The sequence below is a fragment of the Gobius niger genome (genome assembly GCF_951799975.1).
Source record: "Gobius niger genome assembly, chromosome: 11".
Lineage (NCBI taxonomy): Eukaryota > Metazoa > Chordata > Actinopteri > Gobiiformes > Gobiidae > Gobius > Gobius niger.
This window is the reverse complement of record NC_136862.1, coordinates 10,125,914-10,414,271: the sequence shown is the minus strand read 5'-3', so window position 1 is coordinate 10,414,271 and position 288,358 is coordinate 10,125,914. Positions and strand designations below refer to the sequence as shown.

Sequence of the window (288,358 nt, the reverse complement as noted above, 5' to 3'; positions counted from 1 at the left end):
TCTGGTTGTGCCATAATACTCGCCCATGGCCCATAGAGGCACATTCTCAGCTTTGAGCCAGGATCCTTTGCCAGACTGTAGGAGATTTGCCTATTCAACAGTAAAAGGCTATTATATCGACAGATCTTTGTATGTCAGTATCTTTTTTTAATCTGTTCTTACATTAAAGACACTTCTTTTCTCAGTCTCATGGCATGGCCTTTCATCACATATCGTGTGAAACAAACCTTTTCCCCTCTGAGCTCACAGTTTGACAGAGGTAATAATTTTCCTTTTTGCAGTATAGCTGAATGAGTGCGGGTTGGATTCCTGGCCTTTCATTTGAAAAGTTCCGACCATTATTACAACTATAAAAGAACAGATTAGTCATCAGGAGGACCTTGACACTCGACAATCACTAACTCGAAAAGATTTTTTTTTTCAAAATGATGGATCATCATTCTCAAACTATTTGACCTTGATGGCATTAAATGTGAAAGAGATTCTGAAAACAATCCTCTGCACTTTTATAGGAGTGCATAGGTCTCACTGTGCTGACCTGGATTCCTGTGTGTCCAGTGTGAAGCTGTGCACTGTGGTCTGCAGGATGTACCAGCTGGACCTCCAGCTCCTCTGGGACCTGCTGAAGTACAGAACATGTGAGGGTTAAATGATGCCCACTCTAATGCACATGTGCAAATGTAGGTTCAGTTATGATCAAAGTGTCAAATAAAATAGGCCACCATGACAGACCTATTGACTTACTCCATTATATAATGGATTATAGCAAATAGCACACAATCTCACTGAAAACATTTTGTGTGCAGTGGCAGAGAGTTACAACACAAAGAGTACATTCAGTTTAGTCAGTTCATAATTAATCTTATATAACAGCTTACTTTTGGGCTTGGAGTCCAGCTGTGCTTTGTGACAATTTCATTTCTTCATTGCTTTAGGGATGACACAGATATGGGTCAAATAAAATGAATACCAGATTCTAGTTCTGCTTCTAGATTAATTGACAAACTCCAAGTCATATATCACACAAGCACAATACTTAAATGGGTGATAGTGATGACCAGCAATTGAACTGTATTTGGATGCTACAAAGCATGCTGAACTTGTTGGAGTTTAATCTTGTCCATCACTAAGAACACTTGTCTAGGTTACTCTAAGAGAAGCTAGCAGACCTAGTCCTGGGGGTCATTCTGATCTGATCTGAATTAAATATCTTGGGTGATGAAAAACATGAATAGGGTGGTACTGGTCAAATCAACTAAATTTGATCGTCTTTATAGAACTTCCCTCAGTAAAAATTGAGCAGATATGTAAATTGCTACAGGACTATCATTGTGCTGGTTTATTAAGCTATTTTAAAAGATGAACAAATATCACTGGATTTCTTTTCCCAACTGGAAGCAGCATCTTTGTCACATAAAAAATGTCCGAGTTTTCAATAGTGTTTGAAAAGCTGTTCAAGTGGCAATGCAGAAAAACTCCTCTTGCTTGTCACCTGTTAGATTTTCCACATTCCTCCATTTCGACGGCGCTTCCTATAGTAATACAAATGTCATGTCAGGGATAAAAACATTAATATCCACTGAGATGACAAATGCAACAAGCCCCACTAGAATGGCCCACAGAACTAAAGACGTTCAATACAAAGGATGTCCACTGCGTGAGAGTGACTTGCATTTCGGAGACAACCTGTATAGCTGTTATGTTTTAGGGGCACTACATCACGTCTCGCTGGCAGCCCATGAAGACAGATGACCGCGCGGCCCAGAGGCGGACAGGCTGAAGACGTCAACCGTGACTTCTTGTTCAGGGACGTCACTCTTCATCCTTTCACCGTTTCTTATTCTGCCATCTCTCAACAAGTCGACAAGCAACAACACAATGACTCTAAAGTATTCAGCAGCGTTCAATGTGCGAGATGAAAGAGCTGCCTGCTTCACTCACCCTCAACCAATTTCCCCTCACGGCTCCCATAGGTCTGCTCCGAGCCACCTCCGGGGGAAACACCAAAATATGGGCAAAGGCGGCACACGCCCAACCGCTCACGGACCTGTGTCTGCAGCCCCAGCTCGGGAAACACCACATTAATACATTTCACTGGCCTACTTAAAAGCTGCAACTGGTGCACAACATGAATTCATTAATATCAATTTCGGCAATGCTGAAAAAGTAATCAAGGTACAACCTCAACAACTAAAGGACAGGTGGCTTTGAGTCACGATACAGTATTTGAAGTTCGATATATTGAGCCACGGAAATTCTGTGATTAACGATGTTATTGAAGACCTGGAGTGACTAACTAAGGCTTTGTTTGAAAAGCACTTAACGAGATATTTCAGGATTTCTGACATAGATACAGACGGCATCTCGTCATAGAAGGGGGCGTGACTTCGCCGAGGGGGAAAATAGGATCTTCAGAGAAACACAATTTTCACTCTTTTTAGCCATTTTCTGGTGGACTATGAACTTATTTATCACATAAAAATAAAGTCAAGTGTAAATCCCGTCCATATGGATATTTTCTCACGGCAGTTGTAGCTAGCGCTAGCTTACCGTTAGCATTAGCCCGATGCTAACATGTAGCATCATGTTAGCATTCTCTGTTATTTATGTATTTATGGGCTGTTGAACCACTTTGCTCCTTCCCATGTCTTTGTATCTTTATTTATCAGAAAACCATATCATAGTTCAGCGTTTGTTAAAGTAGTTTTTGAATAATTAAAGAAAGTTTAGATTTTTCTCCGAATTATTTCCCCAAATCAGTTTTCAAACATGACCATATATGGGTGATGGCCTCATTTCCTAGTTTTCCAGAGTGTTGCTGCTTTCTGGAGATGTTTTTTTTTGTATGTGGCCATACGGCCTTTGCTATGCCCATTTTTTTTTGCTTTGCCCAATCCCGTCAGACCTTGGAAGCTAAGCAGGGAAGGGCCTGGTCGGTACTTGGATGGGAGACCATTTGGAAACACCAGGAAGCCTAGCGAATGTAGTGAGTGAGTGAGTGAGTGGTGGTGGTCGGAGGGGCTGATGGCGCCTCGCTTCCGTCAGTCTACCCCAGGGCAGCTGTGGCTACAATAGCAGCTTACCACCACCGAGTATGGAGTGAACGAATAGTGCAATGTAAAGCGTCTTTGAGTGTCCAGAAAAGCGCTATATAAAACCGATGCATTATTATTATTATTATTAATTCATGTAGTTCTTATATTTGAAGAGTCGAGTGGCGCTAGGCTAGTGCAAGGCTAGCGCATTTCTATGGTATCAGCTAGCCTGCATTAAAAACAGTCTGTCCCGCTCCACAGTGCACCTGAGGCAAATCACTTAAAAAAAAAAAATCTCCAGAAATCAGCACCACTCTGGATAACTCGGAAATGAGGCCCTATGTCAACAATCCTGAAATATCCCTTTAATCTCAAAATGTCCCACAATAAAAAATAAAGCATTACATTTGAAAACTGTGACAAAAAAACACAAATAAATGAACAGATGATCATTATTGAGCCCAAAAATGCATTGTTTATCTGTCATTTATTAAACGATAAGTAATTATGCATAGTATATAGTAATTATTGTGACAGGTCTGTTATTTGTGTCATTGAAGGTTCAGTCCCAATTCAATCCACATACAAATAAATGTTGAAGCCAGTCCTGATGTAAAAGTATGGCACAATGTGGCATGTCCATGTTATGAATTTATAATTCTCTATCATTCCCAAAGAGGAGGTCAGATGGCCACTAGATGCACGTCCAACCCCCCAAAACGCAAAATACTTAACCTTAACTTAATTTCAGTTTTACTAATTATAATTTAAAGGGGCTAGATGCAAGTGAACCATTTTCTACTCACTACTGCCACCTCAGGTCATACGTGTAACTGCACCTTTTATATAAAGCTCGTGCTTGACGGCACTTCAGACCTGAAGTAACAACTTTATGAGTGACAGTGCAGGATTTTAGAGGCAGTTGTGGTGAACAGGTCTGGGCTCATTCTACACATTAGGACGTGGTTGGAACATGTAGGGGGAGCAAAATACATAATTTTACCATTTTTAAACTCTGTATAGTCCCTTTAAGTAAGTAAAAACAAAGTAAGTAAAAATAAGTAAAAACTCAAAGGGTGTATGCTTTTAGAAAAGATTTCTAATCAGGGTTGACCCCCAAATGTGGTTGATGGGTTGACAACAAGAGCGCTGACTGCTGTGCCACTGTACCGCCCTCTCATCTTTGTGGAAATAATAACCATACAACAAGCGACCATTAAATACAAACTTGCCTCTTTATGAGACAAATTATGGGCTGAGTAATTTTGTTTTCACACCCAACCATCTCTATTTCTAGCTAGATGCGTAACGCAAGTCTGAAGAGAATACATATCAGAAGCAGCAGCTCACAACACTTTTTATGACTATACTTCCAGAACCATGCCATATGGCGTCATGTTTGTTTCTTAAAGACCCTATACCTGATATTTTTTCCAGGCAGTGGAATTAAAAGACACTGTACATTTCATTAACCTCCTAACCCCCGCCTTAACCGAGTGCGTTTTCTCCAATTCAGCTTTACCCAAATCTTTTTTCGTCCTTTTTGGTTGTGCTTTGGTCACATTGTTGTGGCTTGATCAGTTATATTACACACACATGAAAAAAAGAAAAGCGGCCAAAACGCTACAAAATGGCAATGAAAGACAGAAAGGAAAAAAAAGAAAAAAAAATGCCACAAAAACGTGATAAAAATGTGACCAAAATAAGAAATGAAACGTGATAAAAATGTGACCAAAATAAGAAATGAAATGTGATAAAAATGTGACCAAAAAGCAAGGAAAACGTGATAAAAAAACACACAACAAAAACGACTAAAACGTAATAACAAAAACAAGGAAGAAGCTTAGATGAATTAGATTAGCTTTCAAATGAGCCGTTACACTGAGGCTGTAAACTCCAGTCGAGACGCTTTTAGCTTTGGGTAAAACTGAAGAAAACGCAGTATTATGTAGTATATGAGTATTATTGTTATAGTGATCCTGAAAGGTGTGAAACATGCTTATAAACTCATTCCTGTGATAAGAATCTGGTATACAGCAGAGCCTTTAAACAGGGCATCTCGTTATTTTACCTGCAGTCATCATCTTCTAAATGGACCACTTTTTTATTATCCCACTTCCCAGGAATCCTGGCCCCAGATCGTGATATTTTAGCAGCTACGTGTTTTTGTACATGCTGTAATGGAAATGACACACAAATTAATGAGCGCTGCCCCGAAATATTCACATAAAAAAGTTAATAAAATGACACAGGCCACGTTCCTGCATTTAGTCTTCCCATGGTCCAAAGCTACCAAGGCTCCATAATCAAACGCCTGCAACAACTACATCGGGAAAAATGGATCCATGAATGTCTTTTCATATTATTCTCTCCTTTTCCTTTTGGTACTGCCTTGTTTTTGTTACCAGTTTCTACATCACCCATTACGGGCCAAGCCAAACAGTTGAAATTTTCGCCTTTTGAGAGCACATGATTAGGTGACAATATCATCCATCACAGAGCTGCCTCATCATCATTGTGTGATTCAGGCTTTGAGCACTGCGTCCCACCACCTGCTGCTGCCTCCCTCTCCGCGAACACCAGTGGATCAGGGCCAGCTTTTCATTCACAGATTCTCCAGCGATTTGGGATGTCGACTCATTGGTTTTAGATTACGTTAGATAACATAATTGTGTCTTTTAACTCATTCAGACGTCAAAGGAGGTGCAATTTCGGCATAAAGAACCCATTCATTTATCACTCAGTCCAGTTTTGACCAATGATGTTTCGGCCATTTTTATAGATGAAAATGGATGCTTTAAAAGACTATTTTTTTCTCTTTGTGCACCTTTCAGTACCTTAAATAGGGTCAGTAATGTTGGCTTATGGCTCTATAATGACGAATGCTGCATCAAAACATGGTAAATGGACTCAACTTACATAGCGCTTTTCTACCTTTATCAGGCCCAAAGCGCTTTATAGTAAGGAACCACTCACCCATTCACTCTCTCGTTCATACACCAATGTACGCAGACACTGGAGGCAAGTAGGGTGAAGTGTCTTGCCCAAGGACACAACGACAGTGTGCATTTGCAGGAGCTGGAATTCAAACACACGACCTTCCGATCACGAGACGACCCGCTCTACCATCAGTGCCACCGTCACACAAAACATATTGTTCAGCGCACTAGTGCAAAGTACTGGTATAAATACATTTACATTTAAAGAAACACCCAGCTCTATTCATAGTGATTAATAGTGTCCTCCAGGGGTAAACAAGTATGCTGGATTGTAGGCCAATTTTTTCACTATAGTGAGACAATGGAGCACTAATGCCTCCTCACAATGACCACATTTACAATTATAAACTATAGTACATTATATGGACCTAGAATGAGGGTCTGGGAGCATTTTCAGTGTTCATATCACTATTTGTTGGAATTACTGTATAATTCTCAAAATTAGCTTGGGAGCCAGAAGAAGAATTTATATGCTTGAGGGACATATAGTTCTAGGGACATTGCCTTACCCTGGTACCATATCAGTGGTTCTCAAACTTTTCACACCCAGTACCTGGTATGGAAGAAAAGACAAGCAAAATCTCCTTAAGTATAGATCAAAACATGAGCTGAATTTGGGCTCAACTCGGTCTAGTGCAGCGGTTAGCGCTAGTGTTTCACAGCTGGAAGGTCCCGGGTTCAATCCCTGGCCGAAATAAATGAGAGTGTGAGTGGTTGTTGGTGCTCGGAGAGGGCGATGATGCAGATTGGCAGCCTCGCTCCTGGCAGTCTATCCCAAAGAGCGGCTGTGGCTGCAACAGTAGCTTGCCACCACCAAGTATGGAGTGAATGAATAATGACTACAGTGTGGCGCTTTGAGAAACTTAGTAACACAGCCTTGAAAGCTGCAATACAAGTGTAACCGGAGAGCCTTCACCAAAAAGTTAATAAAACGTTTTTTTTATAGTCTTTATAGTCTTATGATCATAAGACAGCTTTCCTCTGTTTTGTTCCTCAACAGAACAGAGGAAAATCTGTATTTTCATGTTTACTGAGGATCAAAGAGCAAAATGTTTTTAAATCTGAAACTAATATTTTTAGTTGTGGCCAGGGCCGGATTTAAGTAAAATGGGCTAAAGTTTTTTCAGGGCCCCCATATTCAATCAATATTTATATAGCGCCTTAACAGCACCTGTACATATGCTGTATGTCTGTCTGTCAGATTTCTCTCTCCCTACAATGAAAAGATAAATTTTTTTATTTTTATTTATTTGAACATGCAGAAGTAGCATCTTAAACATAGGACTAGTTTTAAAAAAAAACTGACAAATTAGTGGGAAAAAAAACAGTTTGATATAATGACCCCAATTTGAGCTCCTTTGCCCTCGCGGAAGAAACTTTGCTACTGCCAGACTGGTGGCAGATTTAAAAGGGGGTTCTGGAGGTCCTCCCATAGAGATCTTTTTTATTTTAATGGTGCATTTTGGTGCATTTTCATGCATTCTAACAGACCAATAGCTAAATATTTTTTCCAAGTGTGAGCTCAATGAAAATGGCTCAGACCTTGTTTAGTCCTGGCTTAGTTCTGGGGTAGACCTGGTTTATTCTCGAGTAAATAAATCATCTGATAAATGTGATGGAGCATGCAAAGAGTGAGGGGACTAGTTTACTTCTCCTTATGCCCATGGACCCTTCAACCTGCTGGGCCCCTGGGCTTAGCCCCTGTAAGCTCCTTCAGAAATCCGGCCTTGGTTGTGACGGGGCTTTTCTGATGAATTGAAAATGGGTCCTGCAGCTACGCCTTTTGAGAACTACTTTTCAACACAACTAATCAAAAACAGTACAAAACCCAACAAACATGTCTCAGATATACAGTGGCACGTACAGATTTACTACCACTGTTTGGTCAGGTCAGGTGCAATGGTGTCATTGTCAGTCTAACCACATTGTCGAAATGTTACACCCTTAATATTTGTGCAAAGACGTGGGTAAAGTTCACTTCTTACTTGTTTGTGTCACAAATCCGCAATGTTGCTTCTCCCGGCGCTGTTGTAGCCTTCAGCTGTGGCCCAGATATAGCAACCCCTGTCTGTCATCCTGATGGGCTGTCTACCTGGGAAACACTCTTGACTTAAGTGACCAGCTAGCTCCCCGCAGGTGTTGAGGCTGCTGAAGAAGAAGAAAAAGAAATTCACCCCTCCGCCGCTGCATTTGTGAGTTGTGCGTTTTATTCCCCCTTTTATTTCTGCTCAAGGTGAATTTAACGCTCAGATGCACAATAGCCGTAAGTCTGTACACGGTGCCAATGACCTTAACTACTCTGTTGGCACTGATTCAGTAATCCCCCTCGAGATGTTTATCGATAAAAGGAGCCCAACAAGGACTAAACACATTGGAGTGTTTTGGTGTAGTGCTAGATGTCACAAACTTGTTACCAAAGCTCCACTGGGACACGGCTGAGGTGGGAGGAAAGAGCTGGGTTGGAACCATTTGGAGCCATATTGACAAACTGCTATGGGGAGGGCATTGATTCACTACAAAGTCCACACAGCGACTGCTCCGAGGCACATGATAAGCCTTTTTCCACATTAGCCAAGCTCCCCCCAACAAGAACGACAGGGGGACTGTTTGGAAATGGCTAAATACATCACGCAACATTCGCAGTCGGTCATTGCTTTCACTGTGGAGTGAGATTTCAAAGGTTATGTTCGGGTTTGTGACTTTGTGGTTTCAAAAACGGTGCGACAAAAACTGAACTTGACTCGCCTTACGCTGAAGATGAGGACACAAGCACGAGTTTCATTATGTGTGAATATGATTAAACACCTAATTTTAAGGCCAACAACCTTTAGAATTCAATCAATTGAGTGCCACAGAGGTTAATGTTGTGTTCTTAGAGCAAAGAGGTCCAAGGTTTGATTCCGGACCAAATTAAGTCTCTCTCTGTGTGGCATCTGTGTAGGTTTTCTCTGAGAGCTCAGTCATTCTGCTTTCTGATTGGATAATCATTTTGAGAACCAAAAAATGTGTACAGCAATCCTTTTGTGCCCTGTGCCATCAAGTACTGTAGCTGAATAAGTTCTAACCCCTAATGTTGCTCGGTCTGTTCCATTCCCTTCCTTTTCTTTTGATGCTGTTGCTGTGTCTGCAATGAACTGATTTCATCCATCATTGTGCATTTCTATTCTATTCTATTTGAATGAATGGTGAATAAATCAACAATGCTTTGCTATCAGTAAAACCAGTATTTCACTTGATATGTTTACTTCATCTGGGAACACAGATGACGAAAAAAAAAAAAAGAAACTAGCCATCTAGAATTAACTCTCAGGTTCAGCAACACTATGTGCCCAAAGAATGAGCTCAGCAGACGACCTGAACATCCAGAATGACCAGGTTATTCTATCAATGGATTTCTTCTTCCCTGACAATGCCAGGATTCATCGGGCTCGCACTGTGCAAGAGTGGTTCAGGGTCTATGAGACATCATTTTCACACATGGATTGGCCAGATCGTAACCCTATTAACAACATTTGGTGACACTCTCCCATCATCAATACAAGATCTTGATGGAAAAATAATAAAGCAATGGCTCTTTTGACGTTGCAGAAGCTTATTGAAACAACGCCACAGCGAATGCAAACTTTAATCAACCTCAAGGCGGTCCAACAAACCTAAAGGCGGTCCGACTAAAAAAATCTTACATACCCTTCTTTTAAATATTCATTTCAATAAGTGCTTTACTAAGTGCCACGACATATCTCGGTTTAGACTGACGACCCTCTGGATTCCCCGCAATACTTAGAGAACATGCACCCACTTTTAGGACGCATGTGTCATCAGGGAATGGACGATCGAAAGTAATGTTTGAGATAATTGTGCTATTATTTGGACTAATGGCAGACAATTAGACAAAAAGTGACTCTTTGTTGAAGTGTCATTGCCTTTGATGTGTTAATTGTAGTTTTTTTTTTTGCTCCATCACCACTTCATTTCACCTTTACTATCTCACTACATTTGCTGTGGTCTAATAAACCGCACCTGGCTTATTAAACTTCAGGGGAGGAACACAAAGTGAACCAACAGCCAGGGTCGACGGCGTGTATCACAGCAAACGATGAAAGACCCATTTGAATACTCTATTTGCACTTCATAGAGCTCCTCTAAAGCGCGCTGCTGCTGCTGCCTGACAGTTCGCCTGTTTTCCCATCATCGCTGTGGCCAAAAATGGCTGTGTTGAACATCAGGTAGAGGGAAAGAAAAAAACCCACAGCGAGCTTTCAGTGACGTGTGCATACCCACTGATGTGCCTGCGTCTCTGTCAGATAGTTTTGACATGCCGGCTCTCAGGGTGCACTCCTGTCTGTGGGCCCACTCCAGGCTGTTCCAACGCAGAGCCGTGATGAGATGAAGCAAACAGTCAGGAAACAGTCACTAAACACGAGGAAAAAAGATGCTGTTACTTCAGGCTTTGCAGTACCTAAGAGTTTGCCAGAGAAATGACGTATTCTATTCAATCTCACAGTCACTGGTTGTGCAAAATGAAATGAACAAATGACCTAGATGTGAAAAACAGCCTGGTCACCTTAAAAAAAAAAAGGTAGTGGCCCTTTAAGTTATGTGTAACAAGTGATACGTATACTTATGATGCAAAACATACAGCAATAATTTGTGATATATAGAATTTTTTCGAAGATCCCAGTACAGGCTGATTGGCATGTGTGGATGGGAGTGGTGTTACCCGATGCTCAGTGCTGGAGAGAGAGAGGATTCCTCTCCTCTTATTGCGCAGGATGATACTGCAGCTCCTCCACAGCTCCACGCACTCCAACCCACCTTGAACAGGCTCCCCCGGTGCTGCATTCAGGGGGTTGTGAGAAAGACAACCCCACATCATGAAGCTTTTTTTTTCTTTTTTCTACAACATTGTGGTAGAATTAATTGTGTTACATTATCTATAGGGACGAAGAGGTGGTGATATCACACTCAAATGATTTTGAAATAGCTATAAAAAAAATAAAAATGAAAAGAACTGTGACTGATATTGCAGACACCTGTTGATCATGGCTGCTGCTGTTACCATGGAGATCTCCCATGTTTGCGGCTGTTAGCATACATTTTCCATAGGCTAACATTAGCTTAAAAACAGCATACAAAGTGGAGAGAAAACAAACTGTTAGCTGTTGAATCACTACTGTGGTGTCCACGTGTTTTGATGCAACATTAAATCCTGTATTTTACCTTTTAAAATCCCCATTAGTTTATTTTTGCTGCCAATGCCACGATGCTTAGCGACATGACATCACAGTCCTGAACTCTAGCATATTTCTAACTTTGTCTCGTGAAGTTTAAGATCATTTTAGCTATTGATTCATCAGAAAAGACTCATTTGCAGCCAGCACAGGCGATGACACGTGGGCTTTCAGGTTGTAGGACATGTTATTACATTGATTAGCATAATAATGGTTGTCTGTGAGCTACAAACTTGAATTATTTAGCTACTTACACCCCCAGCTTTGACTTGAAAGCACCCGATGTACAAGTAATGCATTTGTTTTTTTTTTCTCCCAGCTTTCCGGCGTCTCCCGAACACCTCAAGCGGGCGGGATGAAGGACGGCGCGCGCGGCCAGTCAGCGGCTCCGTGCGCCCCGCGTCCCGCAATGAGAGGCGTGCGGAGGCGGGACAGCGGCTATCTAAAGGCTGGCTGCTTGGTTTCACACGCTGTCGACCGCTCTCTCGTCCCATTGGCGCAGGTGATCCGTCTCAGGATGCGAGAGGAGAGCGGAGGAGAGGGGAACAGAGCGGGGAACGCGCCGATGGAAAAGTGTCCAGGGCTCGGTTAACGACGAGACAGGATACCCGGCCTCTCCCCCCCCCCCCACCCCTCCTTCCAGCTGCTTCCAAGTCCGTCCTGGGGCAACTCGGCGATGAGAGATCCACCGAAAGGGGCACTTTGAGATGTGATGAGGCTTATTTCTGGTCGGCACTAGTACTATGATTTGGTATGTGGCCACTTTGATAGCAAGTGTATTCAGCACCCGAGGAACGGCAGCTCAAGGTGAGTCGAAGTGCGGCGCGTTGGTTTTTCATGCGTCTTGCTTTTGAAGTTTTTTTTTCCCCTCCCTCCATCCTTTTCGTTTTTAAATCGTCTTCAAACCTATTCCCCGCGACACCAACTTTGAACGTGTCCCCTACATGTTACATTGCACTCTTATACCTACGTCATGAAGTTCATACGTGAGGCTGCGCCCGGGGAAGAAGTAAAAGCCGGCAAAATGTGGGGAGAAAGGGCACCACCACGCACGACACAGGCTCCACATTAAAAAGAAAAAGAGAAAAAAAAACAGGGTGCTTGACTTCTACCATTGCGATGTGCATTTGTGGTCTTGGCGTTGACGGTGAATGGCTCTACGGGGAGTTGTGACGTCCGTGGCTTCTTGAGAGTGATAGATTTTGCGGGGCTATTTGGTGGATGACACGTTCCTATACGTCCCAAGATGTGAGACTTTCGTGCGATGGTGGTGCCGCGCTCTCGTGGGATGGCTGTGCCCACTGCAGAAGCCGGTCGGACTGCGAGGGGCGCACCGGTAAAGCCTCTGCGTCTCTGACAGGTGATTGGTGCGCCTGGCGGAGATGTCATTAAAATGCGATGAGTGGTGGAACTGCCTCCGAGGGACCGGCTGTGTAACTCCCGAGTTTGTCCGCTAGAGGGGGGAGTTTCTGGTTTCAGGGTAGTAGGAGAAGGTAATTACTGATTAATTAGGTTTTAGTTATGGGTTTATTGCAATTTTTTATTATTTTTTAATCAGAATTGAACTTACCTTTCTCTTGTTGAAGCTGCTCGTATTTCTAGTTCATATAAGTTCACTATTTGTTCATACATCTTGGAGTGCGAGGCTAAGAAACCTATTTGCTGCATTTAGTCTATAGGTTTGGCATGGGTTGTTGCATTTCGCCTGGATAAAGAGATGATTGGTTCCACTGTCCTGTTGTGTGACATTCTTGGCATATGTTGAAATCCTTCCATCATCGGCTACTTACATTTTTGCTTAGGTTGGCCTACTACTGGTTTTCACTTGAGGCTTCCTACCTTTTCATCAAAGTGGCTGTTTACTTACTTTTTTTTTATTTTATTATCTAGGCTTTAGTTTGGTCTGTACATCCAGAACCAAAAGAGACACATTAACATTGATCAAATGCTTCACCTTTAAAAGATGCTGCCACTTTCACCACCACCCCCCCCAGCGCTAATTTTGAAGAAGCAAGTAAATGGAGAAAATGGCCCGGCATCTGTGTTTGAGCATCACTGATTAGAGGATGAAAGAAGCTTCACTCCACGATGAAACCCATCTTTGAAAATTTTATAGACTGACTTTCAAAGTAAATGTTGCAGTTTAATTTTGGGCTATTTTTTGTTGATGTTGTCCCTCCTGACTTGTGTTAGCCCGGCTACGAGGCAAACAATTATGTAATGCCTTGCTTAAAGAGGATACACTTAGGAGTGGGCTGCCAAAGGGAGGAGACTTAAGGAGATGGCTTTAAGCAGCTTCCCTCGTCTCCTCGCTGGCCTGGACGAAAGGCAGTGACAGGATGACCTCTGAAGGAGACACCATTCAGACAATCACTGATGTCATGCTTTCGAACAATGAGGAAAGCCCTTTGTAGTTCTTTGCCCATTTCCAATGACAATGGTTCAGTAGCTTGGGCAGAAATACAAAGATATTTCTGTTGGATGATGAGTGTTTGTAGTTTTAGTGATTGAATCCATTGATTTTCACTTCCATGTGTTCTGAGATAACAAAGAAAATAATTTGTATTGATTTGTCCTGAGACTTCTTTGAGGGCTGTACCAAACGGTGCTATACTGACCCGATTTGCTCTGTCCCACCCAGTGTACAGGAGGCTTTGGTGTGCACAGCCGGCAGTAGCATCCTCGCTACTCCCTCCAGCTGCTGTTGGCAGAGCATCGGCTCTGGCCAGCACTGACCCTGGCCTGGAGCCAGACCACCTCCCTGTCTCCTCTGACTCCTCTCGGGTTTCTCTGCTCTCACTTTCTCTACAGTCTGAGTCAGGCCCTCACTGCCCTCGCTGCCTCTTCCCGTATTTCCCTGCATCTCTGTCCCATCTTCTGAAACGTACTCGAGTGAACCTGCCTCCTCCAGGTTATGAGCAGCCTGTCTCAGCGTGGCGGCGTAGGACACTGTGCTGTGTTAAGTGGTGCTCTGCTGAAGCTGTGTGATGCCATATGCAGGCACACTTGTTACACACACGCAAACGCACAACGGCCCACAGACACTGAGCCATCTCCCGAGGAGCAGTGTGTCTGTACCAGGGTCCAGACATATGCCCACGAACAGGCTGTCTGCCCCTCTCTAAGTAGGACTAATTATGACTAAGCTGTGAGATAAATGCCACTGCGATGTGCGATAAATACGCTGGCTCATGAGTCATGGAAGAGGGACACAGTTTAGGGGCACAAATTCAGGGAAGCATAATAGAGCTATGGAAAACACTCCTCTACTGTCCTAACTTCAACTTCAGGTATGCACTGAATGTTGATCTCACTACTAATACTGTCTAAAAGCATCACAATCCAGTTCAGCAAATGTAAAATGGCCTGCGGGCTGAAAAGGTTGTGTTTACTTGACAGCTGTGTCAGACAGGTTAATTATATAAATGTTTTACCTGCTTCATGATGAATATATAAATAGTAGGCCCATCCACATGACACAAAACACTAGCACGAAGGTCAGTATCTTGCTCTTGAACAGCCATGATAAGGTTCATCATAAAATTAAAAATAGATACATCAGATGATTAGGGCATCTTCACAACACCATGATCTAAATTTCTCCTGGACCCCTCATTAACAATCTATGAAGTGAGATTCAACAGCAGTTTTCTCACGGCCTCGTCTTAGTCACAGCTTGTGTATTTTTAGTTTTGGGTTGACCGTATGTGTGTGAATAGGGCTGGCACTCTGCGCTGGCTGCCTAATTAATTTTATTTGGAGGAGCTTTCACGGTATCTCCAGTTTTTGATGATCCCTACAGTATGATCGCTTAATGAGTGCTCTCCCTAGATGTGGGTGGCTACTTGGCAAAAACAAAGCTGCTGACCAAGTTGTGGAAAAGGGAGATTTGTGTCTCATACACAGCAGGGGCTGCAGTCTCGTGGGTGTTCAGCACTTTTGAACAGAAGGAGGCCGCTCACTGCTATCTGGTGGTGAAGACATATTTTATTTTGACACGAGGCTCTGCTGTGCTATAAACTGGCATTCTCAGTATTGTAAAGTGCTTGGTAAAAGTAAGATATTTTATAGAACATTAAATGATTCGTTTCTCTGCCTCACAGAGTTTCAAACCCATGTTCCCAATGTGCTTTCTAAAGCAGGGAGGCAGACTCTTGCAAATGAGACTATCTTCCGATCTTCCGCCTGGCGCGACAATAGTGTTGGTCAAGGCAAAGTTGGTATCTTGCACACAAACAGTGCGCCAATCAAGGTTGCCAGGTTTCAGCAGCCAATCCCGCCCAAAAATATTGGGGAAAAAATGCCCAAAATCCACGGACTTACGTGGCAAGAATTTTTCTATGTTTACTAGTATTCTGAGCAATGTGCTCCTGCTATGATGAGAAACTGCCCCTTTCTCCCTCTCTCTTTAATAAAGTTGCTTTTAGAGGTTTAGTCATTAGTGATTTTTATAAAGAAATAAGCTAAAAAGGCTTAAAACGTCGTCCAACTCTGTGGACCTGGCTCCCAGTGCTTTCATCGGAAGCCTGGGGGCGTCGCTTAGGAGAAAAAGTGGGGTAGACTGAGGCGTGGTGTGCTTCCTCTTCGTTCTCTTCTTTATATTAACAGCACAGCCTCGCATAAAACGACAAGCTACAAACTAATTCTCCGACTGTAAGTTAAAGCAGTACTAAGTAACGTGTTTACCTTAATAAATCCTTTTCGTAGTCCCTGTGGGGGTAATACAAGTGTTAATGGGATGATTGGAGGGTCTTTCATCTCTCCCTGGTGTCTCTGACCAGAAAACCATGTTTGCAACTTGACTGCCACCGGTGCGGAAAAAGCAATACACACTAATGGAATCACGAAGAAGAAGCTAACATGCTAACGGGCAAAGCTAACTGCGGGCTAACGTCACTTTAAACAGTATTTACAGCCAGGTTTGAGTGAAAAAAAATATTTCCATTGTATAATTGGATGCACAGTAACCCTCTCTCCCTTCGCCTTTCCTGTCAGTGTAGTATTTACTCTCCAAGACAATTAATAAGTTAAAAAATCGTAACTTGCTACTACACCTGCAGTTGCGCTTATGGCCTCTAGGGGGAAGAGTTACTTAGTACTGCTTTAAATACTATCCATGTCCTGTGAGAGATCGATGGTCCCGTAGAAAGGTGGCCAGTCTTGGGACCACTGCAGTACGGTGATTACCATAGGTGTCTTTCCAGCCCACTTACTGGTATGAAGCTGAAGATTGCACATAGCGCCACCTATTTGAGCTAAAGCCTAGTCTATAGCCAAGATCTGCTCCATTGAGTCTCAAGGGACTAACTTTTATAAATGTATTTATGCATGATTAAAATAAAATAAAAAGATTTTCAGCTGTGGTGACTCTGAAGATATCACAAAATTATTCTTTCTACATTTTTTGGGTCCAACCTTTCTGAGAGAAGGACTGTGATTATAATTCATGCAAAATATAGATTCAGTTCATAATGCACACTTAAACATTTCAACCGCAACAGCAGAGTGGTGACTTAAATATAAACTTCTAATTCATTCAAGTCGCACAAACATTTCAGAACATACAGCATTTGTAAAGGTCAGACCCCATAGAGGCAGGAGAGACTTTTGTTGTTTACAAATGATGTATTTCTAAATAACTGCACTCTTCGCAGTTTGCAAATTCCAAGCACAACTTTCATACATCTTCTGCGTTGTTCTAACTGTTGGAAATTGGTTACATTTCTCTGAGGAAACATTCAAACTTTTTCAAAACATCTAAAAAGTTGTACATTTTCATGAACAAATTGATTCCGATTTGAAGACCCTGAAACAGACTTTTCCCCTCCTGACAGCTCGGCATTCATCTTTATAAGACAGTTTAATGTTTCCCTTTGAATCCACTCTTTTTCTGAATGCTCTCATCCCCAGTGTCCTGGCAGCCCTGATTATGTTTTCCAGAGACAAGACTTAGCAAAGGCTTAGAAAGTCAAACTCTTCTAATACTCCTCTGAAATCTGGGCTTTCGGTCTGCAGGATGAGCCAGCCTCACTTGTGCATCCCAGAGCGCATGAATCTATATTCCTGCTCTTAGGACTTCAAACAGCTCACTGCGGAGCTCGTCCTAAAAAGTTGAGCCTCTGCAACTACAAGGTGTGCATTTCATCTCATTGCACCAAGAGTTTCCTCTAACAGTTCAGAACCGAGCAGCAGAGCGCCATAAAGTGCTTCCCTAATTCTCACAGCTCGGCCTGGATTGAGGTCGCACTTGGGGTTATAGTCAGTAGATGCATCTCTACGAGTGTCTTTGCCACGTAGACGCTTATTCTAAAAAAGGATATTTTAAGTATGACATTATTGACGGTTATTTTTAGATGTAATTTTCTTGCTGTCATGCTGAGCCAGTTCTCCCTAGCATTTCATTAAACACTTTGAAAGTGGATCTTTTTCTGAAGAGGGAAAGTCATTTTGAATTTAAAGATGTTTTTTTAAAAAGAGACATCGGCAATCCATGCATGAGACATGAGTGCTATTTAAAGCAACATTTTTATCACATGCGTCTTCCCATGAATCCTTACGGTTATATCGACATGATGTTTTTGCTTACAGGTAAGTGCAGTTTAACCCAGCATGTGTTAGTGTTCCAGTTATTCAGGTAAGTGCAGTTTAACCCAGCATGTATTAGTGTTCTAGTCATTCAGTGCAGTAATGTGACTTGGAAGAGTAGTGTTAGTGAAATTACTTATTTCCTGGTGAGCTTAATGAAAAGTAGCACCCGTCTTGCCTGGAGCAAATGTGCCTTCATAAAAGCCACCAACCTTTAGATGTCAATCAATCCTGTATTTAGGCCACGGATCAGTGAGTGGCGGCTGGCGTCAGACCCCCCGGGGGCTCGCCAGGCTCCATTTTGGTAGAGTGAATGAACCCGTGGGGGGCTTTTGGCCAATGGGCCAACAGGAATGCCTGTCATAAGTGATGCTGTCATAAGAGTGGCGGCAATTGTTGCATTGCACTGTCAATAATGTATGAGCAGTCCTCAGAGCCTGACTGCAGCTATTTTCAGAGTCGTCGGCCAAAGACGCCTCATTCATGTTTACTACATGGCTGTTCATACTGTCCGGCCTGCAGGCACACGCACTGCCTCTGTCAGATACTTGTTCTTTATGCCTTCCAGCTGGGAGAGATCACATTCAGTGTCATAACTCTGAAACTGAGCAAACGTCTCTCGATTTTAAATTAGCAAGACAATACTTTATTGCTCCCTGATAAGTTTTATTTGCACTGGACGCCCTATTTCTACCAGCTGATTTGCAGGGGGTATTAGGTAGCAGGTCAGAGTATTATATTATGGAGTGCCATCTAATTCTCTGTACAGGGGTGGTCATTTATGTTTCATTATTCACTTGCAGCTTATTCAGTTCATCCCAATGACTTTGTTAACAGGAAATCCAAATTACCTTGTACTTTCCCTCCCCCGTCATCGGGAACATTTTCCCTTGCATATATAAGCTGTGATAAAAGTATTTGGCAAATCCCATACCACAGTTTCTCACCTTACACAGTGACAGCACGGTGTTTAAACAGGGGTGATCATCGAAGGTAATCTATTTGGTTTAAGTTGAGGCCAATCCATCCATCCTGAGGACTTATCTTTGAGCGTTTATCATGACACATTGCCATTAGCTCCCTATGAAAGACACTATCTTATCTCCAGTCTAGGTTTTAGCCTTGTGCTTGCAGCTTCCTGAATGAGGGTACATATAATAGGTTGTGGCTGTGCAGATAAGCATGTGCAGTAGACAATATACTGATCGGCACTGGATGCATTTGCAGGGGAAGGAAGTGCCCTCTCATATGTGCATCTGAATACAGTGCCCTGGCTCCTTCAGCTGACTCATCTTAAATCTGCCCCGCCAGTAATTGCTGTATCCCTGGTGCAGCAGTTGGTGTGTACAAAGTGGGCACATCATCAAAACACTGTCCTCTCGTATCGACGCCTTGTAGTGGTACTGTGGAGTTAGCATTAGGGAGTACTGAAAATCCTCCTTTTCATTGGCGTGAGAGTTCGTTTCACACAAAAAGATGTTGACGACTCTTGAGATGTTAATTATTCGAACCACAATAGATAAAAGAGGGAAGGGGGGGGGAGTGTGTTGTAGCCATGTTGTTCTGGCTTCCTGGTTTGCACATTGTCCCCAGCTGTGTTGCTTTCAGCCGGGCATATGGATAAACAGATGTACGCTGTAACATGGTCCCTCATGGGCAGACTGCGCGAGTGAGCAGGGGCCGTGAAGAACTTACTGAGCGTCTACTGAGCCCAGCATGGGACATTAGACAAGCTCTTCAAAGATTTCCCCAATTTAGTGTTGGTAAATGTCCAATAGGTACATGTTGACAAATTCGGGTGCCAGTTCTCCAGCTGTTTCTTGGTAGCTCACATTTCTGGTACATTTCTTTAGATGTATTTTCTTTTTGTTCTGAGCATTTTGAACAGAATCTACAAACCAATTAGTTCAATGAAGTATTTTTAATTCTTGTCTTCAAAGTATAAGTATCCCTCTAATAGTTTTCTTATGTGAAAGTAACATTGGAGACCTTTGATATAGTCACTTTTTGGTGCTTTTGTTTACGGCTTAAAGTTATGAACAGGCTTTGTTTTCCCTAACCGGTATTTAGAAAAAAGCAGCAACTGAAAATAAATGAAGTTGGCAAATGTAGAAACATCTGGAAGAAGAAGAAGTGATTATTTTTGTTTGAACACAGTCCCCATCCATTTTTGTAACAGGTCCTATTTCATCACGGCATGAATGAAAATGAGATCAGATGATCAGTAGACAAATATATACTTTAATAAGACATAAACTCATTTGCTTTTGATCATCGTAACAAGACGTGCATTATAAGCTAACCTTGTCGCACAACTAAAAACGCTCACAGCATGAATTTTCCCTGCTGTCGGCGTCCTGTTCTACATCCAGTTCACGTCCTGCAGTCAAACTTAAAAAGCAGAAAAGTCTTCTCCCATTTCCCCCGCCCTTCTCCCATCTTGGCTGTGCTTTCTTGCTCCGCTCTAAGATCCCAGAAGTCAGAAGTTTGGATCGATGCGCACCCACTGCCAGCTTCACAGACGCGGAGACATGAGCCCTGGCACCTGCGGGCACAGGAAACAGTTAGACGGATCAGTGCGCGCAGTATGTCCATTTACCACGCTACTGTTTCTCCACACTATCTCTGAATGGGGATTCCTTCTCAAACACGGCCAAGGAGACCATTGAGACATAAGTACTTGGCTTGGTTATTGTAATCGCTTCCTGTTAGAAGTCCACCTTGGTTGGCCTCTGCTTTCTCTCTCTCTTTGCACTGTACTCGATTACGCTCGCCCCTCCCGTAGCTGCGGCGTCCTGACTGAGCTGGCTGGCTTCCTCAGCGGCTCATTTTACAGCCTGGCCTACTGATGCAGCACAGTCAGCTTCCTCCTCGCTGGCTTCTCCAGACCCATTAAACATTCATTGGATAGGGCCATAAGATACGTCGCCATAACCTCAGCCGCTCTACTCTAAATTCAGCTCATAGACGCTTCAGCTTCCCATCAGAACCTGAGATTGTGTGGGAGTGGACGGCCTACAAAAGCGCGGATTGACTGACACTTAACAATGTATTTTTGTAAAGCATTGTCATCAAGTCTGGAAAGATCATATTAACAGTTCAGTCTCTGTATTGAGCTGCAATATTGGACCGTATCCTCACACGAGCTTGTTTGGCCAAGAATAATGTGTTTACATCTTACTAAAAAAGAAAAAGAAAAAAGAAAGGAAGTACTTCTCAGGGCTGCACAATATATCACCTTGTTATCGCAATATTAGGTGACGCAGTATCTGTATTGTAAGAAACCACAAAATGTAACAAAATCTGTGAAGTCACTGAGATTTACACCCCCTTTGTGAACCTGCATACCTGTGTTCCCCGAGTGCATTTTTTTTTGGTGAGTCGATACATCAACAAATCACAAGTCATGAGAGTGAAACGTCATACATCAATCAGCTTAACCCTGACCCTGCCCGAGCCACTAACCTTAAGGATAGTGTGCTGGTGCCTAATCTTAATACATCGATGTCCCCCCACTTCGGGGAAAATACAGTAGGAACATAAGGCTGACCCTTGTGAACATAGCCAAAGACAAAACCCAATGTAAATTGATAAAAATGTGCAAGTTTTTAGTCGTGATTTTTCCAAGTTAGTTCTAATGTAGCTTTGTTTTTGTCCTGATTGTGTATTTTTCTTGTCTTGTTTTGACCAATTTAATGGAAAAACATTACAATTTTCTGCCATCTGCCACAGATGGAAAAACAAACAAATTACTCACAATTTTTGTAATATACTGTTTAAATGGTATTGTGATGACATCATGGCAATATTCAATACAGTACAAATATTGCGTGCAGCCCAGTTTCTCCTCAAATTGATCTCATCGACTTTAATAGCCAGTTCTGCATGGTGGTTCGACTCACGTATATTGCATTCAGTTAGACAAATTTCTTGTTTGGGGGAAAAAATGGAAAACCCTGATAAAAATCACAGAGATAGATGTTTTGTTTCTACAGTAAGTGGCTGAGGACATTGCCAGCCTGCATCATTGTTTGAAGAGTAGAATGATGCAAAAATGTAAAAACACATATTTGCAGGTACAGGTGTGTGAGTGGGAGGGACGAGGAGGGAAGTGGCGTATGAAAGAGATTAGGGCTGCACAATATATCACGAAAAACATCGTATCGCGATATTAGCTGATGCAATATCCGTATCGCGAGAAGCCACAATATATCGCAACATCACCATAGCCTTCATCTGACTGAGATCGACCCATTTTTTTTGCAAGTCATGTGTAAAAGTTCAGTGTAACATTTACTAGCCTTGTTAAATTCTACCCTTGTTTTGGTCCTGATGGGGTGTTTTTTAAGTCTTCTTTTGGCACAATTTGCTGAAAAAATGGAACATATCGTGTTTAATGAAATATCGCATCAATACCGTTGTCCCGATATAGCACAGCAGTATCGCATATCGCAAGTCACTTCAATATCGTGCAGCCCTAAAAGAGATGCACTTTATGAATTGTGTAGTTGTCCTTGCCTGTTTTGTCTGTAATGTACTGCTGTGTGTTTTGGCTTTTGTGTTTAATGTTTTGTATGTTCTTGTCTAGTTTTTTACCTCATTGGACTGCGGATGGAAATTAGCCACTAGTTGTCTGTTCATTAATATGCACTGTCCCATTCAAATAAATTAATAAATGAAATGAAAAATGGCAAATAAGCTAATAGACCTCAGCAGTTCCACCCACCTCTGGCCATGGGTATTCTTGTCATACATTTTTACAAAAATAAAAGGAAAATATTAAAGGAACAGGCCACAGTTTTTCCATATTGAAATATGTTCTTACCTGAACTTAGATGAGTTGATACGTACCTGTCTGGTCTTTGTGCGTGCCTGTGAAAGAGCGTGGTAACTTCCAACTTCACCCCCGTTTGGAGCTATAGGAATATGCTGGGAGAGGCCAAATGCTATCAACATCTTTGGTCGTTTTGTGTGACTGAACGCACGCGCAAAGACCAGAAAAGTTCTTAAAAGCACGACGCCCACTAATCAGCTATGTGCTAACTACCGGCCATACCGGCTCTAAACAATTTGCTGAAAGAGTCTCAAGTGTAGTTTATTTCACAGTTCTACATTTTGGAAGGGAACAGTCATGTGTGCAAATTTTGAATCCCCTGGACACTTGGACAGCTCTGGCTCTACAGTTTCTATATAGCGCTCTATATAGGGACCAGACGCTGGGGTGGTTTGGACACAGCCATTGCATTGTTAGCAGCAGCAACATCTCCAATGCCCTTTATATGACTCTCCGGCAGCCGGCTTTTTCTCCACGCCTGGTTTGAAGGTGTCAAGTAACAACTTAGCACACTGCTGACATTAGCTGCTCTCTCCCGGCTTTAAGAGTACTGATTATTATTCTCCTTATGTCGACACGCTTCAATTACAAACAAGAAATTGGGATTGCAGCCATGTAGCCGCTCGAGCCGCCTGTCAGGCATCGCGCTGCTGTCTAAAGAAGAGGCTCGGCAGAAAAGGGGAGAATCACATTGTAGAGAGCAGGTAGTGCACGGTGGACATGAGGTGAGCGGGGAATAGCTGTCATGTAAAAATAGAGACATATTAGTGGGAGCTGCCATGGCGTCTCCTCTCGCATCAGCTGAAAGTTGCTTACGGGGAACATTGCGCTTTGACAGAAGGGTTCAGGCCTCATCGCATCTTTCATACTCTTTACCCAATCACTGCATTATGTCCCGCACAATAACACCACCACTTACTGTTTTGCGAGATTTCTGTTGTAGAATTTCCAGCTTAGCACACTCACTGTGACCTTGACAGAGGATAGACATTGCGGAGGCTGCTTTTTGTTTAGACAGACCGTGTCATAAATCACGCTCCAGCTCAGATACGTAAATAGGGGGGCATCCAGAAGTAAAAGGAGGGCGGTGTTCTGCAAAATCGACTTCTTAGAGCTTTTAAGCGTGTTTCAGTGTCAGTGTTATAATCTCATCAAAACATACCAGGAGCTAAGTTTTGAACCACTCGAGATTGTTTGAGTTATCTTTAAATCTTCCTCAGTGACTCTTTATTGGACAGTGTTAACTATAATGTGTTCTCAAGTAGCCGATGTCGAATTTTTGATCAAGGATAACGTTTCGGCATAGCCTTCATCAGATCATTCTTTTTTAATTTTTGAACCACAGTGTAGCTTCCTGATTGAAGGGGCACCACCCACTCTTTGGAGAAGATCTAAGCCACCTGGGCTGGTCCACTCCACACACATTGTGGTTCAAAAATGAAAAAAGAAAGATCTGATGAAGGCTATGCCGAAACGTTATCCTTGATTAAAAATTGGACATCGGCTACTTGAGTGTGCGATGCTGTTTTTTTTATTTATGAAGATTTTCCTCAACATCTGCACCTCTGAGAGTGCTTCTGGTGGGTGTCGCTTCTATTTTGTCAACTATAATGTGTTGTCATCATTTTTGCGTATAGCGGCTTTCACAGTCATAGTCACAAAGCACTTTGCATGAGACAAATTGACATTCACTCCATACACAGTGGTGGTAAGCTACGTGTGTCGCTTCAGTTTCCCCTGGGGGAGACAGAAAGAAATGCTGCACACATCTGCACCAACGGTCCCTCAGACGACCATGCATTCACGCACACACATCATTCATCCTGGCCTATTGTACATGTTTTAAGTGGTAGGGGAAACCGGAGTACCCGGAGGAAACCTACACAGACACGGGGAGAACAGCAAACTCCACACCGAAAATCCCTGTCCAGGTGGGAATCAGACCCAGGACCTTCTATCTGTGAAGCACAAGTGCTAAACCACTGTGCTACCATGCTGCCCGACTTGCTGTTTAAAATTAGGCTAACACTGAATTAAAAGTTGTTTATGAGACTATAATGTTCGTCGACTAATATATGACTCAATAATAATGAAAAGAAGAGACCAAAACGTCCAATGACAGCTTGAAAGAGCCTCATATCATCTAAATTCACTGCTAAAGGAACAGGTCTGGACTTTGATCACATAGAAAACAAACAACAAACATGAGGCAAATGACCTTGATTAAATATGATTTTAATGAATACTTAAAATTTAAAGTTGACTAAATTAATCTTAGATTTTGTCGACTAAATTTACATGCAATTTTAGTGAACTAAAACTAGACTAAATTTAAAGAGAATTATTTGCCTAAATCTTCGACACTACAACTAAACTAATTTAAAATTTGTTGTCAAAATGAACACTGCTTTTGGCTGCAGCAGTAGCTAATACAATGCTCCTCCTTTTTACCCTGAGCTCCTCCCACGGCCCCACCAGGAAATGCTTTCTTGATCTCTGGCAACACATATCCCTCTACCACAGAGCACCGACAGCCCAAACATCCGCCGCAGATTATTTAAAAACACTCCAACACTGCCTTTCACAGACATTGTCACAAAGCCCTTTACATGAGACAATTTTACATTCACCCCTCACGGTGATGTTCAGTTTCCTCTGGGGGAGACTGACAGATGTGCTGTCGCGACTGCACACATCTGCGCCAACGGTTCCTCTGACCACCATGCATTCACACACACACACAGCAACATCCACTACCTTGTTTAACCAGGAGGAATGGCTAAGGGAGAATTCAAATATATTATTTAAACAGCATTTTCTAACCAACAAAGTGTTAGATAGGATAAGATGTGTTTGAAATCATCCTGGGCCTGACAAAATTTGCACCTTGAACTGTCCAATCGCTTAAAGCCTGCAAGCCAAAACAGCCTTTACTAAAATAGATAAACAAATGTATAAATTTTGCCAGACGTGGGAGTTTTCCAGTGTGTCTCACAAACACAATGACTGAACAGACTAATGGCTGAGTGACACATACTCACAATAATGCCCGTGATCAAACACTCGGCAGCTATATTCTACTTCAGAGTTGGCATGAGAACGCGCTGGATGTAAACTGTAGTAGGTGTGGGCGACGATGTAGCAGAAGAGAAAAATCACTTTGAACTTTGAAAATTGCTGTATGTGGCTGCTACTTTCTGATGGCTAACGACAGAAAAACTTAAAGGAATATTTGAGTGTCTATAAGTGTCTTGAAACATCGCAACAACAATCTCTCCACATTGAAAGACCAATTTTGTCTCTGAAGGCTAAAGTATAGTCGTATAGTGGAAAGAGCTTTCTAACTGTGACAAGAGAGGCCATTTACGGCTACGTCCAATAAAAATAATTGTATATTTTGTAGATATAGTTAAGCCTTCTTCAGTCAAAGCTACCATGTAATATTGCACTGTTTGTGAGCGCCGTGCTGTTCCAGTAATCATTGTCTTTTGTTTTGTTCATGCGTGCTGTAATAATGTGGAACAAAAGGCTGGGAAATTACAAGCTCTGTAAATGTGTGCCGTGTGGATGACAAAGGAATGTTAATGGTGTTAATGGAAGAATAGCTTTACATAAGGCGGGCTGTTATTAAATACTATTGGTTGATACTGGGCATCCTCTGTACTGGAATGGGTACAGCTTGCAGTAATTGATGCACACGCTTCTAGAAATATCGAAAGACTTTTGTTTTTTTAAATCATGTTTACAATTCAATTGCTATAGTCACATTGCCCGGCCATGCTCACAACGGCACAGGCCAGGCTAAAGAAATAATTGCATCAGTTTGGGTTCATTAACTTGTTGCCGCTACAACATCCATCACTGCAGTAATTGCAGAACGTGAGCTTATTTGCTTTGTTAATTGCAGGTGGGTGTATTTTTAACTGTGTGCAGTGCAGCTTATATTTCCTTTAAGAAACAGTGCTTGGTGCAACCTGGAGAAGACCTTGGCAGCTATAAACGCTATTTCAGTAAGTTTTGGCTTAAGTTCCCCCTAAGCTTTGCGTCATCCTCCAAGTAATGTGTGGTGTTATATTTGTAGACAATTGGCAACGATGATGAAAGAAAAAGTCTTATTTTATCATTCTTAATTAACCCCCACCTGAACCGAGCACATTTTCTCCGGTTTGGGTTTACCCAAATCTAAAAGCTTCTTGAACAAAGTGTCAAAATAGCGACAAAAATTAGTGCCAATTAGGTCTAAGCTTTCAAATGAGGCGTTACACTGGCCTATAGGCTGTGACCTTATGGTTTTGGGCAAAGCTGAACTGGAGAAAATGCACTTGGTGCGGGGGTTAAAGCATAAAGTAACTTATGCTCCTAGAGGCCATAAGTGCCACTGCAGGGGTCGTAGCATGCTACAGTTTTTTACTCATTAATTGTCCGTGAGAGTAAATACTACGCTGACAGAAAAGATAAAGGGAGAGAGGGATATTGTACATACAATTACACAATGGAGATTTTTTTCGCTCAAACTTCAATGTAAATACTGTTTAAGAGGCGCTAGCCTGCAGTTAGCTTTGACCGTTAGCTTGTTAGCTCCTTCTTCATGATTCCAGTAGTGTGTATTGAGGCCTCTGACCCATAGGCAGGAAAGCTGCAATTGTGGTTTTCTGGCCAGAGACACAGGGGGAAGATGAAAGACCCCTCCCCCAATCATCCCATTAACACCTGTATTACCCCAGAGTGACTACGGAAAGGATTTATTAAAGTAAACAAGTACAACACGTACATACCCCTGATTGAGCAACACTGGGCTACATTTAGTAAAATATGTAATTGCACATTTGTGAAGCTGTAATTCACATCAGGGTTTTGTCCCCACAGACAAATCATGAAACAAAACAAAAATACAAAGTGCTCAGGAAGATGATTTCAAGTAGTAAGTTGTTTTGTCTTTAGTGTTTGGGGAATAGAGAAAATCCAAGGCACTCGTCCTACATCGAAATCCTCTATTTACATCTTCTACAAAGCCTTTATTGTTACGTGCTAATGAGTTTTTAAAGCATTGCTGGATTCTTTCACGCGTATCGGTGACTACAAGCCTTTCTCAAGAGGGTGCACATCATGACCTGTTCCAGCTTTAATACTAAGCGAGTGTTTCCTCCCGGCCGGCGTTTGGTTTGCACACACGCTGTAGTCCTGACAGGAGAGCCCCACTTTCACATTAGAGTTTAATGCTGTAGCCAAATGTCTGTCATGCTCGTCTCTCTCCTGTTTTTTGGAGCGGTTCCAAAAGGTTTGACCTCCCCATCGCAGTGTTAAACGAGGTGTAATGACAGAATTGAGTTTGTTGAGGTTGTTGTGTGCGCCTTTCCACGGAAACACAAACAGCAAACGGTAGCTCCAAAAGTATGTGAGAAATGATAGTATTGATGTTTCCATGTCCTGTCGAAGCTCATCATCAAACATTTTCTTGGAGTACTACCACAAAAATATCAAGCTAAGGGCTGAAAGAATTTGTTAAACCATGATATAATATAGGACAATTTGGTAGACAGGTATTATCTGGATGAATCTGCTTGTTTAGTTTTCACTAACATGCAGCGCAAATACAGTTTCGGATAAAACACACAGCAACATTACTGTATACCAAAAGTAACAATAGCAAAAGCAGCAATGATTCCCAAACCTTTTGTTCTCCAGTGATGTATAGTTCGAAAGCCAGATGAAGGCACTCACCACAGTAACAAGTTAAATGTGCATAAATAAAAGAGAAACTATCCCCACAGGGACAAAAAAAAGTGGCTGTAGAAAACACTGTTGTGACTTTGAAGATTGTAGCTGTTCATAATTTGATATCAAGGATGTTCTTTGTTGAAGGAAAAAGAAAAAAATGGCAGTCACGTCTACTGGGTCAAAGTGTCAAGGAGATGCCATTAGGAGAGCAGCTCGCTGCAAGTAATGCTGTTTCTGAGGTTAACCTACACTGGTAATTTAAAACCACTCAAAGTAAAAGGCAGCTAGGATGAGATGACACAATACAGGGTGTTGTTTTACTTAGCTCATTGTATATCTAAGTTATGTTCATGTCACTGACAGAGTGGTTTTGTTACAGTTTTATCATTAGCTGCGCTCCACCATTGGGGGCCGCCGTTACTATCTTCATCTTGCATTAAAACCCGTTGCTCTCTGGGGGTCTCTGACTTTACAAGTTGTTACCAATTACCACTTTGAGCGTTCCTCCAAGAGAGAGGTGGGAAATTTACCAGTTACCAGTTGCCTGGAACGCACCATTAGTCTAAGGAAAATGTATGCTAACAGACACAAACATGGCAGATCTCCATGGTAACAGTTGATTTTCCCGAACTCGGTAATAGCAATGGATGGAAGAGAAAAAACATTAAAAACTCTTAAAAACAACCATCAATATTTCTGAAACTCAATGGAGAGTTTTTGTATTGACCTTTATTTAACCAGGATAGTCCCACTGAGATTAAGAATCTTTTTTTCAGGGGAGTCCTGGTCCCAGAGGGGAACCTATTGTACATGTTTTAGTTGTAGGGGAAACCGGAGTACCCAGAGGAAACCTACATTGGGAGAACATGCAAGCTCCACACAGAAAGGCGCCGTCCTGGTGGGAATTGAACCCGGGACCTTCTAGCTGTGAAGCACGAGCACTAACCACTGCACTACTTATTTCTCAGACTCATTAGCCAAAAATGCCGCACCTACTGCTTAAAAAGTAAATTTTACTTAAGTCACTACTTCGGGGTTAGCGTAGCTCCTGCGCCGTTAGCTTTTATCTCCGCTAACCCGGATGTACCGATTTTGGTAAATAGTACTTTTATAGCAGTAGGTTCAGCATTATTGGCTGATGGGCCTGATAAATAAGTATGTTCAGTAACTCTCTGTTCAGTTTCAGAAATATTGATTGTGGTATTAAAGAGTTTTTTGTAGTTTCTCGCACATCTCAGGACCCGGAAGTAGAGCTGTGACGTCACCATTTAACAAACGTATAGAATCTAATTTGCAATATGTAAGATTGCAACAATGCAAAGACAGCAGTTATTTAGGCATGACAGTATTCTTGTAGTTATCCTGTCTTCACGGGGTCGTCTTATTACGCTGAACCTGGAGTTTAGATCTTCACAACATGTTCTGAAAATGCACATAATTGTTGTAAAAGTCTAGCAGTTCATATTCTTGTCTTCTCTCAAAAAAGTGTTGTACCTAATTCAAAAATCAATGTTACAGAAATGAAACAGGGACATGACTTTTAAGACTCTTGTGCGCCTTTAAAATTACAGCTCATTGAACTGAAATGTTTCTCCCCTGGATAAAGCGGAAGAAAATGGAGGATTGGATGAACTGAAATTCTAAATCTAATCACAACTGCATTATTTGTTAGATTTCTTTCCCCCTATTATTAAATCATGCATCCTCACAAGCTTCAGCACATGCGCTAAATTAGGTCACGGGGAGGACAGGATTAATTGACGAAATACTCAGTGGACATGTTGTGACAGTAACGCTCTGTGAAAGCCTGCTGTCTTGGGTCTTTGTTTAAAAGGCAGTGACAGAAACCAGACGGTGAACCCGCCCAGGTGGTGGCGGCTGCTCGTCTAACAGCAGATGGAATATAAATACTACGTTAATACAGTATTCAAGGGGTTTAACTTGAGATTGAGAGATATATGGTGTTTTCTGCATGTTTTCTGCATCGCCCTTGCTCGCTAAAGTGTTATCCAATATTACAACGGGAAATCCTACACACTAATATGCCTTGCTCTGCTTGGCTACACATTGATGAACGGTGGATCAGACGCCACCCCAACAATCCTTTGAATTCCTAATGATAAGCTGTAGCTATGGCAGACCGAGAGCAGAGGGCCAGAATTTAGGTCATGTCTTCGAGCCTCTGGTGGAGCATCAGTCTTTGATGGTTCGGACGAGCTGACGAACAAGTTGCATGTAGTGTCTTTATTGTATGGATTCCCCGCTCCTTCTAGATCTGTGATATTGCCGCCTTTAATGTATCACATGGGAATTGGCGCTCATACTGACCCCTCTTTACGCTTTGGGGTTTGCTTGCGGTGTGTGTGCTGCAGACGTTAAAATGCTGAATCAATATCGTTCAACAATCAGTAGTTTTAATTCGTTGTGTGATGTGATACTGTCTTGTGGTTCAATGGAACGATAAGGACTTTAATCTTCTTTGGACTACTGATGAAGAGCTTTTTCTTTGCAAGGATCCTGTATAATGATGTAATTTACTGGTAACACAAAGTTATAATCTCGCAATGTGGTCTATTACAGTTGTAAATGACAACTTTTAATTGGCTTATCCATAATACAGACACTTGATTTATATTTTATGCTATTCTTTCAGTAATTATATACTTATGCGTATCTGTAAAGCCCAGTGTTTCTCACAGCCGTCCCTTCTGTCAAATATTAATAATCCTTTGCTTTAAATCGTTCTAGTCTGAGTGGAAGAGTGATGGGACTTGGTCTTTTAGTCTTATAACAGAGAAGAGAGATACGCTTTGAACACAAACACAAATTAACATTCAAAGTGTAGTGGCCAATGGCTCTATATGTAATGCATCTCACATACCTTTGGATTAGTGGACTCGCTGGCCGGGCCGATGATTAATGCCTCCATTAATTTCGCAGGGTTTTTGTTCCCTGAGAGCCACAGCATGATTTCAACTTTGGGGTATGAGACTCTGAGCACGTGTTTCATGAATGATACAAGAGCATGCAAAAGAACATTTACATAAGCCTGGTGCAGGTTTTGTGGATCTATGAGGATAAAATTAATGTATTTTATGAGAAGAGTCAGGTCCAACTGTTAGGTCCAGGTTGCCAGGTTGAATGAGAGTGTGTTTGAGTGTGGGACAAGGGATGCAAATTAGCCAAATTAGGGACTTTACATGCATGAGTCCCATGTATGTTCATTAACATGCACAGTCCCATCCAAATAAATGAATAAAAAAGCATAAGGGATAATGGGTCGTGCTTTTGGTTTGCATTGCAGCCATTTCAACCTGGATAGACTCAAACAGAGACAAAAGCAGCAATTAGAAAAATGCATTGACACATATATATTTACTGATCTGCAATAGACAATTTTTGGCGACCGGCAATAGACAATAGACATCGATGTATGGATTAGGTAGTATGAGTGGGTAGGTTTGCCTGAGGAATGTCTCGTTGTATGGGAGGCTGGTGGATGTAGCAGCAGTGTGAAGCCGTGGTTAGAAGAGGCGGTGAAGGGGCGGAGGCGGGTTCCAGCACAGCTAGGGAGCTTCACCAGTGTGACTCTGTGCAGATAGGCTGAGGTGTTGGTGTGACCCTCGCAGACTCTGCTGGAGGTAGGTGATGCTGACATTAGTCTTCCACGTTGATTTGGAAATGGGTAGCAAACCTAAACACTCCTCCGAATCCACTCTGGATGACGTCAAGAGGATTAGGTTTCACTGTGGTCTTCACAGTCCCCTGACCTGAAGAGTATTGAAAATCTGTGGATAGGCCTCAAAAGACCAGTGCTTGCAAGACAGCCCCAGAAATCTCTCAGAACTGGACAACTTTTGAAAGGAAGAATGGGCAACAATCCCTCAAACTAGAATTGAAAGGCTCTTGGCTGCCATAAGGCGTTGACAAGCTGTCATTTAAAAAAAAAAAAAAAAGATTTATTTTTGTCTCCACTTGTGACAGCGACCGGTCACTGGTGAAGAAGTAGCCAGCACAGACTTCTTTACTGAAATAGTGTGCTCTTGTGCATCATGCTCCTATTGTTTATTTGTTAGGTCTCACTGAATTTAATGCAGAGTTACATTTGTCACCCACGTGTAAATATAGATATGAATCATGTATCCTGACACTGAGCCTGTTGGTTTTGTCGTCTAATTCTGTGTCACCAGGTATTTCTGTTCTATGACTAGACAATCCATGGTAGGGCCTCAAGCAAGAATAATTTCAGTTTTAACAACAAAATAATCTGTCTTCTTTGGGATTTCCTGACCTGTATTTTAGGCCTTGACAAATGTGTTCCTAAATGTATGTGTTTCTTGAATTGGTTTAGCAGTTTAGAGCACTGTGTGAACGGAATCTTGGCTTATAACAAAAAGCCTAATCAAAGTTTCATTATTTGTTAAAAAATGTGATGTTTTTCCAAAATGGTGCAGCCCTTGCATGTAATTACATGCTTGCTAAATCCTTGTTCTAGTGCAGGCCTGTTATGACTGTAGGGCTTTGGGGGAGAAACACTGAAAGGCGCATGGATCAGTGGCTGGTGACCAGGAACGGCTGGTTTTCAGCTTGACTGACCATGACAGCTCTCAGATATATCGGATTCTCCCCAGAAGGTAACCACACATCTGCTAACACGTGGTTGCTATTGGAAACTAGAGCAATTAAAAATAAAATGAACAAAGAAAAAGAGAATTAAAAATGACATACAGTGCTTTCATGTGGATCATGTGGGGCGGCATGGTAGTACAGAGGTTAGCGCTGTAGAAGGTCCCGGGTTCGATTCCCACCTGGACGGGGCCTTTCTGTGTGGAGTTTGCATGTTCTCCCCATGTCTGTCTGGTTTCCCCTACCACTTAAAACATGTACAATAGGCCAGGATGAATGATGTGTGTGTGCGTGAATGAAGTGTGGTGGTCAGATGTGTGCAGTCGCGACAGCGCCTCTGTCAGTCTCCCCCAGGGGAAACTGAAGCTACACATGTAGCTTACCACCACCGAGTGTGGAGTGAATGTAAAATTGTCTCATGTAAAGCGCTTCGTGACCGTGTCTGTAAAAGGCGCTATACAAATAAAGCTTCTCTTCTTCCTCTGGAACTTGAGAAAATGCTTTTCCCAGTTGAAACATTCATGTGAAAGAGTCAAAAGTCAAAACTAGCTGCTCAACTTCCCCTCCTGTCTGCTAAAATCAGCTGATTTTTTAATTTATCCAATCAGTGATTTATCTAATTAACTAATCTGCTGATTGGAACATCTGCCTTTTGGTTAAACGTTACTACTTTTATGAGTTTCCTGGTCGCTTTTTTAAACCAGGAAAGTCCCATTGAGAGTAAAAACCTCTTTTTCAAGGGAGCCCCGGCCAAGCGGCAGAAATGCCTGACATTGATAGTGATGATTCATTCATTCTGAAAGACAAGTGCAGTAGGACAAGCTACAGATAAACTAATGTGATACAGTTTAGAAAACCAATAGGAATGCATTTAGCTTTTGACAGCAACAAATCAGCAACAGTTTGCTCTATTAAACACTATGGGTTTAACGGTTGCTCACGTGCACACACGATAGTGTGTACTAAAGCAGAGGAAAAAGCCAGTGCAGTTGATATTTGCGTGTCTAATAAACAACCTGCGTCCCACGTCCCTTTAAAGTCCTTAATCCTTCCGATTACAAAATCTGCAGGGTCTGTGCACAACACAAGCTGTATGTCTGCTGTTCACCTGCCGCTCATCCCTGGACATCTCCAAAGTCTGTGTGCGTGGATCGATTTTCTCTGCTTTTGAGGAGTCTATGATGAAAACCTCAAAATCTTTGGACAAACATTCAGCAGCGATGATCACTCATGGTTTTCCATCCCAGTTATGCCCGTGGCTTTTAACTGCACCAAAACGAGCAGGTACACAATTCAATAATTGAGTGCAACACATACAAATCACAGGCAGTATAGGCTAGTTCTTTAAAGCCTAGAGAATTGACTTGCTATAATTATTATAACTTTAATTAAAGTAATAATTGTTGATTGTGGACATCTGTCATTTATCCATTATAACTTTGTAAATGTTCCCTCAAAGACGTCAGGAAAAAAAGCAGCTGCAGTTTTGCACATCCACTACTCATGCATTAAACTCATTTGCATATCACATTTACGACACTAATAATACGCTCAGTTTCTAATACTAAATCAGGTGCAGCACGCCCACAAAATAGCACTTGCTCATTTTAAGTACTACTCGCAGTTTAGCTCCTGGCTTAGTAAGTGAGGCCTATATGTGGTATTACAGCTTCTATTTGGTTGCATCAAAAACCCCACTTAAAAAAAAAACGAGATAAAAGACAATAACGTCACACCAAGACAAGCACCCAAATACCACATGGACGCACCGTGGCTTCAGAAAGTATCTATACCTCTATTTAATCTAAAACTGATCCTGTTCAAAGTGTTATTCTTACAGAGGCTGTACCTCCCTGTATCAAGGATGAATAGAATTTTATCAAAGCTTTCAGGGATTTCCCCCAAAGCCTTCAAAAAAAGACATAAGCCATTATTTTTAACAAGGCGGGAATATATTATTGTATGTTTTGCTTTGTTTGACACTAATATTTTTCTTTTTATCAGTAACATACTGCTAGATCTAGGAAGACGAGGGCTGAAAACTTTCTGAGCGCAGTGTAAATTGCACATCTTGACAAAATGAGAAGCATATGACTCGCGCAGTGGTGTCACCTGGTCCGGCGGAGGAAACAGTTGGAGATAGTGAGCGTAATTAGTTTTCACTTGTGTGTTATTTGAGCACAACTGATTCCACTAACCTCCGGCACTCAGAGATGATCAATGATTTATGGCTGTTCCCGAGTGGACACACCTGCTGAGAGAGTGGGCGGCTTCATTCACAAGTTCGCCATCGATACTTCCCCGCATCCATTCATTACCTTCAATGAAACAGCGCTCGGTAAATAAAAACAGGATGGCCATGTTGGACCTCTTGGGAAATCTCCAGTTTTCTCCCTGGGTTTCTCTCCCAGAGCTCCTGAATGCACACCGTTGTTATTCAGAAACATTTTCCTGGAGTAGACCTGGAAGACCGTTCTTTTAAATGGCTTCATTAGATCGCAGCAGTGAGCTTCAGGACTATGTGCCGTCCGTGTTATGGGCTTATGTAGGTAAATGCTTGGGTCTATTGCTGTTTCTTGATTAGCTACAGTAAAGCGTAAAGAGTAAATTCCATAAACCAGGGGTGTTCATAGAAATAAATGCCTAGAAAGTGTCATACACATGTTCAAGCACAGTGCAACGAAAGGCAGTTCAGCATCTAAGTGCAAAGTGACCAAGTCCTTTACAGCCTTTACCATTATGCCTTTCTTTGCACTTCTTGTTTTAGCTCTGCTCAAGCTAAATGTGGTATTTTGTGCAGCAAACAAAACTATGCATTACTTATTACGTACCTATTATGTTGCATACTCTTATGTTAAACTATTCCACAGCTTCATGTTAGGTGTAGCTTGTCCATTTACACTTGGTCAAAGTTTAATTTTTGAAATGGTGAGACAAATACAGTAGGTGTTGGATTAACATATTTGGAATCAATACCAGGTCCACATATGTGAAACGGTGGTGCATTATTTTGCGATAACGATATTATTATTATTATTATTATTTTACCAAACCATTTCAAAACGACATGTTCCATTCAAATTAAACTCAAATCGCAAGTTTTTCAGCAAAGAAGTCATCAAAAGAACACAAAATCAGGATCAAAACAAGGGTAAAATGCAATGGCCGCTGGCTGCTCTGCTTTGCGATGACAACACTAGAGGCCGCCATTGCTGTAGTACCTCCATATAGCCGCTAGTCTCCCATCTACAGCTAGATATTCCTCCTCCGATAACGCTGGGTTAGTTACAATTAAAGAGACCAGGCTGGTTTTCGTAAGAAGATTTTTTTAAATCTCGTACTGATGAGGGCTGGACTGTTAGCATTGGAGCAGCGCGAGCTACACGTCACACAAGGGCGGAGTCTAAAGTGAAGATGCCGCCCTTATGCCCTTTTTAGGAACATGCTTCGTCAGAGCTGGGGAGGAGGAGTCTGTAAATCAGCCATGAACAGGGAGGAGTAAGCAGGAGCTGTCTATTTATATATACAGTATGGTAAAATGTAACTAAATGTTCTACTAAATTGTCAATCTCAGTCACATAAAGAGTTTAGTGATGTTGCGATTTATTGTAGCTTCTTGTGTTACAGATATTGCAACACCTAATATTGTAATACGATAATTTTATGGCGATATATTGTGCAGTCTTATAATCCAGTATGGCATTGGTTCCATTTCTTCTAAGAAATGTGAGCAGCTGTCTTGTCACTGTGTGTTAAATAAATGTAATTGCATTAAAGGCACAGGGAGTCCACCTGTATGTTAAGAGTGTTTGAGGCACGATGTTGCACACACTTGTTACAATACTCCAGTGACTGTCGTAATCACCCTCCCTCTCTCTTCCGCCTTCGCCGATACTCTTGATAATGTGTGTCTGTGCTGTGAACGCACCTCAGTGGCTTTACCTTGCGCCGGTGGCCTCCCCTGAGTCTTTGATTGTAAATGAGCTAAAGCCCATTTGGGGAGGAGGATGAGCACATCGCCTCTGAAAATATCTCCCTCTCTCTCTCTTCGCTCCATCTCGTCTGCATAAACACAGAAGTAATACCTTCCAAGGGGCCTGTTTTTCTGCGATCTGCGATGATGTCACCAGCGGCCAATCAACACGTAGCGCTCCTCGAGGTACCGCGTTGCGTGGCTCGTGTGTGTGCAGAGCGGGGGGATGGGGTGGGGGGTGGCGGGGAGTCACCAAAGGGAGAAACTCACACTCGGTTATTAACACGTGTCACATGAGAAATCCCTTATTGATTTGAGGTTTTTCACAATTTGAAGGCAATATATCTGTTATTGCATTTATAACCTGCTAACAGATTAGACCTACCTACACATGTTCTGATATGCATGTGATTCTTGTGTGACTTGGTTGTCTCATTTGGATTGGTAAAGTGTGTACTTGTTTGTGTATCTGTATAAACACACTTAATTCTCAGAAAAATCGCAATGAAATATTTTTTCCATAATGGCTCAACCCTCGAGAGGATTCCTGACACAGGCTCCATCCACATTTGCATTAAGATGCTTAGAGGCTGGATTTAGAGGAACCCTTACTCCCCTGTTTGTTGATTACACTGTTAATCGGAGTATTTTAATTCCATCAGCCTGGCAATTACCATTAGACCTAATTACCAGATAAGCATCTTCTGTTTAGTTCAAACGCAAGATCCAGACAATTAGTTTGTGACCTCGCTTCAAGGTTACTGTAGTGAAAATGTGTAACTTCGTTAGCGGCGCTGCACGTCCTGAAGGAATTTCAATGCTGTAATGATGGGCACTGCTATGAAAACTCATTGTTATACCATGGTCTGGGTGAAAACTCGGTTCTGATTGGCTGGAGGGTGTCCGTTAAAAAATTATAAAAGTAATTTTGGCATATTTTCAAGTATTGTTTGCTTATTACTTGTAAAATACCCGCGCAGGTGTCGGTGGTTAGCACATAGCTGATTAGCCGGCGTCGTGCCATTAAACTCTTAAAGGGGCTGGATGCAAGTTCGCCATTTTATATTCACTACTGCCACCTCAGGCCATATTTGTAACTGCACCTTCTATATTAAGCTCGTGCATGACGGCACTTCAGACCCGAAGTGACACCTTTTTCAGTGACAGTGCAGGATTTTAGAGGCAGTTGTGGTGAACAGGTCTGGTCTCATTCTACACATTAGGACATGGTTGGAACATGTAGGGGGAGGAAAATACTTAGTTTTAACATGTTTAAACTCCCTATAGTCCCTTTAATAATTGACCGACACATGACCAGGAGTGGGTGGGACTGTGGAGCTCTATATCACTCCACTGCAGGTGTTTCCATAGGAACGATAAACAATTGAGCTGGAACTAGTTTCAGGTAAAACTGATTAAAAAGTGAAGTAACTCCTGCCCAATGAACAGTTTTAGTTCACAGGACCATGATATAAGCGGGATAATGCACTCCGAGGTGTCCATTATCAGAATAACTGGACTCCGTGCCTCCAGCTCGTCCAGTTATTTCTGATAATGGACACCTCGTCGTGCATTATCCCTTACATATTTAATTGTGTTGGAACTGAACATTTAAAGCTAAAGAATACAAATCTATTACTTGTGATTTGTATTTAAACGCAACAAACAAACTGGGGCCTGTTTATTGTTTCTTCAAATTGATCCAATATTGCAATATGGAGAACACAAACTTAAATCAGCTGTGTTCCATGTTTAGAGGTAAATAAGCGTTTTCTCATGTGCAAAAGTGGATCAGGAGCATTTGTGCATTTTTCCCTCGTTTACAAATTTGTGGCCGCACCTTACTGCACATTTCTAACACGTCCAAGAGCATTTAGTTGTACGTGTAAAAATCTCACTAACGCTGGTAATTGTCCCTGTGTGTTTCTCTACCAGCCTTCACAACTTGATGCATGGCCCTTTACTGTTCCCTTAATGAGACGAAGGCAGTCAGTAGGCCATTGTGTCAGTGCAGGAGGAATGTGCAGACTGCCAGTTCCCTCACAGACAAACCGCACAGGGACGAGCAGTGAGTACATCTGATTAGCTGCTATCGACTGGTAAAATGCTACCACACCAGGTTTCCGCTCATAAAGCCCAGCTACATAGTAATTAGCCTGCAATCGATAAGGGGCGTCCCCGGTTTCAGCAGAAAGGGCCCCATCAATGAATGAGTGAGTGAGTTATTTCTCAAAAGCATTAGAGGAGTTGTTGGTCTTTACAGTTACGCTGACCTCCTTTTGAGTTTTTATCTGCCGACATACAGTACAGACAAGTGAGATGAAAAAGATTCTGTCAAGATGAATCACGTTCACGTCGCTCACAAGCGTCGTTAATCTTTCCACCACCAGCCCATTGGCCTTGGCAGTGTATTGAATTTGCCACTAGCGATCTTTGCCAGTCTGAGTGATGGAAGCTGTAGCTTAGCACATGTTCATCTTATCACACACAAACACTCACCTACTCTCATTCTGTAGAGCTTTTTACTTGTTTTTTTCTAATCAGAACCATCTCAAATGGCAGTCCTGTTAAACTATTGGAATTAGCTTAGCAGTACAAGCTGTTTTTATTATTATATGATCGCAGTGAAGTGATAAAATTGTTGTCAAATATCAATTTGGGTTGAGGACTATCAATAAGGTAACTCACAGGATACACAAATAAAAAGAATGAGAAATAACATTGTAATATTTTATTTTTCAGCTCTTTTTATATCAAAGGATTTTTCTTCTCCTGTGCTGTCTTACTGTTATCTCAGCACCCCCATTATTTGCTCCCTCTGCAGTCTGCAGATAACCTTGGACTGTGACCTTGCCTGACCACTCAGCTCTCTTCCCTTCCCCAGGTGCCCACGGAGTGCGAGAGGAGCCCCAGTTTGTGACGGCCCGTGCAGGAGAGAGTGTCATCCTGGGATGCGACGTTCCCCGCCCCCTGAACGGCAAGCCCTACGTGGTGGAGTGGTTCAAGTATGGGATGCCCATTCCCTTCTTCATCAACTTCCGCTTCTACCCTCCTCATGTGGACCCGGAGTATGCAGGTAATTACAACACTAGCATATTAATATTAAAGATGACAAATAAACCATATAGGGTTCCACATTTTATAGTAACCGTTATTGTGTTCCTAACATTTGCAGTCTACACTGCTCTTCACTGGATGCCAATACAGTTGTGAGCTGCGTGTTTCATAAGAGTGAAATGTTTGAGTGGTTGGTGGCTGGTTGGCTATTTCGGTTGGTTTTATTACTAATTCACTACGATAGTGAAATAACAGAAGAAATAGCTATAATTAGATATTTATAAAAATACAAATACATTGTTTTCAAAGGGAATTCTGTTCTACAAAGGCCACAAACAATTTTGAAAAGCCCAAAATATATTGATTGAAGTAAAGATGACTAGGTTCAGTGCATCATTGTCATCAGAGAATATTAAGTGATGCGGCAAACTTCAGACAGATAATCCTTAATAATTTATTCAATATTTCTGTATCGGCATGCTTTTTGAATCCTTGACGAAAACTGTCAACATCTCACAGAGTAATTTTGATAAGCAGCTCGCTTAGTAATGCAAGGCATAACAAATATGTTTACTAAGTAATGTTGACAGCTCTAATGAGATGACATTTGCACAGGACGCTGGAGCTCTTTTCACTTCAGATTATTTATATTCGGTCTTCAAGGTGAAGTTGTCTGAGAAGGTGAATGGGATTTTCCCATCAGCAGTCTTTCAGTACCAGCATCTTCTCCTATGTTTTGATAATCCGTCTGTGTTGAGTGCATTGGACTCTGAGAGCTTTTATCTTGTGTCTATTCTGTCATTCTGTCAAAGCAAATTAGAAACCAAACAATGGTGGAATTCCCCAGTGTTAACACGGAGAACTAGTTTACCAAACAAAGTGATGTTATTGCGCTGAGGATGTCAATACAATAACACTGACATGCATTTTACAAGGCAAGAATGATAGGCACCATTATGTGTCCAATACTGTAGTGAGAGCTTTTAGATTTACCTCTAAACCTGCTAAACACTGAAGTGGAGTGTGCCCCAAGGAAGCATTTCGGGCCCTGCACTGTTCAGTTTATGATTCCTTTGTATCAATATTTGAGAGACATAATTGTTTCACTGTTATTCATATTAGAAGTTTGGGGTTTTTGGGTATTTAACAATATCGGCTATTGGCCAATCTAACACAGATAAAAGGCCGTTACCTCAGGAAACTTCCTAGGCCTCAAGGGAACTGAGAAACATCACAATGAAATCGGTTTGTACACCTCGGATATTGCAGACTTTTGCTTATAATTTTGGAACCATAAGGGATAAAGACTTACTGTTTTTTGTTTAGGAATCTGCAGATTTTTGTCTTTGAAATGAGTTCCCTCTGAAGTACCTACAAAACATGAATGTCCAAAATAAATCAGACCTATGCCACAGTTCAACATTGACACTGACGCATTGATACAGTTGAGAAACATACAGGGTTATAGACGAGACATTTGGAAAAATCTGCCAAAAATATTGGCCGCGCATATCGGCATCAGCCAATTGAAATCCCCAAGAATCTGCATCGAGCGACTTTAATGATGTAGCTCCACCTGCCACTTTAAGTCGGTAAGTTGCCCCCAAACAAGAACTGATAAACTGACCCTTGACAGAAACAACATTTTAATTCATATTTTTGGGCAAATCTGAACTTATTACTATATCACAATAGAACTACTTTATTTAAAGAAAAGAGAAGACAGACTGATGTTTTACTTGGCGTTTTTTCTATCATGTTTTGGAAAATTGCTGCCCGGCATTGTCTAAAACTCCTTGAGCATTTTATGTTTATGTAAGAAAGCCTGCGTTATGTCCGAAAGCAATGATTGTCTCAAACTACATGGCACAAAATCAATACACACTGCATCTCATTGATAACGCGTGGGAGGCACAAACTGTCAGCCAATGTTTCATGGTAATGACCGTTACCGGACCAATACAAACAACTAAAATCCTTGGATAATTGTAACACATAAAGGCTGGCGATGTGCTCCATAATCTGGTTTGGAAGCCAGCTGGAGTCTGGATCAGATACAGAGACAAGCTGCTTTTTAAAGTGTCCTTTCCAGTTCCTTTAGCCTCTAGGAGGAAAGATAGTCTGACAGAGCTGGAGATTGTGGCAGAATACTGAAGCTTTATGTAATCGTTCTGTATACTCTGTCTTCATTGATTAGATCACTAAACGCCTGACACAAAATTCTGCTCAGTTTGGGATGCTTTGGTTTGAGTTACATCAGTCAGACCACAGCGAAGCGAGGAGCCAGTAACTCCTGTTCCCTGAGGATGAAATCATGCGGTGAATACAGAGGTTTCAAACTTTCTGCAAGGTAGGAAGAATAACGGTAATGCAATTTCTCCTGGACTAAAACAAAAAACGCCAGATTAAGCTGAATGATTCATTTCTCCATCGTTTCACCGGTCAACCTCTACAACGGCACCGGGACGCAGATATTTCTGTTATTTTCATGGCTTCCTCAATGTAGCGATTGTGCTCTGTGAGGGCAAAGGCTGTGGTGGAGCTACTGTAATACATATAGGAGTGCATTGTTCCTAGTTTAGATTCGGGTAATATGGAACTCTGATTATTCGATGGGTCATTTCCAAGTCCCTCTTTGCTCTGAAACATGTTATTGTCCGAGGCAGGAAGTAGAAGACTTGAATTTAATGAGCTATAGATGGATATCGTGCTATAAGGCAGGAAGAATCCAATTGCATTCATGAGAAAAACTCAAGACGAGAAGAAAGAAGGCATAGAATCTGGCGTCTGACTCTGCTCGCCTATAATCTGGATAAAATGATTTAGTCACGCAGACATTTCCTGAAGATAACAACAAGAATGAAATGTTTTGACAAGGTTTGACAGAGTAAGAACCTCATTCTCATATACTATATACAAGCAAGTAGAAAACTGAGCCCGTAGATGGTATCTTCGATAGTAATAGGTGTGGCTGTAAGATTTAAATTGATTGAATTTGCTTTGTCAACAAGTTGGTGGAGATTGATAAACCTGTTGATTGAAAAGCACCAAATGATCGTCATTAGAGCAGGGTACCGTTAAATGCTGGTATATAAGTATCGAAAGCAGGTACGGAAAAAAAGCATTACATCTTTAGAGACCGGGTTTTAATGCGTATTGGTCCAGGGACAGCACTAAAGGAAGATACTTGGTTTTTTTCAGCTCAAATAAATAATACAAATAAATAAATAAAAAATTGTCTAATAAATTAACTTTTCTTGCTGTGATGACAAATAATTAGTATTGTTCAGGTATCGGTATAGAAAACCAAGTATCATTAAAGGAATATTTCAGGATTTTTTACATAGGGCTTAATTTCCTAGTTATCCAGAGTGTCCAGTATCCAAAAATAGGCAGCAGTCTGGATGTCTTATTCAGGAGAAGTTTATTTACTATTGGTACGGGACCCGGAGACATGAACTCGAGACATTGCGCTAGTCCTTCCATTCAAGTCTGTCTATGCTTCCACAGAAAAGGGATAAGTACCCTCTCAGAGCGTCACACTGATACACAAGAGTCTGAGCACCACAGTCAAAGCTATGACAGAGATAGTACGACTGCACAGCCTGTCCCAGTATGATAAATAGTGATTTAGTGTTATCCTCTAACAGTAACTAGTAGCCTGCATTAAAAACCTTTTCAAAATCATGGGGTCGTCCTCCAAACGCTGCCATATCTGATTAGTAAAAAGTGTAGTAATGCGGCCGCAGGTAAACAAACTACTGCAGATCCGGCAACCTAGCAGATCACTCCGCCGCTGCGTAGCTACAACCAGGAAGCTGATGCTGCTCAAATATAAGTGGTTAGACTGTTTTTAATGCAGGCTACTAGTTACCATAGACATGCACTAGCCTAGCACTAGCCTTGCATCACTAAACTCTTTAAATATGCTTGATTAAAAAAATGTCATGGTGTCCAACCCTAATCGTCATTAACATTTATTAAGGTTGTTATATGGTAGAAATTAAAGTAATTTAAGGTCAGCCATGCCATGAATCAACCACCACACCCACCCTAATTACTCTCACAACTAATCAAATGAAGTCAAATACAGAAGAAGTTTCTCTTTGAGGAATTCAAATGCTGTATTGAGCCTGTTTGAAATGTGATTCAAGTGAATGTACAGGACACTGAATGACTGTGAGGTAAAGTTCAAATGATGTCGGCTGCAGCTTCATTTTAGAGCCGTGATTCACCACACAGCTGGCTGGCAACCAAGTCCACTTCCTTTTCAGTGTCCCTGTGGCGTAATAAGGCCCGAGTGCAAATTGTATATCACACATTTTACCTTTTCTTTCCTACAAGGTGGAAGAAGTGCTTTTGTTATTTCTGAGTTTAACGTTCTACTTAGAAAGACCGGTAGTGACTTTGATTCAAATTGGTTTGAAATATAACAGAGAGACGGTTTTCAAAAACGGGGCCAGAGATTATGCAGATCGTCCTTTTAAATGTCACCGCAGCCCTCCGGTGACCCTGCTTAAGTGTGCAGAATTTTTTTTACCTGGACTTCATCTCCAGTTGGCCTTAATCACATCACAAAATCACACCGCCGCTTCTCCGCAGAGTATTTGAAGGAGCAAATTGGCCTGGCCACTTCTTCCGTGAGCTGGTGAGGAAGGAGTAGCTGGTGACACAGATGGCCTATATTTTTACTCCTTTGATTCGTACTATATAGGGCAATACAGCTTTAGCCGCAGCCTCTGGTTTGGTGAGTACAGTAGCACATACAGTAATCAGCATTAGTTTGCCAGTGAAACAGATGGAAAGAGCCTCATATCATTCAAATTCACTGTCAAAGGATGTCTGTGCTATGTTCATGTGGAAGAAGCTCCATGAATAAGAGTTTGCTGTATGTTTAAATGTGTTTGAATTAGTGCTGTCCTCCACTGTGAAGTCGCTTTTGGTGCAGGCTCCACTGTCAGAACTTTTTTTGGGTGGGGGCAGGGGCGTTTTTTTTTTTTTTTTTGTAGGATGGGAAAGGCCTGCTGCTCCCGGATTGGCCGGTTGCCGATATTGGCAGCCAATGATAAGTGGAGCTCCAACCATGACGTCACCGCAACAAAACAACATTACTTTATACTAATCAGGTGGGGGTTAAGAGGTTAATAGAGGTGTATTTTTAATTTGATTTCTTGTACAAGCATTTATAAACAACCAGACATTGTACGCTTGCCTTTTTAAGTTTGTATTCGGAATAAAAAGATGTGCAAATTCCGTATAAAACAATAAAAATATGAGTTCAAAAATAAGTAAATAAATACACTAATCCAAACTAACTGTATACCTGACCCTAATCCTAACCTTAAGGATAGTGGAGTTTGACAAACTAACCCTAATCTTAAGATAAGATAAGAGATAAGATAAGATAAATCTTTATTGATCTCACAATGTAGAAATTCACTTGTTACAGTCGGCGTTCAAGAAAATCACTCAGAGTTAATAAAGTGCAGCTGATGCAGAGATTATTGCACATGTTACTTTATAGTCTTATTGTACAGTCTGACAGCAGTGGGGATGAAGGCTTTGCGGTAGCGCTCCGTCCTGCACTGAGGGTGTCTCAGTCTGCCACTGAGAGAGCTGCACAGCTCTTCTACAGTCCCGTGCAGTGGGTGGGAGGTGTAGTCCATGATGGAGGTGAGCTTGGCTAACACCCTCCTGTCCCTCACCTCCTCCATAGAGTCCAGGGGGCAGCCCAGGACGGAGCTGGCCCTCCTGACCAAATCCCTAATCCAGGGGTCACCAACGTGGTGCCCGCGGGCCCTTTGGGGCATGTCCAGTAGCCCTTGGGACTTTTTCTAAAGTGTAAAACACTTCATTTTCTTGAATCTAATTCTTAAAATGACAGTTATTTCGGTTCTCGTGACTCGGTATGAGTTTAAAATAAAGCTATTTTAATATAATATGGGGTCACTATCCTATAAGTGAACAGTGTACGTTTAAGTCTTTAGGATTTGTTTTTAACTGGTAGCCCTCGAACAACTTAATGCTCTTAAAGTAGCCCTCAGCTGAAATAAGGTTGGTGACCCCTGCCCTAACCTAAACGGGACTATACAGAGTTTAAAAATGTTAAAACTAAGTATTTTCATTTACCTGCTGTACTAACTCAAAATCTCAAAGGAAAGAGGTAAAACAGATTTCCTTTACATTAAAGGGACTATACAGGGTTTTATAATGTTAAAATAATGTGTTGTAGATTCTACATTCCATCATATTCATGCAAGAAGTCCATTGAAATTATATCAGATGAAGGTTTGGTGAGTCGCTGTGACTTTACGTGCTGCGGCCTACGCAGAAACAGGGAGAACATGCAAGCTCCACACAGAAAGGCCCCGTCCAGGTGGGAATCAAACCTGAAGCCTATAGCCTCATTTAAGACCTACAAACGGATTGGAACTTTTTTGCCGCTCTTTGGACACTTTGTTGCTTTTAGATTTGGTTAATGCCAAACTGGAGAATATGTGCTCGATTCATGTGGGGGTTAAGAGGTTGATCGCATCATATGTTTTGACCAAACAAACTCCGGTATCTGAGCACACACATGAGCTGAAAGACAAAGCTAATGTATTAGCGTTAGAGATGCCACACTTACGTATTGTAAGCACAGGGTCTCCAAGGTTTTTACATGATGAGGTACTTTTATGTGACAGCGAGCTACTAATGCATCAAAGAGGCTTGTCTATTATGCTATTTCAACAAAAAAATGTGTCCTTATACTCTACTTTATGTTCCTAAAAGTTTGCAGATTCTGTCTAAAATGTGATTCTTAAGCCTTGGGCGAACGAGAGCTACTGGTTGGAGATCCCCTTAATAAGCTGTTGAGCTTTTCCCATAGAAAACTGTGAATATTTGGTTAACGAAATGTGAGCAGATGTTTTGAATTTTAGTACTTCATGTCGGCCAAGTATTAATAATGAGTATAATTATTAGAGAAAAATTCAAGAGGTCCTGCCTGCAGGCCTCCACTGTGAGGTCCCGAACGCCGCGGGCTCCACTCTCAAGCCGCCTCCACTGTCAGGACGGGAAATACACAAGACTATTTTAAGGATTATCTTATCTTATCAACTCCCTGATGGGTGAGATTTGTATTAACGCCTGAAAGACACCTAATGTAAACTCCACTATCCTTAAAGAGACTAGATGCAAGTTGGTCATTTTATACTCACTACTGCCACCTCAGGACTTACGCGTAACTGCAGTCTCTATATTAAGCTCGTGCATTACGGCACTTCGGACCCGAAGTAACACGTTTTTGAGTGACAGTGCAGGATTTTAGAGGCAGTTGTGGTGAGGAAAATACATAATTGTAACAATTTTAAACTCCATACAGTCCCTTTAAGGTGAAAAAGTTTGCCAATGAGTCACATACTCAGTGCTGTCTGTTTGACAGGCAAGAGAAAAAGCTAATGTGATGTCTGACTAATAAATATGCGAAGATCAAAGGTCAGAAAACTGCTTTTTTTCTCTCTTTCTTTTTTTTTTTTTTTACGTCACTCTAGGGCTCATCTGATCTTTGAGAAATAAACACATTTGTCATGTTGAATAAATGTCTTGAAGCCTTAAATACATGCCCTTTACAAATGTGGACATCTATATGCTGAGTCACATGTGTGGTGTGATATTTTACATGGGCATCACAACACAGAGCCACAAACCCAACCTCACTTGTATACAACGGTTCAAAACAAAATAGCTGCAAGCAAATCATTTTACATTCTTTACAATGAAACAAACACAGATCATACTTTTTAATATATTAAAGATTCTAACCAATAAGTAATGTATCTATATTTGCTAACACATGTTTCTGTATATCGTTAATTCTTTGTAATGTTTTGTGTATCATCCCCTGCATGTGTGTTGTGCCACAAGCCACAAAATCCTTAGGAGTATCCCCAAAGTGAGTAGGATAGAGCTGTGTGAGAGGATTAATGTGGGATATCCAGGCTTTGATAATGCTGACGTATTGAGCCGGTGCGTGTTCCCTGAAAGCCTTTTGTTTAGACCTTACTGCAAGTCACCATCTGCTAATATCCAGTTGCCAGATGGCTCTAAGCAACACCATCAATCCCCTCTTTGGGCTTTGGATCTGCAAAAGTCAAAAGCAGCTACTCCTGACTCTAAAGCCTGCACATCAGCGCTGATGGATAGTGACTGCTCTGTCACCTAAAGGGCCCTTCCTCGTGGACTTGAGCACTTCCTTCTCCTCAAAGATCGCAGTGACCTGTCCTTGCCTCGGTACGTCTTTAAAATAGATGTCTCGCACATGGAGATGAGGAGCCCCAGCAGCAGCCAGGCCCGACACACGTTCAGCTCTGCGCCTTTGATGTTGCTGCAGTGGCTTTGTTGCCGTCCGTGTGCGTGCGATTTGATTTGACACCCACACATGCCACTGTACTCCGTGAACTCTTTACCTGAGCTGTGTGTAGAATTGTCTTTAGTGCATTCTCCACCATTAGCCTTATTAAATTCAGTGCACTGGTGGCTCTCACCTCCGCGCGCTACCCTCTGACTGACTCCCTGTCCTTGTCCCTCTCTCTCTTAGGCAGGGCCATTCTGCACGGAAAGTCGTCCCTGCGGATAGAGAACGTGCGCTCGGACGACCAGGGCTGGTACGAGTGTAAGGTGCTCATGTTGGAGCAGCAGTACGACACTTTTCACAACGGCAGCTGGGTGCACCTCACTGTCAACGGTAAGGCACTCAAGATACACGTTCAGATATAATTTGATAAGAGAAGCCTTTATTCATCTCACAATGGAGAAATTAACTGGTTACATTCAGCTCTCAGAAACACTCAGGGTGTGTATGATAGATAGGAAATGTGCAAACAATTGAATAGTAAATAGAGGTATCTTATATGCAATGACTACCAAAAACTTTAAGGGCTCAAAAAGTATTAACAGTAAAACATAAAATAAACAGACTATAACAAAAAATGTCAGTATTAGCAGTACAGGTTTACAGTCAAGTGACGCAGATAAAGAGGCGTATACAGAGATTATTGCATGTATTTTTTTTCAATGGGGTTATTGTACATGTTACTTTACAGTCTTGTTGTACAGTGTGACAGCAGTGGGGATGAAGGCTTTGCAGTAGCACTCCTTCTTGCACTGAGGGTGCCTCAGTCTGCCACTGAAAGAGCTGCTCAGCTCCTCTACAGTCCCGTGCAGTGGGTGAGAGGTGTTATTCATGATGGAGGTGAGCTTGGCGAATATCCTCCTGTCCCTCACCTCCTTCATAGAGTCCAGGAGGCAGCCCTGGACTGAACTGGCCCTCCTGACCAGCTTGTTCAGTCTGTTCTTGTCCCACTCTGTGCTGCCCGGGGCCCAGCACACGGCAGCGTATTGGATAGGAGAGGCTACCACAAAGTCATAAATAGTCCTTAGCTGAGGCCTGCTCACTGCAAAGGACTTTAGTCTCCTCAGAAGACTTTGGCCCTTATTGTTCATTTTTTGGGGGAGATTTTTTTTGGTAGGACAGCACGGGGGTGTGAAACATCCCTGTGCTGGAACTCAAACTTGCAACTTTGTGGACAGAGCAGTATTTCACTAGTAACCACTATTTTATCAGCTGCACAAGGGGCTTTTTGCTATTTTGTCATAGATTTTGAATATATTATACACCCCTGTGCCTTTGTGAATTTGAAAAATCAAATCTCAAAACAAATCCTGCCTCCAGCACTGGGTAAGTCATTCTTTCTGTTTGTCTTTCTCCCATTTAAATTCAAGAAAATACAGACTGAAATCTTTGTAGAAAATAGGAAGAGAAGTCTGGCTGGCCAGGTTATACCACTGTTGGGTGCCGGCACAGAAATATAAATTTGGATGACCCAGAGAGCCTTCTGTGCACGACATGTCTAACTGGTCTGCACATATTACACAGCCCGACAAGGAAGAACAGCCACAGCCATCGAAATGTTACCTTTTTAAGCATAACAACTAAGAATAGTATAAAATGGCATGTCCACTAAAGACTGAAGATGGGACTGCAGTTTGCTTTTGCCGCATTGTAGATGACAAACTGTACTGACTGAAATTCTTCTGATTTTGAATCTTGCATGTTCATTTGGTCAATGTCTCTGCTCATTATGATTATTATCAGTAAAATTGCTTCTGTGATGAGCTTTGAGTGAGTCAGGTCGGGCTGCCACTACGTCTGGATCACCTCTCTAAAAAGCGTAAAAACTCTGGGAAATGGAAGCGAGATGAGACAGAGAATGTAAGCAGCACAAGACCAACGCCTCTCGGGACTCCGGCACTGCAGAAACCAAGAATATTCTTTCACTTTTTACTTTTGGCAGCCGGAGCAATCGTCAAATTACGTGATCAGGGGCATGTTCGGATGCAGTTGCTGTGGTAACAGACACACAGGGCCTGTCCCACCCTCACACACCCTCTCTGTGGTCACACCACATTAGTTCAGTTTCATCAGAGCCGCTCTTCTGTGTGACTTCCCTCTGTCTCTGCCTCCTCTCCCAGGCTTTGGGCTCAGACTTCTGCTGCCTTCATAGTTGTCACTGCTTTAGGCCTGGCTCCGGAGAAACTCTCTATGGACAGAAACTAGTGTAGTACAGGACACAGCTGACTGCTCCGCTCCCTCTACAAGCCTCGCAGAAGTTTGTCGTTTCCTGACGTTTTGACACAGTGTGATGTAGTAAATCGTTACTGCCCCAGCTGAGGAAGGGAACAGTTTTAGACCTGTACCTTTACAATCCGCTGAATAATTTGTCTAGTTTTCAACAAGACTGGGTAAAATTGATGGCACAAGATGTAACTGTGTGTAGATAAATATTCATATTCATTAGAGATGTCAGTATCCAGCAGAAATATAAAGGTGCACTGGTGCCTGATGTTGTAATTAGGATGTGGTTTCTGTCTGCTTTTTATCACGAGATTCTCTCATGACAACATAAGGCCATATAGATAGAGAGGATTTTTAAGCTTTTTTTTTTTTTACTATGGAAGTTTACATTTATAAGAACTTTCTGGCTTTGTGCTGCTTTTTCCAAACCCCTGGATGAACAGAAGAAGAAGAAGAAGACGAAGATCTTTATTTATGTAGCGCCTTTCACATGCATAGTCACAAAGCGCTTTACATGAGACTCCATACTCGGTGGTGGTAAGCTTCAGCTTCCCCTGGGGAAGACTGAGAGAAGCGCTGTCACGACTGCACACATCTGCGCCATCTGACCACCTCCATACGTTCACTCACACACATCATGTGGCCTATTGTACATGTTTTTAGTGGTAGGGGGAAGCAGAGGAAACCTACACAGACCCACACAGAGTGCTAACCGCTGTGCCACCATGCCGTCCAACAGCAGCACCTTTATACTATGGCGATTGCAAATCCAAATAGATAAACATTCTTATTTTCATGAAGTCCACAAATGACATAGAGAAAGAGTCCAGTTTTTAAATGGATTCAGTCAGATGGGACAGCTGCATGGTCCGGTCCCAGCATATGACCCGCGTGAGGCCTGTGTCACTGCGGACTCGTGTACTGCATGTACATGTAATATGCATGGTGCGTAAGTCGACTACAGAGTTATGCACATGAATAATAAAAGCTGTTGATGTATTGGTTGCAGGGGCCTTTGAGCTTTGTGGCTGTCCTGTGCAAAGAGACATAAAATTGAAATTTATACATGTGCACTCACTCAGGCCATAAACTCATTTCAGTGTGCATGAAGGCAGCCAGGAGAATCTTGCAGGTGGTCGAAAAGTCGCTCACACCGGTGCCAAGTTATGATAGCCAACCACAGTGTGTCTGAGGCCAGTGCACAGGCAACAAAACCATTCAAATGTTTGGCGTTTGTTAAATATCTTCATTATGTTACTTTCACAGTGGTGACAGTGGCTCGAGTGAGTCTTACAATCTTTTCTATGCAGTGTAGTGCTTTGAGAAGCTTGCCAACTCAGGCTTGTGAACCACAATATGATAGCAAGCCATAATTCATATTGTAACATATTAACTTTCTATATGTCTTCAATTGGGAGAAAGTCGGAGCTTCTGTCTGCAAAGTAAGATGTGTGTGACACTGTAGATTACAATACCCAATGTGAGGTGACTCAGCGTTGTAAGAAAATGGACAGAAAGGTCCTGCACACTTTTTATTGTTCAGCCCTTTCTTCAGCTGCAAATGTCATTGAAACTCAGCCGCCCACTCTCCACCACAACTACAGACCGAGGATGCATATCTCAGATTTTAGCCTGGGGTAATTAAGTTGAATTCATCAGTAAGTGGAGGGTGAACACCTGCCAGTTAGACAAAGTCTCCTCATTACCCGTCCATTAATACGAACGGTGACTTGTATGTACCAAAAGAATACTTAAGGCCAACCAAGCAGCCTGATAATAACAAGCATGTCTATTTATAGCCGCCCATTTGCAATCCACCTCTCCCTATCATTGTCAAACATCAGCGCTTGTCAGTGATTACTCTGAGCACTTTAGCTGTCAGCTCGCTGGCGTTAGGGCAGGAAGCCATGCATAGAGATCCAAGCCGAGATGCATATAGATTGTATTTGGAGAGTGCTATATCACGCTCATAGCTTAGTCTGCCAATTTTCACCTCTGATCATCCCTGTGAACTGACATTGCCCTTAGATGACTTCTAAAGGGGCGAGCGGAATAGGTTAGCGCGTCGTTAGGAAGTAAATCATATCATTCCTGAACATTGATCGAAGTGGATATTTGTGCCGCGCTCGAGAATCCGGGCTCTCTTTCTTCTTTCACACAAGCACTCCTTTGTGGGGTGAAGGCAAAGTTGCAAGGTTGATATCTCTAAGGGTTGCACTTGCAATGCCCCTCTTAAAATAGCCATCCCTTTTTACTGCAGCAGAATTCTGCAGTAGCTCCACATCAGCCGCTTTCTCACTCTTTCTCTCCTTTATTGCATTGCACTTTCACGTCCTGTTCCCTCCAGTGTTCAGCCTCACACTCTCAGGGTGACATATATATTCATGGAAAATGGCAATTAAGACATTTAGCAGTAAAAGTGTGTTTGGAAAATATGAATTAAAATGGTTCTGGCATTAAGCTATAAGCAGCCTGTGGATGCAGCACTAGCTTGCAGCAGAGATAAAGAGCTCTGCAAGTTCTACGGATTCCTAAATATAAATTTGATTAGCTACAGGATTTGACACACATGATTTTCTTTCTATTAACATAAGATTCTCTTACAATCGCTAAGAGACACCGTGAGAGGAGACACAACGACAGCGTGCCCTCAGGGGCAAGATAAGAACCGGTGATTGTTGCTGCCCAGTTTTTTTTTCATCAAATCTTTTGTATATTGTAAGCTGAAATCATTGCAACAAGATGAGATAATGCACACACACCGGTTGTCAGCTACGGCATGTAAACCTCATGCAAAATCAACCACTTAATACACTGTTTGAAAAGCACACACAACTGTGGACATGAGCGAAGTCAGTCAGAAAATAAAGAAAGTACGCGCTTCTCCTCTCATGCACCAACAACAAATTAGATTTAAAGCATACTGTAGGGCGGCACGTTAGCACAGTGGTTAGCGCTTGTGCTTCACAGTACATGTACTCCTCCAGATACTGCTGTTTCCCCTACCACTAAAGACATGTGCAATAGGCCAGAATGAATGCAGTTTGTGTGAGTAAGTGAGTGGTTGGTGGTGGTTGGAGGGGCTGATGGCACAGACTAGTTGCCTCCCTTCCGTCACTCTATCCCAGGGCAGCTGTGGTTACATTAGTAGCTTACTACCACCAAGTATGGAGTGACTGAATAATGACTACAGTGTAGAGCAGTGGTTTTCCAACTTTTTTTGCCTCGCGTACCCCTTGAGTCGTGGATTTATACTCTGAGTACCCCCTACCTTGAGGATTTTGCCAATATTATTACAAAGTGACCAACTAAATTAATATTATACAGTATTTAACAGTGTGTTGTGTTCAAAATTAAGCAAAAATACTCTCAAAATCAAACCATTTACTGAAAAACATAATTAAAACTAACTTTCCTTTGAAATTCATATTGAAATTCTATTTAGTTTCACCGTCTTTTTTTATCTGAAATAATTCCAAGTACCCCCTGCTAAGTGCTCAAGTACCCCCAGGGGTCCCCGTACCCCTGGTTGGGAAACACTGGTGTAGAGCTTTGAGAAACTTGGTAATACAGGCTTGAAAAGCGCAATACGAGTGCAAGCCATTATTATTATTATTTTATGTGAACAGCCCAAACTCAACATGCAATCCGCTACAATCCGCTACCTCTGAAGCTGATTTTACTTAGAATAATGCTCTTCTACAACGACGTTGAAGCAGGTTCATTGTTTGATTTGTGTTTTTTAGGCGTTGCACATTCTGTCGCTTATGCACCGCTTTACAATTTAACCATTGTAAAGATTTACCGGCGCTGTAGTCTCTTATATTGCGGCTGCCTGCTGTGGAACACAGTTTGCGGTATAATTTTAGTGGCTTTCTCATATTGTATGCCACAGCTTAGAATATAGGTCAGTGCGTTTCTGACCTCACTATGGTAATCACTGCCACAGAAGATTTATGAAGCCCACTTATCACCTGCTGCTTGTGCAAGACAGGATGCAGTTAAAGATGACTCAGGAGGTGTCTACCACCTTCACTCTATCTGTGTAATAACCAGCATCTATTTTTCTTTAATCCATCTTAAAACCTGATCCATTTTAACCCATTATACATTGATAATGAGTCACAGATAGTCCACTCCCATCAACTACATCGAATCTGAACCCTTTTTTTTTCCAGGTTTTGCCTCAAAATACATATAAAAGTCAGTGAGCACACACAGTAAGACGAGGACATGCTACTCTATAGTGTGAGTTACAGACCTGCCTTTGATTGTTGTAACCCCTGAGGAAATAAACTTTTATTGTTGATCAGCGGCCAAAGAATGATGATTTGGCCCCTCTGTTTCTGCTGCACATGCGACATGCCACGTCTGGAAAGGCTACATATTGCGGGATTACACACGTAAGCAGATCAGCCTCTGTTCTAAGGTGATTAGATTGAGAATATCAATACAGAGCTTTATGAAGTAAATCTGTGCTGGATCACTGATACAATGTCCGGGTTAAATGTGCTGAGTCCCACAGTGAGGTTTGGAAAGATGTCCCGGCATGTCTATTATCTGGATCAGGGGATAGTTCATAAATGGGTTTTCGCAGCTTGCCTTGCACTAAAATATAGGTCTTTTTCACTAGAAGAACCTGTCCGAACTTAGTGTGTCTTACTTTGAACAAGGAAAAGAACACGGAAACTTTATCGTCCTTGAGAAAGACAATAGACCAAGTCCAATTTATGACAAAGGTAGTTCCTTTGAAAATGTCAGCTCCATTACTTTGTGTGCAATTTGTGCTTTGACAGATGTGCTGTGTCGGCACATATCTTATAAATATTAGGGCTTCGGCTACAGCCTTTGCTCCTTTGCAGCTTATCTTCCCAAAGTGCTCATGTTTTATGTCGTTTTATGCACTGGTACAATGTCAAAACGATGGAGACGTGGAGATGGAAGGGCAGGGAAGTAAAGGTAGAAGTTCCATTATGGCAGTGCTCAGTGTCTGTGTCTGATTTCACTGTCTGCAATTTTCAATATTCTATACTGGGTTGATTGAGTAGATGACGTTCTACATCTCCAGAAGCTTCTTCATGCTCTTGTAGTCAGACTCAGATGGCAACACACAAGCAAGAGGCCAATTTAACCTCAAGACTGTCATACCTACTTCTTGTTAGCACTAAAATGGTTTCACTGATTAGAGCAGTTTTTGTTCAGGGCCGGGGCAAAGCTCAGAGTCATTAGGCAACACATGCATTAGCAAAGCCCTGCTGAGGAGTCCATTGTTCAGGGGACACAAATTATGCCTCACCTCGACCACGGTTCAGAGTGGGGCTGTGTCGCCAATTGATTGTATCCAATTGTCATGGTAACACTGACACACTCTTATTTTGTCGCTCCTCAGCTCCCCCCACGTTCACGGACACTCCGCCTCAATACGTCGAAGCCAAGGAAGGGGGTAGCATCACTTTGACCTGCACGGCCTTCGGAAATCCCAAACCCTCTGTCAGCTGGCTGCGAGAAGGCAAGCTCATGGTCAGCAGTGCCAAGTACAAGGTAATGTCACAGTTAGCAGACCTTGAATGACTTAATGGTAAATAATCTGTGCTTCATTGTCAGTTGTAAGGAGCAGCAGATCACAACACATCACATGACACACGGTGCACATATGTTGAACCGTGACATAGAGGGCCCGAGCTTGTGTTTCAAAACGCAGACTATAGCATAACGCTTAAAGGGATATTTCAGGATTTTTGACATAGGGCCTCATTTCCTAGTTATCCAGAGTGTTGCTGATTTCTGGAGATATTTTTTTTTGTAATTCATGCAGTTCTTATATTTGAAGAGTTTCGTGGTGCTAGGCTAGTGCAAGGCTAGCGCATTTCTATGGTATCAGCTAGCCTGCATTAAAAACAGTCTGACCCGCTCCACAGAGCACCTGAGGCAAATCACTTATAACACCAGACTAACCATATAAATGTCTGTGTCGATAGCATATTTGACCTTGCATCACATGAATGATCGCATTTTGAGGGACTATTTTCTAGCAGATCACTCCGCCGCTGCGTAGCTTATACAACCACGAAGCTGCTGCTCAAATATAAGGTGTATAAAATGCAAAATGGTTAAAATTACTCTATCGACACAGACATTTATATGGTTAGTTTATATGCCGTTATAAGTGATTTGCCTCAGGTGCACTGTGGAGCAGGGCAGACTGTTTTTAATGCAGGCTAGCTGATATCGTAGAAATGCGCTAGCCTTGCATTAGCCTAGCGCCACGAAACTCTTCAAACACAAGAACTGCTTGAATTACAAAAAAAAATATCCAGAAACACAGCAACACTCTGGATAACTGGGAAATGAGGCCCTATGTCAAAAATCCTGAAATATCCCTTTATGGAAGAACACAAGGAAGCGCGATGCAAACGAGGAAATGAATGTCTTTGGTGCTCCCTTCAGAGCAGTCACCTCCTCTTGCGACGCCCTCTCGCAAGTAGTGAAGTGAAAAGTGAAAGTGCATAGCTCCGTCATTCGGAAAATCGAAATTCGCTAGGCACAAAATCTGGCCCAAGAGTTTTAAACCTGTATCTGTGTTTTAGGAGGAGCGACAGATATTTCATTACTAAAAGTGAGGCATTACAAAGCTTAACATTTCCCTGGTCGTTCTTTTCTTTATCAATTCATGTGTATTCAATGAGTATTCTGTTACTACCCAACACTGTGTTGTAGTAGCATACCTCAATATAGTCAAAAAGTAATGAAAATTTCAAGAATCAAGGGATATAGTTACTTCTGTGATCATTTAATTCCTTTCTGTTTTGAGGGTATCCACTCACAGCTACATGTAGGTTCAGTGTCCAGTCTACTCTGTCCGGCGAGGTTGTTTCCGCTGACACCTCCAGTTTATGGGCAAATTCTTGAAGCACTTTTGAATAATTTAGTTGAAGCTAATGTAAAAAGATCTTATTTTTTGATATCTTTTGAAACGCACAAACATCCCATTTGCTCCTACCGTCAGATGTCCCTCTGCTTTTCGCTTTCGGATCCGTGCGTTTGCCGTGCAGCAAGTGGTGGTGAGTGCCGCATGGTGGAATGGAATTGACTCCCCCACATTAAATCAATTATTCAAATGAACCGAGCTCTGTTCATAAAAGAGCACCACGTCAGTATTTGCTGGCGTTTTTAGAAGCTGCTTTTCTGAAGTCGAAAAGTGGCACATTTAAGTAAAGTTTGATTCACCAACTGTGTGTGCAATGAGACTGGAAATAGCTTCTGATACAGGGACGAGATAAGGCAGAAGTGTCTCCTTTCAACCTGCTCTGGTCAGAAATATTTGACATTTAGGGAATCAATGTTACAGTTTTTGATGTCTGAAAGCTTTGCAGCAGTGGTTATTAAATTGTAATAGTCTCCTAAAAGCCTGTTTTAAGACCAAAAAATGCCGAACTGCATCACAAGATTTACAGTATAAAAGCTTTTCTGCTTGCGTGTGCTATAGGCTAAGATATCCTTAAGGGTGTATTTATTCTACTGAGTCATACCAATAGTATTTAAGGACAATTGGGTCCAAAAAAAAAGGTGTGTAAATGTGATCACTTTTACAAAATTTTAAGCTGCCTCTGTTACAGAGCACTTAAAGGGGCACTATGTAACTTTTTATGCGGAAAAAAAAAACCTTGACATATGTGCATGTATGACCTTTTAGTGACTCAGTGGTGTTATGGGTGTTACAGTGGTGTAGAATGGCACCTTTTTTCCCCCCACAGTGGCCTTTATGACACTACAGGATGAATTGTTTTACGGGGTTCATGGCAGTATCTGGTCAGAAACCCCAAAACAATTTATTCTGGAGCATCATAGAGGCCACTGTGAGGGAAAGCAAAGGTGCCCATAACGCCACTGAGTCACTAAAAGGTCATACATGCACATATGTCAAGGTTTTTTTTTTCCTCATAAAAAGTTACATAGTACCCCTTTAAGTGCTGTGTAACAGAGGCAGCTTAAAATTTGTGTCTTATTTTTACATAGTGCACCTTTAAGATGTTTTTCCTATATTAAACCACAAAATCTATGTTATATATTACTTACAATGACTCCACATTAGCAGTGATTCCTCTTAGCCTTTAAAGTGTTTTTTAATACACCATATAACAATCACAAAATCATTTCAGTAATGGATTAATCACAGTTAGCTCTTGGAGTCTTAAGCACTTACTATTATGCACTTTAAATGTCTGTTGTTGTGCACAGGTGTCTGATGGGAGTTTGACGGTGCTATCTATCACCCGGGAGGATCGCGGGGCCTACACGTGTCGAGCCTTCAGCCCACAGGGAGAGGCCATTCACACTACACGGCTGCTAGTACAAGGTGAGGCTGCCCGAGCAACCAGACCCATTCACTAAATAAGACGAAGGCGGCGAGGCATCCAGGTTGGTAAATTATAAATGAAACAAGCTAAGCATTAACTGCTGGACTTACTCGATGAAGAATGTACCTGGGCCTGTCACGAAAACAAAATCTAAAGTTCAGTATATAACTATATTATTGATGATATTTTAATGCCACAGAATCTAACTCTAAGGTCCGGATATTCTGCCTGGTGCAACAATAGCGTCACTCTAGACAAAGTTGGAATCTTATGTACAAACAACGGTGCACCAGTGCTTTCGCCGGTACCCTGCGGGAGTCGCTTCGAGAAAAAAGGGGTCGGCTGAGGCGAGGCTATGAACGGCGCTGACTGCAACAAGCGCTTCCTCTTCACTCTCCTCTTCTCTTCATCGCAACGCAGCCTCATGCATCTTATTAAGCGCTTGCAGCACAAACAACAAACGATTTCTCCCACTGTGAGTTAAACACCGCCCAGCTCTCGAATAAAAGCGCACAGGGCAAACTCCACGCCGCAGAAATGTGATCAAACACCAGCATGTGCGTCTTCCACACCCGCCGCCCCTACAGTGGCGGAAAATATTACAGTCTAGTACGGTCTGTAGGAGGTAAAGCTGGAGAGGGACCACTGCTGTGCATAACATCACCACGGGAGTCCGTCCAGCACTTACTGCACCAGGTATGAGGTATGAGAGCGTCTGCGCAAAAGTCTCGCCTCCAGTGTGTTTAGAAATACAAGATCGGGCCCTAACGCTTAAAAATTGCAGTTAAAGGAACAGGCCATTGTTTTTCCATACTGAGATATTTTCTTACCTGAGCTTAGACGAGTTGATGCGTACCTGTCTGGTCTTTGTGCCCGTGGAAGAGCTTGGTCGCTTCTAACTTCACCATGTTTGGAGCTATAGGAATATACTGCGAGAGGCCAAATGCTAGCAACATCTTTGGTCGTTTTGCGTGACTGAGGGCACGCACAAAGACCAGACGGGTACGTATCAACTCATCTAAGCTCAGGTAAGAACATATCTCAAAAAACGAAAAGAAAATGAAAAAACAGCCTGTTCCTTTAAGCTCTTTTCGAAAAGTCCTTCATCTTGAAATATCCCACTTACTCCTTTACAAGAAAAAAGGAGGAAAATGCAAATAAATGTACTGCCCAAAAACACATCATTTACTTCCCATTTATTAACGATAAGTTGATTTATTATTTATCGTGGCAGCCCTAAACATACCAAACGGAGACGGAGAGAGAAAGAGACGGAGATGTACTGTTTAGAGATTCATCCTTTTTTCATTTCTGATGCAGATTGGCTACTGATACCAAATAGCAACAGATACCACTGGACACTTTTAAAGTACTAGACTATTTGTTGTCTAGGAAACTGGTTTGCAGCGGGTGAAAAAGTGAGTGGTCCTTACAAACTAGACGTACAAGGGAGTTTCTATTAAACAAGGATGATATGAGGTTGATGACTGTTAAAAAAATGCATCCCCTTTGCCATTTAAACCAACCAGCATCGGTATCCTTAGTATTGTTTTCATAATGAAGATGGATGATGTTTTTTACAATAGTGAAAAGTCCTTTCCCAGACCAAGGACATAAGGCATAAAGCAGACCTACACATAGATTGTGTCACTTTTGGAATAAATTTGCCGACATTTAGGATGTAGATACTCGCGGCTATATGTAATTGATCTCCACTGCGGTGTAAAATGGTCTCAACCATCGTTAGATCAGCCTGGAGCACTGTTATCCTTGTGCACACACGGCTAAGCACAACTCAAATAGTGTATGATGCAGCAGTATGTTTAGCGGCCTGGCTGGAGCGTGCTGAAATTAGTCTGGGGCCACTAACTACTGTGTTTAACATCCAAAGCTTGATGGAGCAGAACAACTGTGTTTAAGCATTTGCGAAGTTAAATATTAATCCAAACTCACTGAGGAGCAAGTGTCGGAGGATGTGGAGCTTTCCGCTCTACTTTTAAATGAAATGTCAGCATCTGTAGCTACGGCAATCGATCTGTATCCAGCCCCCGCTTTGCTACGGCCACAAAATCAGGACCTACAGTTCAGGAAGTATTCATACTCCTCTGTTTATTCCTATGTCATTACGTTGAAATGTGATGCTGAATTTGGACAAGCACAATGGAAGATTTCCCATTTGCGTTGATGCTTAGTTTTATTTAAAAGCTCTTCAGCGAATGAATGAATGCTTGTGTGTGGTGTCCCAAATCATACACACGTCGCTGCTCGAAGTCAATAGTTGAAATGAGAAGTAAACACTCTCCACTCGTCACGGCTCACCAAAGAGGACAAATGATAAAGCTCCAAACATGGCATTCCGGGTCATCTAATTTAAAGAGCGCAGTCCCCAGTGAGCACAGCTGAGTGGTCCTGACCTCATCTGAACTGTGAGATTGGAGAATTGAGGTTTCAAGCCTGACATTCAGAGCAGTTTCAACTCTGCGGATTCTGGAAAGGTACAATCGCTGCATGAATGTTCCTCTTTGGTCTTGTCAAAGCCATCTGATCCTGCGAGGTGCCGACATTTAAGTCAGATTTTGTGAAGAGCAGACGTGTAATCCCATTGCCTTTGCATCCAAACGGAGCATAGGCTTTTCCTCTCTCAAAATCATCTTCATTTGGTTGTGAGTCTTCTCTGTTTTGCAGCCGTATTTGCACATCACACGTTCCTTCAGCCCAGCCAGAGGCGCGGCTTGACCCCTCCTGTATAATTTACGGCACAGACGGATTAATAGAGGGCCTCCTGGAAAGCCACTGAGCGGCAGATCAGCAGAGAGACTAGTGTGCCAACAAATCTCCGGCACTCAGCTGGTTCCAAATAGGGCGGTTTGGCACTCACGCACACAGGGACGGGCAAGCATCCACTCCCACTCAGAGAGCAACAAACAACCTCGGCAATCGGGCCAGTCCTGCTTGTCCCGCGTATAGGGCTTGGCAGATGGAAATGCTTCGCCTGTGAACAAATGAGGCTGCGGGGCTCGGAACACATGTAGGAAAAGCATTTAACTTCTATTATTTATTTTTGTCTGTGAGAAGGACACGCATTTTGAATACAAATGTTACAAAAGATTTACAGATATTTACATTGACTCCTTCTGTCATGGTCAGCACTGTGTTTGTAAAAAACATGCACACGTTTCATGCTTGGACATTTGAGCTAACGCTGCAATATTAACTGCTTAACTCTCATGCATTTCAGAACATCTTTGCAGAGGTCTAAACCAGTGTTTCCCAACGGGTACTTGGGTACTTGAGCACTTGGCAGGGGGTACTTGGAATTACCTCAGCAATACTTTCAAAGAAAAGTTAGTTTTAATGATGTTTTTCAGTAAAAGGTTTGACTTTGAGGTTATTTTTTTGCTATATTTTGAACATAATGCTCTACTAATACGGAATAATCTATGTTTAGTTGCTCACTTTGTTAAAATTGAGGGGGTACTCGGAGGATAAATGAATGCCTCATGGGTACATGGGACAAAAAAGGTTGGGAACCACTGGTCTAAACTACAGGGTTTGTAGGTTTTATACATTTATAAGCCCCCATAGAGACCTATTACAGTTTTGTTCTTTTAGTAAGACAGAAGGTTTAGTTTACCTGCTTTACTAGACTACTACTACTAAAAGAACAAAACTGTAATAGGCTTAACCTAAGAAGACAGTATGAACCTTTTATAAAGACCCCATAGAGACATTTTGGTCATTTGCAGAGGATATGATTGAACCTTACCTTATGTCTACATTGCGGCAGCTTTTGTAACACGTTTTCTTTTACTGTTAGTTGTAGTACTTACAGTATCTGCCTCTTCTAACTGCTCACAAGTAAAGAGGAAAGGGGGCAGACGGTGCATGGGATTTCTGACATAGAGGTCACTAATATTGAGCTTGGTGAAGTCATTCTGGCAACTCACTGTACGTACTGTCAGACTGAACGATTCAATTCACATAATGGCTTCTTCTGCAATTTTCTTATCTTCAATCGACAGGATTCTAACCAATTATTGCACCTGTAAAAAGGTCCGGAGATATTTCCACACAAATACAGTACAGAGGAAAAGCGATACAATACCTTGCTGCCTCTGCATTCATGAACTTGAGTTATCATTATAATGTGAAGATTTGCTTTTGAGACCATTTTTATTGACCATTTACAAAAGTTTGGTGGCAATGAATGTAATCATGAAAGTGAATCATTCTCCGAGTTGAATGTGTTAGTCATTCAATGTATGAAACTTTAAATGAGATGACGTTCATGGCGGCGTCATGTCCGCAATTTGTCTCTGCAGGTGCCATGACTCAAAATGATTCAAAACATGTTTCTTTTGTGTTAGGAAGTGCACAGTGCGTAGGGAGCAGTGGTTACAATATGTGCCCCTCTGGAAGTGTAATTTAACAAAATATATGCATTTTCTTTGTAATAAAGTACTGTATGTCGTTGATGTCCTCCAGGCCCTCCGTTCATCATATCCCCACCGGAGAACATCACAGTCAACATTTCGCAGGATGCCTTCTTCACCTGCCAAGCCGAGGCCTACCCTCGAAACCTGACCTACACCTGGTTCTGGGAAGAGGACAACGTCTTCTTCAAGAAGTAAAGTTATGATCGGGTTCATGATTGTCCCCCATCCCACCATCATTCACAGTGTCTTGTGCTGTGTGTGTGCCAGGCTATCATTCTGTCTTCTGCCACTGTCTGTCTAACGGCCCGATAAGATGCATATTGTTGGAAAAGATTAATTTATTCAGAATGTATTAAATGTAATGGTGATTCAGCACAATCCAGATATGCCGCAGCGTCACAAAAAACGCTAATACTTTCTGTTGTATTGCTTCCTGCCAATCAAATGTGACTTGACCTGGATTGACCTTCAGCCACAGGCTTTCTGTTCTGAGGTCAATCATAATCTGAACTGAGACCTCAAAACCATTGTCCACCAAACGGCTTATATGAACACGGTTGCTCATAATTGATGCACAGGCTGCCATGGAAGTGCCATTTAAAACATCCAAAATGTGCCCTTGAACAGTTGGTGTGATGCCCATTTTGAGCAGCATGCCCTCGCCAAATCCAGCTTCTTTGTACGGAGCATATTGCTGCAATGCTTTCAGGCATTGTGTGAGAGGCCAAGTCAAGCATAAATGTAAATCTCTGGGATCCGCGCCAACATACAGATGCCGCTTGGTTCTTGGTATTAAATTCAAGTGATTAACTCCTATTATTTCCCTCATATGAATGTTCCGAGTTGTTAGTACATCTGAACAAAACACAGTGAGTTTAGAAAGAAAGAATACAAAGATGGTCTTTATGAATTTGCACAGACCAGGGTTTCCAAAGTGTCAGTCGGGACCCCATTGAATGTATTTCTGATTGGTGTATTGTTTTTGGGGGTCGCTGCCAGCAAAGTTTGGGAACCCATTTGTAATACATCTCTTTTGGTACCCCTTCCATTGCATGTATTTGGTTTTGGATTGTTAATGTCCCATTGTGTGTGTTTTGACAGTGACCTGAAGCGCAGAGTCAGTATTCTTATTGACGGCTCCCTCATCATCGCCCAAGTGAAACCAGAGGATGGTGGGAGATACACCTGTGCACCTAGCAACAGCCTGGGCCGGCCACCAACTGCCTCCGCCTACTTAACAGTGCAATGTAAGTCCGCTAGTAGGCGTAAAACACTGAAGTGCTGAACAGCTGCGTTCGTACTAAAGATTCCAGTAAGTTTCATCAAAGGGACCGGCTTCAAAGCACAAGAAAGTTCAATACTGCTGTTTGTGGTGTTTGCCCACTTGATTTAAAGCAGTTGGGTGGTCTTTTCAAAAGCGTATTGTTAGTCTGTAAAATGCACTTGGAGCATCCTCTTCACCGTGAAACTGATTTGGACACTTTGCTGGTCTGTAGGCTAACTCTATTCAACCTCCCCACCACACATAATCTCTAGAAAACCGTCCTATTTCACACCACTCTAACTATGCTGTTTTTCATTTGCCTTCGACCCTTTGATTGTCGTTCGCTTCCTCTCGTTTGTGCAAATTGCCATGAAGACAACTGGTCATTTATTTAGCACAGCCACAATTAAGGTGCATATGCATAAAAGAAAAAGAGAAATAGACCATTAATCCATTAGGGTTGCACAATAAATGGTAAATGGTAAATTGACTCGACTTATATAGCGCTTTTCTACCTTTCTACCATTTTACAATTACCGTGGTTATAAAAGCTCACGGTTGGTTAATCGTAAGAATTTTCGAGCCCAAGGTAAATCGTCTCATGAGTTATTTGCAGGCACTTGTCATTAGCGTTGAATCCGCTCCAAAACACATGAAGTCAACGGCAGGTTCAATAGTCAAATGTGCAAATCTTATCCATTTAACATAACTGCCAAAGGAAGAGTCCCAAAAGAATCATGTGCAGCCGCAACAGGGACATGAACTGCGTGAGCGCATGGAAAGAAATAGATCTTACAAAAACATCCACATGAATTTGCTTCCTTTAGGTATAGCTATACTGCCTATTTATTATTTTACTTTTTATTGTATCATTTTACTTTGTTTGTATAATGACAAAAACATAAATATAAAAAAAACATTGGCTGAATCCTTAATAGGTTTTTGATTTAAACAGCCCCTTATAAAAACATGAAAATGTGCGTAAAATGTCTTGTGTCTCTTTTGTGAAGAATTTAGAAAAATGTAGAATCGTGACATCGCTACCAAGGACACAACGACAGGGTTGCATTTGAGGGAGCTGGGATTCGAACCCATGACCTTCTGATCACGAGATCACGCCACCGTCGCTAAATCTCAACAATGGGGGCTGCAATTAGCAAATCACAAAGACACATCCCAGACTTAAATTACACATTTCACATCTACGACTATTTGCAATGTTCATCAAAACAAATGAAATGAGCTTTTTCCTTCCCCACAACTCATGCATCCCTAACTGTCCTATATTTATGACCAAAACAAAAGTCGCCAACTGGATTGAACTAACTCTTATGATCTGGGGTTGCTGCAGTTGGTCAGGTCCAGGTTCAGCCCAAAGAATAAGATCAGCTGACAACCTGAACATCCTGAATGACCGGGCTACTCCATCATTGGCTTTCTTCTTCCCTGATGGTACGGGTTTCTTCCAAGATGACAATGCCAGGATTCATTGGGCTCACATTGTGAAAGAGTGGGTCAGGGACCACGAGACACAGTGTTGCACAGATCTTTTGCTTTCCTGCCGTCCACAGTCATGGCATGGTTTCAGCAAGCTTTTCATGCTCTAGTATACTCTTCTGACTACTCCTGTGTTTGTCTACTTATTTTTTAGATTTTCACACATGGGTTGTTCGCCACAGAGTCGGATCTTAACCTCTTAACCACCACCTGAACCGAGCACATGTTGTCCAGTTTGGCTTTACCCAAATCTCAAAAATTCTTGAATAAAACCAACATCAAAATAGCATCAATAACGAGGACGAAAACGCAACAAAAAAGTAATAAAAAAAAAAGAAAAAAGGAACAAAAATTGCGCTGGAAAAGCAACAATATCACCATAAAAAAGTGACAAAAACATGCCTAAATAGTGACAAAATGCAAGGAAAAAAGTGATGATGAAAGGAACAAAAAATGATAAAACAAGACAAAAAAAAGAAATGAAAATGTGGAAAAAAATCGCAAATGAGGTGTTATAGGCTGAAGCTCCAGTCAAGACGAACTGGAGAAAATGTGTTTGGTTCAAGTCTTAACCCCCTTCAGAATCTTTGTGATGTGCTGGTGAAGGCTTTGCGCAGTGATCACACTCTCCTATCATCAATACAAGATCTTTGGGAGGAGTGAATGCAACGCGGGATCTTTTGACATTGCAGAAGCTTATTGGAACAACGCCACAGCGAATGTTTGCTGTAATCAAAGCTAAAGGTGGTCCGACAAAATGTTAGAGCGTGTGACTTTTTGATTTCGGTCTGGCAGTGCACTGTATATTGCCTACACTGCCTGTTTACTCTCAGCTCTCAGTATAAGACTTTTCTCTCATAACATCTGTGCTTAACTGAGGAGAAAACTGACATGGATGCTAGACTGTGCCCTTGTCCACTGGTCACCGGCATCCACCAGCAGTAGTCACGGCAACAGACTTTTTTCTTTTTTTTTTTTGCATTCCCTTGCTCTTCAGCTTTCCTCGGTGGCTCCATATTAGATTGTGCGTGGAACAGCGGCAGGCAACAGCAGTCGTGAGAAGGGAGGGGGGGGGGGGGGTGGGACATTGGAAGGGATTACATCATTGCTGTTAGCGCGGGCACTTTTCTCCGTCAGGCTGCAGAGGGCTCCCAGCATCTCCATCCTCTCCTTTTTCTTTTCAGCGTTCCCAATTCCGCTCTCGTATCCTAAAAATGCGCCCTTCGTCTCTGTGGCCGCCTGTCATCCTTTCATGTCTCCCGTCACAGTGCTCAGCCAATTGAAAAAAAAGTTGCCCAAAAGCAGCTCTTGCAGCGGGATACCGGCGTGTCGTGAGCGATAGTGCTGTCTCGGGGCTATTTTTAGAAGCTTGGCAGATATTCTCGTCTGTGGCACTTTCGCCCGGGCTCCTCTGGGCATGTTGTGGTGCGGGTGGTTTTTGGACAGGAGTGTAGTACAAAGTTGTGTCGCCGTCCGTGCAGTCAATTGATATCTTTTTTGCCCTTCTAATTGTCCCTTGTTCCCAGTGCACCCCCCCCCCCCCCCCTCCATCATTTAGCGTGGTCCTTTGTCAGAGCAGAAGACTGTCATGTGGCTGATTGTGCTCACAGAGTCACACCAGCTGGTATTCTCTCCTCTCTCTCAGCCTTACGTCATCCTCTCCCATCTCTCCATCTCTCTCCCTCACCTGTCCTCGTTCCCACGCTTTTGCTCGTCCTTCCTTTATCGCTCTGCTGATAGCACTCGCGCTCCTCCTCTTCTTCACCCCCCCCCTTCTTCTTTCACACCAATTTCCCCCCTTATCACCTTCTGCCTGCTCCCAAGCTCTCCTCCGTGACCTCATTTGGAGTCCGTGGTGTTCTGGCGTTTCCATATTTCTGATTTGCAAAAGAAAAGTTTTTCTTTCCTCTGTTCTCTTCAGGCATACAACAGATGACCTTTATCGAACAGACATTAAGTAACGTCTGTTTTAATTAATTAAAGATAACAGATTGCGACTGCAGCAGTTGCAGCATGACATCATCTAGTCTACCACCAGCACTGTAGGGCTACAAAACTGATCGCCATTTGAATGTTTGCAAACAACTAATCGTAAAGGCTGCAAGTTATCGCGTTAGATTAAGGTGTGCTCATTAAAGGGACTATACAGATTTTAAAAATGTGAAAATTATGTATTTTCCTCCCCCTACATGTTCCAGTAATGTAGGGTGTTCAAGGTGTTCATTTGGGTCCGAAGTGCCGTCATGCACGAGCTTAATATAGAAGGTGCAGTTACATGTATGACCTGAGATGGCAGTAGTGAGTATAAAATGGCCAACTTGCATCTCGCCCCTTTAAAGGAGCTATACCTGATTTTACATCTAGAACTGGAATGAAAATTATTTTATCCTCCCTTAGTATATTGTAAACTCAAACATTTGTGGGAAAAACAGGGTGCATCAAAACATTTGTATCAATTTCAGAAACTTTTTTGTGAACGTGACCCTGAAAAGTGACCCTGCAAGTGGTGAAATGTGCCTATAAACAGGCCCATGTAAAGAATTTGGATGCTACAAATATATTAGGAAAGTTAGGAATGAGTTTGGACCACAACTAACATTTTAATTTAGTGGCTTCCCCTTTCATTGTTTGCAATTAAAAAAAATCAGGTATAGGGCCTTTAAGTATTAATAAGCATTAGTCATCATTTTAGGGTTAAGGTTAGGGTAATGTTAAGGGTTGGCTTTGAATAAGCCGATTATTGATGTCCTATTATGTTGACAGATAAAAGTATAATAAGCAGTGTGTCAATTCTTTACAAGCATATTATTAATGCTTATTAGGACCTTTTTAATACTTAACAAGCACACCTTAATATAAAGCGTTACCGGCTGCAATTATTTAGGCAGAATATTATCTTTTGCAAAGGACTAAACATCCAGTCTTAGTGGGTTCTTATTATGCACAAAACCTGCTCACTCTGTAGTTTGGACACATTTTTTAAACCTATTCTAACACGCTCTAAAAGATTATTACTACTGTATTATTACTACTGTATTATACTTCAATTAAGGTTGAGGCTTGAGTCATCTGTACTCTGTTGTTGAAGTGTCAATTGTTTCGCCTCTCATCCAAAAGGCTTCGTCAGAGCACTTAAGGTTCAGCTCAGCCCGCAGATCAGAGTTCAGATTGTCCCTGCCCTCTATTAATGGCTACTCTCACCTTTAGGTAAACATCTTTGTAGTTCTAAGTCTTTGTAGTTCTAAGTTTTAATGACCTAACTCACACCTGTTTCCGTCTGAACGGCCCTGCTCTCAGCTGATCACGGATAATTACCTGCCTATTGTTTACAACAATCTCCTTCGCTCCAGGCCTGGAGAGCTCTGTCATGCTAATGAGGCTGAAACTCAGCCCAGGACAGATCAATAAGCAGGATGAGAGCGAAATGTTCGACTGTTCAGCTACAGAGTACAGAAGATGACTCAAGAACTTTCATTGAAGATGGACAACTCCGACTGAGAGCCTTCAGAGACAGCCTACTGTATTATACTGTATTTGTTTAGTCACTTTAATGCACCTGGGCATGTTAACAACAATATCCCAATTAGATATTTTGACTAAAAACCTTTACAGAAAGATTTTTGTTCAGGTTGCTGTGCCAAAGGTTGCTGCATTTGAGTCTAAATAAATCAGTAAGTATTCACAGTAGATCATCCTCAGCCAAGTGGTCCAGTCTTGAGTCAATAATGGGCCTAGACATCGGCTGTCACTGTCACAAAGCTTGCATTTACTTCTGTTGAAAAAATAATGCTTTGATTTGTTCTTTAACTGATTCTTTGTGGCTGGGATCAGTATGTTTGAATTATCCTATGCTTTCCTGGGACATTTTTGAATACATACTACATATTCGGAGATAAACCAAGCAACCCACGAGCCAAATGGGCTAAAACAGATGTATTTGATGTGTAAATGCCAAAAAGAGTAGGGAAAAGGGGAATTTACCTGACATGTGTGTTATTTTCCACAGATCCTGCCCGTGTGCTAAACATGCCAGCTGTCATATATGTGGCAATCGGCCTGCCCGGCTTTATCCGCTGTCCTGTCGATGCCAACCCCCCTGTAACTATGGTGAAGTGGAAGAAAGATGGTCTTCCTCTTAGGATAGACAAGGTCAGCTCCTTCAAAGCCGCGTTCGGTTCCGCTCACTTAGTCCCTCTGTCGTTTGTCAGGTTTTTGCTGTGAAAATTGCAGAGTGACAAATAGGATCTGTTGCTTAAAATTGCGCTCTCGCTCTGCTCAGTACCCGGGCTGGAGCCAAATGGAAGACGGGAGCATCCGCGTGGCAGAGGTGACGGAGGACTCGCTCGGCACCTACACCTGCATGCCTTACAACGCCCTGGGCACTATGGGCTGGTCCCCTCCTGCTCCCCTGGTGCTAAAGGTACATGTTTAATAACTATCTTCAATTCACAATAGGACTGAAAGTATGTATCATAGGATTTTGAACATTTTGAACTTTCCCTCATCTGAAACATACCTGGTGTTGCATTTTGCTTCATTCAAGTTTGAGTAATTTTCACTCTATATTCCTGGATATTTTGTGTAAAAGAGCCCATAAACCAACTGTTTTGGACTCAAACTGGGTTTATCAGGGCACCACAAATTTATTTGCATGCCATCGGCTATAAATGACGACTTGAAATGTGGTTTTATCATGGTTAATACCCTCTCCAAGCAACCCACGAGCTGCTTAAAAGAGCAGACACACATTCATTTGAATTACAATAGAAATATCAATGCTAAGGTGGCCAAAAGCAGGTTTATGAACCCACTTTAATCCTCCGATTGCTCCTTGTAAAGTGCCTCTTTTATCTCTGACTGTGTCTCTGGACAGGACCCTCCCAAATTCTCGGTGGTGCCTGGAGGGGAGTACAGGCAGGAGGCTGGGAGAGAACTCGTCATCCCCTGTGAGGCCGAGGGAGACCCCTTTCCCAACATCACATGGAGGAAGGTAAGTCGACTGACACCGCTGAACATTTTAAGTAACTACTCTAAATTTAATTGCGCAAATAGCCCAGTGCTACTTAATTTTAAATACACTTTAAATGATGTCTATGAAAATTTAAATCAAGAAAACATGTTAGACCTTAATGGTGTGAATGTTTCTTAAGCAGCATTTTTTATTTATAATACAATTAGCCATTCTTTGTCATCATTTAGGCTCCTTGCTTAGTATAACATTTCATATATATTTCACAAATGAAACATGAACACTCTATTTGCTCTAAGTATTCTTCCCTGTGTGCCCTTTTGTGTCTGTCTTGCTTGACTGACGACAGGTAGGGAAGCCCAGTAAAAGCAAGCACAATGTCCTGCCCCGCGGCAGCTTACAGTTCAAGTCCCTGACGAAGGAGGACCACGGGGAGTGGGAGTGTGTCGCCACCAACGTTGCCACGAGCATCACTGCCAGCACGCACGTCCAAGTCATAGGTAGATAACACCGGAGGCTTCAGGGGAGACACTACAGGCTAGTGGTTTAGGGCCAAACAAACAATATGCCTAATCATCACAATAACATGGTTAGATATTGTTACAATGTATCCCCATAGATTTATATCGGAACATTTAAATTCAAGGGAAATTTTTGGAAAATGTTCTCACATTAGTACAATATCTCCACGTCAGTCGCGCCTACAGACGTCAACGTTTTCCAACTGAACAATATTAGGAAACATTTTTCTGAGTGACTTAGCCTGATTTATTTACGGCAAAAAAATAATAATTTGTACAATTTTTTCCACTAATGTTATGTCAACAAAATAAAACCATACATTTGAATCTGGCTCAATCTGTTATTCAGATTTTGCCGCCGAAAATGTGAGAAATTATGGCCATTTTTAGGCATTAAATGCCTTATTTTTTAATGAAAACATGAAATGACTGAAAATATTAATCTACAGCAAAAGTGTAAAATTTTCCCTTTTCACCTGCAGTGTCTCACCTTCAAAGTGTTACAGATTATTGTTTCTACGTATGCAAATGACTGTTCCTGTACTCTTTGCCTGAAGTGCAGTGGCTCAATTTGTTACTAGAGCCACAAAATAATGTTTGACTTATTTTTAAAGTTTACAATTTAATCACTGCTCTGTCACCTCGAGGTGAAACTTATTAAAGACCAATTAAACATCTTTCTCCGCCCACATTTACAGTTTGAATATTGATGCTAATGTGGCTGCCAGTGCTTACAGAGACTTACATGAAGGGAAACACACACAGTTTTTCACCAATGTCTCTAGTTTGAACTGAAATGGCAAAAAAGGAACTGGCAACTGTAGGTAATACTCTAAAAAGTTTATCAGCTGAAAAAAAGGTTTGGTTTGTTGTGTAGTTTCTTTTTAGAGGTGCATTATGCAACTTTTCATGTGGGAATATATATTTGTGCATATTTGAGGCGGGGGGCTGTATGAGTGATCATTATGACGCCTTCACCTTTGATCACGGTGGCCTCTACAACGCTCCAGGATCTATTGTTTTGTAGGTTTTCTGGTGAGAGGCTCCGTCAGCAGTGAAAACCTTCCAAACATTTGATCCTGGAGCGTTGTAGAGACCACCGTGATGGAAAGTAAAGGTGCCATGCTGACACAGCCACTGGTCAAATGCACACAAATATCAACTTTTTTCCTTTTTTTTAATGCACCTTTAAGGATAACATGTATGTGTAATGTAGCCGTTATTTAGCCATCAACCAACAGTAATTATTCTACATTCCTGTTGCTACTACTTCTAAAAGTTACTACAAGGGCTGAATTAAACTTGTATTACTCTATTTGTCCTCTGTAGGCACCAGCCCCCACGCGCCCCCCAGTGTCCGCGTGGTCGCCTCCTCCAACTGGGCCAACGTGTCCTGGGAGGTGGGCTACGATGGGGGCTACCAGCAGACATTCTCAGTCTGGTATGGCCATGTGTGAGTCATCCCAGCATGCTTTGCTTCCTGCTTTTTCTTCTACTCCCGCTGTTACTTCTAAAATGTCTTTTCCAGGGTTGTGTTCAGAACAGTTGTGAAAGCAAAGAGATGGAAATACACGGAGATCCGCTGAAAGTGCCTTTTCATCTCTTAATATTGAAAATGTGCCGGAGGAGGTCTTCAAAACAACTCCACTGAACATGACCCCCCGTTCTGTCCCGCTGCTGCCGCTTTGCTGCTGTTAAAATGGAGGAAACGTGAATGGACCAGACCAGGGTTCACTGATTCAATAAAGCTATTGATTACATTTAAAAGGACAAGGAGATGTAAAAATGATTCAACATTTTCAGAAAGAAAGCTTTATATTTTAAGTATGTTTTTTAGGATATCTCTCATGGTTTTATTTGTCACCAGACCCAGAGCACTAGACTTTGAAAATACATCACTTTTAAACCTACTAAAAGTACTTTCCCTGAATTTATTCAGTCAGTGCAAGCTTCATGATACATTTTCATGCAGTTAGACAGAAAAAATTATAAAACCCACCTTTTGAATAATCTTTTTCTGACTTTGCAAAAGGTTCATACTATCTTCTTAGTTAAAACTATTATAGATGGTTCTTTTAGTAAGACAGGAAGTGATCGAAACTAGTAAAGCAGGAAAACAAACCTTCTGTCTTACTAAAAGAACCATTGATAATAATCTTTTTCTGAGTTAAGTTGTTTGAAGTGAATAAACAACAGCTTTCAAACAGTGAAGTAAAACACTCTTTTTCTCTTCAACCATGGTAAAAAATGAGATTAGACAGATATTGCTCTGATAATCTTTAAAGGAATGGGCCACCATCTTTATACTGAGATATGTTCTTACCTTAGCTTAGAAGAGTTCTTCAGTACCTGTCTGGTCTTCCCCCGTGCCTTCAATCACGTAAACACAGACGGCGTTGGCATTTAGCCTCTCCTCTCCACTATAGCTCCAAACAAGATAGAAGCTACCAAGCTCTTCCTCATTTTCCCTATTTAAATATGGTTACGTGAAGTGTTACACTACAAAGTATAACTACACAAAATTAAACAATGTGGATTTTCTAAGCGGATAAAAGGGGGAACTATATTGAAAGGCGTAATAATACAAGGAGTAGTTCGACATCCGCACTGTAAAATGAAGATATTACTGCGCGGATTTCAAAACTAAGGTAAGAACGTCAAAGCTAAGGTAAGAACATATCTCAGTATGTAAAAACGGTGGCCTATTCCTTTAAACAAAGTGTAGGTCCTGCTTTACAGCCCAGTACCTGTTATGCTGTCGCATAAATTACTTTCAAATCCTTTTCACCCTCGACCACATTTCACTAAATAGTTTATTTTCCCCAATTTCAGTGCTTTGAATGATGCACTAATCTGAGCGTGACACGCTACTGTTAAAAAGACAGAGTTCAGCAAATACTTCTTACTGTAAGCATCAGTGTTGCAGCGCTTGCATGCGTACGAGTTTTTGCTTTGTTGATCTGAGGCTGTTAGTGCTAATTGTATGGCATGGGCAACCAGCAAACTGCAAAGCAGCATGGGCTGATTACATTAGTGAAAATCGTGACGTCATCATACAGTCAAAGATTTATGTCTGCAATATAAATAAGGGATGTACTCACGTAGCTTCAATGATTAAGTCTTGCTATAGTCAAAGCACATAATTGCTAAATGCGTGAGGTTTTTAAATGATTAAAGAGCCAGGTCTAGTTTTAACATATGTACCTTCTTGAAGACATTACATTAATAAAAGCTTTTACTTGAATTATTGAACGGGTGTTAGTATCCTCACCCCTGCTGTGTTATTTTTAATCTCTTTCTTCTCTGCCTGACGTGTGAACAGGCTGAAAAGGGAGCGCTTGGGTCCACACGACTGGCTGTCCGTGGCTGTGCCGGGGGGCCGTGACTGGATGGTGGTGCCGGGCCTGGAGCCAGAGACGACGTACCAGTTCAGTGTCTTGGCCCAAAACAAACTTGGCACTGGCCCCTTCAGCGAGGTTGTCACTGTGAACACACTAGGTGAGGAAGGACGTTACTGCTCAATGGCAGCGAGCTATAAACAGAAAGGGAGGCACCGGTGCTTAAAGGGCAACTAAACAACTTACTCCGCCCACATGTGCAGTCCAAAAAGAAGGGGGACGACTCGCTTATCGCTGTGGGGTAATGGCCTAGGATAAAAAATATAAAATGCAAATATATCATCCTGTGAATGCATTTCTGATGTGTTTACATTTTTTCTGTGTTTTGGCATACATTCAAATTTTATATTATTATTATTTTTTATCTGCTTAGGATCATCCTGTTTGCAGAATGACTTAAACTTGCTGCTACTTGTCTATTCTACTCTATTTTCAATGAAACTAAGAGGTATATTTCAGGTTATTTGACATAGGGCCTCATTTCCTAGTTATCCAGAGTGTTGCTGATTTCTGGAGATTTTTTTTTTGTTATTCATGCTGTTCTTGTATTTGAAGAGTCACGTGGTGCTAGGCTAGTGCAAGGCTAGCGCATTTCTATTGTATCAGCTAGCCTGTATTAAAAACAGTCTGACCCGCTCCACAGTGCACCTGAGGCAAATCTCTTATAACGCCAGACTAATGATATAAATGTCGATAGAATAATTTTTGGAATTTAGCTGACCTTGCATCACATGAATGAACGCATTTTGAGGGATTATTTTCTAGCAGATCACTCCGCCGCTGCGTAGCTTATACAACCACGAAGCTGATGCTGCTCAAATATAAGGTGTTTTAAATGCAAAATTGTTAAAATTACTCTATCGACACAGACATTTATATGGTTAGTCGGGCGTTGCAAGGGATTTGCCTCAAATGCACTGTGGAGCAGGTCAGAATGTTTTTAATGCAGGCTAGCTGATATCGTAGAAATGCGCTAGCCTTGCGCTAGCCTAGCACCACTCGACTCTTCAAATATAAGAACTGCATGAATTACAAAAAAAAATCTCCAGAAATCAACAACACTCTGAATAACTAGGAAAAGAGGCCCTATGTCAAAAACCCTGAAACATCCCTTTAAATGTACAACACAAAACATTGATTAACCTTTTTGTAGTTTTACTCATATGCAGTAGGTTATTTGAAGGTTGTAGCTGTGGCAGGTGCAGCTTGAGAAAGTCATGGTGTAAGTGAAGTCGTACAGGTGACTGTTTCACACGAGTCTGAAGCAGCACCTCGCGGATGCTGTGAGTTTTCACAGCCTGAAGTCACAAATCTTACATCCAGCAGAGGCGCTCCTTATAAAGATATGCAAAAGCAGAGCATAATTAATGCGTGGCAAATTTTACTGTTCAATAAGTAATAAGGAATTACCGGTAACTATATTCAGAGAGGAGGGATTATTGAACAAGGATGGCAACAGAGATGAACAAAACAGTCTAATCCAGCATAGCATTTGCCCAAAAAATCAGCACAGATACGCTGTGATCGCTGTTTTTATTTGTCTAGGAGTTGCATTGTCAGTGAAGTCAATTTAAAACAGGCCTTTTTGTCTCTGGTTCACATTAATTGTCACGCATCTGTATGAACAAACTTTCAGATGTGTGTTTAACTGATTATTATTGACTTATATAGACTTATAAATGAAGTTCACCTTAACCTTAAAGGGGCTAGAAGCAAGTTCGCCATTTTATACTCACCACTGCCACCTCAGGTCATAAGTGTAACTGCACCTTCTATATGACGGCAATTCAGACCCGAAGTAACATGTTTTTGAGTGACAGTGCAGGATTTTAGAGGCAGTTGTGGTGAACAGGTCTTAGCTCATTCTACACATTAGGACATTGTTGGAACATGTGTGATTTTTTTTTGTGCTAGAAAGAAACCCTGTAATATCACCCATGTAATGTTTCTCCCAGCTGAAACTGACTGAGGCAACAGTGGCAGGTATTACGAAGCTGTCACCGATTATTATGTAAACGTAAATGACAAGCTCAAACTGGGAAAACTGCTCATGCTGCGTCACATTTGAGCCTTGCAAAAACAGGAACAAAGCCAACGCAGTACTCAGGGCAAAGTCTGCCCTCGCCTTTCATTCAATTCAACCACATTTTACACATTATGCGTGTTCCAGATGCCTTTAGATTTGTAAGATTCCTGATGGAGGTGTGTGCCATTGCCACCAAAATATTGCATAGCTTAATTTTCTGCTTTTTAATTCCCTATACATGAAGTTAAACATAAATCTTTCTCTTCTGGTTAACTATAATCGAAATGTCGGTTAAAAGGTTTAGCTACATAGAGCGTGCACTTACTCTTCCGTGCTTCCTGTCCTTGCAGTATTTCCTATAAGTACCCCTGAACCATTGGTGCTGCTTACCCCACCACGGTGCCTCACAGCCAATCGCACGCAGCAGGGAGTCCTGCTCACCTGGATGCCACCTGCCAATCACACCGCACCTCTTCAGCATTACGTCATGGAGTTCCGTCTGGGGGAGAGATGGGAGGTCCTGGATGACAGCATTCCTGCGGGAGAGACGGAGCTGCTCGCCCGGGACCTTATTCAGGTAAATACTAGGTTCAACAGGGGGATGTGTTGTTGGACTTCGCACACACAATCAGTTACATGTTATTTACTTCCATATAAATATACCATACATGTGTTCAAGTTTGACATAAAGCAGTTTTTATTCCTTTTGTAACAAGCGCAAAGCCTTTTGAGCAATTGCTACATTTACCACAGAGTGCAGCAACTATTCCTGTAATTTATCGAGTAGCTTTCTGCCTGATTTTTAAAGTAGAAACTTCTGTAAAGAAAAATTGACGTTGCAATTTGCAGTATTTATTGAAAATCTCTCTTAAAATGACAGCAATCTTCTTGATCTTATCAGCCCTGCGTTTTAATCTTTGTACTCTCTTAGTGCTGCTGTTTCCAAAAGAAAGTCAGCTCATTGTGCTTGTTGTCATGGTTTTTACTGTAAATGCCAGTAATGTGTGTTACTTAAAGCTGAATTAAACACGATTCACTGCAGTGGTGGTGGATGACTACATGATGTTTTGATGGACTCTTTCGCTCTTTCAGAATCACACTTTAGCAAATTTTCCCAAACACATTATGCAACATTAGACTTTAAACTAACCATCAGCTCTTAGCTCAATGCAGAGGCTTATATCACTACTTTTACTGCACAGCAAACACCCACTCACTCTCCTCTCATTCTCCTGCTGCCTATACTGTGCTCTGGCATTCAATAAAAACACTTACATTATGCATCAATACCTGTTAGTTGCTGTCTTGTTTTACATTTCTATGGTTACAGACTGACCTTATGCATTCTTTCAGTGACTTTTTTTTTCACAGTGCACATTTTAAACATGTCGGGAATATTGTGAACGGCTAAGGCAAGAATCACAAGTATTAGAATGTTGGCGGTGCGGTGGTGGAGTGGTTAGAGCTTTCACTTCACAGCAATAAGGTCCTGGGTTTGGCACCAGACCCAGTGGGGCCTTTCTGTGTGGAGTTTGAATGTTCTCCCCGTGTCTGTGTAGGTTTCCTATTGGTGCTCCGGTTTCCCCTCCCACTAAAAACATGTACAGTAGGTTAATCTGCCAGGGGATTCTGACCGTTAGCCTGGCTCCACATCTGAAGATGGGTCCCACACTGCACACGGCTGCCCACAGCTCCTGACTGGTTGCCCCACCGCAGAGGACAAATTTCCCTACGGGGTACAATATAGTACATCTAAACCGTAACGCCTTAACAACAGGAACAGGCCACCGTTTTTTCCACACTGGGATATGTTTTTACCTGAGCTTAGACGAGTTGATGCGTACCTGTCTGGTCTTTGTGCGTGCACTCAGTCACGCAAAAAGACCAAAGATGTTGTTAGCATTTAGCCTCTCCCAGTATATTCCTATAACTCCAAACAGGGGTGAAGTTAGAAGCGACCAAGCTCTTCCACGTTTTCCCTATTTAAATATAGCTACGTGAAAAGTTACACGATCCAAGTCTTCGTCTGTTATTAGATAAATTATTACATTACAATGTGCATCACAGCCCTGTGAAAATGTAAAAAGCCTTTCATGTTTTTAGGAGGCCTGGTATGAGTTCCGTGTGATGGCCGTCATGGATGATACCATCAGCGAGCCGAGTAACGTCGTCGGAGTGTCCAGCACAGGTGAGGCGTCATGTCGCAAAACCACGCTTTGTCCTGGACGCAAATTACTCTGATATAATATATAACTATAATTTGATATTATAATTATATGGGGTCCATGTAACTCAGGCATGCCATTCACATGCTTTACATAATCTTTTAGTTGTATCATTGGCGCAGTGTGATTGAATACTGACAGTACTTTTTAATATTGTATGGGGGGAGGGGTCACTTCAGTTGTTTTTTTTGTTGGCAGAGAAGACATCAAACTTTCTTTCAGTGCTTGTTTCATGCAGAGAGGCCTTATACATACAGAGATATTAACCACAAACCACTGAATTCTGGCCTGTCCTCCATCTACTATCAAACTCTCCTCTCTTTACAAATTTAATATGTCACAACAAGAACAGAATTCATTACAAGAAAGCAGAACCCTCTCTTTGAATCCACTACAGCCGTTTTACGCTGGTTTGGAACTATATCCAGCCTCTCAGACCCGGGGCGATCTTAACATTCCTGAAGAAGACCGGGGATGTATTGCACACGCAGCAAGTCCAACTTCACATTCAGGCTACTCAGCAGTATTCAGTTTTAGCGCTCTTTGTAGTATGACATCATTGTCTTGCCCGTCTCACACATGGAGCTTGTGCCACACGACTTTGTGCTAAAAGAAGGATTTGTGAAGTTTGTGTGTGCTGCGCTCAAATCTAAGATCACCGGACTTCAGATGTTGCTACGTTGCAGAGGTCACCGAGTGCATATTATTCTGTAAGAGCAGCTGTTGCAAGCATTTATTAGGGAGGTTTTTGCAGATGTTTCGAGGTGCTGGTGCTGCCCCCTGCTGCTTGTAATCGGAACTGTATGAAACTGGCATTTGATAAAGTTATGATCAGTGCTCGACAATTGAAGAGCTCAATTGCAAAAGCCATTTTGTTTTTTGTTTTCAGAATCTTGAAAACTGTACATTTGTTACTGCAGGCTCGGATCTGCAGGGGTTCAAGAGGGTGCATTGCAACCTCAGTTTGAGTTGTAAAATGTATTTTAATGACGAGGATCCCTATTTGCTCACTTGTGAAACTCGCACCTTCAGCCAGTTTGTTCTGGAGTCGGCGCTATGTTACTGTACTTTACACTAGGGCTGGGCGATAAATCGTATTAATTCAGTTAATTCATGCTTTTAAAAACAGACGATTTGGAAAATGGCTAAATCGTAAATCTTCTTCTTCTTCTTCTTCTTCTTCTTCTTCTTCTTCTTCTTCTTCTTCTTCTTCTTGTGTTTTAAGAGGACACGCTGGAGTTTTCTTTCCCACTTTCTCTCACTCTGCTCTAAGCGGACCATTAAACTCCGCCCCTTTCCCTTGAGTCTCCATGGAGACAGTTGTCAATCACAGCAGAGGCATGAAGACGATAAAACTAAAATACTTTTGAAAACTCCATGGCTTATTAAAAGGTTTTACTTTTCAATCAATCAATCAATCTTTATTTGTAGAGCGCTTTTCATACACAGGTGCATCGCAAAGTGCTTGACATTTAAAAAGACATTAAAAACATTATCGCCCGTCAAACCCTCCCAATATATACAGTTATCACAATACACACACACACCTACACCCCCTACCCTTTACTCTACGCTCACAGTCACACAGAATCAAAATCAAGTACATAAGGCCGGGCACAGATGACCAAGGTGAGAGCAGACAAGGAATATCTAAAACAGAAATAACAATTTTTAAATAAAGGGTTATATTATGTTAATGGGCCTAATTGTAGCTACATTATGAAATACTAATGAGCAGGACTCTGAGCAGTTTTCTTCAAAGATCAGGAGACTTTTTAAAGTTTATTTCAAATAAAATCGATTAAAATCGTAATCGTAAAGATTTTGTTTTTCGGCCATATCGCCCAGCCCTACTCTACACTGTAAATTTGATTAAGTGACTTTATGTTTTTATGGCACTGAAACAGATCTGGTCATGAAAAACACTGCTATGTAGAGAGAAGAAAATGCAAATAATTACAACATTAAATTATTTTTAGTAACATAATATAAATCCTTCATGCTTAAACAATTATTTGTGAACATTTTGGCTAAAGAATATACAGTTGTGGATGCTTTAAACTAGAAGGTCAAATGATTTCAAGTACAGTATGTTCCCTTTGTAAACAATGGAGTGAAGTGTCACTTTTTATGAACTTTTTTTCTTCAAATTTTACTTGTTTTTAATATCCACAGTGAATTCAAAAGTAAAATAAAAAAAGATATATATAGAGAGGAATGTAGAGGTTTCTATCAAATAGGGGGGGAAAAGGTATATCTTTGTTGACGAATCGCTTTTGTGCTAAAATGTCCAATCCAAGCGCTCATAAAACGCTTGCTGTCTTGTTTTGCTTTACACTGTGCTTACACCAGTAAACGCTAGTTCATAAAAATAAAAAAAAAACACAGTGTAAATGCTTGTCCCCATTGTATGATTCATGATTATGTAGGTCACCAGGACAGTGCACCCATTTAGAACTGGGAAAAGAGAGCAACACTGAATGAAAACTGTTTATTTGTCCCGTGTAACAACAGCACATCAATATACACTCTCCTACTCTCCATTCTGCCCAGAAACATCTACAAGTAAAAAATAATAATAATGTGCTGAGTTGCAGGTATGACTCAGAAAATGGACTGGTTTAGTAACTATGAATGTGCGTTGTACATGAGATTACTGAGCATGGTTACTTTAAAGTGCTTCACTTCAAAATAAAATAACATAAAGAACATTTACAGATTCTTGACATAAAATCTTCATTTATGATGCTTTTTAATGGTGATTGATCTGTCATAATAATATAAAACATCATTCAAAGTCTTTCAAAGTCTTCCCTCTTGTCCTGTCTGTCCCGCAGACTTCTTCCCCCCTCCGGAGATGGTGGAGGAGAGCGGACTGGCTCGACCTGTTGTGGCTGGGATTGTGGCCACCATCTGCTTCCTGGCCGCGGCTGTCCTCTTCAGCACCATGGCCGCCTGCTTCGTCAACAAGCAGCGCAGGAGGAAACTCAAGAGGAAACGAGGTAATGCTCCCTCCATTTTACATTCTTGAGTCATGTGATTCACTGTTTCTCTCTATTTTTAGCAAATGATCTTGTACATTAACAAAGTAAAATCAGTGGTTTTTAAACCTTTCACAATTCAAGCACTTCTAGTCTAAAATAAAACTAGAATTAACAGAGCAGTTTTAACATGCACCTGCCTGAAGGACGACAAAAACATGGAGAAAATGTTCTCTACATTAAACTAAGACTAGAGCTGCCACCAGAGATTCTGTTGTACCCAGCCATACCACAGTTTTGCGTAGATAATTGTTGTAACTGTAGTTCATGTCTTCTCTTTCAGATCCCCCCCTCTCTGTTACCCACTGCAGAAAAAGCCTGGAAACACCGTAAGTACCACATACATCACTCACTTCACAAAAGGGGAGCAGACATTAATGACCAAAGTGAACAAAGCATTGTCATTCTACAACACACCTAAGCTGCAGTGTAGTGTCATTTTGAGTGAAGCAGAGATTGAGCAATTATATCCTTTTAACGTATTTAAAATGTTTTCAGAGTGATGTAAGGATGATGTGATATCTCTTAAAGTGGGGGTATCATGCTTTTTGCTGGTATTTGCAAGTAATGACGAATCTTTATCACTTACTTATCTTTGTTGTGAGCTCCCGTAACCCCCTCCTCATACTCCCCTTCGCTGTGCAGCTGTTTCAATAAAGCGAAATAATTAATAAAATTAACGTGCGGTGCATTTCGCATGTGTAGCTCTGGTGAGTGTTTTTTATCTAGTGATGAGAGGATTAAGCTTAGTAAGTGATTGAGAGGTGATACAAAGGACATTGGCGGCCATTTTGAATACCGAAGTAGAATAATGCAGTATTACAACATGTAGCAATATCTCTTCTCACGATATTAAATAAATTGATCAACGGTGACATTTTTATGTACTCTTAATAATTGCTCAAGAAGATAACAGTAAAAACATGGCCCCGGAGACGCACGTTTATGTGATATAACCAGTGAGTCAGTGTTTAAGATGTTAGCATGCTACCGGTTAGCATTTAGCTTCAACATCTAAGCTCCGACCACTCCAGGCGAAAGCCCTGAACCACACTCCAAAACCTCGGATTCAACATGTGACAGAGGACAGAGCTGAGCTGTTACCGTAGTATTTCCTCAGTGTTCATAGATGTTTATCGCGTTGAAGCCATTGACAATTGCTAACCGGTAGCATGCTAACGTCTTGAGCAGACTCACACTCTGACTCTGTTGACATGACAGACTGTAAAAATCACAGAGAAAGGTTTCGTCTTTAGTTTAGTCTTAGGAGTGAAGCAGATCTTTAATAAATCATCTCTTGGGCCATGTTTTTACTCTTATCTTCATGAGCAATGATTACGAGCACATAAAAATGCCAATGTCAATAAGTTCATTCATTTTCATCCTAAGTAGAGATTTGTAGTACTGCATAATGCTACTTCGGTATTAAAAATGCCTTCCAGAACTATGTGTGATGTTATTGGAAACGCATGTATATAGCCACAGAAGAAGAATCAAAGATTACTCATAGGTGCGTTAGAGGCTCGAAACACGGCTCCAGGTGTGTTTTTGATGAGAGAACAACACTGTAACATGGTAAAAAGCTCTAAAAAAAAAACAAGCAGATTTTGCATAACACCCCCATTTTAAGAGAAACAAACATGGAAGGATCCTGACATCTGGAAGTTTTGAGTGTACAGTATTTTTTGTTGTTGTTCCATATAAATAAAACATTTCATGGTTTTGTTATCCGTCAAAAGCTGTGAGTCACTATCATTCACTATCTATACGCCTGTGTTTGTGATATTAAAACAATCTGGAATTCATAGATAACGGTGGAAAAATACTTTTGAAGGTTTGAAGTGTCACCTGACAAAGCTTTGTGTGAATGCTAACAGTAGGTGTACTTTTCGACTGTTACAAGACACTGCAGGTGTGTGGGCTGCGCAGCTGTCAGCAGAAAGTGAGCCTTCGATGGAGGACATCAACTCTCAAAATAAATGCATATTCTCCTGTATTCTGCTCACCTAAATGTGTTGATACAATATATCTTCTAGTTAGGAAGTTATTTTTGATGAATGTTGCGTATCTCTTAATGTGTTCTCTCTTGAGCCAAAGCATCTTTCTCCAAGTGACAAAGCATCAGTTTGTTTTGTTAGGGCCATTTCGCCTTATCCACAACCTGTTTATGTCCAAATTTTCCAGGAGTCCACTTAGCTTCATACCCAGTGTTGAACCGTACTGGAATGGGCTTGACGCCAGCAGGTACAGGCCCCAAGCCTTCAGCCCTCAGTGAGTGTGCCAGCCCGCTCCCTGTGTCCTGTGCACACTGTCTAAACCTCCTCCACTCGGCCCACAACCTCCCTTAACCTGACCCGGCTGCATGTTGGCTCAAATGTACCCGCACGGCAACAACAACACTGGGCTTCTTGAATAGATACAAACTTTAATAATGTTATGTCACCATTTTGACACTATCTGAAAGTTATTAAAGCGTTTTATGTATGACACGATACCCAATTCTTAGTTTACAATGAAAGAGGACGCAAGTTAATTATGGTTCAGACACATTGTTAACTTTCCTGACACATTTTAACATAGGTCACTGTTTTTGCATGCTGAGATATGTTCCTACATTAGCTTAGACGAGTTGATGCGTACCTGTCTAGTCTGTACACGTGCGCTCAGTCACGCAAAAACACCGAACATAACACGTTAGCATTTAGCCTCTCCTCCTCTCCTCATGGACCCAAACGGGGGACCAAGCTCTTCCATGTTTTCTCTATTTAAATACAGTTACGTGAGTAGTTACACGCTTGGATTGTGTAAATGCTCACATAACCATATTTAAATAGGGAAAACGTGGAAGAGCTTGGTCCCCCGTTTGGGTCCATGAGGAGAGGAGGAGAGGCTAAATGCTAACGTGCTAATGTTCGGTGTTTTTGCGTCCAAATTCTTTATATTTAGATGCACCGTAATCTTGCACAGTTATCTGAGTTTGTGATATGCTTAAGGCAAATTTTGTTCCAGCACCTGAAAAAAAAAAAATGTTTTTTAAGTGTTTTAAGTGTTGATGCATTACATATTCAACATAAATACACATATAAAAATCATAGTATATTTTTATTCGGACTGGATTTAAATGCTTTAAATTGTGTATCAATAGTTTTATGATAATGGTACTATGGTTTGTAAGCCTTTCCCCTCTGAACACATTTGCACATCTTTTTGCTTATGACATGAATCACACTTAAAGGTACTATGCAACTTTTTTATGTTAAAAAAGAGTTCATATTAGTGTGTATTTGACCTTTCAGTTTCCGAGAAGCTGTATCGGTGGTTAGCTTGGTGCTTTCGTTTTCCATCCCAGTGGCTCCTATGATGCTCCAGGATCAATTTTATTTTAGGTATTTTAGGATTTCTGGTTATGGGATGCATATGTAACCATGGATACGGTTCAATCAGCAGTGAACACCTAAAAAACAATTGATCGTGGAGAGTCCTACAGGCCTTCGGGATGGTAAGTAAAGGTGCTATGCTAACCACCCAAGCATCCGCTGGGTCACTGAAAGGTAAAATAAGATTTAAAATCAACTTCTCCTTTTTTTTTTACATAAAAAGTTGCATAGTGCACCTTTTAGTCACAATGATTAATTTGCCGCTGCCTGTGGAAACAGTAAACAACATGTGTTGTATTTGCAGCCATACAGTCTGTATGTATGAATACAGTATTGAAGCAGTCACTCTAATTTAATAAAAATGAACTGTTTATTACCCTCAAAATATCTTTAAATATGTTGAAGTGCTCATTTTCACATGTGTTTGTTAAGAGTATTTTGAATATGAGGGAGTAAACTTTGAACCTTGTGAAAAAGTGAAGTGCTACTCTCTGTGCACTTGTGTAACTGTGTCTTTCTTAAAACATAATGGCAAATTATTTATTTTCATCATGTTTACTTTGTCAGGCTTCTCAAATATTAATACTAGATATTCCATACAGTATTTTTAGGCATCAGTGGAGTATCTGTGCCCATTGCCGCAACATTATGAAATCATTAACACAGTATGTGACTCCTCTAACTTATAGTCAAGCAGTTATATCTCAATATAAACTGAGTGTCAGTTTGTACTTTCCCATTTGTTCTGATAAAGTAACCCAGTTCGTTGTTGTCACTTGTTTTATGTTGCTGTACTCAGGCGTGCATGAATAAAGAACGTATAAACCCTCTGTGTGTTCCCTATAAACCTATGAATCCTGTGTGTTGTGAATGAAACCTCAGTCTGACCACAGACTGTGGCTCCTATATTTTGTGACTGTCTAACAAAGAAATTAGAATATCTGTAATATTTTCTTCTCTGAAACCTGGGGAAAAAAGGCTTGGCACCTCAATGGGACGTGTGCGTGGGACAGGAAACCTAGAAAATAGTTTTCTCTTTATCTGCCGAACAACAATAATGAAGGCATAAAGAGTACACTATTACAATAATCTATTTTAATACTGCGACCTGCTAAATCAAATAAATGCAGCTATTATGAAGAAATGATCAAACACTTAATGTGATCCTTGCAATTTAACAATAAAAAAGCATGAAATGCTCACTGTGCATGTGTCTAGAATATGCTGTATTTCAGCAAAATTGTGAGCCTTTTGAATGACATGCTGAACATTATTGTTATATCGCTTGTGACAATTTTGATAAAATACCATAATTGCAAATTGTATGCACAAAGGCACCAATAAAATGATGTCACCCTCCTTCAAATATACAATCTATTTCTCATGAATCATATGATCAAATCTAAAACATACATTTTTCCCATTCTTAAGATAGTACAATACTTTATTGATCCCACAGATCTAACTCTAACTTTATTTAAATAGAGATAAGTATGTGTCATGAGCTTATGTTATAAACATTTTAGCCAAACCAAATTCTTAATATCTGTCTCTAGTTAGGCCTTTACACTGAAAACTATATGTTAATGGTTGTAGACCAAGTCAAATGTTGGGGGCAGGGGCCAATTCAGGCATTGCTTTGAACAGAAAGTTGTGTTTTTCTAACTAAACAAGATCTTGCACAAAGTCTTTTCCCTCTTTCCTCTTTTTGTGCCAAACACAAATATTTTTTTTTCCTCAGATCATCTTCAGGAAAGGCGAGTCCAGAAAGTGTCCGTTCCAAGGGTTCACCGTCAGAAACCTCTGAAGACAGTCATGACCAGCGTGGCAAAAAACCACCCCCGAGCCCAGGGAAGAAAGAGGAGCTGTCTTTATACAAGAAGACCAAAAGAGCAATAACAAGCAAGAAATACAGCATGAAGCATGACCCTGAGGCAACCACACCAATTGAACTCATCAGTCGGGGTCCAGATGGTCGCTTTGTCATCGACCCAACTGATATGGAGATGTCTATTAAACCTCGACGAATCGAAGGCTTCCCTTTTGTGGAAGAATCCGACCTGTATCCTGAGTTCCGGCAGTCGGATGAAGAGAATGACGACCCCAGGCCTTTGCCCCCAGCTATGGCCACACTGCGGCCTCACCAGATCTCCCCCATCTCCAGTCAGGAGTCCTACATGCAGCCTCCTGCCTACAGCCCCCGTTTCCACAGGCCCTTCGAAGGTATGACCATCATGGAGAGCAGTCGGCTGCAGGCTACAGGGCAGATTCGAGGCTCTCTCCACCACCACAGGGCTTTCTATGGCTATGTAGGCCCTCCGGGGGATCACGAGCCACCTCCTCCTTTTTATATGCCTGACACCAGCCCACTCAGCTCTGTCATGTCGTCCCCTCCGTACCTGTCTGAGGGGCCATTTGGTCACCCTGTGATTCCTGAAGAAATGAGCGAGAGTGACTTTCCTCAGTATACTGTCTCTGGATTCCCCATCCCTCTGACACTCTCTTCTACGTCTCGCGCACCAGAGATTTGGCAGGGATTGGATTTTACCTTTGCCAGTTTGGAGGGGCCCCAGTTCATCTTCCCACCATCTCACCCCTTGCACCTACGTCACGACTCCCCCTATCCTCCCCCACCTCATGTGCTTCCCCTTAGTGCTTTTCAACCTTCCAGTCTCCCAATGCCAACTTACCCAACTGTCCTGCCGCTGGAGGCCCCAAAGAGCCACACGAGAAAGTCTCCAAGCAAGGCCAGGCCTCATGGCTCCCCAGCCAAGCATTTAGCTATGCAAGAGGCACCTTTAGGGCAGCTAAGACATACAAGCCACGGTATGGGCATGCCGGGTTTGCCTTACTCTGATCCAATGGCCCACATTGTCCCTAGCACATTCAGTAGCCTGGACACGCGATGGTTTGATCCTAGTCCTCGATTCAGTCCGCGACAAGTTCGTAGAATGGATTCTGGTTTACACCAGGTGGTTCTTCAGCCCTCTCGACTCTCACCTCTCACCCAAAGCCCTTTTAGCTCACACCAGGGTTCCCCTGAGATTGTAGTCCGTCCCAGACCACGTCCCAGCATTGTGCAACCATCTATACCTCCGGAGATGTCTGAGATTACCCTCCTCCCTCCTTCCACAGCCAGCTTCTCAAGAAGATCCTCCCCCTCCTCCTCACCCGCCCTCGGCCAGGGAAGCAGGAGAGCCAGTCCCAGCTACCGCTCCCACATGGCCTTTGCCACCTCTGCGGCCAGCTACCCAGCCTCCCAGTCCCCATCTCCACCCATGGAAAGCAGCAACATGTTTGGGCAGATGCCGTCTCAGAGAAGGACTGAGGAAGAGATCCTTCCATCTGAGCCCTCTCCACCACAGTTGTCCACTTCAGGGTAGGTGCCTTAGGCATGCTGAGAGGAACCCATTTGACTCATTTGCCCCAACCCATACGCTTTGATGTGTTGAGTTGCTCTGACAATTATGTTGCTATTCCCATCCTACTCCTTAGTTATCAGCTTTTTTTTTTTAGTTTTGGTGAAATTGTGAACAATATTTGTGCTTACTTATCCCTCCGAGTGTTCATTCATGTTTAATCAGGTCAGTGCTGCTTTCATGTCAGACACAACGTCAAAATCGCCCATTACATCTGTGAAGCTAAGTTTTACATGACAACTTTAAGACATTCATCTTATAATTGGGTTGGTATAAAAATAACCTAAACCCAGCCAGACAACCATATTGTAAATGAAGTAAATGCACTGGCTTCACAGATCAATCAACAGACCTTTTGGGGCTAGTGCTAAGTATTATAAGCGATTACTGACAGTTACGTGGCGTGTGTTTGGCTCAAGCCCCTTAAAGCCTGGGAATCAGAAACCTCACCACAAGAGCCCATCTTGTCATGTGTCCTGCTTTCACTTAATGGGAGGGAACTCATCCATTTGATTGATGCCACATACGAGCAAGGCCATTGTTATGTCTAGCTCCAAGCCTCTGAAGGTGCCTCCATCATGCAGAGGGATGCTTAAGAAGAGCTCATCTTGGCAGGCCCTGCGGCCCATGCATGACCTTAGTAACCTGACTGTTTAACCAATTCTCCCTACTAGCTTCTACCCTTTCAGATTTTCCTACCCTACTTGCCTTTCTCAACCCTTCTAATTGCCCCGGGACACCCCAGGTCTGACCACCAAACCAAGGTTGTTGGGCAAAGTGTGTCACAGGGCCTGTCCGCTTCTCATGTACTGCAATGTTTCATCATTATGAACTAGGGGCAGAATGGTGGTTTTTGACGACTCCTGGAGTCTTACCTGCTTTGTTTTTGATTGATCTCAGCTACCTGGGCAGCGTTGTTGTGACCAGGTCCTCTACACCGCAATAGGTAAGGGTTGGATCCATGTCTGAAAGGGGGGGGTTAGCAGGTGGGACTTTTGATCACCGTCCTTTAAAGGGGAATACAAGACTCTGAGTCTGCCATTTATTCCTTCCACGGTTTGAGTTCCTTCTTTTTCCTTTTGTCAAAGAGGCTATGCTTTTTCAGTTCTGCAGTCGTATGTACAGTTTGCATTCTGACCGAAGCATTTTCATTTGTTAGGCATCAACAAAGGTCAGATATGTATTACAAACTTTACTCATGCTTGAGTGGTTTGCTAACTAGCCCCATTTCTTGCCAGAGGCATTTAGAGCTAAGTACTTTCAGTGCATTTATTTCTACACATTTATACAGCTCAGATCTGCCAGGTTGCTTGAAAACTTTCTATTATAACAGTATCATCTTTAGGATGAAAAACTTCCTAATTACACATGCCGTTTATACATATAACAATCGCCATGTGCTATTATCTAGACAAATCTGTTTTTTTGTTTTTTTTGTTTATTGAGTCTGCAGTACATTAGATTGAATTGTAGAATTAAGGTATTTTACACATCACAATGTCTTAGACTCTGATCTATTGGTAGAGGTGGTTATTTATACTAAAACTGATTCTAATGGACAGACATTTGTTCCAAAGAAACTTTGGTTGCTATATACAGTTAGCCTTAGCATTCTCCTCAAGCGTGACATATTTTTCCATTTACATTTCAGAGATGCATATGTTGTACAATTCAGCAAAACTAATGTTTTGTAAATTTAGTTACTGGACATTATTGTAGCTGCATGTCCACTGGGATCCCATGATCCTGGTTGTAGCTTATCATGTATGAAGTTCAGCACAGAGCATGATAAGCATCTGGATGAATGACAGTATTGACCTTGAGAGATGGCTGCAGCTTTGAGTTAGTTGAGACTGCAGAACATTTCTCATTCTCCTGTGAAACAATATCCTGCTAAAGCACATCCTGTATTTCTTCGTAAGGTTACGGAGCAAAGATTTTCCCGGTGCAACTACCTGCCCAATGAAGAGCTGTGCAGTGTATTCCCCTTTAAAGTCGTGTTCCATGTGCAAACTGCCATGCATGCCATTGCTAAATATTGCTCTTCCGTTACACAAAATAAAACAATATATGGATAATTCTTGTTCCAGTTGTTGTCCTAGTGCTTCGCTTTCCTTTGGCTTATTTTTCATTATGTGACTGTTCCTGAGTAGTCATTTCCCCTCCCGCCATCTCTCCCCCTGTCAGCATGGTGAAGCCCATTGTAGACAGTATCCATGTCTATGATACACATTGATAATGCTTTGTTGCTGAGCTGTGGTTTCCCCCTCTACTAACAACCTTGGCTTTCTCTCTGCAGCCACACTGGGAGTTTTGCTGTTTACTGTGCCTTGAGAGAACCAAGCATTTGTTTGTGCTAAAGACTTGTGGGCTGTTGTGGTATAACCATAAAGGAATGGATCTATGATATAGTCTACATAAAGAAAAAGACAGACATTATGAGCTATAATGTTTTTATTTGAAGTGTGTTCACTAAAAACAGAGCAGGCTTATTGGCGCATCTATCAGATTACAATAATTTAACCACTGCAGGGATATGGCATTACATATTGTAAGTATTTCTTCCTTCATTTGCTTCTTCAGAGTTTCACAATAGGCTGCACTTTTTGCTTGGCGTAAGCAGTGCTGTGGGTTTGGGGCTGGTGCCGCTCTGTTGTGCCTACAGCACAGGGATCATGTCGGGCATGAAGTTACCTGTGCTCTCCTCTCTTTTCTTCACACAGAAAACGCCGAGGTGCAACGAGTGCCCTTTCAGGGTCTGAGAGGATTGATGCACTGAGATACCAGCGAATTAAAAAGGCCAAGAAGATGACCATGAACAACAATAACTCCAAGATGAGGAAGAAAGCAGGTGTGGCAATTTGCACATGTACAATATGTCTTCATAGAGAGCAGACACTGCAGGAAGATTCTTTAAAAATGAATCCTAATCCTAAAATCACTTCAGAATCTGAAGGAGCTGCAATTCAAGACTAGCCCTACAATACAACAGCAGTTTGCCCATGTACCCAAAGTGGATCTTAGCCTTCCCCAGTGCACACTATTGTTTTGTCCGTTGGTAAGACACTTAATCCTCCTTGTCTTCAGTGTCTGAATATATTGGTGCATAAATGTGAGTGTGGATGGGTGAGTGGTTCCTTAATGAGCGCCAATTAGAGGTGAAAAGTACTACATAAATCAGACCATCTCCCAGTTCGACTGAATATGGCCCTGGTATGTGGCCATACCGCCTTTGCCCAATCCCGTCAGACCTTGGAAGCTAAGCATTGAAGGAGCCACCGGGAGGCCTAGCGAATGTAGTGAGTGAGTCAGTGAGTGGTGGTGGTCGGAGGGGCCGATGGCGCAGACTGGTTGCCTCGCAGAAGTCAGTCTACCCCAGGGCAGCTGTGGCTACAATAGTAGCTTACCACCACCGAGTATGGAGTGAACGAATAGTGCAATGTAAAGCTTCTTTGAGTGTCCAGAAAAGCGCCATATAAGACCAATGCAATATTGTTATTATTATTATTATTATTATAATATGTAAAATCAGTGTTCAGGATGAGTTTCATTGTCTGTGCACTAGAGGATATGTGAAATTTGTCAAAAAAGAAGTGCCAATAGTGCATATCATTATCACAATATAATTTACAAACACTGACTGTAGAACACGGGAACAGTTGCTTAAAAAGTCAAATGAAATGAATGATGGAAGCTACTTGGGTAGATCATATTTAAAATAAATTAGTATTAGTATGCCTTTGAAAAAGTGTAATAAAATATCACTGAATCTATCTTCCCAATAGGCATAAAGCTGGGATTTTCAAGTAATTTGTTCGCTGTCAATTATATCATCAAATATCGTTATTGTGATGTTTCCTTTTTATATCGTGATACAGATACCACATCACCCTGCCCTATTACTTGTGTTGGTGTGTGACATGCGTGTTGTCTGTGCAGGTGTTTCCACCTCTCAGACCCAGCAGGCCTACACCTCTCAGGTACTCCAGCCCGAAGAAGCTCTCTACCTCCGGAAGAAGAAGAAACGGCCCCTCCTCCATGACCCGTACATGCGCTTCTCTGCTCTGCTGTACCGCCGGCCGCTGCAGGACGACCAGAAGGCCATCCTGGCCTGTATGGACAACATCGACCCTGACCACGCCACTCTGCTCTGAGACCTTCTCACCTGGTCAGGAAAACAGATCAATCAATATGAGTCCTCCTGAGGGATATAGCACTGCATTTACACGTTCACAGTCAGTGTAGAGTCATGGATTCTGTATAGCTTTGCAAATTTACAGTTTTTATTACTAACATGCTATTTAATATGTAAAGATTTAAAGAGTGCTTGTCCAAACTTTTTAGCAAATGTATAGTTGTTGCAAATAATTTGAAAAACTAGATCACTATCAATCATTGAGGATATTGATTGAATTTGAAAAAGTAGTAGTGTAGTTCGTCAACAAAAAAAAAAAGATACAACTATTTGCCAGATTGTAGGTTTTACTCCAGTGCAAAATCACATTGTGTCTAACAGAAACTGAACCAATTTAACCACCTTTTTGGACAAACAGATCACACTCGGAGGAGCAGCATTTAAAGATCAAATGAAACTCATCCTGGGCCTGAGCCATTTCTTCTGCATGATCGCAATTGCTTGTTTGAAAATGATCCTCTCCTTGTCTGTCTGTGCCTGACAAAGAGTCACAGACAGACAAGTCTGGATACGCAGTGCAGACCTGGGTGAAAGATACAAAAATAAGCATTCCTGATGATAAATACTGCTCTATAATCAACAAATAAATCCATACCTCATAATCAGGATCAACCAGCGCAACAGATTAGCCCTGTCAAAGCTAACATTTAATGATCTTTTTTATTAATGAAGCTGGAATGTGAGCCTTATGATGTAGATAATGTATAACTTTAAACTATTAGTCATACATTGTTTCTCTTTAAGGTCATTGATGAATAAAAGGGAACATGAGAAAACATTTACTGTACACGGAAAGTGATTTGCACTGGAGCAAAACATTGACGTACCATACCTGTGTGTCCATTTAGTTCATCATTGTTCTCCTTTTGGTGGGTAGAGGGCTCCTATCCCTATTCAGAATCCATTAGACCAGAGAAATGAAGAAAAAAAAAGTAAAGAAAATGAACAACTGTAGAACACAGGATAAGACTGTGCCACTGAATACAGTAGTATTTTTCATATTAGAGAACATGACTGACTTTTCTTTGGCCTTAAAGAGCTTCATATTGGTTGCCTAATTGCTTAAATATCACTTTTATTCTGTGTGTTTTGAATGTGTGAGGCCATTTTTTAAATACTTTATTATGCTCATCATGGTAATTATAAAGGCTGAGCTTAAACAACATGATGATCCTCAAGGCAACCTAATGTGAACCATGTATTTTGTATTGTAAACAACTAATCAGCTTTGTTTACTCATTTGAAAATCAATTTGATTGTTCATTATTCACAAAAGGGGCTACAGGTTTTAAGGAGTTTATATTGTGCCAACTTTGATCATGATTATGACCACAGTCTGAGATGTGGGTGGTGTGCTACGGCCTGTGACACATACTGAGGCCTGTAACACAACGAACATACGAAAGAATTAACCGATTCCATGCAGTTTTACAGTTATATATACATATTTTAAAAATGATTTATCCCCCAAAGTTCACTGTTGTGCAATAACTTAGAAAAGAGAACTTTCTGGTGCTACTGTCCACTTCCATAATAAATTATTGTCATGATAAAATTGCCAAAGTAAAGTCATACACAAAGCCATTTCATTCCAGCAGAGCTAAGGTGCTACGCAAACCAGTTAGAAGCTGCTCTACTGTTACGGCCACGAATTGCTGCTGCTGCTGCTGCTGCTTATGTGTTACACAATATATTTAATTACTATGCTTAGAAAATGGGTTTCTTGAAGGTGAACATGACGAGAGCATAATTAAAAATCCTTGGTGCCATTAGTTATTATTTGCTGCCAATAGAAAGCAGTACATCAAGAGTAGGATTAAACACAAATGTCCCACGTCATCAAACCTTATCCAAGCTCTGATAGTCTTTTCACGAGAAGAGAGCGTTCGCCAAGTAAACACCAGAAACACAGTTCAAAAATGACTTGCTAAGTTTCTATGTGGTGAGAATAATGACTTATCTCTCTCTTCAATCAGATCAATAAACTAATGGAAGATAAGAAAACGCAGAAATTAAACCCCATATTTTTTGTTCAATGGGTGACTCTGTAGTTACTGAAAATGACATAATTCTGATTCAAATAAAGTCAGAAATGTGTGAGCATAGAAATATATTCTTCAAACTGAGCATACGACTGAGACTGGAATTAAATAATTCATTAAAATCTTCTAAAAACTTTGTAACAACCATAATATTACTTCCAAACCCTGGAAAGGACCCGCTAAAGTGCAGCAGCTGTGCACCACTCATACTCCATGAGTCAGGATCGAAATATATTATTTAATTGTAACAGTTTTATTGTATGACTATATGAATATAGTGTATGATAAAAGGTGCATATTTTATTATATTGAGACATATGTAGTAATAATAGGCATGCATCTCAGATGTTAAATAGAATATATTCAAAAGTCCTTTATATATGAAAAAAAAAATATTTATGTAACAAATTCAATTTATACTTATGTTGACAGAGACAGTATATTTTCCAAACAAATAACTGCGGTCCCAAGTAGCAGGCGGAGAAACAAGTGCACTGAATCACACAATATTCTGTGGTGGCGACTGCTCTGCTTGGGCGTGTGAATTGTACATTTACAAAGACCATCATTAAGTAATAATTGTGAATAAATGGGAATGACAGTTCTGACGTGGAACAGAGGCTGACACGAGGGCTGTGGTTTTACAGCAGGGAGAGCGTACTGTACTGTAAACGTCACAATGAGCCACTGTACATGGTAAGACTTGAATGTGATGGACTTTTAATGGTTTTAAAGGGATATTTCAGGATGTTTGACATAGGGCCTCATTTCCTAGTTATCCAGAGTGTTGCTAATTTCTGGAGATATGTTTTTTGTAATTTATGCAGTACTTCTGTTTGGAGGCGCTAGGCTAATGCAAGGCTAGCGCATTTCTATGGTATCAGCTAGCCTGCATTAAAAACAGTCTGACCCGCTCCACAGTGCACCTGAGGCAAATCACTTATAACGCCAGACTAATGATATAAATGTCTGTGTCGATAAAGTAATTTTAACCATTTTGCATTTAATATACCTTATATTTGAGCAGCATCAGCTTCGTGGTTGTATAAGCTACGCGGCGGTGGAGTGATCTGCTAGAACATAGTCCCTCAAAATGCGATCATTCATGTGATGCAAGGTCAAATATGCTATCGACACAGACATTTATATGGTTAGTCTGGCGTTTTAAGTGATTTGCCTCAGGTGCACTGTGGAGCGGGTCAGACTGTTTTTAATGCAGGCTAGCTGATACCATAGAAATGCGCTAGCCTTGCACTAGCCTAGCGCCACGAAACTCTTCAAATATAAGAACTGCATGAATTACAAAAAAGAATATCTCCAGAAATCAGCAACACTCTGGATGACTAGGAAATGAGGCCCTATGTCAAAAATCCCGAAATATCCCTTTAAGTTCAACCATAGAAGTGCAGAAAGCAGAGCATCATCTGCTGAAACCCAGTCTGAGGTCAGTCGTGTAAATCTGAGGTACGCTCATATGAAAGAAACAATGGTCTAAAACTTAAAGATGAAGACACATTATTTAGTGAAGTAGGAAGTCAACCCACTCCTCAGGCCAGCCCCAAACCTGGATAAATGAAGAACTCAAAGCTTGAAAAACAACATACGCACCAACATTATGTAAATGCACAGCAACTTTGCGATGCAATAAATGCTTATATTGCGCTTTCAACAAATGTGCTACTCCACTGATGCAGTACTGTACGAGAGTCCAATAGTTTCTCTCCTTCTCTCCGATAAACTCACTTTAATCTCCAGACTGAGCCATAGTTGTTTCTTCTTGAGGAGGAACTGCTGTGTTCTTAATGAAACAAATGTGTGTGGACAGACTTTATCCCGCACACTGTTTATGCATCAGTCATTTTTAAAAAGCACCTTTTGTTTGCAATACCCGACTGACAAAGCTATAAGGCTTTGTCGTCTAAACTGAGAGACGGGTTTCCAAACTTGTATAATCCACACTGAAGCCCGAAGTAGAAAAAGTAAATGCTTGTTACACATGCTCATTACCTTCTTTATTCTAAACAATACACTTCTGTAAATACAAATATTGGCGTATATCTTGAAAATTCTTCGTACTTGGCCGCAGTTTTCAGTGTTGTCCAATTAATCGATTCATCTTTTTTTATTGATCTTGAACCGTTTTGCTTTGTCTTATCAGAAAAATCAAATATATGAAACATTCACTCTTAAAGGCACAACAAACGTTTCTCAGCTCAATCACGTGAGATAATTCGCTAACAACGTCGTCCGAAAATGATGTAAAAACCCCAAAAGGCCTCGAGATAACAATGTAAATACTTCAAAAAATAAAACACATCTTGTCACGGCATACTTTTTTTTTTGCAGGGGGAAAAAAAAACAATCTCACACCTCGTATCCTGTCCTGATAACTTGAGTGGGAACTGCGTAGTGTAGGGTCTGCATCTGTGACACAACATACTACTGTAAACAGGCCGCTGTCCGTCTGTCTGTGAGTGATGGAGAATCTTCTAGAAATAATTAGTTTTAAGGATTTATTCTAGAACTGAAGCATATAGAGAAAACATATATATATATATATATAGATAAATATATATTGTCATGGAACCAAATGGTTATATGAGTATCTATATTTGGGGACAGTTTTGTTTCTTTGTTTGTTTAAGAGAATGTATAAGTCTATTATTTTTCTATTCATGTGTTGCTTTACTATTGTAGCAATGCACACCGCTAGAGAAATATAGCTCTCTTTTTGTTTTAGTTGTGTACAAAACAGAAAAGAAAAGATGGTGCACTGTACTTCTTATATCACTGTCCACTGAGAGAGACTGCAGAGTCAGTTTTTATTATTAGCTTGCTTGATGTGTGGTGCTTGTAAATTTCTTTGTGGGCGATCATCTTCCAACAACGACAACAAAAAAACACAACCTACATCAATCAAGCCTTGCAGCGCTTATCGACGTTGAAAGATTTTGTAAGTTTTATCAATGGTTTGTTGGCGCGCTCACAAAAAGTCCTAACTTTGGTGCTCCTCATGATGTCCTCAGGGGTCTCCAACTCGCTCTCTCCAAGTGGCTGTAATCCTGTTCAAGTCGGATGAGTCAAAAGCGATTTTTTCTTTGTGCATGGAACTGTGGACATGATGATCTGCAAACGTTTAGGTAAATACAGAGGTGGTCAAAGTACTTGAGTTCATTATGCGAGTAAAAATGCAGATACTACTGATGAAATACTGCTCAATATATGTCAAAGTGTATACGGCATGGAGAGCCAAAGATCAGTGGTTGGGGACAATACTTTAAAATTGTATTTAGTTACTGAATACTGAATACTTGCCTTAAAGGAACAGGCCGCCGTTATTCCATATTGAGATATGTCCTTACCTGAGCTTAGACAAGTTCATACGTACCTGTCTGGTCTTTGTGCCCGTGGAAGAGCGTGGTAGCTTCCAACCTCTCAAAGTTGGCACCCTAGGAGAGGCCAAATGCTATCAACATTTTGCGTGACTGAGCGCACGCACAAAGACCAGACAGGTACGAATCAACTCGTCTAAGCTCAGTATGTTAAAATGGTGGCCTGTTCCTTTAAAATGTATTTTGTAACATATGCACTTACTTTGTCTAATCAGAGTACTGTATTGTGAATACTGTGAATACTTTTACAATGCTTTCACATTGATTGTCATTGTATTAATGTATAAATATGGCGTATAATTACAAAAATGAAGACTACAATTGTTGGAAAACCTGTTATAAACTCACTTATCATTAAAAAAACTCAAAAACTCTCTTGGCAAATGCACTGGAGCATCATGTGACACATGTGCTGTGTTTGTATGAACTGTGGCACAAGGCTTTTTAAATCTTTATTTTATTTTAGGAGGAAAAATAGGTCAACATTAAAAGTTCTTTCTTAATAATGATGTGCAATATAGAGCTAAAATGTAATGATTGAGTCCTGGGACGTCTGCCCTTCATATTAGAAAATTAACTGTATTCTAAATACTGTCAAATGAATACTGTTAGTCAAAATTAGACTCAAAAAGAGGATCAATCAAAACAACTGGACTTACTTTTAAAAAAGAGCTGTCAGTTTCCCACCATCCGCGCCCACTGCGTCTATATCTGGTGGGTGTGGTCACCACAGACAACAGCTCCGAGGAGGCTGTCCGGATGGAGAGCAAAACTGTCAGCTCAGTTGTTTTGATTGATCCTCTTTTTGAGTCTAATTCACTGCCTGGATGACTGAGAAACTACATTGTTTTAGTTACTCCCCAACACTGGTCAATGTAATGAAACATTCACCCAGGTGTATTCACGCTGGTGTATTTAAGAGAGGTTTAAATCGTGCCCCCCACCTTTATTTACGCTTAGAACCATAATGCCAGTTCTATCTCACAAAAAATGGTTTGTTTCTGAGTTTTTAGTTGTGTGGAATAAAGAGTGGAGTAAAAAGTAAAAAGAGCGGAGTATAAAGTACTCTCTCTGGAGACGTGTACCAATGCAAGAAGCCTGACTCTGAGGGCCGCATTTGGCCCCCGGGCCGCACTTTGGGCACTCCTGACTTAAGTGTGGAAGTATTTGCTACGGAAAATGTAAAATGTGAATCCATTTAAATAAGTGTTAGGAAAAAATACTTACATCTGCACAGCGCCACCTACTGTTTTTCTTTGTTGCATTTATATTATAAATTAAATTAGAAAGTTTTAGATTTATCTTTCAAATGTTGTGGAGCTAAAGTAATAAGTTCTCAGCAAAAATACCACTCAAGTAAAGTACAGATCCTACTGCACTCAAGTATCTCCATTACTGACCACCTCTGGGTTAATACAGTAAAGTATTAAAAGGAAAGTACATTCTCTGTGTTGGCATATCATCCTGGTTACTAATTGTCCAAAGGTATACTCCGTTTAAGACCCATATTGAAGTATCCTTAAAGTATTAGTAGCCATTTTTATTTTAAGCAGCCCAAGCGGAGGGAACTCGGCTGGAGACCCCTGATCCATCTGAACAAGTGACGTGTATGTGCTCACTACAGATTCACATGTCTTTAAGGATGCAAATGTGGATTCTTTTATTTTTTCAAAGCTGTTCATTCCCGCTGTTTATGCTTTTACTGGGAAGCGGAGGTTGCGCATGGCAGCAGTTGGTTCGAGGGGAGACTTCCGCGCTGTACATTGCCAAAACACCATCATCATCTATGACATATATTGAACAACTGGTGCTATTCCAAAACAAACATGTGTGGTGCTTTCTTTCAGTTACTTATGTCTCGCTTCAGACAAATGTAGCTCTACAACGTACTGTACTTACGAGTCATGCAAGGATCTTCAATGTTAGGATAGTTTCAAGATATATTGTTAGTTCTGTTCTAAATCTAATATTCCTGAAGCAGTTTGTCGAAAGTAGGCCTGACTACCGCGTGGTTTTACCTCAAGAGCGGTGAGTTTAGTTGCGATGTGAAGTAAAGATTGCTTACTGGAACAAACAAAGAAAAAACAAGATTTACACGCTCAGATGTGATGTGACGTAGCCTGAATAGAAGTTAACAGAAAGACTCGAGAAATGTAATCAGAAGTTTGAGTGATGTTTCCATTAGGAACTCACATCAAAGACTGGAAGAAAAAAAAAAAGATCTATGTGATAGTAAAGTGCTAGATTTCACTGGAGAAAGCATCCCGATTGGAAGATGCTTTTCTTAATTCACTGCACAAACCCAACCAGACATTTCGGAGCCTTCTCGAAATGAAATTTTGTACGTGGAAGTGTCATTTTTCTTTGTTTCCGATGAACCGTCAACTGCATATTAGTGCAAGTCCAGACTTACCCGTCTCCTGGTAATGTTCAGTCTTCCTGGAGCTGTGGGTTACTCACTTCTATCACAGTGCTTTGGTTTTTTAACGCCACTTTCAGACTCACAAAACTGCAGTAAAAGCGTGTTTTCATTTTTAGATACAGACAACTCAGTACCTCAATATACCACTTGTTACACTTAGCTACAGAACAGGTTTTACTTGTCTGAAAGGTCTTACTCATGCTTTTTTTTTCTAATTTCTTGGCACAAACACAAGAATGTATGGCTATTGTAATTTCCACCTCACCCCCCACCCGCACTTCCGGAAAACTGAAGCTTTTAAAGCAACTAAATTGTCAAGTTTTTTTGTATTTCAATCGTCTTGGTATGCTTGTTGTAGTTGTATACTCATAATGGTGTATATTACATCAAATTTTATTTATTAAAATGTTTAAATTTTCTACAGCCACGTGTCAAACGGTGTGAATTTTTCTTGCCCTGAATAAGTTGACCAACTTAAAGGGGCTGTACGGAGTTTAAAAATGTTAATGTATTTTCCTCCCCCTACATCAGGGGCAAGTTTGCATCGTGGAGGCCGATTTGCATCATTGCTAAAACATCCAAGGGCCGAACCTCAACACTGTAGCCTGAAGTAAAGAACTATTTTCTGCAAATGTTTTGCATCAGTGGTTCCCAAGTGGCAGGGCTTTGGGACCCAAATAAAACTAATTTGTTATATATCGTGTAAAATATTGTATTTTACAAGTTTTTCTTGAACAAGCAGAAGATATCCCATTAAGAATTATGATCAAAACAACCCATTTTAACAGACAGTTAGTGTTTCCATGCAGTTTCAGATGGAAAATATTGAATCAAAGTTCCCTATAGACCGAAAATGGTTCCGGCACAAGTAGAGAATCACTGTTTAACATTATATATGACCAAGTGGGATGTTCTGACAGGACATTTTTACAATACTGACTATTTCTCGCATTTTTTACTTTAACAGGTATTTGATCCCTTATTTGCATAATAGTATTTCTCAAAATCATCTTGGGGGCCAGAGGTTCTGTGTTGGAGGGCCAGATTTGGCCCCCGGGCCTGCCGTTGCCCACCCCTGCCCTACATGTTCCAGCAATGTCCTAAGGTGTAGAATGAGCCCAGACCTGTTCACCACAGCTGCCTCTAAAATCCTGCACTGTCACTCAAAAAGTTGTAAATTCGGTCCGAAGTGCCGTCATGCACAAGCTTAAAGGAATAGGCCACCGTTTTTACATGCTAAGATATGTTCTTACCTCACTTTAGACGTGTTAATATATCCCCGTCTGGTCTTTCTCCGTGCGCTCTGCCAGGCAAACGGAGCACATATGCAGCCTCTCCCACATGTCACATAGCTCCAAAAAAGCTCACGATAGAAGCTACCAAGCTCTTCCACGTGTTCCCTATTTAAATAAAGTTACGTGAAGTGTTTTCATGCGAAGTATATTTACCCAGAAATGTAGCATGTCGATTTTATAAGCAAATAAAAAGGGGGACTATATTGTGAGGCGTAATGATACGAGGAGTAAAACGTCCGCGCAGTAACTCCTAAAGGTTATTGACGGAAGTGAGCGGGGAAGTCTTTAGGAGTTACTGCGCGGACGCTGTGCTCCTCGTATCATTACGCCTCACAATATAGTCCCCCTTTTTATTTGCTTATAAAATCGACATGCTACATTTCTGGGTAAATATACTTCGCATGAAAACACTTCACGTAACTTTATTTAAATAGGGAACACGTGGAAGAGCTTGGTAGCTTCTATCGTGAGCTTTTTCGGAGCTATGTGACATGTGGGAGAGGCTGCGTATGTGCTCCGTTTGCGTGACAGAGCGCGCGGACAAAGACCAGACGGGGATATATTAACTCGACTAAAGTGAGCTAAGAACATATCTTAGCATGTAAAAACGGTGGCCTATTCCTTTAATATAGAAGCTGCAGTTACGCATAAGACCTGAGGTGGCAGTAGTGAGTATAAAACGACGAACTTGCATCTAGTCCCTTTAAAAAGAAGTGAAAGCTGTGGGACCTAGGAGGATGGACTGAAAAAGAATGTTTTGAGACGTACAACCATTAAACCTCTGAACCCCCGCCTTATAGTGATAGTCTGTAAGTTTGCAAAGTGAGGAGAGATGAAGTGAAACCTAAAACTAAACCTTCCCACTTTACCCAGAAAGCCACTCCTAGTTTGCAAAATGAGCCGAGCAGGAACAGAATTTCAAAAGTAAACCATCATTCTCCCTCCCCCTCCTTCCTGATTGGACCGTACAGGCCGGGTCACAGGAAAAGCTCGTCTCATTGGTCAAAGTGGTGTCCCAGGGATTCTGATAAGTCGCTGAAATCAGCGAAGGGAGAGACTTTAGAAAAAGGGTTACTTATGCAAGTCGACACAATCTATTAAATTAGTAAAACATTTAAACTTACAGACTATCACTTTGACCAAGTGCATTGTCTTCCGTTTGGCTTTACCCAAAGCTAAAAGCAAAAAAGTAGCAAAAGAACGACAAAGACATGCTAGAAAAGCAACAATAACGGTGGTAAAAAAAGAGTGACAAAAACACACGACTTAAAAGTGATGGAGCAGGAACAAAAAAGTGACAAAAATAAGATCCAAAAAGTGATGAAAACACAACAAAAAAGCAACAAAAAAAGCAACAAAAATGAGATAAAAAGTGACAAAAACATGACGATGAAGCAAAGGAAAAGGGACAAAACATGACATAATAGCAATTAATTCGACAGTGAGGATTGTCTCATGATCGTAAGCTCAGGGGTTCGAATCCCGCCTCCTGAAAAGCTCTTTGAGTGCCTAATGGAAAATCACTGTATAAGTTGAGACCATTTACCATTTAAAAGACGAGAACACAACAAAAGCACCTCAAAAATGTGACTAAAACACTGCAAAAGCACGACTAAAATGTGCAATAAAGCCACAAAAACAAGACTCAAGAGTGACGAAAAAGCAACAAAAAATATGATGAAAAAGTGAGCAAAAACACTTACAAAATGCCACAAAACAGTTTAGATGGGTCTTAGCTTTCAAATGAGGCGACACACTGGTCTATAGGCCGTAATGTCCTGTCGAGATTTAGATTTGGGTGAAGCCGAACTGGAGAAAATGAGCTCGATTAAAGCGGGAGGTAAGAGGTTATTACGCAGCCATAGCGATTGTGTATAGTATTGTAAATTGTATTGTATGACAGGAACATGGATGTCATTATCTGTAAATCTAACTTTAATAATGTTTATTTCCTGTCAACGTTGTGAAAGTGGGACAGGGGGATAATTCTGTCCAAACCAAAGAGGGGCAGGACAGGAGGACACTTTGAACACAAGGGGGCGTCATTATGCTGTAGATGCCTCCTGCTGTCGTCTTTATTGTATAGTATTACCTCCGAGTCAGATTAATTACTGTTCTCAACAAGCCTGCAATTGATTAAGACTAGATTATTTTATCGGCACGAGGCAACTCAATATCTAAGCTTTAGTTGGCACTACGAGCTTTTGCATAAACGACGGAAATAAGCGTCTAAAGTCTAACTGAGCACAACAACTTGCTGAAGACGTCCACCTTTTCCAAATATCATGAAGGCTGTAGAAACAAAATCGACAAACAGGTTCTTATTTTCTCTTTGTTTTGAGCCTTGCTAAATTGTAGCGAGCCCGGTGTCTCGCGAGATTAGCGGTCACGTAGCAACCAACGTCAACACGAGAGCCCCGCACGAGCCCCTGAGGTTCTGAATTGTCATTCGGTGAAATTAATTAAGCTGCAGGATGGAGGTAAGTCTTCTTACTTTGGTATTTGTGAAAACAGAGGAGGAATTAGACAATATAATGTCACGTGTGAACTTTCACCAGTGAATACAGGAGGCTATTCTGAGGCATGAAAATGTTACAAAACTAAGATAAAAATTAGCACAATTCACGTTTAAGATTGACTTCAGTGGATAAATACTGTGTACTATCAGAAGAATAAACTACTTTGGATGAAAGATTTATTTTAAAGGCTTTTGGTGCAATCATGTTGATGATAATAAAAAATCACTAGATCTATCCTCATAAATATGAAATGAATAAATAATATAGGCCTAATAGATAATATGAGAGTATTCAGTGTCCCAATCAAAACAGCAGCCTGTATGGTATAGGGCTGGGCGATATATATCGATATTTAAGATATATCAATATATTTTTAATGAGATATGGAATGGAAACAGACCATATCGTGTATATCGGGATATTTCAAATTCAGATGACCTGTTAACTTAACAAAAAGAAACATCATTTATCTTGTTCCTAAACTAAGCAATTTATTTTGTCTATCTCTTTATATATAAATCCTGCCCTATTTTATTTTCTAGGCTATTTTTATTGAAGATGTTTTTTTAATTAAATGTGCACTGTTTATGTTAACATTTATAGTGAGTTTTCAATAAAACTACTTGTATCTGGCTTTGACTTTGACTCAACATTTCATAGCTCTCACTTTGCAGAAAAAATATCGGGATATATATCGTGTATTGATATTCAACCAAAATATATTGGGATATGACTTTTGGTCCATATCACACAGCCCTAGTATGGTATTAAAGATGCTTATTAACAATCTGCTACTTTTAAAGACACACACAAGATAAAACCCTAAACATAAACCATATTTGACGTAAGTCCATAACAAGCCTGTTCCCCAGCCTTTACCGACTGACATCTTCTGTCTGTGCAGGAGTTTGAGCCCGAGGAGAAGCCGGCTGGAGACACCTTTGAGTCTCTGGAGGAGTTCTACGTGATCCTCAATGAGCTGCTGGGCGACCAGGGCATGGACAAGGTCCGTGTGGAGTACGAGAAGCTCCTCCACGTGCTGAAGAAGTCCAAAGACAACGAGAGGAGGCTCATGTCCAAGTGCAGGGAACTCAATGCCGAGATAGTGGCCACCTCCACCAAAGTGGCAGCCGCTTTGAAACTGACCCAGGAAGATGAGAACACTATCGGCTCACTCAAAAGGGTATTTTTTTATATTTCACTTGTACAGAGGGATCAGAAGGTTTTCAGACAACCTACCGCAAAAATACAAGCACAGTTTTCTTGAAATAAGTTCATTTGTCCTTCATTTGATGTCATTTCTTCATGTCAAATTTGAATACTAAAAAAAACCTAGCACTACTGGACTCATTTCCTGAAATCAGTGACTCAATCAAGGACTTAAAATTCACTTATTTCTAGATAATGTTTTGCTGTGACTTCTCTTTTACTATGTATAAGTCTGACAGCCTATGAAAGCTTTTACATAAGCCTGCATCCTAGTTTTTCAGGATCAGACTTCAACACTGCAAAAAGTAATTAACTAGATCAGTATAAACATCTCAATTTGAGCACAATAATCCAAATTTTAGCTGTTATGACTAGTAAAGAAGTTCTTGGGCATTTGTCCTAGATTATTTCACTTGTTCTGAGATGTTTCTGACTCGTTTCAATACATTTCGTCCTTATTTCAGGTCATTTCCTTTGCCAATGGGGTAAGAAAATTGGTCTTATCTCATTGGCAATTTTACTTTCTTATTTCAAGCGAGATTTACCCTAGAACTGGTCTGAAATGTCCTCAAACAAGCAAAGTAAACTTGGTCCGATCAGGAAAAGTGTCTAAATGAGTGAAAACCGCTCGAAACAAGATACATTTCCTCAATTCAAGTCATTTAAGCCAATGCTTGATATTCACTTTTTGCAGTGAACATAAGAACATTAGGTTGGGGTGGGGACTTTGTGTATTATTCGGTATGAGACTTAAGTTTTCCAAAGGATGTGTTTGTCACTGCAGGAATTAGATAAGGCATGGAAAATGGTCGACGCTGCCCATGAGAAAGAAAAGAAGGACAAGGAGACGTTAAAAAACCTAAGGGAAGAAATCGCAGACCTAACCAAAAAGATAGAACAGCAAACAGCCTATTCCCAGGACCAACAGCAGAGGTGATGACTCTTCACTGCACTTTTGATTGAATAAACTGCATCTGAATATCTGTGTGTTTGACAGCGAGCTCCTCAAACTGAGCGAGGAGCTGACCAAGGAGAGGGACGAGCTGTTGGCCTCGGCCGAACAGCTGAGAGACAAAGTCCGGCAGCTTTCTCAGACGCAGCAGGAAACCGAGGCTCAGCGGGACCAGGCTCAGGAGAACATTTCACAGGTAAAGTGTCCGCCTGGCCTGGAAAACAGCTCACATTGTGTCTTAGCTTCGACAAAAATGACTTAAAAGTGCTCGGGAAATCAGAATTTGCCCTGATTTGAAATAGGTTTGGTCCATCTCATTGCCAAAGGAGCAAGAATGATGTCTCTTGCCTTCTCTCTTTTTTTTCTTTTGCCTCATCCCAATTATTTGAAGCGAATTTCTCTTATTTTATGCTTTTTTTTTTCTTCTTCTTCTTTCATTTGATCTATTACTAATGCAGTATGAATGAAACGGAGCAGAGGAGGAGATCAAGTCTTATGATATCTGCCCCTTTTGTTACTTCACACTTTACATAGCTTTAAAAAATATATATATAGTAACACTACCCTTGATTGTACCTAACTACATTTAGTTCAATGTAATGGGCTTTGTAACAATGTGTAATAAGTTGTACCTATGGGTTAGATACACAATGGAATAATATGTATTTGTAGTTTGTAAGTACAAGATGTAATGAGACATAATTCTAACTCTAACCCTAACCTTTAGCTCAAACCCTGTCGTGTCCTATTACATTATGTACTTACAAAGTACTAATACATGTTATTCCATTGTGTATGTACTACATAGTTACAAGTTATTACAGATTGTTACAGAGCATATTAAAATGTATCAAGGTAGTGTAAAATAAAGTGATACCAAATAGGTATAGTTATTCATCCATCCATCCATTTTCTTCCGCTTTATCCGGGGCTGGGTCGCGGGGGCAGCAGTCTCAGCAGAGATGCCCAAACTTCCCGATCCACACACACCTCCTCCAGCTGTTCTGGGGGGACCCCGAGGCGACACCAGGCCAGCTCGGAGACATAGTCCCACCACCGTGTCCTGGGCCTTCCACGAGGCCTTGTCCCACTAGGACATGCCTGGAATACCTCCCGAGGGAGGCGACCAGGAGGCATCCGGAACAGATGCCCGAGCCACCTCAACTGGCTCCTTTCGACGTGAAGGAGCAGCGACTCTACTCCGAGCTCCTCCCGGGTAACTGAGCTCCTCACCCGATCTCGGAGGGTGCGCCCAGCCACCCTGCGGAGGAAACTCATTTCGGCCGCTTGTATCTGCGCTCTTGTCCTTTCAGTCATTACCCAAATCTCATGACCATAGGTGAGGGTGGGAACGTAGATCGATCGGTAAATCGAGAGCTTGGCCCCCCGACTCATTTATATTTACTGTAATATATATTTACAGTAGTAAGCAAATTATTGCTTCTTCCACTGGCATCTGATTTCAAGAAACATTCTCCAATTAAACATTAAATGTCTTAATTCAAGCACTTTTTAAGCAATTAATGACGTTTTTTCTAATCTTCACAAAGTTTTCAGACCTGTTTTAGTTTTCATACATCATATCTTCCAGTCTAATACACAACATTTCCTGTGATTTGGATTCGTCTTGTAAAAAGCTTGTTTGTTTGTTTACCTACTGTAAAGTTTTGTTTTAGTAATTACTGTATGAATTCAACTTTTACTATAGATCTATCAAAGTCTTTTTTTATTACTGCTAAACATCATAGCTGTGTCTCTGTACTTTGCGTATTTCTCTTCCCTGTTTAGCCTTTATTGCTTGAGAATCTTTAATTCAGCTGAAGAACTAAGACAGTTCTTTTAGCCTGTTCTGTTTGTGCGTAAAGCTGCTGCAGGAGCTTCAGGTGCAGCAGAACGAAATCTCTCGAGAGATGAGGCTGAAGGAGAAGCTGGACACAGAGGTGAAGCAGCTGCACACGGACATGGACGCCAAGATGGCCGACATCAAAGCGCTGAGTCAGCAGAGCCAAAAGGCCAAAGAGGAGCAGCACCGGCTGGAGCAGCAGCTCAAAGATCTCAAGGTATGAACTCAGCATGGCCCGCCCACAAAACCTGCTCTGGTTCTGGAAGTGCGGTCGCTCGTTCACTTTGTGGCACCTCATGACAATACAACACTTCAGATTTTATAAACGAACTTTTTCTTTCATTTAAAATTATTGCACAATGGTTGGTGCTGATTCCCTCTTTCAACCTTTTATACTCCTAATACTAGAATTAAAGGAAAACCCATGGGAATATCAATAAATAAAGAATTCTACTTCCAGAAAGCAGGTTTTGAAATGGGTCACACTGTTGAGCTTCTAAATGCACCGTCCTCGTCGTCCTCTGTGCCCTCATGCTGATACATAAACAGTCTGATCTTTCTGTTTCTTGAAGCTTCTGAACGAGAGGGTCACAAAAGAGCTGGAGCAGATGCAAGTGAAAAGTGCGAAACAGCAGCAGGAGTTTGAGCAGCTGACGGCAACGAAAGAACATCTCACTCTGGAAAACCACCAGATCACAAATGAGCTCAAGGTGCATAGTCTGTTCCTGTCATCCTATTTGTTTTTTGTCTTTATGGAAGATTATATTAAACATGGCTTAACTTTATCACATATTCAGAATACAGTATATGTCATTTAATATGCTCTGTTGCCTCTAACATATAATGGTGATGTTTCATGTTGACCAGTAGAGGGCAGTAATTTGCCAATTGCTGCAGTGGTTTTCAACCTTTTCCATTCATCCATTTTTCTGCTTTATCTGAAGCTGGGACCCACATTTCTCAGGCCTCTATCCGCCCAATACATCCTACCTTAAAGGAGCTACTTCTAGAAATGGAATGCAAATAATTTTATCCTCCTTAAGTATAGATACAGATGGCATCTCTGGATTCGCCCATATATGGTCATGTTTGAAAACAGTTAAGGGGGAAAACAATTTGGAGAAAAATCTAAACTTTCTCTAATTATTCAAAAACTACTTTAACAAATGCTGAATTATGAATATAGTTTTTTACTAAAGAAAGAAACAAAGACATGGGGAGGAGCAAAGTGGTTCAACAGCCCATAAATACATAAAAAATTGAGAATGCTAACTTGATGCTACATGTTAGCATCGGGATAATGCTAACGGTTAGCTAGCGCGAGCTACAACTGCCGTTTTTTCACTTCTACAGAACAATCTGCTGTGAGAAAATATCCATATGGGCCCAATTTACACCTGACTTTATTTATGTGTGATAAATAAGTTCATATTCCACCATAAAATGGCTTAAAAGAGTGAATTGTGTTTATCTAAAGATTCTATTTTCCCCCTCGGCGAAGCCACGCCCCCTTCTATGACGAGATGCCGTCTGTATCTATATTGCAAACTCAGACGCTAGGGAAAACAGCGTGCATCAAATCATAAAACATTTGTCTCAATTTCATGAACTTTCAGGCTATTTTTATAGCAATTTTGTGAACGTGACCCTGAAAAGTGCAAGTTGTGAAATTCGCCTATAAACTTGTCCCTGTAAAGAATTTGGATGCTACAAAGGAAGGATTATTAGGAAAGTTATGAATGAGTTTGGACCACAACTACTATTTTAAATGAGTAGCTTCCCCTTTCATTGTTGGCAACCAAAAAATCAGGTATGGGGCTTTTAAAGGGACTATACAGAGTTAAAAAATGTTAAAATGATGTATTTTCCTCCCCGTACATGTTCCAACAATGTCCTAATGTGTAGAATGAGCTCAGACATATTCACCACAACTGCCTCTACAATCCTGCACTGTCACTCAAAAAGGTTGAGTGCAGTGTTAATTTTGACAACATATTTTATTTTAGTTTTAGTCTTTTGACTAAAATGTGATTTAATTTTAGTCGAGATTTAATTAAAAAATTAATTTAGTCGACTAAATTTAAGACTAATTTAGTCGACTTTGCATTGATAATATTCATTATAATCATATTTAATCTTGTTCCTCTGCTTCATGGAGCTTCTCCCACATGAACAAAGCTCAGAGCTGATCCTTTGGCCGTGAACTTAAATTATGAGGCTCTTTCAGACGGTCAATAGAAGTTTGGATGATTTTAGTCTCTCCATTTCATTTTTATTTAGTCTTATTTTTGTCGACTAAAATATCTGGACATTTTAGTCATAGTTTTAGTCTCATGAGAAACTTTTAATTTAGTTTTAGTCCAATTTTAGTCGTCAAAAATATCCCTTTGACTAAAATTAAGACTAAATGGTCAAACCGCCTTTGCGATGCCCAATCCCATCAGACCATGGAAGTTAAGCAGGGAAGGGCCTGGTCGGTACTTGGATGGGAGACCGTTTGGTAACACCAGGAAGCCTGGCGAATGTAGTGAGTGAGTGAGTGGTTGGTGGTGGTCGGAAGGGCCGATGGCGCAGACTGGTTTCCTCGCTTCCATCAGTCTACCCCAGGGCAGCTGTGGCTACAATAGTAGCTTACCACCACCCATTATGGAGTGAATGAATAATGCAATGTAAAGCGTCTTTGAGTGTCCAGAAAAGCGCCATATAAAACCGATGCATTATTATTATTATTATTATTATTATTATTATTATTAATAAATATAATAGTCGACAAAATTAACACTTGTTGAGTGACAGTGCTCTCTGGTCCAAAGTGCCGTCATGCACAAGCTTAATATAGAACCTGCAGTTACGCATAAGACCTGAGGTGGCAGTAGTCAGTATAAAAATGACCAACTTGCATCTCCTTTTTTTAATCTGAATTAAGTGCCCTTACTCTGCTCTGTACCATCTTGATTGTTGACAGATGAAAGAAGAGGAGGTGAGTCAGATGCGACAGGAGATTTCCAAACAAATGAAGATGCGAGAAGCCGCTCAGAAGAAGTATCATCAGATGGAAGACCAGAAGGCGGATGTGGATGTGCAGAAGGAGACGCTGAAGGCACAGATCACTGGGCTGGAAAAAGGTGAGTTCTTCATTTGGAGAAAAACGACAGGACAGGACAGCACTAACATTAACATACCATTTTTTGCTAATTGCACCCAGGTCAAGGTTTCACTGCACTGACCATCTGTTGCCTTACACGCTCCTATGTGTGGCCCTAATTGAAAAAGAAAATTGGACAACCCTGACCTACACTGTCAACATTGTCGCCGTGTCTGTATATCAATCACTATGCGCATCAAATTCTCTTTCTCCTTCAATTCTGCAGATCTTGAATCAGCCCAGAAACAGGTGGACACAGATAAAAAAGCCATAGACGAGCTGACAAGAGAAAGAGACAACCTCAATAAGGTTTGTTTCCGTAAATAATCAACGACAGCGTCCTTTATGTACGCACAACTTCCTTATTCACACTGTTGTCTTTAGAACATAGTAAAAGCCGCTGTGTCGACTGAGAAACAGCAGAGTCTGGCGAAGCTTCTGGAGCAGGACAAGAAGACGCTTGAACATGAGATCAACGGTTATCGGCATGAGGCGCAGAAACAACGCAAGGTCATCCAACAGCTGGAGAAGGAGCGCGACCGCTACATCAACGAGACCAGCAGCCTCATGTACAAGGTCAGCCGGCAGCAGGACGACTTCATAGTGATGTGTGCAGTTCACTGTGGGTAACTCAGTAAACGGTTGGTTCTGAAGTGCATAGTTTACTGACGGTAGAATCTGTCGTTTTTTCACTTTGGTGTCACTTTTTCGTCACATTTTCATCACATTTTAGTCACATTATTGTCACTTTTTAGTCATATTTTTGTCATATTCTTTCACATTTTTGTCATATTTTTGTCACTTTTTCGTCACATTTTTGTCACTTTTTCGTCACATTTTTCGTCACTTTTTTATCACTTTTTTGTCACTTTTTTGTCATTTTTTTGTCATATTTTTGTCATATTCTTTCACATTTTTGTCACATTTTTCGTCACATTTTTATCACTTTTTTGTCATATTTTTGTCACTTTTTCGTCATATTTTTGTCACTTTTTGTCACTTTTTGTCACTTTTTTGTCATATTTTCGTCACATTTTTGTCACTTTTTTATCACTTTTTCGTCACATTTTTGTCACTTTTTTTATACTTTTTCATCCTATTTTTGTCGCTTTTTTTGTCATTTTTTTGTCACTTTTTGTCACTTTTTCGTCACATTTTTCGTCACTTTTTTGTCATATTTTTGCCACTTTCTCGTCAGATTTTTTGTCACTTTTTGTCATATTTTTGTCACTTTTTTGTCATATTTTTGTCACATTTTGTCACTTTTTTGTCATATTTTTGCCACTTTTTCGTCAGATTTTTTGTCACTTTTTTGTCATATTTTTGTCGCTTTTTTGTCATATTTTTGTCATATTTTGTCACTTTTTGTCACTTTTTGTCATATTTTTGCCACTTTTTCGTCAGATTTTTTGTCACTTTTTTGTCATATTTTTGCCACTTTTTCGTCAGATTTTTTGTCACTTTTTTGTCATATTTTTGCCACTTTTTCGTCAGATTTTTTGTCACTTTTTTGTCATATTTTTGCCACTTTTTCGTCAGATTTTTTGTCACTTTTTTGTCATATTTTTGCCACTTTTTCGTCAGATTTTTTGTCACTTTTTTGTCATATTTTTGTCACTTTTTTGTCATTTTTTTGTCACTTTTTGTCATTTTTTCGTCACATTTTCGTCACTTTTTTGTCATATTTGTGTCACTTTTTCGTCATATTTTTGTCACATTTTTGTCATATTTTTGTCGCTTTTTTGTCACATTTTTGTCATATTATTGTCGCTTTTTCGTCATATTTTTGTCACATTTTTGTCATTTTTTCGTCACATTTTCGTCACTTTTTTGTCATATTTGTGTCACTTTTTCGTCATATTCTTGTCACTTTTTTGTCATATTTTTGTCGCTTTTTTGTCATATTTTTGTCGCTTTTTCGTCATATTTTTGTCACTTTTTTGTCATATTTTTGTCGCTTTTTGTCATATTTTTGTCGCTTTTTTGTCATATTTTTGTCGCTTTTTGTCATATTTTTGTCGCTTTTTGTCATATTTTTGTCGCTTTTTTGTCATATTTTTGCCACTTTATTGTCACATTTTTGTCACTTTTTTACCACTTTTTCGTCACATTTTTGTCACTTTTTTATCACTTTTTCGTCACATTTTTGTCACTATTTTTTACTTTTTCATCCTATTTTTGTCGCTTTTTTGGTCATTTTTTTGTCACTTTTTCGTCACATTTTTCGTCACTTTTTCGTCACATTTTTGTCATATTTTTGTCAGTTTTTCGTCATATTTTTGTCACTTTTTTGTCATATTTTTGCCACTTTATTGTCATATTTTTGTCTCTTTTTCGTCATACTTTTTGTCACTTTTTTGTCATATTTTTGTCGCTTTTTCGTCATATTTTTTTCACTTTTTTGTCACATTATTGTCACATTTTTGTCACATTTTTGTCACATTTTTGTCACTTCTGAAGTGCACATTTTACTGACGGTAGAATCTGCAGTTCTTTCACTTTTGTGTCACTTTTTCACCACATTTTCATCACATTTTTGTCACTTTTTGGTCACATTTTTTCGTCACTATTTTGTCACTTTTTTGTCATATTTTTATCACATTTTTCGTCTCATTTTTGTCACTTTTTTGTCATATTTGTGTCACTTTTTCGTCACTTTTTCATCATATTATTTTTCACTTTTTTGTCATTTTTTCATCATATTTTAGTCACTTTTTCGTCATATTTTTGTCACTTTTTTGTCATATTTTTGTCATGTTTTTGTCACTTTTTCGTCATATTTTTGTCACTTTTTCATCATTTTATTGCCACTTTTTTGTCATTTTTTTCATCACATTTTTTTCAATTTTTCATCATATTTTTGTCGCTTTTTTGGCATATTTTTGTCACTTTTTCATCATCTTTTTGTCACTTTTTGTCAGTTTTTGTCACTTTTTCGTCACACTTTTGTAATTTTTTTGTCATATTTTTGTCACTTTTTCATCATATTTTTGTCACATTTTTGTCACTTTTTCCTCACATTTTTGTCACATTTTTAAAAACTTTTTCATCACATTTTTGTCACTTTTTTTTTTACTTTTTCATCATATTTTTGTCACTTTTGTGTAACATTTTTGTTGCATTCTTGTTGTCACTTTTTCATCACTTATTCATTACATTTTCGTCACATTTTCTTACTAAAGTTACCAGTTCACTGGAGTGTAAAGCTACGATTAATACTTCACATTACATTACGCTCGTACATTTTAACGTTAAGTAATTATAACACATGAAAACCTGTCATTAGCTCTTTAAGCAAAAGGAAAAAGGACTTCTTACTCCAGTGTAGTTTCTTGACCGTTGTGAAATGTGATTGAAACAGGTTCAAGTCAAAATGAACGATGTGGAGGCGCGAGAGATGGAGATATTTGACTGGAAGAAGAAGGTGACGGAGGCGGAGTGTAAACTGAAACAACAGGAGAACCTTCTGGAGTCTGTGGTGACGGAGAGAAACCTTTACAGCAAGAACCTCATCGAAGCTCAGGTAACTCAGCTTTGTTATCATTTACAGTGGGTTCAGGAAGTACCTTTACCACTCAGTTTGTTCCAAAGTTATTGTAGAAACAGTAAATTAATTTCTTGAAAAGCTACCCTCAACCATCACTCTTAAAGGGGCTGGATGCAAGTTGGCCATCTCAGGTCATACGTGGAACTGCACCTTCTATATTAAGCTTGTGCATGATGGCACTTCGGACCTGAAGTGACAGCTTTTTGAGTGACAGAGCTGGATTTTAGAGGAAGTTGTGATAGGTCTGGGCTAATTCGACACATTAGCAGGGCCGCCTAAACCACTGGGCTTGCATGGGCTGGAGCCGAGGGGCATATTTTTTTTTCTCCACCTCTGTGAGTATAAGTGAGCATGAAAACAATAAATTTCATAAAATGGCTCTGATTGACTTTAATTGTTTGTAAACATTCCAGGCTTAGCTGGAGGCAGGAAGTGAGAGTCCTATCTATTTTCATTGGAGCTGTTGTCATGGTAACGATAAACAAATGTTTAGCTGTTTTTGGAAATATCAAATCAACCTTATTTTATCGTCTCAAATGTCATTCCTCTTGTTCTGGCACCTTAAGCCACAACAGGACCACATTATTTAGTTGTAGTTTTACGCTTATAATGGCTAGTTGTAGTTTAATCTTATTTCTCTTGATCACTTCCTGCCTCCAGATGATGTCACTGATGATGTCAGCAGTTGAAGGGTCTATGGAATTCAAGAATAGAACAGTTGCCGTGACAACAATATTTTTTCGTCTGTATTTGGTGATGTCATGTTAACAAGCCCCTCCCCCACACTCAGCTTGTACACATCACTTCACACAGACACTTCACAGAGCGGATAAGAGTGCTGACAGCTGTCCTAGGTCGACTGTGTTTTGTAATTTTTCTTGTGGTTTTCTTACTGTGTTTCTGAGTTTTTGCTTGCCGTGGAGGAGGGTCTGAGGAAAGAGGTCTTTGGACCATCCTTAGACCCGGTGTATTAGTCTCCGAGTGACATTTGCGTGGGCAATCTGGTTGTCTGGCCCTGTCACTCAAATCCTTGATTTCCTTGTAACAAGGCGTGATCTATCGTTGGGAAAATGAAAGACCCGATCGTGATTAAGTTTGATGGAAGTGTGGACCTCGAGTTCTTCCAGCTGCTCAAAGAAATTGCACAGAACAGTGTCTCTGGCCGTGACGGGGAAAATGTTCATCTCCTCACGAGCTTCGACTCTCTCCAAAGTCTGCGTGCTGAGATAAAAAAGCAACACCTCATCAAAGAACAGCTCCAGAAACAATACAAATTAAAGCACCCAGGTCACATAAAGTGTCTGGATACTTTGGAAACATTCAAAGCGTTGCAACAGGAGTTCCTCGATGTTTTTTCTGAAAAAAACAAGGAGCTTGAAGACTGCGTTGTAAACGTGAGAAAGGGAATCTGTGAAGAGAAGAACTACCAGAAACTGCAGTCTCAATTGGGCGACGCAGTAAAAGAGTTAAATAAGAAGAACAAAGCCCTGAAAAAGGAAAAGGAAAACGCTCTCAAAAAATATGCCGATGCGAAATTAAAAAGCTTCAAGTATGAAATGAGGGAAAGAGAGGCTAATGTAATAATTGAACAGAATGAGAGTCTTCTAGAAAGGATTAAGGAAATCCGAAGAGATGCCGAAAATGAGCAAACAAGGAACGAGGTCTCCAGCCATCTCATCAAGCTGAAGGAGGACCATGTGAATCTCATCAATGAAATTGGAAGATTCAATCAAAACCAGAAAAATGTCTATGACGAGAATGGTGACATTGACCTGAAAATGATAAAAAATGAAGAGAAAGCTTATCTAGAATGCAACAAGGCACTGGAGCAAAAAATTGAAAACTTAATTAAGAAAAAGAAGAACCAACAGAACATCGAATTCAAGATCCTCCAGGCCAGAGGATGCGCGGATCTGATTAAGGATTCAAACACCGCGCTAAGGCAGCAGCTGGTAAATATGTACGGCTCTCTGGAGAAAAAAAGCATCTTGGAGCTGGGCCTCACCTCAGATCTGCGTCTTCATGAGCTGAGCGAGATTCAGAGAGGACTCAGGCCTGAGGTTGGGACTCAGACAACAGTGGTCACTTTGGAAATGCCAGACGGTCTAAAACAGGCTGCTTTGATGAAAACTGAAGACATGACCACAGCGGTGGAAGACGCAGGAGCTCAAACAGTGGAGGAAGAGCCTGGAAACAAAGAAGAAATGGAAAACACGGACGAAAGCTCATCGCCTGCTGAACTGAAGAGGACGGACTCGTTCAGTTCAGAAGAGTACTTCTAATCTGGAGTTTGGAAAGGCAAAGGGAGGAGTTTGGTTGTTGTGGAGGTAGCTGAGGCTTTTAAATGAGCATTAGATCAACATGTCAGAACTTAAATCTTCTGACAAGTTGTGTTCTTGTGTTCTTGTCTTGTGTTGTGTGTTTTGTGTTGTCTTGCAGCTGAGACTTTTAAAGGACCATTAGATCAACATGTCAGAACTTTAATCTTCTGACAAGTTGTGTTCTTGTGTTCTTGTCTTGTGTTGTGTGTTTTGTGTTGTCTTGCAGCTGAGGCCTTTAAAGGAGTATTAGATCAACAAGTCAGAACTTAAATGTTCTGACAGGTTGTGTTCTTGTTGTCTTGTGTTGTGTTGTTGGGTTGTAGTAGCTGAGGCTCTAAGGCTGTTTTCACACATGTTGGAGCGCCTTGTAGGTCGCCTCGAGACCGCCTTAGCTCCAACTGCATTTACTCCAAAGTTAGTAAAGTCTGTGTTCACGCGCTCGCACAAAACATTGCAACAACGAGGGAGAGGATCGACCAGCGCGTAACAGTGTGCGGTGTTTTGTGCGAGCGCGTGAACACAGACTTTACTAACTTTGGAGTAAATGCAGTTGGAGCTAAGGCGGTCTCGAGGCGACCTACAAGGCGCTCCAACATTTGTGAAAACAGCCTTAAAGCTCTGCGCTCAGATTCACACTGACCCTAAAGCGCCGCTGTCGGGCCTAAAGTCCCTTAAAGTCGACCTAACTATAGCCTTTGTGAAAACACCCTCAGAGGAGGAGTATTAGATCAACATGTCAGAACTTAAATGTTTTGACCGGTTGTGTTGTTGTTGTGTGTTGTTTCTCTGTTGTTTCCACATCTGGAGATGGGTTCGAGCACCGACCTACGCTGGCTGCTTCCTGCTCCTACAGATGCCCCAGCAGCATTGGCAGCATTGGCAGCATTGGCAGCATTGGCAGCATTGGCAGCATTGGCAGCATTGGCAGCATTGGCAATGGGCAATGGGGCGGCACGGTAGCACAGCGGTTAGTGCTTGTGCTTCACAGCTAGAAGGTCCGGGTTCGATTCCCACCAAGGACGGGGCCTTTCTGTGTGGAGTTTACATGTTCTCCCCGTGCCTGCGTAGGTTTCCTCCGGGTACTCCGGTTTCCCCTACCACTAAAAATATGTACAATTGGCCAGGATGGATGGAGGGCGTGCATGGGGGACGACGGATGGAAATTAGCCTAAGGCTACAATCCGGTGTGGCTTGTGGCAGAGAACCAATTTAAAATAATTATAATAAATAATAATAAATAATTATGCTGCACTGTATTATGAGTTTTGACTATTGTATGTTTCTTTTATTATTATTTTGCTCTTCACCAAATTCTTGGTACGGAGCACAAACTTAAAGGAGCTATAGCTGATTTCTTTTCTAGTTACGAAATGAAATTTGTTTTGTCTTCCTTAAGTATATTGTAAACTCAGACATTTGTGGGGAAAGCACTGTAGATCTAATTATAAAGCATTTGTATCATTTCGGGTGTTCTGCTCTCCCAAAATTTCATCTGATGGGCGGGGGAGCTGAATTTTGCGGTGCATTATGGGAAACAATAGTCTTCGCACGTTCTGGTTCTGCCGGAGCGTTTTCATTCTGCTTGCTTCATCTTCTGCCCAGAGAGGAAAACAATTCTGTAGCTGATATTTTATGATGCAGACTTCCACTGTTCCGACTCTCTACATATGGGGCTCGTACCTCTCGCCTCCCGGCTGCCTTCAGCGGACACTTTTAGCCACGCACTGCCCCGCTGTACGGTCTCCCGCCCGGCTCGTAGCCTCGAAGGCCGGGCAGGATAGCTAAGCGTTGCCCCTGGGGTCTGTGAGCTGTCCCTGGGAGACTATAGTAAAAAGCAGCCATTTCATAAGCACTGAAGCCTCTGATTATCTCTCTGCCCAATACAACTTTATCGAGTCTGTGTTTTCAACGTGAGAACATCAGCCATGTCAAAAAGCCGAGCTGCTAACCGCTCGCCCGGAGCTAACTTGCTCCTTAGCAGCGCATAGATCTGGTGAAAACAAGTATTATGCTATAATAACGTCAATACAATAATCAGTGACTATATAAAGCAGCCTTTGAGATGATCACACACTGAGCCGGGCTTGGTGCATTGGTGGTTTATTGCAGACTTTTCATCAACAATGAGCTGTAGGCGATTGTAACAAGCTAACGGGGCTAACCTGGAAAAAACATTGTCCACTGGCACAAATAATAATCCTTTATTCGGACATATGGGCTGGATATGTGCTTAAATACGAGGGAGATCCTTGCGTAGATCGTGTGTATAGCTATAGTTGAATCTAGTTTTCTAGCATCCTTGTGAAAGTGACCCTGCAAGTAGTGAAATGTGCCTATAAACATCTCCCTATTAAGAATTGGGATGCTACAAATATGTTAGGAAGATGAGGGAGGAGTTTGTACCCCCACCAACATTTCAATTTAGTGGCTTCCTCTTTCATTGTTTGAAATGAAAATATCAGGTATAAGGCCTTTAAACATGTCACGCTGACAGACGAGGTAAAATGCAAAACAAAACAACATACTTCACTGATACAGTGGGTGAACCCTCTTTACAGATGCTCTTTGTGCTTTTTGACTGCAACAGGATCACCAATTTAAACATAGATGGATAATTACAATAATACTTCGGCAGAAATTTCTCTCTGAAAACCAATATCTCATTTTGTTGTACACTCTAGTATGACGTAATTCATCTCCAACACCATCATTGGCATTAATAATTATATTATTGTTGGCATTATACACCTTGCCCAGGGACAACATTTGAAAACTAGCTAACACTGACACATTTACGGACATGTTCATTAATGTGGACTGTCCCTGTAAACAAATAAAATAAATGAAATTACATTTTCTAGCCCTTTGACTAATGACCTTAGGAATCCTTGTGTTATTTGTTTGGAAGTTGCTTATGTAACCTTTTCAAAACAATAATAAAAAAAATATACCTAACAAATCAACTCTTTCTTAAAGTAGTTTCACAAAAACTCCTTTGTGGTGAAAGGTGGAAATCCCTTGTCTGTCCATTTCCCTCCTGCTTCAACAGTTTCTCCTCCTTGGCTTAATTTTGACTTCACTTTCATCAGAGGAATGCTTTGTCGCTGTGCAGCTGACAGAGCCACCTTATCCAACGGGCTAGCAGGGAGCCCAGGGGCCGGAGCCCAGGGGCCGGAGCCCAGGGGCCGGAGCCCAGGGGCCGGAGCCCAGGGGCCGGAGCCCAGGGAGTAGGCCCGCCCCACCTGGCCCAGAGGAATACATGTAGGAGTAGGAGGGTTACGGTTTTTGTGGGATGCAGGTGCAGGTTATAGGTTAGGGTTTGCGCTGAGGGGGGGTGAGGCCTACAATTCTGTTTAAACCCCGGGGCCTATGGGTACATAAAGGTGGGCCTGCACATTAGGACATGGCTGGAACATGTAGGGGGAGGAAAAGACTTAGTTTTAACATTTTTAAACTCCGTATAGTCCCTTTAACTGAGAGATTGTCATGGTTTTACCACTGGTGGCACTTGGACTTCTGGTGATGGTTAGGGTCCTTTAAAACATTCGTCCCCAACCTTTTTTATTTTGCGTACCCTAAGAGTCGTTCATTTATACTCCGAGTACCCCGTACCTCGGCGATTCTGCCAAAACTTTTGCAAATTGATCAACTAATGCCAGATTATTCAAAAGCTAAAGTACTCTCAAATTTAATCCCTGTACTGAAAACTAACTAAGTATTATAGATACGCTTCTCAGTTTGACTTTCTGTTTTAAATTCCCAGTACCCTTGGTTGGGAAACACCGCTCTAAAATTTTAAAAGTAACATTTTTAAATACATTTTTTATTCATCCATCCCATAGAGAGCAGGTGCTTCACACATCTTCCTCTAACAACAGTGACTTGGAGAGGTCGGCCATTTTCCTGAAGAAGGCCAAGTAACTAAATATGTCTTAATTTAGTCTTTCTGTGTGGAGCCAAATATTTGTTAGTAAGTTATATAACCACATATCTAATAACTATGGTCTAAAATCACTTTTAAATGTCTATTGTTAATATATGATTGTAGTGTAAGATTTTAACCAATAGAAAATAACTGTATATGAGATCAGTGCCAGATTTTAATATCATTGAATAGAATGTTAACATTTCATGAAATAATAAAGTTACACAAATCAAAGATATGGAAACTTTCTGAAACCACTGTATATTTCCTAACATGTATTCTTGTGCTGTCCTGACTCGTAGGAAGAGGTGTCAGAGATGAAGAGGAAGATGAAGAGCATGAACAGCCAGGTGACCCGCCTCAGGGATGAGATCACAGGGAAGGAGCAGACCATCACCAAAGAGCAGCAGGAGCACAAGCGCCTGGACAAGGACAACGAGACGCTCAGGGTAAAGCAGCTGCTGTTGCTTTAAATGAAGAGGGGTGGAATCGTGTTACTTCTGTCTACAGTTAGCAGTGAAGACACAATAAAAGGTCACACATGTTTTACAGTAGTTACAATTGTTGCTCATGTTTCTGGTTCCTAATTCCTCAGGTTGACCTCTTCTTTGTTAAATTGTCTACATGATGAATCACTTATCTTGCCTAATCGTCATGAAAGCCCAGGGAAAGCAAACAGAAAATTATGACTAAAATGTCTTCTGCCACAACATCTTAACTTTATGTTGCTAAATTGTACAGCTGTGCTTTTACTTAATCACATACATTTTTGTGTTGTCTGAAAACTGCCAAAATGGGTGGTGTTTTACTATGTTTATGTGTGGCAACTCTCAACAAGAAACCCACACTATTCAGCCAAAAGATGGAGGCAAGTTGCAGTGTCTTTTGTGTAGTTAAATGCTGCAACTCGCCAAAATTGTCCACAGGGTACAATCTTGTGAATGTTTTTAAAAGGAATAGGCCACCATTTTTACATACTGAGATATGTTCTTACCTTAACTTAGACGAGTTCATTTGTATGTCTGGTCTTCACACGTGCCCTCAGTCACGTAAACACAGCACAGACGGCGTTAGCATTTATCCTTTCCTCCTCTCCTCAAAGCTCTTCCACGTTTTCCCTGTTTTAATATTGTTACGTGAAGCGTCACACGATAAAGTATAGTTACACAAAATTAAACAATGTAGATTTTGTAAGCAGATAAAAAAGGGAACTATATTGTAAGGCATAATAATACCAGGAGTACTTCGATATCTCTTGACATAGATACAGACGGCATCTCTGGATTTGCCCATATATGGTCAATTTTGAAATCAGTTAAGGGGGAAAACAATTTTGAGAAAAATCTAAACTTTCTCTAATTATTCAAAAATTGCTTTAGCAAATGCTGAATTATTGACATAGTTTTCTACTGAATAAAGATACAAAGACATGGAGAGGAGCAAAGTGGTTCAAAAGCCCATGAATACATTAAAAAACGGAGAATGCTAACATGCTGCTACATGTTAGCACAGTGCTAAGTGCTAGCTACGACTGCCGTTTTTTTGCTTCTACTGAACAATCTGCATTGAATAAACATCCATATGGACCCGATTTAAACTTTAACCATATTTAAATAGGGAAACGCCGTCTCTGTGCTGTGTTTACGTGACTGAGGGCACACGTGAAGACCAGACAGGTACAAATGAACTCTTCTAAGCTAAGGTAGGAACATGTCTCAGTATGTGAAAACGGTGGCCTATTCCTTTAAGATCCTGCTTGTGTCATAGGGAGAACTTCAGACAATGAAGCTGCAGCTGGAGGAGTCAAAACAGCACGTGGACAAGCAGAAAGCAGAGCAGCACAAACTGCAAAAGTTCATCTCTGACGCAGACGCTGAACAGGCTCTGCAGAGGAAGCAACTGGAACAGGCGAGTTAAACAAGCGTTACCAACTCCTCAAACAATACAATTTGTAATGAGCTTTTAAAAAAAAAAAAACGTACCTGCAGGTGATCAGAGAGCGGGACAATTTGGGCAAACAGCTGCTGCGGCGAAACGATGAGCGGGCCTTACTGTACGAGAAGATACGCATCCAGCAGTCTGTCCTCAGCAAGGGAGACTTCCACTACAGCCAGCGCATGGAGGACATCCGGCTGCTCAAACTGGAGATCAGGAGGCTGCAGAGGAAGAAGAGCATCCTGGACAAGAGCATTCCAAATACAGAGGAGCTGAGGTGAGAGGACAGAGGGAGACGAGGGAGGAAAGATGGAAGGTTAAGATGAAGACATGGATGAGGAAGTAGAGAAGAGCTGCTAAGTGTGAAATGAAGGATAAACTAAGCACTGCTCTTCACCCCATCGTCCTCATCTTAAAAAGAAAATTGAGCAAAATGTATTGTATTATTGTATTGTGCTGCTGTTACTGTTTTTCTAATTAGCCTCTTAACCCCTGCTTTAACCGAGTGCGTTTTCTCCGGTTCAGCTTTACCCAAATCTCAAAGGTTACAGCCTATAGGCAGTGTAACGCTTCATTTGAAAGCTATAAAACTTGTCACATTTTTGTTAATTTTTTTTCTAATTTTTTTCGTCACATTTTGCCACATTTTTGTCACATCTTTGTCACATTGTCACATTGTCACATCTTTTTTTTTTTCATTGCTTTTTTGTTGCGTTTTTGTCATACAGTTTTGTCACTTTTTTGTTACTCATTTGTGTTTATAGTGACTTTTTGAATCGCTTTTTTGTCTCTTTTTGTCACTTGTTCATAATTTTTTGTCACTTTTCTGTTGCTCTTTCGTTTAGTCACATTTTTGTCACTTTTTCATCTTTTTTTCCTCACATTTTCATTGCTCTTTTGTTGCATTTTCATCCTCGTTTTTGTCGTATTTTTGTTGCTATTTTGTCACTATTATTCAAGAAGCTTGTAGATTTGGGTAAAGCCAAACTGGAAGAAAATGTAGGTGGGGCAAAGAGGTTAAGCAGGACAGTATTTCTATATTGTTCTCAAAGAAATTCTATATAGATTGAAGTTTTTTGCCAGATGAAAACGATTAGAAACGTTTAGTCCCCTTGATGGTTCAGGTTTTCATGTTGAGACACATGTATTAGAAGTTCTTTGTGTTATACAGTCACATTCATTGTGTCGCAGGCAGGAGCTCTTTCACCTGCAGAGGGAGCTGTTGAGAGAACGGTCCAGAAACGGCCTCTTAGAGGAGCAGTTGAAGCCGATTAATATCCACAGATGGAGGCGACTTGAGGTGACCTGTGCCCTTTAATGTTTTAGAGCATTTTTTGAGATCCTAGAGGTTTTGTGATTAATATTGCTACCTATTTCTGACTTGAACTGTTTGACGTTAGCGTTGAAGTTTCAATGATATCTGTTAGTCCTGATTTCTGCTTTATTAAGTAGTTTTTATCCTATTTTTATAATGGAGTAGCCTTAGCCCTCTTTTATCTATTATTTAGTGACATTAGGCAAATGTTCATGCTCTGAATCAGCCCATTGTTATTTTTGAACGTGCAGTTTCAACAATATAACAAGAGTTAATAAGTAATAAATGCTTCCACAGGGCAGTGATCCTGGTAAGTATGAGCTCATTCAGAAGATCCAGTCGTTACAAAAACGACTGATCGCCAAGACTCAGGACCTCGAGGAAAGTGAACTTCTGTTACAGGTAAACAGCCGACACTATTGTTCATATGTTGAGGACACTGTATTAATGAAAAGGATGTGTGTGCCCTGAAGGAGAAGGAGAAGTTGTATGTGGAGCTGAAGCATGTCTTGGCCCGACAGCCCGGCCCAGAGGCGGCTGAGCAGCTGCAACAGTGCCGCTGGACACTCAGGGAGAGAACTAAAAAACTAAAGGTACCGCATGACCCCTTCTTTAGGAAAACGGTTCTGTCAATGAGTGGATGAAAGGACGATTTATTCAGATCCAAAATGGAAGGTTTTCTGGTATATTGGTGCCTCTTTGCTGCATTTCTCCTGTGATTTGTGGGCCACTTTTTGAACCATTCTTAGAGTGGGTTTGCAAAACATTGATATTCAAGTACAGTACATTCACTTTTAGTTTTGTGTTGATACAGACGAGGGGTATTTCCAGTGATTTACTTTTTCTCATATGCACCTGTCTCTCGCAGAAACTATTTCACCATAGAAAATCGATAAATGGAAGAAAAAAAAGGCATGATCCATATGATTATGATAACTCCAAATTGGCAGATTGTCACAGAGATCAGATCAGAATTTGACTTTTAGTGTTATATGTCGCCCTGCCACACACAGGAGACATTTCGTTGATTAGTTTGGTTTATTTGACAGGGACCTTGTACAAAACACGTAAACCTTAACGAAAACATGATTTGACCCAGATTTAGCTCATGCTTTTTTCCATCTGCAGTCCCCAGGCAGGTTCACACAACATTAAAACATACTGTACATTACATTGTCAGTAGCACTAACAAATACATACATTATTAACATTAGCTAAAAAACTGAAAAGCTGAAAAACACTTTTGATGCAAATTAAATGGGCTGATGCAACAGGTTAACTGGTTATCGAGGAGAAATTATTACAATCTACAGACAACTTCAGACTGTCTAGGAGTTGATTCCATTGTTTAACCTCTCACACCCTGCCTTTAAGTGACTATACAAAGTTAAAAAATGTTAAAATTACGTATTTTCCTCTCCCTACATGTTCCAGCAATGTCTAAATGTGTAGGATGAGTCAGACCTGTTACTCTAAAATCCTGCACTGTCACTCAGTTGTTACTTCGGGTCCGTCATGCACGAGCTTAATATAGAAGCTGCAGTTACACGTATGACCTGAGGTGGCAGTAGAGAGTATAAAAGAACCAGCTTGCATCTAGCCCCTTTAACCGAGTGCATTCTCTCTGTTTACCCAAATTTAAAAGGTTCCAGCTAATAGTCCTCATTTGAAAGCTAAGACCTACATAACAGATTTATTTTAAACTTATCTTTTTCCTGGACATTTCTCTTGCTGTTTCTGTTGCTGTTATTCTTTAGTTCTTTTATTTGTCACTTTTTTGTTGCTATTATGTAGCTAGTTTTTTCAAGAATATTTCAGATTTGGGTAAAGGCACGGTGGCTGTGTGGAGTTTGCATGTACTCCCCGGGTTCTCTGGTTTAAACATGTACAATAGGGGCCAGGACTCCCCTGAAAAAGAGATTCTTAACTTCAGTGGGACTATAATGGTTAAATAAAGGTCAATAAATAAATAAAGCCAAACTAGATAAAACGAGCTCGGTTCAGGTGGGGGTTAGGAGGTTAATGGTTTCATATGAAAAGGCCGGGATCTTAAAGGGGCTAGATGCAAGTTAGCCATTTTATACTCACTACTGCCACCTCAGGTCATAGGTGTAACTGCAGCTTCTATATTAAGCTCGTGCATGACGGCGCTTCGGACCCATCTTTTTGAGTGACAGTGCAGGATTTTAGAGGCAGTTGTGGTGAACAGGTCTGAGCTCATTCTACACATTAGGACATTGTTGAAACATGTAGGGGGAGGAAAATACTTAATTTTAACATTTTTAAACTCCGTATAGTCCCTTTAAAGGATGGCACAGTTTCAGTGAGCAGTGGAGCAGGATATTCTGGTTGTTTTTTTCATTGAAGTGGAGCAGTATTAATAACAATGTAACTCAGGGATAAAGAACTTTACTCTATATTTTAGTGTATCTTCCTCTGAGGTTCACATTGTATTTTTCACCATATGAAACTGAAATCCCTGCTTGACTAATTGAATCACAAAAAGTAACGTCTGCTTTTTCAGTTCTTGACGGTCGAGCTCACCATGATCGACTCAAAACTGAACGAGTACAAGTGCGAGAATCAGCGGCTGGCCGACGAGCTGGCGAACACGAAGAAGAAGTATCTCCGTCAGAAGAAGCTGCAGAGGTAACGCGTGTGAGTCGCACTGGCGAGGAATACATCACGCTCATTTTCACGGTCCTTTTTTTTACAGTGAACCCAAGACCCAAAGCAAAGTGGAGCACATCGAGCGTCTGCCTCAGCTGTTCAACAAACCGCACTTCACGGGCGGAGGCTTCAGGATCGAAAACCCCGTGAGGAGATAACGGCTGCAGCACGGATTGTATGACTGTGATGATGAAAGAGTCATATGGCACACATCATGAGAAAAGAATAAAAAGCACTTAAGGGACACTTTAGTCTGGTTTTACTCACAATAATAAAAGATAGTGACAGACGGATGAGGATTTCACATCTGATCCAAGAGCTACATTTTGGGCCCTATATGTTTTTCCACATAACAATAGAAAATAGACTTATAAGTGAAAGTTTCCACACCCTCATGACCATGAAAGGGAATTTATGATTATTTCAAGTAATAAGTCACTTGCATTATTACCATTTCCTCCTGTGTCTACCGACTTCCCTTTTCTCAGTGGAGACTATTGATGCGGACTAGCACTGTGGTCTTTCACCTCGGTTAAATATAAATAACGAGAAGTCGGCATGTGCTTGGGTGTTTTCCTCATATTTGCATGTACTTTATGCTTTGTGTGTAAAAAATCTCAATATTCACCTAGTCTTGCAAGCTTTTAATAGTAAGTGGTCTCAATTTAAATAGCGCTTTTACAGCAAGGAACCAATTCACACTCTCATTCACACACCAGTGTACGCAGACACTGGAGGCAAGGTGGGGGAAGTGTCTTGCCCAAGGACAAAATGACAGTAGGATTCAAACCCCCGACCTTCCGATCACGAGACGACCTGCTCGTGTCCAGTAGTTCTCAATCTTTCCACACAAGGTTCCAATTCATTACAATATTTTCCCCTTTAAAGGAACAGGCCACCGTTTTTTCCATACTGGGATATGTTCTTACCTGAGCTTAGACGAGTTGATGAGTACCTGTCTGGTTTTGCGCGTGCCCTCAGTCACAAAAAACGACCAAAGATGTTGTTAGCATTTGGCCTCTTCCAATGTATTCCTATAGCTCCAAACGGGGGTGAAGTTGGAAGCTACCACGCTCCTCCCCGGGCACGCACACAGACCAGACAGGTACGTATCAACTCGTCTAAGCTCAAGTAAGAACATATCTTAGTGTGGAAAAACGGTGGCCTGTTCCTTTAAATGCCACCAGGCCAAGATCAAATCTAAATTGTGTCTAAAAGAGGCTCAAATACACATGGATTGAAATAGATTATCTCTAAACTGAGTGACGTCTGATCTACAAAGACATCTCCCTTAAATGCGTGTCTAAAGCGCGTATGAAACAATCTCTAATCAAACTGAGTAAAGTCTATAATAGCAGGAGTTCCACCTGATGGTACTCACACACACACAGCACAGTTTGAGAATCAAATCAAATCCGAGCTGTGCTGTGCTAGTGGAACGCAGAGACAAAAAAGGTGTGAAGTGACAATTAAGAGGTTGGCGAGAAGCAGACGAGAACAGGAAGTGTGAAGAGAAAAAAAAACTGTCTAGGAAATGAGAGTGCAAAGGCAGAAGTGCACGGGCTGCTGAAGTATGTCATAGACGAGAGAGCCGGAGGAGCGCAGAGGTTATGGTTGCAAACTGAACTCTAACGTACAGGGGAAAAGGAGCGTCTGAGCTGGGACAGAGAGGCTGAACTATCCCACAAATATGAGGTACGTCTTCTTTTCTTTAACATTCAAGCTTGTTTTCGCAGAAGTTAAACACGTCTTTGTATTTGCATGGCCGTCACTCATGCATGATGTTTGTTAGTTTTGAACATGTTTTGCTGTTATGATGCAATTGTGAGCAATGTAAGTCAGTAACCATTTGATGTCATGTGAAATGTACAACATCGGCAGGTGAAATGTGGCTCAGGGCAGAGAACACAGGAAGTGGTGGTGACAAAAGCTAGAGGGGAAGTGGAGATTTCTCTCACAATGAACAATAAGACTTGATATAAAAATGATATATAAAGTGTTATTCATATAGACATGCTGCACATTTATATAAACAGTGGATAGATTCTCTGCACCACAAAGTTATGCATATATATTACAGCATCTTGTATTGTGACATTATTAATACCAAATGCTCAGACGTCTGAATCAAAAGCAGCAATTGGGTTTTTTTTAATACACAAGACCTAAAAAACTGCATATTGTGCTGTGTCAGTTTGACAAAATGTGCAGACTGTGTTTACTACAGTATACACATTTAAATCATCTTTTGTCACCCTGCTATTGTTTAACCTCTTAACCCCCTCCTGAAGCAAGTATATTTTCTCCAGTTTGGCTTTACCTAAATCTAAAAGCTTCTTGAACACAGTAGAGACAAACTGAGACGAAAACTGGGATGAAAAAGAGATACAAATATGACTTAAAAGAGGCAATAATGCGACATAAAGGAGACAAAAAAGTGATGAAAAAGTGACAAAAATTTGACAAAACCAAGACAAAAATGCGACGAAAAAGAGACAAAAATATGACACAAAAGAGACAAAAATATGATGAAAGAGAAACAAAATGTGACGTAAATGTGACAAAAATGTGACAAAAAAGAGACAAAAATGCGACGAAAAAGAGATAAAAATGTGACACAAAAAAGACAAAATTATGATGAAAAAGAGTCAAAAATGTGATGAAAAAGTGACGATGTAAAAGTGACAAAAAATGTGATGAAAAAGAGACAAAAAAGTGACATAAAAAAGACAAAAATGTGACGAAAAAGTGACAAAAATGTGACACAAAAAAGACAAAAATATGATGAGAAAGTGACAAAATGTGACGAAAAAAGGGCAAAAATGTGATGTAAAAGAACTTTAAAAAAAAAGTGATTATAACACAGCAACAACGCAAGAAAAAAGATCCATTCCCATCAGTTTTGTAGGTCTTAGCTTTCAAATGAGACATTACTCTGGCCTACAGGCTGTAAGCTCCAACCAAGAAGATACTAGATTTGGGTAAAGCTGAACTGGAGGTCCTTGGTTCAGGCGTGAGTTAAGAGGTTAAAGTGTAGTCATTATGTTTATGTTTTTTTTTTTCACATAACTTGCTTTCCTCGCAGTGAGTCCAGTACGTGTCAGGTGCGGGCCACCGTCATGCTCTACGATGACGGCACTAAGCGCTGGGTCCCCGCGGGCTCCGACTCCCCCGCCCTGAGCCGAGTGCACATTTACCACAGCCCCTCCGCAAACACCTTCAGGGTGGTGGGACGCAAGCTGCAGGCCGACCAGCAGGTACAGCACACGCAGAAGTACTACTGTATGTGTGAGAAACAGTTGAGACAGTCATTCCCAAAGCGGGGTTCATGGGGTTACTTTGAAATGTACTTATGTTTACTGTATTTCGCTTATTTTGACCTGCAGTGTGGGGACAGCTCAGTTGTGCATGTGTAGACACTAACCCACTGTTTCTCCAGGGCCGGTTCTGGGCATAGGCGACCAAGGCAGTTTGTTAAATTTTGTTTATTACTTTCAGGTCAATATGTAGTGTTTTCTGCACTCTGGATTATGGATTCTGTTACTAATCCATTGGTATAGGGGGGAATTTGAAGGGTGATCGGACGACTGAACCCATTCTTGCCTATAGAGCCCCTGCCAGCCCTGTGTTTCTCAAGCTGTGGTCCCCATTCATACATTATTTTCACTTGTGTTCAAATTAAGTGTGATCCTGTGGCTTAAAACATACATGCAAAAAGAAATAGGTGTGGGGCAAATGAAATGAAACATCAACAAAACAAAAACAAAAAGTGATTTTGGGTCCACCTGCAGTACCTATTGTAGTGCGTATCATTACTATAAATCATCACTAAGGAGATTCTGAACTTTTAAACCCATTTATTGGTTTGTTTTATTCATAGTATTGTAAAGGGCTGTATCCTGGCTGAGATTTTGCACATTTATATATTTCGTAACTCTAAGGTTTATCCTAAAACTCTACAATATTTTGCAAATCTACAGTATGTCACACAGTACTTTACAATTACTCACTGCTTGTCCTCATCTTTTGAAATGACACTCTGTGGTAATGTACGAGCCATGCAACTTCCTCTTTTCACTTCAAAATTAGTACTAGCAACCTACTCATGCTCAATATACACTGCAGGTTTGTGTGGTGGAGGGCCGATTTTCATCTTCGCCCAAAACACCAGGGGCCGAACCTCACCTCTGCAAATACCAATGTTTAACATCAGTGGTTCTTAAGTGGCTTCGGGACCCAACATTAAGCCCACACAAGTTTTTGTTGAACAAGACTGAAATTATGATCAAAACAACCCAATAACAAACTTTGTTAGTGGAAAATATTGAATAAAAGTTCCCTTTAGACTCGCGACCCACTGAAAATGGTTCCGCGACCCACTTTTGGGTCTAGAATACCTGTTTTACATTATATAAAATGACCCACATTTTTAGGGTACTTTAACAGGTATTTGCTCTCTTATTTGCATAATAATATTTCTCAAAATCATCTTGGGGGCCAGAGGTTCTGTGCTGGAGGGCCGGATTTGGCCCCTGGGCCTGACTTTGCCTACCCCTGCTGTAGGGTTTCCTACATGTGACCAAAACCAAACACGATGCTTTTTATGGGGATAAGAATGATGCGGAGGGTTAAGCGTCCGCCCGGGAGCAAGACAGTTCAGGACCTCTTTCCTTCACAGTAATTATTAGTATATTGTGTCATAAAGGTAAGTATTTAGCATGAAAAATAATCCGACTCACTGTCCAGCTGCTGCTATGACAACCACACAGGAAGGTTAGAAACATAAGAACATCTTTTATCAATGCACTACGTCTAATCACTGTCGTTTGTCCCAAAAGGTGGTGATAAACTGTCCCATTGTAAAGGGGATGAAGTATAACCAGGCCACCCCAAACTTCCACCAGTGGAGGGACCCCCGACACGTGTGGGGGCTGAACTTCAGCAGTAAGGAGGACGGGGCGGCCTTCGCTAAAGCCATGATGCACGCTCTGGACGCTCTCAATGCTCCTCCAGGTACACAGACACGAGTCCGCTGAGAGGTCTCAGACGTCTCCTTCAGTCGGTTGTGTTCACATGACATTAGAACATTTTAAAACAGCCTATACTTTAAAACTGTGATGGGGTTATGGCTAATAACTCTGTACTGACTGGACCTATCCACATGAAATAAAAAACAGTCAGAGTTTAACATCTTCTCCCCCAGCACATATGAACTCATAAATGTGTCCAGAAGAGGAGACAATATTCATAATGATGTCCTTGACGTTAATTAGATGAAAGGACTTTAAGCCATAAGATGAGTGTGGCATGTTTCTGAATCCAATCACTTCTAAATAATGATCAGAGAAAACACTTTGAGATTTTCTGCTGGGTGATTTCTTTCCACAACTGTGTCTCTCCCATTGAGTTGTAAGGTCTTTGTCCACCTACTTAAATTATGACTTGACACAAACTCTTGATGTACCATTCACCACCAACCTGCTTTCTGTTGACTGAATGCATTTGAATTTAGTTATTACATATCTATGTTTTATTACAACGTGTACAGCAGGGATCTCCAACCAGTTGCTCGGGAGCTACCAGTAGCTTGTCAGGCCTTTCTAGGTAGCTCGCCGAAGACTTTCTACAGCTCTATATGCATGATAACAAAAATTTTAGATGCATTTTCTGTTGGTTCATGGTTCATTGGCAAACAGCTAGGTTATATTGTCAAGTATAAGGACTAAACTCAAGTCATTTTCTTTGAAATACGATCTTGGCTACTAATTCTCCAGGGTGAAGTACACCCAAATAGCATTTTACAGTGTTTTTGAAGCACAAGTAGCTCTCCGATGTTCTTGTGGTGTAAAAGTAGCTCTCCGGGTAAAAAAGGTTGGAGACCCCTGGTGTACAGTGTAAATATATATTTATTTCTTTGCTTAAAATATACCTGTTTTGTAAGAAAAATATGTGATTTGTTTAGGTCCAGTGCAAAACGGACCCTCTCCTCAAGAGCTGGAACACCAAAGACGGTACAACTAAATGTGTTCTTTACATCTGTCTTGGCAAATGCTGTATATTTATACACCAAGCTTTAAAACAATAGCCACTTATTATTACATGGAAACATGGTTTGCTCAGGCAAAAGCCACAGTAGCATTACCATTATAAACAATGATGTGAAGTGTTTATCCTTTTAACAAAAAAAGTTCCTGTTTTTCCAAGTCAATATAAAAGATACACAATAAGGAGTTTTACAGCTCCAGCTCAGGACTTCTGACCAATATCTGGAGACCAGTCATGGGTTTAATGCCACCACAGTCCTTAAGGGGATAATAAAAACATTGACCAGTGCCTAGTGAACATATTTGCTGAATAATGCTCAGTCATGATCAGAGGAGATTGTTGTTGCACATGTGATCCCTGGCTGATATTAACCAGCTCTGTTAATGTTTAGGTTAGAACAACAGAAGCAGGAGCAGGAGAGACAGGCCGCTGCCCCACCGGCTGCCCCTATGACACCTCCTGCCCCTCCTGCCCCTCCTGCCCCACCTGCCCCACCTGCCCCCCCTGCTCCTCCACCGCCCGGCCCGGCTCCATCAGCGGGTCCGCCTGCCCCTCCAGCCCCCTCTGGAGGAGCAGGGCCACCTCCACCCCCACCTCCTCCTCCACCTCCTCCTTCTACAGGTGGAGGCGGCAATAACCTGGCTGCAGCACTGGCAGGGGCCAAACTACGCAAAGCTGCTCCGAAGGTAAAGGCAACATTTAAAGACATTTTACAGCATCAACAATGAGAGTAAATAAAAGCAAAAGGGTGATTCTACATCAGAGGCAATGAACATAAACTAATGGACCCACTGTAACAAATAAAACCAAAGAGATCAGAGATACCAGCCATCGCTTGACCCTCACCCGCCCTCCAGCGAGTCTCATTTTCGTTTGATAATGAGCCAAAAGAAAATCCAGAGATTGATGCCAAGACCGAGGTAGGTTTTGGGGGAAAAAACAAGTCTCCAGACAATAGAGGTTATGTGAGGTTATGTGTGTGATGTGTCATAACATCGTAAAGAAAAATCGCTGGCTGTGTCTGCTGATATTCTCATGTTATTCTTTACTTTGTCACTCCATTTGAGTTTCCATCTAGATTTAAATAGAAATAGAATGTGCACATCCGCTACAGAGAGGAACACAGAGAAATGAAAATACATTGAAAACATGTTCTTCTTATTATAACACGACTGTTGCAGTTTCTCCTATTGTCATTGCTCACGACCTCTATGCGGACAGAAATGAAAAGGCTGCAGCGTTTTTACATTTGTTTTGTCTGTTGCACAGGAAGTGGTTGTCTGTGTGGTTTGAGCTGCTTCTTATTCTCATTGCTGTGTCCAAAAACACATTGTCACCAGAGTATACATGGGGTTAGCTTTACTCGTTCACTTATTATAAAACTTCTCTAAATATAATTCATAAAGACATATTCACCTTCTTTTGTAGGATGACGACTCTACAGCTGCTGCAGCCTCCAAACCAGCGCCCTCTTCTGGTGGAGGAGGAGGAGGAGGAGGAGGTGATCTGATGGGAGAAATGAGTGCTATTCTCGCCAGAAGGTAAATGCAGTATCAGTAGCATTACAATACTGGCTTCTTTATGCACTTAAATTATAATTAATGCTCCATTCATTTTGTAGAAGGAAGGTTGTAAATAACCCACCCCCGAAAAAGGAGGAACCGCAAAATGTATGAAATGAAACTCTTTGAATCTAACTTTTCCTGTCAACTTATCCATTCATACACTGCCTGACCAAAAATAAAGTCGCCACCTTGATTTAGCTTAGTATTATGATCTGAGGTTGCTGCAGTCGGTCGGTTTAGGTTCAGCAACACTATGTGCCCACGGCTGACTACCTGAGCATCTTGAATGACCAGGTTATTCCAGCAATGGTGTCTTCCCTGATGGCGCGGGCATATTCCAAGATGCCAGGATTCACCGGGCTCACATTGTGAATGAGTGGTTCCGCAGTGTTCACGAATACGAGATCTTGGTTGTAATTGAATGCAACACTGGATCTTTTGACATTGCAGAGGGTTATTGAAACGATGCCAAATGTGTGCTGTAATCAAAGCTAGAGGCGCTCCAATGAATTACTCAAGCGTGTGACCTTTTATTGGTCAGGCAGTGTGTTTATTCTTCATACTTTGATGTAATACACAATTTGCCTTTTCAACTGGTTAAGAATCTCATTTTTATGTAACTAGGAAAGTACAGAGTCGTTGCCCAAAAGGTTCTCCGGAGCAGAAGGTAAGGGTTATGCCAGAATATGCCAAACACGTACATTTAACTGCAACAGAGACTAGACTATATGTGCTCACAGGAAATAGGAATAGACAGATATAACTTGGTGAACAAACTCAGTCATGATTCACACAACGTACTGAATGTTATTGTTAATAAATGTTTAAATATGTTACAGAAGCCAATGAAAGACCTATCGACAAGTCTGCCACCCTGCCGAGGTAAGAGATTACCTATCAGAACAAGAGATGTAGATATATCACATTGTATTGTAGATATATCAAATGCATTATTGTATTTGATTGTTGTGGGTCATACGTTCATATTGACAATGCTATATTTCAGGCTCAAATCCTCAACAGTCCACAACAAAGACTCCAGTCCCACCACCACATCTCCCTCCACAGCGTCCCTCTCCAGGTACCACGCTTTACAAAATACCAACAGCTCAATAAGCTTCCTTGTTTGAGCGACTTCTGTCTCAGCTTGCCGCGAACGTGCAGTAGTGAAATGAGTGTTGCCTTCACTTCTGTTTTCTGTTTGACGCACTGCATAAACATTGACATTTAGCAGCCTCTGTCTCACACTGTAATTATAACAAAGAGAGAAGTATTGTTTCGTGCTTATCGGCAATGCTTCTCTTTTCTGCTGTAGGTTTATGTGTTATTCAGCCATAAATGCGTTCAGTGCTTTGAGTTGAGACACCTGCTGGTCAGGGTTGATAACTTAATCCTGAGAAATTATATTATTAACGGCAACTGATGACTTGTCACAAGAACAATTCGTCCTGTGCCAGTGGTTTTCATTTTCATACCATGTACCACCAAAAAACAAAACAAATATTTGGCTTCTTTAAAAGTCCACAGCAACTTAATGGGACGAATGAAGAAGTTCAAAGCATGAACTAACACAAAGGAGGACATGAACATGAATAAAAACTCATTTGCATTTAAACTGAAACGAGAAGCATCACACAAACTATCCTGCTGTCCACCAATGGTACTTGTACCACAGTTTGAGAACCACTGTCCTATGCCATAGTACTATATGATCATGTACTTTGCTAGGTATGCTGCTTTGCACAAGCTCTGCTCATGTTGTTTTAAAGGATTTAATTGGTTGCTTTAATGCTTTGCTGTTTAAGGATGAAGATGATGAAGAAGAACTCTGAAGGATCTGTAAGTGAAGGCTTGGATGTGGATCGATTGAAGCAGGTTTGTACCTTGGCCTCAGTTTAAACCTAGAGCATTCATTCATTCCTCTGTGTTTATGTTCACAATATTCACTTTTGTGAGAACAGGAGATTCTTGACGAAATGAAGAAGGAACTCCATAAAGTAAAGGAGGAGATAATAACAGGTACATTTCTTATTGCTCCATTCGGTAACACTATAATAACTACATCTTATTTAGCCTTAATAAATGAAGAGGCAACACTTAATTCATCATGAACAATTCATTAGTTAAGTATATGTGAGGAACTACTATACTACTATATTATTATTAACTGTAGTAGATATACATAGTTATTAAGTGTCACACTTAACTAATGAATTGTTTGTGATTAACTAAGTTAATCATTTATTAAGATGACGTTATTATAAGTGTTGCCACACATTCTCTCTGTAAATGTTCACTGCTAATATTAATGCTAATATTTCCATTTTCTTCAGCTTTGACTCAACAGCTGCAGATTTCACAGCACAACAGTGAAGACTCTGCGATGATATGAAACTTACATTTGGGAGAATCCTCTCAGAAAATACTTTTTTTTCTATTTTATGGGATGATAGGCGGGTCATGTTCCACAAACCACATGTTGTTATGTGAATATTTTCTAATTTATATCAGTGTGTTTGACTTCCTGGAATGTGCCTTAATTACGCCAATGAACTGTTCATGACTGGGAAATGCACTTAAATCTTCCTCATGTGTTAAATCACAGCCTTTTTTTCCGTAAGGCTGTGGTTGTCCTTATTGACTTTTACAGGGGAAAAACACTTCCTGTACAGAAAATAATAAGTTCCAAACTTGTTCGACATGCAGTTGTAATAATGATCTCATTCTCACTCATGTTCCTCCACTGGTCCTATTCAAGTTGTAATACATGTTATAATTTGTCTGTGTAAAAGTTATTAAAAATATTTAGCAAATAAAAGTTTTCTTTCTACTGTGTATAAAGATCCTATAAGAACTCGTGTGCCCCTATGATGAGCAATAATGAGAAAACTACTATTAGCAACTGCAGCTGAAGACAGTCGACATGCTTTAAGTCTTCAAAACAGACATACAACATATTTTTTTTTTTTTACATTACCTTGAAAGCAGTCTCCACATTTAATCATGCACACGAAACGGCGAAATAATTTCTAAATAAATAATAAATAATAAATTATTGCAGCAACACATCATTAAATCATTAAACCATAAACCTAACGCTACCGCTCTCCTGTGATGCAGTGTGTTATTGTGCCACACGGTGGCGCTGTGATGACACGGCGCTGCGACCTTCGCTGTGCCTCCAGAAGAAGAGAGTCCATGGTGTTTTTTCCTGGTGGTGGATGTGGCCTACTCTGGATCCAGCCTGTCAAAACTGCTCTAAAACCTCAACAACGTGGACTAAAGAGCTTCTTCAATGTATGTTTAATCTTAATATATGCTTTTACACATTTGTTATGTTGCAAGAAGGGATTTCATTGAGACATTTTAGATTAAAAGTGTACTACATGGCTCTGAAATATCCATAAGTCGTTAGTAATAATTAGCAGGGCTACATCAGTTCAAGGAATAAGGTCGCTAAAGTAAAACTGTTTACTAATAATAAAGCAACATTTCTACGATCAGGCAAAGCTAATGGTGCCGATTTTTCACTACAATAATCTATCAACACTGTAAGAACTGACCGCCTGGTATTTATCTTTATAACGTGTGAAAATAAGCAGCAATATGCGACATTCAGTTCAAAATATTTCACTAATGAGTAACTACAAGCAACTGAGTTTGGCCAAGCGAGCTGTGAGTGGAAATGCAACAACATCTTTGTTTTTAAAAGTCATTATCTGAGGTGGTGTTTCGGTGTTCAAGTCTCGCCTGCATTGTCAAAATAGTTTAGCTGCAAACGCGGTTGTATTTAGTGGTTGGCGAGCGTGTGCGAGGTTATTTACCTTTTATAAACCATCTGTTAAAAGTTAACTCGGCTCTGCTAGCTTGGTGCTAGCTACTGTCAGCGGCTGCATGCTAACTCACGCTAATGATAAACGCTGCCGAGCAAACAAACAACTTCCAGACAAAGAAGTGTCTTGTATGTTCACGTTTTTGACGCGTCTATTGTATCTGTCGCGTAAACGCACGGCTGTGTGAGCGAAAGATACTTTTGAAGCGGAGAAAGAGGTTTATCAGCTGTTGACTCGATGTAAACACAAATGTAAAGTCAGTTTTTTGTAACAATTCAGTCTGTTTAAATGTGTCTACAATGCAATGCTAAATTCAGTATAATACACTAACAATGTAAGCGTGGCTGTGTGTAATCACTGTAAGAAATACTGCACTAATACAATTGGGATGTACTATATCATGAGAACGCAGCGTATGCAAAACAACAACAACAATATTTTATTCTATTGTTTTCTAAATAGAATCTTAGCACTGTTTCCTTTTAATATAAAGATCACACAAAATAACTAATGTAATCAAATTGTTTGTTCTGCAGGTGATCATTGATGACGGTGTTTGAGAATTGAACAGTTCCAAGTGAAAAACCCACCATTCCCCTCCCCATCCTCCCGTTCCTCACCCTCTCTGAAAGACATCTCTCACCATGAATGAAGTCAGTATAGTCAGAGAGGGCTGGCTCCAAAAGAGAGGTCAGTATTCAAACAATTCACATGTTTTCAGCGACACTGTATGTAATCATGTATTTAAAAAAAATGTGTTTATTTATTCCAGGTGAATACATCAAAACCTGGAGGCCCAGGTATTTTATTTTAAAAAGCGATGGCTCCTTTATCGGCTACAAAGAAAAACCAGACCTCAATGATCAGAGTTCTCCACCTCTCAACAACTTCTCAGTAGCACGTTAGTATTGTCTATTCATTTGACCGTCATTATTATGCCACTATGCAAAAGAACAAAGTCCATGTATTTATTGCTCCCTGCAGAGTGTCAGTTAATGAAGACTGAAAGACCCAAGCCAAATACGTTTGTTATCCGCTGCCTGCAGTGGACCACCTTCATCGAACGGACCTTTCACGTGGACACTAATGAGGAGAGGTTAGTGCAGGCCATGAACGTTTAGGAAACATTGGGGGTTGATAGAATGTTCTCTTATTTTTATGAATATCTTAACTATCAGGGAGGAATGGATGCGAGCGATTCAGTCTGTGGCCAACAGTCTGAAGATGCGCGAGGAGGAAGAGGAGGAGCCAATGGAAGTATTTGGCTCACCGAGCGAGTCCACTTTGGAAGAGATGGAGGTGGCCATGTCTAAGAGCCGCAATAAAGTGGTAAGATTTGTTTAGACAATAACTATACCAAGTTAGTTATTATGTAAATGTACTGTATGTTAGTTAATATGTGATGTTTAGATGCTGTTCATTACATATTTACATGTTAATTAAACCAGAGATGACGTCTCTTTGGATAGACAGACGACAATAGTGCATATATTCCACTTATATTTACTGCCCTGAATCAACCCTTTAAGTATGTGTTTGTATTTCTTTAGAACATGTCTGACTTTGAATATCTAAAGCTGCTGGGCAAGGGAACATTTGGGAAAGTTATTCTTGTCAAGGAAAGGTCCACTGGAGTACACTACGCCATGAAAATATTGCGAAAAGAAGTAATTATTGCCAAGGTAAGTTTTCGTGGTAGTTGTCCCAAGTTTCTTGTTTGCAACGGCATTAATTTGATCAGAAACGTTTTTGTTGTAGGATGAGGTCGCCCACACAGTTACAGAAAGCAGAGTGTTACAAAACACATGCCACCCTTTTCTCACTGTGAGTATTTACCAAAACAGATTATTTTCATCTCCTCAAGACTCGTGCAGGCTTTAAAATAGCAGTGTCATCAGTTTGCCCTTAAATTACTGATTGTTGCGTCCATCATGTGCAGCTCCCTGATGCTCCTCGTAGAGATGCCCTTTTTGAGTCTGTCATCTTCTGTTTTCTGTCTTTAATTTGTGCTATCATCTTCCAACAGACACTGAAATATGCCTTCCAAACACATGATAGGCTGTGTTTTGTAATGGAATACACCAATGGCGGCGAGGTAAGACAGTCGCATGGCCTCACTTGAAAGTTTCCCCATATAAAAATCTCTGTATGCTCTGGTAATAGATTGTCTTAAAGTAGTGACTGTCGGGCTCCATCTGCCTCTTTCAGTTGTTCTTTCATCTGTCACGTGAGCGGGTCTTCACCGAGGATCGAGCTCGCTTCTACGGCGCTGAGATTGTATCAGCGCTGGAATATCTTCACTCACGGGACGTAGTTTACCGCGACCTGAAGGTGCTCAATCACTAATTTGACCCATTCTATAAATAAATAACATTGTGGTTTATTTCACAACAAAGGAATGTGTTATTTTTTATTTTTCTCTGTAGAGATTGTTTTGAAAAAAGGATAGATGAAAATTTGGGAGTGTCTAATGACTAATGATAATGTGTTATAATGTGAATTTAGACATACCTGCTTTTATTATGCAAAAATCTTTGACTTTTTAGAGCAGTGTTTGCACCCTTGTTGTTCCGTACAACTACATTTTATGATATTTTATGTCCTATATCATTTGTTGAAGTTACTACAAAAATATCCAGACTAACGGGTCCAAAGGTCCATAGGAATGATCACAACTGACCAAATTTGGCGGCTCGTCAAATCCGTGTTTGCATCACAGTGTCGTTTGTCTTCCTTCAGCTGGAAAACCTAATGCTGGATAAAGATGGACACATCAAAATCACAGACTTTGGCCTTTGTAAAGAGGGCATTACATCTGACGCAACCATGAAGACTTTCTGTGGGACTCCTGAGTATCTCGCTCCTGAGGTGAGGCGTAAATCCTCTACCTGCTTATTACAGTGAAAACACAATTCCTCACAGTTTTAAGCAGTTTTGGAGAAGACTGGGCACATTTTCACTTCTCTTGTGAATACATGATGCAAAAGATTAAACATTTTTATTTACAATTCTAGTATCAGTGAAACATTCATAGAACACTGTTTAGTGTAGAGCCAAAGTTAATGTCTAAAAGTCATTAGAAAACATTTAAATTGACTTGTAGATTTCTTGGATGGAGTTAATTGGAAATATAATAGAAATACAGTATCTGAAACACATTTGCAAATCTTAAAGGCAATATGCACAGATTTTTTTTTTGCTCTTGCCATTTAAAATAGTGTATTTGGGCATTAACATGGTATTAAAAAGTATTACACTTGTCTTGTGGTTGACAGTAGAAACCATGCACAGTGTCTGCTCTGAGTGTGTAGGTTTTGATTACAAAGTTCACATTTTTACTAGGAAGTGTAGTTTGTGACATATAGCCCTAACAATGAAAATTGTTCCAACTTGCAGAGCGTTTTTTAATTTGACTTCTTGCACAGGTTCTGGAGGATAATGATTACGGACGTGCTGTGGACTGGTGGGGTCTCGGCGTCGTCATGTATGAGATGATGTGTGGTCGTCTGCCTTTCTATAACCGTGATCATGAGCGTCTGTTCGAGCTCATCCTCATGGAGGAGATCCGCTTCCCCAGAAATCTGTCCCCAGAGGCTAAATCCCTGCTCGCTGGCCTACTCAAGAAAGACCCAAAACAGAGGTAGGCTTAACAGGCCTTTCTTACTTAGTCAAAATCGGAAACATTTTAATTGTTTTCAATGTGCGGCTCACAGGTTAGGGGGAGGACCTAACGATGCCAAAGAAGTCATGAGTCATGTTTTCTTCGTCAGCATCAACTGGCAGGACCTTGAACAGAAGAAGGTAAAAACAAAATGGTTGTATTTGGTATCAAAATGTGGCGACAGTGATGCAAAACTGTTTTTTACAACAGATGCAAGTGGTTTGAAAGCAACTCCAAAAAGAATTGAGAAGAGGCCAACCATTTTCTTAAAAACACTAATCAAGCATTCCTCTGTCTTATTTTAATATATACAATAAGACCGAGAGTAATGTGGGGGTGCTGTATCATTGAGATGCAAGATAAGTAATTGTACAACAAAATTGCGTTGAGGTGTTGGGTTAGTCCTGAGCCGCTGCGACTGAGCACGCTGCCATTGTGGGTCACCCTGACCAGCTTGTTTTTGGAGGTATAGGGGAAACCGGAGTACTGCCTTCAGTGCTCTTCCGAAACGGTGCACCGCCTCCTGGGTTTGTCCCTGTTTCAGAGCATGGTGCCCTGCACTGGTCAGCTCCTCCACTTCCTCCTTCCTCTTTCTCCTGCGTAGCTCCCTCCGCACCACAACAGTCTTTCTCCATCTTCTGGGAAGAGCGTAGCTGATGAATAGCAGATTAACAACAGTAGCGATACGCGATACCGCCTCGTTTGTCCCTTTTTTGTTTCCTGTAGCGTCTCTTGTGACGCCTCCACTGAGGGCTCTTAATGTCTCTTCAGTGTTGTAGAAGAAGAAATGTGTTGGTCTCAAATGTTTTTAGCTCATAAGCTTGCTGTTCGTGTATTTTTAAAAAACCTTGGTCCTTCATGTTTAGTACGTACTCTCTGTAGTAACAAATCCACTGAACCTCATAAAAACACAGCAAAGATTTACAAATGTATTCAGAAAAACAATGTGGAACACAGGAACAACAAATACAGGCAAAAACGCTGCTGTAGCAAGAGAGAGGGAAGATGCTTCTTGTTTTGTTGCTTGTTTGATGGTATGAACTTTGGTGAGGTCTCTCTCTCTCGTTGGTGGGCAAACCCTAGACCCACTGCTCCACTGACACTTAAGTTACAGAAATCAGTATTTGCTGAATCGTACAGCATTTGTTCTGCAATGTTTCCAGTTGACATTTGAACATTTACCTTCCCCTTAGATCACCCCCCTTTTCAAACCCCAAGTGACATCAGAGACAGACACTCGGTACTTTGACGAGGAGTTCACGGCGCAGACCATCACACTCACACCTCCAGACAAGCGTAAGTATCATCTGACTGTCCAGCAGCTGTCTGTACGATGTCCCGCTGACTGACCCTCTGTTTATGATCTTTACAGAACTCAGTCTGGACTGTGAGGACCCCAGACAACAGGCACACTTCCCCCAGTTCTCCTACTCTGCCAGCATAAGAGAGTGATGAACCAGCACCACACACGCACACACTGACATTTGCGCCACGTGTCAGCTGCCTTTGTCTCTAGCAACTATGAACTGACTACAATCTCCAACAGGCTTTTAGTCCTGGCAAGATTAAAGTGCCTCGGCTGGCGGTATATTATTTTATACAAAGCCTGTTAGTCCACACTACGGACAAAGCCTTGCCACATTATGGTTATACTGAATCAAACTGGACTAAAGTACCTCACATAGTAATCAGCAAAACTTCATTTCACAGTCCGAACTTCTGGCAATAGCACCTTCAGGTCGCACTTGGTAGCTCGGTACCGCTGCTGTTTCAGACTGTAAAACCACCGGTCTGAATGCCATACACTGTTAAGTGCTCTTCTTCACAATTAGCTTTTACTGTTCACTGTAGACTGGTTCTTTAATGAGGGAGGAACGATGGAGGCAGTTTGACTGTCTCGTTGCTGGGTGTGTGCGTGTTTTGAGGCATCAACTGAAGCAGTGAGTGACAGTGTTAAGGTTCGCTTTAGTGCCTTTCCACCGTTTTGCTTGGTAACTGTCAGGAGCAACAAAAAAAGAACCTGAACATGGTTATGCAAGACCTTCAGAACATCATTGTATGCAGAGAAGTAATTCAATCATCTCAGAATGTGATCGCTGTAACAGATCTGAAAATGTGACCGATAATAACGGATTTGGGGAAAAGCTAAATACACAAGGTGTATGTTATTTTTTTTAAACGGGGTTTTAATTCTGACACTATCTTTCTTGATCTTTAAGAGAAACACCAGCCATGTGATTTAAGAGGTTCAATAAGCACTTAGTGATTTAAAGCAGACCTCATTTTGTTATAGGACCATGTTCACAGTGTAGGCCTTCTCATGCTGTATACTGTATATGAGATGAAACTCATCTCAACCATGTGAGACATGACCTGCTGAGTCATAAAGTATGGTAGATTTCTGGTTTCTTTCAGAACAAATGGTAGCGAATTACTCTGACAGCCAGGTTTATTAAACAACCATTTTCAAATGAGGCCCCTCAATTGTCTTGTGTCATTTCACTATTCTTCCGTACTGTTGTATTGAAGTTGGCATAACTGCATAGTCCAAGCAGGCTCTATCAGTATTTGATTATTAAAAGTGAAATGCATTACCTGGCATTTTACAGGTGTTTTTGCTGCATTTGCCTACATTATGAACATGGCCCATTAATAGATTTTGTGTTTTGTGAGTGCAATTGTGACTAGTGAGGATGTCTTTTTATTATATTCAATTTTCCCCAATTGTTGTAAATGGCGGCACAACAAAGAGTAACAAGGACGGGATGCACTGTATTGATTAGCAATACTAGATATACTGTAAATGACAATGTGGTCACCATTGTACCGGTGCTATGCTGAAGCTGAAGCCCCTGTGAGAGACCACGGGCCGCTTCGGCAAACTTGTTCTCTGTCCCATTGATCGCTGGCTCTATTGCCTTCACTGTGTTGAAATCATTTCTGTTTTTTGGATACACTTCAACTTGCTGTCCATCCCCTTTCCTGTCCCTTGGTTCTTATTCAGACATGATCTGAAATTAAGAAGAATTCACAACCGTTGAATTAAATGTATGTTTTTTCAGTTACATTATTTTATTCAATCCATTTGTTTCTATTTGTCTATGAATGTAAAACTGAAAGACAATGATTGAATACACATTTTACTTCATAACTCTTACCTGTCATGGTTGTCTGTAAAGGTCTCTAACTTTGCAAACGGAGTAACTTGGTTCAAGATGATGCATGAAAGAAATAACTACATACTTATGAATATGTAGCTGCTTCATTTCTTTTGGTCTCGTGAACCAAAGAACAAAACGTGATTCCATTATACTCTTTGTAATAGTATCTGGTTTAATAAATGTAAAGGGGAAATCGAAGACATCGGTACAGCCATACTATTCTTTTACATGCATCAATCATTGGTCTGGAGACATTTGATATTAGCCACATACACGTTAAACAAGGTTATTTTGTCTATTTATTAACTGCAGGCATTCAACAAGATTGTGCATGCCTCTTGGTTTCAGCCCATTTTGCTCATCGATGCCATGTGAAACGCGGCACTATGTTGGGCCATTAACCCCTTAACTCCCACCTGAATTGAGCACATTTTCTCCAGCTTTACCCCAATCCAAAAGCTTCCGGAAAAAAGGTGTGAAAATGGCAAACAAAACTGAGACGAAAACGTGAAAAAAGTGAGAAAAAAATGTACGAAAAAGTGACAAAAAATGTACAAAAAATTTACCAAAAAATAGACAAATGGACAAAAATTTGACAAAAAAGTGAGAAAAATTTGACGAAAAATGGGGAAAAAATGGACGAAAAAGTGATAAGAATTTGACAAAAAAATGCGAATAATTTGACGAGAAAGTGACAAAAGAGTGACAAAAAAATGGACCAAAAAAATCGAAAAAGTGACAAAAAAAGTCACGAAAATTTGACAAAAGTGAGATGACTGCCCAACAATAAAAGTGATGAAAAAAAATCTGATGTGAGGAAAAAAGATCCATTTAGTTTTGTAGGTCTTATAGCTTTCAAATGAGGCGTTGCACTGGCCTACAGGATTTGGGTAAAGCTGAACTGGAGAAAATGCTCTCGGTTCAGGCGGGAGTTAAGAGGTTAACCTATTATATCTTACTGAAAGTTTGTTAGTTTCCCTTATAGAGCCTTGTTTATGCAGAACTCCCGGTGACTTCTGAAGTGGCCTCCATGTTCCGAGGATAAAGCGGAAAAAGGCACTATTATGTAAGCGGGGCAACTGTTCTTTTTTTCTCCCCCCGCCTGTGTTTATCAGACGGTCTGGTTCGCCGAGTACTCGCTCCCTACGCGCTCACGGTGCTCTTCACGGCTCCTCCATCAGGGAACATGTGCCGTCTACCGGTGTACAAGCGCGCGACCCCGCCCCCCTCCCCTCCCCTCCCGCCGCCGCCGTACCGACCCAGCTCCACATCACATGTAGCCGCACACATTTCACACTGTCCCCACGCCCTCTGCTCCGAGACACACTTCCACACGCGCAAAAACATGGATGAATCAGACGGGACATTATTAGAGCGATCTGGCTGGATATCGACGTTAAAACACTGTATAAATGGGTTGTGTTTGGGTTTTAATGGGAAAGTTACATTGTTGCGTTGTGTGGAGCGAGTGGTTATTTGCGAATCGACAGTGTAACAAATAATTCTCGGATGTTACAGGCTAAATATCAGCGTTCAACAAATACCCATTTCACAAAGATTGGATTGCGTATGCGCTCAACGTCACGAGGACTTTGATGCCTCCAATTTCCAAACTTTATTTTCAATGCATAAAGGCAAATAGGAGATGCAATGAACCTACACACTTTAAATCCGATTATGACCCTCACAAATTTTGCTTTACAGCCTACATTGCTACTCCTTTGCATGCTGCCATACAGTAAAAAAAAGAAAAGAAAAAAAAAAAGTCCTTTAGACCTGCCTGTCACGACCATGTCACGACTGTGTTATTGTTTTTTGTTTTTTTAAAAAGACGGCGTCACTGAACATACTTGCCGTAAATGCCCCCCCCCCTCCCCCTCACGTGGACTGTGAAGCGTCACCTCCCATACACGTGTCGCCGCACGGGATTGGCCGAACGGTTCAGGTTGCGTCAACGCGGAATCATGAATATTGACAGCGCGTGGGCGGGACTAGGCAAATGAACATCATGGACGCTTTCAGTACATGATCACACTGGCAATCAGCTGGACTCTGCTGTAAACTACTGCCTTGCTATGCCTTTACTTAGCATTTGTTCGGATTTTTTCCCATAACGCTAAAAAAACAAAAAGACTTTCAACACTTCCGGGACAGTATCTGGGCTGCAGCATGGATGAATAACACTCAAAAGTGGAGGAAGCTTTTTGCCCTCCTAACAGTAGAGATGCCATGTTTTCCTGGTGCCCACAGTGAACTAGTCTTCCTCTTCACCAGATAAAACACGGGCAGGTGAGTGGCTTTTCTAAACTTGTTTTCTTAGTCTTCTTTTCAGAGTTTGGAGCATGTTTTGAGTGTTTTCCATGTATACATTGCATGATTCGGTGCCATTTCCAGAAGGGTTATTTTTTAATAGAGCGGCGCAGCAGTGTATTATATAACAGTGTTAGGGGCGGGACGGTGGAGCGCTGCCAGGGAGCATCTTATCAAGTTCAGCCGCTGTTCCTCAACCCTCATCCGTGCGCTCAGATGTTTACGCACGAGTTTCGAGACACACGTCAATGAACGCGCCGCTCGCCTGATATTACAGTCTGGGCGCTGCATCAGATACGTGTACTGATAATGATCTGAACAGACGCCTATGTGCAAGTTGTTGGCCCATGAAGTTTACAGGATACTTGTATTAATCCGTAATGTGTTAGTTGCAATTGTTTTAAGCCTATTTTACCCACAATTCAATTTTCCAATTCAAAAGCCTTTGACATAAGCTTTTTTTTTTTCAAAATTCTTTGTAGTAGCCAAAATGTAATCAAGTTATTATTAGGCTTTAATGTTTTTCTTTTGAGTGATGGTATGTCACATCTTTTTCTCATAGTCTGCTGTGCCTAGGTCTGGGTACAGGAAAAATAAAAGTATCGAAAGCGGGTACCGAAAGGCAATATACTTTATCTTTATGCTACTCTATCTTTATATCTATATATATCTATAAGTTTATCAAGTTTTTATCCTGTTGGTTTTTCGAATTTAAAAGAAAAAAAACTGAAAGACGGATTAAAAAATAAATAAGGGAAATAATGTGGAGAAAAAAAAGAAAAAAAAAGTGGGGCAAATTTGGGGAAAATTAGAAAAAAATGGGAAAATTGGGAGAAAAAAACACAAAAAATTGGGGAAAAATTTGAAGAAAATTTTAGGGGGGACATTTTTCTTTTAAATTGTTAAAAATGGGGGGGGGGGGAAATATATTTATTTTTTTGGCCTGTTGTTAAAGGAAGTTTCATCTCAAACAATTTGACACCCATCTCTCTCCAGTGCACATTGTCATTGTGTCCTTGGGCAATTTCAATTTATTTCAATTTATTTTTGGAAAACCTCTTGCAAAGGGGACCAACTTCACGTCACCCTCCTTGCCGTGGGTTTTTGTAAGTGTGTGGGGTTTGGAGGAACCACATTGGCAGCCCTGCTTCCATCAGTCTGCCCCAGTGCAGCTACTGTGGCTGCAAATCGAGCTTAGTACTACTGTGTGGCTGAATGGGTATAAAGCATGAAACTGTAAAGTGACTTTGAGTGTCCACAAAGGTGCTCCATAACACAAATTAAATGTTTGGATAGATTTTTCCTGATTTGGACGCCATTTTGAGGGTGGCAACAATCCTTATATTTCATCTCCGTGGACCTATGCGTAGGACTTGGCGCGTTGATATAGCAATAGAGCTGTGAAGTTGAGGGTGGTAATTGTAAAAGGTGTTATCTAATCAAAATGAGATATGTTATTTTCATCTGGGTGTAATCATTTTTGTTGTCAAAGGTCTGAAATGCCTAAGGAACAGGGGCATTTTGGGGCTGCCCGTGGCACCTCAAAGAATGCCAAAGATAAGAGTAACAGTGCGACACTGCGGGCGTCCCAAAGTGGCACCCACCGCGAGCAGATGGGTATGGCTAACATGACCAACTGCATGCTGCGCTGTGGCTCCGAGAAGGACTCTGAAAAGGACTCGGGCTATTCAGGTAAGGCATTTATCCCTGTGTGATTTTTTTTTGTCCGTGGACCTTGGTGTTCCTTCACACTTTTCTGCCCACTTGTGCTCTTGTGTTGATCAGAGGCTGGCTCAGACTCATTGCACGCTGATGTGGACGACCAGCGCAGCAGCGTGAGCGAGCCTCACAGGCAGAGCACCAACAGCAGCAGTAACAATGTGTACGCTGCCACCAACAGCATGCCTCCATATAAAGAGATGACCCCTGTTTACGTCATCAAAAACATGATGGTCAAGCCGGTGAGCTATTGAGTTACAGCACCCCTCCACACGTGGCAAAATCACATAGTTCCTTTTCTCTGCTTTTGTTACATTTAAGCTTAAAGAACCAACTAAATCAAGGTGAAACTATAATGTTTTCTAGTTATTTCTTATGAATAATGCTGTAACTGTTAATGTTTCTGCAAAAAGTTGTTTCCATTGGTTGCAAAAATAGCACCTTTAATGAAAGAATGTATCAATAGACTTAAAAAGCTCACACATTCCCAGCATGTGTCTAATTTTAGTGCAGCGTATGCTTTTTGACATAATCTCCTGCGCTTACTACACACACATGCCTGTCGATTACAAGCATTACAACTATTTGCACCATTTGTACATCTTGTATATATTATTAAATACTATACCAGCTGTACGGTCAGATGTTATCTCTTTGTGACTTTAACCATCTCCCACTGTTTTGCTCTTTCTTTTCTGCTCATGGTCCAAACCTCGACTTACAACCTTGTGATACAGTCGAGAGCAGAGCAACATATGCACAGCCCCCTGGCCTGGGGCGGAGCCTGGCACGACCTCACCAGCACCAAAGGACCCACCCAACTCCTCCTCATCCAACAACCAGCCGCACCTGCCCCCTCATCCTCATCCGCGGCCCCGCCCAAAAACCACGTCAAGAAAGTCACGGGCCGCAGCACCCAGCCACATAAGCCACATAAGAATTCCTACCTGCCCATTCTGAATTCGTACCCCCGCATTGCACCTCATCCGAGGAAGGAAGGCCACGAGAGCAAGGGTAGCACACGCGCTGCTGGTGTGAAGGAAAGTGGGGGCGAAGGCCAAAGTCAAAGCAAAAGAGTATGTACGGAGGAAGAGAAGAGGGAAGCTGTCTCTACCACGACGCACCTTCTCAAGCTCCATCAGCAACAGAGAGATGTCAGAGTGCATTCGCAGCACAAGAACAGATCCAGCACTTCTCACCGGTCCACAACAGGGCAGGCGTCCCAAAGCAAGGGTCATTCCTCCCATAAGAGCTCCAGCTCAGACAACATCAGTTCTCCATCTGTTTCCAGCACACAAACTCCCTCCCCTCCCTACTCCTCTGACTCTACATCCTCTTCCTCCCCCCCCTCTTCTTCACCTTCGTCCTCAGTCGCACAAAGCCCTTATCGTCCTGCCCCAGACAGCACTTCTATGAGGCAACGCCGCTTTCACAACACTGCTGAGATTCTGAACCAGTCGGGCCTGCTGGCCATAACACTCCGCACCAAGGAGCTTTTAAAACAGAACGCCGCCACAGAGAGGGAGATCGCCCAGCTGCGCCAGCACACGGAGTACTTATGTCAAGCGGCGCAGGCCAGTCAATCTGGATCGATCGAAAGTGGACAGGGTCTTGAGAAGCTAGTCCAAGCCATGAATCAGTCGGGATCCTACCCTGAGCTGGATATGAACCAACTCCAAGCGCTGAACAATAGCACTAACAAAAGCAAAGATGAGAATGATGAGAAAAAGTCAAATCAGGCAACCACTAATGCATTTCCCAGTGTAATATCTTTGCGCTGCATTGACGACGGGACATCTCCACCCTCGCCTCTGTTTGCGCCCTCGCCAGAAACACATGGTTCGTAGCATGCCAACCCAGTTCTCTGGAAGCACTGCCCTCCTCTCGGCAGCGAATAGACTCAGTGCAGGCCTGTAGATCAGCAGTTACAGACAAAGACTTGAGCGACCTCACCATGTTGCCAGAGAGCTCCACACATAATGATTTTTTTCTCTAGTTTGGCTCACAGAAGTCAAGAAATACAGCTTTTCAATTTGTTAATCAAGCTCATACATATGATTGGGTTTATTCTGATTGTTGGGTTATGATGACGTTGATGTGATATATTTTCTTACTTGTATCGTATGAGGTGGCCATAATTTCAGCGACTTACAGTTTGCAGTTATAAAAAGTCTATATCCACTATTGTCATATAGTTGATCTGGTGTGACTGTGATGCAATTGCTTTGGCTTAACCATTTAAAGTCCTGAATTTATACAGTGTACCTGTATAGATTCGTCCTGATCATTTTTACATTGCTTTTAGACTCAATATGCGATATGAATTGTTGTTCTTGGCTTATTTTGTATTTTGGTGGGTTATTGTTACCGCCATTATTTCTTGTAAATATTAGCATAAATATAGATCCAATCAAACAGGGTGTATTATATAGTTGTGTTTGTAAGTTTCTGCTGGACCTACTGTACATGTTGCTTTTTGACTACTCCTAACGCACAGACAAGAATGGATGTGAGGAAAGCAAGGCTGTCACTGAAAATAAAAACACCACTATGGACACATAGTCCACTGTAGTGTAGTCTATTATTACTGAATGGATGTTTTCTATCGATGATCATATACAAACGTGATGATAAACTGTCTTCATATGTAATTGTACACGATGCATTACGACTTTTCTTTATTGAATGAGGATACTTTGAATGTCTGAACTAACCACAGAGGGGCTGTTTGCTTTGCGCGTGTTCTTGCGATTACATAATACAATGGTATACTATTATGTAATTTTATACAATAGATAATTCTATATTAATTGTTGCAGTAGAAAACAACTGAAGAAACAACATTTTACAACATGAATTGATTATCCGTCATGCCCTGAAGTGCTTTACAGACTAACAATAAATCTGCTCTGGACCACATTTGTGAGTGTTTTCTTTTCTGGCTGTTAAGCAGGACAAGCTCACATCTCCATCACTGTACGGGAATAATTATGTAATAAAAAAAACTACTATGCAAGGTTCTTCAACATTTTGAGGAGTCTTGTTTCTTTATTTTTATTTTATAGTAATTGACTGACTTGAAGTTATATTTGATATAATCCAGTAGGTGGCACTGTCACGCCTTGAATATTCTACAGTTGAAAAGTCGTATTGTTTGTTTCCTTCATAAAGTGAAGAAGTGATTTGCTCTGATGGCAAGTTAAGTACCTCAATTTGTTTGAACTCCACTGACTATTGACGTCGCAGTCCTGCCGAGTGTTTCCTGCGCAGTTGTGTCCACAGAATCAATTAATTACTTTGCAATTGGATTTCTGTGGCTAAAAATACTTTTATTCGAAGGCCTGTTCATCCTCTAACTGCTCAAAGCCAGAGACGTGCAAAATGAAGAAAGTAACTCAATAAAGGTAAGGTAAGGTAAGGTGGGTTCTTTATTTCCGTATTGTTACTTAAAACATAACACTATGTCCTCATGATGACCTTAAAGGAACAGGCCACCATTTTTACATACTGAGATATGTTCTTGCCTGAGCTTACACGAGTTAATGCGTATGTGTCTGGTCTTTGTGCGTGCCCTCAGTCACGCAAAACAACCAAAGATGTTGTTAGCATTTGGCCTCTCTCAATGTGTTCCTATAGCTCCAAACGGGGGTGAAGTTGGAAGCAACCACGCTCTTCTGCGGGCACAAAGACCAAACAGGTACGTATCAACTCATCTAAGCTCAGGTAAGACCATATCTCAGTATGTAAAAACAGTGGCCTGTTCCTTTAACAGTAATATTTGGCTTTCGTATTCAAGTGGCCTCTTTTCATGACAGCAGTTTCCTCTAATTGTGCTATGCTCTGTTGTATGACTAAATGAATGCACTTATGTGTATCATGTCGGACAACAATAAACAGTACTTGTTTCTATATGCTTTTATTAATCCATTATACTCACACACATTTTTCCCACTCTTAGTTCTCCAGATTTGTTACAATTATATAGTATTTCATAAGTATTAAAACATCAGACTTGTTGAATTTCAAAACAGCTTATAAACAAAAGGAATCACATCAAATTGCAAGCTCTCATACCAGATTGGCAAAAACACTCACACAAATAATAAATACTGTATATTAAAGACCATATGCACTAACATTAGCACTGGGTTTGTTTATTATTATTGTTATTTTCAGGACATCCTTGCTGACAGCAGACGCAGCAGTGGCAGCAGCAGCTGTAGCAGTAGTGTTGGATGTGGCAGAGGAGTCCGGAGGATGTATTCGCATATGCTTCTGCGCCGTCACTGCTGGAGGTTCCTTGTGTTACCTGCACTTCTTCTGTGACAGAGTCCATTTCTGATGTTTGATTCGCTTTGTCACTAGTTTTCAATGGCCGAGTTTCACTGAGCATTCGGAGTTGGAGTTGCTCTAAGTCACTGCACTTTTCATCTAGCAGTTTGGGCTGTTGTTTTTGATAATGCTGTGTTACATTGTCCTCCACAGCCTTATACTTGTCTGACAGTAATGTTTCTTTTTCCTCTTGTGTCCAGGATCTCATCACAAACGTATTGATGGTTTTCATTCTAGTCTCAAGGTTGTTTTTGAGACTCTGTCCCCTTTGCTTCATCTGATCAATCTCTTTGCGCTCTTTGTTTGTTTCTTTCCACAGCTGCCTCAGATAGTCTTTTTTGGACATTTTATCATCTGTAGAAACAGCTAATCTTTCCAGGGACGCGGATAGACTTGCATGCCTCCTATTCTGTTCCTTCTCTTCTTTTTGTCTTGTTTCAGCCAATATGTTGGTTATATTGCTCTGATTACTCATTTCTAACTGCATATCAGCTTTGTCAGTCTGACTTGTTCTGTCTTGCTTTTGGTCAATTCCCTTTAAAGTTTCACTTGGCTTCACATCTTGCTTTTGCTCCCAGGCTAATGCCTCTGTTTGACTTCCCTTGTCACACTTCTTTGGTTGCATCTTCTCCTTTCGTGTGGCATCATAATAACAACCAATTTTATAATTCATTTTTCTAAGCTCTCCACATTTATCCTGAATATCTCTACTTATCTGAAGTATGTGTTCACGCTTTAACTCGATTCTTTGTATATTTTCATCCAGTTTACAATGGTGTTTGTATTTCAACGTGAGATCTCTCATAGACTTTGCTGCCAGTCTGAGCTGATCTTCTTGAGATTTTAACTCAGACAGTTTAACTTCAAAGTGTTGTTTTTGATTTTGAAGCATTTCCTTCTCACCTACAATACTTTTCTTCATTAGATTCATATCTTTCTGAAAATTGTCTTCTCTGTTCAGTTGTTCTGCCTCTTTAATCTCTAGCTTCTCTCTTTCATCTTGCAAATCTTGTTTTTTCTTTAGTAATTCTCCATTTTGTTTCTGGATTTCTGACTTCAGCTCTTCCAAGTATTCCTTCTCTTTGTTGATTGTCTCCCTCAGCAAATCAAGTTCTTTTCTTTCCTTCTTAAGTCTTTCCAAATTTCCCTGTTCTGACTCTGCTATAGCCGACAATTTAGTACCCATTTTCTCTTTATTAGAGGACATGATATTCTCGAGAACTGATTTTTCCATTTCAACAGCCTTACTATAACTAGTTAAGTCCTCTTTTAGAGTGTTCAGTTTTGGAGGTTTTTCCTCCAACGCAGTACAGACAGCTAGTATCTGCCTGTCCATTTGTTGTTTTTTGCTGGTGATGTTCAGCATGTTTTCATTCAACACTTTCATAAAACGTTGCAGCATGTCTTTGAGCCTGGATAGATCTCCTCCAACATCCTTTTTCATTGGTATTGTGTGCTCTGTAGCAGAACTAGCTTGCTTTTTTCTTGTCTCATTATAATCCATATGATCAGGCTCAGATTGGCTCCGTTCCTCATCTAGATCCTTGTCAAACATTTCTAATTCTTGAGCTTCACCACTTCCGCTAACTAGCAACGTATTTTTAATGGCTTTAAGATGCTCTTTGCTTGACTGAACAGTAGCACCCATCTGTTTAAGGCGGATGTTCTCCATCTTAATCTCATCAATAGTTGAACCGAGATCATCTTTATTTCTCTGTACCTCTTCCAAGGTGTTTTCCAATGAATATTTTGCTGCTTCCATGTGTTGGATTTGCTTTTGTAAAGTCTCAGCAGTTTTCCAAAAATCAAGTGTCATTGTTTCATGCTCAGTCTCAGTAGCTTTATCTATAGTTTGTCCTTTCGGTGTCATTGTTGCTTTAGCTTCATCTTGTACATATCTGACGTTTGGTGGACTATGAGTGAGGTTCTCTATTTCCCTTTGAAGCCTTGCTGAGTACAATGTAATTCTGCTCTTCTCTCCTTCCAGCTTGGCACAGTTAAGCTCCATCTTCATGTACAAATTCAAAACTTTGTCATTGCTTTCTTCCAGTTGCTGTAATTTCTTAACCATAGCTGCACAGTTCCTTTGTGCCAGTTGTTTGAGGCGTATACATAGTTGATCGGCAGATGCCATTTTTCTTGCAAGTTCATCTTCTCTCTTTATCAACACTTCTTCTCTTTGTTTGCATCCAGCTAAAACTGTGTCTTGTGTTAGGTCTGTCTTGATGTTCGCAAGCTGTAGTGTCTTTATGTCTGGATCAGCTTTTCCTTGTGTCTCTTTGACCAGAACACTATCCTCTGAGGTGACTGGGCCGAGACTTTGTTCTTTTGTTGAACTTACATGAATCATCTTATCAAGTCTGTCCCTTCTGCTTTTAAGATCAATTACAACATCTTGCACACACTGGTTCTCTCTTTTTGTTTCATCAGTAAGTGTGTCAACTTCTTCTGTTTTCATTCGTAGTTCAGTCTTTGTCTTTTGGAGCATGTCTTTGTGTTCTCCGAGGTCTTTTAAAAGTTTCTCTGACTTGTCCATGACCACGTGGACATCATTCCTCATCTGCAGCAGATCCTTTTTCTGTCTGTCCATCTGGTCCCTCTCTTGATCCAGTCCATATCGCCGCTGCTTCACTTCTGAGCTCAGTTTGTCCACATGCTGTCTCTCCAGCAGAAGTTTGTGCTTGTGTCCTATGAAGAGAGGTAGTAAGTCTTTGAGGCTGTTCTTGAGTCTCTCCAGCTGCTGTGTGCAGAGGTCCATCTTGTCTCCATCCATCTGCAGAGCTGTGAGCCGCCGACTCAGTGTGTCCATGTCCTGTGTGTGTAGTTGTAATGTGCTGGTCTTGTGTTGGAGGAGTCCTCTCAAGAGGCTCAGCTGCTCTCTCAAAGTCAGGACCTGTTCTTGTCTTGCATTTAGCTCTGTTTCCATCTGCTCCTGTTGTTTTTGGAGCTTTAGTCTGTCCATGTCCAAAGTATCCTTGATCAGACTGAGCTGAAGTCTCTGCTCTCTGACGTCCTCCCAGGCAGTGTCCAGATCTGCACAGACAACTTCAGCTTCTTCTCTGGCTCTGCTCCGAAGCTCCTCTTCTTTTTGTTTCAGTTTGTCTAGTTTATGTTCTCCTTGTGTTGTCATTGCTGATTCTGTCCACATTTGTTCTGTATCTCTGAGAGTCAAACTGGTTGTAGAATCTTCATTTTGACTAGTCAGTTCCCTCGTCAGTACTTCCAGTTGTTCTTGTTCAGGTTGTAATTGTGTCCAGTTTTCTTGAAGCTGCTGTTTCTCTTCATGGATGAGTCTCATTGCAGCTTGAGTCTCTTCTTGTTGTCTGTGAAGATCTTTGCTCTGTTCATCTACTTGTTCTCTCTCAGCCCTCAGGAGTTCAGTGGAGCTCTGCAGATCTTGTTCCACTTCTTGACTCTTTATTTCCAGGTCTCTCCTCTGTTTTTGGAGTTTCTCTTTTTCTTCACTGAGAAGGGAAATTACAGCTATAGCATCTTGCTCTTTCTTATGTACTTGCTCCTTCAACGCTTCCAAATGTTCTCTTTCTGTTTCCAGTGTTCTTCTCTCCTCTTGAAGCTGCTGTCTTTCTTTGTTCATCCTGTTTGAGGCAAAATCTACTTCCTTCCTTTGTTCTTCCATCTGTTGTCTCTCGACTTGCAGCTTTTCTGTGGAGCTGTGCAGTTCTTTCATTTGTGTTTCTAGTTCAGTTTGTCTCATCATTACTTCTTGGTGTTGTTTTAGATCGTCTTGTTCATGCTTTTTCATTTCTTGCTCTGTCCACATTTTCTCTTTTCTAACTGCAGCCTCTTCTCTTTTTCTATTGAATTCTTTAAGTAATACTTCCAGTTGCTCTCCTTTCGTTTGAAATTGTGTCCAGTTTTCCTGAAGATGTTGTTTTTCTTCATGGATGAGTCTCATTGTAGCTTGAATCTCCTCTTGTTTTCTGTCCAGGTCTTTGCCCAGTTCTTCCACTTGTTCTTTCTCTGCTCTCAGGTGCTCCATGGAGCTTTGTAGGTCTTGTATTTGTTTCTCTAGTTCATTTTGTCTCTGCTCCAGTTTGAGTCTTTCTTCTGGTGTCCAATGATCTCGTTCCATTTCCTGTGCTTTCATTTCCAGATCTGTCCTCTCTTCATGAAGATTCTGTTTCTCTTCATTGAGAAGGGCCAGTGTGGCTGCAACATCTTGTTCTTTCCTTGTTACTTCATTCTTTAATATTTGCACATGTTCCTTTTCAGTTTGCAAAGCTCTATTTTCCTCTTGAAGCTGTTGTTTCTCATCACTGATCATTTTCATAGCATCCTCAGTCTCATGTTTCTTTCTCTCTAAATCCTTCTTTAATTCCTCCATTAGTTGTTTTTCGGCTTGTAGTTGTTCAGTAGAGATTTGGAAATCTTTGATTTGTGTTTCCAGTTTGTCTTGTTTTAGTTTGAGTGATTCCTCCTGTATCATATTGCCCTGTTCCACTTCTTGAATCTTTGTTTCCAGGCATATTCTATCTTCTTGGACCTTCTGCGTTTCTTCATTGAGAACGGTCTTTGCAGCCACAGCATCTTGTTCTTTCTTATGGACTTCCTCCTTCAATGCTTCCAGTTGTTCTCTTTCTGTTTCCAGTATTCTTCTTTCCTCTTGCAGCTGTTTTCTTTCTTTGTTTATTATGTTTGTAGCAAAATCTACTTCCTTCCTTTGTTCTTCCATCTGTTGTCTCTTGACTTGTAGCTTTTCTGTGGAGCTCTGCAGTTCTTTGATTTGTGTTTCTAGTTCAGTTTGTCTCATCATTAATTCTTGCTGTTTGATTTCATTCAGCTGTTTTAGATCGTCTTGTTCATGCTTTTTCATTTCCTGCTCTGTCCACATTTTCTCATTGCTAACTGCAGCCTCTTCACTTTTTCTTTTCAATTCGTCCAGTAATACTTCCATTTGCTGTCCTTTAGTTTGAAATTGTGTCCAGTTTTCCTGAAGATGTTGTTTTTCTTCCCGGATGAGTCTCATTGTAGCTTGAATCTCCTCTTGTTTTCTGTCCAGGTCTTTGCTCAGTTTTTCCACTTGTTCTTTCTCTGCTCTCAGGTGCTCCATGGAGCTTTGTTGGTCTTGTATTTGTTTCTCTAGTTCATTTTGTCTCTGCTCCAGTTTGAGTCTTTCTTCTGGTGTCCAATGATCTCGTTCCATTTCCTGTGCTTTCATTTCCAGATCTGTCCTCTCTTCATGAAGATTCTGTTTCTCTTCATTGAGAAGGGCCAGTGTGGCTGCAACATCTTGTTCTTTCCTTGTTACTTCATCCTTTAATATTTGCACATGTTCCTTTTCAGTTTGCAAAGCTCTCATTTTTTCTTGAAGCTGTTGTCTGTCTTCACTGATCATTTTCATAGCATCCTCAGACTCATGTTTCTTTCTCTCTAAATCCTTCTTTAACTCCTCCATTAGTTGTTTTTCAGCTTGTAGTTGTTCTGTAGAGATTTGGAAATCTTTGATTCGTGTCTCCAGTTTGTCTTGTTTTAGTTTGAGTGATTCTTCCTGTATAATATTGCCTTTTTCCACTTCTTGGATCTTTGTTTCCAGGAATATTCTATCTTCTTGGAGCTTCTGCATTACTTCATTGAGAACTGCCTTTGCAGCCACAGCATCTTGTTCTTTCGTATGTGCTTCCTCCTTCAATACTTCCAGTTGTTCTCTCTCTGTTTCCAGTGTTCTTCTTTCCTCTTGCAGCTGTTGTCTTTCTTGGGTTATTATGTTTGTAGCAAAATCTACTTCCTTCCTTTGTTCTTCCATCTGTTGTCTCTCGACTTGCAGCTTTTCTGTGGAGCGGTGCAGTTCGTTGATTTGTGTTTCTAGTTCAGTTTGTCTCATCATTAATTCTTGCTGTTTGATTTCATTCAGCTGATTTAGATCGTCTTGTTCGTGCTTTTTCATTTCCTGCTCTGTCCACATTTTCTCTTTTCTAACTGCAGCCTCTTCACTTTTTCTTTTGAATTCTTCCAGTAATACTTCCATTTGCTCTCCTTTAGTTTGAAATTGTGTCCAGTTTTCCTGAAGATGTTGTTTTTCTTCATGGATGAGTCTCATTGTAGCTTGAATCTCCTCTTGTTTTCTGTCCAGGTCTTTGCTCAGTTCTTCCACTTGTTCTTTCTCTGCTCTCAGGTGCTCCATGGAGCTTTGTAGGTCTTGTATTTGTTTCTCTAGTTCATTTTGCTTCTGCTCCAGTTTAAGTCTTTCTTCTGGTGTCCAATGATCTCGTTCCATTTCCTGTGCTTTCGTTTCCAGATCTGACCTCTCTTCATGAAGATTCTGTTTCTCTTCATTGAGAAGGGCCAGTGTTGCTGCAACGTCTTGTTCTTTCCTTGTTACTTCATTCTTTAATATTTGCACATGTTCCTTTTCAGTTTGCAAAGCTCTCATTTCTTCTTGAAGCTGTTGTCTTTCTTCACTGATCATTTTCATAGCATCCTCAGACTCATGTTTCTTTCTCTCTAAATCCTTCTTTAACTCTTCCATTTGTTGTTTTTCAGCTTGTAGCTGCTCTGTCGAGATTTGGAAATCTTTGATTTGTGTCTCCAGTTCGTCTTGTTTTAGTTTGAGTGATTGTTCCTGTATCATATTGCCTTGTTCCACCTCTTGGCTCTTTATTTCCAGGCATATTCTATCTTCTTGGAGTTTCTGCGTTTCCTCATTGAGAACAGCCTTTGCAGCCACAGCATCTTGTTCTTTCTTATGTATTTCCTCCTTTAATGCTTCCAGTTGTTCTCTCTCTGTTTCCAGTGTTCTTCTTTCCTCTTGAAGCTGCTGTCTTTCTTTGTTTATTATGTTTGTAGCAAAATCTACTTCCTTCCTTTGTTCTTCCATCTGTTGTCTCTCGACTTGCAGCTTTTCTGTGGAGCGGTGCAGTTCGTTGATTTGTGTTTCTAGTTCAGTTTGTCTCATCATTAATTCTTGCTGTTTGATTTCATTCAGCTGATTTAGATCGTCTTGTTCGTGCTTTTTCATTTCCTGCTCTGTCCACATTTTCTCTTTTCTAACTGCAGCCTCTTCACTTTTTTTATTCAATTCTTCCAGTAATACTTCCATTTGCTGTCCTTTCGTTTGAAATTGTGTCCAGTTTTCCTGAAGATGTTGTTTATCTTCATGGATGAGTCTCATTGTAGCTTGAATCTCCTCTTGTTTTCTGTCCAGGTCTTTGCTCAGTTCTTCCACTTGTTCTTTCTCTGCTCTCAGGTGCTCCATGGAGCTTTGTAGGTCTTGTATTTGTTTCTCTAGTTCATTTTGCTTCTGCTCCAGTTTAAGTCTTTCTTCTGGTGTCCAATAATCTCGTTCCATTTCCTGTGCTTTCGTTTCCAGATCTGACCTCTCTTCATGAAGATTCTGTTTCTCTTCATTGAGAAGGGCCAGTGTTGCTGCAACGTCTTGTTCTTTCCTTGTTACTTCATTCTTTAATATTTGCACATGTTCCTTTTCAGTTTGCAAAGCTCTCATTTTTTCTTGAAGCTGTTGTCTTTCTTCACTGATCATTTTCATAGCATCCTCAGACTCATGTTTCTTTCTCTCTAAATCCTTCTTTAACTCTTCCATTTGTTGTTTTTCAGCTTGTAGCTGCTCTGTCGAGATTTGGAAATCTTTGATTTGTGTCTCCAGTTCGTCTTGTTTTAGTTTGAGTGATTGTTCCTGTATCATATTGCCTTGTTCCACCTCTTGGCTCTTTATTTCCAGGCATATTCTATCTTCTTGGAGCTTCTGCGTTTCCTCATTGAGAACAGCCTTTGCAGCCACAGCATCTTGTTCTTTCTTATGTATTTCCTCCTTTAATGCTTCCAGTTGTTCTCTCTCTGTTTCCAGTGTTCTTCTTTCCTCTTGAAGCTGCTGTCTTTCTTTGTTTATTATGTTTGTAGCAAAATCTACTTCCTTCCTTTGTTCTTCCATCTGTTGTCTCTCGACTTGCAGCTTTTCTGTGGAGCGGTGCAGTTCGTTGATTTGTGTTTCTAGTTCAGTTTGTCTCATCATTAATTCTTGCTGTTTGATTTCATTCAGTTGTTTTAGATCGTCTTGTTCGTGCTTTTTCATTTCCTGCTCTGTCCACATTTTCTCTTTTCTAACTGCAGCCTCTTCACTTTTTTTATTCAATTCTTCCAGTAATACTTCCATTTGCTGTCCTTTCGTTTGAAATTGTGTCCAGTTTTCCTGAAGATGTTGTTTATCTTCATGGATGAGTCTCATTGTAGCTTGAATCTCCTCTTGTTTTCTGTCCAGGTCTTTGCTCAGTTCTTCCACTTGTTCTTTCTCTGCTCTCAGGTGTTCCATGGAGCTTTGTTGGTCTTGTATTTGTTTCTCTAGTTCATTTTGCTTCTGCTCCAGTTTAAGTCTTTCTTCTGGTGTCCAATGATCTCGTTCCATTTCCTGTGCTTTCGTTTCCAGATCTGACCTTTCTTCATGAAGATTCTGTTTCTCTTCATTGAGAAGGGCCAGTGTGGCTGCAACATCTCGTTCTTTCCTTGTTACTTCATCCTTTAATATTTGCACATGTTCCTTTTCAGTTTGCAAAGCTCTCATTTCTTCTTGAAGCTGTTGTTTCTCATCACTGATCATTTTCATAGCATCCTCAGACTCATGTTTCTTTCTCTCTAAATCCTTCTTTAACTCTTCCATTTGTTGTTTTTCAGCTTGTAGCTGCTCTGTAGAGATTTGGAAATCTTTGATTTGTGTCTCCAGTTTGTCTTGTTTTAGTTTGAGTGATTCCTCCTGTATCATATTGCCTTGTTCCACTTCTTGGATCTTTATTTCCAGGCATATTCTATCTTCTTGGAGCTTCTGCATTTCTTCATTGAGAACGGCCTTTGCAGCCACAGCATCTTGTTCTTTCGTATGTGCTTCCTCCTTCAATGCTTCCAGTTGTTCTCTCTCTGTTTCCAGTGTTCTTCTTTCCTCTTGCAGCTGCTGTCTTTCTTTGTTTATTATGTTTGTGGCAAAATCTACTTCCTTCCTTTGTTCTTCCATCTGTTGTCTCTCGACTTGCAGCTTTTCTGTGGAGCTGTGCAGTTCTTTCATTTGTGTTTCTAGTTCAGTTTGTCTCATCATTAATTCTTGCTGTTTGATTTCATTCAGCTGTTTTAGATCGTCTTGTTTGTGCTTTTTCATTTCCTGCTCTGTCCACATTTTCTCATTGCTAACTGCAGCCTCTTCACTTTTTTTATTCAATTCTTCCAGTAATACTTCCATTTGCTCTCCTTTCGTTTGAAATTGTGTCCAGTTTTCCTGAAGATGTTGTTTTTCTTCATGGATGAGTCTCATTGTAGCTTGAATCTCCTGTTGTTTTCTGTCCAGGTCTTTGCTCAGTTTTTCCACTTGTTCTTTCTCTGCTCTCAGGTGTTCCATAGAGCTTTGTAGGTCTTGTATTTGATTCTCTAGTTCATTTTGTCTCTGCTCCAGTTTGAGTCTGTCTTGTTGTGTCCAATGATCTTGTTCTATTTGCTGATTTTTCCTTTCCAAATCTGTCCTCTCTTCATGAAGTTTCTGCTTCTCTTCATTGAGAAGGGCCAGTGTGGCTGCAACGTCTTGTTCTTTCCTTGTTACTTCTTTCTTTAATATTTGCACATGTTCTTTTTCAGTTTGCAAAGCTCTATTTTCCTCTTGAAGCTGTTGTCTTTCTTCACTGATCATTTTCATAGCATCCTCAGTCTCATGTGTTTTCCTCTCTAAATCTTTCTTTAACTCTTCCATTTGTTGTTTTTCAGCTTGTAGCTGCTCTGTCGAGATTTGGAAATCTTTGATTTGTGTCTCCAGTTTGTCTTGTTTTAGTTTGAGTGATTCCTCCTGTATCATATTGCCCTGTTCCACTTCTTGGCTCTTTATTTCCAGGCATATTCTATCTTCTTGGAGCTTCTGCGTTTCTTCATTGAGAACGGCCTTTGCAGCCACAGCATCTCTTTCTTTCTTATGTATTTCCTCCTTCAATGCTTCCAAATGTTCTCTCTCTGTTTCCAGTATTCTTCTTTCCTCTCGAAGCTGCTGTCTTTCTTTGTTTATTATGTTTGTAGCAAAATCTACTTCCTTCCTTTGTTCTTCCATCTGTTGTCTCTCGACTTGCAGCTTTTCTGTGGAGCTGTGCAGTTCGTTGAGTTGTGTTTCTAGTTCAGTTTGTCTCATCATGAATTCTTGCTGTTTGATTTCATTCAGCTGTTGTAGATCGTCTTGTTCGTGCTTCTTCATTTCTTGCTCTGTCCACATTTTATCATTGCTAACTGCAGCCTCTTCACTTTTTCTTTTGAATTCTTTCACTAATACTTCCATTTGCTCTCCTTTAGTTTGAAATTGTGTCCAGTTTTCCTGAAGACGTTGTTTTTCTTCATGGATGAGTCTCATTGTAGCTTGAATCTCCTCCTGTTTTCTGTCCAGGTCTTTGCTCAGTTTTTCCACTTGTTCTTTCTCTGCTCTCAGGTGCTCCATGGAGCTTTGTAGGTCTTGTATTTGTTTTTCTAGTTCATTTTGTCTCTGCTCCAGTTTGAGTCTTTCTTCTGGTGTCCAATGATCTCGTTCCATTTCCTGTGCTTTCATTTCCAGATCTGTCCTCTCTTCATGAAGATTCTGTTTCTCTTCATTGAGAAGGGCCAGTGTGGCTGCAACATCTTGTTCTTTTCTTGTTACTTCATTCTTTAATATTTGCACATGTTCCTTTTCAGTTTGCAAAGCTCTCATTTCTTCTTGAAGCTGTTGTCTCTCTTCACTGATCATTTTCATAGCATCCTCAGACTCATGTTTCTTTCTCTCTAAATCCTTCTTTAACTCTTCCATTTGTTGTTTTTCAGCTTGTAGCTGCTCTGTCGAGATTTGGAAATCTTTGATTTGTGTCTCCAGTTCGTCTTGTTTTAGTTTGAGTGATTGTTCCTGTATCATATTGCCTTGTTCCACCTCTTGGCTCTTTATTTCCAGGCATATTCTATCTTCTTGGAGCTTCTGCGTTTCGTCATTGAGAACGGCCTTTGCAGCCACAGCATCTTGTTCTTTCTTATGTATTTCCTCCTTCAATGCTTCCAGTTGTTCTCTCTCTTTTTCCAGTGTTCTTCTTTCCTCTTGAAGCTGCTGTCTTTCTTTGTTTATTATGTTTGTAGCAAAATCTACTTCCTTCCCTTGTTCTTCCATTTGTTGTCTCTCGACTTGCAGCTTTTCTGTGGAGCTTTGCAGTTCGTTGATTTGTGTTTCTAGTTCAGTTTGTCTCATCATGAATTCTTGCTGTTTGATTTCATTCAGTTGTTTTAGATCGTCTTGTTCATGCTTTTTCATTTCTTGCTCTGTCCACATTTTCTCTTTTCTAACTGCAGCCTCTTCACTTTTTCTTTTGAATTCTTCCAGTAATACTTCCATTTGCTGTCCTTTAGTTTGAAATTGTGTCCAGTTTTCCTGAAGACGTTGTTTTTCTTCATGGATGAGTCTCATTGTAGCTTGAATCTCCTCTTGTTTTCTTTCCAGGTCTTTGCTCAGTTTTTCCACTTGTTCTTTCTCTGCTCTCAGGTGCTCCATGGAGCTTTGTCGGTCTTGTATTTGTTTCTCTAGTTCATTTTGTCTCTGCTCCAGTTTAAGTCTTTCTTCTGGTGTCCAATGATCTCGTTCCATTTCCTGTGCTTTCGTTTCCAGATCTGTCCTCTCTTCATGAAGATTCTGTTTCTCTTCATTGAGAAGGGCCAGTGTGGTTGCAACATCTTGTTCTTTCCTTTTAACGTCATCATTTAATACTTGCAAATGTTCCTTTTCAGTTTGCAAAGCTCTCATTTCTTCTTTAAGCTGTTGTCTGTCTTCACTGATCATTTTCATAGCATTCTCAGACTCATGGGTTTTCCTCTCAAAATCCTTCTTTAACTCTTCCATTTGTTGTTTTTCAGCTTGTAGCTGCTCTGTACGGATTTGGAAATCTTTGATTTGTCTCTCCAGTTCGTCTTGTTTTAGTTTGAGTGAATCTTCCTGTATCATATTGCCTTGTTCCACTTGTAGAACCTTTATTTCCAGCCATATTCTATCTTCTTGGAGCTTCTGCGTTTCCTCATTGAGAACAGCCATTGCAGCCACAGCATCTTGTTCTTTCTTATGTATTTCCTCCTTCAATGCTTCCAGTTGTTCTCTCTCTGTTTCCAGTGTTCTTCTTTCCTCTTGAAGCTGCTGTCTTTCTTTGTTTATTATGTTTGTAGCAAAATCTACTTCCTTCCCTTGTTCTTCCATTTGTTGTCTCTCGACTTGCAGCTTTTCTGTGGAGCTGTGCAGTTCGTTGATTTGTGTTTCTAGTTCAGTTTGTCTCATCATTAATTCTTGCTGTTTGATTTCATTCAGCTGTTTTAGATCGTCTTGTTCATGCTTTTTCATTTCTTGCTCTGTCCACATTTTCTCTTTTCTAACTGCAGCCTCTTCACTTTTTCTTTTGAATTCTTCCAGTAATACTTCCATTTGCTGTCCTTTCGTTTGAAATTGTGTCCAGTTTTCCTGAAGATGTTGTTTTTCTTCATGGATGAGTCTCATTGTAGCTTGAATCTCCTGTTGTTTTCTGTCCAGGTCTTTGCTCAGGTTTTCCACTTGTTCTTTCTCTGCTCTCAGGTGCTCCATGGAGCTTTGTAGGTCTTGTATTTGTTTCTCTAGTTCATTTTGCTTCTGCTCCAGTTTGAGTCTGTCTTGTTGTGTCCAATGATCTCGTTCCATTTCCTGTGCTTTCATTTCCAGATCTGTTCTCTCTTCATGAAGATTCTGTTTCTCTTCATTGAGAAGGGCCAGTGTGGCTGCAACATCTTGTTCTTTCCTTGTTACTTCATTCTTTAAAATTTGCACATGTTCCTTTTCAGTTTGCAAAGCTCTCATTTCTTCTTGAAGCTGTTGTTTCTCATCACTGATCATTTTCATAGCATCCTCAGTCTCATGTGTTTTCCTCTCAAAATCCTTCTTGAACTCTTCCATTTGTTGTTTTTCAGCTTGTAGCTGCTCTGTCGAGATTTGGAAATCTTTGATTTGTGTCTCTAGTTCATCTAATTTTAGTTTTAGTGATTCCTCCTGTATCATATTGCCTTGTTCCACTTCTTGGCTCTTTATTTCCAGCCATATTCTATCTTCTTGGAGCTTCTGCGTTCCTTCATTGAGAATGGCCTTTGCAGCCACAGCATCTTGTTCTTTCTTATGTATTTCCTCCTTCAATGCTTCCAGTTGTTCTCTCTCTGTTTCCAGTGTTCTTCTTTCCTCTTGAAGCTGCTGTCTTTCTTTGTTTATTATGTTTGTAGCAAAATCTACTTCCTTCCTTTGTTCTTCCATTTGTTGTCTCTCGACTTGCAGCTTTTCTGTGGAGCTGTGCAGTTCCTGGATTTGTGTTTCTAGTTCAGTTTGTCTCATCATGAATTCTTGCTGTTTGATTTCATTCAGCTGTTTTAGATCGTCTTGTTCATGCTTTTTCATTTCTTGCTCTGTCCACATTTTCTCTTTTCTGACTGCAGCCTCTTCACTTTTTCTTTTGAATTCTTCCAGTAATACTTCCATTTGCTCTCCTTTAGTTTGAAATTGTGTCCAGTTTTCCTGAAGATGTTGTTTTTCTTCATGGATGAGTCTCATTGTAGCTTGAATCTCCTCTTGTTTTCTGTCCAGGTCTTTGCTCAGTTTTTCCACTTGTTCTTTCTCTGCTCTCAGGTGCTCCATGGAGCTTTGTAGGTCTTGTATTTGTTTCTCTAGTTCATTTTGCTTCTGCTCCAGTTTGAGTCTTTCTTTTGGTGTCCAATGATCTCGTTCCATTTCCTGGGCTTTCGTTTCCAGATCTGTCCTCTCTTCATGAAGATTCTGTTTCTCTTCATTGAGAAGGGCCAGTGTGGTTGCAACATCTTGTTCTTTCCTTTTAACGTCATCATTTAATACTTGCAAATGTTCCTTTTCAGTTTGCAAAGCTCTCATTTCTTCTTGAAGCTGTTGTCTCTCTTCACTGATCATTTTTATAGCATCCTCAGACTCATGTTTCTTTCTCTCTAAATCCTTCTTTAACTCTTCCATTAGTTGTTTTTCAGCTTGTAGCTGCTCTGTCGAGATTTGGACATCTTTGATTTGTGTCTCCAGTTCGTCTTGTTTTAGTTTGAGTGATTCCTCCTGTATCATATTGCCTTGTTCCACTTCTTGGATCTTTATTTCCAGGCATATTCTATCTTCTTGGAGCTTCTGCGTTCCTTCATTGAGAATGGCCTTTGCAGCCACAGCATCTTGTTCTTTCTTATGGACTTCTTCCTTCAATGCTTCCAGTTGTTCTCTCTCTGTTTCCAGTGTTCTTCTTTCCTCTTGAAGCTGCTGTCTTTCTTGGGTTATCATCGTTGTAGCAAAATCTACTTCCTTCCTTTGTTCTTCCATTTGTTGTCTCTCGACTTGCAGCTTTTCTGTGGAGCTTTGCAGTTCTTTCATTTGTGTTTCTAGTTCAGTTTGTCTCATCATTAATTCTTGCTGTTTGATTTCATTCAGCTGTTTTAGATCGTCTTGTTCATGCTTTTTCATTTCTTGCTCTGTCCACATTTTCTCTTTTCTAACTGCAGCCTCTTCACTTTTTCTTTTGAATTCTTCCAGTAATACTTCCATTTGCTGTCCTTTCGTTTGAAATTGTGTCCAGTTTTCCTGAAGATGTTGTTTTTCTTCACGGATGAGTCTCATTGTAGCTTGAATCTCCTCTTGTTTTCTGTCCAGGTCTTTGCTCAGTTTTTCCACTTGTTCTTTCTCTGCTCTCAGGTGCTCCATGGAGCTGTGGAGATGTTTCATTTGTTTCTCTAGTTCATTTTGCTTCTGCTCCAGTTTGAGTCTGTCTTGTTGTGTCCAATGATCTCGTTCCATTTCCTGATTTTTCGTTTCCAAATCTGTCCTCTCTTCATGAAGTTTCTGTTTTTCTTCATTGAGAAGGGCCAGTGTGGCTGCAACATCTTGTTCTTTCCTTGTTAGTTCATCCTTTAATATTTGCACATGTTCTTTTTCAGTTTGCAAAGTTCTCATTTCTTCTTGAAGCTGTTGTCTTTCTTCACTGATCATTTTCATAGCATCCTCAGTCTCATGTGTTTTCCTCTCAAAATCCTTCTTTAGCTCTTCCATTTGTTGTTTTTCAGCTTGTAGCTGCTCTGTAGAGATTTGGAAATCTTTGATTTGTGTCTCCAGTTCGTCTTGTTTTAGTTTGAGTGATTCTTCCTGTATCATATTGCCTTGTTCCACTTCTTGAATCTTTATTTCCAGGCATATTCTATCTTCTTGGAGCTTCTGCGTCTCTTCATTGAGAGCGGCCTTTGCAGCCACAGCATCTTGTTCTTTCTTATGGACTGCCTCCTTCAATGCTTCCAGTTGTTCTCTCTCTGTTTCCAGTGTTCTTCTTTCCTCTTGAAGCTGCTGTCTTTCTTTGTTCATCATGTTTTTAGCAACATCTAATTCCTTCCTTTGCTCGTCCATCCTTCTTCTCTCGACTTGCAGCTTTTCTCTTGAGCTATCCAGGTCTTTGATTTGTGTGTCTAGTTCATTTTGCTTCAACTCTTGTTGTTGCTGTTTGAGTGTTTGTTGTTGCTTTCGATTGTCTTGTTCATGTTTCTTCATATCCAGCTCTGTCCACATTTTGTCAAGATTCTGCTTACAAACAGCAGTCTCTTCACTTTTTCTATTATATTCATTCATCAGTTCTTCCAGTTGTTCTCTTTCAGTTTGCAATTTTGTCCAGCTTTCTTGAAGCTGCTGTTTCTCTTCATGGATAAGTCTCATTGCAGCGTGCATCTCTTCTTGATTTGTGTCCAGGTCTTTGCTCAGTTCTTCATTTTGTTCAGTGAAGCTGTGCAGATCTGCAATCTGTTTTTGTAGTTCATTTTGTCTCTGCTCAAGTGTGAGTTTTTCCTGTTGTGCCAAATGGTCTTGTTCCAAAACTTGTCTTGTCCTTTCCAGCTCCAACGTCTCATCTTGAAGCTTTTGCTTTTCTTCCTTGAGAAGCGCCATTGTGGCTTCAACATCTTGTTTTTTCCTTTTTACTTCAGTGTTTAACGCTTGTAAATTTTCATTATCAGTTTGAAGCTCTCTTTTCTCTTTCCGGATCATGTTCATCACAGCCTCAGTCTCATGTCTTTTTCTGGTGGAATCTTTCTTCAACTCTTCCATTTGTTTTTCTGCCTCTGTGACTTTTGTCTCCAGTTCACCTTGTTTCAGTTTTAGCTTCAGTGATTCTTCATGTGTCACATTACCTTGTTCCACTTCTTGACTTTTAATTTCAAGGCCTGTTCTATCTTCATAAAACTTCTGTTTCTCTTCATTGAGACGGGACATTGCATCTGCAGCATCTTGTTCTTTTCTGTTTACCTCCTCCTTTATTGCTTTCAGCTGTTCTCTTTCTGTTTCTAGTGTTCTTCTTTCTTGATGAAGCTGCTGTTTTTCTTTCTTCATCATGTTTGTTGCAACATCTAATTCCTTCCATAGTTCTTCCATCTGTTGTCTCTCGGCTTCCATCTTTTCAGTGGAGCTGTTCAGTTCGTTGATTTTTCGTTCTAGGTCATTTTGTCGCATCTCTAGTTCTTGCTGTTTGAGTTTGTTTTGTTGTTTTTGATTGTCTTGTTCATGCATTTTCATTTCCAGCTCTATCCACATTTTGTCTTCACTTTTTCTGTTATATTCCATTAGTTGTTTCACTTGCTTCTGCTCCGATTCGAGAGTTTCTTCTCGAGTCACATTGTCTCGTTTTTCCACTTCCTGTTTCTTTACTGCCTTCTCTTCTTGAAGCTTTTCTTCATTCAGGAGTGTCAATACAGCATCTTGTCTTTTCCAGTTGAATTTCTCTTCTACATCTTTCAGCTGTTCTTTTTCAGTCTGTGATTTTCTCCTCACTATGACATGTTCGTTCCCTTCATCAATCATTCCTTCAGCCTCAGTTTCTTCACTCTTTCCTTCCAGATCCTTCTTCTGTTTTACTTTTTGTTCTCCCTGTAGCTGCTTTCCTTCATCAGTGTCTCTCATACCAGCTTCAACCTCTGCTGTTTTCTTATTGAACTCCTCTGTTAACAATTGAAGTTGTTCTCTTTCAGTTTCTAACGTCCACTTTCTCTCCTGAAGCTGTTGTTCCTCTTCATTGGTCAAACCCCCTCTCATTTCTTCCACAAGTTGCCGCTCTGCCTTCTGCTGTTCACTTGAATTTTTTAGTTTTTTAATTTGCACTTCCAGTTCTTTTTGTCTCTCCTCTAGTTCTTTTTCTCTGAGCTTTTGTTCATGTTCCATTTGTTGTTTTTTCACATCAAAGTCTCTCCTCATTTTGTGAAACTCCTCTTTCTCTCTATTGATAAGTCTCACGGTGTTTTCAGCCTCTTGTGCTTCCATGTTCACTTCCCTCCTTAGTTCCTCCAGTTCTTCTCTTTCAGCTTGTACGTTTTTCCGACTCTGTTTCAAATCTTCTAGTTTAGTATTTAGACCCTCTTCCTGTAGAGGTTGTTTTTCTGGAGTAAATACGTCTATTGCATCTTGAAGTTCTTTGCATTTCAGTTGCACATGTGGGACTAACTCTTTCAACCTGTCTCTCTCAGTACTCATGTCTTCCATGAAAGAATCAACCTTGTTCTTGCTTTCTTTTAGGAGAGTCAGCATGTCCTTTAGTTTATCTTTTTGAGTGAACAATTTCTGTACTCCCTCTCGGATCATTTGCTCCTTTTGTTCCGACCTTTTGTCACTGTCCATGTCTTGCTCCTTGTCACTCATTTGTTTTCTGCATTTCTCTTTTTCACTTTCCATACCCTGTGTGCTGCTTTCCAGTTCAGCCCTCATTCCTAGAAGCGTCTTTTTCTCTTCCTTAATCGGCCTCATTTTTGCACGAGCCTCACCTTGTATTTTCTTAACTTCCTCCAACGACAGTTCGAACTTTTGTCTGTTCTCCTTTATTTGCTCTTTCTCTTTATTGTATAGGCTCATAGCATCTTCCATCTCGGTCTTTTGTTGTTTCAAATCTTTCTTCAGTTCTTCCATTTGCTGTTTCCCTGCCTGTATCATCTGAATTGAACTTTGTAGCTCCTGCAGGCGTGTCTCCAGTTTATTGTTTCTTTCTGCCCACATTTTCAGAATCAGCTGTCTCTCCTCATCTGCACAGCTCTTTGCAGCCTCTGCCTCTAGACTTTTCTTGGTCAGATCCTCCATCATTGCCTCCACTTGTTGTCTTTCACTTTCTGACTTTCTCCTGTTTTCCTGAAGCTGTTGTTTCTCTTCATTTATTAGGCTCATAGAAGCTTCATTTTCAAGTCTTATTCTGTCCATGGCTTCCCTAATTTCCTCCACCTGTTGTCTTTCTTTCTTCAGTAACTCGCTGGTACTTTGAAGCTCTTTCGTTTTTGTCTCCAGTTCCATTTGTCTCAAATCAAATTCCTTAGTTTTCATGAGTTCTTGTTGTTTCAGATTGTCTTTTTCACACTCTACTTCCTGCCTCTTTATCTCCAGCTCAGTGCTCCTTTGGAGGAGTTTCTGTTTTTCTTCATTGATGAGAGCCATTGCTTCTTCAGCTTCTTGTTGTTGCTTATGAACATCCTCCATCAAGATTTCCAGCTCTTCTTTTACAGTTTCTGTTCTTTCCCTGTGTTCTCGGGGCCCTTGTTCATGTTTTTCAATAAGCCCTGTTGCTGCTTCATTCTCTTGTCTTGTCCGTTCTTGGTCCTCATGCTCCTCCACTTGTCTTTCAACCATCAGCAGCTCACCAGAGCTTTCCATCTCTTTTAAAAGTGTTTTGTTTTCCTCGCCTTGTTCTTTGAGTCCTTTTTTGTCCTCATCAATTGAATTCATGGAAGCCTCAACCTCTTCTCTTTTAGTATTGAATTCTCTCATCAATAGTTCTTCTCTTTGCGTTTGTACATTTAATCTGGTTTCCTCAAGCCTCTGTTTATCCTCATTGAGCATAATCATAGCTGAATTGGTGTCATGTCTTTTCACCTCCAGGTTATTCCACAGCTCTTCCACTTGTTCTCTCTCTTTCTTCAACCTCTCTCTGGATATGTTCATCTCTTCATGTTGTCTGTCGAGCTCAGATTCCCTCAGCCCGAGTTCACACATGATCCTCTCAAGTTGTTGTTTTTGCAAGTGCATCTGTGCAGCGATGTCTTGGATGTTGCTCTTCTCTGCGTAGGCCTCCTCCAAAAGTTTTTCAGCATGTTCCCTCTGCTTCCGAAGTTCATTACTTGCGGTTTGGAATTGCTCTCTTTTATTCATAATGTCTTCTTTATGTCGATCAAACAGCTGGAGCTTCAAGTGCATCCTCATCTGCTCTTGTTCCTGTTTGCTTCTATCGGAGCGGTCCTTGTCTGCGGCGTGCTCCTGCTGATTCTCCTCTGCATGGAGAAATTCAGAGCCAATCATCCTGTGTCTACTGATATTTGCCAGAAGAGACATAATTTTGTCCCTCTGTGTATTGATCAAGTCACTAAAACCGGACACAACTTCTTGATTGTCGTTAACTGCATCAATAATTTTCTCCAGTCTTTCTTTATATTGCTCTAATCTGCCTGCTTTCAGTTGTAGCTCATTACAAAACATGTCTTTCAGCTCTTGGAATCTCACTTCACTATTCATTAGAGTGTCTTCTCTTGTTTTCAAGTCACTGACATCCGTTCTTGTTTGATCTTTGTCATCCTCCTGTTTCCGTTGATCCGTGTCTGAGCTTGTACTCTCTGAACCGGGCTCTTGTTTGCACTCTGTGGGGATGACAATTTCATTTTGTTCTTTCCCTTCTCGCACTTTTTGTTGTCTTTCTGTTGAAAAGGTGATTTCCTTGATATTTTCCTCTTCCAGCATGAATTTCTCTTTTTGTTTCAGATCCAAACTTCCCATTTCTTTTGTTTGAAGTCGGACTTTCATCGCCTGAATTTGGTGTTTTTCTACGTCCAGTTCATCGAGTAGCATTTGCATCTGCTCGGTTTTCATGTTTAGGTCTTTTGTGATCATTTGCATCTTGGCCTGTTCCTCCTTTAAATCCAGCATTTGTCGTTGAAATATACTCATGAGTCTGTGGATGTTGGAGCTTATTCCCTCTGTTTGCAATTTCTCTTCGTACATTCCTCCTTCTGTTTTCAGACCTCTTCGTTTTTCAATTAGCTCTGCACTTGGCATTTCTGTCTTGTATTCTTCACTGTCAGACTGTTCCCTCTGTTGTTCAGTGATATCGTCTCCTCCCGTCTTATCCCTTTCAGTAATCTTGTCCCCTTGGAGTGGCTGCACTAATCCAAACAGTTTCTCTTGATTCATACTGATGTCTTTCATTTTTTGTTCCAATTCTGAGTACATTGTTAGAAACAGCTGGTTGTTCTTTTGTAATTTCTGCATTTGATGATTGGCGTTATCAAACATTCTTTCACTGTACAGCTTTTGTTTCTCTTTCATCATTTCAAAATATTGCATTTTTGCCATGAGCTTTTCTTTACTGGACTTGAACTCCATGATTTTTCTTTCCATTACTTCTCTGCCTGTTTGCATTTTAATCTTCATTTGATCAAACTTTTTCCTCTCTGTCACAATGTTGGACTTCTCTGCAATGACGTCTTTCAAAAAACAGTTGATTTTGTCCTTGCTGTTTCCTAGCTCTTTAATGGTGGTTTTCAGTTGAGACTTTATATCTGTCATGACCTTCAGAAGATTCAGATCCTTTGCCGCTTTATCTACCACTGCCTCTTTCCTTTCATTTAGAAACACAGCACTCTCTTTGTCTTTGACTTTTGAAAACTTTTCCACTTCTTCCCTCAGCATTTCACTAAAACGAGAAATCGTATTTTTGACTTGATCCAAATCAGCGCCTTGTTGCTTCAGTGAAGTTGATAGCGCCATAACTCGGTTTATATTGTGTTGTAATCGTGTTATTTTGTTTTTAGCATCATCTGATCCTTCTTTGAATAACACCTTCAGTTTAGGTCTTATAGAATGACACAATTTTAAATTCACGCGAATATCCTCTTCTTTCACAAGAAGTTCTGACATCCTTTGTTGTATTTCATTCTTCTCACTTAAAAGCATTTCCTTCTGAATGTCAAATATGCTTTTCATTTCAGCCATGTATTCTCTGTCACGTCTGATGCTGTCTATAGCAATGTTTATGTCCTCTTCCTTTCTGCTGTCCCTTTGGGATTCCTCTGAATAGAATCTACTCTGCAGGTGCTCCATTCGTCTTATGTATTTCTCCTTGAGCACGTTTTGTTTATCCTGAACTTCAGTCACGAGGTATTGCATTGTAGTTTTCTCTTTGTTTATATCTTCAAAAAGCTTGGCTAACTTTTGGCTTTGTAATCTTAGCTCATGTTCGATATCAGCTAATGTGTTTTTCCCATCTTGTAATAAAAGCTTACTTGCTTCGAAAACCTGAAGGTGTTCATGAATCACCACTCTCTCATCCCTTTTCTCTTTTATTGCCTCGAGTAGTTTATCTGAACCATCGTTTCGCTTTGGCCTTTCAGTGTCTGTTTGAGTGAACACATCTGACATGATTCTCTCTGGTGCTACTGTTGGATTACGCTGTTCCTCTTTCACATCGTGTACAAGGAGTCTCTCTGTCTGCACCTCAGCCTCAACACATGTTTCTAACCCTAGTTTGACAAATTGCTCTGCTGGGACGCTTTGCTCTGACATAAATTTTAATTCATCCCTTTGTTTCCGCAGCAGTTGATTATATTCAAATGTTTTGCATTTCATTTCCTGTAGCTCAGCCCACTTGTTCTCCAAATCATTGCACAGCTTTTGCATCTGGTCTTTGCTTGTATCTAGTTCTAGTAGTTTGTTTTGTATTTTCTCATTTATTCTCTGGCTCTGCTGCTGGACTTTATCCCTCCCAGTTTCCATGGAGCTCACTACTCTCCTAAGCTCATACTCTTTTCCTGTCAGCTCAGAGATTTGTTTTTGGAGGCTTTCTCTGTCATATATGGATTGTTTTTCCAAGTGGCCTTCTGTGTGAAAAATATTACTCTCCGCTCTTGTATTTCCCACTGCTTCTATATTCTCCTGCTGCGTTAGGACAAACACGCACATTTTGTCATATAATTCTTCAAACTTAGCTCTCAGGCTTTCGATAAATGTCATCTGTTCCACGAGCAGCTTTTCTCTTCTTTGTAGCTCAATTTGATCTATTCTCATTCTCTCTTTATCTTCGCTGACTTTGAGTCTCTCCATATCGACTAAAGTTTTCATTTGAACAACCTCTTGCCTCTCTGCTCTTATTACATCCATAGCGGTTTCCTTTTCTTGTCTCTCTGCCAACAAAGTGTTACGCATTTGGTCCATTTCCAGTGACTGACGTCTGAACTCTTCATCCCTTGCGTCTTGTTCTTTGTGTTTGAGTATAATCCTATTCATCATTGTTTCACGCAAATTGGTTATTTGCAGAATCCCGTCTTTAATCTGTAACTTTTCCGCGCTGACCCCAAGCAGAAGACATTCGATGTGTTGTCTGTTGTTTTCTAGCTCTGATACAGTGTTCTCCAGTTCAGTTTTAGCCTGTTTCATGACATGTTGACTTGCGTCTAAGAGATCAGCTTGAATTTTACCTTTTGCCATTTGAGTTATGGTCACAGCACTGTTAAATTGTTGTCTCTTCTCCTTAAATGTAACAGCCAGATCCTTCAAGTTGAGTGTCTCCCGATTGATTTGAAGCAATAATTTATGAACATCCTCTTTTTGTAGCTGTAAATCGACCTTAGTTTGATCCAGCTTCTCTTGTTCTCGCGTCATAAATTCAACAGTCTTTGCCAAAATGAGTTCCATCTGCATTTTCTGCTGCTTGATTTTCTTATTCACTGCATCCATATCCTCCTGTTTTTCCCTTGCCAGTGTTTCAATTAATGACATCTGCATTTTTCCATATGTTTCAAAGTTTGCCATCACATTTGTCATATCATGTTTGACTTTTGTTAGAAACTCGGAGCAACCCAAATATTTATTCTGTTCATCGGTCAGTCTTTTATGAAGGTCTAAATGTTTGAGGCTGTTTTCAGTTATTACTTTAAGCTTTGTTTCAGTGTACTCACATGTTCTTTTCACTGAATTTTTGAGTCTTGTTCTTAATATTTCTATATTTCTCACAGAGTTTTCTATCTGATCCTCCCTGTTTTTGAGCATTGCCCAGTTCTCATCCAGTTCTTTGTGCTTTTTCCCCAGAAGCATTTTCCTCTCCTCCATGTCGTTTTGCTCTTGACTAAGTAGTTTTCTCTCCTCTATAACTTGGTGCTGAGCACTTTCTGCCTTTTCTCTGAGATATTGCTTCTCGAGTTCTACTTGTTCTCTTTCAGCCATCAGTTCAGCTTTAGAGATTTGCAGCTCTTGGGTTAGGTTTGTTAACTCTTCATCCTTGAGCTCTTGTTCTTTATGTTTTAACACAATCCTGTTTGTGAGCTGATGGAGTTTGACTCTTGTTTTGTGACTTAGAGCAGTCATCTCAGCTTGCTGACACCGGACCTCCTCCAGCAGACTGTCACTGTGTCCTTTCTGGTTCAGCAGCGTAGAGTTTGTTTGGTGAAGCATGTCTCTGTTCTTCCCGAGTTCTTCATTGTTTCTCTCTAACTTGTCCATGACCGCGTGGACATTATTCCTCATCCGCTGCAGCTCCTCTCTCTCTCTGTCCATCTGGTTCCTCTCTTGATCCAGCTCTTGTTTCTGCTGCTTCACTTCTGAGCTCAGTTTGTCCACATGCTGTCTCTCCAGTAGAAGTTGTTGCTTGTGTCCTGTGAAGTGAGATAGCGAGTCTTTGAGGCTGTTCTTGAGTCTTTCCAGCTGCTGTGTGCAGAGACCTATCTTGTCTTTGTCCCTCTGCAAAGCTGTGAGCCGCTGCTTCAGTGTGTCCATGTCCCGTGTGTTTAGTTGTAATATACTCGTCTTGTGTTGGAGGATTCCTCTCAAGAGGCTCAGCTGCTCTCTCAAAGTCAGGAGCTGCTCTTGTCTTGCGTTCAGCTCTGTTTCCATCTGCTCCTGTTGTTTGTGCAGCTTCAGTCTGTCCATGTCCAAAGTGTCCTTCATCAGACTGAGCTGGTTTCTCTGCTCGTTGATGTCCTCCCAGGCAGAGTCCACTTCCACACTTGTACGGACCATATGAGCTTGTTCTTTGCTCTGGAGCTCGTCGTCTCTTTGCTTGAGTTCGTCTTGATGACTCTCCAGCTCCTTTCTTTTCACGTCCAGCTCTGTCCTCAGTTTGTCGAGTTGTTCTCTCTCCTCTCTGATAAGCCTCACGGTGGCCTCGCTTTCCTTTCTTCTCCTGTTGACCTCTTTCATTAACGCTTTCAGTTGTTCTCTTTCCGTTTGCGATTTTCTCCTGTTGTCTTCCAGCTGACACTTCTCTTCGTTTATGAGTTTCATTGTGGCGTCCGCTGCTTCCCTTCTCTGGTCCAAGTCCTTCATTTTAGCATTCACTCGTTCCCTCTCTCTACTCAGTAACTCCGCTTCTCCTTTCAGTGTTTCTTTTTGTACGTCAATCTCCTGCTTCTTCAGCTCTATTTCTGTCCTTGTTTGGTTCAGCTGCCATTTCTCCTCTTGGATAAGTCTCATATCAGCATCCGCCTCTTCTCTGTCCTTTCTCAGTGCCATCTTTAGAGTCTCCAGTTCCTCTCTTTCAGTTTGTATTGTCCTCCTGTTTTCTTGAAGCTGCAGGTTCTCTTCCTTTATCACGTGTATAGCAGCCTCAGTTCTTTGTCTATGTCTTTCCAGTTCCTTCCCCAGTTCTTCCATTTGATGTCTTTCAACTCTCAGTGTCTCGGCTGATGTTTTCAACCCTTTGCTATGACTCTCTAGTTCACTTTTCCTTTCTTGTAAGTCTTGTTGTTTATGGACATAATCGTCAAAGACTTTCTTTAGATTTTGTCTTTGAACGTGGATCTGCACAGCCATGTCCTTGATTTTGCTCTTCATTGTCCAGGCCTCCTTCATCAGATTATCAGCATGTTCTCTCTGCTTAAGAAGTTCTGTCTTTGACTTTTCTAATTCCTCATTTTCTTTAATCATGCGTGCCTTTGCTTGTTGGACTAACTCAACATGAAGCTGGACTTTGGCGATCAATTGCTGTATGTTGAGTTTCTCTTCATCAACCTTTGCGTTTTTGTCATTTATGTTTTTGAGCATGGCTGCCACGACTCTACAGAGAGTTTCTTTTTCCTGGTGATATCTGTCCATGTATAAACTCATCCTTTTGCTGCGTTTCTCAAACTCCTCAGTACATGTTCTCAATAAGGCACACTGAGTAAGCACAAGTCTATTATTTTCTTCAACTTTACTTATTTTGTTTCCGATTTCCTTTTGAGCTTTTACAACCAGCCATTTTAGCCTTTCACCCATTCTCTCAATAAGCTCAGTTTTATCCACAAGGTCTTTTTCTTTCGCTTGTACCACATTTAAATCTTCTTCAACTTTTTGTTTGTCACCCAGAAGCGTTTGTCTCTCCGTGTCAATTTCAGCCTTGATTTGAGTCACTTGTGTCTTCTGTGCTTTGACACTGTCCCATGTCTCTGCCGCCTCCTGCTTCTCTTTTTCAATAGCTGCCTTGAGTTGATTCAGTTGATGTCTTTCCTCTTGTATTAGACGCTGTTGGTTTTGCAGCTCGTTGGATTGCCTCCGGATGTTGTCTTCTCGGCGATACATCTCTTTGTGTTTTAGGGTCAACAGTCTGAGACACATCTGAATGTCATTTTGCCCTTTGTGTGTCTGCAGGGCTAGGTGTCTCATGCTCGCTTTCTGTGTATTAATAATGCTAAACACATTGCGGAGATCTTCCTTCACGCGGTGCAGCTCGGATGCTGTCGTCTGTAAGCGGCTGAAACCCATCATCATTTGCTTTTTGTTTTGCACCAGTAGATCGTGTTGCTTATGAACGTCCAATCTTATAAACACCAGATCATTCCTCTCCTTTTCAAGCACTTCTCTCTGCTTGTCAAACCCCTCCTTCTCCTGTTTTAACTTTGACTTGAGCTGTTCAATGTTGCTTGTTTCAGACTCAATCCTTTTCATCCATTGCTGTTCCATTTCTTTTTGGCGGGCACATGTGTCCGACAGTGCTCTTGATATGCCTTCCTTCTCTTTTTCGAAAAGCTCCAAGTGACTTGCAAGCGTTTCTTTCTGATGCCCAAGTTCCTTTTGCTTTTCTTCCAAATTGTTGCGTAAATCAACGAAGTGCTGGCTACAGCGTGTTATTTTTTCAAATTTAAGTTTCACCTCCTTCTGTACCTTTGTGTTCAGCTGTTTTAGTTTTGTGGCCAAAAGTTGTATGGATTTCATCTGATTTTCAATGATATCTTCTTTGTTTTGTAGCTCAGATGACTTCTGTGAAATTCTTTCTCTTTCGTTCCGTAGCATCTCTCTCTCCGATTTGCTCTCAGTCCATTGTTGATTGACAGCCTCTTTCTCTTTGACAATTTGACTGAGTGCGGCTTTAACCTGGGTTATCTGATTTTTTAAGTTACTCTGTAAAAGCTGTACTTGTTCTTGGGTCATTTTTAGATTCTGCTTTTCTTGCTGTAAATTATTTGTTTGCTTTTGGAGGTCATCATCAAACATCTGTTTCACTTTTTTGGCACAGTTACTTACAAACTGTTCTAGATGTTCATTATGTGCTTTCAACTGGATCAGATTCTGACTCATTGTGTTGGTTTTTCTATCTATTTCCTTCACAACTTTATTAATGTGTTTCTTCTTGTCCAGTATTCCAATCCTGGCCTCATCCAACTCAGATTTCAGTTTTTCCATATGGCCTTTGTTGCTGTTAAACTCCTTGATCTGCTCTTCAATATATCTCTTCATTTCCTCCAAACCTTGACTTTCTCGCGTTATGAGTTCACCAACTTTTTCCAGCTCAGACACTTTCTTCAAAATCTGCGCTTTAAATCTTTCAAAATGCTGCCTTTCCGTGTCCAGTTTATCCTGCAGTTGGTTTTTCATTGCTTCTTGCTGCATTGCCAGATTGGAAACGGTGAATTTCAGTGGGCCAATTTCAGTTTTGAAGACGTAACTCAACAACTTGTCCCTTTCCTGATGGGCTTTTTCTTGCTTTTCGGTCAGTTCACTACAAATGAGTTGGATGTCTTGAGTTTGACTTTCTAGTCTTTTTTTAACCTCCTCCATATCTCTCGCCTTCCTCTCAATGAGAAAGTTGACTTTGTCTGACATCATTTTAAACCTGCTCACCACCAATTCTTCCCTGGCCTTCAGTTCAATGATGTCCTTCCGTAATCTATTTTTTTCATCCTCCAGCCTCAGTTTTTCCAGGTCCATAGTGGCATTAATCTCTCTAAGCTCTTGCTTTTCTGTTTTGATGACGTCCATTTCAGCTTCACTCTCTTGTCTCCATGTTTTTAGTTGCTGCCTTTCTGCTAATAAACTGATCACCAGACTTTCCACTTTATCCTGTGTTTTTTGAATGTGCATCTTCATTTTGTTCATTTGCTCTTGTTGTGTGTTTAGCTCTTGAAGAAAAAGGTACGAGTTTGTTTTATGCTTTTCCAGGTCTTTTGATTGTATTGCAAGGTTGTTCCTTTCCTTTTGTATTAAGAGTGTGTATTGTTGTAACTTATGCATACAATTATAGACATCCGCCCTCATCTTTTCAAGCTGTAATTTCTCTTGGTTTAAAGTCTCTCTTTCTTTTTCCATATTTGTCTTTTCGTCATTTAGTTCTGCCTTTTGAATATCCAAGCTGTACTTTTCTTTCTCAAACTCCATGCTCTGTTTGGAGTCTGTATTTTTTATTCTTTCTTTCATTTTTGACAGGACTTCTTTTTCTGATGTAAGAATCTTTGTAAATTGAGACATTTTCTTTTTATAATCATCCATTTCTGAGAGTTTTTGTTCCAAGTCTGAGCACAGCTTTAGCACTAGCTGGTTGTTTCTTTGTAAAGTGTTCATTTGCTGGAGGAAGTTATGTTGGGCCTTCTCTGTAAGCGTTTGCAATTTTTCAATGACAATTTGAATTGATTTTCGATATTCTTGTTTACGGTTTCCAAACTCTGACATTTCATTTCGCAGTTCATCTTTTTCCTTCATAAATGTTTGTTTCTCCATATTTATTTTGGACCTAACTTCATCCAGCTGTTGTCTCTCTGTTGTGATTGTTTTCGTGGCTGCCTCTTTCTCCCCTTTTAGCTGCTTTAGCTCCATTCTTTTCTCTTCCAGTTGTTGTTCCAGTTTGTCAAATTGCTTCTGAGCGTCTTCCTTTTGTAGTTTTTGTTCTTTTAATGAATGTATGAGGTCTTTTATTTGATCCCTTTGTGTGTAAATGTTGCTTTTCTCTTTCTTCAACTCAGCAACAACACAGTCCAGGTTTTCTGATCTTGATTGACATTCAGTTTTGAAGCTAAACACTGCCTCGGTTGATTTTTCAATCTTCTCTGCAGTTTGTTGAAACTTGCTCATAACTGCATGGACATTATTCCTCATCCGCTGCAGCTCCTCTCTCTCTCTGTCCATCTGGTTTCTCTCTTGATCCAGCTCCTGTCTCTGCTGCTTCACTTCTGAGCTCAGTTTATCCACGTGCTGTCTCTCCAGTAGAAGTTGTTGCTTGTGTCCTGTGAAGAGAGACAGTGAGTCTTTGAGGCTGTTCCTGAGTCTCTCCAGCTGCTGTGAAAAGGGGTCCATCATGTCTTTGTCCCTCTGCAGAGCTGTGAGACGCTGCCTCAGTGTGTCCATGTCCTGTGTGTGTAGTTGTAATGTGCCGGTCTTGTGTTGGAGGATTCCTCTCAAGAGGCTCAGCTGCTCTCTCAAAGTCAGGAGCTGCTCTTGTCTTGCGTTCAGCTCTGTTTCCATCTGCTCCTGTTGTTTTTGCAGCTTTAGTCTGTCCATGTCCAAAGTGTCCTTCATCAGACTGAGCTGGTTTCTCTGCTCTCTGACGTCCTCCGAGGCAGCTGTACGGACCACTTCAGTTTGTTCTTCAGTTTGTTCAGTTGTGTCTTTCTGTTCATCGACTTTTTGTCTTTTGTCAAGTTCTGCCCTCATCTGACGGACCCTCTGTTTCTCTTCGGTAACTTGATTCCTCAGAGCCTCAGTTTCTTGTCTTTTTCTCTCCAGGTCCGACCATAGCACTTGGAGCTGTTGTCTTTCAGCCTGCAGTAACACAGAGGTGCTGTGCAGCTCTTTCATTTGGGTCTCCAGTTTTCTGTGCTTCAGATCATGCTCTTGTTGTTTCAGCTCTTCTTCCTTATATTTTAGTTTGTCATGTTGACGCTTTATATCCTGTCTCTGCGATTCCAACTCAGCGCTTGTTTTCAAAAGCTGCTCTTTCTCATCACCAACACGTTTCCTGTCAGTTTCAACTTCACCTTTTTTATTGTTCAATTCGGTCAATAGTAATTCTACGTGTTCTCTTTCAACCTGCAAATGTTTTCTGCCTTCCTCAAGCTCTAGTTTCTCTTTGTTGACCAGTCTCATAGCTGCATTAGTCTCTTGTTCTTTTCTGTCCATGTCCTCTTTCAGCTCTTCCATTTGTTGTCTCTTTTTTTCTAGCTGTTTCATTTGTGTCTCTAATTCTTTCCGCCTCTGCTCGAGTTCTTGCTTGAGTTCCTCTTGTTCTCCCAGATAGTCCGTTTTTTTCTGCATATCTAGAGCTCGCAAGTCCACTGCTGCTTTCATTTTGTGCAGCATTTGTTTTTCTTCATTGATCAGACCCATAGCAGCCTCTATCTCTTGCCTTTTACTATCGACTTCCTTCTTAAGCTCTTCCAGTAGTCCTCTTCCACTTTGTAAAGTTCTCCAGTTTTCTTGGAGTTGCTGCTTCTCTTTATTGATGTAGCAAACAGCAGCCTCAGCATCACTTCTTTCTCTTTCCAGTGCCTCTCTGAGCTCCTTCACTTCTTCTCTTTCAGTATTTAACATCTCAGTGGAGCTGTTCAGGTCTTTGCGCTGCGCCTCAAGTTCCGTTCCCCTCTTCTCCAGCTCAAGAAAGACCTTCTCAAGCTGTAGTTTCTGAGCATGGACTTGAAAGGCCATCTCCTGGATGTTGTTCTTCTCTGTGAACATGTCTGTTAGAATGATGCCAACGCGTTCCTTCTGTTTTAAGAGCTCATCCTTTGTCTTAATGACGAAATCTCTTCCCTTCATCATGTCTTCATTCAGTGCTTTTAACTTCTCCTCCTGCCTCTGCTCGAGTTCTTGCTTGAGTTCCTCTTGTTCTCCCAGATAGTCCGTTTTTTTCTGCATATCTAGAGCTCGCAAGTCCACTGCTGCTTTCATTTTGTGCAGCATTTGTTTTTCTTCATTGATCAGACCCATAGCAGCCTCTATCTCTTGCCTTTTACTATCAACTTCCTTCTTAAGCTCTTCCAGCTGTTCTCTTCCACTTTGTAAAGTTCTCCAGTTTTCTTGGAGCTGCTGCTTCTCTTTATTGATGTAGCAAACAGCAGCCTCAGCATCATTTCTTTCTCTTTCCAGTGCCTCTCTGAGCTCCTTTACTTGTTCTCTTTCAGCATTTAACATCTCAGTGGAGCTGTTCAGGTCTTTGCGCTCCGCCTCAAGTTCCGTTCGCCTCTGCTCCAGCTCAAGAAAGACCTTCTCAAGCTGTAGTTTCTGAGCATGGACTTGAAAGGCCATCTCCTGGATGTTGTTCTTCTCTGTGAACATGGCTGTTAGAATGATGCCAACACGTTCCTTCTGCTTTAAGAGCTCATCCTTTGTCTTAATGACGAAATCTCTTCCCTTCATCATGTCTTCATTCAGTGCTTTTAACTTCTCCTCCTGCCTCTGCTCGAGTTCTTGCTTGAGTTCTTCTTGTTCACCCAGATAGTCAATTTTTTTCTGCATATTTAGAGCTTGCAAGTCCACTGCTGTCTTCATTTTGTGCAGCATTTGTTTTTCTTCATTGATCAGACCCATAGCAGCCTCTATAACTTGTCTTTTACTATCAACTTCCTTCTTAAGCTCTTCCAGTTGTTCTCTACTGCTTTGTAAAGCTGTCCTGTTTTCTTGGAGCTGCTGCTTCTCTTTATTGATGTAGCAAACAGCAGCCTCAGCATCATTTCTTTCTCTTTCCAGTGCCTCTCTGAGCTCCTTTACTTGTTCTCTTTCAGCATTTAACATCTCAGTGGAGCTGTTCAGGTCTTTGCGCTGCGCCTCAAGTTCCGTTCCCCCCTTCTCCAGCTCAAGAAAGACCTTCTCAAGCTGTAGTTTCTGAGCATGGACTTGAAAGGCCATCTCCTGGATGTTGTTCTTCTCTGTGAACATAGCTGTTAGAATGATGCCAACACGTTCCTTCTGCTTTAAGAGCTCATCCTTTGTCTTAATGACGAAATCTCTTCCCTTCATCATGTCTTCACTCAGCACTTTTAACTTCTCCTTCTGCTCCTCAAATTTCATCTTTTCCAGACTTATAATTTCTTCATCCAACACTTCTGGCAGTCTGAGGTCTTTAATGTCCTGCCTAAGTTGTGTTCCTACTCCCTCATCATCTCCCTTTTTGGAGAGTGTTTTGCGTTCTTGTGGCCGACTTGACAGTTCATATCTAGTTTTCTGAATCCAGTCATTGCACTTCTTTATGTCTTCTCTCCTTCCATCAATGTTCTGTAGTTCTCTTTGCAGTTTACCTTGTAGATCCTCCACACTCCTTTCCATTAAAGCTATTTTCTGGATTTTGTTTTCATTGTCGAGACCCTTGTTTTCCTTTAGATCTGTGAATCTTTCCCTCAACTTTTCCATGATCTTCATGTTTTCCGTCAACTGAGCCTCTCTCTGTTGGAGCTCATGGATGTGTGTGTTCAGTTTGTCCTTTTCATCCTCCAGCGTTACCTTTTCTTTGTCAAGTTTCATCTTCATCTCATTCAGTTTAATTCTCTCTTCATGAACACTCTTTGTTGCAGCTTCAGACTCTTCTGTCTTTCTGTTGAGATCCAGCCTTAACAACTCCAAATCTCTCTTTTCTTTATTCAGTGTCTTTCTTAAGTTCTCCTGAAGACCGTGAAGATTTTGAATATTTTCCATAGAGTTGTTGAGACTTTGCTTCGCATTCTGAACATCATTTACCAAATCTTTAAACATACTTCGCTCTGCAGCTATCTCTGTAAGCAAACAGCTCACATGTTCTTTCTTGTTTTGCAGCTCTGCTTTCTCTGCCTCCAGCTTTTGATAGTAGTTGGAGATGTCTTCGTTGTGCCTTTTCAACACCACATACTGTTGACTGATGTCAGAACTGTCTTTTTCCTGCTGTAAAACAACACTTTGTTCTTCAGCGCTGAGTGTGCTTGCTTTTAAATCCTCCTTCTTTCCTTGTATGTGTTTAAGTATGCTCGAAATTTTACTGCTTAGACTTGTCTTTTCGTCTTTCAACACTTCGCTGCCGGCCAATATGTTGTGTTTTTCTTGCTCAATTTCCGCACATTTCTCTTCAAAAACTGACCCGTCTTTTTGTAACAGCTGTATTTTATTTTCCAATTCAAGACATCTCTCAGTAACTGTTCCAAAAGTGCCTTGTTTATTATGTGCTGGGATCATTTCCGCCTGTCTTTTTTGTCCATCGTCATCAGTTTTCCGCTCTCCTATTGCCACGGATTCTTTCTCCTCCTGTGTCTGCGTTGCATTGTCTTTACATGTACCTTGACTTTTCCGATGCACGGTTTTCCAAACATTCTGAAATCGATCTTTTTCTCTCTGCACCAGATCGGCCAGTGTTTGAATATGGCTCTTCTCCTCGCTCGTCTCGGCGAGCAAACTGCTAATGCTCTCTTTATTTTCCCTGAGCTTGTTCAAAGTCTGCCTCAGTTCATCTCGTTTCTCCCAAATAGATTGTTTTATTTGCTCCACCGTGTTTACTTGCTCGGGACTCATCGGCTGCAAACCCATATTTTCACTTCCCAACGTTTCCTTGCTGGAAGTGTCACCGATTGGCTTCGCTTTCTGCTTTTCTCTCTGAGCGATGTTTGAAGTGACACCTTGTATTTCTCTTCGGAACACGTGTGCATCTGCAGACACTTTCTCCCATTGTCCATCGGTTTTTAATTGTCTTTGTTTGAACACTATACGCAGTTCCTCAAGCCGGTCCATTTTGTGTTGTACATCTGAGCAGATTCTTTGAGTGCGTTGTTTCAGAGTGAGCATTTTACTGATTACCTGGTCCTGCCTCATGTGCACCTTCATTCGTTCGGTTTCCTGACTGTCGGTTGTTTCGACTTTTGTCTTCTCAATTTCCTGTTTTAGCTGCTGCATCGCGTCAATTTTCTTGTCAACGTCAGATCTCTTCATCTCCAGCTCCATTCTCTCTCTATCCATCGTCTCTCTCTCCTTGTCCAGACTTTCCCTCTCCTCCTTTAGATGTGCTTTGAGTTTTTCTACATCTTCTGTTTCTTGTTGCTTTTGGGCTGCCAGTGCGGAAAGCATTCTCTTAATCATCTTACTTTCCCTTTGCCTCGTCTCGCTACATGCCTCCACTTGCTCCTGCTGTTCTTTTAAAGTCTTCCACATTAGTTCCGTAGATGCATAAAGACGCTGCAGATCTTCACTTTGTTTGTTCAGTTTGTTCAGCTTCTCATTTGCATTTTCGCAAACTCGTTCCTTGACACTCGCCAGCTTTGTTTTTATCACTTCAACTGACTTCATCTGAAACTCAAGCTGCTCTTCTTTGCTTTTCAATTGTGATGTTTTTTCTTCTGTTTGTTGGTCGTCGCTGGACACTTTTCTCTTTTCTTCTGCTGCAGCTGTGACCATTTTCTGAAGTGCGTCCTTTTGTGCCTTAACTTCACCAGCAAGGACTTGGAGACCGGCCTTCTCTGTGTTGATCTCATTCAATGATTTTCTAATATCGTCTTCCATTCGGGTTAGATTAGCCACCGTATTTTCTAATTCTAATTTTCTTTCTAATATCTCATTAACTGCAGGCATTCCATCTGTTTGATCTGTTTTTCTTTCATCACCTGTTTTCTGCGAGGGTTTGGAGTGTGATATCAAACTCATCAGTCGCTGCTTCTCTTTACTAACTTTGTCAACGTACTCGGCCAATTTTATTCTCTGACGTTCAAACTGTACTTTGTTCTCGTACAGTCCGCTGCAGAGTTTTCCCATGACGGCTTGTTTTTGCCGCAGCATTTGCATTTTTGACTGCACCTTCTCATTCCTTTCTGTCATTATCTGTTCACATTTCTCCCTGAAGGTCATTTTCAGCTGCAACAATTGTCCTGTTATTGTTTTTATTTCCTTCATCAGCACCTGTCTCTCCTCTTCCACATCCCTCCTCATTTTATTAAGTTGCTCACTCCGCTCCCTGGCGTCGTTAATGGCCCTGTCGGCCTCCGTTGTCATCACATTGAGACTGCTAATAAGATCTTTCAATTGTTTTGCTTCCGCGGTTGTAGCCGTCTTCGTTTCTTGTTGATCCCCCTCTTTGTCTTTTTGTTCTAAAGGAGTCAGCTTGATTTTGTTCAGCTTTTCTCTCGCTTCGTTAATCTGAAGTGACAGATCTTTAATGCTGCCTTTCCCACGGTTTATCTCGTCTAGGAGCCTATCTATGTATTGTCTTTTGTTCTCCATCTCGGCCTTTGTCACAGCGAGAAGCTCCATTTCCTCTTTTAGACTCTTTTTGTCTTGTTCCATCAGGTTCATCTGTAATTGAATGTCCAACTTCATTAATTCCAACGTGGCTTTCTCATTTTCAATCGTCTCCCGGAATCTGGCCAACGCTTCCCTTTCTTGTCTTATTTCTGTTTTCATCTTCATTACATCGTCACCATCCTCTTCAATTTTATCTGGCTTAGGTCTGGGTTCTTGTTCATTCTTTACTGCATCTTTCATGTGTTTCCCACTTGTCTGTGGTGCATTTGCCATCGTTTCTCTGTCAGCTTTAAGCATCGCAGCCTGATCTTTAACCAGCTCCTTTTCTTTCGCCAACTCTCCTGACATTTGCCTGATATTTTGCTTTTCCTTCTCTACTTCGGCCACAGTGGCGATCCAATATGCCTGCTTTCCTTGCACACTTTTGAGAACGCCCATCAATGTGTCTTGTTGTCTTCCCGTTTCTCTTTTGATTTGTTCCACTTCCTCTTTAGTGATTTTCATCAAGCTTGTCTGATCTATAAGGTGTTTGTTTTCTGTCTCAAAAGCATCTTTCATATTCTCAATGTGTTGCTTCATGCTGCTCATTGTCTCCGTACACATGTCAAGATTTCGATCCATTTCCCTCCGCTTTTTATCCAGAGCATCCTTCTCTACCAGGAGCTCTGCCCACTGTGCCTTCGCCGCATCTTCTTCATGAATTTCCCTTTGAAAATTTCTTTCACTGTCATTTTTCCTCAATTCCAGCTCTTCCAGCTCATCCACCTTTGCTTGTTGTTTGTCATCTTCCTCATGTTTGTCTCGGAAGCTTCTTTGCTCTAATTTTACTTGGAGATGATGTTTTACGCTGGCTAATTTGTCTCGCACTTGCCTGCTCTCAGACTGCAGTGCCTGGAGCCCTTCCTGCTGCCGTCTCCACTCAAGGCTTACATTTCTCACATTTTCCATCAGTTCCGTGGTGATCATTTGTAGCTGTTTGTCGATGCTTTTCTTGACATTTCGAAAAGCACCGATGAACTCCTTGACGTGCATCGCCTGACTTTCTGTTTCTCCTGTACTCAGTCTTTCCTCTCGCTGTTGAATCAAAGCTGCCTGCTTTTGAATGCTTTCCTTCTCTCTCCTGAAGACTTCCATCTCTCCCGACAGCTCCTCCCTCCGTCTCTGCAGTTTGCCTTTGACCACCTCCAGCTCGTCCCTCTCCCTTGTGGTCCTCTCCAGCCTCTGATCCAGTTCTCTCCTCTTCTTGTTGCTCTCCCTCCTCAGCGAGTCCCTCTCCTCCTTTAGTTGATTCCACACATTCTCCAGCTCAGCCTTTTTCCTCGCGGCCTTTCTGAAAGCCTGCTCACTCTCTCCCCTCCGGACCGCTAGCTCTGCTTTAAGCACCTCCATTTCTCGGATTTCTCTTTTGGTTTTTTGCCTCTTTTCACCCATTTCCTGTATTGTTTGCTTTAAATTGCTTATTGTACGGATGACTGATTTCTTATTATCCCATTCACTTCGGATTAGCAATTGTAGCATTTCTACTTCCTGTTTTTTTTCCTCGGCCCTACGGCAAAGATCTTCTATCGCTCTCAGTAATATTTCATTCTCTTTTATAACAGCATCCAGTTCTTCGCTTTTCTTTCGTATTTTTCCCGCCATTCTTTCAACGACACCTTTGATCTGCTGCATTTTCACCATCCTCTGCTCCAAGGCGTCGCTTTGTCTTTGCACTTTCAGTTTCAAAACATCCAGCTCATCCCTCTCTCTCAGAGTTCTCTCCAACCTCTGGTCGAGGCTCCGTCTTTGTTTCTTCGCCGTGATTTGGAACATTTTGATGTTGCTCAGTTCCTCCTTCAGGTGCTTTATGTCGTCCCTCACCACCAACAAAACATCCTGGAATTCCCTCATCTCGTGAAGTAGCTCTTCTATGTCTGCGCCGTCTTCCTCGATGAAACATAAGTCTGACTCCGGCATCAGGTCCAGCTTCACTGATCTTATGATGTCTATGGTTGCGTAAAGCTCTTCTCTCAGTCTTTGGATTTCATGAGCAGAGTATTCCTGCCGTAGGCCATCCTCCACTTCTGTGTCCAAGGAGTCACATCCCTTTGTTTCATCTTCTGTGTCTGTTTCCTCTACAACACCTGTCTCTTCTTTTTGTTTACAAATTGTAGTAAACGTCCTTCGAATTGTGTGCAGTGTTTCTTGTAACAGCCCATGTGTCTGTCCTTGTGATGATTTATCACCCCCTAACCCAGATACTTCGAAGTCAGGGCTCTGGAGTTCGCCGATTTCATTGATGAGTTGTTTTATGTCTTCACTTGTCGACTCCATGGTCTTCATATCTGACCTGGTTTGGCCTCTCATCGCCTGCTCCTCACCCCTAAACTGAGCGATTTGGGTTTCAATTTGCTCAATCTCTTGTAAGTTCAACACAATTTCATCCTCATTGTGAAGGGATATTGTTTCTTCATGAAATACTCTCTGTATCTCTATAAAGATATTGTTTTCTTCGTTTTCCCCTGAGTTTTCATGTGTTACATCTAGACTCTGCCTGAAATCGTCCTCTCTTATGAGTGATATTCTCCTCTTCTCTTGTGCAGCCCAACTGTTGACTTGAGCTTTCAGGTCTCTCAGCATTTCCTTTTAAAAGAACAAAAGGTCATTAGTAATTCAATGAGTAATTCAAGAAGTTGTAAACTCACACCACAATAGACATACCCATCCCAAACCATGTAATTCTTTCATTAAACATTTTGATTTTACAGCTGCTTCAGTAAGCTTTCAGGCCTTATCCAGTGTTGCATTTCTCTATATTATTCTATTATTCTGTATTATATTATTGTGTCAATTTTAAAACGTCTCTACTGATTAGTGATTACTCCACTAGAACACATTAACCTCTTAACCCCCACCTGAACCAAGCACTTTTTCTCCAGTTAGGCTTTACCCGAATCAAAAACACAAACTTGAAATGGTGGCAAAAATGAGATGAAAACAAACATGAAAAAAGTGACGACTTTCACAGCAATGATACGAGGAAAAAGGTCCATTAACATCAGTCTTTCTAGGTCTTCGCTTTCAAATGAGTTGTTACACTTGCCTATAGGCTGTAATCTCCAGTTGAGAAGCTTTTAGATTTGGGTAAAGCCAAACTGGAGAAAATGCAATGTTAAGGCGGGCTTTAAGAGGTTAATGCACTCACTCACTACATCATCTACATCTACATTAAGGTCCTTGATGCCACTGAAACTAACTTAATACACAGAAATCGCAGTAATCTCTTGTTCTAAAAGTTAGTAAATTTAATATTTTGTTAATTTTAAGTTGCAATTCACATAGAACTCAATAAAACACAAATTCCTGTTGTAATATGGTTCACGTATTACAAAAATAGTATTTAAAAAAAAGAAGAAATGCTAATAAATGTACATAATGTGCTAATGACGACAAATATTAAGCCCAAAATTATAGTGTTTCTCTGTCATTTACAAAACGATCAATATATCAATATATAAGTCAATATATCATATATTGTAATTATCATGACCGGCCTACTTGGCAGGAGATAGTACTTTTAAAACTTTATTTTACAATTATAACCTCAATAACTAACATTTCAGAGCTTGCGTTTATGTTCCAAGGCTACATAAACTAATACTAAATTAATCCAGGTGAATTTTCCACTGCACTGACCACAGTCTGTGTCTCTCCCCGCCATATATCAACATAACACATGGATTAGCAGATGGATACAGACACTTCCTTCCTATTTATATATATAGATATTTTGACATCCACCAGATTGTGTTTCTCATTAAGACTATGTGGCAGGGCCTTCTTTCTAGCGCTGGGCCCATGCCCCTCTTCGCCTCAGTTCTTTTTCTACTCCATAATTATGTTTTTTTTCACTCACCACATATTGCTTCACCAGTTCTTTACTCTCTCGTGCCTTCTGCTGAACCTCGTGCATCTCCAGTCTGGTGCTGTCCAGCTCTGCCGCTGTCGTCCTCATGCCGTCCTTCACCCGAGCCACGCTCAGCATCTTGGTCAGCACGTCCTCCATCCTCCGCTGCAGCTCCTCCCTTTGCCCGTTCATCTTGATCTTCATGACGTCCAGCTCGTCCCGCTCCCTCATGGTCCTCTCCAGACGCCGGTCCAGGTGGCGCTCCCTCTTCTGGAGTTGGACGTTGATCCATTTGGTTTGCGTGTTCGTCTCCTCCTTCATTCTGCCCAGCTCTTCCTCTTTTCTCTTGCTCAGCTTTATGGTTTTGACCAGATCTTTCTTCCTCATCGCCGTCTCCGCGCTCATCACCTCCATTTCTTGTAACTGTCTCTTTGCATGACTTAACTTCTCATCCAGCTCCTTATTTTGCTTCTCTATAGTTTCCCTCAAAATGTGCAGTTCATCTTTCTCGGCCTTGGCAATCTGCTTCTCTAGCTCTAACTTGGCTTTCTCATTCTGGATTTCGGTTTTTATCTGCTCTACCTTACGCCTTTCATGTTGAAGATGTGCACGCATTTCTTCAATACAGTTTTTGTCCATCTCTGTCATTAATTTCTGCTGATTTTCTTCCTGCTCCATAGCTTCCCAAAGCTGTTCAATCTCCTTCATTAATCTGGTAGCTTTATTCAAAATGTGAAATGCCTCCTTCTCAACTTGTCTCTCTTTCCAAATTGTCCCGGTTTCTTTAATGATTTTGTTTATGAGTCGTTTCTGCCTGATTATGGTCCCCTTTTTTGATTCAATATTCATTTGGGGCGTCTCGTGTGTCCATGTCATCTCTGTTTGGGTCACTTTGCTGTTATGGCCTCTTTGTTCTGTAAAGTAAAAGACAATGCAGTATTTCAGAAATTACTAACAGTTATATAGTCATGAAAAAATAGCCCCCCCCCCCTCCCCCCCCCCCCCCCCCCCCCCCCCCCCCCCCCTTACCCAATTCTGCAATGAGCTCAGGGTCCTTTTGTTTGAGTAGATGGTAAAAGTTGGATTTCTGCTGTGGAGTTCCTCTCTCCACAGAAAGAAACAGCGCCCTCATTTGGTGTGTTGTTGTTAAGGCATGAGTGAACGCTGCGCTCTCCTCCTCTGAAACCAGCTCTTGGGACGTCCAGGCTTCTATCACAGCGTCAGGGCATGCGATTCCAGCAATGATCTCCTCCCTGAAGTCCTCCAGGAAGGTGATCACTGAAAGAGAGTGTCAGATTGAAAGTTCAAAACACAACTCTTAAATGCTCAGCTATTCCCTTTCAAGAATGTCTAAGAAGCTATGTCAGGATAATAGTTATCATTTTGGTCAGTTATATTTTTTGCTGACTAAACTGACTAAAACTAAATTAAAGTAGTTAACAGGGCTAAAGCTATGACTAAGATGTCCAGATATTGTCATTGTCTGGAATATGACTGAATAAAAATGAAAAGAAGAGATTAAAATCATCAAAACGTCCAATGACAGTTTGAAAGAGCCATTAAATAATAGATATTTTGAATGTGAAGTTGACTGAGTTCATTCTAGATTTAGTCAACTAACTTTACAGGCAATTTTAAAGTACTATACGACTAAATGTAGGCTAAGTTTAAGATGTCAAAAACTAAATTACATTTTTGTCAAAACACTAAGACTAAAACTAAATTAAAATATGTTGTCAAATTGAACACTGCTCAGCTCATGTGAATATGAAAGTGACAAAACAGACATGAAAATGAAGAAAAATATTGTATGTAAAAGGTTTTTATCTTAAAAAATTATTCGTGTGTATTTGAATAACTTCACACATGCTTGGTTTCAGATTTCTTAATGTGAAAATAAGTATTAGTACTATTTCTCAATGTAAATCCCAGCCATTGTTACACTACACTACACTTTAGTTTACTCGTTTAAACAACTCTTAAATGTGTATATATATATATTTTTAAGTCCTCTGTGTTAAAAAAGTGCCTAAGCAGCCCAAAGTCCCTTTCACAAAAACACATTAACGATTGATAAAACATCTTTAAAATAGAGCTTACCATACTCAGGTGTTAATGCAGACATTGTTTCAGTCACTTATTCCAATTTGTTGTGTGATAAGTTGCAGACCTGATGGTTATTAAAAAAGACATATTGTAAACTTAAACACATTGATACAGAATCACCAGTAAACCAGTGAACTAACCTCATTTGTATTGTAGTGAGTTGCAACTGCTGGTCTCTGGAGCGTCGATGTCCAGCTGCTGTTCTTCAGGTTAAACTCAGGCCTGTGGATGTTAAAGGTCCACATCACAACATTGTCACGTGGCCGCGGCGGAGCTGTGCGTCTGCCTGATCGGGACGCCCTGTGTGTGTCACTGGGTGATAGTGGGTGTTTGGGTGCTGAGGTGGGACTGCGCTCAGAAAGATAAAGTCAATGTTTAGGCCTTGGATTCTGCTTGTGTTTATCTTATTAGGCGGAGTATCATATGTTTTCACATTGTTAAGTCATATTTATACAAGTTGTCTTTGTGAAAACTTGCCTTGTTTTTAAGCCCTGTTTAAACCTTCTGCAAATCCATCCCTGCTTCAATGCATGTAGTGCTATTCAATGGTGGAAGAAGTACTCAATATTCTTACTTAAGTAAAAGTGCAGATACAGGACCAAAAATGTACTTAAGTAAAAGTATCTAATACAAATTTTACTTAAGTAAAAGTATGAAAGTATGGATTATAAAATTTACTTTATAAGTAAAAAGTAAAAAGTTTTTTTTTTTTTTTTCATTTATTTATTTTGAATTAATTTTCTTGTTATTATTATTTGGCTTTATTTCTGTTGGTGTGTTTTGTGGGAAGTGGGTGGGACATGAGAGGAAAAAAACACATAGATTGTCTTGTTTGCAACTTATGTGAAATAAAAAGATAAGAGAGAGAGATATAAGTTAAAAGTAAAAGTATTTAAGAGTGTAATGTGCAGGATTTTTTTTTTTTAATCATTTGAACAAAACCAGGTCTAAATGAGTAAACCACTTTCTCAGGTCAAAAACTGGAACTGAACCTGGTCTAAACCTGGACTAAACTCGGTCTAAACCAGATCTCAGTAAGGTCTAAAGGAGTAAACCACTAAACCAAGTCTAAACTGGGACTAAACCAGTTTGTCGTGGAGAGGTCACTTTGAAAATAAAATACTTTTACTTTTAACCCAATTTAAAAATGTGGTGGAGTAGAAAGTACAGATACAGGCTCTAAAATGTAGTGAAGTAAAAGTAAATTGTAAGTAAAGTATTCATCCTAAAATGTACTTAAGTAAAGTAAAGGTACCTATAATTTGTACTTTTTACTTATACTTGTACTTTTTACTTTGTTACTTTCCACCACTGGTGCTATTACATGTTATAATTATGGTTGTAATAGGCTGGTTCTCATTGTGTTGTACTTTGCATCAGTCTTAGGCTACTAATGTGGAACAAACGCCATCTACTGGACAAAGTTAATACGTCAAAAATTATATCTACACTGAAATGATTAGAATTAGGTCTTGAGTTACTTCTTATAGTATTTCGTCCAGTCCAAACAGCTTTAAAGTATTGTAATAACCCAAATAAATGTAGAAATGAACTCGGCACCACATAATAGATTAGACACTTTCATTATATTGTGTAGTAATATCACGCAATTAGCAGGTAATTACTGAACGAAATCTAATTAACAGCACATTTCGAAATATATTTGGATACTATGGCAGACAGTCATAGCTTCCTAGTAAATAGACCAATTCCCAAACACTGGCTCATGAGGGGCCAGTGCTGACGTTAGAGCCGACGTTTGTTTTAATAAGTACTGGCATTCAACCCATCAACATTCAACATATTTCTGACACCCACGCGGCCCGTTGTGTCACTTCCGGCCCCGGTGCTGCTGTGTTTTCAGCGTGAGGAGTGTGGATTTATTTGGGAGCGGCCTTTCTCCTGTCACTCTTCTCCACGGCTGCAACAAGAGGCGCAGGCACGAGGGGAAGTCCCACCACTCGTTCTTCACATTAAAAGCATTCGAAACTTTGCCTTTTTTTTTTAAGAGTAATCGTGTAGCCTCCTTAAAAACAGACCACCAAAACAATAAACATGTGATAAAGGAAATAGAGTCGGGTCCGTCTATCGTTCATTTTGTTTCGCATCAACGATTCGCACCAGCCGCACGAGACCGGCTTCTTACTGCTCTCCAAGCCAAGGGCGCCATTCCATTGAGAGAAAACATTAAAGGGACATTTTTATTGACGTTTCTGTGAAACTGCACAAATTACTGCAAGGAAAATGGAAGGCCATGTGGTCGTTGTATTTGAGGAACACATATTATCGCGCGCACTTGAACTTTTGGAGATGTCGGGTGACGTATATGGCCGATTCTGCTGGATTTATAAGCGACTTCCAATTTGCACTGTGCCAAATCGTCTTAAATCTCAGACTGTTTGAGAACTCCCCGTCTTGAAAACGAACGCTCCTACTCTAGTCTTTTATTTTGAAGCGCACAGGCTCGGTGGGGGCGCGTGTGCCACCGTGCGCCTTTACGCAGATGTCGCGGTACAAAACATGTACTGTAGAAGAGGGCTCAGAGCTTCGCGTTGATCTAACTCCCAGACACTTTGAGTGGAGCGGAGAGAGTGTTCACGGGACGGCCGCGAGAGATGGACGGATCGGACTGAAGTTGCAACTCGCGCTCAGCCCTCGCCACTTTCTCCTGCCTCTTGTTTTTCCCCCTGGACTCTTTGGACACTCCTTTCTTGCGTGCGCTGGATGTGGCGGACCGAGTTCAGGAGAGATCCCAGCAAACATTCCCCAGTGGCTCGGTAAGTTGGGACTTTACTTCCCTCGGAACGGATTTAATCACTGAAAGGCTGAGAGTGTCCGGAAAGCCTGAGCCGATTGTTTTTGATGTTTATTTGGAAGTGTTCCCCCTGGTTCATGTCGTGTCAGACCTTTACCTTTTAGAACAAAGAAGTATAGCAGACAAACATTCTTAATAGCTATAATAAAAAGTCTGTACATGACGCAATTTTCCATGTAAACAACACTGCATGCAAGGCCAAGGGGGAGCACGTTTACAGGCTACTTAGTTATGACAGTAATTCTAATGGACTCGTGCTACTTTTCTCAACGAGTCCTGTCCATGCATCTATTGTTGTTTACAGTCTTATTTAACGCTTTTATTCAAAACCACGACACCTTTGACGCTTTGGGAAATTGTAAAGAAACCTCTCAAGTAACTTTTTTTTCTGTGCCAGTTTGTAGGAAATGGCAACTGCTCTCAGTGGCCGAGCCCCAGGTGGACGAGGACCAAATCGTAGTAAGGGTCGAATACTGGGGATCATCGATGCCATCCACGATGCTGTGGGGCCGCCCAAACAGGCTGCTGCGGACAGACGGACGGTGGAAAAAACGTGGAAGTTTATGGACAAAGTTGTAAGTGTGCTGGACCCTCTGTTTCAGCTGGTTATTGTTGTCCTGTAGCTCTTGTACCCTTTAAACTTTGAGCTATACTCAGAGTACCGCCTAACATAGTGTGTTGGTGACTATTATTAACAATGTTAAATAATCATACATAGTGCTGGGATGCAGGTTCAAGAATGTCATGATATCACCGAACCCAGCCAGTTTTTCCCATTAACAGCATTGCACTTTCACAAGTCGTAGTTATAAAGAAAATGTATGAAAATGATCATTAATATCAGTCACTGGGTCCATGATCTCTCTGTACAAGACAAAATGTCCTCAAAAACAAAATATTTTTACCTCTATATAATATTATAGAACGCTGTGAGGTCACCTGCAACCCAGCAATACAGTATTATGTATATTTTATAGTATAGTATATATAGTTATGTTCAAAATGAGATAGCTTTAAGATATTTACATCAAAGAAAAATCAATTATTCAGTGTGGTTTTCAGTTTTCCCTTCTTTTTCAATCTGATATTTCCATGTATTTATTGCAAAGAGTTTGTGAAGTCTCAATGGTGAAACATAAGCTCTTAGAGGATGTACTATCAGCACACAAATGAAATGTATCAGCGAAGCTATGGTTAAATCTTGTTTCAAATGTTACATTTAGTCTACTGTAATTGAATTATGTGCGATATAAGGCTTCTGCTGGTGGTTTTATGAACTTTTTTTTGGTTCAACACCCAGCATAGCCTTTTGTCCCGCTTTAGACCATGTCCTTTTTTTTTTTTTAGCCCTCCTTAAGTCCACATTTGGGCCTAAACTGTTTTTGTCTGCCTTTCATGTGCGTGCAGGTTCGCCTCTGTCAGAATCCCAGACTGCAGCTGAAGAACAGTCCCCCGTACATACTGGATATTTTACCTGACGCCTACCAGCACCTCAGGCTAATACTCGGCAAGTACGAGGAGAACCAGAAACTCACGCAGCTCAGTGAGAATGAGTACTTTAAAATCTACATCGACAGCCTGATGAAGAAGTCCAAACGAGCCATTCGACTGTTTAAAGAGGGCAAAGAGAGGATGTACGAGGAGCAGTCACAGGACAGGTCGGTCTTCTACCTCGTTTATGTCTCTAAATCTGCAGTGTTTGTCTAATACTTTTGCACCTAATAAAATGCAGCGGTTTGTTTATCATTTTTGGCATGAAGTATAAAACTTGCAGAAACTTGTTGAAACAGTCCACGACTTCCCTTTTTAGCGCTCTCCAGCAGCACCTCGAGTACTGTCCTGACCTTTGAGCTCTCTTTAGAAAGCTACATTTCAACATTTAACTTTATATTTCAGTCTTGTGGTGCAGTCGGGCCACATTGAGGTCATGTGTAAAAAATATACTACAATGTATCAGCGTCACTTTATGAACCACTTGCACTCGGACTGTAAACTTTGCACTGCTGACATTTTGATATTCTACATTTTGTAGTCTGTTCTAATATTTTTTTAAATTATTTATACATTTTGCCCCTTTAAGCTTTATTTACTAATTGCACATAAGATACCTCTATTTACTATTTAATTGTTTGCACATTTCCTCTCTGTTTTGGACACCCTTGAGAGCTGATGTAACAAGTGAATTTCTCTATTGTGAGATCAATAAAGGATTATCTTACCATCATCATATATATCAATATACATGAAGGACATCACTTTTTTTTTATATGAGCAAGTAATTGGAATATTGAAATATTTCACTTATTTGTGTTCTACATGTAAAAACTTTGAGAAGTTAGATTCAGTCCATTATGATTATGACTGTTATAACTCATTATAAATTATGTTACAATAGTGACACATCCCGTGGAGGAATTTACATTTTTTCATTAAAATGTCCTGCAGTCGGGGCATCATGTGCACAGTGTGATGAGTCTAGACAGAGGCATGCTGAGTATGCAGATGAGAATGTCTCCTCTCAGTGAAACAAAATGATGATGATCTTCATTGAGAGCTTTGCCCACTTGCACAGGGTCACAGGAAGGACAGCAGCAGGTCTGCCCTTCAGTGCAGACTGAGCTGCAAACTGCCAATCAGACGAGAGGTGTCTTTGGAGCCTCCAGTGTTGGTCCTGTCATCTTCACTTAAATCAGCTCAGAGTGGTGTTAGACACAGTCTGACCCAGTCACATTTTGAGAGTGGGAAGTCACATGGAGAAGTGAAAGTGAAGAGAAGAATTGAGCAAAAGAAATATGCACAGGCAACATCAGCAAAAAGAAATGATGCAGTCGTTTTGGGTTATCAGAGAACAGCAGCAAAGGCTGCTTCTCGTTCTGCCACTACGTCTTTATCTTTCAAATTGCAATTATGCAGACTGAAGCATAGCAGTTGTACTGTCAGGGTCAAGCTGCTGACATCGCTGACAGGAAGCTTTGCTGGATTTACATGAATCACAGTATGAAACAAGTCTCTTTTTTCTTATGTTTCCTTAGATTATCTGTACAAATTTGCTTTGAGCCTGCTGTATTTCCTCTTTAACAATGACCTAAATGTATTAGGATCACTTAGTATTGACTGGAACAGCGGATGTAAGGCAGATGAGGCAGAATAAATGGGATCAACAAAGCATTAAAATTGCATTGAAGAAAACCGTAAACTAGAAACAATTGCCTTCCTTCGTTCTACAGTCTGGCAACTGTCTGTGTTTGAAGGAGAAAAAGTGTGTATTGTTACATATTAACAACTGAGCAAATGATATTTGCACCATTTCACACTTAAGTCTATGCACAAGAGGAGCTTTTGTAGATTTAATTAAGAGTGTGAAAGGCTCCAGTGGCTCTCAGGAGCAATTGCCTTGTACAGAGCAGAGGGAAAATCCCCATGCACTTTTACATCCTGTTCATATATTTCCTCTGCATAAGCCCTCAAAGAGTCGCCTGCTACTTTTGATTTGTCTCTCACAACAGCTCTTGTAATTCTTCATTCTGTTCCCTGGGCCTGCTGTGGACATTAATTGCCTCTTCTTCACCTCTAAAGCTCCCAGAGGGCTGTGCCTGCGTCGGCTCAATTTATCAAGTCCACTGCACTTCATTAGCATCAGTTACTATACAGTAAACAGCTCACATTTCAGCCGTTCTGTACCTAAAACTCTACAGCTAACCTTGCCCTCTCTGTGCAGGGAGTGTGCCTGTCCTCACCTTGTTTGGGTGAGTTACCTCCGGACACTCGGTCTCCCCCATCAATCCTAAACATGCTCAGAGGGCATGGCTCAAGATTCAAAGACAGTAGAGCAGTTATATATTAGAGTGTATTGGCATTTCTGTTCAGGGTGGATGCTTGGCAAGCATTTGTTTTTGAAATAATCTTTAGTTTTTCTACTTCAAAGTGACTTCCTGGATTGCACAGAACGTGTGATCTAGATGCCATAACTGTTGACGTTGCCCTATATGCAGCCATAATATTGGATTACCGACAGAGATATTATTATATGGCTGCTGCGGGATTTGATTTCATTATTGACGGGTGTTATTGACTTTATAGCACTGGCTTTCATTACCTTAGGGCAGCATTACACCGTGGGCGTGTGTTGCTGATACCTTAGGGTAATATCTGGGATGTGTTCAACAAACTTCCACTGAACATATATCGTCTCACTGTGTGGCTGCATTTCGACACTGACTTGTTCTATCAATCATTCCTCCCACACGAGTTATTGGCAGAAAACTGCATTTATCACTTTTTCCTTGTTAGTCAAATCTGCTCGCTATAGGTTTTCTGCTGGTTCATTGTTCGCTTGAGGGGAATGCAGAAAGCTATTGTATTATGAACAGTATTAAAAATGACATGTATAAAAACAAAAAGAATTTCCATCTCTCTTGACTGTGATCGAAAGTCAGTCGGTAAAACATTTTTACATTTGCTGTGAGATTACAGTTAATTCTACAAAACTTCATAATAGGGCTGTGCAATGAATCTAAATCAAATCAAAACGAATTTGATTGGTCACAATTAGCAAATCGCAAAGTCAGCAATAAGAACATTACACTCTGTCCTAGTGTGTGTCATAGTTCAAATGTTCATCTTGTTAGTGTGAATGTCCTTGCTGGTGTTCAAAATATCCAACGCAATAAAACTTGATTTAAAAACATAAATTGCAAATTAATTCGCACTAACAGTAAAAACTCCAACACAACCGTAATAAGTCACACTAAAAGTAGCAGTAGGAAGGCAAGGAAAAATTAAAGATAGAATAAGATAAAACCATGCAAAATTCCTTACTCAGTTGAAAGCTATACAGTAGGGCTGAAAGATATCTCGTTATCGTATCAATATTGAGACATGAACAATCAAGATATCAATATCGCAAAAGAAGAATATATCATTATTGTATTTATATCGAGATATAAACACAAATATTATTATTGAAAAAGCAAGATATAAACAATATAGATTTTCATCACTAAAACTGCACTCTTTTGTATTATGATTTTATTTTTCTGAAAAAATGCTTAGTTTTCACCTAATTCATAGTTATATCGTATCGATATCGAGTTATCTGGGATGGATATCGAGAAATGAAATTTTGTCTATATTCTCCAGCCCTACTATACAGTAAAAAAAAAGTGACTCCTCCTGTCTAAGGTGCAAAGGTAGTTGAGTCTGCAACTGATAAAGAGAAGTCCCACCTTTCAGTTTCCTTTTAGTCTGGGACCACTAACACCCGACCCGAGGCCGCAAACAGAAGATAATGTCAGACAGCACATTGGTGCAAGGCCGTGAAGACATGTAAAAACAAATAACAAGCAAACTGTTTTGGAAGTTAGAAATCACTAATACTAATGAAAAATCGCACATATATTTTCCCAAAACGATATGATTGGCCCATCAGCGTGACACATAGTCTCCAAATGAAAGCCTAAAAAGGTGTTGAAGGTGAACCAGCCTGGCACGTGCAGCAGCGGTTTGTGAATCTCATAAAACACTCTTTAGTGGTCGGGGACTCATCAGTCGGGGGCTGTGTGTGTGTGTGGGGGGGGGGGGGGGGGGGGGGAGCTCATCTGTGCACTTTATCATCACGCTGCCAATGTACACAGTATCCTTTTGTCATGGTAGCGTTTGAGGAGTCCAATGATCTCACATCTGGTCCCACATCTGTCTCTCGGGACGGGGGCATATGTGTCCCATTGTGGCGGCCCGTCTCGCTCCAGCCTGTTCTGTATGCTTGATTAACTGCTGCGATCACCCCCCCAAACCCTGTCTTTGGGCCGGTTGTACTCCAATTTAAGCCATCTGATGTCCGCGCGGCCCCCCACCGGCCCTGAAGCCTCGTTACTCCGCCTTCACCGTCTGCTGCTGACCACCTGAGCCCGCCACACCCCCCCATACGTCTTCATTTGCACCACGCGCAATGTGATAGGAATATTAATGAAGCTTAACAAAAGGGACAGACATAACTGCTTTTCCACAACTTTAGGCCAGAATATTCAGTGCATTGCTCTGGTAGTATCATAACACAGGGATATCAGTTTACTATCTTCAATCAGATCAGTTTACCCCCACAATTTCTATTTTTCCTTTTTTTCTATCATGTTTGTGATCAAATCAGGACTAAGCCGGTGTTCTGTCGAAAAGTGCATCCCCTCACGCCTGCTTCGAGATGATCCTTCTTATTTATTCAATGTTTAAACCTGAATGTTTTTTATCATTTATAAAAGAGAAACACATGCTACAGATGAAAATGTGAAGCCTTTGATTTCTGTTTTATGTTTAGCCTACAAATATAGCCAAAATAGCTTCTTTTAGTATTTATGTACAGAAAAGTTTGGAAAAGAATAGATATATAGGTTAGAATCAATCATCATCTTGAGTCTGTTAAAATTCTTGTAATTGGGTTTTTTTGGTCATATACTTTCAGCTTTTTTGGCTTATTTAATACTTATGCAACAACACACCAGTTAGCATCAAAATTCTCACTGGCCATGGTATAAGAGCTATAGGGCCGGGACAAAGTATCGGATTTGGATCGTAATACTTTGTGTTGTGATACCAATTATCAATACTTTATCAAGTATCGCAGAACTTTTATCATGCACTTCTTTGTTTTCCAGTGTCAGTTACACGGCACTTGGTTACATTTCGTGTTAATTAGTGGTGGGCCATATCGTATCATATCACAGTGACATGATATCATTTATATTAAACTCAGCTCCATCAGAGCAGCATAACACTGACTGTGGGACACGGGGGAGATTCATTAAAAGTAAAATACAATGAAGGATGTAAACTGCTTGCGTATCATATTTGCGAGGAAATGAGTATGGCACAAAAAAAAAAAAAAGAAATATCTTCCAAATATCCTTAAAGCAGGGGTCTCCCACCTTTTTTTTTACCCGACGAGCTACTTTTACACAATATGAACATCGGAGAGCTACGTATGTTCAAAAACACCTTTGAAAAATGCAACTTAGGTGGAGTTCACCGAGAAGAATTACTTGCCAAGATGGTATGAGTTAAGTTTAGTCCTTATACTTTACTATATTGAACCAACTGTTCACAGATTGTGTTCAGCATGTTCAGAACAAACAGAAAATGCATCTAAAATTTGAGCTATCAAGCGTGTAGAGATGTAGAAAGTCTTTGGCGAGCTACTGGTAGCTCCCAAGCTACTGGTTGGAGACACCTGGCTTAAAGGGATTAGATACAAGTTGGTCATTTTATGCTCTCTACTGCCACCTCAGGCCTAACGCGTAACTGCAGTCTCTATATTAAGCTTGTGTATGACGGCACTTCGGAAGGAACTTTTTGACAGTGCAGGATTTTAGAGGCAGTTGTGGTGAACAGGTCTGAGCGCATTCTACACATTAGGACATGGCTGGAACATGTATACTGAATTTTAACATTTTAAAGAGGGGATTTTGAAGAAATTTGTCCGTTGTCAACTATATCGTCAAATATATCGTTATCATGACATTTCTTTTTTATATCATGATACAGATTTTAGGCCCCTCCCTTGTGTTAATGCACTTTTCAATCTAAACACTTAATAAATATCAAAAAAGTTAATGACACATGACTGTTTCTTTTGCCACATTTTAAGGTAAACATAATCACTTATCATAAATACGTACTGTATCGCAATACGTATCAGATCGGCCCCTGAGTATCGTGATACACATCGGATCGTGACAAAAGTGTATCGTCCCAGCCGTACTAGTATGTACAGCTTGAAAACCAGTGCATTACACAATATCTAATTCCATGCTTACTTTGTTATACATTTGTGGCTCAACATCGTATTTTTTTGCCATTTTGTGTTTGAAGCAGCTCATCATGATCTGTAATTAAAAACAGTGAAGGGGTTCTGTAAAAGCTGCAGGATGCATAGCTCTACTAAAAGTACTGTCTCTTAAAGAAATTGTTAGCTCTTTCAATTTCTCATCGGTTAACTTCATGTGACTCGTTCATATGAGGGTCATGTTCTAGGCTCCTTGGTCATTTTGAATTCTCTTTTGGGAGGAAGTGGGCTTTGAGATGAGTTTTTCTGCACTCTGAGCCAGAGGTGCACTGTCTGTCAGGGTCAAATACTCTGGCTAGACTACTGTATCAGCCAGATTAGTTGTTTCTGAGATGAAAATTCTTCTCAGGAGACAGACCTGCAAACGCTGCATAAAATGACATTGACAAACTGGAGCGCCGTGGCTTTCATAACTCACTCAGCTGCTAGGATCAATTCACTGCAGGAGGTGCTTAGGCTGAGCTGCAAAAAATCCTGCTTAAGTTGCTCCGTGAAGAAGCAATTTGTAGTTTTTAAGAGTTTGCTGCTAAAGGGCCTCGACCGGCTTTGCTGTCTAATCTCTGTTAGCACCACCACCTTTTGTAATATTGATGCAGTTACTTTCAAAAATAGTTGCCTGTTGCAGAATTTACTAACTCCTATAGGCATGTATTTTTATTTAGAAAGTCCTCTTATTTCCTCTCACTTATAAACTATTAAATCAGTCTTTTTTTATCTAACACAAACAGAACTTCTATTGCACTTTTATCGCCATTCATAAATATTTAGACCAACTCAAAAACAGGAGGCGGAAGACCAAAACAAGGTTGGAAGAAATTTGACTTTTAGATAAACAGTTTAGATGTTTGGTCATAAAAGAGGGCTTGAAAGAGGAGGTTCCGGGAACAAATTTGCTTTCCAGATCCGATCAGCCATCAGCGGACTGCAGGCGATGGCCGTTTCAGCTATGAATGATGAAAATACAAAGAGGTAGCTGAGCACAAGGAGTGTTATTGAAAGTTGGAAAATTGCCCTTTGGGGGTCGAGATTTTCTACCCACAAATACTTGTCGTTTAGCCTGTTCCCATAACAAACTTTAAAGAGAACTGCAGAATAGAAATGATCTTCTTGAAGACCGTTTAATGCCACTTATACTATAACCCAAAAGCATGATAATCCCAAAGTGCTTTATCTTCTATGTTCTTCACCACATAAAGGGACATTTCAGGATTTTTGACATAGAGCCTAATTTCCTAGTTATCCAGAGTGTTGTTGATTTCTGGAGATTTATATGTATTTTATAAATCATTCTTCAATATTTGAAGAGTTTATTGGTGCTAGGCTAGTGCATGTCTATGGTAACTAGTAGCTTGCATTAAAAACTGTCTGACCCAAGCACAGTGCACCTGAGGCAAATCACTTATAACACCAGACTACCCATATACATTTCTGTTTTGACTGAATAATTTTTGAAATATAACCATTTTGCATTTAAAATAACTTATTTTTGAGCAGCATCAGCTTCCTGGTTGTAGCTACGTAGCGGTGGAGTGATCTGCAAGGTTACCGGATCTACAGTAGTTTGTTTACCTGCGGCCGCAATACTACAAGAAGAATTCACAAAGGAGCTTTCTACAAATCAGATATGGCAACGTTTGGAGGACGACCCGATGATTTTTAAGAGGTTTTTAATGTAGGCTACTAGTTACCATAGACATGCACTAGCCTAGCACTACTAAACTCTTCAAATATAAGGACTGCAAAATCTCCAGAAATCAACAACACTCTGGATAACTAAGGAAATGAGGCCCTATGTCAAAAATCCTAAATTATCCCTTTAAGTTTAACACAGTTATTCATCATAAACTGATATGATTTTGTTCTACAGTTGGGAGATCATTCGTTAACAAGAAGCTACCCATTATAGAGCAAATACTGACCCCAAAAAGTATTGTTCATTTCATTTATTGATTTGATCCTCTGATGTAGCAGATATCTTTGCAAGCCTGTTTTTGGAACCAGAAATTTGGGGTTATAGTTTATGTAGCTTAGTGTGAACTTTGGCCATACAGTATATCTGCCAATTATCATCGTAATAAGTGATGCACTATCCATAAGAAACCACAATGTAACCTAAAAATCTCTGCGGTCTTCCACAGCATAAAACAAAAACATTTCCCAACCTAGAAATGTGCAAAAAAGTTAATTTTAGTCATGACTTTTCTAATTCATTTCCATTTAAACCTCATTATGATCATGTTTTGATGAAAAGAAATTGAAACAGGTTTAGTAAAAGTTGTCAAGAGTTATGAAACATCACATTTTTTCTCATGGGTTGCCCTAGTTCGAACGCAGCTTCCTGTGTGTTTGGCAGCAATAGGTTGTTTTCTCCGACCTTATTCTTCAGTTCATAAAATCAAATCTACATGCAGACTGATAATGTGTATTTAACATGTCCCTATTCGAACTCCCTCATCTTGATCCGTGGAGCACATGTGAAGCGTTTCACAGCCGGGCCCCCACGCCCCGCCCTGCGCAGCTTGAGCGGCTTCCTAAAGTGATTGTCTCTAAATCAGCTGAATTAAAAGAGCACTTCTTTTGCCAGGAAACACAGTGTTGCAGATAAAAGACAATCTGACCTGGCTCCCCTCCCTCCGCTCCGTCTGCCGCCCCTGCACTCATTATGAATTAGCCCTGAGTCACTGTGCACACACTCTTCCAGGGAACATGCTCTGGGAACGCGCAGTATTAGTCATGACTGAGTCTTTTTTAACATGTACAAAGAGGATTTTGCTTACAAGGATTTTGATGTTGTGTATTCAGCACAACCTCACAGCAAAGTAAATTACTTATCTTTTTTGTGTTGCCGCAGTGGGAACATTCAAACTGTTCAGTTAGGTCTGCACAGTTACAACTATCGCATAGACCAGCGGTTCTCAACCTTTTGGAGCCGCGACCCCCATTATAACAGGTAAAGGGGTTCGTGACCCCCCGCCCGGGTTTTACCGTGAAAAATAGGAACATTAGCCTACATAATTCTTAAAAAACAAAGAAACAAACAAATGGCTGAAATAAAATTCATCAAACTATGATCAAATAATGGCACTCTGGTAAAGTAGCACACACATGCTACAATAAAACAGTAGATTATATGCTAATGAAAATATGTATATTTTATCTAAATGATCTGGCGACCCCCCGAATTTGTCTCACGACCCCCTTGGGGGTCCCGACCCCCAGGTTGAGAACCACTGGCATAGACTGATATGATAAAAAAAATAAATACCTGTTTCATGTACGAAGCCTATTAAAGGGATATTACAGGATTTTTGACATAGGGCCTATTTTCCTAGTTATCCAGAGTGTTGTTGATTTCTGGAGATATTTTTTTTTGTAATTCTTGCCGTTCTTATATTTGGAGAGCTTAGTGGTGCTAGGCTAGTGCATGCCTATGGTATCAGCTAGCCTGCATTAAAAACAGTCTGACCCGCTCCACAGTGCACCTGAGGCAAATCACTTATAACCCCAGACTAACCATATAAACGTCCATAGAGTAATTTTTTTTAATACAACTGACCTTGTATCACATGAATTACCGCATTTTGAGGGACTATTTTCTAGCAGATCACTCCGCCGCTGCGTAGCTTATACAACTACGAAGCTGATGCTGCTCAATTATAAATGCAAAACCGTTAATGATTCTATTATATATATTCAAAAAATGACTCTATGGACACAGACATTTATATGGTTAGTCTGGGGTTATAAGTGATTTGCCTCATGTGCACTGTGGAGCGGGTCAGACTGTTTTTAATGCAGGCTAGCTGATACCACAGGCATGCACTAGCCTTGTGCCACTAAGCTCTTCAAACATAAGAACTGCATGAATTTAAGAAAAAAAATATCTCCAGAAATCAACAACACTCTGGATAACTAGGAAATTAGGCCCTGTGTCAAAAATCCTGAAATATCCCTTTAACTATGCAGTAGATCTTCAAATATGTTTTGAAATGCAGATCTTTCTTTCTTTCGTTTAGCAGCTCATATTCATATGATGGTAAAGGCTATTTTTCAGTTATTTATTTACTAAAGTAGCTGCTTTTCCTGAAAAAGTGTTTTGTTATGTTTACTGAGATTTTTGTTATTTTGTGTGTTTTCTTGAGTGGGCCCTTGTAAAGCTTCCTTTGATTACCTGTTTCAAGGTTTGATTTCCTTTGAGTTACTTTCAAAGCCTGTTACAAAGCACCTGTCCTTAAAACAGACCCTCACTTCAGTCTTTATCTTTCTTTCAACTATGCAATCCAAGTGCACGTCTTTATTTACTTTACGTGAAGTAAAAATTAATTACAATTTGTGAGCTTATGGTTGTTGCTCTGATTGTATAGTAAAGTTAATTATATTGTAGATTTCTGTGATCCATCATGTTAAAGCCACACCCCGCAGGATTTTACCAAATAAATAAAATTGAAATACAAGCATTTATTTTATGACAGATATTTTCATAATTGAAAAATATCTCATAAATGTACAAACAAACATATATGAGGCTCACCGCTCCCACGATATGACTGTAATCTTTACCGGGAGTGGGTGCGTCTCCAGCTCGTCTCCATGGCGATGTGACGAAAGGTCACAGGTTAGGTTCTCCTCCAAATGCACTCTTTTATTACACACTGCAATAATAGCATTTTCTGTGTTGAGCTGGTCATTAAGAGCATATTTTGTTTTGCTGGCAACAGTATAGTCCAAAATGTTGCGCAGTGTACCTTTAACTGTCAACTAACCCAAAACCTTTTAAGGTGTGACTCCCAAAATTACAAACAATTCGGGACCCCCACTGCAAAAAGAAATAGCTGCTTATAATAACATCAAGCAGCAAAACCTCCAAAATGTGGTTCAATAATATCAGCCGTTTACATCAGAATTATGTTAAATACAGTTTTTCTTTTTCTTTTCTATATCTTGAAATCGTCTTGGGAGCCCCAGCACAGGGTGTCGTGACACCCACTTTGGGAACCACTGATTTAGAGCGCTGGACAGGAAGTGCTTCCTGATGAATAACTCGTAAAAATTGCCTGAGGTCCACGTTCTGGAGATGACTCAGCACTACAGCAATATGAAGAATATAAAGTCCATCAGTGTTCAGGGACCAGCTCTTTCTTTACATTGCAGGGGAGAAGGTTGTGGGTTTGATATGGAGAGTTTTGCACATGTTTTCTCCTGATAGATACGTCAGTGAGAAGTGATGATGTTGGCCCAGAGTGTGGGGGCTGTGAGATGAGCAAGCTCCAGAAAGCTTAGGAGCATGTGTATAGGAAGTGGAAGACCAGAGGAGGAAACCATGAGCTTGAGTCAGGAAGGAGCGGTGCAGGCCACAGTCAGCACGTGTGCAGCCGGTGCCACATGTGTGTGAACGCTGAGGGTACTCACTCCGACTAAAGCTGCTGACCTGCCCCAGCCCTCACACTGAACTCTCAGCTCTGACCTGATTACACTTCCTACACATTTCACAGAGTCATTAAGGCTAAGCATTAGGACGGGCACGGTGACTTGTCAGTATAACACACCTTTGTCTGTGATTTAGTTGTTATTGTGTTGTTGGTTGAGCATTAGGGATGGGCAATATGACAATGTATCAATACATCAATTATTAAGCCGCTGTTGAAGGTTGTTTTGTGTCAACTATTTTCCTTTTGTTGCTGCCAGTTTCTATCATATGACGTCAATAACAGCCATACAGCACAACATATCTCCCAATAAACCGACTCTAGCCATTATTTCACTTGAATTGGTAAAAATTACCTCAACAAACATGTCAAAAACATGTCCTCAGACCTGACTCCTGCGGGACACCACTGGCTCGTCTCCATGGAGATGCTGCTGCTTTTGTTCTACATCATTAACGCAGTACTAAGTAACGTGTTTACCTTAATAAATCCTTTCCGTAGTCCCTGTGGGGGTAATACAAGTGTTTATGGGATGATTGGAGGGTCTTTCATCTCCCCCTGGTGTCTCTGGCCAGAAAACCATGCTTGCAACTTGACGGCCACCGGACCGGAGCCACCAATACACACTAATAGAATTACAAAGAAGAAGCCAACATGCTAACGGGCAAAGCTAACTGCGGGCTAGCGTCACTGTAAACAGTATTTGCAGCCAAGTTTGAGTGAAAAAAATATTTCTATTGTATAATTGGATGTACAATATCCCTCTCTCCCTTTGCCTTTTCTCAGCGTAGTATTTACTCTCCAAGACAATTAATAAGTTGAAATATCTCAACTTGCTACGACACCTGCAGTTGCGCTAATGGCCTCTAGGAGCAAGAGTTACTTAGTGCTGCTTTAATGTTCTACTCATGTACAACCATTCAAACATAAGGGGTAAATACATCAGGTCCCCTTTCAAGTGCTTTATTTCGACAACAAATTGCACGTTAGGGGTTCATTTGGTATTCCCGTCTTGCTTATTTTTTTGTAAGCGTTTTTAATTTTATCTTTATTTTTATGATTTTGTCACATAGGAATGTACCACAGTGCTGCTTTAACTGTGAAAACCACATGATCTCTGTACTTCTGCTGCACCGAGCATTGCTTATGAATTCAGAATAAAGTTGGCGAAAAGGAAACAAAATGCAATATCCTATTTGTAAATGAATGACCTTTTACTTAGCCTGTTCCTGTTGCACTGTGAGGACCAGCTTTTGCTAAAACCAATTAACCTGTATATCGAAACTGCGATGTGTTTGTCACGCTCTTGCTGTGAAACACGCTGTTAGATACTAAATGTTTCCTTCTTCCAGCAAACCGTATACATTATAAATATTATAAATGCTTGCTCGTGTCTATTTCTGGAACAAGGGGGGATGGAGTTATGATTCCTTCTCATCCATAGGTTATGTAACTCAAAGTATGGTTTGAGGCTATATTTACGTTAAAAAAAAAACACCCTGCCCTCGTGTCTTCTGGTCTTATCTCTTTCTCTTCTGATTAATGGCTTGAGTTGTGATTGTCTTTGTTCCAAATTAATTGCTTTTAAGGGCACTTTCCCTCTTTTTCAGCCCATCCTCGGCGCTGCACTAATGGACTCCAGCTGCTTTCAGTGGCAAATGATTTGACTGAATGAATTATTGATGCCGATAACAATCCTCAGAAACAAATCAGTGACTCCGCCGCCGCCCCGAGTGCCCTTCTCCTCCCCTTCTCCTCCTCTCTTTTTTTCATCCGGCCACAATCAGCCCCCCATTTCCCAGTCACCAATTCACAAAATGTCAAATCTGTAATGCATTTAGACAATCGAAATGTGTTACAATTGGTGAGGCTGTGCAAATTTGATCAAAATTTCGTGATAGAATGGATTACTTTTTGCAATTATTGCCGTGGTGTTTTCACGCGGCAGGTCAGTCCTGTGGCGGCGGCTGCTCGTTGCTTGGAGTGGAGTTTGGACTTTGGTGGAATACAGTGGAAAGCGTTTTGTGCTAGCTGGCACTGGAGTGGAAAACATTCATTTACTGTTTAAGCCGAAGTTAATTTGAAACGTCAGTCTCATCAGTTATTCTTGTTAAAGGGACTATACAGAGTTTAAAAATGTCAAAATTATGTATTTTCCTCCCCCTACATGTTCCAACAATGTCCTAATGTGTAGAATGAGCCTCTAAAATCCTGCACTGTCACTCAAAAAGGTGTTAATTCGGGTCTGAAGTGCCGAGCCTAATATAGAAGCTGCAGTTACACATATGACCTGAGGTGGCAGTAGTGAGTATAAAATGGCTAACTTGCATCTAGCCCCTTTAAGACTATTTTGCCCCAAAACAAACCTTTTAGAAGATGTTCAATTGATCAGACCTGTTTCTTGGTCATTGAATTTGTATAGTTTGAGCTTGATTGATGAAGATTTTGTACTTCGTGTTTAAAATATCTGGAAATTGTGTCATAGTTTTTGCCCTCCTTCTGTACAGTAGCTATATTTTTGTTTACTTTTGTCTAAAATAATATTACTGGCCCAAATCCAGGCAGCGTCCTCTTCCCCACCCGCCCTGGGCTCTGTCAGCGTCCGTGTGGCGGCACTAGCGGCGTGTAGGCACAGTGATACACATCTCATCTGTCTGATAGTCCCTTTGTGAGGCCATCCCGCTCCCCTGTGGCCGCTCAGCTCTCCGCCCCTATCTGCGCCGTCAGCTGCGCTTGTGCAGGAAAAACATGGCGGGCCCCCCACATCAGAGCTTTCATTAAGTTGAAGCTCTACTCCATGAGGACCCCCGGGCTCTGACCCCTGACCCCAGGGCCCCACAGACGGCGCAATCTCAAATCCCAGGCCTCATCTGAATTTCATACAGGGAATTTAGCCTGTGTTTAAAACATATTGCGGCGTATTTTGGGTGAGATTGGTCGATTGTAAAGACAGAGGTGAGTCAAGTTGTATGTAAACTGCTGATGATTTTTATGTTCTCCCATACCATGCAATTATTTGTCTCCAGTAGTGACCAAAACCGATTACATTTCTTGCAAAGATGTGTTGATAAGTTGACTCTATTCACCCCATAAAATGAACAGGCTAGAAAACATCTGGTATTAAAGCAGTACTAAGTAACTCATGCCCCTAGAGGTCATTAGTGCCAAGGCAGGTGTCGTAGCATGTTGCGGTTTATTACTTGTCCTTGAGAGTAAATACTACGCTGACAGAAAAGACAAAGGGACAAAGGGATATTGTACATCCAATTACACAATGGAGATAATCTTTTTCACTCAAATTTGGCTATAAATACTGTTTAAGTGGCGCTAGCCCGCAGTTAGCTTTGCCCGTTAGCCTGTTAGCTTCTTCTTCGTGATTCCATTAGGGTGTGTTGGTACCCCAGGTCGGAGCAGGGAAAGCTGCAAGTGTGGTTTTCTGGCCAGAGACACCAGGGGGAGATGAAAGACCCCCAGTCATCCCATTAACACTTGTATTTCCTCCAGAAGGACTACAAAAATGAGTACAGTTAGTACAGTGTTAAGTAGTGAGTAAGTGCTCTATTGTCATTATACAATTTTACCAAGAAATTGCTTAGATCAGAGGGAGGGTGAGTCCTGAGCTACTGCGACTCTGCGCGCCACCACTGTAGGCCAACCTGACCAGCATGTTTTTAGTGGTGGGGGAAGCCGGAGCGCTCAGAGGAAACCCACGCAGACACGGGGAGAAACATGTAAACTACAATTTCCAAACAGAAAGGCCCTGTCCGGCCCTGGAATCGAGCCTGGGACCTTCTTGTTATGTGGTAAGAGTGCTAACCACTCTGCCATCGCCGATCTACTGATAGAAAAGTCTTAAGAAGATTCTATTTCTACAAAAAATGAACCCACTCTCCTGAAGCATGTGTCTGAGCTTTGAATCATGAACAAAAGTAAAGTTTCTCTCTCAAACAAACAATGGAAGATTTGTTTCGTAAGCAAATGTGTTTCTAAAACTGATATGAAATACGATGTAACCTGCAATGAGTTTTAACCCTTCCGTTTTGTAAATCTTCGTATTAGTCACAAATGTCGGTGCATACAGCTCACTGTGAGGTCTTTTCAGAAGAGCGCTTGTGTTCAGTTGACAGGAAACCAGTAGGAAAACAGAGGTAGAACTGAGCTGCATTTGAACAGGTGTCACCACAAAAATGTCTATTTTAATTTGTTGAATACGTTTCCGTTTGGCTCTGTGTAGCGTCAGCGCTGGCGCAGAAAGAAATTGCCGAGACGAGCATCAGTTAGTAGGCCAACTCTCTGAAGTACATTAGCCCCTAATGAATGGGCTGGCTCTCCTAGGGCGCTGTCAAAGCAGGCAGATTACACAACTGGCTTCATGGCACAGGGCGCAGCAAGGACAGGCCGCTCTGCTAACTCAACAGAGTGGAGTGTGGAGAAACTCATCATCAACTCATCATGCCTCCCCCCGACTGTGGCCCCGTGATGCAAGAAGCCCAAAATATGAACAGTTTATCCCAGCGCTGATGGAGAATGTTGCATGCTTTAGTGCCTGTTTGGGGGTGTTTGGAAGCAGAGCACTCCTCCACGACAAGACTTGTGCATTATGTAAGCAAGTGCTGCCTTTCGCTCTGCCTCTGCATCCCAATAGAGCTTTTTTGGCCGGTCCTCAGTTGATTAGAGGCCTAATGGTGACTGGAAGAGCATGAAATTACTGGGACGGGGCTGGCTTTGTCAGCGCTACCCCACACACACACGCACACTTCAAACACTACGGCCTTAAGAGCTACTGTTTTCTGTGATGCAGCCTTTATATACTGACAAAAACAATACATCCAGTTTATGGGGCTTTCTGGATAATGTTAATGAAGCGATACTTTTGTAAACAGATCAGTTGTTGTGCAAAAACGGTGGGAAACTTTAGGTGAATGTGTTCAAATGAGAATCGACTTTATAATAATCTACAAAAGTGCAGAAATATCACTTTATACCCTTTGTTTGAAGATTACTTTTATTGTTTACCAGGAGTGTTTGCAACTTTTGGGTGGATTCCTGTAATTGACAATATGCTCTCTACGGTGTGTAATTTAGCATTTCGTCCAAACAATTTCAATATGATCTTGCTGATGATATGTTTCCTGTGCGCCTCTACTGCAACCTGCCTCTTTATTTCATTCTCATCACTCCTCAGGAAACGTTCCAATTTATTAGGTGTTTATCGCTATCGAGTTCGGCGGGAACACAGCTGGGGCTCGCCGCTGAAGGAATGGGACGGCGTATTTGCTAAACAAGAAGCGGCGTTGCTTCTCGCGGTGGCGTCTGAGTCACCTCACTGTCGGCGCTGGTGTGGGTCAAGGACAGAGAGTACGCAGCATCTGCCGTGTTGTAATCATCTCTACAAACAGATTTGACATTGACCGCGCCGTTTGCGAAACACATTGAAGCATGAATTAATCACGGATGGCATCATTTGGAGCTGACATATGCGTGAGGATGTGAATCGAAAATCACTTCTGCTCCTTTTTTCTCTCAAGATGTCACTCGCTTGGTGAAGACATTTCCTTGCGTTTTGTTTTCTTACGTTGTGTTTGCCTCACATGTGCTCATGAGATCTGGGTCATGACCGAAAGGACAAGATCATGGAGTTTTTATAATGGGTTTCTGTCACAGGGTGGTTGGGCGCACCTTTACCCCGAGATTCTCCGCCGCTGCTGCAGCTTCATGAGGAGCTCGAAGTGAGCACGTGCAAAGCAATGAGTTTGAGAAATAAAACTACCAATAAAATAATAAACAACTATTTACGGGCAGGCGAGCTATAAACTCTTGTCACAGAGGAGATCGCGTTGAACACTTTTCTTTCACTATCACAAGTATTTTTTTATCCCCTCCTGCGCAAGGGAGAGGGAGGCGGAAAAAAAGTTACGCGAATGAGAGCAACAGAAGCTTAATTGGGTCGTGTGATTGTATTTGTGATAACAAACTTTGTGTGAAATAGTGGCATTTTCGTTAAAATAAAGTAAGTTCTGAGGGTATTTACTTTGATGTTGTTGCCGTTCTCGTTCCCCTTTGGTGCGGTCTGAACTGTGGAGCTTGATCCGGCCGGCGCTGACGGAGCTGAAAATAGAGTTGATCTGTATTTTCATCGGAGAGAAGCGACCTAGGCCGTAGACGTAGTGGACGATGTGGAATGTTTCTGAATGGATAAAATGGCTTTGCATTTGCTGTGGAGGTCGGGGGGCAGTGGAATTGAACACAGTGCATGTGGAATCTGGCAGTTAGAGATAGGGTGAGGGGCACAGTCACCCGGGAGGAGCTCGCAGTAGAGCTGCTGCTCCTTTACGTCGACAGGAGCCTGTTTCAGATGCCTCCTGGTCGTCTACCTGGGGAAGCGTTACAGACTAAGACATGCTGGAGGGACTGTCTCTGAGCGAGTACGTGTTCCCCCCAAGAAAAGCTGGAGGAAGAGTGTGTGGATTGGGAAGTCGCTGCCTCTATGACCCGACTCCAGATAAAGCAGGAAAAAAATGGATGGATGTTTGCCTCCTGAGATGGAAGCAGAAAGCTAGGGGTTGGCACTGGCAGCTGAAGTGAAGGCTCCATCCAAAGCTGTTTAGAATGTTGACAATAGTGGTCACAAATATACAGACATGTTCATCTTGAGGCCACGGTCATTTTATGTTATCCATCCATCCATCCATCCATCCATCCATCCATCCATCCATCCATCCATCCATCCATCCATCCATCCATCCATCCATCCATCCATCCATCCATCCATCCATCCATCCATCCATCCATCCATCCATCCATCCATCCATCCATCCATCCATCCATCCATCCATCCATCCATCCATCCATCCATCCATCCATCCATCCATCCATCCATCCATCCATCCATCCATCCATCCATCAGTCTCAGCAGAGATGCCCAAACTTCCCGATCCACGCACACCTCCTCCAGCTGTTCTGAGGGGACCCCGAGGCGACACCAGGCCAGCTCGGAGACATAGTCCCACTAGTCCCACTATGAGTTGGGGAGCTTTGTCCCCCGACTCAGCTCCTCCTTTATATTTTATGTTATGTCAAACATTTAATATAATTCAAGGGGCAGCTACAAAGCAGGTTAACTAGCTTCCAGGGAGTGTAGAAACTGTTGCAGCTCTCAATCATCAACCTTTTGTCTACCATTCCCCCCTTCTTTAGAACAGTTAAGCACGAAGGGGATGAAGTCCAGTCTGTCTGAGCTGGGACTTGAACCAGCAACACTGAGGAATTAAATCTGCCTGGGCTAAGCAAAAGTAACTTCCTTTCTGTTTACTCACAAGTGTCCCCAAATTATTTTACGACCCACTACATCTGCTTGTTGTTGGCAGCAGCCCCAGTTCTTCCTGATGTGGCAGTAGTTTTGTCATGTGTGTAGAGGCTGAACAGCGTCTGTCATGAGGCAGCGCTCACTCGTCACACTTACTGAACCAGAAAAGGATGCAGCTGCTGCAAGTTTCTCAGCGAGCTCTGTTACACCCTGTTTGTCGCCGAATTGTTGTGTTTTTACTTTTACCACCAAACTGGCAAAAGCGGTGACACATTTTGGGTTGACGCATGACTGTATCCGGGAAAAATGTGGCCCACGATGTTACCGCTCCTTATTTCTCACTTACATGATACACATATATTTGAATACATTATCAGGTTGTAGATGATCCCAGGTGCCAATTCATGTGTTTGCACTGAATTTATTCTCACTTTAGAGACACAGGCCGGCTGTCAGGGAGCCACAAGCACCTGTTGGAATTAGAATCCAGTCTCTGTCGAAGGCAAGCTCCATTCTTTCATCATATCTTCTTCTTGTTGCATTATGTGGGAATGGGTGGTTTGCCTTGTGACCGGAGGCAGTTTGAATCCCGCAGGTGCACACTGTACCTGTGTCCTTGGGCAAGACACTTCACCCACATCTCCAGTGTCTAGTTACACTGGTCTATGAATGAGAGTGTGATGGGTGAGTGGTTCCTTGATGTGAAAGCGCTTTGGGCCTGATGAAGGTAGAAAAGCTCTATATAAGTTGAGACCATTTGCCCCAAACCCCTGGATAAAATATTCCTCTCTCATGAAACTTTGTCTCTTAGGCAGAGGATTATCAGGATATGACCACACTGCCGGGATCAAAGCCTGTGTGTGTTTGCAGGCACAATCATCACAGTCTCATTTATCCATGTTGTTTCTGGACAACAGTAAAACTTTTGTACAGCCCTCGGCTTCAGGATACAAGTTATTACCAGTTCATTTCCTCCATAACGTCATCCAGCATCTTAAAACAGACAGAAACAGAGACTTAATGCCCATCGGAAATTTCATTTTCTTTAATTGTGTTTACAACAAACGCAGAGTAATATCAGTTTAAAGTATTTGAAGAGATTGCCTTTTAAGGCTGTGCAATGTCAGAATGGCAGACAACAATTTGTTTAACTATTTTTTTTTTATATATACCGTGCACAATGATTCAAGCTTTGGAAATACCTTTACTTTATTGACCATCATGGGTTTTGAGCAGTGATCAAAGATGAATTCAGTGGGTTTGTTGTTTCACTGTTGGTTTAGTTGTTTCCTGATTACAATGAATGCAGATTTGTTCCAGTTGCCTGAATTATTTGTAACACCGGATCTGTTTACTTATGGATTATACACATTTGAACCCCAGGGTCATGAGTGTGTGCCGTGTTTTTGAGGTACGTATTAAGTCCTCCTGATATTATTATGTTCAGAATCTGCTTAGTGTTCTATATTGGGCAATGCTTTTGTTTTGAAATCAGGGGCTGTTCTGTCACCTTAAACAGCACACTTGTGAAAACTATTAGTCCAAATATATTGCGTGATCGCTGCTTGACACCAATGAAGCACTGAGGTGTTTTGTACCGGTTTGATAGAAGTATTTCAAGTTTGCCCGGAGCTAAAAAACCTTTTCATAAAGCTGGTTATCAGCACCCTGCAGCCTGTGCACGGTCTTTGTCGCACACACCCACACCTCTCCCAAAGTCACCCTGCTGCCTCCTGTATATACTCCATGTGTGTAGTGTTTGCAGGCCCGGTTTAATCGCACAAGGAGCGCTAGACAAATCCTCGTCCCGGAAGAGGGGAAGAGCCCCAATCACTTCCACTTTAAAAAAAAAGAAGCGGTGAGAAAGAACTCCCGGAGTGTCCTTCCCTGCTTCCTTCAGGATTAAGGAATACTTCCCAACTTATATGAGGCCGGACCGAGAGCCTCAACTCCACTGTCCCTATCTCAGCTGCTTTTCCGCACTAATCTCGCTACACAGTCCCTCCATCAAAGTTCTGCACTTCAGTGAGGAGATTTAACCAGGCTGCTGAGGGAAACCAAAGCTTTTATTGACTTTTTATCCACTTTCTGGATTATTAATGTCATTTATATGCAAATGAAAATGTTGCATTGTTAAAAGTCAGTACTGAGGAGAATAAATTGCTTCAGAAAAGCCAAACCATTAGCATGACAGTAGCTGCTATTTCAAGCATTTAAAAGTTGTAACTATTGATTTTTGATGTTGTATTTTTGTACTTTTTGTTATTTTCTTAATATTTTTGCCATTTTCCGATTATATATAAGATGAAATGAAGGGCGTAATTTGTTATGTTGAACTTTAAAACCAACATCATGTCCATCATTTGAGAAGTACTGAAGGTCTTAACTATATAATTTATATGACCTTTTTTGACATTTTGCAAAAGATTGAAAATGCCATTTCAAATGTTAAAAGATTAAGCAATCATACGTGACTCAGTCTTAGTGCTGAGTTAATGTTCCACATGTACTGAATCATGGGGGATTAAAGATGTGTTTGGGTAAGCTCGTAGTCATACAGGAGTTCTTCATTACAAACAAAGAACTACAGAGTCACAATGTTGTAATAGAATTAATATGATTCATTAGTAGGGTTGCAAATAACAGATTATTTTGACGTTTAATTGATGAATTGCTTGGCTATGAAAGGGGTATGACAATTGTATGTTTTATCACATAAAACAAAAGTGGCGCCACTTGAGGAAATGTTGATGGAGTAAATTTAAAAAGACTAGATGCAAGTTGTTCATTTTATGCTCACTACTGCCACCTCAGGTCTTATGGGTAACCACAGTGTCTATATTAAAGCAGTACTAAGTAATTTGTTTACCTTAATAAATCCTTTTTGTAGTCCCTCTGGGGCTAATACAAGTGTTAATGGGATGACTGGAGGGTCTTTCATCTCTCCCTGGTTTCTCTGGCCAGAAAACCACGCTTGCAACTTGGCTGCCACCGGACCGGAGCAACCAATACACACTAATGGAATCACGAAGAAGAAGCTAACAGGCTAACGGGCAAAGCTAACTGTGGGCTAGCGCCACTTAAACCGTATTTACAGCCAAGTTTAATTGAAAAAAAATATCTCCATTGTGTAATTGGATGTACAATATCCCTCGCCTCTCGGGGCAAGAGTTACTTAGTTCTGCTTTAAGCTCGTGCATGACGGCACTTTGGACCCAAAGTAACAACTTTTTGAGTGACAGTGCAGGATTTTAGAGGAAGTTGTGGTGAAAAGGTCATTAGGACATTACTGTAACATGTAGGGGGAAGAAAATGCTTAGTTTTAACATTTTTAAACTCCGTATAGTTGCTTTAAAGTGAATGTTAGACCAGTTATTTCTGAAATTTACAATGTGCAAAACACTACCCTAACTTCAAAAAAGTAGTTTTTCATCAAAAATACTAAATTTTCATGTCATGTCATTTCTTTTTTGTTTGTCAACTATTTCAATAATAGATTAATTAGTACTTTCTTTTGCTTGTGTTCTTTGTCTTGAGTGATTAGCCAACAATCCGACAGATCTACTTTTACTGTAGTAAATGGGAACAAACAGAGCGACATGTTTCCAGCCATATTTGATCAGTTTGTGTGTAACTTTGGTTGAGTGGGTCCAACCAGAGGACTGTTTAGAGACAAGACGGCATCAGATCTCTCACCATATGGTGTGTGTGATGTTTCGGATGCTCCAGCGGTCCACCAACTGTTTGTTGTGTTTCTTCTCGACAGGAGGAACTTGACCAAGCTGTCTCTGATCTTCAGCCACATGCTCGCCGAAATAAAAGCCATCTTCCCGGGAGGACAGTTCCAGGGCGACACGTTCAGGATTACCAAAGCCGATGCTGCCGAATTCTGGAGGAGATTTTTTGGAGACAAGTAGGTTTTCACACACCCTGGCCAACTATGCGGCTTTTGCATTCATGATTTTAGCTGTGGTTTATTCGATGTTGATGGTATAGAGAAAGACAGATATTTAGATGTCTATGTTAATTAGTGTAAAACCTTTTAACTGATCCTAATGTCAAGGGGAATTTCCTGCATTTGACGACCTCTATAAAACCTGCTATCTGCTTTTAGACCTACAAACTTATTTTAGCAGTTCATGTTTAAATCTTTGGTTGTATAAATTCTGAAGTTGTTTTAATCTGCGTTGTGAACTGAGCTCTTCACCTTGTGCTCACTCCAGTTGTGGTTGACTGGGACCTTGTACTTGCAGCTCTAACTTAGAGGCGTAAAGGGTAATGTAGCTTTTTCATGTTGCACAACCAGGCATGTCTAAAGAAAGAGACCTGAAACTATTGCGGTGCAAAAAGGTGCATTGCAACTTTTTAACAATGAGGAGCACCTCCGCTTTGCACCCCCTTTGAGCATCATCAGTTTGTTCTGAAACAAACGTTAGTACGTCATTAAATATCTCTTGTGGATCTTTTCTCACTGTTCGTGCCGTGTTTCTTGCGGTGAGCTGTTTCTCTTAGCGGTGACTGTCAGGTTGAGTCTGAAGTCAGGGCGAAGGTGCTTTCTTCCTGTGGGCTTCTATCTTAAGACCGTATCAGTTTCCTGTTGGTTGAAGCGTGGCCAGACGGGTTCATTTGAATGACATGAAAGAGAGGCTGTGAGTCTGAGGCTGGCCCGCTCACTGCAGCCACACACAGACACACAGACACACCCGCCCGGAGCAGCTGCTGCCTCTAAACGCTCTTTGTCTCGCTGACATCCCAGCTGAGATCAGGTCATGATCCCGCCTGCCCCTGTCCCGCGGCACGTCTTTTCTATATGCATTTATACATAGGTGCCGATTCAGCGTATTTAAATGGTTTACTCTCAATTTGGATAATGGTTTTAAGTGCTTGCATAGAGTTAGAACTGTGAAAAGTGAAACACAGACTAAATATTGGCAGCACTCTTGTCTCACTGGGAGTTTGCCAGTTCATCATATGCCTGTTTTCCTGGATGCTTGAGGATTCTACATGTTTTTATTTATTGAACCATCTTTTTTGATATTTCATGAGGCACAGCTGCTGATAGATCGCCCAAGCAGAATTAAGATATTGGACACTAAAACATACTTGTATTGTTTTGCACTTGCAATGTTAACCTCTTAACCCCCACCTGAACCAAACGCATTTGTGACCCATCACGAGAACAGGGGACACAACTCGGTTTTAGGACATTTTGAGCTTGTGAAAGTGTCTCCAAAGTTTCCAACAATGTGTAACACATGGAAATCTGATAATATTTGGAGAAGATGTGGAAGGTTGAATTTAGGAACTGGAAATATGTCATATAGAGGAATCGGCCACTAAACTTTTGGGCTGTTCTCACCTCTCTTGGAGTGACAATAGGGCTCATTTACATCTCATTTAGAAAAGCCACACCGCTGTAAAGCTCTCCCTGTCGTGTCATGTGTGTGGGGTTTCAGTCCTCAGGCTCAAACGCAAAATCCGCCGTAATAAAAAGATACAAAATGTACTGTTTGGTGCTTTTGCTGGAAGCTTTTTTTAACGCTGAAGCTGGCAGAGGTGTCGTCCTGTCTGGGGAGCAAAGCAGCGTCTCTGTCCCGCTGTCGCTGCTTTGCTCTTAAGGCTCTTCATGAGGAAGCGGCGCCATAATAAATCCACTTCTAAACATGTTCGTTGTAATTTCCACGGTTCAGACAAAGCCCCCCCCCCCGACTGCACACGTTCCGAAATCTCCCTATACCTAAAGGTTGAACCTAAAAGTTTACGCTTTTAAATATACCAATACTGCAGCTTAAACATGGAATGGCTTCTTCGTGGCTTCAACTGAATGATTCTGCAAAAAAGCGAAAAACTCAAAAAAATAAATAAAAAAACTTTCGCGTTTTTCTCGAAACTTGGGCTGCCGACTTGTGTCCCTGGAATCCATGACGGGGCACATTTTCTTCAGTTTGGCTTTACCCAAATCTAAAAGCTTCTTGAAAAAAGTGTCAAAATAGCACCAGCAACGAGATGAAAAAGTAATAAAAGCGCAATTAAAAAGCCAAAAAAGAGCAACAGAAAAGTCATGAAAACAAGGATGAAGATGTAACAAAAAGGCGAAAAAAAACGTGACAAAAAGCAATGGAAAAGTGACAGAAATGTGGGACGAAAACGCAACAAAATAAAATTTAAAAAAGGCCATGTGTCAAAAAGCGCTGAAAATATGGCAAAAATGTGACGAAAACATGACAAAAGAGCAATAGAACAGGCTAAAAGGTGAGGACAACACAAGGAAAAGGCTCTAGAAACCAGGCGTTACACTGGCTTATAGGCTGTGATCTTATGGATTTGGTTTAAGCTGAACTGGAGGTTAAGAGGAATAAGTAAAGTTGCTTTAAATATACAGCGTAGTTTATCATAATAATTGACAGTAGCATGTTGTTGTAGCTTGTGGCGCTTTGGCACATTTCCAAGTAACAGCTAACCTTCAGTATTCATTGCCTCCTGTCAGTTAACATACACTTATTTGACCTGATGGGATCGACATTCGCTCATCTAAAATCCCTCATGCAGCTTCACCATTTAAAGCCTTGTATATACATTATTTAACGCGATGTGAATGAGAGTTCTTGGAGTATATTGTCTTTTTTCATTGCGTTGCTTTTTCTTTTTTAGAAAGCTAATTATCGCTCGAACGCAAACACAGAAAGCGAGCGCTCCTCTGTCAAACAACATTTAGCTCACTAATCTGCCTTGGGCAACGCAGACGCCAGCTTTGTTTATTGACAAAATAGACACGTATTAATTTGATGAATAGCTTAATTTGCTGCGTTTATAGCCTAAAATAGACAAGGGAGAAGATAATGGGAATAAAATAGCCACTCGCTCTAAGTAAACAATAGCCTGAGGGAAGTTAATGAAAGGTAATTTTCTCTCAGTCCTGTCAAATAAGAACACCGACAGGAGCATTTGTAATATATTGTAGTATTATTGCTAAGGCCAGTGTGCTGTTTACAACAAAAGGTATACCTGATCATTTTTCTCACATTTATAGGCTTCAAACCACTCTAATGTACTGTACACTGTTCATGCTGTGTGCTTGGCCCATTTATTGACTGTACACATTAGGTCAGTATCTTTAGCAGCTAAGTTCACGAGTTTAATCATTAGCCTTTATTGTTTTATTGGATCACTCTTTCTGCAGAAGACACTAAAGCGTGATCTATAAACCAGGATGTTTTCGCGGTAAAGTTTGACTAGTACTTGTCAGTCCTATCTGGGAATATCCTGCTCTTGTAAACGAGCCGGTGTCGAGAATCTGTAATGTATTTAAATGCATCCATTTAGCAGTGATAGATGCAGCAGAGGGCTCTTTACAGTGCAGACAATGCATCCCAGACAGCAGCTGAAGTAGTCCATTCTCTCCTTCTGCTCTGGGCCATTTTACAGTCTTATCTCTTATAGATGTTACAAAGCCAGCCTCCACAGGAAGTTTGCTCATCCTCCACCCGGTGACGGCCTGTCAGGAGCGGGGTGAACCTGCCAGAGGAGCAGAGTCTCCCTCCTCAGACAAATGAGCAGCCCAGCCAAGGGCACACTGAATCACTCTGTCACAAGTGTCCCACATTGAGCACTGTCAGCCCGCCTAATGAGCTAAGTCCATTACCTGGTCACATGACCACGCTCTGATCAATGCTGTACATGTGTTAAATATCACTGTGGGGAACACTTCCTTAGCTCCGCTCTGAAGGATGCTCTAGGTTAATCCTATTTACTAGATTCAGATTCAGATTCAGATTCATTTTATTGGCCATTTTCAGTTTAAAAAAACACATTGGAAAGTGTGATATGTAAAACACAATATAAAAACAGAACAAACAAACAATGCCACATTAAAAGCCTAAGGGTAAAAAATACTGTACAATAAAAGTCCATACAGATAAATAAATAGAAGTGCCTTGTTTGAAGTGATCACAGCTTGAGGAAAGAAACTGTTAATATGGCGATCAGTAGCTTCCTACAGTTCTCAGGTTATAAATGCTTTAATTCCAGATATTTTGTAATGTATTTTTCCTTCAGATGTGATTGTTGTTATTGTTCATGTTTCATTTTCATTCAAAGGAAGTGTTATACGAAGTACAGTCTTTATATTGTTGTCTGAAGACCATTCAAACCAGCTGCCAAAACAGCATAAAAACTTTTTTTTTATCAGTAGAGTGCTCGCAATATAGGGTTCAGTAGTTCAGTTTCCTCTTTTGCATTTAATAAAATGCAGTGAGGGCTGTATAATACATCACCGCTCTGTCTCCACAATGCAATCTCTCTGGTCCCTGTGCCAGAGCTCTGAGAGGCTAATGTACACAGCCCAGTGCATACTAAAGCTGTGGTCGGCCGTGCGTTCAGACAAAGTGACGTTCCCATCTGCAGTGGCTTGCTTTTTGGCAGACTTGATGATTATCAGGCCTGTGTGATGAAACTACTGTGTGGCTCTTCTGCTCTGGGGTCATGGAGCAGTGGAGTGTGCTGGACGCTTCCTCATTACTGCTCTGTGTCCTTTATGTATCCACTCTCTCTCTCTCCCTGTGCTGCTGCTGCGATATTAAACCAGCGGTCCCTTCTCTGCGCCGGGGTTATGACACCAGCTTGTGTCCACTTCTGTCCGCCATTATCATCTCACCATGTAAACAATCTGTGCGCATCTCCGAGTGCTGCTCCAGCTGCTTTTCATTAACGTAATTCAGCAGTTTGGAGCTGTTATGGTCGATTTTAAGCATGTAAATAATCTCACTGGTCCTCTTGTCGCTGTTGGAACATCGCATTGGAGAAACTGCTTTAACACTGTGAATAGCATCGAATTAAACTGGTGTCACAATGACTCTATGTTGGCTGTTGTGTTGATTATTGAAAATTGCATTGTGCTGCTAAGCGTAGTGTAGGAACCAAAAACGACTGATTCATTAATGGTTTCGGAATTGCGGCATCGCTGCAAAATAGTTATTTGTCCCCTTTGGCAATAGTTTTTTTTTTTGCTCACAGTGCAAGAACGATTATTTTTAGAATAGTTCTTGCACTGTGAGCATAAAAAAACTCTTAAGTTACCATTTTTTTTCCCTTAGGATTAATATGTCATTGTACTTAACCTCTTAACCCCCACCTGAGCCGAGCACATTTTGTACAGTTTGGCTTTACCCAAATCACAAAGCTTCAAAAAGACGACTAAAGACTGAAGAAAAAGCAACAAAAAAGCCACAAAAATGCAAGGAAAAACTGACAAAAAAGGGTCAAAAAAGAATTTTAAAAAAGAGCTGAAAAAGCAAAAAAAGACGTCAAGAAATTTATGAAAACACAACGATTTTATTTTTTTAAAAGAGACAAAAACACGGAAAAAATGGGATAAAAACAAAGCAAAAAGGTTACGATCAGTTATGCTGGGTCGTAGCTTTCAAATGAGCCATTACACCGGCCAAAAAGCTTTGGGATTTGGGCAAAGACAAACTGGGGGGAAAAAATCACTTGGTTAAAGTGGTTATTTATTTTCTATTACCCCCCGTAAGAGGTTATAAAATAAAAAATAAATAAGTAAAGTAAGAGGAAAAATATCTTATTCCTTACTTGGGATTGTTATTATTCGCTTGGACAAGTCAGAATTACTCAAGTTAGGGTCAAATATTCTTTATTGCAGTCATTGTAACTCATCGAGATACAGTGTGGGTAATACTATATAAAACATTTTCGGGTACGATGGACAACAATAGCCGTTCACATAATCGCACATTTTTCTTGACCGTAGTAGTTTCTGTTATAGTGCAGAAAGACGAGCTTACGTCACCCCGAGATTTGTGCTGAATCACCGTGTGTGAAGTTGAAAATGTCCACAGCTGGAGATGGGAGTGTGAGAAACGTCTCCACTCTGGGTGATTGTGGCTCGGAGGTAAAATTAAATATCCTGGCACTCGTCTGTGGGCTGCAGCGCCGTGTGGAAATGTGCGGGTAATGGATCTGCCACTCCTCATTTCAGCGAGCCTTGTACATTTTCAGCCTTTTACCTCCGCGGACTGTAGAGCTTCCTGTTTCTTGTGGAGGAACATTTGTCATCATAGCAGCTAGACAATGCCACTTTCACTTACACACATTTTATAAAGGGTTTTTTGGCCCGTAGGCTTTATAACACTTTTTTTTTCTTCTTCTTCTTCTTCGACCGGACAGTTTTATTGAGAGTACAGTATTATTGCATTAAACAGAGAAGCACTGAATCATAGTCTCCCCAAAATGTCAGATCATCACAGGGTCAGATCATAATTCAATATTATCTCATCATGTTTCCCACCCTTCTTTCTAAGTGCTGTTTTGAGTTTGCCGTTACACTTTTTGTAGGTACACCTGTCCTGGTTGTCATTCACATGGCTCAGTCACATGGATAAAAGCAATGCTTTTAGGTATTTGCAAGATAATCCTGCTCACGCTGAGCATGACAATGAGGGGGGAAAGTAATGTGACTTGGTGTTGATGCCAGATGAGCTTTTCTGACTAAAACATTAATGGGATTTTGTTGACAAGAGCAGAGTAGAATCCTAATTATAGTTTTGTGTCAGCTGCTATCAGAAAGTTAATCCCATTTAGTTAAACCTGACACACATTTAGTCTGCCCTGGGACAGACTGGTGGACGCTTGGCTGACACAGTGGCACAGTGGTTAGCATTGTGCGGCACAGCTAGAAAGTTCTGGGTTCAATCCCGAGCCAGATGTGGCCTTTCTGTGTGGAGTGTGCATGTTATCCCTGTGTCTATGTAGGTTTCCTTCGGGTGCTTTGGTTTCCTCTACCGTTTAAAACATGTACAATAGGCCAGGATGAACTTGTCTCGACCAAATAAACAAATAAAGAATAAATTATTCCCTGATAAAATTAAGGCAAGTTAATGTTTTGCTAAAAGTAGGGCTGAACCAGAGATATGCGACACCGCTGTGTAATATTGCGATATTTCACGAAACCATTTCAAAACAATATGTTCCTTTCTAATTAAAGCAGTACTAAGTCACTTGTTTAAGTTAATAAATCCCTTGCGTAGTCCCTCTGGAGGTAATACAAGTGTTGATGATTTGAGGGTCTTTCATCTCCCCCTGGTGTCTCTGTCCAGAAAACCACAATTGCAACTTCCCTGCACCAGGTCGGAGCCATCGGTACACACTAATGGAATCACAAAGAAGAAGCTAACAGGCTAATGGGCAAAGCTAACTGTGGGCTAGCGCCCCTTAAACAGTATTTACAAACAAGTTTGAGTGAAAAAAAATGTATGTCCATTGTGTAACTGAATGTACAATATCCCTCTGTCCCTTTGTCTTTTCTGTCAGCGTAGTATTTACTCTCACGGACAATTAATGAGTAAAAAAACGCAACATGCTACGACGGCACTTATGACCTCTAGGGGCATGAGTTATGTAGTTCTGCTTTAAACACAAAGTTTTTCAGCAAACTGTGTCAAAAAAAGACTTAAAAAAAGACTACATCAGGACCAAAACAAGACTGAAATTGATCGCAGTTACTAAATATTCAACTAAAACCTCAGTCCGATGAAGACTTTAGTGAGGTTGTGATATATTGTGGCTTCTCGAATCACCAAATGTCACGATACGATATTTTTTTGCCAATACATTGCGCAGCCCTAGCCAAAAATCACTAACGAAACAAAGCTAGCTTAGCAACAGCTGTTTCTTGTTTGGAAAAGCATTCAGAAAAGCATCATCACTAGTCAAATCCTTTACATTGGTAATGAGTTGCTATAATATTGTGCAGAAGGGCAGAAATGTTGAATAATACAGTTTAATTCAGCTGGAGCTTGATTTTAGCCCCACAGAATGACAAGCCCCATCGGTCACTCACCCACCGTGGCTTTATCGAGTGGCCCCCAACAAATGGAACTGCTCTCAAGTGACCCGGGCCATTCTGCTCCCATTGAAAGATGCCCCGACTCTCTAGGCATGACCATAATTTGAAGAGTGAATGTTCTTCCATTGACCCGTCGCTGCATTTGAAGTGGACTATGTCAGGAAGTAAAACACAATAGTGAGAGATTGTCCACATTTATCTCATCACCAGAGCACAGAGGGCGCAGGGGCTGCTGCTTTCAGTCTGTGGCATATATTTGGTGATGTGACATTTGACAGAAACAATTACGCAAAGAGATAGTACTTTTAGTTTTTGTCTGGCTCCCATGAGGCTATCAAAGGAAAAGGGCAGATTTAATAAGACAATTTGATCTGCCTGGTGTTTGGAGAAAACTTGTAACTGAATTGATATTTCATTTGATGTTTCATGGACTAATGAGTCGACTTCTTTTCTAGCAGGGCTGCACGATATCCGAAAAACTGCAAGATTAGATCACTTTCAAATATTGCAATTGTGAAAGTTGCTAAAGCATTTCAAAACCATACACTTTTCGGTACCATAGAACTATACATTAAAACCAAAATGTTGTTAATTTGCTTTTTCATCATAGTTAAACACACATTTTTAAGTTGCTATGCTTTGTTTTGTTTTGTAAAGGCAGTGCTTGCAAAAAAATATAAATCTTAAATGGAGGATTCAGTTATTTTGTGATGTTTTGTGGCTTCTGGCTATATGAATTTTGCGCCGTCTTGTATTCATAAAGAGAACTTGAAGCCAAAATGATAGTTTCACAGCAAAGTAAATCCACATATGCAGTCTTGAAGTTTTGTAAAATGGATCATTTGACTTTTAGAGAAGTTTCTGCGTCCTCTATTTGGCTTTTCTGTGTGGAGCATGTGTTCAGTTCAAGTCAATCCAAGATTTTGTTTCATTTCATTTCATTTCCTAAGTGTATATAAACACCTATTGAGCGGTGTAACCAGTAATCATGTGTGTGCTCTTTGCTTTTTCAGGACAATAGTGCCATGGAAAGTTTTCCGACAGTGCCTTCACGAAGTGCATCCCATCAGCTCCGGCCTGGAAGCCATGGCCCTGAAGTCCACCATCGACCTCACCTGCAACGACTACATCTCTGTGTTTGAGTTTGACATCTTCACTCGCCTTTTTCAGGTTTGCGCACTCATTCCTCCTTTACAACACATTCACGATAGCCTTAAGACAACATGAGGAACAGATGATTTTACAGTTTCAAGAGCACAATGATGCACAGACTGGGCTGGTTCTTGGCGAATGCTACTTTCAATGAATGATAGAGCCTGGCCCAGTTTCGAGGTCAGGTATTTAAATGTGTATTAAAGGGAGCTAAATGTGATGTTTCAAGTCTAAAAAAAAGTAAAGCTGGCTCTATTCATATGTAATAACTGTGTGGGATGTTGTGTGTGTGGTAGCTTCTTTTGTGGCTGGAAATATTGTGAACACAGAAATGTCCTTATTGGCATACAAAGGAAAGGCTTATGTATAAACGGATGTAGTTAATTCATTGTCATTCATGGGGCATCACGGTGACGCCGCAGTTACTGCTTGTGCTGTGGATGAGGCCTCTCTGTGTGGAGTTCGCGTGGTCTCCCCATGTCTGCATAGGTTTCCTCCGGGCGCTCTGGTTGTCCCGGTTCCCACGAACAAACAGAAAAGTACAAGAGGCCAGTGAGTTGGGCCTTATTGTATCGCATATAGTTATCGCGATATAATTTTTTTTATATCATTGTAATTTTATAACACTATGTCTCCGAGCTGGCCTGGTGTCGCCTCGGGGTCCCCCCAGAACAGCTGGAGGAGGTGTGTGTGGATCGGGAAGTCTGGGCATTTCTGCTGAGACTGCTGCCCCGGATAAAGTGGAAGAAAATGGATGGATGGATTGTAGTTTTTTATATCGTTGTGGACACGATATAATTTATGTCAAGCTCCATCAGAGCAGCATAAACACAGGGGGAGGTGCTTAAAAAGTAAAATGAAATGAAGGATGTAACCTGCTCGAGTAGATCATATTTGTGAGGAAACTAGTATAGTAAAAGAGACAGAAATATCTTTGCATTACTCTTCCTAAAAGGCGTAAGGCTGGAATTTTGAAGTAGTTGGTCCGTTGTCAATTATATCCTCAGATAAACCATTCTCATGATATTTCTTTTTTATATCGTGATAGAGATGTCAGGCCATATCGCTTTGCCCTAGAGGCCAGGTTGAGTGAGAATGTGTTTGGTCCATTTGGAGACAACGGATAGAAATGAGCTCATGGGTATAATCAGGCGTGGTGTGTTTACATGCATGAGTCCCATTTGTGTTCATTAACATGCACTGTCCCGACCTAACAAGCAAATCGATACAGCCTGTAGCCTGTAGTAACACTTTGTCATGTTTATAATTTCCGTCAGTTATTGAGGAAGTGATTTTTTCTGAGTTGGCTGAGTTAAAACCTCATCTCCTTCTGCACAAATTGTTTTGAGAAGTGCAGTGGGATTGAATTAAAATATCCATGGTTCTTGGGCTGGAGTGTAACTGGTTGTTCGGTTTGCATTCACAGAATCATCTTTTATCACTTGCTTGAATGTCATCAAAAGTAACGTGTGGTAGCGGCACACAGTCAGCTGAACATCTCCACCTCAAAGCCTTTAACCGCGTTATGTTCACAATACAAGCACACAATAAGCCAAAGCATATCACTTCTTACGGATCAGTTAAGTCCTCAGCTTGTTTTCAGATTAACTTGACTTAATGTGTTATGCTATTCTTACCATGATGCATTTTTATATGTGTCTTGAAACTGAATGTGACCTTTCCAGTGAGATTCTTGTTAAGAGCTGTAGAAAGTCAAACCAAGCCTGGCTGCAACCAAAATAATCTGCCCTCCTTCCTCTCCTAATCAGGTTTAAAGGCACAGGTTGCGTTTGTTTTGTGCATGCAGATGGCTTTTCGTCCTTCTATTTTTGCTACCAATTATTTCATGTCACAAAGCAGGCGTACGGAAACCGCGTGACCCGCATGATCAAAACCTTTCTCCAGCCTTTTGATTGCAACAGTGGAGGCGCAAAGGGAGAATGTTAGCCCTGTTTGATGATTTTTGTGCCTCTATTTGCGTTGCTCGTGGACCGGTGTTGTGTGGATGTGTGTGGCTTTTCTCTCTGCCTCCTGCACCATGTGGCCTCAAGATGCTGTGTGGGCGTCCGGGGCCTCAAAGCCATGTTTTAGTTTGGCAGAACCTTTTGTTGCCTTACGTGCTCAGTCCCGCCGTGAAAAATGAGACCGCGAGCGCTTGAAGAACGATTTGGTCCGGATTAGTGTCACGGTGTCTTGTTTATATCCCCACTAAAACAAATACAAATGAGTAAATACATTGCATTTTGTCCAGGAATATTTGAGAGAACACTTGCCAAACTATCACAGGAATTACATGTTTTTCATAAAATCTCTATAATAAAGGTCTAATGGGATTTCTGGGATTCTTGCTGCGTTTGTTGTTTGATTGTTAACTGAATAAGTGCAGTGTTTGTGATTTACTAATTGAATTTGCCTCCTTTGAAAGTCGTACTGCGTGACATTTCAACCTGGTGAGAAACAAAAGCATCAATTAGAAAGCTTTATTGGCATGTATAAATACAAGTTTTGGCACTCAGGCACCAGCAGAGGACATAGGTGTTATGAATTGACGTTTATATGCATGAGCAGGTTAGATGAGGGTGTCTTTCCCCGGGGCCGAGTGGACAGCGGTGGTGGAATGGGAGGTCAGAGAAAGATCCAGGCAGAGGCGGTGATGGGATGGAGGTGGGTTATAGCAAAGCTAGCCATCAGATGAGGCTGTGGAGGAGAAAGGTTAACTATGGAATCCTTGGTGACGATTGGCAGGGGCGAAGGTGTGATAGGATGCAGCGATGAGTTGTTGATTGGATGCAATGGGCGAGGAAAGCATTTCTTTTTGGTTGTCATGGCGGGGTGCTGAGATTACTGCAATACCACCCCCTAGTGGCTAAGTGCGACTCCAGAAGGTTCACAATAACATGGAAACCAATAGGGCCTTTAAATGTGTCAAAACAGCTTAAAAGCCTGGCACCAAAGACTTCTATTGTTTCTAAAAATACAGTTTTAAAGAAGAACTAAGTAACTTGTTTACCTTAAAGGGTCTAGATGCAAGTTGGTCATTTTATACTCACTACTGCCACCTCAGGTCTTGCGCGTAACTGCAGGTTCTATATTAAACTCATACATGACGGCACTTCAGACCCGAATTAACACCTTTTTGAGTGACAGTGCAGGATTTTAGAGGCAGTTGCTGGAACATGAAGGGGGAGGAAAATACTTTTTTTTATTTTATTTTATTTACTTTATTTTGCCTTTAATAAATCCTTTTCGTATATCTTCTGGGGGTAAAACAAGTGTTAATGGGATGATTGGGGGTCTTTCATCTCCCCCTGGTGTCTCTGGCCAAAAAAACACACTTGCAACTTCCCTGTCTCCGGGTCGGGGCCATCAATACACACTAATAGACTCATGAAGAAGAAGCTCACAGGCAACTGGCAAAGCTAACTGCGGGCTAGTGGTACTTTAGCAGTATTTACAGCCAAGTTTGAGTGAAAAAATAATCTCCATTGTGTAATGTCTTTTCTGTCAGTGTAGTATTTACTCTCACGGACAATTAATGAGTAAAAAAAAAAAACGGAACATGTTATGACACCTGCAGTTCCGCTTATGGCCTCTAGAGGCATAAGTGACTTAGTTCAGCTTAAACCACACTGCTTTTTGTTATATTTATTCTAAAAGTTTTAGCTTTGGATTTTAATTGACTGCAGAGATGTTGCCGTTTTGTTGTGGCTACTAAACATGAGGTTTACATTTTCAAAAATAAAATAGCATTACCACTATGTAGCTAATCCTGAAGAGGCTGTTTTGTATCGCTGGCATGATGTTCTTGTGACGTAGGAACATAACCTGGCAGTGGGGCTTTGAAATCGGACTTTCTATAATAAATGCTAGTCGTGAATGCAGAAGGTCTTTTTTTTTTTGGCAAATGATGTGCTCACCGAAATGCCCCAGGCCTTTTGAATCATGAGAGGAGAATTCAGGTGGGAAGGAGAAGTGGTGGTAATACACCCACTGACTCGAGTAACAAAGAATCACAATGTGTCACAATTAAGACTAACCAGAAGGATACACTTAAACCTCTTTGCTTGCTATGACTTTACAAAGACTGTTTTTCATCTGGGCCTTCATTGCCAAATAATACATATCTATTTGCCTCCATCAATATTAATAAATGCTCCACATAAATAATAAATGGCTTTCACAAAGGTTTATCGCAATCCTACTGAGTCACCACAGGCACCGTTTGAAGAACATTTCCAATAGCAACATTTGTCTGTAACCTTTACATTCTCCCCAACGGCAAACCCTAGCCTGACACAATAGGAACTAATGTTTTTGGGTATAATTTGCACCTTTAATACCTTGGAAAATGTTTCATAGTGATTTGAATAGGCTTATGAATAAAACCCCAGAGAATGAGGCTGCCAAAGTGACTCACCGATTTTAGCAATTTTCTTTCAAGCAAAACCACAGCCTAAACTTCTTTTATGCCTGAGCCCTTAAGCCTCCAGTTTGTATTACAATCCAACCACTAACACCTGCTGCCTTCAGCTCTAGGTGAAAAGGTTCCAGACTACAATGACACAATGTACGTCTAACATTTTTTAAGTTTTAGCAGAAAAACTCTTACTCACTTGTAGTGTTAACGTTAGCCATGTGCAGAGATTACCGTTCAGTAAAAGCTTTGTAAATCAGAGTGTTTAGTAATAAGGTGACTGGTCTGGTGAATAGCTTGACTTTGTGGCTACTTGTGAATGTAAAGTACTGTGTGTATAACTCGATTGGATAAAATATCTAACTGAAACTTCATGAAATTTATACAAATGCTTTATAATTAGACGCACAGTATTACATGTCTGAGTTTACAGTATACTAAAGGAGAACAAAACACATTTCGTCCCATGACTTGACCAAAACAATTGGTATAGGGCCTTTAAGTTGTATTATATAAACAAGTAGAACAAAAAAGTTGCGTAAACATAATAAATACATGACTTAAAAGTGTGTGCTTGGTTCATGTGGGGGTTAAAAGATTAACCACAGGAAAATATTTAATTTATCGTTGTCACTATTCATTATACGTTTTCACTTGTTATATAGTTATATACACTGCCTGGCCCAAAGGTCTAGGTTCAGCAACACTATGTGTTCCTTTTACAGTACTCTAAAAATGGAAGAAATAGTGTCAGTATTTTAAAAATGCCCTGGCAGAATATCCCACTTGGTCCTACAGTATGTAATGTAAAACAGTGATTCTCAACTGGTGGGTCGGGACCCAAAAGTGGGTCACAGAACCTTTTTCAGTGGGTCTCAAGTCTATAGGAAACTTTTTTTCAATATTTCCCTCTGAAACTGCATGGAATTTCAGGTTTAAAGGCATATCTACCGCTTGTTCAATAAAAACTTTTGTGGGAAAACACAATATTATGTGTGATATATGACAAATTAAGGTTTTATTTGGGTTATTTGGGCCTGTCATCCAAGGGTAACGTTGGGTCCCGACTTGGGAACCACTAATGTAAAACTTTGGCATTTGCAGAAAAAAAGTTCTACAAGGCTACAATGTTGAGGGTCGGCCCTTGGTGTTTTGGCGATGATGGAAATTGGCCCGCCTCAACGCAAACTTGCCGACCCCTGTTGTATGGCATAATGTTTATTCTCTCCATCTGTCATTCTAATAACTCATAGATTTGGTGTAGGCCTACCCCCAGTTGCCCATTCATCCTAGTTAAAACCACTGCCGTACCCTTGAGTTTTAGCCCCGTGCCAGTGCAGCCTGACGGTGCGTCCAGCGGATCATTGTATCCAGAGCTAACGGGCACGATTGAAATGTTGTGGCACTTGGCGACACACGCAGCCAACTGGCATTAGCCCCCGACACACAACAGCTCCGAACTTCAGCTCTTCATTTAGGTAAACGGCTTCTCCGTCAATGCCAGCAGCGCAATTAGTGTGCAGTCTGGTGTTCAGTCGCAAAATGTCAAAGCAATGTAACGCCCAAATATGCCAAAGCGAGAGGTTCATTATAACGTTGCAGATGTGAATTCGGTGGTTTCAGTCCCGCGCTCTATTTGTTATCAGGTGAAACAAACACATTTACTGCAAGTTAGAGAGCACTTCTGGCAAAGGCTCCAGCAATAGCAAATGGTGGCTCTTATTGTTCTGCTTCACATGACTTGGCATCGGACTATCTCCTCGCTGCAGACAACCTCAAAGCAGCCGTAAAGACATCCAAAAACAACTGGCCACTCGGCAACTCGCCTCTTCCCAAAACGCGAGTGGCCAAGCTGGCTTCGTATCACACAGGCTCGTCCCCCCCTCAGTTTATTGTTTAATTTAGCGACGGCCAGAGGATTGGACACGGCCAAGTCGGCATATTTGTTTTCATCCGCGCCTCATGGTGATATGAAAAATGATTGTGTTGGGGTTTAACTTTTATCGCCGCTCTCTCTCTTGCAGCCGTGGGGATCCATTCTGAGGAACTGGAACTTCTTGGCGGTGACGCACCCGGGGTACATGGCGTTTCTGACCTACGACGAGGTCAAAGCGCGGCTGCACAAGTACATCAACAAGCCTGGCAGGTGTGTTCTATTTCAATGTTTGTTCTATATACATGCACGTTATATCAAGGGTTTTGCTTTCACGATTAAGAGAACATATGCATAATCTACTACTCCTATCTGTATGTTGTGGATCTTGTCGCACAGTGTCCTTATCAGACATTCATCACGGCCCATTGATTTGTTTGCTTGCCGTTAACTAAAAAATGGTGGCTTGTGTTTCCAGCGGAGGAAGCGCAAAGCAACTTGTGAAATGCTGAAAGGGGGGTAATATGTAAAATCAACTTTTTATGTTGTTCCCTCAACAAAAAACATACTTGGATTTGTGTTTTGAGTCACATTTTTGAGTAATGTTTGTATATTCCCCGGTGAATATTCTTAGTTCATACAATGCTCCTCCTGATCCCCCGAGCTCTTCCCACAGCCTGACGTAATCCTACGTGAATTTGTAAAGACTTCGACTTTCCGCAGTTTTAAAATCTTGCCAAACTCCCTTATCTTGTAAGAATTTTGTTGGTGTTTTGCATGTGGTTGCTGACAGTTTGTTTTACATAGAAAAGCACGAAAATGGCCAACATTTTCATCAAATGTTGAATTGTTTCTGTCATTTAATGCATGAAAGGGCTTACTTTCATCCCATCTGCAATAATGACCATGAACAAGCAGCATCAACATTAGCACAGCAGCCTATATTTGTATGTGTTTGCATTGTGTGTAATTGCTCTGTTTGTTGCGTTTTTTTATATGATTGAATGCCTTTGAATCTTATCTTATCTTATCTAACAAAACTTCAGACATTACAATTCAAACTAATTTTTGCATGTGCAACTTGCAACTCATTTTACAATTTAAAACTAGTGGTGGGACTCGAGTAAAGAATTTTAATCGAAAACCAAAAACAGCAATTTTTATGCACCTAAATTATTCAATAATTAGACAGAAACATGAGTTCAACAACAAATGTATTTATTATTGTTAATTTGTATAGTTACTCAAGTAACAGAGGCAAAGTGCATTTATGGCTATTTAGCTTTCAAGTGTTTTAGGAACCCTCATGTATCACTCATGTAACTTGTAGAGTACAATATACAGTAATAATAATGCCACATTTATATGAAATTAAAAAATAAATAAAGGCCATATAAGGGCCATAAAACAGTGCCTTTAAGTGTTTAACTATTGCAGTAAACATTTCTTATCCTGACAAGGGTTAGGGTTATTGTGGCTCAGAGTGGGCGTGGCTGGAGCGTTTGTTTGAGGCTAACGCTAGCATTAGCATCGAGGACGTCTGTGTTTGTCCAACATGTTTTACACTGAGATGGTATTTTAGACGTGAGTAACTACGGTGGAAGGCAAACTCTTTTTAACACAACCTGCACACAGCAGTACAGTGTCTATCGTCTCGTCAGGAGGTTTTTTAAAACTAAACTGAGTTCACAACGGGCCGAGTGAAGCGTCTCCGTCCATTGCTGTTGTGGGCGGATGTGCGTCAGATATACGGGCGTACCAGAAACACGCAAATAGAAAGGTTCCGGCCCGGGAGTTCCAGCTTGGGGGGGAAATCGGCGGAAATACGATTAATTGCGTTAAAAAAATTAACACGTTCAAATCTTTGTAATTACTTAATCGAAATGAACGCGTTTAAGTCCCACCCCTATTTAAAACACATATGCTTTAGTGATTAGATAACAAATATATAGTTCTGAAGATGAATAAACAAGGCGTGACACAGACTGACCCCGTGTAGATTGGAAAAAGTGCACATTTGTTTACCCTTGACTTACGACGAGCTCTCTGCGCCGGCGACTTGCTGCTTCTTGTTGTTATCTCTGCGCACAAGCCCAGCCAGGTCTGAAAGTCAACATGGTGTCTCAGGATCCAATTTCCACGGATATAAGCATTGATCTCCTCGGTCCGCACATATGCTCATGAATATTTAGCAGTCTGCAAACGGCCTCAAAGACACTGCTATCACTCAGAGACGAGGAACATTTATGTGCTTTTTCAGCCGGGGATTATACGTGTCATAAACAAGTCGCACCTCTGAACCCGTACCCGGGAGCGAGCTCCTTATAGCCGCGGTGTGTATATTCATAAAACAAGCTCTATCTTTGTTTCGGAGCTTGTGAAGGCAGTAGCGTGTGATGATCCCCTCTCCCCCGCCAAAGATCTGTTTCACATTTTAGCAAATCAGCCCCGACTGGCCCGGATCAGAAGGAACAGCTGTACGCTTCCAGAGAGGGGAACAAAGCCATGGAAATAGATTCAATGTGTAACGTTTAAATGGCAATAAAACATGCCATTTTTATTTTAGTCGGGGCTTGAAATAAAAACGGTAACCGGTCTCGTCTCGATGTGTGGTAAGTGGATTGCATCAGTAGTGTACGGTCGCAATCAGGGACCGCGTTTACTTGAGTCATCTTTTATTTTTTTAATAAATTGCGCATAGATTGATAGATAGATTGATTGTTATATGAGTCACACTTCTTCTCGAGTCAAATCCTCACACCCCCTGGATAACCTTAACACTGAGTATGCATTCTCCGCTAGCTTGACAACTACGTCTCGCCGCTCAACACAAATTACCATCACAAAAATAATGGACGTCATTTGCAAGCTGGCCGAGCAGACGCGGTGTCAAGCCGTTGCATTTGGAGGAGAGATTGCTGACATGTCCTATTTGGTCCGGTGCCACTCCAGGCGGGTTTTTGCACCTATGTTAAGGCAGCAGGATTAGTTGAAATGAATGACCATGATTAGCAAGTCGCAAAGGCAGCAGTTACTTTGGGAATTTTATTTCCTCTGAAACAGTAAAATAATCTTTTTTCATTGGAATATATTATGCATTAAAGGGGCTAGATGCAAGTTAGCCATTTTATACTCACCACTGCCACCTCAGGCCATACGTGTAACTGCACCTTCTATATTAAGCTCTTGCATGACGGCAATTCGGACCCGAGGTGACACTTTTTTGAGTGACAGTGCAGGATTTTAGAGGCAGTTGTGGTGAACAGGTCTGAGCTTATTCTACAAATTAGGACATGGCTGAAACATATAGGGGGAGGAAAACATTTAATTTTTACATTTTTAAACTCCGTATAGTCCCTTTAAGGCTTACACAATATGCGATATGGCGGTGCAATATTTCGATCACGATTATTATTGCTATATTTTAATAAACCGTAAATAGTCGACAACTATTTTTGTAGTCGATTAATCATTTTTTAGTAAACACAGACTCAAATAGAGCATAAAATACATGAAAATTGTGTGTGGTTTTTTTTATGAAAACCTATTTTGTTTTTAAGTTAGGGTCTGTAGTGTTTTGTACATTGAAAATTTCATGAATACCTGTCTGTGTCTCATCTTATCAGAAACAGAATTAGTGCCAAGAGCCTCCAACAAACACTCACTTTAAATTTACTCCATCAACATGTCCTCAAGCAATGCCACTTAAGTGTTATGTGTTTAATTTTCATACACCATTCACAGCTGGAGAGCAACAGTGTAATGCTTCATTTGAAAGAAAACTGATTGTAACTTTTTTGTCACATTGTTGGCGCGATTTTGTCATGTTTTCGTCTCTTTTTGTCACTTTTTTGTTGTGATTGTTTCTTTTTTGGCATGTTTTTGTCGCTCGTTGTTACTGCTTTGTTGTTGTTTATTGTCATTTTTTTCGTTACTTTTTTGTTGTGTTTTCGTCATGTTTTTGTCACTTCTATGTTGTGCTTTTGTCACCTTTTTATTTTGTTATTGTAGCTTTTCGGACATGTTTTTGTCGCTATTTTGCCACCTTTTTAAAGAGGCTTTCAGATTTTCAGAAAATCAAACACAGTCAATGCAAATTGCCATTAAATGTTTCCTCAAAACCATGCCGTCCTCGTCTGGTGCCGCTCCAAAAGGGGTATTTCCACCCATATACACGTGGCAGGTTTTTGGCCAAAAGAGAAGCACAAACTCTAAAAAACTGGAGTAGTGATTTAGGGAGAGCTAGTGGTTGTGCGTTGCCCCGAGCGGAGCCATGCCCTGTGATTAGCCGCTCCATGTGGCAGCACGGTAGAGCAGAGCAGATAATGACAGGATTGGAGACGTGGGCGTGCGGGAGTGTGCGCTGGCGAGTCTATGCAAATGTGCGTACGCGCTGCCGATAACCCAGTGATTCACGTGAAAAGCATTGTTTTGAAGCGAGACGGTTACCAAAGACAGACGGCCTTGCGCAGCACGGTCGCAGCTGCATGTGGGGGAGGCCGGTCGCGTCGGATGAGTCTGGACATGAAAACAGTTGGACACAGGCGCTCGCTCACCCACACACGTTCACGCTGGGAAGACGCCGGGAACACAACGAAAGTGAGAGAAATCTGCAATACAGATCTCAACGGTGTGGCCGTCTCCGTGCGCTAGGGCTGCTCGATTATTGAAAAAATAATAATCACGATACGATATTTTTGTCATAATTGAAATCACGATTATTTGTTGCCTTTAAAAAAAAGTATGTATTTTATTTATGCATTTCTTAACGATGAATATTTTCTGTTTTCTGAACAGTCATAAAAGTACAAATGATTTAAAATATGCCTCGATTAAGGAGAGGTCTCTGTTTTACACCTGCCCCCTGCTGGCCAGTCCTCACACCAGCGCAAGTAAACTGAGCAGCGCGGCCTGATGACATAATCACACAGCGCCGTTTGTTTTTATGTCAGGCAAAAGCATGAGCCACGGCACGTGAAATGAAAATGAATGGAAAGTCTGCTTTGCAAAAAAAATAAAAATCTTTTTTTTTTTAGATTATGCGAATTTTGTAATCATTTAGTGTAATAATCGAAATTGTAATCGAATTTCGCCTAATTGCACAGCCCTACAGTGCGCCCTGTGTGTCGTAGTGCCAGCCCCTGCACTTTCTGATATGAGTGTTGAGTGCCTGTGGTAACAATTCATTCATAATTGATGCGGACAACACAATCAGCCCAATCAGTCAGAGCCTTTTCTGCCAATACAAATGTGACTCAGATGCAGCATATTGTCAGTGGACAATATGCTGAGGTTTTTTGCATGCACCTTCCCTCATTTGAAAGCTCAACCTGCAGAATTCAGTGCCCCCCCAATGGCTTGGTTGGTAAAGCTGCTACACATGTACAACAGGTTAAAGGATCCAATGTGCAGAGAGCAAATGTTATCCAAAAGAATCATTCGTAATGCTGTGTTTGTTGCGTCACTATACAAAGAAACTGTGCCAACGCATGGAAATCAGCTGATTGATTATTGGGAATTTATCAGATAAGAGATTAGAGGGGGGGATTTCAAATGAGTTTATTTGTAGAGCGCAATAATAAATAAATATAATACATATACATATAATTTCATGGTATTCTCTTCCTTCCTTTTAATTGTCAGAAATTGTGACTCAATAGTTCAGAGCCAACTTCTCTCACCTTCATTCTTCTTTTTTTCATACTTGCATAAGCCGCCATGTTTGTTTTGATACATACATCTTTGTGTCAAATAGAAAAAGAGTGTAGATTCTTTGGCCTGACTAGATAACTGATCTGAGAACCAAACTTTGAGAAATGTAAACATAAATGTCTTTTAATACAGATTCGATGTTACTCCATATCTGGGGACACATTATGGTAATTTTCTCTGAATGAAATAACAAAAATTCAGAGCGTGTTTTGCCCCTGTTTCACCCCTTGTTTGAACCTTGTCTAATATTCTTTTAAATGGTACACATTATGTATACTCTCTTGCTTCAGGCAGTGTTTTATCGCTTTGCAAGCCTCGACAAAATGAGGCATAAACTCCGGTGAAAACCCTGGTGGATGTGGGATCACACTGTGGTCAGGACCCTGTCTGCATTTCTAATACCTCTCCTCTTCCATATCTTTTTGAAATTCAGATTGTTCCCCTTTCTGCTGAGCCATTTCCTTTTGTATTCAGCAGTGATTTGAGCGCGGAAGTCCCTCTGTGATAACGCTTGAAAGATGCTGCACCAGCCATTGTTTGTGGGTGATTTGTTTTATAAAATATAGACGGAGGTAGAAAGTTCACGTCGAACCACGGGAAGAATAACACGATCTCTGCTATAAGACTTGTTTTGACTTTAAGCGAGGGAGGGGGGTGTTGAGGAAAGTTCCTTCAAGTTCATCCGGGTTTCATCACTCGATGGCGCCGAAGAATCTAAAGGTTGTTCAAACAGAGATTTGATCAAAAATAGGACAAGAGTGAAGAGTTTATGACAGCGAGGGAAAAAATAAGAAATTACCGGTTCTCGGGTATAAGGACTGCTTGTGGCAGACGCTTGCGAAAGTAGATTCAAGCTTATGTTTTTGCCTTAACTCCCAAAGTAAAGGCTGCCACAAGAAGTACATGTTTTTACTGTTCACCGTTATACATTTAGTAGGTACTTAAAGGGATATTTCAGGATTTTTGACATAGGGCCTCATGTCTAAAATATTTAGTCTTAATTTTAGTGAAAGGAATATTTTTGACGACTAAAATTGGACTAAAACTAAATTAAAAGTTTCTCATGAGACTAAAACTATGACTAAAATGTCCAGATATTTTAGTCGACTAAAATAAGACTAAATAAAAATGAAAAGGAGAGACTAAAATCATCTAAACTTCTGTTGACAGTTTGAAAGAGCCTCAGATCATGTAAATTCTCTGCCAAAGGAGCAGCTCTGAGCTTTGTTCATGTGCAGCTGCTCCATGAAGCAGAGGAACAAGATTAAATATGATTATAATGAATATTATCAATGCAAAGTCGACTAAATTGGTCTTAAATTTAGTCGACTAAATTTACTTGCAATTTTAGTTCGACTAAAACTAGACTAAAATTTAAACGATTTTTTGGACTAAGACTAAATTAAAGTATGTTGTCAAAATTAACACTGCTGTGGAGTGCGTAAGACTGTTTTTAATGCAGGCTAGCTGATACCATAGAAATGCGCTAGCCTTGCATTAGCCTAGCGCCACGAAACTCCTCAAACATAAGAACTGCATGAATTACAAAAAAAATATCTCCAGGAACCAGCAACACTCTGGATAACTAGGAAATGAGGCCCTATGTCAAAAATCTTGAAATATCCCTTTAACTCCCAAAGTAAAGGCTGCCACAAGAAGTACCTTTTTACTGTTCACCGTTATACATTTAGTAGGTACTTAACATTAACTTCATAAAAGCAATTTTGAGAATACTCCAGTGGAGCTCGCACATTTATGGGCTTGTGACTGGCCAAATGAGTGCTCAGAGCCTCTATTACAGCAGGTTAAGGATAAGGTTTAGGACATAATTCGATTGACCTGGATAGATTTGCAATGGCCAAATGTCAAAAATCAACTTCTTCATCTTCCAGTGGCTTTGTAAAATGGACTCAAGTGTCCGTCTATTTGTCTGTTCTTCTCAGTGTCACGAGTGACTCAGAGCACACGCATCAGCAGCAGCTCTTATTGTGGCTGTTAAATTCTCCATCAAACAGAAGGGCCTTTTCACGTCAAAGTACCTGGCCTCTTGAACACTCTTCAGACAGCGGTTAAACAGGTTGAGAGCTCCATTGAGGGCTTTAAGCATCTGCCTACGTGAGGATCGCAGTTAAAGTGGGAAAAATTATCAAGTTGATGTTAGATCTTTTTTTATGGATTTTCCAGTTTTGGGCCAGATTGGTCTCTTAACATATACACTTTCAGTCGTCTATTTACTAATGATGTTATTTGGTCCTTATAGCCTGACCTTTGTTTTGATTTGGTACATGTCTGGTCTCTGAGGAAGTTGTCGCCGAAACTGTCGGTACGAAATCAACACAAAGGTCTGACTATAAGAACAAAATAGCAAATAAACTTTCACCTGAAAAAACAAACATAATCTTCACAATGTGTAGTTATTGCACTGATTCAGTGTTTCGCGGTAGATTGTAGTTTATTTTTCATTTTAAATGCATTTTCTCACATTAGTACGACAATATTTCTACATAAGTAGCAGCTAAAGAAATATCTTTAATAATAGTTATAATAATAATGTATGCGGTTTTATATTGCGCTTTTTTGGACACTCAAAGACGCTTTACATTGCACTATTCATTCACTCCATACTTGGTGGTGGTGCTATTGTGGCCACAGCTGCCCTCGGATAGACTGATGGAAGCGAGGCAACCAGTCTGTGCCATCAGCCCCTCCGACCACCACCAACCACTCACTCGCTACATTCACCCAGGCTTCCTGGTGTTCCCAAACGGTCTCCCATCCAAGTACCGACCAGGCCCATCCCTGCTTAGCGCCCGAGGTCTGATGGGATCAGGCAGAGCAAAGGCCACATCTAATTTTTTAATTTTTACAGATTTTTCTGCTAATAAACAAGATATCCGAAATCCCCTCCTTTGTAACTAATATTGTCATACATTTAAACCTGGCTCAATCCATTATTCAGATTTTATGCCGAAAACACATTTTTAGGCATAAAATCCCCTTTTATATGAAACCTTTAAATGACAGAGAAGTTGCAATACATTTTTTTCTCCTATTTATGCCAGCAATCTGCATTAAAAGTTTCAAATTGATATATCTAAATTTAAAATGATTCCCTATTCACCTGCAGTTTCTTACCTTAAAGAGTCTAGATGCAAGTTGGTCATTTTATACTCACTACTGCCACCTCAGGTCTTAAACGTAACTGCAGTTTCTATATCAAGCTTGTGCATGACGGCACTTCAGACCCGAAGTGACATACTTTTGAGTGAGTGCAGGATTATAGAGGCAGTTGTGGTGAACAGGTCTGGGCTCATTCTACACATTAGGACATGGCTGGAACATGTAGGGGGAGGAAAATACTTACTTTTAACATTTTTCAACTCCGCATAGTCCCTTTAAAATACAACAAACCAAACAAATGGAGTTTCTTGGGCTTTCTGCTAGTTCATGCTGGGTGAAAGATTGTGCTCATTAAAAGAGAAAAGAAATGTAGAAAAAATATGCTGTAATTTACCAAAGAATTAGCCATCCACCAGATCATTTACGTAATTAATTGCTCTAACTTTTTCCTAATTCATTGACAAATCAGAGATGCTGCAGAAAGTTTCTAAAAGGATTGTATTACAAGCTGATTGAGTTTGATTCATAAAACAATTATGGCCCGATATCTATGACAGTTGCTTTCATTATTATTTTCAATCATCATTTCCCAGCTCTGATCCTCATCATCAGAACGTGGACACCAGGGAACGACAACAACATTCCCAAAGACATTGTTAAAATTCCTGCAGTTGTTTTAAAAAGCTGAAAGTGAAGAATGCCATGACTTCATTCTTGCAAATATCCAGGAAGTTCTCACAAATACATCAGCCTGAGGTCACGTTAGCATCCTGTTGCAATCCATATCAGTCCCTGTTGGGTAAACAATAAGTGTGAATGCCTTGTTCTTATCAGTTATTGATGTTATTGAAGCTGTCTCTCAGTGTGTGAGCATTTGTGACTTTAGGGTTACAATTATGTTTTCTATTTATGCAACAAGTGATGGCATTGTATTTGCTAATGTGTTTTCAGCTACATCTTCAGACTGAGCTGCACGCGGCTGGGCCAGTGGGCGATCGGCTATGTGACCAACGACGGCAACATCCTGCAGACCATCCCCCATAACAAGCCTCTGTTCCAGGCGCTCATCGACGGCTACAGGGAGGGCTTGTACGTAACCGCTCACCCACTCACTCGCCCCGTGTCGCTCTATTGATCAACTGTTCCTAACTCCACTGTGTACAAGCAGGGAGCAATACCAGATGTGATTGGCCACGTGTCGCACAGCTTCATCTGACCCGCATACCGAAGCCTGTCCCACAAAGCGCCGCGGAAACATTACAGCTTTACTCAGTTGCTTTGGCGCGTTTCTCGGATCAGAAGTGACCGTTTCAAATGTTTAGTGGTGGTTTAGTTTCTTTTGGAAATCATGAAGTCGTTTTCTTGCGTTTGCGGAAAAACAAATGAAATGTGTAAGTGCTTTATTTTAGGGATGCACCGATACCACTTTTTCTAAAACCGATACGAGTACGAGTACTTTGATTTAAGTACACCGATACGAGTACATTTTCTTTCCAATACTTTTTGAAGTGAATAGACAGTTTATAGACTGACTTTTTCACAGCAGATTGGTTTGTAATTAGTTAATTTACTCATTTACATTTCCTTAGGTAAAGTAGACTACACTTTTAAGAGAAGTTATATCAGAATTGAACAGATGCCATTTTTTTCCCATTCAATATTATTTTACATATTTATTGCACTGCCCAAAAGCTCCTCAATGCTTGTGCTTTATTCATTCATGTATTTTTATTTAACAATAGTATTGAGATGGTTTCTTATTACTGCAGCTAAATGGTCTATATTCACCTTTACTTCAGCTCTGTGAAGATTTTCTCGTGTGTTTATAGCAACTTAGCGAGTAGCTACGACATTTTGACTGTTTTGCTGCAGCCCCTGGGTATAAAGCGGCGTAAGACTGGCCAGAACTGTTAGCCGCAAGTTAGTTAACATTAGTCTGTTAATTGTAAGCACTGCAGACTCCACGCTCAACATTTAGCTCTGGTTAAATCCAGCTCAGACTCTGATTTAGGGAGTCTCGTCTGTAATAAAGTCAGCTCTATGTGGAATATTGTATTTCCACTAAAGAATTCCCCAGTTTGTTGCTCTTTTCTCTCCTCAGTGGAGAGCTGCGTCCTGTAGCAGCACTGGCCCACGTCAAGTGGTATCGGTTTCTGGTATCGGGACTTCATGAATGAGTACGAGTATGAGTACAAGCATGTGGTACTCGATACTGGTATCGGTATCGGTGCATCTCTACTTTATTTCAAATACTCTTTCTGCTGTTTTTACATGTACTCTTAGTTTACATTGTCACATCCATCAAAACATTTGAGTATGACTGTCATAATATGTCAACCGTGGTATTTTCCCACACTTTTTTTGCATTTTACTGTTTAGTGATCAAGCCTGAACACATTATAATATACATTTGCACAAATATGGAAAATACAGTATTAATCAGACACACATATGCTATGACAAATCACCCCATTGCCACACATACTTCTACTTTACTGCAACCTAAGCTGAGATTTAGTTTGTTTATGTTGTTTAGATGCGTGTGCTATATAAGAAGGAACGCATGAAATTCATGTCCATATGGAGTCAACTATAAGTTGTGTTTTGCTTCAATCCTGGAGAATAATAATGAGGCAACATCTGCTTCAGCAAAGCAAGAGTTGAGATTGAAAATAAGTACCGCAGCATCCTGTACATATACAGTACTATGGAGTAAAAATCAATAATTGTTCCTATTCCTAATTAGAAACATTGTGAATCTTACAGCTTCTGCAGGAGCTGAGTGTGAGTTGGAGCATTTTGATGGGGATGTTCAAAACGCTGCACAAAGGCCTCTGACATGTTTTGTGGCAGAAATGCTTCATTTGGATTCATTGGTTTTTGTGATTGATGCATTGAGTTTTGCTGTTTGTGTGGATTGTTTTGGGAAATGCACTTTGGATTTTTGAAAATATCACTTTTGATCTGAGAAATGTTCCGGCAAAGCGACAAATCTGTAATGACTCTTTGGATGGCCGCACATCACAACAAAGCAACGATTTAGACAGTATTGTGTAGAAAACTGGCAAATCCAGTGGTATACCAACCTTTGCAGCTTTCATGGACTTTTCTTCAACTTATCATGACATGACGGGGGAAAAAATATATGTATACAATGTACATACTATATATATATATTTATATTAAAAGGGCTGGAAGCAAGTTCGCCATTTTATACTCACTACTGCCGCCTCAGGCCATATGTGTAACTGCACCTTCTATATTTATAAAATTAATTAAGCTCGTGCTTGACGGCAATTCGGGCCGAAGTGACACCTTTTTGAGTGACAGTGCAGGATTTTAGAGGCAGTTGTGATGAACAGGTCTGAGCTCATTCTACACATTAGGACATGGCTGGAACATGTAGGGGGAGGAAAATACTTAATTTTAACATTTTTAAACTCCTTATAGTCCCTTTAAATTAGAATGAAAACACATTTAGCATTTTGACCTAGCCTGGCCATAGCCATCCGTAAACTCAATTATCATTTCCCTACATGTTCGTCTGGATTTGATCTCAGTGGCCGCGTTACATCGGTTGAATTTCAACCATTCAGCGAGCGGGGGAGGCGGGGCTTGTAGGTGACGTCAAGCATTTGCGCCTCTTTTTCTTGTTGTAGTTTGGCAATGGCGGCAGTTACGAAAGTAAAGGAAGCCGTTCTGGCTCGGCTCCCAAATATCTAGAAATTAAAACTGAAGCCTTGGAATGTGCAAGGAATGCCCCCAAGAGCAGTGCTGATCACTGCTTCACTCACTCAAACACTAGCGAAAACCAGATCCAATTGTTTCAAAGGAGTTCACCCCTCCCACCTGATAACGGAGCCCAATTGTGAAAGTCCAGACCCTTGTATGAAGCGCAATGAGTACGAGGGTCTGGTGGCCATACCGCCTTTGCTCTGCCCAATCCCCAGGGCAGCTGTGGCTACAATAGCAGTTTACCACCACCGAGTTTGGAGCGAATGAATAGTGCAATATAAAGCATCTTTGAGTGTCCAGAAAAGCGCCATATAAAACCAATGCATTATTATTTAAAACCAGGATCATTTTTGACCCAACATTTGTACAAGTTATTAAACAACAGCATAAAACAAAGAGAAAAGCATTAGATATTTCCCTAAATCTTAATCCCTCCCACAAAGCCTAATCTGACAGTCCCAACACAACTTCAAAGGCACTCTTCTCCACGTCTCACTTCTGTCATCCATCACTGGCAATTGGCTGTGGCTCCACTGTAGCGGGGCGGGAAGGGGGTGCCAGTATCAGGGGTCTGTTTGAAGCGTCTCTGGTTTTGATCAAGCGGGGAGGCCTAAGCACCTCTGGGGGCACGAGAGGGCCCATCAGACCGGCTTTCATGTGTCACTCTCTTAATTTCAGCTTCAAAATGTTTTCCAAATTAACCACTGCGCTAAAAAGAGGCACCCAGCTGTCTGACGTCGTTTGTGTTGTCAGTACATTTCTCTTGCGTTCGCGTCTTTGTCAGATTATATTAGCTACGCTTGGGATAGACATCTGCTTACGCTCATTCAAGGATCCATAAAGGCTTGTTTTTTAACTATATACGTCTATCGCAATCATGTGTTTTATGTATATTGGAAGTTTCAATTACTTGTCGATGTGATTGCTAAGGAACGGCATGTTGTAGTGGTTTTTATTCACAGCGCGTCAACACCGAAATAATATTGTCATAACAAAAGGGATTATTTTTAACAGATGAACAGCACAAACTGCGGGAGGATTGATTTAATTAACGCACAAGACATTTTGCTCTATACTTGTTGAACTCATTTATTATACACCTCTTAGATATTTGTTAGTACAATCTATCTATCATCTACTCTATCTATCTATCTATCATCTACTCTATCTATCTATCTATCTATCTATCATCTACTGTATGTATCTATTTATCTATCTATCATCTACTCTATCTATCGATCTATCTATCTATCATCTACTGTATGTATCTATTTATCTATCTATCATCTACTCTATCTATCTATCGATCTATCTATCTATCTATCATCTACTCTATCTATCTATCTATCTATCTATCTATCTATCTATCTACTCTATCATCTACTCTATCATCTACTCTATCATCTACTCTATCTATCTATCGATCTATCTATCTATCACCTACTGTATGTATGTATCTATCTATCTATCTATCTATCTATCTATCTATCATCTACTGTATGTATCTATCTATCTATCTGTCTGTCTATCTATAAGTCGATCTATCAATAGGTCGATCTATCTCTCTATCTATCTATCGATTGATCTATCTATCATCTACTGTATGTATCTATCTATCTATCTATCTATCTGTCTGTCTGTCTATCTACAAGTCAATCTATCTATCTCTATCTCTCTATCTGTCTGTCTATCTATAAGTCTATCTCTCTATCTCTCTCTCTATCTATCTTTCTATCTATCATCTACTCTATCGATCTATCTATCTATCATCTACTGTATGTATCTATCTATCTGTCTGTCTGTCTATCTACAAGTCGGTCTATCTATCTCTATCTCTCTATCTATCTGTCTGTCTATCTATAAGTCTATCTCTCTATCTATCTATCTCTCTCTATCTATCTATCTCTAAGTCTATCTATGCGTCTATCTATCAATAGGTCTATCTATCTATCTATCTATCTATCTATCTATAAGTCTATCTATCATTAGGTCTATCTATCTATCTATCTATCTATCTATCTATCTATCTATCTATCTATCTATCTTGAATTATTCTGTTAAACACACAAGACAAAGTATGATTTTTACTCAAACTAATATCTGGCAAACTTTTGTAAAGAATTCCACGGCCTCGTCAGATCCAAGGTACAACAGTGTGATATTGACAGACTGATGAACATATTTCTTCTCCTGGCAGCTACTTGTTCCCCGACGGTCGCAGTTACAACCCTGACCTGACCGGCCTGTGTGAACCCATGCCTCACGATCACATCAAAGTCACACAGGTGAGGCTAATGCGTTCCAGCTGTCGCTTATATTGGTCATGCACTGGTTTAAACTTACAAAGGTTGTGGAAAAAAAGTGAGTGGAAAAGCTTCTCCTGAGTACAATGTGGCGCTAAGCCGTGGGCAGATTTATAAATGGAACTCACTGCTTTTGAAACTGCAGTAGATCAGTCTTTCAGTTCTTGTATTTTGTTCCGGGTAAAATGTCACATGTGCCATCACTCTTGACTGTGGTATAGAAACATTTTACTTGATGTACAGTGGGAAAGAAAATATAAGCAGAAGGAACAGAAACGCTATGGAAAATTACCTAAATTATCACTTCTCATTGAAGCTGGGCTTATTTGGCCATAAAACAAAACAACTATTAACCTCTTAATCCCCACCTGAACCGAGCGCATTTTCTCCAGTTTGGCTTTACCCAAATCTTTAAAGCTTCTTGAATAAGAACCCAAAAAAAGCGCCAAAATGAACTGATGAAAGAGCAACAAAAAGGTGACAAAAAGCCACAAAAATGTGACAAAAACTCAATAAAAATGTAACAAAAACTCAACAAAAATGTGACAAAAACTCAACAAAAATGTGACAAAAACTCAACAAAAATGTAACAAAAACTCAAAAAAATGTGACAAAAACTCAAAAAAAATGTGACAAAAACTCAGCAAAAAGAGCAGCAAAAATGTGACAACAAACTTGACGAAAGTGCAACCAAAAAGTGACAAAATTGAGATGGAAAAAAAACTTTTTAAAAATGGCAACACAGCAAAAGCATCCGTTTAGATAGGCTGCAAGCTCCAGTCAAGAAGCTTTTAGATTTGGGTAAAGTTGAACTGGGGAAAATGTGCTCGGTTAAAGCTAAGGTTAAAAGGTAAAAAAAAAAAAACTGTCTTGACAAATTTGAACTAAAAGAAAAGGTAGATGATTTAAACAATGAATGTAGAATGGGTGAATGACCTGACCAACCTCAGTCCCCTCCCTACCTCCTTTTATTTATTATTATTTAAAAATACATATTTATATATTTTTTTCGCTTTGTCTGTTGTGTTTATATGTGAAAATTTTAATAAAAAGAGTAAAAAGAAATAAAAAATGTAAAGAAAAAAAAAGTGTTAAATAAGGTAAGCATTATTTGCCGAGGGACAACAGATGGAAATTAGCATTTTTCCTCAGTGCGGTAATGGTGGCAGATGTTCACAAATATGCACTGTTCCTATTAAATAAGTAAATATTCATCTACAAAACATACCCAACATAAAGGCTGAAATATTTGACATTCACACTGTCACTGTCACACTATTCTTACACACACTACACTGTTGGTGACATGAGAAACAGAAGCTCCCATATGTTATCTTCAGTTGCTTATTATCTGATTGACAAAACAAAAAACAAAACAAAAGGTTGTGTCATTTCTTACTGGCTCCTTTATAATTGCCATGAAATTATGAGTTTTTGCCTTTTGAGCTGCCTTTCCTACAGTAAACCGACCAACAAATCCATTCTCTGTGTTTCAGTGAGAGCACATGGAGTAAGTCATGACTGGGCGGTTGTTTTCTATATCATTTGATTCTGATGGATTATAGATATAACCACTGTTTGTATTGCCTGAGGCTGACACAACTCTCTACACACAGGAGCAGTATGAGCTGTACTGTGAGATGGGCTCCACCTTCCAGCTCTGTAAGATCTGTGCGGAGAACGACAAGGACGTGAAGATCGAGCCCTGTGGTCACCTCATGTGCACTTCCTGTCTCACGGCCTGGCAGGTACTGGACTTTACACTCATCACACGCTATCGTAGGCGACAGCGCGTATAGAAACAAGAGGCGTTTCCTGAAGATTAACTACTGTAGTTAGAGCTGCAGCACATATGCATGGCAGGTCGGCCAATTTCAGCAGTTTACCCAATGTCTCAACCCACTCTACATGATTTCTTTCTGTGCACTTTATCAGTCAGAAATATAAAGGGCATCTACTATATGAAGCCTGTGTGACTCAAATTTGGAAATGGGGTTTACTGTTATTAGTTTACTGTTAACATTAGTACTTAATCTTTATGTAGAGCCACTTTATTCACATCTGGAGTGTGGTTTCGTGCTGGTATTAAAGGGACATTTCAGGATTTTTGACATAGGGCCTCATTTCCTATTTATCCAGAGTGTTGCTGATTTGTGGAGATGCATATAGGAGATATATATATTTATATTTGAAGAGTTTAGTGGTGCGAGGCTAGTGCTAGGCTAGTGCATGTCTATGGTAACTAGTAGCCTGCATTAAAAACCTCTCGAAAATCATGGGGTCGTCCTCCAAACGTTGCCATATCTGATTTGTAGAAAGTTCCTTTGTGAATTCCACGTGTAGTAATGCCGGCCGCAGGTAAACAAACTACTGTAGATCCGGTAACCGAGCAGATCACTCCGCGGCTGCGTAGCTTACAACCAGGAAGCTGATGCTGCTCAAATATAAGATATTTTAAATGCAAAATGGTTATATTTCAAACATGATTCAGTCAACACAGACATTTATATGGGTAGTCTGGTGTTTGCCTCAGGTGCACTGTGCTTGGGTCAGACTGTTTTTAATGCAGGCTACTAGTTACCATAGACATGCACTAGCCTAGCACTAGCCTAGCACCACTAAACTCTTCAAATATAAGGACTGCATTGATTAAAAAGAAAAAAAAATCTCCAGAAATCAACAACACTCTGGATAACTAGGAAATGAGGCCCTATGTCAAAAATCCTGAAATATCCCTTTAATGTCTATGGCTATTTCTTCTCCACTCTTCTCCATTCTTACAGTCCCAGTAGCACTGTATTATGGCTTTTATTATTGATGGATATTTTGTACTGTGTTTTAATGTTGTCTATATTTATTGGAGCAGCAGCAACTGATGACTTTCCCATGTGGATTATTTAAGTATTCAGATTCTGATTCTGATTCTGTCGCGAAAACACAATCATTGTATGGAATCTCATGAATAAAATTACAATTTATTATTTATGATGACCTCTTCAAAAGATCTGTCAGATGATTTCCAGAAAAAAAACCTTCCCAGACTATCGATATATATTTTCCACTGAAGATAGAGGAATGTTGTTTAAGCGCAGGGAACTTCACAGTGAATTGTGAATCTCCAAAACGGGTTACTTGTTATGCACAAACGAGACTGTGTTCGGTAATGAAGAATCTGTACAGGAACTAAATAATGGAAACACCCTTGAAGCCCGAGAGCAGGAGAGCGAGCCTCCTCCCTCGCTTCCCGCTGTGTCCTTGCATCTGTCCTAATCATATTTCCACTTCAGTCACTAGCGGAAGTGAAAACTGAGAGTGCATATATCCCGACGTGTTCCCCATGCTCTCGCCCACGCCGGCCCGAGCCAGCGTGCACGTCAGAAGTCCTGCCAGCCGCGCGCGTCGCTAATTGCCTCCCCCTAATGACTTATTAGCATTAAATCCACACAGTCCGTTCACATTTAGCTCGACGCTGGACATCTGTGCGGCTCTCGCGGCCATGTCACACAGACGTATCACTCTGCACCGGGGCCGGCTGCTATTGATCTGCTGCGCCATAGACACTCACAGAGCCTCTGCAGACCTGGACACGCGCCCAAGAGCCCGTCCCCCGCAATCACAATGTACCATCAAGGTTACTCCCCGACAGTCCTCCAGGAGCGCATTTACTTGTGCAACGCTTTGTTTCCACTCTTCAGCTCCAAGGCTCACAGAGAAGTTTATTGCCTTTCTGGGAGGGGACTTTCACTTTTTAGATGGAGAGCAACATTTATGTATTTTTTGCTAAACTAGCAAAAAATAAAACTTCACTAAAACTATTAATAAATTATAGCCATAGATTTTTGTTGACAAATAAACACTAAACAAAAATGAACTGAAAGGATAGACTTGTGGAACAATTTGGAAACACTTTACAATAATTACACCTTATTCAGCCTTAATAAATGATGAGTTAACACAGAATTATTCATGTTTGTTGGCATTAACTGTTTTAGTTAAGTAGTAAGTAACACATTGAGTACTCAAAAACTCATTTATGAGTTTTTGAGTATTATGAAACTAGACACTCTAATACACCTTATGTGTGATTTTAGTAGCTCTGTGATGAACAGAACTGAAATAGATGACAGTCAAAAAGTTGTGAAAAGTCACATCTGGACATTTTATTTATATTATTGCGTTTCTTTTCTTTATTTAGTCCGAGGGGTGTGGTGTTGTGCGCGAAGCTGTAAAGCCGACACTTCTCTCTCGCTCTCTGGAGCGCGTTTGACAAAGCAGAGCGACTTCCCATGGAAAGATCGAAACAGTTGAGATTTTAACATTTCTTTGAGTTAAATGGTTAAAATTGGTCCAATGACGGCTGAGAAACATCCTGTTTAAGAGAACCAGGCTGTTTAAATGCACACGCAAAAAAGCAATCAATAACATGCGGTATTTCAAAACGTGTCAACTATGTTATCGTTGAAACTGAGATATTTAGGCATTTGCCTCTTCCCATAACGTTAGTGCCTGTAAAAGAGAGTGGAGGAGAGGATTAATCAGAAAGGAGAGTGTTTCATAAAAGACGCACTATCTCAGTTTCTAGAAAAAAAAATCAGTGATTTTGATCAAAACTAGCCTCAGTTTTATATTTCTCAGGAATTGAGGCACGTAGAATTAAACGGGTTTCACCTACGGAGGGCTTAGAGTTTCACCTTTCAATCGAGTCAAAGCCATGTGTCCACAGCTATAACGTAGAATACGCTGTGGTGCTACAAATATCATGAAAAATGGTCTGGATTGTTGGCACTCTACAGCTAAATTCCAAAAACATTGTGTTAAGTGTCAGTCACACTTTTCATGATGAATTATGTTGAATTCATCATTTATTAAGGCTAAGTAAGTTTGTGAAGTCTCTCATTCATCTAGGGAGTATCCATAGTAGAAAAAGTTAAATCATCAATCATCTTCTGTGACTAGAAGCGAAATGTCCTCGACTTTACCTAAACCCAGCCCAGTTGATGATTTAACCTTTTCTACTAAGGCTAAATAAGGTGTCATTATTGTAAAGTGTTACCAAGAATTTGAATTTCATATCTTCCTTTTTAATCAGACCAAAACCACACAAATTCACCTCTCGACTCCTTTGCACCTTTACTAAGCGGACCATGAAGGAGCAACATGAATAATGTAAATATTGAATCATAATAGTATTTGAAACACGTAAGCATTGGAGATATCATTCCCTTCGGAGTCTGGACACTGGTGAGGGTGAAGTCGCTGCACAAGCCGGGGAGCGAGCGAGTCTGACAAGCAGCAGGCTTATACATGATCCTCGGTGATGGTTGGCTGCATGTGAAACATAGGTCATTCAGGTTGAATTTAAGTAGCCTGGCAAGTCCAGAATGATAACCCTCTGTATTTTTTATACACAGGGATATCAGTCTGGACATCCCGCCCTCGTTCGCTGCTCGGACCCGTGCAATCAGATTTGTTTATTTGCAGTCACATGCTATTCGTGAGCAGTGAGACCGTTGGGATGCAGAACTCCCCTCAATAACAATCCATTATTATAACCCTGAAATTGTGTGTGTTGTGTATACTAAATTGTGCCTTTACAATAAAAAAGCATAGAGGAAAAAAAACAACAATCCTCCGTGCTGTGAGCGTTTGTCAAATTGGCGAAAAATTACAAAAAAACACATCAACAGAAGGTGTGTTATGTTATTTATAACCCTGTTCGAATATTAATGAGGAACCATTAATAACACGGCAACAACAACACCAGCTCGCCCTTCACTGCTTGTTTTTTTTCTAGCAAAAGCTTAAGCACCTTTTGTCAGCCAAATATGAATGTTAAAATATGCACATTTTCCTGTGAATACATAATAGTTTAAACACATCCAACACTGATTCCAAGTTCAGACATTGTTTTGATCTGATATTTTCTCCAGACACTGTAGTGTGTAATTTTGTAATTGTCATATAACTCCTGCGCTTCTGGAGGAGGCATTCACCTGTCAAATCATTATCTGAATATTGAACGTAGCACGGGTGGGCATAATCATACCATGTAGTTGTTGTGGCTTTGTTGTTAGCGCGAGTCACAGCACAGTGTTTCCATATTGAGAAGTCTTGTACATTTTGTTTCTCCGTTTATTAGCATTTTAATAGTTTCCAGTTGTCGGTTATCAGTCTTTTGTTTCCTGCACGTCCTGTTTTTGTTTAGCGTCTCCACTGGAAACGCCGTCGCTTCAGAATATATCTACATTAACAAATTAAATGTCATTGTTCTGTTGTCATAACCTTTCCAGCTGAATTTGCCACATGACTTGTTGGTGTATTTTTAGCTCACTAATAAATGCAGCACCGCAGAATGTCCTTATGTTAATGTAGATACAGTTGGATTTTATTGACATGGGTTTATTTCATTGTTAAGGTGATGTCATGGATTTTGAGAAGCACTGACATATTTAACGTAATTTAGTTGTGCTTTAATGATCATTGGTTATGTTCTTGTTCCGACAAACGTTTACTATACACTTAATCTATAGGTTTGGGGGATTAGACTGTCAAATTTAATGGTAAAAAAACACCTCAAGAACTTTATACAATGTCAAAAAATAATAGTTTTGTTTATTTTTTTAATCAATAAAAAGTAAGGCCCATGAGATATTTGATGTTTTTTGATAGGAGGCCCATTAGCAAAGCCAAGTTGTTGCTCTTCTTCCTGGTTTCTTTATAATATTTGAATTCTAGAAATGTCTAGAAAAGAGGTTGCTCATACTGAAGTACGTAAACGCTCCTCTTGTGGTGTTTTACATGGTGCATCTGTGTATGTTTTGCAGAAGATTTTCTGCCATTCTCAGATCAAATACAACACAAAATTCAACCCTTCAGAGGCTACAGCCTCTATTAAAAGAGGATATATCGTCTGCGGGATACGGCTTCACAAATCCTCCACATAAAAGTCTTGGTAAACTCCGATTTAAGCCGCCTTTTGGTGCGCGCACACCACTGTTTGTTCTGCTTTCATGAGGTTTGATTTCACACTGCAGAGCTTCTCTCCGAGTGGCTTTAGTATGTATTTTTCGAATGAAAAGCCTTTGCAGAGTACACAGTGGGACGGAGCGGCACCCACATCAGCCCTGTTTGTTTGTCATGCTTCCTGTTATGACAACTGGCGGTGACCCTCCTCCCCTCCGCGGGCCGCTGACGTGTAGCGCGGCGCACACTCTTGAGGGTTGAGGTATTTTTCCCCCAAGATGAGTTCATATGACTCAGAATATAAGGGAACCCTCCTACGTGGTGGCAGTGAGTAACCAGCTCCACTGACTCAAGGGGGTGCTCGCTGAGCTTTATCCAGGCTGGGTGTTAGTCAGCTGGGTGTCTCCTGGCGCACAGCTGCAGGGTGGTTTGTGTCACTCACTTCCTGTGCTCTGTAATGAGGGCCTTTGATGTCCACAGAGTATGGGGGCGCATTAGAGGGATCCCTTATTACTGGAATGAGAGTATTATCTCCAATCAGCCACTTTCATATGAGTCACAGGGGCTTTTCTTACGAGCAATTTTACCACGTTTGATTCACTGTGTCACATTGTTAATAGTTTTGCTTATGCTGTATAACTAATGTTAGAAATAGGTCTGAAAACTTTCTAAACTCGCGGTATTTGTTGAACTCCCTTTCAACAAATCAAAAGTTGAGCTGCTTTTACTCCTCTGTTTGTCCGCTCCATTGATTCCATTGATGATCATTCGTTTCACGACTGTCTCTGACCATCTTCCACTGTTCGGGCTCTTTCCTTTTAACCTCCCACTCCTTCCCTTCCCCTCCCACTCCAATTAGGGTTAAGTTTCAAACATGCCTTTGGTGCGTCCTCCGCCAAGTCCCCTAACCATATGGCTGCCACAAACGTCGCTTTGTTCTCCACCAAACTATGTCTGTCTTTGATTGTAGGCTCACACAGTAAACGCCGGGAGATGCGCTGGAACCAAAACCTCTTTTATTTCCTTATTTATGACCCTGGCTCGACGGGACTGCCAGGAGGAATACAAACGTACATATGGATGGTGAATGTTGTTAAGTTGCTACACAGCTTTCCCCGGAGATGGGCTTTGCTAACATGTGTCCGCTGGACCTTGCCAGACTTCTTTCATGAATGGGAGAAACAGAGCCATAGAACAGTAGGTCAGCGCTGATCACGTAATGTTGTGCACGTGTGGAGCAGATGTGAGCTGAAGCAGGCTTGTGATGAGTAGTTGACATCTGGCGTTTATTTGGGAAAAGTATGCTTGTAATACTTCTATGCTTAAAAATATTGTAGTCATTTATTACATTAGTGAATTAAGATCATGCTCTGCTTGATTAGTAGAGTATGGAGAGACATTCAGCCAATCGTTGGGGCTTTAAGAGTCGATTGCTCAGCATTTGTGCTGCAGCTTTAACCCCCAGGATATACAGTACGGACAGTGTTATTATGTTTGTATTCAGGGTAATGGGCAACACAATGAATGAGTTGCATTTTACAGCAACATAATGATACGATGTAAATAGCATAATAACTTGAGACCCTGTTTCCATATTACCAAGTATCTCCAAACTACTGTATGTTGGGATTATGCCATGCAATTTTCAAGTCCAGTCCCTGGTTGGGCCTTTCTACACAAATTAATTTAAGAGTACCGGTACATAGTAAAGTTTCTATAAAACTTTACTATTTAACCATTTTCTCCAGTTCAGTTTTACTCCAATTTATAAACTTCTGGACTGGAGCTTACAGCCTATAGACCAGTGTAATACCTCATTTGAAAGCAAAGACCGACAGCTAAACTGCATTATCGCTGCGCTTTTGCCGCTTTTTTTGAAAGCGGCTTTGTCGTGTTTTTGCCACTTTTCCGTCACTTTTTTGTTGAGTTTTCATCACTTTTTTTTGTCACATTTTTGTCAATTTTTTGTCCCTTTTCTTTTCCTTTCTCGTTACATTTTTATCCTCATTTACATCTCGTTTTCATCTGTTTTGGCGCTTTTTTCCAGAAGCTTTTAGATTTGGGTAAAGCCAAACTCGGTTCCAGTGGGAGTTAAGAGGTCACACTGGGTTACTACACATTTATTTTGATACTGTTTGGAACCATGCTATTCCATCCTATTATTGTGTTAATGTGAAATGAAACCTTTATTTCCTCAGGCTTGTGGACTGACGGCTCACTTATCACCTTATAGTTTTCACCCAGCAAGACTTTTCACACAAGCATTTCATTCAAGGACCGGTGTATAAATGATGTTGATTCTTTAATGCCAATGTCCTTCGTTTCCATCACTGCAACAAATAACGTATTCGGCTCCTGCTCAAAATATCTCTGAAGTCGCGGTGTCTTTAGGCTTGCTGAAACAAAGGTCTCTTCTTGTGTGTGGCAGGAGTCAGACGGTCAGGGATGTCCGTTCTGCCGCTGTGAGATCAAAGGCACGGAGCCCATCATCGTTGACCCCTTCGACCCGCGGAACGAGGGCAACAAGTGCTTCTTCCTGGACCAACACAGCTGCCCCATGTTGGAGCTGGACGACGAGGAGGACAGAGACGAGTGCCTGGTCATGAACGGACTGGCAAATATCAGGAAGGTATGATCGAAGTGCACGGATGGCTCAATATGTTGCGTTTGTGTTGTTGTAGTATGTCATGCCATAGGTTTAGAGGGAGGGGAGGAGCCTATTTAACTCTATGGGAAATCTACTCCAGTCCAGGCTCTAAATCCACTCCCTTCCATTATCTTTATTGCTAGTAAAGGACTGGGTGCCTTGACATTACTGAGTCATCAACCCAAGTAAATCTCAGAGCTGCATTTTGAAAGTTAAAATCCCACATTTCATGAACAAAACCCATTCCAAAACATGGCCTTTCATAGATATAAACAAAACAAGCCAGTGTGTCGAAAACGTTCAGGATTCTTTCTACATTCCTCTTCTTTTTTACTTTCATGGCGGCTGGCACTCAGTTTTCGAAAGGCCACTTACTGTGTTGGAGTGTGATTCAGAGTTTTCTACTCTCTTAACATATTTATGTAAAAGAAAGTTTTACAAAGGAACATGACATGAGTAAAACCTCCTGCCTAAAGAGACGGTATTATCCTTTTTTACATAATAATATCCAAAACATCTTTATGAATATCTTACACTTTGTGGCTTAGAAAATGTGTGACTGTGAGGCTGTAGTGAAGCCATGCAATGAAAGGATTATGTTTAGCACCTCAGGAGGAGTATTTTGGGATATAAGAAAAGCCACTGTAGAACATTCAAAGATTACTCAAAGATCTCACACCTTTAAAAAAGTTGATTTTGATTTTTGACACTCTTGACTTCTTTACTCCTATATGAAAGTGTGACTACATTGTAACTGAAGTGTGCTCCCTTTTGCGCAGCACTGTCCGGAGCGCCAGAACTCCCCCATGGTGTCCCCCAGCTCGTCCCCCGTGAGCCAGCACAGAAAGACCCACATCCCAGACTCCTCCCTCTGCGTCCAGCACCTGAGCCTCCCCCCCGTCCCGCCCCGACTCGACCTGATCCAGAAGGGCATCCGCTCGCCCTCCGCCAGCCCCACCGCCTCTCCCAAGGTCAGTTACACAAACACGCGCACTGACTATGTACGGAAGCGGGAGCATGAAGCCAAACATCATGGGAGGATGAAGGCATTTAACCAAGAATAAAGAATGACTTATGAAAAGGAAACCGTCCAATTCAATTTAAAGTCCAAGGTTGGAGCAGTAGTAGTGAATAGTGCTGTGAATACACATGGATACCACTGCCAAAGAGCAAAGTATTGAAAGGAAAGTTATTACAGTTTCACTCTGTCCATTTCCACTACCAATTTTTTTATATAACAGTACATTCAGCCAGTTTATATGGGTTGTATATGGCACACATAAGCTAAATTATAGAATGTGTAAAATTGTGTGAGGCTTGTGTCAGACATGCCTGGAGTTTTTAGTTCATTCTGTCCATTCGCAAATGATTCTGCAGCTTATGTTTTTAGCGTTCAGAAAGCCTCACCGGATTCAATCAGATCATTTTCAACATTTCACTTGTAGATGATGTTCATAGTATTATTCAAACTGTTTTACTCCCGTCTGTGCCATCAGGTCAGGAGTTCAAGTGTCTGTCTTCTCATTGATATACTATGGGTATTTTATAAAACCTGAATAATACACAATATATAACAAACTCTTAAGGAAATCATATTAGTGTTGATTACGATGTCAAACTTAGTTAAAGCAAAGGTTGTAAATCTCATAACGCAAACAGACGTGCCAGCGATATCAAATCCGCTCAGCTGTTTTTGCTGTGGGTTATCCAAATAAGACATGTGGAAGGGTGCGTTGCAAATTTCAATCTTGTATTTGGTTACATCTTGCCAAAGCAGAAAACAGCAACATGCTGAGACGAGCTGGTGTCTGAGGAGAGGCGAGCTCACACTCACAGCAAAGATACAGGTTTATGTCCCTCATGACAAAATGAAAGCTTCCATTTTATTCTGTTTATTGGGTTTACTTACAAGGAGCACAACGTCAAATTAAAGTGAAACAAGCAAGATGATGAAGGCGAATAATGTTGCTGTTTTTGGGGCTTCGTAGGAGACGGAGATGAGCTCTTGGGCTTTCATCCCCACTGACCTAAAAGACTGAAAAAGTAGTGAAATGAGGGGGTGGGAGGGAGGGGCACATAAATGGGAAGGAGGTATTTATAGGACGGAGACCGGAAAGGGCGTAGGTGAGGTGTGGTCCTGCTCCCGAACTGAAGATAACGCACTTATCTCCATTTAAATTGTGCACAATGTGGCTGTAAGTGTAGCTTCATTGATGTGTGGGGTTCACATCGATCGAAGGAAGCTGTTAATGAATTCAAATGTAACTGTAAATGTATCACTTTGACCCTCTCGTCTGTCTTCAGTCCTCCCCAGGTATGTCCAGGAAACAGGACAAGCCCCTGCCGGCCCCTCCTCCCCCGCAGAGAGAGCCCCCGCCCCCTCCTCCCCCGGAGCGCCCCGCTCCGGTCCCCCCGGAAGCGCGTCTGTCTTGGTTGTCCGCCCCTCTGTCCTCGTCCATCTCCTGCTCCACCAGCGCGCTGCCCGACTCACACCTCCACCAGCCTGACACCCGCCGCACCCCCGCCACCGAGCACCCCGCCCAGCTGGGACTGAGCGGGTGCCTCCACAGACGACCGGAGAGCTGTCCCTCGATTGGGTCCAGCCGGAATCACCACAGAGACGGGAATTCAGACAGCGGCAAGGTACGCTTTAAACCATCCGTGTAAAATCCCTCTCACTTTGTTACAAACTGGACAAGCGTTTTCTTTTTGCCCGATGTGGATCCTGCTACTTATAGTTTTGCACCCACATTATTAATTCAGTTGATTCTGAATTGTGTTCAGCAGGTAATCCACAATTGGTGCCGTTGCCCATTCCAGCTTCTATGGCTTCTATATTCTTCTTGAGGTGGAGTTTACCCTGTACAATGGCCCATTACTGTGTCATTGTGCCGATATTACCACGATTTATAGTGTTTAATGTTTCTGTTTGGGTTGTTCAAAACTCTGCTCAGGGAGTTTGTTCCTTAATTCTTGCCCCGGCTGTGCTTCCAGGCCAGACTCCAGGGTCAGTAAGCAGTTGTGTTGATGCATGATTTTGACTTTGTTCAGTTCTAACTAACAGAAGCTTTTTCTTTGATTGTTTAATGTCTATAAAGTGAATTTACACTCCCACTGACGGGATGTGGCTACTTTGTTCTGCTCTAAAGACAGACAGACTGGGCACATGGGATTAGAGCTTCTATTTTCTGACACAAATAATTAAACAGGCGTTTGCCTCGTGTCGCACCAAATCTTAATGAGTTTACATTCATGTCTTTTGTTCACATGCACAGAGCGAGATAGTGCCGGGCCTTGTTTACGAGCCGCTCCGCATGTTTTTATTGTTTGAACATAGTCATGAGGGATTGGAGTTCTCTGTCAAGCCTGGTTTAATAACTCGCACATAGTTTACGACAGTGATTGTGGAGCAGATGAAACAGAAAGGCTGAAGAAAACCTCATGTGACAGCCACTTTGCTGATAAGGTGCAAAACAGCCGCCGGATAATAATCCCCGCCGTCATTCTCCTAATAAGTAAATACGAGGTTGAATTCTAGCAGACGCAATATAAACATGAAAATAGGCCTCATGATGAGCTTTCTGCTTTGAGGCTGGTAGAAGGAGCTGACCGTTCACAAACACCAACCCTCTGAGACGTCCACATTTACTGCTATAGAAGTGGCTCTAACGCGACCATCTGCATAATTGCGCTCTCGCTCGGCTTTACAGCAACAGAGCGACACGCAAACTAACACACCGCCTCAGGGAGACTCTTTGATCACTGTAGACGCCCCGTGGAGAGCATTGTCCTGTTCGCTAATAGCCGTCACATTGATTTGCTATTTACATAACTTTTCTTCTTCATATAGTACAACCCCAACTTCAAAGGCCGCCATGATTTTTTTTAATAGTGACACTATGTTATTGCTGTGGTAACACTGTTCTTTAGCGTCGCTGTAAATATCCTGTATCTGTAAGGGCTGCACGATTTTGATAAGAAACTGAATTGCGACTTTTTGGACAAAAACTGCTAAAATGTGAAGGAAGTCATGTTACTTTTAGACTTCAGTCAAACACACTGGTATCGCTTTAGATTAAGGTGTGCTCATAAAGTATTAACAAGCATTAGTAGTCATTGTTAGGGTTAGGGTAAGGGTTAAGGTCAGGGTTAGGTTAAGGTTAAGGTTATGGTTAGCATATTTTTAATGGCCATTAGTATGTTAACAGATTAAAGTATATTAACCAGTGTGTTGATACTTTACAAGCATATTATTAATGTTTATTAATACCTTATTAATACTTAAAGACTAGATGCAAGTTAGCCATTTTATACTCACTACTGCCACCTCAGGTCATACGTGTAACTGCACCTTCTATATTAAGCTCGGGCATCACAGCAATTCGGACCCGAAGTAACAACTTTTTGAGTGACAGTGCAGGATTTTAGAGGCAGTTGTGGTGAACAGGTCTGGGCTCATTCTACACATTCGAACATTGCTGAAACATGTAGGGGGAGGAAAATACATAATTTTAACAATTTTAAACTCTGTATAGTCCCTTTATTGAGCACACCTTAATATAAAGTGTTACCAACATATTCTTGCTCAAATTGCCCCACATTATAATAAACAATAATCTACTTTCTAAAATATTTGGTTTTATATGGACAGCGCCCTCTTCTGGTAGAGTTCGGCTTCCACCTTTCCCCAACATTCAGAGTACCTCTGCGGGACAGCCATGTGACTAAAATAACTCACATAATGTCTATCCAAACACTTAAGAATCTGCTTTATGGAAACCTTTCTGTTGCAGCTGAACCTGAGATCACAAGGCTCCACAATTCTGATTGGTGAACATCTATCAAACTCAGCCTCTTGAGGTTATTGCAGTGGTCAAAACCTCGATTTGATTTTGATAAACCTTGCCGCCCTAGTATCTGTATCTATCTTGTAGGTTATAAACTGGATTCTTCACTTTTTCACAGATGCAAACATTTTGCCCTCCTGGCAGTTTTCTGTGAACTGCCAACAGATCTAGACGTGGTGTGTGTGTGAATGGTGCGCGGGACATTTCCTGGATACAAACCATGTCCGGGGCATCGTCCGAACAGCTCTGTTCATGAATCTGTATCTTTTTTAAGAAACACAATAAGTACAAAGTATTCTACTTAACCTCTTAACCCCCACCTGAACCGAGAAGATTATCTCCAGAAAAGCAACAATAACACAATGGAAAAGCGACAAAAAATATGACTAAAGAATGGTGAAAACTTGAGGAAAAAAGCGAAGAAAAAAAGTGATGTTATAGCAACAAAACAGTGACAAAAAAAACATAGGAAAACATGACAAAATGCTTGAAAAAAATGACAAAAACACAGTGTCAAAGCGACAAAATAGATATCATTTTTAGCTTTGAATGAGGCTGTGTGCGTTCCGAGAAGCTTTTAGATTTGGATATAACCAAAATGTGCTCAGTCAAAAAGACTATACGGAGTTTAGTTTAGTTACACATATGACCTGAGGTGGCAGTAGTGAGTATAAAATGGCTAACTTGCAACTAGCCCCTTTAAAGTTAGGGTCAAGAGGTTAAAATGTGCACAAAAGGCTAAAAACCTCTCCCCCTCTAGACTATAGATCTAGAGGTGGGTCCACTTGGTCACTGCCTACGCTCCTTAAATGTTGCCGCAGTGACATTGAAAGAGTTAAATGCAGTGGTCAAATAGCCCGACGGGGACAGCTTACTTTCTTAACTCAAAACAAAAGAAAAGTATCGTGGTTTCCTCTACAGTTGCGTTGTAAAGCATTTTGGTATCGTTGGGACCAGTCAGTGGCGCGTGTAAACCCGGCGCCCAGTCCTTCTTTGACCTCACTGCTGTTCCCCACGCGCTTCTTAATCTGTCAATGCAGATTACAGTTTGACTCACCATTTCAAACAAATATCCTCAGCAAAAACGCGGCAGTCACATGATTATGAGCTGCAGGGCACTTCCGCCTCTCCTGACTGAATAAGCAGTTCATTCGGTGAAAGCAGATGATGGTTAAAGATGTGGTAATTAATAGAGCAAGAAACTTTGTCGCCTCTGCAAATCCCTTTGGTCGTCAATGTAATATATAGCTTTCCTGTCATGTAATTCTATGTGGTCCCATTGTGTCTGGTGTTCGACTCTATTGTTTGCAGAGAAAAGTAAATCTCCCCCTCAGACAGAAGGACCTAAGGGAGCTATAACTTTTGTCTTTTCTTTTTTTTCCCCCTAAAGCCAAGAAACTGAACTCATGGTCTTATTTTTGGACTGAATTTACTAAGAATAAAGCATGACGAACAGTGAAGTCATCTTTTTGTGGTTGTATTATGTTTTTATGAAACCTGCTAAGCTTGTAGTTTAGGTCTGTACAAACATGTTAAAGTGCATTTGATTATTTTCTTAGTTCAGCACTTCCAAGTTTCTCTTCCAAGTTATATATTGAAAATGTGCAAAGTGAACTGAATCTTGATTTTGAGACCCAAACACTAAATGACAATTCCATATTTTCCTGTTGTCGTGCTTCTACAAACTCCGAATGACAGCTTTTCAGATCCATCCATGAGCAAACCCGTCTGAAAACACAGTTGCCAGTGTTCTCTGAGGCGTCTTACACAGCGCTTTCCATTCACCCTCCTCCCTCCGTGTTTCGTGTCATTGCAGCCTTTTTCCAACGGTGTTCAAGTCGGTGATGAATATGACGTGCTGCCCTCGCGGCTCTCGCCAACTCAGCCCTGCCTCGCCAACAGTCACAAGTGAGTGCGCACGCGGGCCAACACAAAACCGCACCATTCAGCAACACGGGCAGGTTACACGTACACAGCGGGCTGGGGTAGCTTTCAGACCTCCTTTGATCGTTCTTTTTCATGTGCAGCAGGCTGATACTAAAATCACGCAAATGTCTTTTCTGTTGGTAAGAAATATCCACACTGATCACACCACAACAATACATTAAAAATAGAAATGAAAAAATATGAAAAAGCTGACATGGTCTCTGCCCTTGATACATACAAAGCAGTACTAAGTAGCTTGTTTACCTTCAAAAAAATCCTTTTCGTAGTCTCTCTGGGGGTGATACCAGTGTTAATGGGATGATTGGGGGGTCTTTCATCTCCTCCTGGTGTCTCTGGCCAGAAAACCAACTTCGCTGCCTCCGGGTCGGAGTCACCAATACACACTAATAGAATCACGAAGAAGAAGCTAACAGGCTAACGGGCAAAGCTAACTGAGAGCTAGCACCAAACAGCATTTACAGGCAAATGAAGAGTGAAAAAAATTATGTCCATTGTGTAATTGGATGTACATTATCCCTCTCTCCCTTTGTCTTTTCTGTCAGCGAGTATTTACTCTCACGGACAATTAATGAGTAAAAAAAAACTGAACATGCTGCGACACCTGTAGTGGCGCTTATGGCCTCTAGGCGTATGACTTAGTACTGCTTTAAGTACAATGTAATGTGCTCTGTAACAATGTGTAATAACTTGTACCTATGCAGTACATACACAATGGAATAATATGTATTAGTACTTTGGAGCTTACATAATGTAATAAGTAACTCTAACCCAAAGTTGGTCAATTTATACTCACTACTGCCACCTCCGGTCTTATATGTAACTGCAGCTTCAATATTAAGCCCTTGCCCATTCCCTATGGAACAACAGCAGAGCCATGCCATTGCTGCCAGTCATAGTTGTGCTGTTTTTGAACATTCAAAGAAGTTTAGGTCCGTCATAAAATCCATTTATTGTAAGGAAAGGAATATAGCCTCTGTGTAAACTGTATAAGTCAGAGTGTAGTTTTGTTTTTTGCTATTTTAAAAAGGAAAAAGTAAATCTTTTAAATCATTTTCAGTCTCAGACTTCAACATAAGAATAAATAGAGATGTATGAATGCTGCATGAACTCACTGTTTATCAAAACACAGGGCTTTAGAGTCCACACCCATCTCTTACAAGTGATCTGCCCATACATCCTACATCCTAATCCTTTCCTCCTCCCTAAGTTGTATCTTCCTCTCCTTCCCCACTGTGGTTTCAGACATAGAGCTTCTCCCAGTGAAGTCTTGTTGCCTTGGGGAAAAGTCCTGGTTTGAAACAGCTTTGAAAAATGATGGCTGCGCGGCTAATAGCCTTTTAGCTGCGGCCTGAATTAGATTAGGTCTCTCTGTGTATCAGGCTGCAGCACAGGCAGGGGATAGAGCTGTCAGTTCTGATGAAGCTCCAGCCCACAGGGGAAGCAGTGCCACCACCGAACACAATTCACTCTTGTAAAGTATTGTGGGTTTGGCTGAGCGACATGCCTCCCCCCCTTGTAGCGAGCACACCTCATTCAGTGCGCCGTTGTTAAATAAGCCAGTGTTTTGGATAATTATATGCATTAATGGAGCTGTTGACGTGTTGAAAGCTTGAAGTGGATGTGTCGCGCAAAAAATCAACATTGTTTTGGCCACTTGATCATTTGTGTCTATGTAAAGAAAAGACAGCAAGAAACTGGACAGGAATTACATGTTACAAAACAGCAAAATCAAGCTTTCACTTCCACCTGGCAACACACAAGCAAATAATGGCAGCCTGATGAATACACTTTGAGCATTGAACAGATCTGGTGATGGATTATGGTGTTTAAAAATCACAGTTACAGTTAAAGTAAGTAGGAATATAACACAGTACATAAATACCGGAATATATTAGTCTTTACTATTCAAGTAACTCGAGTTACAAGAGCATTTAAATGTTTTAAATGTCTATTTTCAGTTTATGTTTTGCCAAAAGTAACTGAAAGTAGTGCAACTCAGCTACATTTTTGAACCAGTAACGTGTAATACAAACATGTTAAATGTTTATCTACTAATACAGAATATAGACTAAAGCAGGGGTAGGCAATGTCTCTCTGGCCCCCAAGATGATTATGTGAAATGTTATTGTGCAAATAAGAGATCAAATACCTGTTAAAGTAGTCTAAAATGCGAGAAATAGGACTTCCGGTTTATGGCTTTAAGGGAGTAGACGCGTGACGAGCGAGCTCCGGCAGAATTTAAGACTTTTATTACCTTCAGACCCCACACTAACCAAAAATTTGCGCCTACTGTTTACGCTAAAGATTCCTACCTTTTACCGAAGCCAAGTACGGATAGAAACAACCTTTCGAAATGCCACCTCCCAGGAAAACCGCAGATAAGGACGGAGCTAATGCTAAGGACGGAGCTAATGCTAACGGTGCTGCTGCTACTGCTAGCTTGACGATAGATGCCATATCCGCCCTACTCCAGAAACACCGTGAAGAGTTGTCTGCTGAGTTTAAGGCATCACTCACAGGGATTGAGACCAAGCTGGATCAGACCAAACTGTTGGCAGATGACCACGACCAACGCGTCTCCTCCTTGGAACTAGCCACGGATGACCTTAGTCAGCGCGTAGCGGATATCGAAGCTACATGTTCACTTCTACGCGAGGAGAACGACAAGCTCAAGGCTAAAGTTGTCGAATTAGAAAACCGAGGCCGAAGATCAAATATACGCATCATTGGCCTAGCTGAGTCCACAGAGACTGGACGCCCAACGGAGTTTTTCTCTCAGTTGCTCCAGGAGGTTATCGGGAAAAACATCCTTCCTAACCCGCCAGAGATCGACAGAGCCCACCGCACGCTAGCCCCCAAACCCGGTCCGGGGCAGTGGCCGCGGCCAGTCATTCTATGCCTCCACCGGTACCAAACGAAGGAGGCCCTCATCAGGGAAGCCCGCCGCAAAGGGAGATTCGACTTCCATGGCCAGCAGATTCGCATTGTGGAGGACTACAGCGCGGAAGTGATGAGTCAACGAGTGAAATACAAGGACGTGATGGCGGAGCTTTACAAAAGGGGGTTTAAACCTGCTTTGCTCTACCCAGCTCGTCTTCGCATAACCTTGCCGGGGGGAGCCAAGAAGCGGATAAACTCTGTGGCTGAAGCACAGAAGTTTATTGATGATCACCCGGGTCGCCAACTACACGATGTAGAAGTGGAGTGACTGACGCGTATTTCCACCGGACTTAGTCGTTGTGGATACCAGCTCAAGTACCGGTGAAGCATATTGTTTACTGTTTTGACAATTTAAATTTCACCGCTTTAACCATAAGTGACTGTTTTTAGTTATAAGCATTTTGGCATTGTTTTGCACTGTTCTCTTACATTGAAGGTCTGTTTAAGGCAAATGGCCCATTACAATAGCATTTCGGACTTGTATTGGGACAATATTTACTGTATCCGACATGTTTAGTTCTATGGCTTATATAACTTTTCTCTGACACGTTTTTTTGTTTGGTGTGTGTGTGGGGGGGGGGGGGTTAATATTCTAATTTTGCTTATTGCTGGAGCTGCAGCTTGAATTATGTTTATCACTGGGGAGGCGAGTTTAAGTAGTCAGTTGGTTTATAGAGCTTGCTGCTTTTTTATTTATTTTTTACTACTGCAGCTGTCTTTTTTTGGGTGGGGTGGGAGGGGAGGACTGTCACTGCCAATGATCCTGTTGCATTTTGCAACTTTTTGGAAAAGTGCTGGACACTTTGCTTATTTAATGCTATCATTAAGCCACCATGACCTGTTCTATTTTTACGCTTTTATTCATGCTGTACAATGAACGGCCTTAATTTTGTGAGCTGGAATGTTAAGGGATTAAATCATCCTGTTAAACGAAAGAAGGTTTTTTCACACCTAAAGCAGCTTAAGGCCAAAATTGCTTTTTTGCAAGAAACCCATATTCGGAACTCAGATTCAAGTCGTTTGCTGCGTTGGTCTGGCCAATGTTTTAATTCTTCATTTCAGGGCAAATCTCGAGGGGTCTCAATATTTATTAATCATGATGTTTCATTCGAACCACATGATGTGTCGTCGGATAACTATGGTCGTTATGTAATTGTTTCAGGCAAACTGTATAACACACTTGTGGTCCTGGTCAATGTATACGCCCCAAATGTGGATGATGCCAGTTTCTTCAATCGATTGTTTTCTTTGCTACCAGACTTGAATGCTTATAACCTTATACTTGGGGGTGATCTTAACTGCTGGTTGGATCCAGCCTTGGACAGATCCTCTAACAATCCTGCCACGGCAAGTAGGTCGGCCTGCGCTATTAATGGTTTTCTTTGTGATTTTGGTGTATGCGACATTTGGCGTTTTTTACACCCAAGTACCAAAGAGTTTTCCTTCTTCTCACCAGTCCACCATACGTATTCAAGAATTGATTATTTCCTTGTTAATAATCAACTTCTGCCCTTGGTCAGCACCTGTGAATACCATCCAATCGTAATATCGGATCACGCACCTTTAACTTTCTCCCTGCTGATTCCTGACATTCCTCCTGGGTGTAGGCAGTGGCGTTTTAACTCCACTTTGCTGTCCGATGCAGAGTTTGTTAAGTTTATAGAGAACGAAATAACTTTTTTTCTTGACACAAATACTAATCCAGATATTTCCTATAAAACTTTGTGGGATGCGCTTAAAGCGTACCTACGTGGGCAGATTATTGCTTACACTGTCCGAATGAAACGCAACTCAATACAGGAGCAAAATGAACTTATCCGTCAAATTGGAGAATTAGATAAACAATACGCTCAAAATAAATGCCCTGGTCTATATAAAAAGAGAGTCGAGCTAAAAACTAGGTTCGACCTGCTCACTACTTACCGTGTTGAACAGCTTTTATTAAGGAATAAAACTATGTTTTATACCTATGGAGACAAGTCTGATAAACTATTAGCCAATCAACTTAAGAGTTCTAGGTCCAAGCAATCTATTTTGGGGATACGGCTGAGCAGTGGTGAGATTACGTCTGACCCCTTGAAAATCAACACAGCTTTTAGAGAGTTCTATACAAAACTTTACACCTCGGAGACATTTGTAACTGCTGATACAATTAATTGTTTTCTTGATAACCTCAATATTCCCCAACTTTCCACAGATTCTGCTAAAAGGTTAGAGGATCCAATTTCTCAATTAGAAATCGTAAAGGCCATAACATCTATGCAGTCAAACAAATGTCCAGGCCCTGACGGATTTCCGTCAGAATTTTTTAAAAAGTTTTCTCATGCACTCTCGCCGCTGCTTGGCTCTGTCCTCTCAGAGTCTTGTAACTTAGGTCAACTTCCTGAATCCTTTACTGAGGCATGTATCACGCTAATTGCGAAGAAAGGTAAAGACCCAACCAGCTGTGCTTCATACAGGCCCATATCCCTCCTGAACACAGATGCAAAAATCCTGGCTAAAGTACTAGCTCTCAGGCTGGAAAATCTCCTTCCCTCCATTATATCAAAAGACCAAACTGGTTTTATTAAAAATAGGCAGTCATTTTACAATATTAGACGCCTTTTTGACATCCTATATACTGCACAGGAGGATAGGCCAGAATGCATCGTTTCTATCGATGCAGAGAAGGCATTTGACCGTGTCGAATGGCCGTACCTATTTGCCGTACTGAACAAATTTGGCTTTGGGCCTTCATTTACCTTATGGATCAAATTACTCTACTCTCACCCTAAAGCCATGATCCGTACCAATGGCCAGCGATCAAAACCTTTCCGTTTATATCGCGGCACCCGCCAAGGATGCCCCTTGAGTCCTATGCTTTTCGACCTAGCTATAGAACCTCTTGCTATAGCTCTTCGCACCTGTGACGGCATGTCTGGTATTTGGAGAGGAGGGGTAGTACATAGGGTCTCCCTCTATGCGGACGATCTTTTGCTTTATATTTCAAACCCAGGGGAATCACTCCCCACTGCTTTAACACTGATAAGTCAGTTTGGTACCCTTTCAGGTTATAAACTAAACGTCAGCAAGAGTGAGTTATTTCCTATAAATGAAAAAGCAAGGGCTCTAGATTTTTCAAACTTGAACTTTAAGGTTGAGCACAATAAGTTTACATATCTTGGGGTTACAGTTACCAAAAGGTACAAAGATTTGTTTGGAGAAAACTTTGCTGTTCTCTTGGATCAGACCAGGCAACTGACATCACAGTGGTCACCCTTATCATTATCTTTAGTTGGCCGTGTGAATTCTGTTAAAATGGTTATTCTGCCAAAATTCCTGTATCTTTTTCAAACACTGCCAATTTTTCTTCCCTGCTCTTTTTTTCAGCAGCTTGACTCAATAATATCTTCCTACTTATGGCAAGGCAAGCGACCACGCTTAAGTAAAACTTATCTCCAGAAGTCCAAATCTACCGGTGGTCTTGCTTTGCCAAACTTTCGGTTTTATTATTGGGCAGCCCATCTGAGATGTCTAGTTCATTGGTCCTTCTATTACGAACAGCCTGAGCGTCCTGTCTGGGTTGCATTGGAGTGTTCTTCAAGCGGCTCTTCTCTTCTGGCTACTGTGGGCTCTGCCCTACCTTTACCCTCCATTAGTCAATTTAATAACCCTTTGGTTAAACATACTCTGAAAATCTGGGGTCAATTTAGGAAACAGTTTGGCCTTGGCGGCTTTTCGCTTTGGAGTCCTATGTTAAATCAACTCTTTAAACCTTCTACAATGGACATTGGCTATCAGAGATGGCATCAGAAGGGTATAACTCGTTTTAAACATTTGCTCAAAGATGGCATCATTGCATCTTTTTTAGAATTGAGAGAGAAATTTAACCTTTTACAATCTGACTTTTTCCGTTATCTTCAGATTAGACATTTCCTTAAGCCATATCTGTCTAACTCTGCAATTACTCCACAAACAGCTACACTTGACAAAATTCTGTCATCAAAGCCAACCAAAGGACTAATTTCTAGGTTATATAATACAATGCTTGAACTTAAAACCCCCTTGATAGACAAATTTAAAAAAGCTTGGGAGGAGGATTTGGGCGTCAGTATGACCGAAGATGCTTGGGCTGGTGCACTCAAACTAGTCCACGATTCCTCTTTCTGTGCTCGCCACAGGTTAATTCAATTTAAAATTGTACACAGGGCACATATTTCCAAGTCCAGACTGTCTGCAATGTACCCTGAGATCAGCCCACTGTGCACCAGATGTAAACGGATGGAGGCCTCCCTCAGTCACATGTTCTGGTCTTGTTCGCACTTAAGCAACTTTTGGGGGACCATTTTCAGCACATTATCTCAACTACTGAGCTTTAGGCTCGAACCAAATCCCGTATTAGCCCTTTTTGGGGTTTTTGAAAGTCAAACATGTCTCAGCGCCAACAAAAGACAGTCACTAGTCTTTGCTTTGCTTTTGGCACGCCGTGCCATTTTACTTAAATGGAAGGAGGCCTCCCCTCCGTCACACGCACAGTGGCTGCAAGATGTCATGTCCTGCTTAAAATGGGAAAAGATAAGATGTTCGCTAAAACAAACGCCTGGTGCCTTTGAGGATACTTGGGGCCCACTCTTACTTGCATTCCCAGCTCCGTGATATTTTACTTGTACTTTACAGTGCCTTCATTTGTTGGAATAGGTCTTGGTGTGACGTCATTGTTTTGGCAGTAATGGTGGGGGTTTTATTTTATTTTTTATTTTTTTTACTTTTTGTTTTGGCCGGGGATTTTGTTTTTAATATACCATTTTTGTACCAAACACATGTACATATGTTTCATCTCTTTAATATGTTAAAATTCAATAAAAATATTCTTGATTAAAAATAAAATGCGAGAAATAGTGTCAGTATTTTAAAAATGTCCTGTCAGAGCATCCCGCTTGGTCATGTATAATGTTAAACTGTGATTCTCTACTGGTGGGTCGGGACCCAAAAGTGGGTCATGGAACCATTTTCAGTGAGTCTATAGGGAACTTTTATTCAATATTTTCCATCTGAAACTGCATGTAAACACTAACTGTGCCTGTTAAAATTAATGTTATACAAAAACTTGTGTGGAAAATGTAATATTTTATACGATATATGACAAATTACATTTATTTGGGTCCTCGGCTTGTCATCTGAGGGTAATGGTGGGTCCCAAAGCCCTGCCACTTGGGAACCACTGATGTAAAACATTGGCATTTGCAGAGAAAAGTTCTTTACTTTAGGCGACAATGTTGAGGTTCGGCCCTTGGGTGTTTTGTCAATGATGAAAATCGGCCTCCACGACGCAAACTTGCCTAACCCTGGACTAAAGTAACTTGCCCAACACTGTTGCAGGGTAGTTTACTGCATCATGTTACTACTCCTCTACCCGTCACTGACTTCTGTTTGTGTTAAAAAATAAAACAAATTCCCCATTTACCTTGAGTTTTCAAGCTGTTCATAACTCGACAAAATCTTGTTTCTGAAAAGGGCAGAAGAGGCTCCCACGCAATCCATTATCCTGCACATCCTAATGCACAATTTGTGCGAATCCGCCGTAGTATTTTCACCTGAACCAAAATAATAAATCGGCCTTGCTCTCCTGCTTTTATAATCCTTTACTTGAACTGACTGGAGCTACCATACTTTGCACCAGTGAATCAAATGATCAAGATTACTCCAGTTACAAATCACATATTCATCACTGGATTATATCGGTATGTTCACTCCTCGTGTGCCACAAAAAGAGTCAAATGTGATGCCCAAAACTTTTTAATACCCAAAACTGCAACTGAACATGTTTTAGATCATAATTTTGGTATTTTCGATGAAATCATACAGTAAAAATTGATGAGTAATGTCATAATTTATCAATAAAAGTAGATTTAATGCCAGTTTGAGTCCAATTTAATGCTTTTTTAATGCCCTGCGGAAACCCTGAATAAGCTGTTTTGCTTTAGGCTCTCGCTTCCAGACGTGCAATAAGCTAACTGCCCCCCTGGCTCCGCTAACGCCCCAAACCAATTCACCCAACACTGAAGCAAAACCAAACACACACACACACATTTTAAGACTTCCTATTATAATGTGAAACCATGAAAAAGTGGCGACAGTCCTAATTCCTAACCTACAGTATAAAGAGTTTAATTGTTGCATTCATTTCCAGAACTTGAATGCATCTTATTACCTCCATAGCCTTAACTAAAACTGCTAAATAAACATTGTCCGTAGATCGTCCAACCCTTTCAGCAGTCCAGCGGTGGAGAGGAGGCGACCGGACCGACCGGAGAGACCGGAGAGACCAGAGAGACCAGAGAGACTGGAGGACGACTATCAGATCCCCTCATCCAACCTGTGTCTGAGCCAGGCGCCCATCTGCATCTCTGTCCCCACCAGGTACCACTCGTCTCCTCCCCCTCCTCCTCTGTTGCCATGGCGATGGAGGACATGATAGTCCCGTGTCGTCCTCGTGTAAGACCTGTCTGTCTGTGTGTGTGTGTGTAGGCACTTAGAGAACGGTTCCCCTGAGCCCCCCGCGGACGAGAGGAAAGCCAGACTGCCAGATCCAGGTTGGTCCAAACTGAATTTAACACTTTTTTACATGTTTTACCAAACTTTCAGCTTCAGCACATTTCAACAGATGACTAGCCTGGCTAACACCAGACTAAAATCACAAGTGATATTTAGTCTGGGGACCACCAATGCATTTTCTCGTAGGAGAGGTGTGGTTTACGATCGTCCATACTCGTTTATTGGGCGATACGAAAAAAAAAAAAAAAGTCTATCTTGCGTCTGCACGTAGCCATAGCCAATCGTATCATCGCATGAGATGACGTATGACGTACCCGCTGTAAACTTTTGAGATAAACTATTTAGAACACGGTCTAAAGCTTGATCGAAAAATACCATTGTGTCTGCTGCTGTCATGTTGGATCCGTAAATAAACTTTTTTTTTTTTTTAATCCGTAAATAAACTACAAGCTTCCGTGCGTCATCGTCTTGCCGTCCTTCCTCGCTCTGTGATTGGTTCCCAAATCCACCGGAAAATTTGGGCCATGGTCCCCAGGCTGTTGTGCAGTTCGAAATAATTCGAGCGCACACAGCAGCCTGGCGTTAGCCAGGTTAACAGATGACACTATTCGGAAAAAATATTTCATTGAAATCACCTTGCTGCTCATCCTGCAGTTCAAATACTTTCTGAAATGCTTACGATTCCTGTACTTGTTCATCAATTCACATTACTCTGCTTTCAAATGGTAATCATCCTGTTTAAACTGTGTGTGTGTGTGTTCTTGTAAGTACGACATTGTGAGGACCAGTCTGACTTTTTAACCAACAGAGTGAGGACATATTTGGAAAGGGAGGACATTTTGGGAGGTCCTCACTTGTTTGAAGGACTGTTTGAGGGTCCAAATGTGGTTTTAGGGTTAGGGTTAGAATTGGGTTAAGGCTAGGGTGAGGGTTAGGATTAAGGTTAGGGGTTTAGGGTTAGGGGTTTAGGGTTAGGGGTTTAGGGTTAGGGTCTGGGTAATATATTATGTCTATGAGTGTCCTCACTAATATAGAAGTGTAAGACTGAGTGTGTGTGTGTGTGTGTGTGTGTGAACTGAATCTTTATTTTAACACATCAAATCAAAAAAATCATGTAATAGCAAAAAAATAAAATAAATAACAGACTGGCAGATTAGGTTTTTCCACTGCTCGCTGATAAAATAACCTCAACCTTTAGAGCGCGTTTGTGTAAAGGCCTTGTTCTCTTGTTAAAGGGTATCTAATATTGGGCATTAGCATTTCTCTCAATCATTATGGATTTAATCTCCAGAAGGCGGTACAAACAGACTGACTGACATTAAAGTAATTATTGAGACATTTGAAGAGTTCATTTGCAAAAGCAGATCATGTTTTTCTTCTTTTTTTCCCCTTTTTTTTGGTTTTGCACCAAAATAGATCAGACCAAACACTGCTATCCAAAGAGAGAATTACAAGCATTCATTTATGTTTCTCTATGGCACTCATCTGTTTTTGCCAATGTCTCCTTTGCAAATCTCTTCATTTGCATGATCTGAATAAATAGGCGCTATACAAAAGTCAAAAATAGACCACCGAGCCAAAGCAGATGAAACACACATTAAGGCGTTTATGTTTCGCAGGATTATGTTTTGGTGAATGCCGATAAGAATTTCAGTTTTGTTTTAGCTGTGTCTGACTTTGATCCTTAGGTGTGCTCTCCGACTCGGGCCGGGCGGTTGTGCCTCACATCAACAAGACTCCCTCGGACTACGACATCCTGCTGCCTCCTTCAGGTACCTCCCAACTGTCCCGCGAAACTGCCCTGATGAGGTGTGGAGGGCTGAGGCTGAAGTTCCTCCCTCATTCCCCCTTCACTCCTCTTCATTTGCTCCGTGCGTGCGCTCAATTGTTTTTTTGTTTTGTTTTTGTTTGGCGGGATCATTCGAGTCCCGCTGTCTCCTCCACATTCCAATTAGACGCTCGTAACAGAGTGCTCATTTCACTGTGAACGAACGCTCCGGCTCACAGATGGACCCTGACAGTTTGTTTATGGCGGCCGGGCGCAAACACACACATTTGGGAAACAGAGCTTTCGATGATCTCGCCAGCTTGTGATTATGGCTAGTCATGTGTTTTTTATGCGTCGCTTAAGGAACGACGCTGGAGCTTGGGCTGTGCGGAAATTAAAGCCATCTATAAGCAACATGCTCAGATATTCAGTGTAATTAGTGCGGCGGTGAAGCGCAGCCTTATTTTGTTGTGATAATGAGACTATTTTTATGTATTGTGCATAATTCAAACACACTGAAGTCAGCAAATAGCACATTAATTTACAACAGATTTACACATAATTAGATGGCTTTTATTAGGGCAGCTGAAAACATTGCTCTGCTGAATATTGAATAGCAATAATAAAATGGTTGCCCATCTTTTGTGTGGTGTATAGCTATATGCGTTGTTCAAAAACTCGCTTAGTCAAGAGAAAAAGAATGTGACTTTCCCACATTCAGTGGTTAAAAATCATTTTTTTGTAATTGGAGACGTTTCGCCTCTCGTCCAAGAGAACGGCTTTGAAAACTTTGATTTATATCCATCCAGTGGGGAGTCATTCGATCTGTCAGATGAACGCTTTTTGAAAGTAATACAATGCAACACTCGCTTACACTGAACCTTTTCAGTGTAAGCGAATTTTGAGAGTGTTTGCTCAATATTTAAAGGGGCTAGGTGCAAGTTGGCCATTTTATACTCACTACTGCCACCTCAGGTCATACGTGTAACTGCACCGTCTATATTAAACTCATGCATGACGGCATTTCGGACCCGAAGTAACAGCATTATCAGGAGCAGAGCAGGATTTGAGAGGCAGTTGTGGTGAACAGGTCTGGGCTCATTCTACACATTAGGACATGGCTGGAACATGTAGGGGGAGGAAAATACTTAATTTTAACACTTTTACACTCTGTATTGTCCCTTTAAAGATGACTTGTTTAGGCTGTAGTTGCCAAACCTTTTTACACCATAAAACATCTTCGGAAATGTTTTACCTGGCTTTCTAGTAGCATTTGGACTAGGTCAATATTAAATCAAGACTTAATAGGGTCTGAAATGGTCTAGTTTGGACTAAACCATGTCTAAACCAGAACTTTTCCATACTGTGATATGTTCTTACCTGAGCTTAGACGAGTTGATACGTACCTGTCTGGTCTTTGTGCCCGTGGAAGCGCTTGGTCACTTCTAACTTCACCCCCGTTTGGAGCTATAGGAATACATTGGGAGAGGCCAAATGCTAACAACAGACAGGTATGCATTAACTCGTCAAAGCTCAGGTAAGAACATATCTCAGTATGTAAAAACGGTGGCCTGTTCTTTTAAGGTGTTTTGAATTGATGTATTTAAGTTTTGTCTTTTATTTATATAAAAGTTGCATGATATAAATTCCTCAGTTCCTCTTACATACCTTCAGACAGTTTTCTAAAATACTCCTCTTCTAAAACTGCATTAAAACTTTTTTTACACTCTGCAGAGACACCAAGATATTGCACCTGCGTGGCTACAAGTCTTCTCTAAGTTCCTGTCACTGGCTACACTTTATTAACTTATACTTCGTGCTGCTGTCACTGTGCTCTCCCTGCTCAAAGGCTTCTCTCTAAATTGCAGCCATATTCTTGGGAAGAAGGCAATGAGCCGGCAGCACTTGAGCATGTAATCCCCAGTGGGACAGACCGTGGTGGACTTGTCTTGCACAGTCGGACCCCTCCCTTCAGCGTGATTCAGTGGAGATTCAGCAGCTCAGTCCTGTCTGTGTCCTGTTCCTGTGTTTCAGCTCTGGACGACCCTTTCAACAGCCGGCCCCCCTCGCAGCCCCCTCCTCCCCCGCCTCCAGCCAGACACAGCTTTGTGGACCTCTCCTCGTCTTCGTCGTCTTCGTCCTGTAACTCCTCTTCCTCGTCTGCCCCGAGCCGGCCGCACAGACCCTGCTCTGGGCACGAGCACCTGCTACTGACCCCGGGTGAGTGATGAGGGTGATTAAAAAAACATCGGTCAGGTTCTCGAAGTACCATCTCATTAAAAGAAAAGCCATCACAGTCAAATCAGGGCTAAACTAGATCGATAGATATATATTATACCTTAATTGGACTAAAGTATACATTGCCTGACTAAAAAAGTTACAAAAACACCTTAACTGTCTGATCAGGGGTGGCTGCAGTCGGTTAAGTCAAGGTTTAGCATCACCGAGTGCCCAAAGAATGAGATCAGATGAACATCCTGAATGACCAGGTGTTCTTCTTCCCTGATGGCACAGGCATATTCCAAGATGACAATGCCAGGATTCATTGAGCTCACATTGTGAAAGAGCAGCTTAGGGAGACATCGTTTTCAGAGTCCAGATCTTAAGACTCTTTGGGATGTGCTGGAGGAGGCTTTGCACAGTGGTCACGCTCTCGCATCATTGATACAAGACATTGCAGAGTATGTGACCTTTTTTTTTTGTGGTGGCTGTTTTTGGTTAGGCAATGAAGTTGACTTTCAAGATCAAATCCGGTCTAAACCATGTATAGTATATAAATTAGACCTAAACAAAATGGAGGAGGAAGACTGACTGCTTAGCCTTTCAATCCAGAACGCAATACAGGATCAAGCCTGATATGCCGTGCCGAAAAAAGGAGGGAAATCACCAATGCTTGAGTGACATAGAAAAAGATCATTCGTAACTGCTGCTATTTGCTTCTTTTTACTGCGTTTAGGCGATTGCACTCAACTCGCAAATGGTCTGACCCTTGTGGCACGTTCAAAAATCCAATGTGGCCCTCGCATCCAAAAGTTTGCCCTTATCTGAACTGATGAAAAAACTAATGCAGGGATCAAAAAAGGCGTCTGAGGCGCTTTGTGTGAGGAAACTAAAAAATCCTTTTGCAAAGCATGGTTTGCCAAGACATTTTGACACATGTCTTTGTCAGGGCAGCCCAGAAACACAAAAGAAATAACAATATTAGGACCAGCACAAAAGTAAGATACCTTTTTGGCTACTAAACTAGGACAACACTAAAGGATGCACCTGCTGTTGCCCCCCCGGTGAGTTGTAAACACTACGGCGCTCACGACATGATAGATCTCTATTCTCTGTGTCTCTGTGGATGGAGCGTTGAGTGACAGCTAACCAAAGGGCTGCTTGGTGCTGCTGTGTACTGTTGTTGTGCAGACACGGTGTTTGACATGCTGAACAACGCTGCGCCTCTGCCTCCGGTCAGACGACAGACTGACAACATGAAAGGTTTCCGAGGCTGCCTGGAGCACGACCTGTTAGCCAGCAGCCAAGGTACAGCCCCGAACTCTCAATCTACTCTAAAACTATTTGTTTGTTTTTTGCACGCTACGGAGTCTTGTCTCTTTGAATTAAAAGGTGTGATGCTTCAGGTTTAGTAAATAATGAAAGATTACTGGTCATCTGTGTAATGACTCCCTGTGCAATATCTGGACACTGGTTTAAGAAATATCTGGGTGTTGGATATGTGTGGATCTTGTGCCTTACATTTATAAGAGTTTCACAGTAATATGGAAGATTTGCCCTTTATGCCAGCCACGTTACTGTTCCTCAAAAGGGTATGGTGCACTGGGGGATTAACAGTTCCTTTCAAAAGTTTTGGCCTTTCCTTATTTTCAGCACTATTTACATTGTGCGATTCCCATTGAAGACATGAAGCACATGGGATTATGTAAAAAAGGTGAAAAAATAGGGAATAGGGACAAGTATGTCACATAAACTCATGTTACATACTACAACATTTTAGCCAAAGCTAATTCTCAATGTCCGTCCCTAGTCGGGCCTTTACAGAAAAAAATTAAACAATACATAATTAAAACGCATATCATAATATTACAGCACAACATTATATAAACACAGCAGAGCAGACGGTCAATGGTCACATTTATGACCTCTTATTAAAAAGTCTTTAAGTTTGTGTTTGAAAAGGACTCAGTTTGACTCTCCCTTCAGGTCAGGGGGTAAACAGTTCCAGGCTTTAGTGCCTTGTACAGAGGAAGCCGATTGTCCAAATGAAGTGTTTCGTTTCGGGATCTGATTGTTCCCGTTCTGAGCTCCTCTAGTCCTTGAACCCACAGCCCTGAGTGGAACTATACACTCACTCAAGACCTGTGGGGCTCGCTGGTTCGAACATTTATGCATCAGCTTCAGCTAAATCCTCAGACTGATACAATGATGTGACCTAATGGGCTTTCTATCCAGGATTTTTACCGCTCCGTTGTAAATCATTTGTAGTGGCTTGACTGTAGTGGCGGTGGCCTGAGACCATGAGCAGATGCAGTAACTAAGTAACTGTGAGCAGCATGAAACGGGAGGTAGCCCCTGATCAGTCTGAATGTGTAAAGATTTGCTTTGGCCACTCGACAGATTTTTTTGATGTGACTGAGAGTCAAGTACACCTGACACCCTTTATTCTTGGCACTAGCTCAGTGAGTAAGGTCGTCACCTGGGCAAAGTATAAATCAAAGCAAAAGGCAGCTATTTTTGAAGAATCTGTTTTAAACTTTATAAATAAATGCCTTCAGTGAGAATCGACAATAGGAATAGTCTTGAAATAAAGGAAAAACCAATACATTAAAAAAGCGTTTCCAAACTTTTGACGGGTGCTGTAGACGTATGGCACTTTTCAAAGACATAGGTAATAAAGCGCTTCACAAGGAACCATTTTTCACGCCACACACACTGCAGTCTGGCACAGCTTGTTTTCTCTGCCTTCGGCCACCACCAAACACTCACTCATCCATCACACGCATACAAGCTCTGTGGGTAAGGTGTCTTGCCCCACTGACACACGATGATGTTTTGTGTGGGGTGTCTTACATACACATGTGGGCACGGCTGTATGTGCCCGGGCTGGTCTCTCCGATCCCCGGGCAAATTACCCCAATGTTTCACTCTTATCATTCATTATTTAGAAATGCCAGAATTTGCATAATAGCTCCTTCTGCGACTGAAAAGTGAGCTGTTTGGTCCCTGCAACCAGCCGGTTATTCCACGCTGTTGTTGTGTCCTTGGGCAAGACACTTTCCTCAATGTGTTGGTGTGACAGTTAATAGCTTTTACAAGAGACGTATTGTTCCAAATTTTCCACAAAGAACCCATAAAGCGTAAAATACATATATTGCGAACTGAATCCCTTTGAAGCTGACAGACAAATGGGTTTTTTTGTCATTTCTTTATATCAGTCCACAGATTAAAGGTCTAGGGAAAGATTGAGCCTTTGAAACTGAAAATTGGCCTTGAACATTTAAATACAACAAAGGGACGGAGAAAATGTGCCTTTATCGTGAGTTCATTCAGCCGCGGAGCATGGCATGATGACTTTGACGAATGTGTTTCTCAGGTCAGAGATTATTTCACTGCTACTTTTCGATGCATTTAGAACGTACTTCCTTTCAGTCAAGCGTACATAATGCCAAAGGAGCCGTGAATGTCAGTTCTTAGAAGTCGAACTGATGCTTTACTATTTTCTCTGTGTAATCTTGGTTTGAAACGCATTCAAAAGTCAGAAAGTCTGGACCACATCGTGTGACATTTGACAGCTATTTACTTAAGTGCACACTGCTCCTCTCTGGCTTTGATCCAGTGCACGCTGCCTCCAAACTGAACATGAGAATCTACTTACAATTGTGGGCATGAGACGTATTCTTTGAATGAATTAAATGAATCACATGAGGGCTGGACATACTGTAGGGCCTTGTGCTGGAAAACTCCAAAGCTCAACACGTCACACTAAACAATAGTTCTACTTCCAACTGTACTAGATCAGAAAAATACAGCGACAAAGCAGGACTGGAAAGCTGACTAAAGCAAGAGTTAGAAATAACTTGCAGTGGAGAATAACTTGTGCAGATTTGCAACAAAAATGCAGCAACAGTAAAGAAGCACTATCAGGAAGGGAATCTTTAACCATAAACGCCAGCAAATTAGTGACTTAATCAAGTCTAATGAAATAACCAGATCATATACAGGTGAAACTCGGAAAATTAGAATATCGTTCAACAGTTCATTTATTTCTGTAATTCATCAAATTGTGAAACTAATAAATGACACAGACTCATTACATGGAAAGTGACATACAGTATGTCAAGCCTTTATTTGTCATAATTTTGATGATTATGGCTTACAGTCCATTGTCAAAGTATTCAAATCTTATGAGATTTTTAATTTGGGGTTTTTACAAGCTGAGCCATAATGGTAAATGGTCTCAGCTTACAGTATATAGCACTTTTCTACTTTTATCAGGCCCAATGCGCTTAACAGGAAAGGAACCAGTCACCCAATCAAACTCACGTTCATGCACCAATGTACACAGACACTGGTGGAAAGGTGGGTGAAGTGTCTTGCCCAAGGACACAACAGCAATGTGCATCTGCGGGAGCAGGGATACGAACCCCAGACCTTCAGATCACGAGACGACCCACTCCATCAACTGCACAACTGTCGCATAATAATAATCAAAATTATTAGAAATAAAGGCTGTGCATATCTCACTTTGCATGTAATGAGTCTATCATATATTAGTTTCACAGTTTGAGCTGGATATTAAAAAATTTATGCACTTTTTACACCTGTAAAAAAACGAATACATGATTTGCTTTTCAATATGTTGTTTTGACTAGTTAAGATATGGTTGGCCATCTGACATAGATTATTTCTGCCTCGTTTCAACATATTTTGTCTTTATTTCAGATTCATTTACATGCCTAAAGGTTAAGAGGGTTGCACTTGTCCCATTCACACCTTTACTTTCTTATTTCTGACGAGATTACCTTCAAACCAGTCTGAAATGTCATCAAACAAGCAAAGTAATCAGGGTGCAATCAGGGAAAAGTCAAAATTAGTGAAAACTGCTCAAAACACGACAAATATTCTCAATTCAAGACATTTAAACCATTGCTTGAGATTTATTTTTGGTAGTGATGAAGCATTATATCAATTCTATCAACAACTTTTTGATGGTTTGGTGACATTTGCTCTTTTCACCAGTTGATCATCTGTCTCAAAGTTTCACAACAAGCATGACTTTCACTTTTTAGTTGCTAAGCCGAGTATATTCTTTATTTTATAGACACACATTGCTAAAGAAAACCCTAGATTGAGCTGCTGCTGCTTTCCATCTGTCGTGCGATTAGTTAGTTACATTCATTTCTTTGCCAGCAGATGTGCAAAAACAGACCTTTTTTTTTCTCCCTCCAGTTTCCATGGAGTGTTTGCAGGCCCCCGCGCGGCCGCCCAAGCCCCTGCCCAGAAAGATCCCCCCGGACATCCATTCAGGGAAAGCCCACGGCCTGCAGTCAGAGAACGTGGACGCTAAGATCGCCAAACTGATGGGCGAGGGCTACTCGTTCGAGGACGTGAAGAGAGCGCTGATGATCGCGCAGAACAAAGTGGACGTGGCCCGGAACATTCTGAGGGAGTTCGCCCTGGTGGCCCCCAGACTGCACCTCTAGTCGAGTCTAGGGGGCCCCCTCAGCTGTGCCTCTGTGTCTGCAGAAGGGCTGCTCCAGTCGGCCACGGGGGCTGTTACCGGAGGGAGCCCTGATTTACACAACACAAAGTGGTTCAGACTGCACAGCACACAGCAGAGAGCCTTGGACAGATGTTTACAGCGGGCTCCTCTGCTCCTCTGCTGTTCTGAGCTCTTCATGTGTGTGTCCAGGGGCTTGTAATGTTTCAGACTCCACCTGCCACTGCTGTTGTTGCCTCATCACATGCTGGCTGCGCTGCAACAACAAGGGGCTCTCTGAATGACAAAGAGGCGCATTTTCACCTCATTGTTTTCTGTCATGGGTTTGCATGATTTGGTGAAACTGCCTAAATGGAACCAGGAGATATCACTGTGTTGCTAAAACGTTTCCATAATTACCAGTTCAGACCAAAAAACAAAAACAATTAAAGACCTATTTTCTCATTTAAAAAAAAAAGT

The 288,358-nt window shown here is 41.0% G+C and overlaps 6 protein-coding genes, 1 long non-coding RNA gene and 1 pseudogene across 13 annotated transcripts in view; 6 read left to right on the top strand and 2 right to left on the bottom strand.

Annotated features, from left to right (window-relative positions):
- The window catches only part of LOC306969927, a 36,186-nt gene extending 25,760 nt beyond the window's left edge, over positions 1-10,426 (bottom strand). Inside the window, exons 1-3 of the long non-coding RNA XR_013793361.1 lie at positions 10,312-10,426; positions 8,020-8,182; positions 539-622 (exon numbers count right to left, since the gene is read on the bottom strand). This is a non-coding gene — a long non-coding RNA (uncharacterized lncRNA). The remainder of the gene's footprint in view (positions 1-538; positions 623-8,019; positions 8,183-10,311) is intronic.
- Positions 10,427-11,686: 1,260 nt separating this feature from the next.
- Positions 11,687-93,908, top strand: igsf9bb (immunoglobulin superfamily, member 9Bb). Of its 6 annotated transcripts, none has more exons than XM_079565559.1 (21): positions 11,687-12,072; positions 39,886-40,077; positions 48,640-48,786; positions 56,066-56,217; positions 58,915-59,032; positions 63,519-63,660; positions 64,571-64,716; positions 70,237-70,379; positions 70,510-70,650; positions 71,104-71,220; positions 71,549-71,699; positions 73,050-73,173; positions 75,043-75,218; positions 77,495-77,721; positions 79,248-79,332; positions 82,207-82,371; positions 82,694-82,739; positions 84,595-84,681; positions 87,529-89,166; positions 90,107-90,152; positions 91,930-92,057. In XM_079565559.1, exons 1-20 carry the CDS (start codon positions 12,009-12,011, stop codon positions 90,150-90,152), a joined length of 4,107 nt encoding a protein of 1,368 aa, XP_079421685.1. In that variant the 5' UTR covers positions 11,687-12,008; the 3' UTR covers positions 91,930-92,057. The 6 variants fall into 6 exon arrangements, with proteins under 6 accessions (XP_079421685.1, XP_079421681.1, XP_079421682.1 ...); XM_079565555.1 differs by lacking the exon at positions 90,107-90,152 and adding an exon at positions 93,146-93,908 and having other exon boundaries at positions 11,688-12,072; positions 73,050-73,161; XM_079565556.1 differs by lacking the exon at positions 90,107-90,152 and adding an exon at positions 93,146-93,908 and having other exon boundaries at positions 11,688-12,072; positions 84,595-84,654.
- Positions 93,909-104,733: 10,825 nt separating this feature from the next.
- On the top strand, positions 104,734-128,161 carry cfap58 (cilia and flagella associated protein 58). The gene is made up of 18 exons (XM_079565709.1): positions 104,734-105,032; positions 105,976-106,254; positions 107,065-107,213; positions 107,278-107,428; positions 109,098-109,292; positions 109,648-109,785; positions 112,041-112,200; positions 112,447-112,529; positions 112,605-112,796; positions 115,582-115,743; positions 122,316-122,462; positions 123,781-123,921; positions 124,002-124,225; positions 125,140-125,248; positions 125,561-125,665; positions 125,737-125,856; positions 127,788-127,912; positions 127,980-128,161. The coding sequence occupies exons 1-18, from the start codon at positions 105,027-105,029 to the stop codon at positions 128,089-128,091; spliced, it is 2,598 nt and encodes an 865-aa protein (XP_079421835.1). The 5' UTR covers positions 104,734-105,026; the 3' UTR covers positions 128,092-128,161.
- Positions 128,162-129,463: 1,302 nt separating this feature from the next.
- Positions 129,464-137,976, top strand: LOC306969923 (uncharacterized protein). The gene is made up of 13 exons (XM_079565712.1): positions 129,464-129,628; positions 131,019-131,190; positions 132,772-132,946; positions 133,896-133,944; positions 134,370-134,664; positions 135,407-135,519; positions 135,600-135,648; positions 136,168-136,210; positions 136,383-136,425; positions 136,550-136,624; positions 137,349-137,418; positions 137,505-137,562; positions 137,877-137,976. Exons 1-13 carry the CDS (start codon positions 129,624-129,626, stop codon positions 137,933-137,935), a joined length of 1,206 nt encoding a protein of 401 aa, XP_079421838.1. The 5' UTR covers positions 129,464-129,623; the 3' UTR covers positions 137,936-137,976.
- A 748-nt stretch (positions 137,977-138,724) lies between these two features.
- LOC306970222 (RAC-beta serine/threonine-protein kinase-like) lies at positions 138,725-146,094 on the top strand. The gene is made up of 14 exons (XM_079566101.1): positions 138,725-138,840; positions 139,913-140,066; positions 140,149-140,277; positions 140,361-140,472; positions 140,555-140,705; positions 140,927-141,058; positions 141,135-141,200; positions 141,403-141,471; positions 141,585-141,707; positions 142,116-142,244; positions 142,802-143,016; positions 143,090-143,177; positions 144,231-144,333; positions 144,410-146,094. The coding sequence occupies exons 2-14, from the start codon at positions 140,021-140,023 to the stop codon at positions 144,487-144,489; spliced, it is 1,443 nt and encodes a 480-aa protein (XP_079422227.1). The 5' UTR covers positions 138,725-138,840; positions 139,913-140,020; the 3' UTR covers positions 144,490-146,094.
- A 2,099-nt stretch (positions 146,095-148,193) lies between these two features.
- LOC306970178 lies at positions 148,194-153,133 on the top strand (annotated as a pseudogene). The gene is made up of 4 exons (XR_013794291.1): positions 148,194-148,487; positions 150,001-150,200; positions 150,294-150,469; positions 150,965-153,133. The product of XR_013794291.1 is annotated as an uncharacterized misc_RNA (transcript).
- Positions 152,708-195,165, bottom strand: LOC306970662 (uncharacterized protein; the record flags this gene model as incomplete). Its single annotated transcript, XM_079566691.1, has 8 exons — positions 195,121-195,165; positions 194,975-195,044; positions 193,904-194,152; positions 192,884-193,788; positions 175,932-191,610; positions 172,356-175,883; positions 156,901-160,871; positions 152,708-152,713 (listed from the first exon to the last, which is right to left on the bottom strand). The coding sequence occupies exons 2-8, from the start codon at positions 194,997-194,999 to the stop codon at positions 152,708-152,710; spliced, it is 24,363 nt and encodes an 8,120-aa protein (XP_079422817.1). The 5' UTR covers positions 195,000-195,044; positions 195,121-195,165.
- A 2,492-nt stretch (positions 195,166-197,657) lies between these two features.
- Positions 197,658-287,921, top strand: cblb (Cbl proto-oncogene B, E3 ubiquitin protein ligase). The gene is made up of 19 exons (XM_079565588.1): positions 197,658-197,757; positions 198,193-198,370; positions 199,203-199,453; positions 222,128-222,274; positions 231,235-231,391; positions 237,812-237,933; positions 247,444-247,581; positions 252,425-252,512; positions 254,147-254,278; positions 261,922-262,122; positions 262,920-263,111; positions 264,445-264,783; positions 268,804-268,895; positions 278,109-278,273; positions 278,382-278,446; positions 280,097-280,180; positions 282,211-282,396; positions 283,588-283,704; positions 287,629-287,921. Exons 2-19 carry the CDS (start codon positions 198,203-198,205, stop codon positions 287,880-287,882), a joined length of 2,898 nt encoding a protein of 965 aa, XP_079421714.1. The 5' UTR covers positions 197,658-197,757; positions 198,193-198,202; the 3' UTR covers positions 287,883-287,921.
- The last annotated feature ends 437 nt before the right edge of the window (positions 287,922-288,358 follow it).

Coding starts and splice junctions, on each gene's coding strand:
- igsf9bb (XM_079565554.1), top strand. CDS start 12,009: ATGATTTGGTATGTGGCCACTTTGATAGCAAGTGTATTCAGCACCCGA. Junction 59,033..63,518: donor TACACGGCTGCTAGTACAAG/GTGAGGCTGCCC, acceptor GATGTCCTCCAG/GCCCTCCGTTCATCATATCC. Junction 82,372..82,693: donor GAAACTCAAGAGGAAACGAG/GTAATGCTCCCT, acceptor CTTCTCTTTCAG/ATCCCCCCCTCTCTGTTACC.
- cfap58 (XM_079565709.1), top strand. Junction 107,214..107,277: donor TCCCAGGACCAACAGCAGAG/GTGATGACTCTT, acceptor TGTGTTTGACAG/CGAGCTCCTCAAACTGAGCG. Junction 125,666..125,736: donor AAAGTGAACTTCTGTTACAG/GTAAACAGCCGA, acceptor TGTGCCCTGAAG/GAGAAGGAGAAGTTGTATGT.
- LOC306969923 (XM_079565712.1), top strand. Junction 136,426..136,549: donor AAGTCTGCCACCCTGCCGAG/GTAAGAGATTAC, acceptor GCTATATTTCAG/GCTCAAATCCTCAACAGTCC. Junction 137,563..137,876: donor AAAGGAGGAGATAATAACAG/GTACATTTCTTA, acceptor CATTTTCTTCAG/CTTTGACTCAACAGCTGCAG.
- LOC306970222 (XM_079566101.1), top strand. CDS start 140,021: ATGAATGAAGTCAGTATAGTCAGAGAGGGCTGGCTCCAAAAGAGAG. Junction 140,706..140,926: donor CTAAGAGCCGCAATAAAGTG/GTAAGATTTGTT, acceptor GTATTTCTTTAG/AACATGTCTGACTTTGAATA. Junction 143,178..144,230: donor AGGACCTTGAACAGAAGAAG/GTAAAAACAAAA, acceptor CCTTCCCCTTAG/ATCACCCCCCTTTTCAAACC.
- cblb (XM_079565588.1), top strand. CDS start 198,203: ATGGCAACTGCTCTCAGTGGCCGAGCCCCAGGTGGACGAGGACCAAAT. Junction 222,275..231,234: donor AGGAGATTTTTTGGAGACAA/GTAGGTTTTCAC, acceptor TTGCTTTTTCAG/GACAATAGTGCCATGGAAAG. Junction 283,705..287,628: donor CCTGTTAGCCAGCAGCCAAG/GTACAGCCCCGA, acceptor TTCTCCCTCCAG/TTTCCATGGAGTGTTTGCAG.